This window comes from Ornithorhynchus anatinus, chromosome 3 (genome assembly GCF_004115215.2).
Source record: "Ornithorhynchus anatinus isolate Pmale09 chromosome 3, mOrnAna1.pri.v4, whole genome shotgun sequence".
In the NCBI taxonomy this organism is placed as follows: Eukaryota; Metazoa; Chordata; class Mammalia; order Monotremata; family Ornithorhynchidae; genus Ornithorhynchus; species Ornithorhynchus anatinus.
In genome coordinates, this window is record NC_041730.1 from 24,541,133 (window position 1) to 24,829,490 (window position 288,358).

Below are 288,358 nucleotides of genomic sequence, written 5' to 3' on the forward strand. Positions count from 1 at the left end.
AGGAGAGTGGCTGGGGAGGAGAGTGGTGTCATTGTGTTGGTCCTAACATGCGAGATTCACAGCCACAACGTAGCTCCCCAGGCAGCTGGGCCTGGAGCTCAAAATAGAACCTTGAAGCAGGGTTCTGCCATCTGCTTCTGATTTTGAACTGGGAGAGGGGGCAGGGAAGGCCTGAAAGGGAAGAGACAACAAACACTCTAACCAGCGACCCCAGCCACAGATCTCCTGGGCTAGCTTTGTCAGGCCGGGCCGGGCTGCAGATGAGGCTACGGATCTACCTCGATGGGGCCAGAGGGTGAAGGATTCCCAGGGTTTTCCTGTATGGAAGAGAAGACTCCCTCTCTATCCTAGCTGAGTGTGCATTTACCAATTCCTTCTGGCCCAGGCCTCTTGGAGGAGATGTGTTTTTAATAAGGCTTCCGAGATTCCCCAGAAGCGGAAAACCTGGAACCCATATCCCACAGGGGGTCGGGGGTGAGGCTGAAATGGACTGGCTTGATCTCTTACAGCAGATACCAACCCCAAGGAGGGTCACAAAATGTTGTGGGTCTCACTGTGAGGTCAGGGGCTCCACGGGTCAGAAAGATTCTTAAGACTTGGCTCCATTTCTCTTGACTCTACCCCCATCCTGGAAAGGGCAGGGAGTGATTCCTTCTCCAAGAAATCTAGGGTTCTTTCTCAGACAGATGCATCCCTGCCTGGAGAGGGTAATCTTCTGGGGAAGGAGAGATAAGCAAAAACCAAGGATGTGCCGAATGGGAGAATGGGATTCTTCCCTCCAGATGTGACATCTAAGTAGAGAAAGTCCCTCTTCTGGGGAATCTGGGAAGCCTTATTAAAAGCACATCTACTCCAAGAGGGCTTCTCCAGCTAAGCCCTTATTTCCTCTTCTCCCAATCCCTTCTTCATCACCCTTGCATTTGGTTTTACACCCTTTATTCACCCACCCTCATCCCCCAGGGCACTTGGTACATATCTGTAATTTATTTATTTATATTAATGTCTGTATCACCCTCTAGATCCTTGTGGGCTGGAAACATTTCTAACAACTCAGTTATACTGCACTCTCCCAAACTTTTTGTACAGTGCACTGCCCACAGTAAACACTCAATAAATGTGATTGGTTGATTGATTGACTGATTGATTGAATCAATGGGAAATCCCAGGATCTATCACCAGAGGTGTTCAGAGCATCTCCCTGGGATGGTCGCGGCCTTTCCCGGGGTGGGGGAGGCTGACGGGAAAGATCATTCTCTGCGCTCTGAATCCAACCAGCCCCACCAGTAACCTGGATCTGGGGTTTTTAGCCTCCTCTTACCCAGAAGGAAAGTGAAGTCAAGATCACCCAACAAATCATTAACAGAACTGACAAGAGAATCTAGGGAATCCAGGGTTCCCTGTTTTCCAAAGCATTCCAATCACCTGCCTCTCCGGACCAGATGGCCCCACACGGGACCTTTGCAGTACCCCAAGGAAGAGCAGGAAAGATCTGTGGGATAAGGGGAGTCCATAGTCTCTGAGCAGCCACATTTCTGGGAACTCCAGGGCTTCGGAACATGAACTTCAATCCAACGGGGGTGATTGAAGAGAAAGAGCAAACATCAAGTCAATCAATCAATCAATGGTAAACGTTAAGAGCTTACCACGTGCAGACCCCTGTACTAAGTGCTTGTGGAAGTACGATGCAACAGAGTTGGTAGAAAGGTTCCCCGCCCACAATGATCTTATAGTCTACAGGATGAGCTTTCAGTTAAGAGGCCTCTAGGGATGATCCAGGTAGCAGAGAACACACACTTTGGGCTGCTACACCCTGACTGGGGAAGAGAAACAGAGAAAAGGGAGCTGGGGCACTGTTTTTGTCTGTTCTGAATGATCTCTGTCCAGACGTTTCCCAGAGTCCCCAGTTAAAGAGCCCTCACATCTGCTTCCTCCTACTCCCTCTCCTCTAAGTCAGTGAAAGGCTCCGATACGGGCCAGGATATGTCCTCCCACGACTTTCTCACTTCAGGAAAAGCCTTGCTGCTGGCAAAGAGGCTCGGAGGGAGCTCCTATTCCAACCGATTCTCCGGCACCTGGAAGCGGGCAGGGGAAGAGCGAAGACATCACTGACTTCCTGTGGTCCGGACAGGTGGCTCAGGGCAAGGCCTGGACATGGTTCCATTGCCCAGGGCACAGCACCCAGGAGGCTGGAGTCTGTGCCAGGGATCACTGCGGGTCTGGGTGAAGCACGGAAATGGAAAGACCCTTAACCGAGATGGCAAGGACTTTTCCCCACCCTCCAGGGATGAAAATTTCAGAGTTCCAGGCTCTCATCCCTTTAAATTGTAAGTTCATCGAGGACAGGGACTATTTCTGTTTACTGTTACGTTGTATTCTCCCAAGTGCTTGGCACAGTGTTCTGCACACCGTAAGTGCTCGATAAATAGGATGAGTGACTGACACCAGGATTGAACCGGGGCCTAGTGCTCTATACCACACTTTGGAGGGGCAAAATACCTTCTGTTGGCTGTTTGACTGAATGAATAACCAATCCAGAGCCCCACACTGGTCCACGCTGTCCAACCCATCTACTCCCCATAAGGAATCTTCCTGCTATGGGGAAGCAAGTGTCATTCTGTTTTGAGCTCTTAGAAGGGAAAGGACCATCAATGCAATGGACTCTCATCATCATTCCTCCATTCCTTTTTAGCTCTTCCTACTGTAACCCCTGCCCTGCCCTTGAACTGCGGCTCTCTGCCGTTGGGCTGACTTCACTCACTTGGGGAGAGAATTGGCTCTATTTTTGGAAAAGGCAGGAGCTGCCTTTCTCGCTCCCCTCCTCCTCTCCCCTCCCCCGCCCCCCGTCCCTTATCCCACTCACAGCCTTACTCTCTCCCCCTTCCCCTCTCCATGCTGGGAGGAGTAACAGAGTTGAACTCTGGAGAGCTTCTCCTGGCTCTGGAGAGAGATCGTCCCTCCAGCGGGAGAGGTGTGAAAAGGAGCTGAAGGTCAATAGGGGGTTGAGGGTAGAGGGAAAAGGCGGGCAGAATTGGGGATAGAGTCTTTTGCCAGCTGCGTGACTCATCAGGTTTCTTCTTCCAGTCTATCCAGGCCCCTTATCACAGAAGTAAGTTGCAGGCTGGGAAATCTCCTTCCAGCTCCTGGATATTACCAGCTGCTGGGGCTGCAGGAGAAGGATCCCTTCCATACCTTTCAGTGCACCTTGTACATGGGGTTGTGATTCATTTGGGTCAATTTAGTTTGTTACTGTTATCTCTTGGACTTTTTCCTTCTGAATACAACAGTTTAAAGACATTTCCTTAGCCTTCTTCCACCCCTCTGAGGTAGGGTAGCCGGTAATGATTGTCACCATTTTTACAGATAGAGAAACTGAGGCCCAGGGTACTTGACTTGCCCAAGGTGGTGAGTGATGGAGATGACACTTGGTCAGGTTACCCGATGCCCAATTCCAAGCTCTGGCATCAGATTGCCTGTCTCCACCCGCTTGGAGGCTACCAGGTCTCCCCCGGCCCTGGCCCCACTCAAACACCGCCCGCCCCAACGCACACATGCAAAAAACAACACGCATCACTACTTCAATTGGCTTCCTGGTAGAGTCTGAACTCCAGGGACTGGGAAGACCCTCCAGGGAATTGGATCCCCAGCAGTGAGGCCCAGGGAGATATCCGCGCTCTTCTTGGGTCTCCTTCACTGTCTTATCCTCTGACCGGATACTCCGTTCCCGTCATGGACTGGCGCGCCTGACGCCTTCATGGGGTTTGGAAACAAGCGGTCATGGCCAGGAGGGTCTGCACACAGTCAGTTCCCAGCAGACCAGGCCGCCGCCTTGGCCTCTTCCCATCAGCCAGATGTCTCTTGTGAGCACTGAGGAAAGGGAGAGTCCCCAGACGGGGACTTTCCTTGAAGCATTTTCCCTCCACCTCTGTCCAAGCCCTGACAGGAAAGGGAAAGCCAGACCTCCTTCCCTCCTCCCCTCCCTCTCTCTGTTCTTCCCTCCCTCCCTCCAGTTCTCTCTCCTTCAGCTCTATTTAGCAACCCAGCAGGGAGGCAAAGAGCCCTTGGGGATAAAGAGAACATGCCTGAGATGTTCCCAATGTACCAAACCTTGAGCAAGACCTCAGCTGGGAAGAGCCGCTAATTTCCAAAGCACTCCCCTGTCCTTCAGCTCATATGTCCGACAGAGACAAAACCGACCTGCCCCAGCCAAGGAAAAAATTCCTCTCTTGGCCTACAGCCAGCAGCTCCGAGCTCTGAATCTGATGGCCCACACCAATCAGGGAATCACGTTCTCCCCGTTGGAACACTGTGGTGGGTGCAGAGGGTGGCGAGATCAGCCGAAGCTCTGCAGGAATCGGTGCCAGGAGCAGAAAGGGTACGTGGCAAATGGAAGATATGAAGGCCCTTCCACATCTGGGGCAGCATCTTGCCTAATAATGTCTAACCTCACTTCATGACTTCTAACTCCATTTTTTCCAGATGGGTTAGTTCAGCCAATCACATTACACGAGCTGACAGAAGTCAGGTTTTATCTAGTGAGAGAGCACAGGACTGGGAATCTAGAGACTTGGGTTCTAATCACAGCTCTGCTACTTCCCTGCTGTGTGAGCTTGGACAAGGCACTTGACTTCTCTTTGCTTCATCTGTAAAATGGAGATTAAATGCTTGTTCTTCCCCTTAGGCAGGGTCCCGTATGGGACAGGAACTGCATCCAAGCTGATTATCAATCAAGGCCATTTACTGAGCTGTTATTTAAAAATGACATTTATGAAGCACTTACTATGTGCCAGGCAATAAACTCAGCACTGGGGTAGACACAAGCTAATCAGGTTGGGCATAGTCCATGACCCAGATGGGGCTATAGCCTTTAAACCCATTTTACAGAAGAGATAACCGAGGTTCAGGGAAGTGAAGTGACTTGCCCAAGGTCACACAGCAGAGAAGTGTCACAGCCAGAATTAGAACCCAAATCGTTCTGATTCCAAGGCCCATTCTCTATCCACCATGCTTCTTTACTGGGTGCCGAGCATTGGACCAAGCACTTGGGAGAGTACAGTACCATAGAGTTATCTCGTATCGACCGGTGTACCTATCTGTGTGTCAAGTAAGTCCTTAACAAATGCCATTATTGTTATTAATAATAATAATCCAGGTACCGCTGGTGGTCCTCCCATGGTACCACTGGGGTCATTAAGCGCTCAATAAATACAATCGAATGAATCTGGAAGGAAATTCCTCAGTTTGGGATCTTTGCCACCATGGCCACGGGACCACCAGGGGAACATAGAAGTGCATAGTCCAGAGGGTGTGAGCTGTCCAGGAAGCAGCGGGGATGATTAGGAGAAGGAGCCTCGGGGTTGGAAAAGAGTAGAAAGGCTCATTAAGGGGGGCAACTTGGTTTTTGTCCAGACTCTGGATTGTCTTTGAAATGGGCACTTTGCAGTTATCTCTGATATTCTCGTTTCCCAAGCAGCATCAGGGTGAACGTGGAGTTGATTTCACTTGTCCTGGAAGCCCCATCTTCCCAGAACCTTCCCTGAGTGCAAGCAGTGATGGCTGCCCTCCTTCTCCTGCCATTTTTTCAAAGACCACTGACAGACAGTCATTCATTCACTCATTCGATCTTATTTATTGAATGCTTACTGTGTGCAAATCACTGTACTAAGCACTTGGGAGAGTACAAGAGCAGACACATTCCCTACCCACAACGAACTCACGGTCTAGAAGGCTCACAGTCTGTAAGGGGGACATCAAATGAACATGCCCTTTTCAATTTATGCACGTAGGAGGAAAGTCTGCCTGTTTTGCACACTGGACCCAGTTGGTGTTCTGACAGGAAGGGCAACTTCAATTTAAAATAACTCCTCCTCATTAGCTTAATTTTCAGCACAACCACAAAGAAGGGCAGGCTCCAAGAGATGCCTGGGGAACATAGCTGTGGGGTCTAGTGAGAAGCAGCATGGCTTAATGGGTCAGAAGAGCTGGGTCTGATCCCAGCTCTGCCAATTGCTTGCTGTGTGACATTGGGTAAGTCACTTAACTTCTCTGTGCCTCAGTTCTTTATTCTCCCTCCAGCTTAGACTGTGAGCCCCATGTGGGATGGGGACTGTGACCAACCTAATTAACTTATACCTACCCCAGCGCTTAGAACAGTGTTTGACACATAGTAAGCACTTTACAAATAAATACCATTAAAAAAAAAACTACTAGAGGAAGGGTTTGAAGGAAAGGCCTAAGTCACAGGGTCCAGGAAAAAGAGAAACCCACTAGAGCATAGGGATTATCATGCCCTGACCTAATAATAATAGTGGTGGAGCACTGTGGCTAGAGAAGCAGCATAGCTTAGTGGAAAGAGCATGGGTTTGAGAGTCGGAGGATGTGGGTTCTAATCCTGGCTCTGCCACTTATCAGCTGTGTGATTTGGGGCAAGTCACTTAACTTCTCTGTGCCTCAGCTACCTCATCCGTAAAATGGTGATTAAGACTGTGAGCCCCACGTGGGACGACCTGATTACCTTGTATCTCCCCCAGTGCTTAGAACGGTGCTTGGCACACAGTAAGCGCTTAACAAATACCGTTATTATTATTATTATTATTAAGTGCTTAGCATATGACAAGCACTGTACTGTCAGACCCCCAGCCCTGTCCTATATGGGGCTCACGCTCTGAGGGAGATTGGATATTTAATCCTCAGTTTGCAGATGAGGAAACTGAGGCACAGAGGAGTTAAGGTTCCAAAGAAGGCAGATGGCAGAGCTAGGATTAGAATCCAGGACTACCGAATCCCAGCCCTGTGCTCTTTCCACTAAGCCATGCTGCTTTTCCTTCATCTCTCCTCTCAGCCCCAACCCCTAACCCAGGCCCTTTCTCTACCTGCCACTAAAAGGGAACAGAGCGGCCGGGAGCCGGGAGATACTGCAAAACTCCCAGGAAGAACCGCCTTCAAAAACCGGCTCTCATTCAGCCAGCGTTTACTCGGTAGAGTTAACGGTTTCTTTCCTTCACTTTCCCCTGAGATGATTGAAACTTCACCAAATCAACTGTCACTCCCACTCTGCCCCCCAGCCCCGCCCCGCTCCAAAGCCAAGTATTATGGGGAATGAAGTGATAAAGGAAGGTATCACTGAGTCGCTGTGGCCTCAATGCCTCCTATAGAGGGAAATTATAGAGGAGCAGCGTGGCTCAGTGGAAAAAGCCCGAGCTTGGGAGTCAGAGGTCATGGGTTCGAATGCCGGCTCTGCCGCTTGTCAGCTGTGTGACTGTGGGCAAGTCACTTCACTTCTCTGTGCCTCAGTTCTCTCATCTGTAAAATGGGGATTAACTGTGAGCCTCTCGTGGGACGACCTGATTGTCCTGTATCTACCCCAGCGCTTAGAACAGTGCTCTGCGCATAGTAAGCACTTAACAAATACCAACATTATTATTATTAAATTAACGGAAGAGCTGTACAAGTCCAGGGCCATGGGAAGACCTGCTCTGTAGAGGGGAGCCGCCAGGGTTGCCCTTCTGACTCGCCGAAAATCCGATCCCGTTCCATCCCATCCGGGCCCCCAAGTCACAGATATGGCAGGACAGCATAATAATAATTAATAATTATGGTATTTGTTAAGAGCTTACTATGTGCAGAGCACTGTTCTAAGCGCTGGGGAAGATACAGGGTCATCAGATTGTCCCACGTGGGGCTCACATTTTTTAATCCCCATTTTTACAGACGAGGTAACTGAGGCCCAGAGAAGTTAAGCGACTTACCCAAGGTCACACAGCAGACAAGTGGCAGAGCCGGAATTAGAACCCACGACCTGTGACTCCCAAGCCCGGGCTCTTTCCACTAAGCCACGCTGCTTCTCTGCATAGAGAAGGAGAGTCCAGGTCAAGCAATGAGAAGCAGCACAGTAGAGTGGAATAAGCATGGGCCTGGGAGTCAGAGGACCTGGGTTCTAATTCCAGCTCCACCTCTTGTCTGCTATGTGACCTTAGGCAAATCACTTAACTTCTCAGTTACCTCATCTGTAAAATGGGGATTAAGACAATTAGTCCCATGTGGGACATGGACTGTGTCCAGCTGATTAGCCTATATCTACCCCAGCACTTAGTACAGTGCTTGGCACCTAGTAAGCGCTTTAAAAAATCATTTAAAAAGCCCAGAGCCACCTGGGAAATACCATTCTGATCTTGAACTGGATCAGAGAATAACAGACATCGCCAGGGCTGCAGCTGTTGGGAGAGGTTCTGCGTGAGCGGGCGGCGTGACCCAGGAAACGAGCCTCCAGGAGCGGGGAGGCCGATGAGGGAGAGAAGGCGGGGCTAGCGAGCACTGGACAGGGCGACCCATACTCACAGGCCACAAAGGAACCACGGAGTTCATTCATTCAATAGTATTTGTTGAGCGTTTACTATGTGCAGAGCACTGTACTAAGCCTGGCAGGAAGGGAAAAGGCGGAAGTGGCTGCGGCACCCGGTCGGAGGTGGGAAGATGATGGCAAGGCTCAGCCCCCAAAGTGGCCAGCTCAGGGCCGCATCGCTGAGGGCCGGAAGGGCTCCTGGGGGAGGCTGGCTGTCTGCACACCACCAGTCCAGAGGCACTGGCATACTCAGACTGAATAATAATAATAACAACAACGACGACGTGGCATAATGGGCCTGGGAGTCAGGAGGGCATGGGTTCGAATCCTGACTCCGCTGGGCAAGTCACTTCACTTCTCTGGGCTTCATTTCCCTCATCTGTAAAATGGGGATTGAGACTGTGGGCCCCACCCGAGTCAGAGACTGTGTCCAACCCATTTCGATTGTACCCACCGCAGTCCTTAGTTCAGTGCCCGGCACATAGTCGGTACTTAACAGATACCACAATTCTTATTATAATTATTAATAAATTCTATAACTGATACGAATGCAATTAATATTAATCATTATTATAGAGAGAGAAGCAGCGTGGCTCAGTGGAAAGAGCATAGGCTTGGGAGTCAGAGTTCGAGGCTTCTTATCCCGGTTCTGCCACTTGTCAGCTGTGTGACTTTGGGCAAGTCACTTCACTTCTCTGTGCCTCAGTTATGCCATCTGTAGAGTGGGGATGAAGACTGTGAGCCCCATGTGGGACAACCTGATTACCTTGTATCTTCCCCAGCGCTTAGAAAAGTGCTGGGCACATAGTAAGCCCCTAAGAAATGCCATTATTATTAATAATAATACATGTACCAAGTATATTTGTCCATATTTAATTCTTATATCCCCTCTCAGAGTTGCACCTGGAGAGTTTCCAGTACTCTACCAGTCTCGACTATGGGAGGGAGAGTCAAGCAGAGACGTATCCATTTCATTCGTAAGCTTGGGCAGTGGCAAGCGAGCGGAAGGCAATCTGCTACAAGTCAAAACTCACCTGTGCTGGGCAGCAGCGGCACGGGACAGAGCTGAGGCCGAAGACTCAGGTTTAAAGTACAGAAGGAGGAAATGGTAAACCAATTCTGTATTTTTAACCAAGAAAATTCTATGGACACACTACCAGAACGATTGCCGATGGAGGTGGGGCTTTCTGGGAGAGTTGTGTCCAGGCATCGGAGACGACTCAACAGCATAAGACAAGACAATAAATTATTATATAATAATAATGTGGTATCTGCTGAGCATTGACTAAGTGCCAAGCACTGTGCTAAATGCTGGGGTAGATACAAATCAATCAGGTCAGGCACAGGCTCCGCCCCACATGAGACTTCCAGTCCAAAGAGTAGGGAGAACAGGGATCTAATTCCCATTTTACAGATGAGAAAACTGAGGCACAGAGAAGTCAAGTGACTTGCCCCAGATCACTCAACAGATGCAGAAGGTGGCACATGGCAAAAACTCAATCAATACCTTTGATTCATTGAATGGCACAGCAGAGAAGTTGGAAGGGGACGGCCACGTAGCTAGGTTAGGGTCCGGAGATAACCTTAACCTGCTTCTCCGTCTTCCGAAGAAGGTTCAGCTGGAACCTTCCCTCCCACTAGAAGGCAGGAGACTGGATTTGATGACCTTCCAAGGTCCCTTGGCGTCCCAATACGCCCTAAGCCTGCTTCCAGGCACTCATGTCCTGGTCGGGACTCCAGAGCGGAGAGACCAATGGGATGGTCACCGTGGCCTCAAGGCTAACAGAGGACAAGCAGGATGAGACTAGGGCTTTATCAGCCTAATCTGAAGGTGGATGTGCAGCTGGCAAGTAGATGGAGATGAGCCCAGTTGGCTGCCTAGGGGGGAGTGCAGGACTATGGGAAAATAATAATAATAATGTTGGTATTTGTTAAGTGCTTACTATGTGCCGAGCACTGTTCTAAGCACTGGGGTAGACATAGGGGAATCAGGTTGTCCCACGTGGGGCTCACAGTCTTGATCCCCATTTTACAGATGAGGGAACTGAGGCACAGAGAAGTTGTGACTTGCCCACAGTCACACAGCCGACAAGTGGCAGAGCTGGGATTCGAACTCATGAGCCCTGACTCCAAAGCCCATGCTCTTTCCACTGAGCCACGCTGCTTCTCTAAAATCACATGTCTATGGCTGGGAGATAAAGTCACTTCCTGTTGGAGTGAGAGGGAAGGATGGGGGTGATGAGGACTCTCTTGGGACCTTTCAAAAGACAGCAAAGGCTTCAAGAGGAAACAGAGGCTGTTCTATGTAACTGGCGGTCAAGCTCAAGGCTCCCTTAATTAGAAAAGGGAAACGGGGAGGGGCAGGGGGCTACCGGCAGGGTCTTACAGTCAACGGGAATCTCTGGGGGAAGCTGGGAAGGGAGCGAAGGAGAAGGGAGCAGGGGAGGGAGAATGGGGAGGAGGAGAAAGGGCTGGGAATGCTTTCTGGAGAAGGAGAGAGGGACAATCTATCAATCAGTCAGTGGTATTTATGGGGTGCTTAGAACCCACTCACGTGAGCACTGTTGGTCACTGTGGGGATCTGTCGGTGGAAGGGCGGGGGGGGGGGGGGGGGGGGGGGAGAGAGGAGAGAGGGGCCTTCCAGCAGCTGGAGAGCTGCTCCGATAGCCAGGGGCCCTGCTGTCGGTCGGCAGTGGGTCCTCTAGCTGGATCATTCCCTGATCCTGCCCTGCTTCTCTGTGGGGAATGGGTGAGGTAGGAAGCTCACCTCTCTCCCAGAGGTGCTTCACCAGTGCTGAAAATGGCTAGCAGGGGGTGCAGTGCCTGCCCCGAGTCCCCCAGACCCACAGAGATGGCAGCAAGCACACTCTGGCTTCTGCCCCACCTGGAGTTTCAAGCCCGGAGACCAGGAGCTCACACTCAGCAACACGGCCCAGCTAAGCAGCTTCCTGTTTCCTCGACCCTCCCAACCACCCTGGCCCATCCCGAGGCTCCGCCAGAGTTGGGGCTTTTGCCACCTCCACCTCCGGACGGACCCCAGCCTGAGATGGCCACAGTACTGGGCACAGTCTGGGGGCACCACAGGGCGTGGAGGTGACACGGAGCCTAACTGCAGGATACAGAATGTCTCCTAGGTGCCGGGGAGCTGCTGGGGTCAGAATGAGTCCGGTCAAGCTGGTACACTGACCACGAGAGGCTGGAGGACGGAGAGCCCCTGGGCTGATAAAGACTCTGGGACTCAAGTCTTCCAGGAGGTGGGGTTGGTGGAGTCGGAGGGTCTCGGGGCCGGGGCTGGGGCAGGGGGAAGGCATGACCAAGAAGGGAAGATCCTTGAAAACAGGGATCATGTCTATCAGCTCTATTAATAATAGTAACTATAATTGTGTTATTTGTTAAGCACTTACTATGTGCTAGGTGCTGTACTGAGCACTGGGTTGGATACAAGCAAATCAGGTTGGATACAGTCCCTGTCCCACATGAGGTTCACAGTCTCAATCCCCATTTTTTAGATGAGGGAACTGAGGCACAGACAATTGAAGTGACTTGGCCAAGGTCACAAGGCAGACAAATGGTGGAGCTGGGATTAGATCTCATGACCTCTGGCTCCCAGGCCCCTGCTCTATCTATATGCCATGCCGGTTCGATTGTATTATACTGTCCCAAACTCTTACTACAGTGCTCTGCCCACAATACTCTCTCATGAAGGAAGTCAGCGTGGCCTAATGGATAAAGCACGAGTCTGGGAGCCAGAGGTCGTGGGTTCTAATCCCCGTTCCACCACTTTTCTTCTGTGTGACCTGGGCAAGTCACTTAACTTCGCTGTGTCCCAGTTCCCGCATCTGTAAAATGGGGATTAAGACTGAGCCCTATGTGAGACAGGGACTGTGTTCAACCCAATTATCTTGGATTTACCCCACCGCTTAGAACATTGCCTGGCACGTAGTAAGTGCCACACAAATAACTTTATTATTATTGCTATTATCATGAAATAACTTGATAGATTAAGAAGGGACACAAGAACAGTAGGACTTCCTGTCAGCAGTATTGGAGTTGGGGAGGGAGAGGAAGTATTTACCCTGGAAGTATGCGCCTGGCTGCGGGTGTGTGCGATGAACAGGGCATAGGAATACGGGGGACACTGACTTTGGTAGAGGGGTCTGGGATAGTTCCTGACAGTGATCACACCATGTCCCGGAGATAGAAGCCAGATCCATTTCTGCGCCCTTTCCTCTTCCCCTCAGGCCCTCCTTCTCCCCACATCCCACCCCAGGCGGAGCATGGCCAGACCAGGAGTAGCAGCAGAACAGGAACAACTGACCTACGACCCCTTAGGGAGGACACGCAGGGCCTCTCCCCCATCTCGAACTCTAGTGGGACCTAGTCTCCATCTAGAGCAGCCAGCAGTGATGCTACAGGCCACGGCTCCGGTGCCCTCCCCGCATCCCGGCCCCTTTCCGGCCCCGCACAGGGTCTGGCGATGAGCCATCTTCCTGCCGCAGCCGCGGCTCTCCAGCCTGGACACACCAGCTAGAGACTGAAAGGAGCCTTTGTGTTTAGCTGGCAGCTTTTCCCCCGACGGGAGCCAGCTGAAGCGGCTCCAGCCTCGGCCCCGTCCATCAGGGCCCGGCCAGCTCTACAGGCCGGAGAGAGGGGAGCAGGCGGAGGGCCCAGGCTCACCCATCTGCTGTAAGGGGACCACCCGCTGCTCTCCTCAGACTGACCCCACAGCCTAAATTGGGGTTAGGAGCATCATGTGTATATGCAGGGGCAAGGTGGGTGGGAAGGGAAATGTATGTTTTGAGCAAATTTGGACGTCACTGTCTAGTGGAGAGAGGGCAAGATTGGGAGTCAGAAAAACTTGCGCTTTTCACTGGCTTGCTGGGTGCCCTTGAACAAGTCACTTACCTTCTCTGAAAGTGGAAATAGCAATCCTGTCCTCCTTCCCCACCTAATTTACAATCTAGCAGCAGGTGGAGGGGAAAGGATGGATCCACAGGTTACAGTGGATTACAGGTAGGAGGAAGCATTAGAGACTGAAGATATGAACATTAGTGGTATGATGAGGGGGTCAGGGGAGTGAGTATCCAAGTGCTCGGGTGGCACGGAATGATGCTCTGGGGTCACGGTGGTGGAAGAAGAAGAAAGGGAGGGGAATCATAGGAATCATTATCTGTGGTGGGTTGAAGAAGCCTGTCAGTTAACAGCGGTTCATTCACTGTCGTATTTATTGAGCGTGTACTGTGTGCGGAGTCCTTTATTAAGCAACTGGGAGAGTACAATACAACAGTAAACAGACATATTCCCTGCCCACAGCAAGCTTAGGGTCAATTAAGCAATCAAAGGTACTTATTGAGAGCTTGGGAAAATGCACTGGAGTAAGCACACCTGATCACTGAACTCAAGGAATTTACCATCTGCCCAAGCAACCGAGGCAAGACAATGGGACGGGGTCTGAGTCCTGGCATCGCCCATCCCAAACCACCAACCATTCCAACTCCCACCCATTCCTACCCCGGCCTCTGTCCCGGACCGAGTGCCCGTCCTGGGACCTCCTCCAGGGCCTCTCTTAGTTAGGAATCAGAGATGAGTAGGACCTGGTACAAACAGGTTGGTCACTAAGCTGCCTGGAGCCCACCAGGAGGCCAAACCGGCCTCACAGGGCCTCCTCACTGAATAGCAGGAGCAGACGTCCCGCTGAGTGGCTGACTGATGGATCAGGTCCTCAGGCTTCAATCTAGGTGGAAGGGAGATGGAGGGTGGTCCCCCAGGGGAGGCTGCTTTCTCTCTGCCATGTGTCTGCGGTATGACCATTCATTCATTTAGTCATATTTATTGAGAGCTTACTATGTGCACAGCACTGTACTAAGCACTTGGAAAGTACAATTCAGCAACAGAGACAGTCCCTACTCAACAGTGGGCTTGAGCAAGTCACTTAACTTCTCTGTGCCTCGGTTACCTCATCGGTAAAATGGAGATTAAGAATGTGAGTCCCATGTGGGACATGGTCTGTGTCCAACCTGATTACCTGCAATCTGCCCCACCGCTTAGAACAGTGCTTGGCACATAGTAAGCACGTAACAAATACCATAAAAAAAAAAGATCCCGGCAGCCCCAGGCCCAGGCCAGCTTCCTCTGGGTTCAGCAAGATGATGAGACCAGTCCATAGCTGAGTCCCCTGGCATCTATTTCCCTGCAGTTGCCCCCAAATGCCCTGACGCTGCCTAGGGCCCAGAGCTCACTCAGTGCAGGAGCAGAGAGGGTGGGGGAGGAGGGAACGCTCTGGGGCCGACTAGAATCTACACAGAGAGTGGACTGCCAGCAAGGGCCTGGGAGAATAGGATCCAACGAGAGGGCTCCTGTGGAGATGCGGATGGAGGTGCGGATGAGCCTGGCTTCTGAGATTTTAGGATCAAGAACCTGCATGAAGAAACTGATTTTAGTACCCGTCATTTCCACAGGGATATTTACGTTCTCTTTCTCTCTCTTCCCTGCCAGCCATGTTTCCTCTGGGACACAGAGTGCAGCGAGCAAGGAGGTGGGAACACAGCGCAGAGGTTCTTTCCATGCAGGCTCCGTTAACGGCCAAAGTGACCCCAGCATAGTTCTACGCTGTGTCATGGCACCACGACCCGGAAGGTGGTTGCTCGGTAGCCACTGTGGGCTTCGCCACCCGTGTCGGCCAACCCTTTCTCCTGCAGTCCACCTCACAGAATGTTCCTGTCGTTTCTTGGTCAGAAAACTTCACCACTGATGGCTGACCTGAGGCTCAAACCCAGGTCTCCTGATTCCCAGAGTGATTTTTTTTCCACTGTTAAGCGACAACTGGTCCCCCCGGTGGGACGGAGCCCCGGGACTCAGCTGCCAGAGAGACGAGAGGCCAGAGGGAGGCCCTGCTGGCCCCTCCCCCTCCTCTGGTGACACTGAGGTGGCCCAGTGCCAGAGGAATAACTTACAGCAGAGGAATCCTGTCTGAGCCTTCCTCGGATCAGATTCCAAGTGTGCCTGACCCGGCCCTGACCATTGCTTTCAGGAGGCTGAGGTTCCTTTCCAGGGCCCTGGGCCTGCACACCCCACCAAGCTCCACTGCCACGCTGCTGGGACTCCCAAAATTTTCACATGGCACTTGCTCTTTGCCCATCCACAATCCCACGGCTATGGCCAAGCCGGCTTCCAGTCTGGGAAATCCATTATAACAATGCCCCAATCTTATATTTCTTCCAGAGAGCCTGAGGCATCATCATTCGATCGATGGTATTTACTGAGCGCTTACCGTTTGCAGAGCACAGTACTAAGCGCTTGGGAGAGTACAATATAACAGAGTTGGTAAACACGTTCCCTGCCCACGATGAGTTTACAATCTAGAGGGTCTAGTAGCCGTCCCACTGGCTACTCCCTCTTTGAGGCAGGGAGAGACAGCCTTGATTTTACAGTGGGGAAACTGGACCCAGACAGGCTAAGGGATTTACTCAAAGTAAAGCAGCGTGGCCTAGTGGATAGAACACGGGCCCGGGAGTCAGAAAGACCTGGGTTCTAATCTCAGTTTTGCCACTTGTCTGCTGTGTGAGCCTGGTCAAATAATAAAAATAATGATAATTATAGTATTTGTTAAGCGCTTACTATGTGCCAAGCACTGCTCTAAGCACTGAAATCTCTTAACTTCTCTGTGCTTCAGTTACCTCATCTGTAAAATGGGCATTAAGATTGTGAGCCCCATGTGGGACGCGGACTGCGTTCAACCTGATTACTTGGTATCTACCCCAGTGCTTAGAGCAGTGCCCGGCACATATTAAGAGCTTAACAAATACCACTAAAAAAAAGGCCCAGAGCAAGTACTAGGTAGAGCAGAACGGTCCTGTGAAACTCTGGGCTGGAATAGAGCTGGTGGTTAATGGATGGGTGGCCTGAATCCTGCCCAACAGGGAGAGAGAGAAAAAAATCCTGCAGCTGGAGGAATTAGAAAAGTACAGAGCGAGGATGCAAGGCGATCTCTGACCCGCAATTAGCTTGATGAGATGAGGGACTGGGGCCTGGAAGGCAGGAATGTCAAGATGGAGGACACCGCCGGAATACTTGTGTCCCATCTGTTATCTTGGACCTACCTCTGTGCTTAGGACAGCATTGGCTTACAGTAAGTGCTTACGCTTACTGAGGAGCAGTGTGGCCCGAATAGAAACAGCGTGGGCTTGGGAGTCAGAGGGATCGGGTTCTAATCCTGACTCTGCCTCGTACCTGATGGGTGACTTTGGACAAGTCGCTTAACTTCTCTGGGCCTCATTTCTCTCATCTCTAAAATGAGCAGCCAACACCTATTCTCTCTCCTATTTAGCCAGTTAGCCCCATGTGGGATCTGAATACCTCGTATCTATCCCAGTGCTCAGTACAGTGCTTGGTACATAGTAAAGACTTAAGAAATACTACAATTAATGAATAAATTAATTAACCAATACAACAGCAACAGCAACAATAATAATAATACCAATATTGTGCTCCAGAGAACTACGCTACCTGACCTTGGTCCAAAGGCCCCTGTCATTCCCAGGGCTCCCCTCAGGCTTTTCCCCTCTTCCCTCCCCCTTTCCCCTCTTCCCTCCCCTTACCTAACCAGTGGGCCCAGGAGCCCCAAGGGGGAAGAGCCAGTCCCAGGCTGAGTTGAAAGCAGCCCGAGAACAGCCTCGGTAAGCAAGTCCCCAAATCCCAAGTGCAAACATCGGGAGCACGAACCGAGCCAGGCTCAGAGCACTTGTTACTGTCCAGGCCATGGGTTTGTTTGACGATGGATCAGGGCTCTGAACCCCCAGCTTGAACAAAGACAGGGAACATAGACCCCTCCGCGAAGGGGAAGAAAGAGCAAGATTGGTGGAAGTTGTGCAGGCTTCCCAGGTCAGAATGCATCCCCACTCCCTCTGTTTCTTTCTCTCTTTCTCCTGACTCTTGCTTCTCCCACCTTGCTTCTTTCTCTCTTCCCTTTCCTTACTGTTTTCTCTCCCTCCCTCTGTCCATTCATTCATTCAACCATATTTATTGAGCGCTGACTGTGTGCAGAGCACTGTACTAAGCGCTTGGAAAGTACAATTCAGCAATAGAGACGATCCTTGCCCATAACGGCCTGCCTTTTGATCCCTCTCACTCTCTTGCCATCCCCTTTCTCTATCGGTTGCCTGGGCTCCACTGATTGGCTTCACTAATAATAAAAATAACAATGCCAATAATAATAATAACTATGCCAATGCCAATAATAATGGTATTTGTTAAGCACTTACTATGTTCCAAGCACTGTGCTAAGCAATGGGACACAGTATTCCCACAGCATCCTCCATCTTGACTTTCCTGCTCAACAAATATTGTTGATGATGATGATGACTGCATGTATTAAGTGCTTACTCTGTGTCAAGCGCTGTTCTAAGTCCTGGGGCAGATACAAGATAATCTGGTCAGACACAGTGTCTGTCCCACATGGGGCTCACGGTCTAAGTAGGGGCTAGACTGAGCCTTGAATCCCCATTTTACAGATGAGGAAACTGAGGCACAGAGAACTTGTGACTCGCTCAAGGTGACACAGCAGGCAACTGCCAGAGCTGGAATTAGGGAAAGGCTTTCCGAGAGAACTTTCGCTACAATTAATCAATGGTATATACTGAGTGCTTACTACGTGCAGAGCAGCTTCTAGCTACGGAGATCTACACGCCTGGAACGGAGGCAGGCCGGGACTCTAGGAAAGGAGTCCGGGCAGAGGTGAGCCAGCTCTCTACGCACATCTACCTGGGTGGCCCCAGGGGGAAGCAGTGTTCCGGATTTATTGGGGGCCGACACGAGGCCACAGTCAACCATCTCCTGAGAAGAAGAAGTGAGCCAAAGTCCCCGGAGGATGACTTTTCCTCTCCTGCAAGGAGAAAAGACAGTCTAAGTATCCCGACTTGAAACTCTGGAATCCTGCAGGCACCACGTGCAGTCTTCCTCCCCACCCCTCCTCCCTTCCACCAGACTTAAGGGATACCCCTTGTTCCTCCCAGCGGGCACAGAAATAACACCTCCTCAGTCACACCGCACCCAACTCTACGGGTGCCCCTGGCTGGCCGTGATCCTGTCCTCAGCAGGGAGCTCACTTTGTCCCCCTCCCAGTGTGACCCTCCTCCCCTCTGTTCTGCCCAACTCCTCTATCCCTACCCTCACGAACACCCCGCCCGGTAATATTGAATGATGACATTTTTTACACGCTTACTACGTGCCAAGCACTGGAGTAGGATGAGATAATTAGATTGGACCTCAGTCCCTTTCCGACACGGGGCTTACAGTTTAAGAGGGAGGGAGGACGTTTTACAGATGAGAAAACTGAGACCCAAGAGGTTAAGGTGACTTGCCCATGGTCACACAGCAGACAAAGGGCAGAGCTGGACTAGAGCCCGGGACTTTCTGACTCCAATCCCAGGCCTGCTTTTTCCACAAGACCGCCCTGCCTCTAATCCAAGGCCTGAATCCTCGACTTTATCAGGCTGCCCGTGCTACAATGCCCATCCCAGGCTGGGAGGCTCCAATCTAAAGACCCGTGGATTATTATTATCATTATTATTATTATTTCTCGCACTTATTGAGCGCTTACTGTGTGCAAAGCACTGAACTAAGCACTTAGGAAAGAACGATGTAACATCAGACACATTCTCTGCCCACAACGAGCTCACAGTCCAGAGGGAGGTCACGGTCTAGAGGATTGCAGCAGAATCTGTCTCCTATCTCCCCCAGACCTGTTAGGGGTGGCGGGTGAGAAGGAAGCCGCAGGCTGCTTCCCTCAGCAGGCTCGTGAAGGGGCTGAGGGCTGGGCTCGGGATCTGAGTTCCAAAGGCGGGAACTGTCCGCCGGGAGCGCCGAATTTACTGGGAAGTTCTGGAAGTCCAAGGAGTTCCTTGGAAGCATTATTAGATGAGGGAGACTCTGAGCCGGAGATACAATTTGCATTTCCCACGGAAAGGGGTGGAGGGAGGGGGGAGAGGGACAGACGATGGGGGAAAAGGGGACAAGGAAATGAGGAAGGGGAGAGAGAAGGAGGAGAAGGTAAGACATACATTATGAAAAGAAGGAAATCAGTAGCAGTTGTTTTTCTCTTCCTCTCTCCTCTGGGCAGCTGCGTTTGAAGTACTGGATCAGCAGAAAGGGAAGTGGAGAAGGAGTCAACATACACACACACACATACACACACCCCCACCTCCGCCCCTCACACCCCTCCTGCCAGCTGCACGATTCCACTCGGTTCCCACTGGGTTTCTCGGCTCAGTCCCATTCGCAGGGCCCCAGAAGCCACCACGTCCCGGTCCCTGCCCTGGCAGCAGACGCCTTTCATTCCGATTTACCTAAGAAAGCACGTTGGGTGGCAAGAGGTGAAGGGAAAATGCCCAATCCAAATGCCAAGCGCGTAGTACAGTGCTCCGCATACAGTAAGCGCTCAAGTAACTACGATCGAATGAATGAAATGTCCCAGTTGGAAGCCGGCCGCCCACCGCCTGCGAACTTAAATCGGTAAAGGACTCCCCCCTGCTTTTCACCCTCTCCTTCTGCCTCCCCTCACCAGCCAGCAAGGCTCTCTAGGAGAGTCGCCTGGCTTTCCCTCTCAGGTGACCCCTGGAAAGGACCTGAGCAGAGTCCCCGCCGGAGCATTCCCCCCAAGCAGCGTGGCTTACGGGAAAGAGCAGGGGCTCGGGAGTCAGAGACCGCGGGTTCTAAATCCGACTCCGCCACTAGTCTGCTCTGTGACCTTGGGCAGGCCACTTAACTTCTCTGTGCTTCACTGACCTCATCTGGAAAATGGGGATTAAGATCGCGAGCCCCACGTGCGACAACCTGCTTACCTTCTGTCTACTGCAGCACTTAGAACAGTGCTTGGCACATAGTAAGGGCTTAACAAATACCACGGTTACTATTATTATCATCCTCGGATCCTGGGCAGGCCCCCAGCCCCATCAGGCCTGGATCCCAAGCTAGGCCCAGATTTCTGAGCTTCCTTCAGCAGACCAGATCTGCCTTCCATAGGCACGGTACTTAGACATAGGGCCAGCCCCCGACCCAAAGGGCACAGGGGAAGGGGAGAGAGAAGAGACGGACGAGCTGGGGCGGGGAGGGAGCGTTGAATAAAAAGAAGGCATCGGGGGATCTGGCCTCATTATGCTAATTGAATCCTGCCAGGACTATCGACACCCGACAAGTGCGCCCCGTTTCTCCCGGCCCCCGGCCCCTCGCCAGCCCAGCCCAGCCCGGGGTGGGGGGTGGGGAGGGGCGAGCGGGGGCGGCTCCCGGCTGGTCAGAAGGAGCCAGAAAGAACCAGAAGACTCTCCGAGACAGGCTGTGCAAATATATTGTGTTTATTTCTCGGTTCTGGAAATATCACAGACACGTTCAGGTAGAAAGATCTTAAATAAATGCAGTCGAGCGTTGAAATGCAAAAATAAATAAGAGTCCAACCATTCCTGGCGTCTAAAAATCGCTCGTCCCTGGGCACCGCTAGAAAAGTCAGAAATGTTCTCTTGTTGGGGGGTGGCGGGGGGCGGGGACGTCGAAGTTGCAGGCCGTCCGGGGGAGGCGGGTACCCGGTGGCTTTCGTCGAAGACCACCCCCCCCAACGTCCCTGCCCTCCTCGACCTCGCCATCCAGGGGTCACCCATCCCGGGGGTCAGCCATCCCCAGGGTCAACCATCCGGGGGGGAGGGGGGGGGTCATCCATCCGGGGGTCAGCCACCGTGGGGCAAAACCATCCGGGAGGTCAACCATCCCGGGGGACAAGCATCCCTGAGGGGGTCAGCCATCCCGGGGGTCAACCGTCCAGGGTCCAGCCATTGGGGGATCATCTATCCCGGGAGGTCAGCCGTCCCGGGGGTCAACCATCCCGGGGGTCATCCATCCCTCGGCCGGGCAGGCGCCCTGCGGCCCCGGTGGCCTGTGGACAAGGGGGTGGGAGGGGGGGGGATCCCCGCTCGGTGAGCCGGGGGGCCGGGGCCGGTCCTTTCCCCGGGGGGCATCGGGGTGCGGGGGTCCGCGCCCTTCACAGGGCCGAGTCCGAGTCGCTGGAGTCGAGGCTGTTGCGCAGCTTGCAGGCGCCCAGCCGGGGGTCGCGGGGGTCGCGGGGGTCCCGCTGCAGGCTGAGGTTCTGGGTGCTGCGCCGCAGGCACTCCAGCGACTGCAGGAAGGACTTCTTGGCTTTCTCCTCCTCCAGGGGCGACACGCCCTCCTCCTCCACCACCTCCTGGATCTCGTCGAAAGTCACCGGCTGCGTCTTGAAGCGCGCCTGCCGGGCTCGGCGCAGCCTGGCCCGGGCCCGGGGGGGCTGGGCGGGCCGGCCGGGGGGCCCGGGGGGCCCGGGAGGCCCGGGGGGCCCGGGGGGGCCGGGGGGCGCGAAGGCCTCCGCCGCGCAGGCCGGGTGGGGCATCACCGCCTGGTAGCTGGAGCAGATGCCCATCGGCTCGGCCGGCTTGGCCGCCGCCATGGCCCCGCCGGCTCCCGGACGCCGGGGTTGTCGCCCGGCCCGGGGCCCGGGACCCTCCGGGCGCTCGCCCTTCGCCGTCCGGGGGGCGGGGGGGGATGGATGCCCGGGATCCCCCTCTCCGATCGGCTTCGGATCCGGGCTGCCGCCTCTCCGTCGGAGGCCGGCAGAGAAGGGAGGCGGAATGCGATGCCCCTCGGATGCCCGCTGCTGCTCCGAGGAGTCTCCTCGTGCTCCTGCTGCTCCTTCTCCGGCTGCTTCTCCTCCTCCTCCTCCTTCCCCTGCTGCTGCTGCTGCTGCTGCTTCTCCTCCTCCTTCCCCCGCTGCAGCTTCTCCTTCTACTTCTCCCGCTGCTGCTGCTTCTTCTCCTCCTCCTCCTTCTACTTCTCCCGCTTCTCCTCCTCGTCCTTCTCCTGCTGCTGCTTCCTCTGCTTGCCGTCTCCCAACTCGTTCCCGGTGTTATATAGCCCTCTCCTGCCCACACAGGAGCATGCTCAGATGACAACAAATTCCATTTAAAGAATCCGAACCGGGCTCCCTTCCGCCTGACGTCTCCCAGTCATTTTATTAAAATAACAACATCCCCCCCCCCCCCCCATTCCCCACTCTTTCCCTTCCGTCCCCTCCTTGCCCAGAGAGAGCGAATTCCGGAGAGAGGGAAAACACTCCCATGCCAGGCCGGGGAAGTTCCTGGAGGGCCTGGTGCCCCCCTGGGTCCTCGCTCCGGGGGCTGGGGGGAGAGGTTGGCATGGGCAGTGCCCTCCGGGGAGGGATGGGGGAGCGGCGAATGTGTCCAGTCGGGTCCCTGGCTGGGGAACCTCTGCCCGGCCCCGGCCTGCCGATCCACTGCCCTTGCCGCCCCCCAGACAGGGCCCAAAAGTTCCCCCGGCGGGCTCGGCTCCTGGACCACGGCCTCCCCGTCTCTCTTCCAAACTCTCCGAGTGTCTGACGCCCGCCTCTCCAGAGGCGGTGATGAAACGGGCCTCTTCCTTAGTCTCCTTCACATCCGTCTCCCACAACCACTCGATGGATCGTATTTATTGAGCGCTTAACTGTGAGCAGGGCAGTCGTATTTACTGAGCTCTTACCACGTGCGGAGCACTCTTCGGAGAATACAACAGAGTCGCTAGACCGTTCCCTGCCCACGGTGAGCTCAGAGTCTGGAGCACTTATGTATATGTAATAATAATGATGGTATTTGTTAAGCGCTTATCATGTGCCACGCACTGTTCTAAGCCCTGCGATAGATACAGGGTAATCAGGTTGTCCCACGTGGGACTCACGGTCTTAATCCCCATTGTACAGATGAGGTAACCGAGGCACAGAGAAGTGAAGTGACTTGCTCACAGTCACACAGTTGACAAGTGGCGGAGCCGGGATTAGAACCCACGACCTCTGACTTCCAAGCCTGTGCCGTTTCCACTGAGCCACCCTGCTTCTCGTATCTGCGGTGTATTTATTTATGTCTCTAACCCTCTCTAGACTATAATAATAATTGTGGTATTTGTTAAGCGCTTACTGAATGCCAGGCCCTGAACTGAGCGCAGGGGTGGATACAAGGAAATCAGGTTGGACAAAGTCCCTGACCTGCATGGGGCTCACTGAAAACCTGTTATAGGCAGGGGATGTGTTTTTACCAACTCTGTTATACTGTATTGTCCCGAGAGTTTAGGACAGTGCACCGTACACAATAGCTGCTCAATAAATACTATCGATTGAGAGACTTGTTCCTCTTTCAGGGCACTGCCTCGTCTTCTTTCCCCCTCTCCCCTTTCTCTCACTTCCTCCTCCCTCTACTTCCTTCCATCCCGTCTCCAGGCCCATCATCTGTCTCTTCCTCCATTCCTCAATCTCTCTGTCTCTGGGCGTCCAGACCCAAGGAGGTGTTCTAACATTGCTTCAGTCGTTGAGAAGGAAAGGACCGCTATAAAATAGCCCTTTTAAGAAACCCAGTCAGGCCCTTGCCCAAGTGACCAGAGCACTTTCACTTGTGCTCACTGTTGCATTTGAGGATTGTGTTTGCCTGTTTCCCCCATGGACTGTAAGATCTTAGAAGGCAGGGACTGAGTCTTGCTCTTTGTTCCTTTCTAATCCCCAAAGTCCCCCTCACCCTAGCTAGATAACATCAAGGGTCACGCCAGCAGCCCGGCCTCATCTGAAACCACTAACAATAATAATGATAATGATGGTATTCGTTAAGCACTTACTATGTGCCCAGCTCTGTTCTAAGCGCTGGGGTAGAGCCAAGGTAATCAGGTTGTCCCACATGGGGCTCACCCTCTTAATCCCCATTTTACATGTGAGGGAACTGAGGCTCAGAGAAGTTGAGTGTCTTGCCCAAAATCACACAGCAGACAAGTGGCAGAGCTGGGATTAGAACCCATGACCTCTGACTCCCAAGCCCGGGCTCTTTCCACTAAGCCACGCTGCTTCTAAGGGGAGTTGTGATGCCTGTGACCCAGTGCTGGGGGTGGGGATGGGGGGATCTTTTGAGAACCCTTCCCATTCTAGGTTTCTGTGACCTTCCCCCCCAACCCGATGGGCCTGTGCCACCTCCTTTGCTGTCTCAGGGTCAACAGGGCTGTAGATGCAGACCTCCCCCACTTTCCACCCCACTGGCTCCCATCACACTGGGAGACACTTGATGCCTTGGCCCTGAGCCTGCAGAGTGGGGATGAGGTGCGGGTCATGAAGAGGAGGGGTGGCTGGATGAGCAGAGTCCTAGTGCTGTCTGATTGCCACCACTTTCCCTGCCCCACAAAGGAGGAGTCTCCCCCTTCTGGCCTCCCTTCCCCCCTCCACACTTGCCCGCACGCACACTCACCCCAGGGGCGCAGACACGGGCAGGTATCAGTTTCATAGCCCTGGCCTCCATTTAGAAAATGAGGTCACCGCCCCCTACCCCATCACCCACGTCCTGAGCACTGACCTGGTACCCCGCTCAGCAGAAAAAAGTTGTAGAGTCAAGGGAAGAGGGACAGGCTGGAGAAACTCAGCTCAGATTAATAATAGCAACAGCCATGTTCAAGCACAGAGTCCCTCACCCTCTCCGAGATTCTCTAATCTTACTAGATGCAGGGTAAGTCAGGAGCGGTCTCCCTTTGAGCAGAGGCTCCTGTCTGGACACGCTGGTTGGCCGGTCCCTCATGTCACAAGGCAGAACTGAGATTAGGTCAAGGCATTCCTTAACCCTCCTCACTCCTGCTACAAGGTTATCTAGCAGAACTTCCCTGGGGCTCGGGCTCTAGCCAGGGCCGCAGTTGAAACGGCCGGATGCAGGAAATCAGTCAGGTTTGCAGGCTGGGACTACTTGTAGCATTTCTACAGAAAGGCTCTGGGCATGTCACTCCCTTCCTCAAAAACCTCCAGTGCTTGCCTAACAACCTTCGCATGAAACAAAAACTCCTCACTCTTGGCTTCAAAGCTCTCCATCACCTGGCCCCCTCCTACCTCACTTCCCTTCTCTCCTCCTACAGTCGAGCCTGCACACTCGGCTCCTCTGGTGCCGCTAACCTCCTCATGGTCCCTCGTTCGCGCCTGTCCCGCCGTCGACCCCTGGCCCACGTCCTACCTCTGACCAGGAATGCCCTCCCTCCTCACATCCACCAAACTAGCTCTCTTCCTTCTTCAAAGCCCTACTGAAAGCTCACCTCCTCCAAGAGGCCTTCCCAGACTGAGCCCTCCCTTTCCCTCTGCCCCTCCTCTCCTCCCCACTCCCCCTACTCCCTCCCTCTGATCTTCCCCTTCCCCTCCCCAAAGCTCTTGTGCATATTTGTATAGATTATTTATTACTCTATTTTATTAATGATGTGTAATAATGTTGGTATTTGTTAAGCGCTTACTATGTGCCGAGCACTGTTCTAAGCGCTGGGGTAGACACACGGGAATCAGGTTGTCCCACGTGGGGCTCACAGTCTTAATCCCCATTTTACAGACGAGGGAACTGAAGCACAGAGAAGTTAAGTGACTTGCCCACAGTCACACAGCTGACAAGTGGCAGAGCTGGGATTCGAACTCATGAGCCCTGACTCCAAAGCCCGTGCTCTTTCCACTGAGCCACGCTGCTTCTCCTGTATATATCTATGGTTCTATTTATCTTGATGGTATTGAGGCCTACTTGTTTTGTTTTGTTGACTGTCTCCCCGGTTTAGACTGTGAGCCCGTTGTTGGGCAGGGATTGTCTCTATCTGTTGCCAAATTGTACATTCCAAGTGCTTAGTACAGTGCTCTGCACACAGTAAACGCTCAATAAATATGATTGAATGAACTTGAGAAAGGGTGAGGTGAATAAGAGACATCAGCCAAGAAGCGAATTGGTTGCGGGCGGCAGTGAGGGAGGGGGGGTCTATCCATTTGGGGTCAAGAAGCTTGGCACCTTTTTATTATTATTATCATTACTGTCCAGGTATCAGGACACATTAGTACAATCACTCTTCCTATCCCGACTGGATGACTGCATCAGCATCCTTTCTGACCTCCCAACCTCCTATCTCTTCTCACTTCAGTCTATACTTCACTCCGCTGCCTGGATTATCTTTTTTACAGAAACGTTCTGGACATGTCCCCACCACCCCCTCCAAAAATCTCCAGTGGTTGTCTATCAATCTCCTTGTCAAGCAAAAACTTATCACTATTGACCTCTTCTAGACTGTGAGCCCGTTGTTGGGTAGGGATTGTCTCTGTTGCCAAATTGTACTTTCCAAGTGCTTGGTACGGTGCTCTGCACAAGGTAAGCGTTCAGTAAATACGATTGAATGAATGAATTCAAAGCTCTCCATCATCTTGCCTCCTCCTACCTCACCTCTCTTCTCTCCTTCTATATCCCAGCCCGCGCACTCCGCTCCTCTGGTGGTAACTTTCTCACTCTGCCTCATTCTCACCCGTCGCGACTTCGATCCCTGACCTACCGTCGACCCCTGACCCGCGTCTTACCTCTGGCCTGGAATGCCCCCCTCCTCAAATCCGGCAATCACACTTCCCTGCTTCAAAGCCTTAATGAAGGCTCACCTCCTCCAAGAGGCCTTCCCAGACTAAGCCTTCCTTTTCCTCAGCTCCTCCTCCCCTCCCCATCACCCCGACTCACTCCCTTTGCTCTACTCCCCTCCTTGCCCCACAGCACTTGCATATATATGTACACATCTATAATTCTATTTATAGTAATGCCTGTTTACTTGTTTCGATGTGTATAGATCTATAATTCTATTTATTTATATTGATGCTACTGATGCCTGTTTACTTGTTTTGATGTCTGTCTCCCCCCTTCTAGACTGTGAGCCCGTTGTGGGCAGGGTTTGTCTCTATTGCTGAACTGCACTTTCCAAGCACTTAATACAGTGCTCTGCACTCAGGAAGCATTCAATAAATACAATTGAACTGAATTGAATTAGAGTTGGACCTGCAGAAGAAAAGTATGATGAAGGGGAGGAAAGTTAATAGGATCCTGAATCCGGGAGGAGAGGAGGAAGCAAATTCCCAACTTTGAGCCAGAGAACCAAAAGGGACCTTGAGGACCCGTTCCAGGGGTTTTTATCATGGTTATAGGAAGTTCTTCCTTTTGCTGCAATTCAAGACCATTTCCCTTCATTGATTCTCTGTGGACTTGGAACCCACTATTTCCTCCTTAAAAGGCCTTATATAGAGGAAGAAAGTTGTCACCTCCTTAGACTTTTCTGTCCTAAGAGGAACAACCCCAATTCCTCATCACCCTCGTTTCTGGTCTTCTGGAGAAAGAAAAGGTCTGTGTCTGATTGGAGCGGCCGAATGGGAGCAGGTGAGCCAGGCAGCTGTAGAGCAGCACTGGATGGATGACCCAAGTGCTGCAGGCAGCTTGACCCAGGGGTGCTCGGGTTATAAAAAGCAACAACCCAACCACGCCCTTTAGCAGGCCTGTGAACGAAGATGACATCACCCTGCCAAGTTTTGCTTCCAAAGTAGCTCAGAGCCCTTCATACATAGCCAACTAGTTCACCCTCTCAACTCCTCCTGCGAGTGGAGAGCTGATACACGTGGGAAAACGAGGGCCAACTTCAAGTTTCTTCCCTGCTGGATACCTAGCGAGAAGACCCCTGGAAGCGGAGCGGCCACCAATCCATCGATCAACGGTATTTGTAGAGTAGCTGGGTTAGAGCGGGACAACAGAGTTGGATGGCATCCCTTGCCTTCAAGTCACCAGGGGCTGAGGCTCGGGGCTGCTAGAAACCAGGGTTTTTGCGGCCAGTGACAGGTTCCTGCCACATGTGCTCTCCCCAAGTGTTCCCATTCTATGGAGTCCTGGCCAAAGCTAACGTAACAGTACAGACAGGGGGCATTCAGTGCCAAGGCTAAGGCAGTGGATAGCCCGAATAGTAAGAGAAACCCACTCCTCTGCATGGGTGGGGTTGTTTTGATTTTGCTCAACTCAGTTGGTCGGCTCTTAAGTTTGAAGAGGGAGAGTGTGAGAATATATGTGAATGTGTATGAGTGTTTAGGCAAGGTGGGTGGGGAAACACTGAAGCCTCATTAGCCCCAGGCCAGAGACTTTCAGAAACCTGAGACTTTATTGAAACCTGTAGTGAAAACCATCAGCCCACATCCAACAGCCCACATCCAACCCAAGCCTGCCTCCCCTTCTTCCCCCGTGCCTCCCCCCCGACCCAGGCCCTCCAAATAAAGCCCGCAAGTTCAGCACAGACCAACTGCTTCTGCCTCGCTCATAATTAGCACTTAGTCTGTTACAATTATGAGCACAAAAGGGTGGCGATAATTTCCCTGGAGTGTTGCCATGGCAATCGTCAGCAAGCTCCACAAAGGTGAGTGAGTGTGAGTGTGTGTAAAACAAGTGGATGAAGAGCAGCAGTGACAGAGCCCAAGGTTAGGGTCTTCAAACCCCAACTACAAGTCTTTCTCGATGAATGGCTCCCACACACTCCTTCTTAGGGTCAGAGCCGCTGCGCTAATCCATGTTCCATCACCGCACATGCCACCACGGGCCACCCCCACCGCCGCGGAGATGACGGGGACCACCGGGCCGGATGGAGCTGATTGCGGATGCCCCCCCGAGGCCCAGCCCAGAGCGGCGGGAGCAGCCAGGTGCTTTCCCACCCCTGATTCACGGTGAGGGATCGAGGTGACTGAGACCGTCAGAGAACCCGGGCTGGGGGCCGGAAGCAGGCCGGCTCGGGATGGGCCTGTGAAATGAAACAATTCATTTCAGTAATGAGTTTACACATAACCAGGTTACCATGCCAGAAATCCAGTTATAGTGATGGATGACTAACGGTGCTCGAGAGCAGGCTTGCTCGCCCAGGAGTTTCCAAAGGGGCCTCCAGACTTCTCTCCCAGGGAATTGAGGGTGTTCAAATCTCAAAGCTCCAAGAACCTCCTTAACTGTGGTATTTGATAAGCGCTTACTCTGTGTCAAGCACTGTTCTGAGAGCTGGGGTAGACACGAGGTTATCGTTCGGACACAGTCCCCGTCCCACTTGGAGCTCACAGTTTAGGTAGAAAGATGTAGGATTTAATCCCTCATTCTTACAGATGAGGAGACTGAGGCCCAGAGAAGTTAAGTGACTTGCCTAAGATTACATAGCAGGCAAGTGGAGGAGCCAGAATTAGAACCCAGGTCCTCTGTCTCTCTGGCCCCAACTCCTTCCCTTAGGCCATGTTGCTTCCATAGCAACCCATCCCAAACAGCTCCTGAAGGTTCCTTTCGTTATTTGAGTACAGAAAGAATGAAACTTGGAAGACTAGGGACAGTGAACTCCTTGTGGGCAGGGAACCCGTCTACCAACTCTGTCGTATTGTACTCTCCCAACCCGTTAGTACAGTGCTCTGCACACAGGAAACACTTAATAGATACTGTTAATCGATTCACTGATTTTGTCAGCTTCCTTTTTAAATGCTAAGTCATACCAACTGTTGACAAATCAAAGCAAAGTACCAAAGATGTGACCAGAAAGAAAGTGGAGAAAATAGGCCAGGTTTACCAGTGAAGAATCACACCGCACCGAAGTATCCTAGCAAATAACTGCTAGCTTGCCTGCCTCAGGCTAATAATGATTATGCCAGGCTAGCAGTAAAAAAAAAAGATGTTTTTCATTCACTTTACTGCCTGTAAAATTCTCACTTTAAAAAACATCCACCGATGACCTCTCCGCCAGATTAACAATTTTTTGTCAGGCAAGCGGTACAGAAACCTTATTTTATTCTTTAACCTCTTTCAAGGAGAAGATAAAAAATACAAATCTGGGCTGGTTGCTTGTTTGTACTTCACTGCGAGGTTGCTGCAACCCGGCTCTGAGGCCCGGGATTGCCTGGAGTGGACACTTTCACTGGCTTTCTGTCTGGACCTGGGGGATCAGATAGCAAGACTCCATATACCCTTGGACCCAAGGCAGCCTCACACCAATTTGGGACATTCCCCAGCTGCCTGTCTCGTGGGCAAACGTCCCATCTCTTCACTCAGGCCAGAGGTCCCCCTGGAAACAGTGCTGCTTGCCGCTTCTATTTCCTCTCCTGCCCCTGGGAGCTGCAGGGACCCAGGTCTTTCCCCGAATTGGCGGTAATTACCCTCAATTCACCCCCCGGTAGCCGTCTTCGATTTCATCCGTCTCCCAGAGGAGTTATTTCCAAATCTCTTGGCACCTCCCTAACTCTCTTTCTAGTTTCTGGATGTGCTTTCCCCAGCTCTGCAGTCCCATCCCTTCTTGACCTGTCCTGGGAGACTACAAGAATATTTTTTAAGCACTTAATAAAGTAATCAGCAAACTGTAACTGATCTCCAAGCTGAAGTAGCTCTGAGAGCCCCAAGAAGAGCCCCAGCTCCATCTAGCACGAGTATCATCATCGGCCCCAAGCACTCAGCTGGCAGCACGCTCTCGGATGACGGTTTCTGTACCTTAGCCAAATGGGTTATAAGTAGGACCGCAGCCGCTATATCACAGACGTTACGGATGGTAAAGACCCATTAGGTTCTATTTAGTCCAGCTTCCCAGAGGCCAGGGAGGAATTATTCCCGACAGCACAGGCTCTAGGGAAATGTTTCCTAAAACGGAGCGGGGCGGGGGGAGAAATAGACGGACCAGGAGTTCATCATGAGGGCAGGCAAGGTTTCACAGGGCTGAGATTTACCCGGGCTGAGGACCTGGGGTTGGGGGGTGGGTAGAAAGGAGGAAGAGCTAAAACCAACTAGAAAGACTATATTCAGGGGTGGATGGTTTTTGTTGGAGGTTTTTTTGTGTGTGTGATGGGAGAGGTAAAGAGCAAGGTAAAGAATCCAATTCAGCAAACAGCACCAGGAGTTCACAGGGTGCCTGGTGCCATGATGGAAGTTTTCCTAGTGACTGGGAGGGATAATAGGCAGAGGAATTTGGGAATAAAAAATGGAAGTGAATCACAGAGGTAAAAGAAAGTGACTGTTCCTAGCTTGCCCCATCCCACTTTGAAGTTACTCAACCCAAAAAACCTCCACCCTGTCCCTAGGAATACCAGGGCCTCTGAGCTCAGTTTTCCTTTCATGGCTCACCCTGCTTCCTAATAGGAGCAGAGTGGTCTAGTGAAATGAGCATGGGCCTAAGGAGTCAGAGGACCTGGCTTCTAATCCAGACTCCATTACTTAGCTGCTGTGTGACCTTGGGCAAGTCACTTTACTTGTTTGCGACAGTTTCCTCACCTGTAAAATGAGGATTCAATACTTAGACTATGAAATGCATGTGGTACAGGGACTGTGTCCGACCGGCTTACCTTGCATCCACCCCAGTGCTTAAAACTGTGCTTGACACAAAAGTAAGTGCTGAATCGTTGTGGGCAGGGAATGGGACTTTTTTACTGCAGTATTATCCTCTGCCAAGCGCTTAGTACAGTGCTCTGCACACAGGAAGCCTTCAATAAATATGACTGACTGAATGAATAGTTTTGTGTGGGGGGAGCGGTTTTAAAAAAACACTATCTTGAGGCAAAATCAATAGGAACTGAGATTAAGCGAAAGAGGATACAAGGTGTTCTAAGAGAAGCAATGTTACGTAATAATAATAATTATGGTATTTGTTAAGCACTTACTATGTGCCAGGCACTGTACTAAGCACTGGGACAGATGCAAACAAAACAGATTAGACCCAGTCCCTGTCCCTCATGGGGCTCACAGTCATAATCCCCATTTTACAGATGAGGTAACTGAGGCACAGAGAAGTGAAGTGACTTGCCCAAGGTCACACAGCAGACACGTGGCAGAGCCGGAATTAGAACCCATGACCTTCTGACTCCCAGGCCCTTGCTCTATGGGTGCTGGGAGTCTCTAATTCAAAACTGGTCCCCTGAAACTGTGAGCCAGTCTCATTCCCAATCTTGTTTGTCTTTCTCCACCTAGTTCCAACCTAAAGGGGAACGGAGCTGGGTAAGCAAAGGCAAAGCGTAAAAGGTGCTAACCACATCACCCATGATCTAGAAGGGGAAGATGATATGTTGGTTTTTCTCTTTCAGGAGTATTCAAGCGATAGGATTATCAAATTTAATTACCATAAATTTTCATTTTCAATACCAACTTTTTCATTCGTTAAACATTTTAAAAAGGTGTTTCTGTATGTTCTTGGTCCTGAACTAGGTCAACCAAAGTCAAACAGCACTGACAAATGCAAATCTAAGGGCCCTTGAGGTTTGTTAAAATTAGAAACTATTTTTTTAAAGACTAAAGTGAAATATTCAATGATATATTGTAACCCACAGATATACCTCTGGACTGTAAACTCATTGTGGCCAGGGAGTTTGTCTACCAACTCTGTTATACTGTATTCTCTCAAGCGCTTAGTACTCTGCATAAAATAAGTGCACAATAAATACGATTGAAGAAAAACTTAATTTGAAACCAAACTAAGTTTGGGTTGTTTTTGAACCCTAAATTTGTTTTATGAGAACAGATGCACTTTAGATGCTCTGAGGGCAGAAACTCTGCCTTCTTATTTTCTACACTGTGTATCACTGGTGGGGATTTACGATGGGACCATCCACCAACTTAGCTAATGAGACTTGTATATATCCTTTTGGAGTAATTTGAGACGAGCTGCTGAAGTCTTAACAGCTCTTCTGAAGACAACTACACGATCCCAGGCAAAGTGTCATCACCTTAAAAAAATCTTAATGAAATATTTTCAGTAAGCTTGTCCAGGAAGAACCCGTGTCCTGTAGTCCAGCCAAAGAAAATCGGATAAAAGACTGGGGAGCATCACAGTGACTCAAATACTAAAGAAGTTTAGGAAGCTCCTTCAAACTAATTGATGTTGTTAGACTCCCTTAAAAAAGCTTTTTAAGCCAGAAATCAAGCCTCCAGGGGACCCCTTCCCCTCATAATGAAACAGACTGTGCAGTCGGAGCTAAAGAGAAGTTCTAAAATCAGCAGCCAGGAGATGGATGCTGGCAGTTTGAGATTCTGATCAAAAACAGCATGGCCCAGTGGAAAAAGCATGGGCCTGGGAGTCAGAGGATTTGGGTTCCAATCCTGACCCTGCCGCTTGCCTGCTGGGTGATCTTAGGCAAGTCACTTAACTTCTTGGGGGCCTCAGTTTCCTCATCAACAAAATGAGGATTCAATGCCTGTTCTCCCTCCTACTTAGACTGTGAGTCCCATGTGGGACAGGGGTTGTGTACGACCTTATTATCTTGTATCTACCTCAGTGCTTAGTATATAATAGGTGCTTAGTACATACCACAACTATTAAAAACTCCCGGTGTTCCTGCTAGAGGAACACCTTGGAATCATAGAGGTGTATTAGATCACTTTGTAAAACATCAGTGGTTCATTATTTGGATTAGGGCAGAATTTGGGTTAGGCCTCAAAGAACCTGGAACCTTTTTTTTTTTTTTTTACAAAAAAAACCAGGCAAAGGAAGAGTCTAGGAAACAAACCATGGTTACCATGGAAAAGGAGAAAATTTGTATGCTCTGGGCAACAGGACAAACAGAAAGAAATATGCCCAGATCTACACCATGGCTTAGCGGGTAAAGCAAGGGCTAGGGAGTCAGAAGGACCTGGGTTCTAATCCCAGCTCTGCCATTTGTCTGCTGTGTGACCATGGGTAAGTCACTTAACTTTTCTGGGCCTCAGTTACCTCATCAGTAAAATGGGGAATAAGAGCATGAGCCCCATGTGGGACAGGGACTACGTCCAACCTGATTAACTTGTATCTACCCATGCATTTAGAACAGTGCTTGGCACACAGTAAGTGCTTAACAAGTATCATAATTATTATTTTTATTATTAGCAAGTGTTCAATCGATACTCTGATTGACAAAGAGGTGAACTTCAGGAAGTATGGTGGCGCCAGTGCAAATTGACTTACTGATTTAAAGAAAAAAATATTTACAAAGCCACATCGAAGCCTTGGTCCTGAAGGGTAGTCGATATTTGTTTTGATTCCGTGGGCCTAAAAATGGCCTAGGCATGGTCTTCCAGGAACCAGCCTCCCGGGAAGAGAAAAAAAAAAAAGGGGAAATACGAAACGATACCCTGCTGCGGCCTTGTCTTGGCTTGTCCATCCCATCTGGGTTTATCAGATGAGTGAGTTAAAGGGAAGGGTCGGTGAAATAGGGATGGGAAATGGAGCATCGGGGCACAAATGATCTCGGGCGCGCATTTGGCTTAGTTTCGGAGAAGCGAATGTAGACGTCAGCACTCTGGGGGTGCTTTTCCATCTGGGCGGGCTCTTTAGCTCAGATTGCAAGCGCCCTCCCGAGGGAGCACTAAGTGCAGCTGGATCTTAATGAGATGGAACTGACAGTTGGGCGCTTTCCAGTCTTGCCGTCTCTCCCAAACCGCACTCAGGACCACTCTCTGCCCGCCCCTGCCTCTGCCTGTAGCTGAAGCCGCTGACAAGCCACCTGCGAACGGGACGGGGCTCGGTCTTGTGCTCTGACTAGTGCTCTCCACTAGGCTCTGCTGCCTTTTTTCAATCAATCAATGGTATTTATTTTTTAAAATGGTTTTTGCTAAGCACTTACTATGTGTCAAGCTCTAAGTGCTGAGGTAGATGTAAGTTCATTCATTCATTCGCATTTATTGAGCGCTTATGATGATGTCTCTTATCCACCTTACCTTTTCTCAAATTCATTCATTCATTCATTCAATCGAATTTATTGAGCACTTACTGAGTGCAGAGCACTTTACTAAGCGCTTGGAATGTACAATTCGGCAACAGAGACAATCCCTGCCCAACAACGAGCTCACGGTCTAAAAGGGGGAGACAGACAGCAAAACAAAATAAGTAGGCATCAATACCATCAAGATAAATAGAATCATAGTCATACACACATTAATAAAATAGAGTAATAAAATAATACATACAACTATACACAAGGGCTGTGGGGAGAAGGGGGTAGAGCAGAGGGAGGGAGTAGGGGGAGTGGGGAGGGGAGGAGGGGCAGAGGGAAAGGGAGGGCTCAGTCTAGGAAGGCCTCCTGGAGGAGGTGAGCTCTCAGTAGGGCTTTGAAGAGGGGAAGAGAGTTAGTTTGGCGGAGGTGAGGAGGGAGGGCATTCCAGGTCAGTGGTAGAACATGGACCAGGGGTCAACAGCGGGACAGGCGAGAACGAGGCACCATGAGGAGATTAGCGGCAGAGGAGCGGAGTTTGCAGACTGGGATGGAGAAGGAAAGAAGGGAGGTGAGTTAGGAAGGGGACGGTGATGCAGCTCTTTGAAGCCAAGAGTGAGGAGTTTTTGCTTCATGCGAAGGTTGATAGGAAGCTACTGGAGGGTTTTGAGGAGGGGTTGACATGCTCAGAATGTTTCTTCCTCAGGTGGGTCACAGTCCCTGTCTCACGTGGGGCTCACAGTCAAAGAAGAAGAACAGGGATTGAATCTCTATTTTACAGTTGAGGAAACTGAGGTACAGAGAAATTAAATGACTTGCCCATGGCCACACAGCAGGTAAGTGGCGGGGACCAGATTAGAACCCAAGTAGCTTGACTCCCAGACCCATGCTTTCATCCACTGGGCCACTTACTGCGTGCAGAGCACTGTACTAAGCCCTTGGGAGAGTTAAATATAATAGAGTGGGTAGACATGATCTCAGGAGCTTAGAGTCTCATGGAGGAGCTTACAGTTCACTGGCTGTAGGTATCCCATTGTGGCAACCCCGGCCTCCGACCCTACAAGACAGTTTATCGTTAAGCTTCCGGAGAAGAGAGGCATCCAAAGCGAACCTTGCAGCGATATTACAGGAGGGCCGTTGGAACGGGAAACTCCAATCGCAATCGTCCCAAAATAAATGATGACTGGTCATTCTCTTGTGATAATGCCTGATGACGATGTCGATGGAATCCACCGTCTGCCAGGCAGCTGCTTAGGCACGGGGATGACCATCCAAAGTCATCGAGATCAGTTTGACTCAAATGACTCAGAGGTTAAAAAGCCTGCTCGGCAGCTAAACAATTACCGCACCCGCGCACCTTGTACCACCTCATAGACAAGAGTGAAGTTGCAGAAAACGATGTTGAGCCACGTAAATTAAGGAACAGGTGTGACTGGGGGTGGGATTCCAAAACAAAAAAGATTCAAAGCTGCGCAGACTGCCACAAAATCAAGAACATTTACACGTCCATAAAACATTATAGGGCTCTGTTCTTGTAATCTCGGCACCTCTGAGGGATGAAGATGGCTTCAGCCCCATCATGAACAAGCAGGGAATCCTGGAGAAATGGCAGTGACATGTTAATATTCACCTCAACACACCTCCTACTACTGAGGATGAAGCCCTTCAAAGTACATTAAACCTCCCAACTTGCAAAGACATGGCAGCTTTCCCCATTATTGAGGTGGTCACTGCAGGGATCAGAACCATGAAAAGTAGCACAACACAAATTGCAATAGCTATTGAGGTCTGCAGGCACGGAGGCCTTACCCTGCTTTAAATACTTACATTCGATCTTCTTCAACATAGGGAACGCCGAGAAGATGACACACGACCTCAAAAGAGTCACCGTCCAGTGCCAGCATCAGACGGTAATGGAGGAGAGGGGCAGGTAGAGAGTAGCTGTTTGCTACAAGACTGACCAGCTGGGGCACCTACTTGGGCACTTCAAGATGACACCTAGACCACACCTCATCAAGATGGTCAACTGTACATCATGGGCCCGGGAGTCAGATCATGTGGATTCTAATCCCAGCTCTCCCGTGTGACCTTGGGCAAGTCACTTCACTTCTCTGTGCCTCAGTTACCTCATCTGTAAAATAGACTGTGAACCCCATGTGGGACAGGGACTGATTACCTTGTATCTACCCTAGTTCTTAGAACAGTGCTTGGCACAAAGTATGCGCTTAACAAATACAACTATTACATACAGAATCCCCACAGCCCCTCTCCTTCTGTGACACAAGTGGCAGCCATCTTTAGTTTTCTCTATTTCAGGATTCTCCGCTTCCTCTACTTCCCTTAACAACCGCCACCAGCTGCCTGAAATAACAGAATATTCTAAAAAGGGTGGGCATGTTTCTTATTTAAATGCTGGGGGAAGATGGCAAGCTGCTTGATGGGGGGAAGTGGGAAGGAGCTTTGAGCAGCTGAACGCTGGTTACTCCCGGCCTCAGGCTGGTAGGGAGCTACTTGATTTGGGGGGGTGAGGTAATGGGGGGAGCTTGGGTCTCCAGCCTTGTCCGCGGATGCTGCGAGGGCCCCTCAACTGCAGCTTTTTGCCCTCTGCTTCTCCCAAGGGCAAGCCCCCTCTAATTTATGAGGCTGCATTCCCCACCAGCCCTGACCCTCTGGGGGACGCCCCTGCCCTAGAATGCTTTTGGCCCTGGGGAATTTAGTTTTTGTCATTTTTTAAAATGAAAAGAAGACAAATATGAGGTTTCTCACAGCAGCTTTCCTTCTTCCCCGGCTCTGAGCTGAGAGACGGGCCTTGGGCAGCACGGACACTCCCAAGGAGCTGGGACAGAACCGCTTCAATTTGTGCCACTTTTTTGCTTTGAGGAGAGGACAGAGGGCTTCCCCGCTTCGGAATCCGGACTGACGAGTCCAGTGACAGACCAGCTTCTGGTTTAGCGGTGAAATAAATGCTAATAATAATAATGACGATGATGATGATTATTATATTTGTTAAGCACTTACTATGTGCCGGGTACCGTACTAAGCGCTGATGGTGGTGGGGATACGGCAAACTGAGTCCCTGTCCCACGTGAGATTCATGTCATAAGCCCCATTTTACAGATGAGGGAACTGAGGTACAGAGAAGTAAAGTGACTTGCCCAAGATCACAAAAAGGACCAGTGGCAGAGCCGGAATTAGAGGTCAGGTCCTTCTGACTCCCAGGCTCATGTTCTATCTCCTAGGCCAGGCTGCTTCTCCACGGGCTAGTGGAAAACACTGGCTTGTGTGTCTCCCTTCAAACAATTTGGTGGCGGCAGGTCTCCACAGGCAGCCAGGAGAACCTCGATTCCAGCTCAGCTGCCCAGATTGGGGTCCCTCCTGCCCCTTCTTCATGGGTCAATTCCAGGTTCACTCACACCTGCTCGGGCAGCAGGAACCCACCCGAGATTCTGAGAGTGACTTAGCTGCAGCTACCAGTGGACAGTCCTCTAGACTGTAAACTCGTTATGGGCAGGGAATGTGTCAGCTAATTAATGATAATGTTGGTATTTGTTAAGCGCTTACTATGTGCAGAGCACTGTTCTAAGCGGTAGGGTAGATACAGGGTAATCAGGTTATCCCACATGAGGCTCACAATCTTAATCCCCATTTTACAGATAAGGTAATTGAGGCACAGAGAAGTTAAGTGACTTGCCCACAGTCACACAGCTGACAAGTGGCAGATCCGGGATTTGAACCCATGACCTCTGACTCCCAATCCTGGGCTCTTTCCACTGAGCCATGCTGCTTTGACTGTACTCTCCCAAGTGCTTAGTACAGTGCTCCGCCCATAGTGAACCCTCAATAAATACCATTGACAGTCTGCGTGCCCACAGTCGGCCGGGCTTCCTTGCTCCCCGGTTTCACACCAACTGTGGGCAACACAAAGTTTCACAGCCTCCTCCTTCCCCAGCAAGGCCCCCTGCTCTGAAGATGGGGGAGACCAAGCAATTTCAACTGAGATCCAATCAATCAGTAGCCATTAAAAACACTAGTTCTGTCATATCATCTTGAAGGATTTCGCCTGAGAAAAATGCACCCACCCACTGTGGAATCATCATCAGCCCGGAACATCTGGTTGATTACTTTGTAATCATTTGCCTATCTTCACATTTGCCTTTGTTCATATTTGCATATGTTCAAGAGTGTGTGCCTCTGGGGCACAGTTGCCTAAATAGAGCAATTCTTAAATGGACCTCTCTGATGGGCTGTGAATGATGCTCTCTGTTAAACTGGCAGAGTTTCTCAGGAGAGCAAAACCTTGGCATCCAGGTGTCCCGCTGCATAATAATCATAATAATGACGGTGGTATTTGTTAGGCACTTACTATGTGCCAGGGATGGTGGTGGCTACAAGCAAAGTGGGTTGGATCCAGCTCCTCTCTCACCTGGGGCTCATAGTCTTGATTTTCTTTTTATAGAGGAGGTAACTGAGGCCCAGAGAAATAAAGTCTCACGGAAGGCAAGGGGCAGATCCAGCAATAGAACACAGGTCCTTCTGATTCCCAGGCTTGTGCTCTCTCCATTAAGCCACTCTCGTCCTCGCACTGCATCTTCCAGCATGGTTGCACACAGTATATGAAACGGGATCTGATCCCCTGGTGACCCAGACTCTGACCTGATCCGTTGTGCTTTCAGGAAGTCACCTGAACCCGTTCTTCAAGGAAGTCAGATTTACAAAACAGTTTATTGACTGCCGTTCTTCTTCTTCAGTAGTATTTATTGAGTGCTTACTATGTGCAGAGCACTGTACAGTTGTTACTATTATTACTCATGATAATTATGGTACTTAAGTGCTTACTATGTGTCAGGCACTCAACTAAGCGCTGAGTGGATACAAACAAATTGGGTTGGACTCAGTCCCTGTCCCACGTGGGGCTCACGGTCTCAATTTCCATTTTGCAGATGAGGTAACTGAGTCCCAGAGAAGTGAAACGACTTGCCCAAGGTCACAAAGCAGACAAGTGGCAGAGCGAGAATAGGACCCATGACTTTCTGACTCCCAGGCCCGTGCTCTATCCACCACTATATATCCCTGCTGCTTAGCAAGAGAGCAGCACGGCGCTGTGAAAAGAGCATGGACCTGGGAGTCAGAAGACTTGGGTTCTAACCCCGGCTCTGCCAATTGCTTGCTGTGTGACCTTGGACAAGTCATTTAACTTTTCTGTGCCTCAGTTACCCTCATCTGGAAAATGGGGATTAAATCCTCCTCCTTCCAACTTAAACTGTGAGCCCCATGTAGGAGAGGGATTGTGTCCTACCTGGTCAATGTGTATCTCCCCCAGGGCTTAGAACAGAGCTTGACACAGCTTATGTGCTTAACAAATACCTTAAAAAAGTAGCCCTTCTGTTTGAGTGGAAACTTTGTAAGGATTCATGAGGCAAGGACGCAAAAGCCAAACCAGCTCCAAGTTCTGCGAATAACAAAGATCTCTGAGTGTGTACTGTGCGATCAGGACTATCAGTCCAGCACTGGCCTTTGCAATTACATGCACACAAACATCCATAGGTAAACATCATCATCATCAAGCAAGGAGGACAATTTGAGCAAGGAGGACAATTATACATTCACTGGAGCATTGTTTACGGGCCGAGCAAGATGTCAGGTGAGAGGAGACCCGGCTTCTTGAGATCCAAACAGGTCAGGGAGGGACCTGTAGGCTGAAAGCTTCTTACAGCTGCCACTCTAAGCTCCTTATTTATTCATTCAATCGTACTTGGGCAGGGCTAGTGTCTTCCAACTCCACTGTACTGTACTCTCCCAAGCGTATAGTACAGTGCTCTGCACGCGGTAAGCACTCACTGAATACCACTGATTGAGTCATTGATTGATTGAATGAGTGAGGTGATGGATACGGGGGAAATCGATGTTCCCTCGCCGACTCCTCACCACATCCTACTGCTTCCGGGGCTGATGTTCCAGATGGGCAGCTGTTGGGATGGGAAAGGACGAGGTCACCAACGGGGTGACAAAACGCTACCAGAAAATGCGTTGAATGTGGTAGAGGGCACCTCCTTCAGCGTACCTTACTTTGAGAGAGAGAAAAAGTGGAGTCTCCCCAGGTGCAGCTCCTTTGAAAGGCTCACAGCAGGAAGCTCTGAAACGGTTTGGCCCAATGCAGCTCTGGAGGCTAGAGGGCTTTATCCCAGTTGGGGTGTCTCTGTGTAATCAGTCGCTGGCTGCTTGTCAAAAGGCTTCTCGCCCACGTCCTCACTTACTCCTTCCTGTTCTTGGTTATTGGACAGGTTAATTGCACCCTGATCCGTGGGAGAAGACAAGGGAGTCCCGCTCTCTCTCTCCACTACTTCCTTCCCGATCACAGCCTTCCGGCTCGGCTCGCTCGTGTCCCCTCGGCCCCCCGGGCTGCTTCTCAGGTAGCGGACAGATTCTGTTTGATTCTTGCTGCTTCCTTGCTGAAGGTGCACCGCAGCGATAAGCCCGTTGGCCTCAGCATAGGATTCGAGTCTACCGCAGCTCCTCTTTTGGCTCTCGGGGCTGCCGTTTCCAGTGAGGAGGGCCGTGTATCCTGGGCCAAGACATTAAAATGGACTGGGGAAATTGATCCACCGGGACTCCTTCTCGATGGACTCCTGGATCTGAGGAAGGGCATCTTTCAGGGTGTACTGGGGATTCTTCACTCCCTGTCTAGACACATAAAGGATCAGGAAGAGATCCCACTAAATCATCTTGCTAATATGGAGCAGGAAAGAGCTATGTTACAAGCTGGAACTAAGTTGAAACAGGCTTGGGACATTAGGGATGAGGGGGTGGTCCCCTTTTATTATTATTACTGATAATGATCATAGTATTTATCACTTACACTGTACCAGGCACTGTTCCAAACACTGGAGTAGATACAAGGCAATCATTCATTCAATCGTATGTACTGAGCACTTACTGTGTGCAGAGCACTGGACTGGGCTCTTGGAAAGTACAATTTGGCAACAGATAATCAGGTTGGACACAGTCTCTTTCCCACATGGGACTCACAGTCTTCATTCCCATTTTACAGATGAGGTAACTGAGGCCCAGAGAAGCAAAGTGATTTGCCCAAGGACCCACAGCATACAAGTGGCAGAGCGGGGATTAGAACCCAGGCCCTTCTGACTCCCAGGACTGTGCTCTACCCACTAGGCATGCTGTTTCTCCCTTGCCACCTCAAAATAATTCTATTTACAGAGAAGAATCCCTTTTGAGGTTAGTGGATAGGTACGTAGGATGGAGGTGAAAACGGCTAGACTGTAAATACGACACTCTGCAAACAGCAGGCACTCAATAAATACTGTCAATTGATTGGCACTGGCTTAAAGGATAAAGAAATAGGCTTCGTTCCTTCCCGGATTCTACCGAATGTTCTCGCAGCGCATTATTCTCAAGGGAGTTGCTCTTGGAAGGCCCAAAAGAGAAGCAAGAAAAATAAAAGCACAGGAAAAGACCAGCTCCAGAGAGGTCCTTGGAGAAGCAGTGTTGCCTAGTGGATAGAGCCTGGGCTTGGGAGTCAGAAGGACCTGGGTTTTAACCCTGGCTCCACCACTTTTCTGCTGTGGCCTTGGACAAGTCACTGAACTTCTCTGGTCTTCAGTTACTTCATCTGTAAAATGGGGATTAAGACTTTGAGTTCCACATGGGACCGGGACTCTACCCAGCCCAATTTCTTCTATCTACCCCAGCACTTAGTACTATGACTGCCAAACGGTAAATGCTTAACAAATATCACCATGATGATTTTTATCATTAATAATAATAATAATAATAAAAAGACCCATTTAAAGTCTGTCCTTTAGACATCTTTGTTCTGTGCCTTTACTCTGGTTGATATTCTTCAGCTTAATTCTAGAACCAAAGGAACAGATCACACCCAAAAGCTTTTTGTCCCCTAGAATGCTTTTATTCACAAACTAAGTTTCTATAGGCAAGAAATGATTAGTCTGTTCAAGAGAATACAAAAGATATCCAAGTGTCTTCCTTGTCAAACCCACGACAAGAGAATCCAATCAAGAAGTCAGTCCCACCAAGAGAGATCTGGGAAAAATCTCAATTACAGAAACAGCATGGCCTAGACCATAGCACTAGGAGTCAGGAGATCAGGATTTTAATCCTGGCTCTGCCACTAGACTGCTGTGTGACCTTGGGGAAGTCACAACTTCTCTGTGCTTCACTCACTTGTAAAATGGGGGTGAAATATCTGTTCTCCCTTCCCTTTAGACCAGGAGCCCCATGTGGGACAGGCATTGAGTCTGATCTCTGTTCTACAATTCTGTTGTAGTCTACTCTCCCAAGCACTTAGTACAGTGCTCTGCAGATAGTATGTGCTCAGTAAATACTATTGATGGATCGCTTGATCTGATAAGACTGTATCTACTCCAGCAATAACACAGTGCTTGGCACAAAATAATTATTATGGCATTTGTTAAGTGCTTTCTATTAATCTTATTAGGTAGGGAAATTCCTTGTAAATTTAAGCCTGCTCTTTTCCCCATTTAATTGTGAGCTCATCGAGGGTTGGAATCAATCAATGGTATTTATTGAGCGCCTACTGGGTGCAGGCCATTAAACTAAGCGTTTGGGAGAGTTACAATACAATAAAGTTGGTAAACACAATCACTGCCCACAAGGAGCTTTCAGTCTAGAAGCGGAAGGCTGGCTTTTGCTTCATTCATATGTTCCCCAAGTTTTCACAGTAGGATTCATTAAATGCTGTTGACACAGATGGCACAGAAAGCACCAGAAAATGGGACAAGATGGAGAGGGTGGGTCAGTTCTCTGGAGGAGGGTAAGCGGGTGTTGTATGAACCACGAATAAGTGAAGATTTAAACAAATAGAAGGCATCGCTATGGAAACATTAGGCTTTTAAAAGGAGCTGTTAAAAAAAATAAAGCAAAGCACGGCTTCTAATTCAACACGGCAAGTGTTTATGACCAGAAAAGGCAAAGCGAGTATTAAAGGGCAGCCAACTGAAAGCTGCCAGAACTCAAGGGAAAAAAAATATTCTGACCTGTTCATGGGCCCATCATTTGTCACTGTTTTCTCCCCAAACCCACAGCGAGAACATACTGCTCTTTGCCAGACTTTGTGCCTAATTCATTTAACTCTTTCTGAGTCACCACCTCCCCCCCATCAATGAATAGCCCATTCTTGCCTGGCCAAGCTATGGAGGGCAGGCTCTGCAAGGGCTCCTGGGATATGAGGCAATCCCATGCTAGTCATGGAAGTGATACAAGAGGGGGAAGCAATCTGGCCCTGGCGAGTTTATCCAGTGTAACCCAATCCCACTACGAATCTCATTTCCTCTTCTCCCACTCCCGCATCATCCTTGCACTTGGATCCATCAGCCCCACAGTACTTGAGCACATACATGTAATTTATTTATATTAATGTCTAGACTGTAAGCCCGTTGGGAGAAGGGAATGTATCTACCAACTCTATTATATTCTATACTCCCAATCGCTTAGTACAGAGAGAAACACAGCATGGCTTAGTGGATAAAGCACAGGACTGGGAGTCAGAAGGACCTGGGTTCTAATCCCTGCTCCGACATGTCAGCCATTTGACGTCGGGCAAGTCGCTTCACTTCTCTGGGCCTCATCTGTATGGGGATTAAGACTGTAAACCCCATGTGGGGCTGTGTCCAACCTGATTAACCTGTATCTACCCCAGCGTTTAAAACAGTGCTTGGCACTTAGTAAATGCTAAACAAGTATCATAATTATTATTACTATTTATTTTTACAGTGCTTTGCACACAGTAAGTGCTCAATAAATAGAATGGATTGATTGAGTGAAGTGACACAGCAAAGTGCCAAGTGGAGAGGATAGGCTCGGTACGCGTCTGGGAAACACCCACCAGGTATAAGACTGGTGAAGAATCGTTAGAGCTAGGAGTGGGCAGTCAGAGATGACCTTGAGTTTTAATACTGGCATTTGAGCCTGTGCCTGTCAAAGAGATTGGCAAACTATACTAATATCTCCACGTCACTCCATCAGAAAAGTTAGGCGAGAAAGGGTGCTCAGTCAGACTCCAGTACCGAGTTTACTTGTCAGATGAATTATTCTCTGGCCTTCTCAGTTTAAACACAAAAGAAAAGAGAGAGACTGGAAAAGACCTCAGTCTGCAGTCAAGATTCCTCTACCTGCCAAACAGGAAGAAGGTCTTTTGCCCGCCTGACATTAGAAAACAGCATGAGATGGCAGTATGATGCTTCTACGGAAGAAAACACAAACTGCTGCTTGAATAATGAAATGAAGTCAGGTTTTTCTACTTGGGAGGCGCTGCCCTAGCAAGTATGGTAATGAGCAGAAAGCAGCAGAATAGATCGATTCAATGGGCCTCGGAGAAATGAAAGAAAGTGTTTTGGTCATAGATCAACAGCATGATGTACGTTGGACTCGTGACACTGCATTAGGTAAAATCCCAGAAGGCATGTTCCCTGTTGGCTCTACTCTCTCAAGGAGATCGGGAAGTGACAATTCTCCTCACCACGATCCAGCTAATCAATCAATCAATGGTATTTACTGAGTATTTACTATGCACAGAGCACTGAACTAAGCGTTTGGGAGAGTACAACAGTTTTGACAGATATGATACTTACCCTCAAGGAATTTACAATCTAGTAGAGAAGATGGACATTGAAAGAAATTTCAGATAGGTGAAACTACAGGGTATGTACAAAAATGCTGTGGAGCTGGTGTAGGAATACAGACGCAAATGCATAGATGATGCAGAAAGGTGGCAAATAGGTGGAGAAACAATGGGAAGACTTCTTGGAGATATGATTTTACTAATGCCTTGAACACTGGGAGAGTGGTGTTCTGTTGGATGTGAAGGAGGAGGGAGTTCCAGGCCAGAGGGAGGGTGTATGTATGGGGTTGGTGGTGAGACCAATAGAGAATGAGTTCCAGGGAGTAAGTTGGCCTTAGAGGAGCAAAGAGTGCAGGGGATCTGCCCAGTCACGTAAGAAGGGAAAAGATTGACTGAGAGGCTTAAAGCGGAGGGTAAGGAGGTTCTGCTTGATGCAGAGATGGAGAGGCAGCTACTGGAGGACTGTAAGGAGTGGGGAGATGTGGAATGAATTTTTTTTAGAAAAATGATCCGGGCAGCAGTGTTAAGTCAGGACTGGAGTGGGGAGAGACAGAAGGCAGTGAGGTCAGCGAGGAGTTGGATGTGGTAGCCCTTTATTAAGTTCTGGTTGTTGTTTGTCATATGGGAGCGAGGACAGATGTTAATTGTTCTTGTTGTTAATAGCATTAAGCCTTCCTCATAAAGGTAACTGACCTCGTGGAGGAATCCTACTACTCTTATTACCAGAAATAATTGGGTCTGAGAGTCAGAAAACCTGCATTCTACTCCCGGCTCTGCCACTTTCTCGCTGTGTAATCTTGGGCTGGCTACTCAGTGATTCTGGCCTCAGGTTCCTCATTTGTAAAATAGGGATACGATGTCTCTTCTCCCTTCCTCTTAGAGGGTGGGCCCTACATGGGACAGGAACTGTGTCCAAATCTTCTATCTTGCACAGTACTTAGTACATAAGCAACACTTAATAAATACCATCTTCAACAATGGAAACCGCATTGCTTAGTGACCCAGTTGGTCAGAAGTCAAAGTGCAGACCAAAGCAATTCAGAGAGAGAAATCTCTAATTACAAGTCTACAGCTTTTTACCCTGAGCTCTAGGATCATGGATTCAAGAGTGGGTAATGAAATTAGAATAAAATCAGGGGTAATTAAACAAAGGCAACCCCAAAAAGAGCTCTTTAAGTTGTTGTCCTACTTAGTCTTTTTTCACATCTCACCTTTAAAATTCCCTTGGAGGATTCATCTAATCATGAGGTCAAAAGAGATAGTGTTTATGTCATAATGCCCTAAAAGGCGGCAACCTTGTCTAGTTTGGGAACTTTGACGAGCCAATCACCTGCGTCTCACTTTGCCATCCCCTACGTAACAGAGAAAACATTCGGGAACAGAAGCTTCAGACACTGGAGTGTGTCATAGAGATGCTGACTACAATATTAAGTAAATAACTACAGTATTAGGTAATCCTGTCCATCTCTCCTAGGACTGCAAGCTCGTGTGGGCAGGGAACATGTCTGCCAACTCTATTGTACTGTACTCTCCCAAGCACTTAGTATAGTGTTCTGCACATAGTAAGCACTCAAAAAATGTCACTGATTGACAGGAAAGAAAACTTCCCAGCAGGAGAGCCACGATGGTTGTCTCATTTTCCTTTAAGTGACTCAAACAATTCTCTAGTGGAGACCAATCTACGTAGAACAGATGTCACTACTGAGTCCCACTTCAGCTACGATGCCTCCTTACCACATGATTCGTCCCTTCTTTGAGGTTTTCAGCGACGCACAACGGTTCCCTTCGGCTGTTCGAGGACAGCTGGACTCCTTGGGTGGCCGTTCAAGGACGACTCAAATTTTTGTCCTGAATCACAGATCTGATAGCCCAACTGACTCAGCAGCTGTTCCAGCACAGCCGAGGCTCACTGACGACACAGCCGACTTAGTTACATAGACAGAGCACTCTGCATCGGCGGCAAACGTGTAGCTTTCCATTCACAGCACACAAGTTAGGAGTCAAGGTAACGTAGCTCGGCATTACAATACTGCTTGCGTGTCAGCTGACGGAAGAGTCGGAACTTCAGAGATGCAGATAGATGTTTACCCCTCACTTTCCCCAAAGTTGCAGGAAAAAAACCCAAAACACCTGCAGTTTCCCCCAGAGATTACAATCTATTGATAGCCCTGCAAGAAATGAAAGGAGAAAAAGCTTTCTATAAAAAATGAGCTGTCAGCAAAATCCCAAAGGCTTTTTAAATACAAAATGAAATAATCCATTTCAAAGATCTGATGAAGCATTTCCCCACACTGGTGAGCATCAAAGAGCTGAACTGCATGTTGTCGCTTAACCAGACTTTATTGGTGCCAAAGAGAGGGCAGCAAACACGGGGAAACTTCCAATCTCATTTCCCACCCAGCCACTTTTGAGAGCAGAACACCCCCGTCGGATCCCTTCTTCTATCTACCCATAGTCACACTTGGTGAAGAATTCGATCAATCCAGGTGCAGTATCAATAGCTGTTCTACCGGGGGCCTTGAGTCACCTTTGCATCCTGCTGGGCTCTGGGTAAATAGTTCGGAAGGTCAAGTTTATCCGGGGCTCTTTGGAATGGTACTCCTTGGGAACTCGATGCTAAACAGAAACAAATCACTTAATTGATGATCTCACTAAATACACAAGATGATTTTGAAAGAGTATTTGATGGCATTGTCAGCTCTGACTGCAGAGTTGTGGGCACATTTCTTCCCGCATTCATTCATTCAATCGTATTTATTGAGCGCTTACTGTTTGCAGAGCATTGTACTAAGCACTTGGGAGGGGACAATAAAACAACAGACATATTCCCTGCCCACAACGAGCTCACTCTAGAGAGGAGATCCCCCCACCCATGGGAGAGGGAATGTGTCTGTTTATTGTTATATTGTACTCTCCCAAGGGCTTAGGACAGTGCTCTGCAACACAGTAAATGCTCAATAAATACGACTGTCTGACTGGAGCAGGTACAAACTGAGGCTTTGCCCTGCCCTCTTATTGTTGAGGCAGGGGGCAGGAGGGACGAGGTATGCTTGATGCCCCGACATCAAAGAGTCACAAGCTTTTGAGAGTAGGGTAGTTCCCATGGTGAATGCAAAGACTTTGCTGGGAGAAGGGAGAGAGGAGTAAAGGCTGGTCAGACACCCTTCTAAAACTGCCCCTATGTAATCCTCCTTTGGACTTCAGATAGAGCAATCAACAGTATTCATTGAGAGCTTACTCTCTGCACAGCACTGTAGTAAGTGCTTGGGAAAGTATAATACAACAGAGTTGGTGGACCCTATCCCTGTCCACAAGAGGTTTACCGTCTAGAGCGGGAGACAGACATTAAAATAAATGACAGACAGGGGAAATGGCAGAGTGTAAGGATTTTCTACTAATTCCGTTGCACTCTCCCAACCACTTACTACAGTGCTCTGTATAAATACTCAATAAATACCACTGACTGATTACATAAGTGCTGTGGGGCTGAGGGTGGGGTGGATATCAAGTGCTTAAAGCAGCAGAACTCCTGTCAGGGCCTTGATTTTCACCAATAGGCAGTGCTGCTTCAACTAGAAGAGGCAGGTAGCAAGTGGAATCATCTGCCTGGATCAGAGCGGCTCGTTGAGGGGAGTGGCGGCCTCGAGGAGGTTCCACACCATAGCTGTCTCTATGCCTTGCCTCCTCACTTTAACAAGGGGGTAATCTCTCCAATCACCACCCTGCCTCACTCTCTCTAAGGTAGACCAGAGAGGTACCCTGCAACTACTAAGCTTGATGACTTTACCTCACACGCCTTGGCCTACCAATGCTACAGATCCTTTCAGAAATGTAATACTGATCTGGCCTTCAGATTACTACCTTCATTTCTAAACATTCATTGCACTCAGGACCCTCTTTATCCCAAAGACCTGCTATTTCTCCAAATCCAGGGGTGCAGGAGGAGGACTAGAAATAGATGGGGCTTCATCATCACACCAACAAAAAACAGTTTGGGGCTCCATTCCAAATGGCAGATGACAGCCCCTTCTTCCCACGGTCACCCCAAAACATGGTCTGACCTGAGCCTCCGCAAGATTCCTTCTGACTGAATCCACTGGGAACGGTGCTATCCGTGTCTCTTGCTCATGGTGGAAGAACTAGTTTCCTACCACACGTCGATTTTGGCATCAGGAAACAGACTCAGCAAATGTTTGTTCTCACCTGCCAATCAGCTTGGGTAGCTCCCTCCATCATCAGCAAGGTCCCATGAGCAAGAGGTATCTTTACTCTTTCCACATAGGTGAAGTCCCCATTCTCTTCCTGGGAAAGAGCAGTAAATACACCGATTTATTTGCATGTGCAACCAGAATAATTCATCAGAATCCAAAATAGGGAAGTAAAACAAGACAAAGCTCCATTCCACTTCCCCAAAAGCAATTAGCATCATGCTCTGTGATCACTTGCACTGATCGAGCAAAGTCCACTCTGCTATCATGAGAAACAAAAACTTCATTAAGGCAAAATTCTTCCATACCACTTTAGTGCCGCTAATACATTCTGAAAAATGGACCATTAAAAGTACATCATCGAGCACCCTTTAATTCTTTTACAATCCCCAACAGAAAAGACTAAGAAACAAAGGAGTTCAAGAAAGCAGGCACATACAGGACAAGAAGGTAATGAGGTGCTATGATGTCCAAACCCCAGAAATGTTTACAGACTAGAAAGACAAAGTTGAAAGCTACAGCATGTGAAAATTAAGCTTTATCAGTAAGGAGAAGTATAAAGAAACACCACAGTTTTGAAGGGGCAAGATTAGTACAGAAAGGAGATACTTGTAGTCCAAGAGATAAAGGGAGAACAAAACAGTTCTTCAACTACATTAGACAGAAGAGCACCAGAAGAAATATTTCTCTGTGACAGGAAGGAAAAGCTGATAATAGATGATTGTGAAAAGGTGACTTTTTGTTTTTTACTCATCTTTACAAAAAAGATCATTTGCAAACCATTGACAGGAGGAAGTCTCTCCTGAAACAGACGAATAGAAAGCCAAATGAAAGTAGGGAAACAAAGAAGAGAACTAAATACATTAAAAAAAAAACTGAATATGTTTAAGTTGGACCTGATGACATACACCTTGTTCATTCATTCATTCAATAGTATTTATTGAGCGCTTACTATGTGCAGAGCACTGTACTAAGCGCTTGGGATGAACAAGTCGGCAACAGATAGAGACAGTCCCTGCCGTTTGACGGGCTTACGGTCTAATCGGGGGAGACGGACAGACAAGAACAATGGCAATAAATAGAGTCAAGGGCAACTAAATAGAATCAAGGCGATGTACAATTCATTAACAAAATAAATAGGGTAATGGAAATATATACAGTTGAGCGGACGAGTACAGTGCTGTGGGGATGGGAAGGGAGAGGTGGAGGAGCAGAGGGAAAAGGGGAAAAAGAGGGTTTAGCTGCGGAGAGGTAAAGGGGGGGTGGCAGAGGGAGTAGAGGGAGAAGAGGAGCTCAGTCTGGGAAGGCCTCTTGGAGGAGGTGAGTTTTAAGTAGGGTTTTGAAGAGGGGAAGAGAATCGGTTTGGCGGAGGTGAGGAGGGAGGGCGTTCCAGGACCGCGGGAGGACGTGGCCCGGGGGTCGACGGCGGGATAGGCGAGACCGAGGGACGGTGAGGAGGTGGGCGGCAGAGGAGCGGAGCGTGCGGGGTGGGCGGTAGAAAGAGAGAAGGGAGGAGAGGTAGGAAGGGGCAAGGTGATGGAGAGCCTTGAAGCCTAGAGTGAGGAGTTTTTGTTTGGAGCGGAGGTTGATAGGCAACCACTGGAGTTGTTTAAGAAGGGGAGTGACACGCCCAGATCGCTTCTGCAGGAAGATGAGCTGGGCAGCGGAGTGAAGAATAGACCGGAGCGGGGCGAGAGAGGAGGAAGGGAGCTTCTTAGGGGCGGGATGAAGTTATCGCAACCACCAGCTATTATTTTTGAGAATTCACGAAGGACAAGGAGTTCCCAAGGATTTCAAAGGGACAAATTTTGTGCCCATCTTCAAAACAGGGAAAAGAAGATGACCCTGGTAATTACAGATTAGTAGGCTTGACTTGGCTGCCTAGAATCACCCAGAACAATTAGTCAATTTGCAACCATCTACAGAGCATCGCTGCTAAGAAGCAACCCACAAGGTTTTCTGAAAAGCACATACACAAGACTATTTGAATTTTCTTCTCTACTGAGAGAGCTGGGTCACACAGTGGGAGGAGGCCACAGACGGAAGCTATCTAGATTTGAAGATTTTCCTCCCACAAGATATCTACAAGTAGGAAAGCAGGGGCTTAACCATTCTTCCATCAGGTAGTTTGGTCAGCTGGTTCCAACACGACACCTACAGTTATCTATCCCTCAGGGTCAGCCTGTAGAGAAAAATCTATCAGATGGTGTCGTACGGGGATTGGTCCTGAGGCCGATTCTATGCATTATCTTTACTGATGACCTGGACAAAGAATCAAAGGATACCCATCATATTTACAGATTACATTTAAGTAAGAAGGCTGAAGAATACTTGAAAATAAAAGAGGCATCAGCCTTCTTGCTGACCTCCGTGCCTCCAGCCTCTCCCCTCTCCAGTCCATCTTCCACTCCAATGACCAGATCATTTTTCTAAAAAAAAAAAAGCTCCAATGGAAGGGGATGTTGGTTGCTCTTTAGTTCTACAAAGGACTCAATGAGAGATGAGCTTAAAGGAGGAAAGATTTCCCTGGAGATTTTGAAGACAAAGACATCCAATTTGTCCTGGATGATGAAGTCTTTCATTTACTTGGAGGCAGGAAACAGGAACAGGTGACCGGCAGAGGACCCCGTTCTAGCTCTAGGATTCTGCTATTCAATGTTGACATATAGCAATGGTGTTTTGGGGCTGTTGGCCCATATTTTTCTTGTTTGGCCAGTGTTTCAGTGGGTCAGGCTGCCTCTAGCTTCAGGGCCAGTTTCTTAGTGGATCCAAACTGCTGGGTATGGCCAGGGCAGCTAGAGAACATAGGCCTGCCAAATTGACACTGGTGGGGTTTAAGCTTTCAAGGTTCTATCAGTAAGTCCTAAATGTTTAGAATTATAAAACTTTCTATTTATTTTGCACTGAGCGCCGAGTAATTTATGTACGTCATTCCATGGTTCCTTCACCCCACCGGGTGTCTTGACCGCCCCACTGACTATATGGTAGGAGGCAGCTGGAATGATCCCCCATGGAGAACTTGAAGCATCAGAAATTGAAGCACTGACTCGCCTGAAGTCGCACAGCGAGCCAGCGATGTGGCAGGAACAAACTCCAGGTTTCCAAGTCCCATCCACTGGGAATTAAACAGTAGTCTTGCTTTCTCCTCCAGTGTGAAGACCTGCATTGTTTTGTTACTTTAGAACGGCTCTGTAGCCTGGTACTGTGTTTACACTTATTGCTGTACGATTATTCCTGAAAGTTTAACTGCTTACAATTCTTTTCCCCAGGAATGGCAAAATCCAAACAACAATGGATTATCCAAATAATCCGAGATCCAGAGCCCATAACCCCCGAGGGCAGCTCTGACAGGCACAGCCAGAAGCTGAGCAGACGCCTGAAGTCATTTTTCAATGCACTGACCCATTTTTTTAATTACACCCTTCTCTCACTTCTTTCAGCGATCTACCGGTAGCCCTCAAGGCTTGTATTGGACCAAAATGCCATTTGGGAAGGAATGCAGAAGTGCTCAGCCCTGGAGAGCTCCAGTCCCATCTCCCAGTAACAATCACTTCCTTGCCTTTGGTTGACCCTTGCAGAAAAGAATGTCCAAACATAAGGTCCAGGTTTTAAAAGTGAAAAGAAAGCCCAGAACGGCATCTCATCTGAGATTTGGGGAAGAGAAGGGTTGTTTGGACACGATTCGGGTCAGCTGGGGCCGTGCTGTTCCACTCTGGAAAACCAACCCACTGCTCAAAATGGGTCTAGGCAGGAGAAAACTGTAACTCAGCTATGCAAACTGGGAGGAGAGTGAAGATGCTTAATCACAGCCAGATCCAACTGCCGGGTGACAAACGAACTAATAAAATACGATTCTCCTTTACAAACATGACTGCTTCATTTTCTGCTTTTTAAGCCTGCAAGGATATTTAAACACGCCCCAGAGAACTCCAGACATTAAGACAAAAAAATGAGCCTCGACGAAAAGTAGCTGGAAACTTTGTGGCCCCAGCGTTTGTCCCTCCTTCTTCAGGATCTAGATTGAAGTGCAGGGTAGAGAGGGGTTAAGTGGATTCAGTCTGGGCCTCAGGTCAGTTCTCAGCACCTGAACTGCTCGCAAAATGCTCCCAGTGGAACAATCGTTCTCATGGTCATTGGTTGACCATGGGTGAGTCCCCTACTCTTCTGGCAAAACACGCCTTCTCTCTGGGAACTCATTCATTCAATGGCTTCAGCCACCAGCTCTGAGGACGACTCCCACACCTACCTCTCTAGCCTTCACTCGCCTCTAGCCTGCAATCCTGCATCTCTTCCTGCCTCCTGGAAGCTCCACTTGGATATCTTGCCAGCACCTCGAACTTGAGATGTCTAAAACTGAGCTACTCCCCTTCTAAACTGCCTCCTCCTCCTCCTAGCTCAGTTAATGACACCATCACCCATCCTCCCTGTTCCAGAACCCCGTAGTCATCCGTGACTCCTTGCTGTCCTTCGACTTTCACATCTGATCTGTTGCCAAACCTTGCCCGTTCTTCTTATCCAACATCTCTCGGATCCACCCCTTCCTCTCCAACGGCACGGCTATCACCCTGGAACAAGCTCTGGTCGTATCATGCCTAGACTATCGAAGCACTCTCCTTCCTGGTCTCTCTACCCCAGAGCCCTCCTCACTCCAATTTATACTACAAGCAGTTGCACAGATCATCTTGAAGAATCACTTGACGCACATCTCTTTTCCCTTGTCTTTCCGGGTCCTTCGGCATCAAGCTAAAATTGCTCAAAATAGGCTTCAAAGTTCTCCACCAACTCACCCCATCTTACATATTTGCTCTCATCACTTACTACTCCCCAAATCATTCTTTCCATTCTCCACAAGCCAATCTGCTAACTGTACCTCTCTCTCTATTCTCCCACCTACATCCCAGTGGTCCTCCAGTACCCCCAGTTTGGCACTCCCTCTCCCCCCCAATATGACTACCCATAGCTCTCCTGAGAGCCAATCTCCTCCAACAGGTCTTCCCTGATGAATTCCATCCATCCCAAGATGTATCAACCCACCTCTGGCAGTTCTGTAGATATTTATATCCATCCTCAACCCTGATGAGTATACATTTATTCAATCATACTTTCACTTATTTTGGTTCCTCTATTTGTAAATAGTTTTATGACTATCTCCCCCAACAGAGGGTAAGTTCCTTCTGGGCTGGGGATGGGTCATTCTTCTGTTTTGTATTTCCCGAGCACTTCACACTGTGCGTTGCTTTCAGTCCTGTCACTGCTCTTGTTGCCAGAGAAGCCCTTCCCCCTCCCCTTGTTCACGCTCCCTTCACATCTCATCTCTCCCCTCAGGGACCAACCAACTCTGCTGCTCTTCTCTTGCTCCAATGTCCTACTGGCTCCAGGCCTTGGTTTCAAGCCCAACCAGCTCCTTCCTCCTTTCTCTTCCTTCTGGCTCCTGCCACTGTAGGTAGGCCCAGGATCCACCCACCTGGAAATCATCCTAAAGCGAATCAAGGCTCTTGGTGGTGATCCAGATGGGGAGAACTTCTACTCTAGGCACACGCAGAGATTACTTACTGTCTTCAACGACTTTTGCATCTCCGTGTGATAGCCGTTATCACTTTGCCTTGTCATTAATGACTCCAAATCCCCATTTGGGGAGAAGAAAGTGAACATTTTGTAGTTGGGGAAAATGAGGTTAAAAGAGATCAAGTTTGCATAGCGGGTCACAGTCGCATGGCCAGAATGATGCTCACGAGCATACTCTCGTGCTTGTGTAGCAGTAGACTACACTGCTTTCTCTCGACAAAACCTCTGCCACTCGTCTGTCGTGTGACCTTGGGCAAGTCACTTCACTTCCTCTGTGCCTCAGTTACCTCATCTGTAAAATGGGGGTTAAGATTGGGAGCCCCATGTGGGACATGGACCGTGTCCAACCCGATTAGTTTCAATCTACCCTAGTGATTAGAATAGTGCTTGGCACACAATAAGAGCTTAACAAATACCATTGTAAAAAAAAATAAGCTGATACAGAGACTTCTTTCTCCCTAAACAGCAGCAGTTGGAAGCCCTGTGGAGCTCACGCTGATGTCCGCAAAGACTCACGTTGATAAACAGTCAAGCAGAATTGGAAACCCTGGCCTTACTATTTATATTCAAAGTGGTTAAGCACTGTTAAGGTTGCAAAAACACTTTCTTGTAATCACTTCTGTATTCGCTTGGGCCTTTCTTATATTAAAAAAAAAGTGGGTTTAGGATGAAGTTTTTCATCTCTCACTCCAGCCCCCCCCCAAAAGTTACACTTACAGGTTATTCTTTCCTGAACGCACTAAACTCAGTGCTTGTAAAATGTTCAAACAGGCAGGGCAAATAATGACTTTTAAAAACTGGTTTAAACTCACCCTCCTCACCAAATAAGTTTGTCAAATAAACATTTCAACTAGATGCTTAAATATAATTCTGACCAGTGGGAACTTGACAGAGTTCAGTAACTCTGACTTCCATTCTACTCACAAACACTCCCAAATCCTGTTCCTAAAATACTGATTTAGCAAATGACCAATCATACAGCAAACTTTTCTATCTTTTCTGAAAAATGAAATCACCCATGAAGTGCACAATGCATTGGTTTATGAAGGCATTTTGTTTTTTCAATACAACTGCAACAATTGAAGAGCACTGTTACATGCTTCTTCCTGTGAAAATTCTGGTATATGCACCAATGACTGTCACTGTGCCTCGTCAAGCCCTGGCTCATGCCCCTTCAGTCTTAAAAAAAAAAATTAGTAGAATCTTCTGAAAATCACAAATTTAGCAAGCTCTTTCTCCCCTTCTATCCCTTTTTGCCCAATCAATCAATCTATGGTATTCACTGAGCACTTACTGTATTCAGAACACTACCCTAAGCGATTGCGAGAGTATAATAAAGTTGGTAGACATGGTCCCCACCCACTGTCTAGTGGATTTCAAGGGAATCCTTCTCTTGGTCATCCTGTCATGGATAGGGATGACAGCTTCCATGAACAGCCTATCTGTGGGATAGGAGGTGACCAGGGAGGCTAGTGAGGGATTGATGGGCTCAGTCACTTCTTGGCATCCATTTAGAACCCAGCCGAATGGGTTACCCAGATGGTAGCTTTTAGGATGACTTGCTATTTCTACTTAGCTCACTCTCCTGTCTCTTGTTCCTGTTTCGCAATTCCAAAGTGCTCAGTTCTTTACAGCAAAATCTGTCTTCGGTTTTTTGAGGGGGAAAGGAGAGGTGATTCTGAGCATTTTCGTCATAAACAGATGCTTGGGTATTCTTAGCCTAGGGATCTGGGGAATCATAAATGAGGTGGAGGCAGCTGGGGGCACAGGCTGAAGTGGGTTAGTTCAAATGAGGACCAAAGAGCATTTTTGGAGACTTTTGAAAACTCTCTATGAAGGTAAGCCGGAAAACAAAGTTGAAACAAATGGCCATGTAAGCCATACCCCCTTTTTCTGACCTCTCTCCATCTAACATTCCTGGCCCAAACATGTGAGTGACTAGCCCTGCTGAGCCCAGCTGGGTTCTAGTTTGCTCCCCGCATCGACATAGCCTTCTGCTACATTTGGATTGCAGAATCTTTCTTACTAGTGTTTGATGTGAGCAGCAGAAAAAAAAAACACAGCTGGACTTTTTGTTTGCAATGCTGACAGCAAGAAAACAAAAAGCATCTTATGACATAAACTAAGGATATTTGTTATGGAAATTTCAGAGAGAAAGAATAAATCCACAGCATCACAATATCAATTGTACAGTCACTTTGTTAACTCTAAATGTGCTTGAAATGGAAATTTCAGTATCAATCAGAACCACTTTTTAAATCTGCAACAGCTGTTTCCAAAACAAATGACTTACTAAAGAAAGAGCCTCATCAAATACTGTAACCTTCAATACTTTGAGGTTATCAGCTCCAAAAGATTTTGGCCACAAAGCCAACATAATAATCTGGTTTTTTATTTTGGACCCACGTCTCACCACAAAATCATTTCAAATTCTTTCTCTAACCTTGTTAGGTTTGTGGTGGAAAACGGTAGATTTTAGTTTGACTGGAGACAGAATGATAATCCATGTTTCAACACTTGACCTTTGTAGTCAACCTAAATAGTGAGGATCTGGAATCTGGCAGTCTTGTTGACTCACTGACTGACCGTATGTGTAACAGGGAGTTTGGAAACTTCTTGTGCAACACTTCACACTATAGTCTCATCTTCTAGCAAGAAATCTGTTCTATAAGGGTTAGTTGCCCTTATGGCTCTATGAGGTCCACTCAAAAGTAGCAGGGGGCTCCGAGGGAGTGAAAGAAAGTAGAAAGCCCTGAAAAATGGCTTAAGGCCCCACTGAAATCCAATGCAACCCGATTGAGTTAAGACTCTTGAAGGCAGAGCAGTAGTGTGGTCTACTAGTCTGGGACTCAGAAGGACCTGGGGTTCTAATCCTGGCTCGTCCACTTGTCTGTTCTGTGACCTTGGGCAAGTCACTTAACTTCTCTGTGCCTCAGTTACCTCATCCGTAAAATGGGTCTTAAGACTGAATGAGCCCCTTATGGGACATGGACTGCATCGAATCTGATTAACTTCTATCGACCCTAGCACTTAGAACAGTGCCTGGCATAGGCACTTAACAAATACCATTTGAAAAAAAAAACACAAAACTCAGCAAAGGCTGCCTCCAGACCAGGGGCAGTTGAAGAGTTATTGGAGAATGAATGAAGACCATGGGGTAAGGTTCCCAAAGTGCTTGCCTGTTATCCAACATTGTATTTACTTGGGGTAGGCACTTGTATTACTTTGGAGGAGATTACTTCGGTCATGATTATTGCATTTGGTTCTAGTTCACTTGACATAGTACTCTATTCCTGCACCAGCCTTTAAGTATCATCACTTGCCTCCAGTGTCTTCCCTCTCCAGTCCATACTTCACTCTACTGCCTGGATTATTTTCCTAAATCATCTTGGGGTGCATGTCTCCCCACTCCTCAAAAACTCCAATGATTATTCATTCCTCTCTGCGTCAAGCAGAAACTCCTCACTATTGGGTTTAAGGCACTCAATTATCCATCTTCCCTCCAAGTATCCTCGCTCCTCTCCCATTACACCCCTGCTTACATACCTCCACTCACGCCAACCTACTCCACGTGTTTCCCGCTTATCTCCGACTGGAACCTCCTCCTCCTTCACACCTGAGAGGTCACTGTTCTCCCCATCTTCAAGGCCCTTCTGAAATAACTTCCTGGAGGCCATCCCTGGTTAATCTCTCAACCCTTCACCTGTTTCTTCAGTACTTCCGTGTCACCTCATCACTTGGGTATTCATCCTTCCAGCCAAATTGCAAATATGTACGCATATTGATAGTCCATTACTTTTCTCTACCTATAATTTATGTATCTAACTCCTCCACAAAACTGTAAGGTCCTTGGGGGCAGGGATCATTTTCACTAACTCTACTGTGCTCTCCCAAGTGCTTAATATAGTGCTCTGCACAGAATAAATATTCATTAAATAAGACTGACTGATTCACTCTTTAGTTGGTTCTCATTGCAGCACAGGGAAAGTATCAAAATCAACTCTAAATCCATGGCCTAGGAAGACTAAGTTTTAAATCCAGTCTGAAATGCAGAGAGACCTTTGAAATAATCCTCCTTTATCTATGTTCTAGGACTTTAGAATAAATATCCATAAACGATTCTGGAACTAGGAATTCATAAACACAGGCACCTGCTTCTTGAGAACTCCATCAAGAGAACACATTTATTCATATGGACCTGCCCCACTCCTTTCTGGAGTCTCCCCTTTTCAGGAATGCAGTTGACTTCCCAAGGGAATTTTGCAGCTTGTTGGGTTTACTTCGCCTTTACTTTATTTGTTGATTTCTGAGCTTCAGATGACATGAGGCTATTTATCACTGATGAACTACTTGTGACTCTATGGTTACGTAGTTGGATCTCAAAGCTTGGTTGACCTCAGAGCACTTTGAGGCCTCCCTTCCATTCATTACTCCTGTGAAGCGGAGAGTAGTATTCAAAAGGATAACCATTTAGATTGAAGGAGAAACACAGAAGAGTCCAAAATTGGCAGCTTCCTGGTTATGGACCTAACCCCTAAGACTAATGGTACTCCTGAGTCGCTGTCATGCAATTTTGAAAACAGATGGAATGACTGAAGCTGGAGAGTGGATTTGACTGGGATTCCAGGACTATAACAGCAGTAGGACTATCAGGGTAAGTTAAGGGTGCAGCAGGACCATCTGGGGAGAATTTATTCAGCGCTATCTAATTCAACCATTTTCAACTTGAACCATTCACTATTTCTGTTCCTTTTAGATAAATGAGAACAAATCAACTGTTAAAGGATCGCTTTGGCCTGCTGCATAGTCCGCGCATGCCAAAAGTGCTCACCTAACGAGGGCGAGTTAGTTAGCGAGCCGGAGGGTAGGCCTTGCGCAGGCCAACTCAATTACCATCAAATGCTCACTAACAGCTCTTATAATCTCAAATATTAAGACCCTTTCAACGGTGGCCCACTAGGGTGACCTGGATACTGGGTTTCTTTCTTTCTTCTGACCAAAAGTGCCAGTGGAAAGGGAGCTTGAAGGAACTTCCAACGGGAGGAAGATGGAAGTGGCTTCATTTTGATGACTCAGCTGAAGGACGGAGATTATCCAAAGGTTAGAAAAACAAGGCTTTTGGCATCAAAACCTTCAGTGCATCACGAATTTCCTGCTATTATCTAATAACACACCCCCTCCCCTCCCAGGCCTCACCGTTTCCTTGGCAACAGACAGAGAAATAGCAGCCTGCCAACTGGCTTTTGTAGTTTCCTTTACAGCTTGTTCTGCGGTATAGTATTAAAGCAGGCCGACAAAGGCACCAGACTAATCTTAACCACAGAGCCTTGAGACCTCGACAAGATGGCTTGGGGGTACTACTTGTTTGGGATGGACGCCTACCACGACTTTAACAATCCCCTAACTCTCATATTTAAAGGGGTTTCTTCCTGCTTTTCCGAGAGGCCTAAAGAGATTGCCTAGGTAAGTCTCCCCAGGCAAGGTTCAGGCTGGTTCTGTCTTTGGGCTTGGGCGGGTTACTCTCTCTGTCTTTGAAGCACCACGACAGAACCACCCGTATGACGTCAGAATGAAAAACTATCCTCAGAGCTATAAGTCCCTTTACTCCCATCGAAAGGAATGGATATCTGACTACGAAACAGAATAAGAGAGAAAACAAGAAGGTGGGAAATGGAGGAGGGAGGGACGGAGAAAGACTGGGAACCGTGAAGTGGTGAGATGTACAGAAGGGAGGACGGTAAACACACATATGAGTTGACTGAGCCTCCGGCATGAATCATGGAGCGGGAAAGCTGGGCCTGAGAAATCAAGTGCCTTCCTACCACCTCAGTGCAGCACAAAGTTGCTAAGAAATCAACTGTAAAAAACCATCTACAGACGGTTACTCATAATGCCAGAGTGCAAACTGAGTGGCTGCTCCACTGGGAGAAGAGCCTGAATGCCAGAGAAAACGAAGAACACATTTCTCTCAGAAAACAAGCAGATCTTTCTCCTTTTAAAATCTCAAAATCATTTTCTTGTTATGAGAAACCCAAAGGGATTTAAAGCAGGAGACTAATTTCTATTCCATCCTTGATGGAGAACTGCTTCTCAAAGAAGCCCAAAGACCTGGCTACATCCTCACTGGAATCTGAATGAGATTTTCTACCCCGCCTCTTATCTCCTTCCCAGCCCCAACACAGCCTGCATATTCTGCTGGTGGTATGAAACAGTGGCACGTTAACTAGAATCACAGCAAAAGCAAGAACAGAACAAACCAGCCTTCCAAAAATCCCACTCAGGAAGTTTACCTGAATTTACCCCAGACTGCCTGTCTGAATCACGCTCTTAGAGCTGTCAACCTTTTTTTTTTCTTCCCCTGAACACAAAAGGAAGCAAACTTCCAATTCTGAAAGCTACGTTTCCTCTGCTTGAAGGAAGGAAGGTCACTTCAGTGAGATATAAAAGAAACGTCCTTCAAGGCACATTTCTAAAGCTGTCAATTTCAAGATAGGGAAGCCTACATTTCCAGATCTGTGGGGCTTTGTAGCGTCACAGGAAACACTTAGGCAGAGTGCAGTTTTATCAAGATCCCAGGTTTTCAGCCTCTGCAAAGGAACTACATGCAGTCCCCTCTGAGCTTCCAGCTTCCGGAGTCCTCCATCCAAAGACACTGCTTACGGATAGAGTGCGAACGATGAGGGAATAGTCACCTGTGTCTATTACAGATGGGAAGTCAAGGAGGATTAGGACAGAGTAGAACCTGCGGGACCTGTCTCGGAAGTCGTCACCGGTGACCTTGGACAGTGCTGGGCCCAAAAACCTGATTGAAGCAGCCCTCCCTTCTCTAATGGAGCCAGAATCTGTAGGACTTAAGTCTAGCACAGTTCAACAAATAGTTGAATTAACAACAACAACTGGGCTCTTTGTTAAGCGCTTACTATGTGTCAGCTACGGTTTTTAACAGTCCCCATCCCAAATAGGGCTCACAGTCTTAATCCCCCTTTTACAAATGAGAGAACTGAGGCACAGAGAACTGAAGGGTCTTGCCCAAGGTCACTCACCCAACAAGGGGAGAATCTGTTATCAGAACCCAAGTCCTTCTGACTCCCAGGCCCGTGCTCTCCACTAGCCCACATTTTAAAGGCCTACCCCAAATTGTAAGATTGGTGCCAGTAAAAGGAGAAGCAGAGTTGGGTTATAGCTTTTTTCTGTGATTCTTAACTCCAAGTCACCAAATTGACTTGACAGTTTACAGTGTCACGTGCTATCCTCCCTAATTTCTCAGACGTAATCTGAAAGATCATCTTCCTCCTCGATGGGTGGAAGGACTTGAGAAAAACTTACAAACTACACCAAAGAACAGAAGTGTTTCAATGCTGTCCCACCCTCTGACAGTATGAAGGAAACTGTGAGATGAGATCAGAAAAGGAGCAAGGAAAAAGCAAAGCGGAAAAGAGTTAGAAAGTGATCAACTAACTGAAGAAATACGCAAGGCACAATGTCCAAAAGGACATCGTTCAACATTTCTTTGATGTATTTCTTGACACAGAAATGACACCAAAATCTTATTAATGTTAGAAGGCTCTTCAGGAATAATCTTCAAATTACTAAAGGACATTTCTCCATTTCTCAAAGCTAAATAGGAGGTAACTGCCTCAAAACACCAGCCGTTGTCTGGATGAGAACATGAGGTTGGGATGATACCCATGGCACTTTGGGAGGATAGGACTGTTTCTAATGATCAAAGGCAGACTTTGCTTTTTGATACTAACTTAGACTTCCAGAAACTGCCTTAGTGATCTTCCAGACAAAAAGATTCATATTTTTCTTTTGCTTGGGAAGTATGTATCACAGTACAACTTGCATTCTACTTTCACTTCCTTAGATGAGCTGTTTCTTTAGTGCTTTGCCCAGAAAGGTCCAGACTTTGGTACCTCAAAGCCACACTAGCAAAGTCCCATTAGCTTTGCCCCCAGAACAGGATTTCTGATGAAGAGCAGACACTGACATTTGCTGATCAACAGCTGAATGGCCTAGATTAGGTTATACTAAATAAACAGCCTGTAGACATACCACCCAGTGGGACTTTGTCAGATATTATAAGCTGAACCATGTTGAGCCCTTCCAGTATTTAGTTAGGGAGAGACCCAGGAAAACCTAGGTACCGAATTGTTTAGCAGAGGCTTATATTTTCCGGGAGTTCAGACAGAGCCCTTTTGAGAGGAGATGAAAGGATTGTACACATGCTTTGGTCAACTGTGTTCTCTCAGTGTGGCCGTGGAAGGAGATCATATAGTTTGGGGGAAAGAGGCCAAGTTAAGACCAGAGTGGAGCCATTTCAGGCAATGACTTACTGTGTGTCTACGAAATCTATTTCATTTCATATCCCATCCACAAAATGGAGCCAATAACTTCTGACTACTACTTACCTTTCGGGGATACGGAAAAGACACAGGTGAACACACACAAAATACTCTACACTTCCCAAAAGGATGGCGGTGACCTCTCCGAGCAGATCCTCCCCACTATACCTGATTTCGCTCAAACAGATTAGCAACACAGGCTGCAAGTGCATTCTCAGAACCATTAAGGGCTCCGGTCCTTAAGGGGGACAAGGTGGGTTGGTGGGAGAAGAGGGAGGAGAAGAAAGCGGATATTCACAGGTGGAGGCTTCTTCCTCATTTCAAAGGTGCGGGTGGCCCCAAAGCTGAGTGACGCGATGACGGGACATTCCCCCAGCGAGAGCTCGTCGTCGCTATGCCAGTCCACGCTGTCCTTGTCGTTACGGTAAAGGTTGCAGAGTAGAGAGTTGAAGGTGTGTCCAGTGTTCTCTTCGATGCGATTCTTCAACATGCTCAATAGCGGATGCCACTGTAAACAGAAGAGCGAGGAGGGGAGTCGTGGATGAAGAGATTGTTTCAGCGGGTTGGAAAGGATGCAAAACACCAGACAGTAGGTCAGGAACGGTAAATCGTGAGGGATGCAGAAAAAAAAAAAGACAGCAAGGTGTTTAAAAATCTTCACATGCCGTTCGTGATGATAAGGGTTTCTAAAATTCATTGTCCTCTGCATTAGGTGTGGGCAGGATATGGATCAGAATTAACCCAATAAGGTCAAGGGGGAGAAAGAGGAAAATTGCAACTCTCCTATCCATTCTCTTTCCTAATTCGTGTGGTACATGACCCACTTTGGGGGAAGAACTGCACTGAAACATATTCAGGGCAAAACTCTCAGTGATCACGAAGATAATAAATAGCATGCTGGGTCTGGTTCAGCGAGACATTAAATGGGTCTATTGGTACTTAACGGGTACAAACCTCCCTGCTGCATGACTCTCGGTTTATTCTGCTCCCTGCTTTATTACCACCTTATTAAGATGGTGAGGTGATTTTTTTCAAAGATATTTAATTCTTTTTGTGAGGGCCTACTTTTCCAAAACATAATTTTGTGGAATGAAAGCAAACAGTCTTTCACCAAATGGGGAATCACGATTAGCCCTGAGAACAGATGTTGGCAGGGGATTAGAGAAAATTTAAACAGATCCCACTGTATCATACTGTATCACAGAGGGCATTTGGCTGGCCTCGGGTTTTTGTATCTTCTAGGAAGTCAGTGCCTTGCCAGCCACTCTGCAGGATAAAGCCTCCTTCCTTCGAGGAGTCAAAACATCCAGAGGGGCCCAGTTCTCCTTTAACACAGGGGTTGCATTCTTGAAGAACCCTGCAGTTAAGGAAATCTGCACCGTCGAACTTGACGTGGCCACACCACGGGCATGCCTACAGCTGTTTCCTCCGATGTTGCATAATGCTATACCTGGGTAAGATCCCACTGTCGGAAGAACTTTCCCTAATTCTGATGCTGGGTTCCAGCTAAAATGTTTTTTGAAAACACGTACTCCAGTAAATCTGAGTTTGGGTGTGGGGGGCGGCGGTATATATAATGAGAGAGACTCTACATTATATTCACCTAACCACAGAATATTGCCAAGTACATACATGGAAGAAAGGGAAAAGAAAAGGATCAAATGAAAATACTTGAGGCATTATTAGCAACATCTGAGAACACAGAGAAGCAGCGTGGCTTAGTGGAAAGAGCAAGGGCTTGGGAGTCAGAGGTCATGGATCCTAATCCCGCCTCCGCCACTTGGCTGTGTGACCTTGGGCCAGTCACTTAACTACTCTGTGCCTCAGTTACCTCATCTGTAAAAATGGGGGTTAAGACTGTGAGCCCCACAAGGGACAACCTGATCACCTTGTATCTACTCCAGCTCTTAGTACAGTGCTTGGCACATAGTAAGCGCTTAACAAATACCATAATTATTATTATTATTATTATCTGAGGCAACTGGCAGATACAACCCCAAGGAAACTGCCCCTCAGATTTCTTGTCTTGTTATAGATAGGGAACGTGCCTGCTAACCCTGTTGTATTAAACTATCCCACCTGTGTGGTACAGTACTCCACACATAGTAAGTGCTCAATAAATACCACTGATTGATTAGCTTCACTCTGATGGAAGAATCAATCATATTTATTCAGTGCTTACTTTCGGCAGAGCTCAGTACTAAGCACTTGGGAAAGTATAACAAAGTTGGTAGAAGTGATCCCTGCCTTCAAGGAGCCCACAGTCTAGAGGAGGAGCTTACAGTCTAGAGGATTTATGAGAGGGTGAAAGGAGAAGTTCCTGAGGACTGAAAAGAGGCACCTTGAAAAAGAATCACTCGCGCAATAACCCACAGGTCACCAATTCCTGAGAAGGTCCTAGAACAAACAATCAAACTTTTGATTTACAACCACCTGCAGGAGTATAAGACACTAGGAAGCCACCCAGCTTGGCAGGGAAAAATCGTGGCAGGTTCAATTCCCTATATTTTCCATTACATTAGAAATTATTTAGAAAAATGCAACATAGAAGTTAAGAGATGGACCTGGGGTCAAGTGAGGAAATTCCAAGGAGAAGGTTCCTCCATCATTGTGAACAAGTTGTACATCCTGTTTATTTTACGATACTGCACTGAACAACATCATGGTGGATAAATATCAGCAGATCGTGAAAGAAACCCAGTTGTCAAGAAAAACAGAAATAGAAAGGGAAGATTCTTCTGCCGAACCTTCATTTGCAACAGTTTGAACTCGGCAGGATTCAACTTGTAGCATGGATTTTGCAGTAGAAAATGTGGCATTTAATTTTTGGGTGGGATTTGGGGTGGAGGGACAGTAGCTGGGGTGAAAAGGAAAGAAGAAATGAAAAAAGCTGGAAACTGTAATAATAATGGTGGTATTTGTTAAGCGCTTACTATGTGCAAAGCACTGTTCTAAGCACTGGGGGGGATACAGGGTGATCAGATTGTCCCATGTGGGGCTCACAGTTTTAATCCCCATTTACAGATGAGGTATCTGAGGCCCAGAGAAGTTAAGTGACTTGCCCACAGTCACACAGCTGACAAGTGGCAGAGCCAGGAATCAAACCCATGACCTCTGACTCCGAAGCCCAGGCTCTTTCCACTGAGCCACGCTGCTTCCCCCGCCAAGACCTAGACAGATGGCTGAATGTGCACTTACAGTGCAAAATCTAAGCCTGATACCTATCTCCCTCAAGACTCAGGGGGAATAGCCTATATTAAGAGGCTATTCACTTTCAAAAAGGGCTAAAAAAATGAACAAACCATAGAATTTGAAGCGGTCTTTAAAGCCACCTAATCCATTCTCCCCACTCTGGAAAAGTTTACCCCAAAAATATTATTTAAACTGGACAAACATGCCAATACACATGAGGGGGTGACCTTATCCTATTTATGTTTTGGGTTTTGTTTTAATCAACTAAAGATCGAAGGAACTGTCTCAGTAACATGTTTCGAGTTCTCTTTTTCCTTCTGCATTGACTTCAGACATCTTTGGGATTTTAAACAAAAATAACTTTCCCTTCAAACATTTTTCTTCTCTGGAATAATTAATGCAAATTAGCCTGTCACCTCAGGCCATTGAATGGAAAGTAACTAAGGCCAAAGAATGGAGAGACAGGCTGCGACCAATTAAATCAACTAGAGTTTACGGCATTTCTTCTGGCCACTGAAGTTTGCTGCCACCCCACCCACTCTGAAACCAGGAAATGTGGAACAACTGGAAAAAATTTTCAGGCTATGAGTTTGCAGATTTTCTAAATGCCAATACAGGGCTGGTCCAAAGACTCAATATGCTTCAAAGCCATCGGCTATCGATTTCAATGAAAACATGGCTCATTTTTAAGTTCTGATAACCCCATCCTGAGGGACCATAAGTCGAGCCAGTAAGACGAGACTGGTGGCAAAACAACATTCCACAGTGGATTTATGCCGAGTTCTCCTATAACATGGGGATTACATTTCTGCAAAACTTCATGTTACAGAAAACTCCCATTACAATACTGTGTCTAATGCCTGTGCATGACAGATTCTTGCAATAGCGTTGTGGCATGTAGAATCCAAAGTGGCTCACGATGTTGGAAGAGCATTCTTCAATTCTCTAACAGTATGTTAGCCAAAAGGCAGAAAGAAAACAAGAGTGATGGTAGAACGGTGTATGGCGTAGATTCACTGGCCTTAATCTTACCCGAAGGAGCACCTGGAACATTACCTAGAGCCTATTCAATCCTCAATTTCTCTTCTTTCTGCCCGATTGATGTCAGGAAGGCCAAATGGGGCTGCATTGATGATGATGCGGCCAGCAGTCTACTAGGAACTGAATGGCCACAGTAACCCTCTTTGTAGACGGGTTTCCAAACGGATCTCAGATTTAAAGCCCACCTTTAACTTCCCTGGGATGTAGCTGAAATGGTGACCCAAGGATGAAAGGCTCCACTATATCCTTATTTTGGAGATTACCTAGCTCTTTGCAAGATCTTAACCTCTCAAAGAGGTGACATATTATTTTAAAACAATGAAATATTTCAAGCCTCCATACTAAAACTGTGTGGGAAAAATGGTTACTGCTCAGCCATGAGGTATTGTTTTTAGGAACTATGTAGGACTGGAAAAGGATAAATGTAGGGGGAGTATCCTCCGGCTATACTCTACAGGTGTTGAGTTCTTATTTAAGGATTGTGTCCAGTTTTGGTCAACAAACTTTAAAGGGACAACAAGCAGCATGGCACAGTGGACAGAGCCCAGGCCTGGGAGTCAGACGGCCATGGGTTCCAATCGAATTCCAAAGAGCCTGTGTTTGGGAGTCAGAGGTCGTGGGTTCTAATCCCAGTTCCACCACCTATCAGCTGTGTGATTCTGGGTAAGTCACGTCACTTCTCTGTGCCTCAGTAACCTCACCTGTAAAATGGGGATTAAGACTCTGAGCCCCTCGTGGGACAACCTGATTACCTTGCACCTACCCCATCGCTTAGAACAGTGCTTGGCACATAGTAAGCACTTAACAAATACCATCATTATCACTTGTCTGCTGCGTGACCTTGGGCAAGTCAATTCACTTCTTTGGGCCTCAGTTATCTCATCTGTAAAATGGGGATTGAGACTGTGAGCCCCATGAAGGACAGGGACTGTGTCCAACCCGATCTGCTTGTACCCACCACAGCGCTTAGTATAGTGCCTGGCCTATAGTAAGCCCTTAACAGATATCACAGTAATAATAATGAAGATTATTATTATTGTTAAAGCAACTAACTGGAGCAGTCCCAGTGGCAAGGATTCTGGGAGCTAAAAAGAACCTTTGTCTTGGGTTCATCACCTTATCCCCTCGTTGACCATAATTTACGGCTTATTATAGCTGCGCTTACTGGCGAGCGGATCACAAATAGAGCAAACAGGAGCCAAAAAAACATGTTAGGGAGATGACAAGTTGGAAGGCAGAGAGCTACTGCCTTAGCACAAAACATAAAGTCAACAAGCAGTTCGGTTTCTTCAAAAAATAGCAAAATAGCTTGGGAAACTGAAAGGGACATTCTGATCTCAAGGACTATTCACATGGGCCTAGCCCTATAACATGTGGGCTCCACAGAAGATCCAAAAGAAACAGATGATGGGAGGAAATATTTTTTCTTTTTAAAGGCCAAAAAGCTTCCTTTATTATTGTCATCATCAATGTTCAATTACAGATTTCAAAAACAATACAATTACAGTCTCTAAACCCAAGGCTTGGGCTCAGATCCTCTTCTAGATAGCAGCCACCGCAACCTATCTAACACCATAAGGAAAGTTACTGCTATTACTAAGGAATGAACTCTAAATCCATAGCATGATGTGTACAAAACAGACTCAATCAGCAATTGCAAACATACCTGAGGATTTGGCTCCATCGTGACTCTGGAATATGTGTATGGAAGTTCCCCATACCAAGCTGTTAGTCTTGGCTGCTGGTAAATTACACCTACAGGGGAGGGGAAAAAAAGACTTCTGAAAAACTACATCAAATAGCTGAGATACAGGGAAAGAGCAAGATGTGAATCTTTAAGAGGAAAGGTCTTTATGGCGAGGAAATTAAATATGAATGCTTAATACAAAAAGAAAGAAGGAAAAATGCATGAGAAAGAACCTCCAAAAGAGAGTTTCAGGGTGGAATTTTAGGACTGTGGCTGAAACTGAATCACTGGTTGACGCCGCATTGGGATGGCCAGGCAACCAAATTGAGTAAAAACAGCAGCCAGCAAGTCTGAGATTTGGGTCCCGGTTCAATGTAACTTAAACCAGCACCATTAAAATCTCTTGAAATTTTGGGATTTGTGGGGGGTGATGGGAGTGAAGGGGTAGAGGATGTGCAGGCAGGAGAGAGAGAAAGGAAAGAGGGTCAGGGTGCATATCTGCACAGATCTGAGAAGGGCAACAGGATGGGCAGTGGGAAACTGTCTTGTGTCCAAAACTAAGAGAACTTTGGACCTGGCTCGATGCCAGAGGGAAGAGAAAGGGGTTGGCCAAGAAAGGGGTTTAGTCAGTTGATGTTGTTCACTCTCAACAACACATTACTTTTTTCCTCAAGTTCACAATGAAGGGGCTTGATAGGTGCCTCTGCTTTCTTTGGTCTCGAGGGGCTTAGGAAAGGGTAGCGCTTAACATATTGGACTCCCCGGAAGGCCGCTCAACAAAAATGAAACTGGGTTCAACGGAAACTCTTTACCAAGAAGGTAAGCTCATTTGTACTGCTGGAAAGCAAAGGCTTTGAAATAGCACAGGTGCCCCTCAGTGAACAAACCTGGTATGACAGGCACCTTCGTCTGCCTTCTGCTCACAGGGTGTCCAATTTTTTCAGTCAGACAATACACCATAAAAATGATGTAGCACTTCTAGAAACGGTCCATTCAAAATCCTTTGCCAAGTGAGCAGAGGAAAAGAATAAGGGAGAAACAAAGAAAGCCTACGCAGTGGCGATTCCTCTGGGCTTGCTAGTACTGCACCAAATACTAAAATTCTGCACTTACACTCTCTCCAAATACCAGTCACTTAAACGGCATCAATATCACCAAAGTATTTGCATTTCCCAACAAGCACCTCTCTGGAATTCCAAGGGTGGAGTGAGGAGGGGGGAAAAGTTAACCCAAATCTGAATTGTCACCCTTTGGTGGAGAATCCATTCACGAGCTTAAGGTAGGGGAACGGAGAGACTTTCGTCTGGAACTCAAAGTGGGAAGATTACAGAGTGTAAACTCTTCAAGGGCAGGGAGCATGTTTTCATTTCTACTGAATGCTCTCAGGCACTCTGCACAAAGAAAGGATTCAATACACATTGACAACAGGGATGATGGTGAATAATATCAGTGGATTTACTACCAGTTTTTACATTGTAATTTTCCCTTTTTTTTTTTTTAATTGAATTTTTCTCAGAGAGTGCGGTCTCCTATTCATCAACTCCTTGGAGTCACTAAGCCTGACTTTTATAAACTTGACTCTAACACCCCGAGATCTAACAAAGTGCAATGCTCACACTAATGCATTTACTAAAGGCTGATGAAGATGATGACAATATTAGTACTGAATGACAGAGGAAGGGCTTGACCCAGAAAACATTTGCTGTAAGGAAGAATTATCTTCCACTAGCCAGAGATGATTCTAAAAGGAAAAGCTGTGGCTGCATGGGTGGGGAAGCAATGAATTCCATAAATAAGATGAGGAGGTAGACTACGTGAATTTTGGAGTGAAGTAATCAGAAAAGCCGTCAAGCTTAGAAGCAGGATTCGACAATGCAGAAGCAGCACTTTTCCCAAACGAGGTTAGGGAGCGGCAAGCTCCTCGGATATCTCTTCACCCTCCCCTTAATGATGCCCTGAAAGATTCATTCATTCAATAGTATTTATTGAGCGTTTATCATGTGCAGAGCACTGTACTAAGCGCTTGGAATGTGCAATTCGGCAACAGATAGAGTCAATCCCTGCCCATTAACGGGCTCACAGTCTAAACGTGTCACCAGTTCTCAGAAAATCCCCTTGGGAACTCTATCTGGTGCTCTCCGGTACCATGGAAGTGGGGAAGACTTTTGGATATTGATGGGAGCTATCACGCTGTAACTCCAAGGTGGTCAGAGTGACCTCTGATTGGACCCAAGGAAGGAGGCGTTAGTGGTTGATGGCTGACACCGGGCGGCAGCGGCTCTCTGGCAGTGTTAGAGTCCAAGATGAGGACCAGGTGTTTGTGTGTTAACTTACAACTGCCACTGGTAGCAGAGTCCCGTAGGCTTCTATGCTAAAAGAAATCGGTCCGAGCATAAAAGAAATCATGCTCTAAAAAAATGTACAAAAATATTTAGAAAGTTTTAAAATACACAATCTAATTCGCTGGTGATGACATTCCCTGTGGACTTCTCTGACATTACCCGTACAGGTGTTTTGGCATAAGCAAGTGTGAAAAAGACTAGAAAATTCTGTAGGGTGAGATGCTTGAACACGTAGATATGATTACTTGAAAGTGAGAGGAAACCAAGATATTGGTCAGGGGTTTCAGAGAAGGGGACTGACACAGAATGAAATGCCTACCTTCTTTGATTCCAGTTCTCTGCTTCCAGGGAATATCTTGACATAGTTGTTGAAATATCCAATCTGCTTCTGTTGAGTCGATGAAGCCGGGATACAAACAGACCCTGATGAAAGAAGCAGGACTATTACAGCTTAAACAGCCAAACTTTTGAGTGTGGATGGGTCATTTTCCCATCAGTTAAATCGAAAAGCAAGCTACACAAGCCGAGTGCCTCTGCTGTTCCTTTGGCAAAAGGCATTTTGAAAGTGAAAAGTCAGCACTGCTGGAACCGGGTATTGCCGATGCACTGCGCATTGACCTGGTGGCTCTTGGCTGAGGAAACAATGTCCCATGAGGACAGGTTGAGCTTGCCAATCCGATTACAGTTCAATGCCCTTGGAGCTGTCCAAGCAGATCCTGACGATATAGGGGTTATGACACCTCCCTAAGATGGAAAAAAACCCCTCAATTCCCTAGATGTTCAAGCAAGACTACGGTCGATAGCCTTATGAGCCATGGACAGGTCTCTGCTGCCAAGTCCATGGACGGCAATCTTCCAGAGGAACCTAATGATGCTTAATTAATGCGAGAAAGAGCACTTTCATTTACTTGCAATTTCTCGAACCCTACACACAAAAAAAATATGTTCTCGGGATCGAGTCTAAAATTTCAGGAAGATCCACCGCCATCTTTAATGCATGTGCCTGACCTGAAATGCTGAGGGTGTTGAGAGAGATAGCTGCTTTGCTGGAGTAGAGACGCTTGGGGAGAGATCGTCGTTTTGAAAACGTCTACTTACCGAGAGATGCCTGTGGGCGATGGACTGATTTCATACACCCCAGCTTTGCTAGGAAAATAAAAATTTTCATTAAGGTGTGTGTCCCAGATATGGAGGATGATATTTAAGTCAGAAAAAGCCAGAGTACAAATACAGAGTCCCGCGCATAGTTAGTATAGCCTCCGAGCATTCTTCTCCTCCCTGGCTCATCCCTTCCTATTCACTGCCTCGGCAGTTCCCCACTACCCGGGCACTTAAGCTCACAAAGCCACCCACTGCGCTTGCGTACCGATCGATTTACACAATCTGTTGGAGCACTTACCCATCCACATATCCATCTTTCTATTCACTTCCTCCCCTGTCTGCAATTTATTTTGTGTGTCTCCCCTGCTATACTCAACTTCTTTCGGGGGCAGGGATTGTGTCTTACTCTATTGTATTCTCCCAAGTGCTTAGGATAGTGCTCTGAGTAGGCACTCGATAAATCCCACTGAGTGACTGATTGATCAAAGAGAAAATTAAAGCAGGCCACGACCTGGCTATCTAGCTACAGTGAGATGGGCACCTAGAGAAAAAGCATTTCACAACAGAGATTTAGAAATGGAAAGCTAAAACCTAAAGGCCAACAGCCTCAACACTGCCTTAAAGGGAAGAGAACAGAACTCGGCACTTAGTCATGCTTTTTTTTTTTGAGATTCCAAAGTTCTTAATCTGACCAAACAACCCAGGGAGGGAAACATGATTACTGACATTTTAGAACTGGGAGAGACAGTTGAAGTAGCTGCTTAAGGTCATGCAAGAGGGTGATGCTGGAGCTGGGAATGGAATCCAGGGGAATTAGTCAAAAAAACCAAACATTCTCAAGTGGGCACCTAACTCCCTCTCCCCCAGCCCCAGTTCACCTTCCTGACGGCACTGACCATAACCAAATATTATAAAGAAGACAGCTATTGCTTCCAGCTCACTTTGTGGCACTGTTGGGCTGGGGAGATGTGTGGGCTTCTCCCTGGACAAGCTCCAGAGTTTCCTGGTCCAAAAAACCTTGACCATGTTTACCCTCTAGATTTTGAGGTGGGCTGGGCTGGCTTGGGTCCTTTCCCACACTTTTACTCTGCTGTCTTGATCATTTTTCTAAAACCTCATTCTTCACACATCCCCCACGTCCACTTCCTCCTCAAAAACCTCCAGTGGTTGCTCATTCCTTTCTCCCATCAAACCGAAACTCCTAAGCATTTGTTCGAAGGTACTCAGGCAGCTCTCTCCCTTCTACTTATTCTCTCTCTTCTCCCACTCTACCCCAGCCCACTGTGTTCCTCTCAAGCTAATCTACTCACTATGCCTGGAGTTTGGTGTCTCTCACTCATAATAATTAATAATTATGGTATTTGTTAAGCCCTTAACTATGTGCCAGGCACTGTACTAAGCGCTGGGGTGGATACAAGCATATCCAGTTGGACACAATCTTTGTTATTCATTCATTCATTCAACAGTATTTATTGAGCACTTACTATGTGCAGAGCACTGTACTAAGCACTTGGAATGTACAATTCGGCAAGAGATAGAGACAGTCCCTGCCCAATAACGGGCTCTCAGTCTAAACAGGGGAGACAGAAGCAAAGCAAAATGGAACAAAACAAAACAAGCAGTCTGGCGCAGACATCATCAAAATAAATAGAATCATAGAGATATATACATCATTAATAGAGTAATAAATAATATATACAAATATGCACAACGCTGAGGGGAGGGGAAGGGGGAATGGGGAGAGGAGGAGGAGCAGAGGGAAAGGGGGGGCTCAGTCTGGGAAGGCTTCTTGGAGGAGGTGAGCTCTCAGTAGGGCTCTGAAGAGGGGAAGAGAGTTAGTTTGGCGGAGGTGAGGAGGAAGGGCATTCCAGGCCAGAGGTAGGACGTGGGCCAGGGGTCGATGGCGGGACAGGCGCGAACGGGGGACCGTGAGGAGGTGAGCGGCAGAGAAGCAGAGTGTATGGGCTGGGCAGTAGAAAGAGAGAAGAGATAGGGAGGTAGGAGGGGGCAAAGTGATGGAGAGCTTTGAAGCCAAGAGTGAGGAGTTTTTGTTTCACGTGAAGGTTGACAGGCCACCACCGGAGGTTTTCGAGGAGGGGAGTGACATGTCCAGAGCACTTCTGTAGGAAGATGATCCGGGCAGCAGAGTGAAGTATAGACTGGAGTAGAGAGAGGCAGTGGCGGCGTGGGAGAGAGTCGAGGGCAGAGACTCGAGTTTACTGCGTAGAAGGTGGCAATGCTAAACCACTTACGGATTTTTACCAAGAAAACTCTCTGAATATGCTACCAGAACAATTGCAGATGGAGAGCGGGCCATTCCTGGAGAGATGTGTCTGCGGTGTCGCTATGGGTCGGAAATGACTTGACAGAATAAGACAAGACTAGACTGTAAGCATGATGTGGACAGGGAATGTGGCTGTTTATTGTTGTATTGTACTCTCCCAAGTGCTTACTACAGTGCTCTGCAGACAGTGAGCTCTCAATAAATACAACTGAGTGAATAAATGAATCCCAAGAGGAAACCTCCTGCCTTCTCTCAAAATCTACCCCCTCCACCTGTGCAATCAGCCCCATCCCTTCGCAATATTTTCTAAACAATTTGCCCCCTCTCGTCTTCCCTCCCTAACCCCCATCTTCAACTGTTTGCTTTCCAATGGCTTCTTCCCCACTGCTTTCAAACATGACCGTGTCTCCCCTAGCATAAAAAAATTCTCCTTCGACCCCAAGGCTCCCTCCAGTTATTGCCCCATCTCCCTCCTACCATTCCTCTCCGAACTCCTTGAGCAAGTTGTCTAGACCTGCTGCCTCAAGATCCTCTCCTTCAATTCTCTCCTTGACCCCTTCCAAATGGGCTTCCATCTTCACTCCATGGGAACAGACCTCTCAAAGGTCACAAATGATCTCCTAGGATCACTGACAAATCCAGTGGCCTCTACTCCATTCTAATCCTTCTCGACTCCTCAGATGACTTCAACACTGTTGACCACCCCCTTCTCTTGGAAACATTATCCAACCTCAGCTTCACTGAAAATGTGCTCTCCTGGTTCTCCTCCTAGCTCTCATTCTCAGTCACTTACGAAGGCTCCTCTTCTGTCTCCCATCCTATAACTGTGGATATCCCTCAAGGTTCAGTTCTGGGTCCACTTCTGGGTCCACTTCTATTCTCCATCTACACCCTATCCCTCGGAGAACTTAACACGTCCAAAACCAAACTCCTTATCTTTCTTCCCAAACCATGTCCTCCCCTTGATTTTCCCATCCCTGTAGACAGCACCACCATCCTTCCTGTCTCGCAAGCCCATAAACTCGGCATTATCCTTGACTCATCTCTCTTTCATTCAACCCATGTATTCAATCTATCACTAAATCCTGTCACAACATTGCTTCACAACCTCCACAACATCACTAAAATCTGCCCTTTCCTCTCCATTCTGCTATCGTATTAATCCAATCACTTATCCTATCCCGTCTTGATTATTGTTTCAGTCTCCTTGCTGACCTCCTAGCCCTCTGTCTCTCCCCACTCCAGTTCTTACTTCACATTGTTGCCCAGATCATTTTTCTACAAAAACTTTCAGTCTACAATTGCTCACCTCTCAAGGACTTCCAGTGGTTGCCCATTCATCTCTGCATCAAACAGAAACTCTTTACCATTGGCTTTAAAGCACTCAATCACCTTGCCCCTTTCTAACTCACCTCATTGCTCTCCTTAATAATAATAATGATAATGGCATTTGTTAAGCACTTACTATGTGCCAAGCACTGTTTCAAGCACTGGGGTAGTTACAAGGTCATCGGGTTGTCTCACGTGGGGCTCACAGTCTTAATCCCCATTTTACAAATAAGGTAACTAAGGCCCAGAGAAGTTAAGTGACTTCCCCCAAAGTCACACAGCTGACAAGTGGTGGAGCCGGGATTAGAACCCACATCCTCTGACTCCCAAGACTGGGCTCTTGCCACTGAGCCACGCTGTTCTCCTTCTACAACCCAGCCTGCACGCTTCGCACCTCTAATGCCAACCTACTCACTATACTTCCATCTCCGCCAACCTCTCGCCCACATCCTGCCTCTGACCTAGAATGTCCTCCCTCTTCATATCTGACAATTACTCTCCCCACTTGCAAAGCCTTATTGAAGGAATATCTCCTCCAAGAGGCCTTCCCTGACTAAATTTCATTTCCTCTTTTCCCACTCCCTTCTGCATCATCCTAATTTGCTTCCTTTATTCACCCTTCCCTCAGTCCCACTGCACTTTTGTGAATATCTGTAATTTATTTATTTATATTAATATCTGTCTCCCTACTGGACTGTGAATTCGAGGTGGGCAGGGAATGTGTCTTTAAACTCTGCGTCCTCTCTCAAGCGCTTAGTACAGTGTTCTGCACACAGTAAGTGTTCAATAAATACTATTGATTTTCACTCATTCGTTTGTATTTATTGAGTGCTTATTGTGTGCAGAACACTGCCCTAAGCACTTGTAAAGTACAATTCAGCAACAAAGAGAGACAATCCCTGCCCTCAATAGGCTCACAGTCTAGAAGGGGGGAGACGGACATCAAAACAAGTAAGCAAGCATCAATAGCATCAAAAGAAACAGATTTGGAGATATATACATACACACCAGAACAAGTAAAACAGGCATTAATATAAATAAATAGAATTATAGATATGTACATAGACACAAGTGCTGTGGGGTGGAGGGGTACAGTAAAGAGAGTGAGTCAGAGAGAGGTCGGGGGGAAGGGGAGCGGAGAAAAAGGGGGGCTTAGTCTGGGAAGAACTCCTGAAGGAGGTGGGCCTTCAGTAGGTCTTTGAAGGGAGGAAGTGTGATTGTTTGGGGGATTTGAGAAGAGAGGGTATTCCAGGACAGAGGTAGGATGCGGGCCAGGGGTCGACAGCGAGACAGGTGAGAACGAGGCACAATGAAAAGTTTAGCACCAGAGCAGTGGAGTGTGAGGGCTGGACTATAGGAGGAGAGAAGGGAGGTGAGGTAGGAGGGGGCAAGGTGATGGACAGCTTTGAAGTCAATAGTGAAGAGTTTCTGCTTCATGTGAAGGTTGATAGGCAACCCCTGGAAATATTTGAGGAGGGGGGTGATATGTCCAGAACGTTTCTGTAGAAAGATAATTCGGGCAGCAGAGTGAAGTATAGACTGAAGCGGGGAGAGACAGGAGGGTGAGAGATCAGAAAGGATGCTGATGCAGTCATCCAGTTGGGATAGGATGAGTGATTGTACTAACATGGTAGCGGTTTGGATGGAGAGGAAAGGGTGGATTTTGGCGATGTTGTGAAGGTGAGACCGGAAGGTTTTGGTGATGGATTGGATGTGTGGGGTGACTGAGAGAGCAGAGACAAGGATGACACCAAGGTTGCGGGCTTGTGAGATGGTAAAGTCAGGGAGAGCACAGGGTTTGGGAGGGAAGATAAGCAGCTCAGTCTTGGACATGTTGAGCTTTAGGTGGCGGGAGGACATCCAGGTGAAGATGTCCTGAAAGCAGGAGGAGATGCGAGCCTGGAGGGAGGGAGAGAGAAGAGGGGAGGAGATAGAGATTTGGGTATCATCCGTGTAGAGGTGATAATTGAAGCCATGGAAGCGAATGAGTATAGATGGAGAATAGATATATATCTTTAAGGCCCTACAACACTATATCCTTAAGCACTAACTCACATAAATGAATCCATTTTTCCTTTTTCTCCTCTCTGTACATTATTCTAATATATGTCCTCTCCTAGGTGGTAGATTCTTTAGGAGCAGGAATTATGTCAACTTCCTCGAGTGCACCCTCCCAAAATCTTTGACCAGAGGTCTGAGCACAGAAGGTACTCAAATGCTACTCACTGATTAAAGGGAACAAAGTAATTTGGGGACACCCTCCCCTCTCCTCTGTACTCAAGTTTCATGCTCAAAATGGAAGGGAGAGGAGAAGAAGTACAGAAAGCAGGGAGGAGAGGAGGAAGGGGATTTCTTACTCCAAGAACCAGGAACTAACTCTTCCCTAAATTAAGCTATGAAGAGTCTTTAATGAGAGCAGAGATCATCTTGGTCTCTGGATTTTAAAAATGATGTAGAGAAACTGAAAGCAACCAAAAAGAATAAAGGAATACAAAAACAACCCTATGAGGATATTTTAAGAGTTCAAGTTTCTTGGGATATTTTAAGAGTTCAAGTTATTCAAGTTCCTTGGCCTAGAAAAGAGATAGCTAAATAGTGCCTATGAATTGTTCTCGAGTTTAGAAAGAATCACTGTGAGGATTTGTGACTAGAGAGAAAAGTTGGTTGAAGGAAAAGACAAATCTCCACCCCGAATGACAGATTTGTGTTAAGACATAAAGAAGAATGCCCAAAAATAAGGGAGATTACAGAAGCTCCATATCGGGAGACTTTTAAAAATACGAGAAATAACTGTCGCTCTTGGATGTTCTAGGTACATAGGTAAACCTGGAGGCAGGGGACTCAACTCAATGACGTCTCAGGTTCTAGGATAGGCCACGGGCCTGGGAGTCAGAGGGTCATGGGTTCTAATTCCAGCTCTGCCACGTGTCTGCTATGTGGCCTTGGGCAAATCACTTCACTTCTCTGTGCCTGTTACCTCATTGTAAAATGGGGATTAAAACAGTGAGCCCTTTGAGGGACAGGGACAGTGTCCAACCCGATTTCCAGGACTTGTGTCCCACAGCACTTGCGTATATGTGTACATATTTATAATTCTATTTCTTTTAATGATGCATATATAGCTATAATTCTATTTATTTATATTGATGCTATGGATGCCTGTCTACTTGCTTTATTTTGTTGTCTATCTGTCCCCTTCTAGACTGTGAGCCCGCTGTTGGGTAGGGATTGCCAAATTGTACTTTCCAAGTGCTTATTACAGGGCTCTGCACAGAGTAAGTGCTCAATAAATACAGTTGAATGAATGAATTGTATCCACCCCGGCACTTAGTTGAGAGACTGGCGCATAATAAGCGCTTAACAAATACCATAATTATTATTATTGTTGTTGCTATTCCCAACCTGAAGGGATTAAGGGACTAAGAACCACTCAGTTGAAACAATAACAATCCTGGCCCACCACAGACAAGTTATCTATTTCGCATCACGAGATCTATCCCTGAGCAGTTTTATATAAATGAACCATGAAGCCTACCAAAGTCACCACAAAAAGCCTAATTTGAGAAGCAGCGTGGCTCAGTGGAAAGAGCCTGGGCTTGGAAGTCAGAGGTCACGGGTTCAAATACCAGCTCAGCCACTTATCAGCTGTGTGACTCTGGGCAAGTCGTTAACTTCTCTGGGCCTCAATTATCCCATTTGTAAAATGGGGATTAAGACTGTGAACCCCACGTGGGACAACCTGATCACCTTGTATTCTCCCCAGCGCTTAGAACAGTGCTTTGCACATAGTTAGCGCTTAACAAATGCCATCATTATTAATTCATTGTGATTCATGCCTGTACAATGTCTTACTCTGGAATATATGTATATAACTGATTAGGCAAAGCAGAGTTTCCGAATATATTTTCTTTTTGACTCAAACAGAAATCCAGCCGAAGCAGGAATGAACTGAGACATCCTGCACCGGTACACGATTAGGACTTTGGATTACAATGTTCTAAAGGCAGATCAACATTTACTGTCATTTGAATTGCTTGGAATGATAACTACGAGATTCTGGTGAATAGACTGAAAAGCCCTCAGCTCTCCTGATGTTTTCAGAAGCATTTCAGGTGAAATGGAACCAGGACAGTTTTCTGAGCAGCAGTGTCTCAATCGACCAAGAGAGATCTCTGTCTGCCTTCTGCACCAAGATGGTACTGCCAAGGAGGATTTTATAACCAACTTTCCCTCGGGATGAAACGGAGGCAACATCACGTAATGGAACATCAGCACTGAGGCATCAGGTACCCTTACCAAATGCTCTTTTTTCCGCATGAGCAGAATCTCGGTTTCTGTGAAACGGGGATTACGAAAAGTAGCTCCGAGAAACCTCTGGGGCCTCAGCCTCTTCCAGATGGAAAAAACCTCATTTTTGCACTCTGAGAAAAAGTTAAGAGAAGGCAGACTGTTACTCACTCGATCACTCGGGGCTCTGGGGCTCTGCGAACTGCCTGCAAGAAGACAGGCACACCAGATGTAAATGCCAGAAAACTGGTGCCGAAAAACCCCCACTCCCCTCTAGCACCCACGTATTGCTGGAATCTGATGGAATGACATTCAGTCCTCAAGGTCCTAACTCCCCTGTAAACCATCTGTTTGACAGAATACCCTTGGGTTTAACACACCTTAACCCCTAACTGGATGTCTGAGCTTAAGTAAAGCTCCCATTCCCACTGAAGCAACAGCAAGCAGATTCCCATCCTCAAAGGCCGAGGGTCATAGCTGCCAAGGTCTAAAGGCTTCTGAGAAGCAGCAGTGAAAAACAATTTGAGATTTTTAGTTTCATTCCTGATTATTCAGAGGTGAATTTCCCTATCTGTAGATTACCCAGGCCACGGGCATTTCTTTTTCTTTCTGACGCCTGCTGGCTTGGGTCGCCGTTTGGAATTCTTCCTTCAGAGGGCAGGGGCAGGGAGAGACAAATCAGTTTGCTTTTTTGCAACCAAAAGAGGGTTATAGAGGATGAGATTGAAATCGAAGATGAAAATAAAATTTGAGACTTAGCAGTGTCATCCCCGGACTCTCCATTTTTAAAATAACCCTGCAAAAAACTCCAGCAGTATTTGTCTCACGTGGATGTAACCAGCTCAAAAACGTCAGTCTGACGAAAAGAGCTCAGCTCTGGGAATCAGGAGACCTGGGTTCTAGAACGAGTTCTTCCTACTGGGGCTCCCCCATCAATGGTGAAGGTTCCCGACCCAAGAGCTACGTGTGGCGACCTGCCAGGTGGGCAGGTCCAGGAGGAATCCTGAAGAAAGCTGGCTAGCGAGAGCGACAAGACCGCAGTGGCTTCCGAGGCGCGGTGGCACAGCATCAGCGCTATGCTGCGGTCGCTTTGGCAGCCAATGGGTCCTTCGTGTAATATGTCGCTGTGGACCCGTGGCAGCCCCGCCTTATGGACTTGCTCACTGCATGAACATGCCCAGCACAGACAGAGAGTCTGAATCGTGAAGGTTCTCGGTCCTCTAGGACTTCGGGCCTGAGGTTCATCTGTAGTTCCTGACATGAGACTATATCATCAAAAAATGACATATACTAATTATGTCTCATATTAACGTCTGTCTCCCCCCTCTAGACTATAAGCTCCTTGTGAGCAGGGAACCTGTCTGCTAATCCTGCTGTATTGTGCTCTCCCAAGTGCTTGGTATGGTGATCTATGCATAGAAAGGGCTCAGTAAACGCGATTGACTGTTTTTTCACCATCACTTTGAAGGATGATGTGCATCTGAATATCGCCTTGAAAAATACCTTTTGCTTTTACCAATGAAGCCATAAAATTCCTTCTGCATAGCAAACAGATGACCACTCTTCCCTCTTCAAAGTCTTATCGAAGGTACATCTCCTCAAAGAATCCTCCCCTAACTCCACATATGCTCTTTTCCCACTCCCTTCTGTGTTGCCCATTAACCTGTATTTGCATCCTTTACTCACCCCCTCTCAGTTTCACAGTACTTGTATACATATCCATAATTTATTTCTTTATATTAATATCTGTCTCCCCTTCTAGACTGTAAGCTCGTTGTGGGCGGGAATGTATCTATCAACTGTTATAACGTACTCTCCCAAACGCTTAGTACAATGCTCTGCACACAGTAAGCGCTCCATAAATACGCTTGATTGATAAAATGCACTTATCTGTGTGGGTTCTGTAAATAAATGTAAAAAAAATCCCTTTGAAAAATACCCTTCGTCTTTACCAACGAAGGCACAGAAGCCACTCACCTCTGTAGGTTCGGTAAAGAAAAACTGTCTTTCGGGTGGAAGCTGCTCCCTTTTCAGCTGGGCCTGTCCAGCACCTTGGTGGGAATGGCTCTTGGCAACAGCGGCTGAGGTGAAAGAGAAGCCTGATGAATCAGGGGCAAAACACTCGTCTGGACAAGGGGCTAAATCGGCTCCCACTGGACATCCCACCAAATGATGGCCTTTAATAATGGCATTTATTAAGTGCCCGCTATTTATATGTTCCCGCTAGACAGTAAGCTCGTTGTGGACAGGGAACGTGTCTGTTTATTGCTCTACTGTACTCTCTCAAGGGTTTAGTATAGTGCTCTGTACACAGTAAGTGCTTGATAGATAGGATTGAATGAAGGAATGAATATGCAGAGTGCTGGGGTGGATATGCAGGAATCAGTGCAGCCAGCGTCGTCTCCACAGGTGAACAAAGAGTGAGTTCAGAAATAATGATTTTGGTATAAGTGCTTACTATCAGCTAAGCACTGGAACTATAATAATAATAATAATGGCATTTGTTAAGCACTTACTAAAGTACAGAGTGCTAGGGTAGATATAGGATAATCAGGTCAGACACCGTCCCTGCTCCACCGTCCCTGCTCCACATGCGGTTCCCAATGTAAGTAGGAGGGAGTACGGATATTTAACCTCCATTTTACAGATGAGGAAACTGAGGCTAAGTGACTGGCCCAAGGTGGCAGAGCAGGTTCAGTGGCAGAGCAGAATCAGAACCCAGGTCCTCTGACTTCCAAGCCCGAGCTCTTTCCACTAGGCCATACTGCTCCCCACCGCAAACCCTGGGAGACAACGAGGAAGTATTAACAAGTGAGCAACACTGGGAACTTTTCCTGCATTGCCCTCTAACAAAGGCAGCCACGCTACCACCTGGCCTATTTACTGGACTAGGAGGCCACTGTAAAAGAAAGACGGGCTTGCGGTTGAGAAGGCAAACAACTCTCCACATACTTGCCTGGCTCTAAAGCCGCTGGCTTTTTGCTGAAACCAGCCCAGCCACCCTGCACTCGGTTTCTCCGTCTCTTGTCCTCCATGTTTCCCCGACAGCTACTGGCCCCTTTTCAGTAACCCTGAAGAGTTTTCCTGAAACAGAACACAGATTAGTAAATGGATCTTTGGGGCTAGAGTGGAAGTCTAGAATGGATTAAATATTTTCAATCTTCCTCTCATTGAGCACCCTCCCCTCTTACCCAAGACAAGGAGTATGCCCAATTTCAAAAAGTCATGATCCCCTCTCTTGAGGAGTGCAGAAAGAATCTTCACTAAATCAAATTCTCCCTCAACAAATTGAAAAATTCAAATTTGTTCCTCTTGCCGAATGTGTTCCTTTTACTCCCTCACCAACCCCTGGAGGAGGGGGTTCTCAAACTTTTTCCATTCCACAACTCCATGAAAGCTCCTAAGAGTCCTCCGGGCCTCTTCATCAACCTCAGCGACATAGAACCGGGCTAGCTCTCCAAGCTCTTCAGCAGGGGAGAGGAAGAGTACCTTTCTTCTGTTTACTCAGAAGAAACCAGAGGAAAGCAGTAACGTGAGGAATGAAGTGGAGAACGAGGGGGTGACGATAACAAACTTAAGACCTGGAACAGGCGGTTAGGTTAACTAATTTTATGCCTGCCCGTTCAGCTGTTTCAGAGGTCGGTAACTCAGATCTCCATGACTTTCTCAAAACTCCTTCTTTTCCCCACTAGTCTTTACCCCTAGGAAATCCTGATTCTCTAATTTGGAAAACTCTGATCTGCAAAACGTTTCCCCAGCAGTCATTTAAATATTCAACAGCCCCCAGGAGAAAAGTACAGAAAAATGGAAACATTAAGTGATCCAAGCCGCAGAGGAAATCTACGGTAGAATCACGGTTAGTGCTTGAGTTTTCCAATCTCCGAGGTCAATACCCAATGAAAGCCGATCCTATAGAGGCCCATATTTATTTAATCCACGTCAGCACAATACCAAGCTATCCAGGGGCAACAACAGGTGGAATGCATATGTCAAAGAAATGGGGGAAATAAACGATAAGAATGATCATATTTGTTAACGTGCTTATAATGAACCAAGCACTGTACTAAGCACTGGAATACATATGAGATCCCTCATGGTGTTCATGGTCTAAATAGGAACAAGAACAGGTACTGAATCCCCATGCTGCAGATGAGAGACTGAGGCACAGAGAAGTTAAGCTACTTGTCCAAAGTCACAAAGCAGACAAGAAGCAGAGCTGGGATGAGAACCCGGGTCTGTGCTCTTCCCACTAGGCTATGCTGCTTCCCTTAATATATTATTAAGACATACAAACTAAATGCAATTGTTGAGATCCTTTAAAAACTCATAGGTTAAAATAACCTGATTCTTATTTTTCTAACTAATCACTTTCTTTCATCTAGCCTTTTCTTTAAGGGCCGTTAAGGACATTGTATCTATCCTATTTGGGGGCAAGTACTGTACTATTCTCCTCATTTTAATAATAATAATGTTGGCATTTGTTAAGCGCTTACTATGTGCAGAGCTGGGGTAGATACAGGGTAATCAGGTTGTCCCACTTGAGGCTCACAGTCTTAATCCCCATTTTACAGATGAGGTAACTGAGGCACAGAGAAGTGAAGTGACTTGCCCACAGTCACACAGCTGACAAGCGGTAGAGTCTGGATTCGAACCCAGGACCTCTGACTCCCAAGCCCGGGCTCTTTCCACTGAGCCATGCTGCTTCTCTATTCTCCTTATTTTAGAGATGAGAAAACTAAATCGAGAAGAGAACATAGGGCTTGTTCGAAGTCACTTGGAAAATGAATGGCAGAGAAAAACTCGGATTCATTCTCCCTATTAAACATCCCTAGTTTACAGCAGAAAAGCAGTGTAACCTAGTGGATAGAAAACGGACCTACGAGTCACAGGACCTCGGTTCTAAAGCCGGTTTCAACTTGTCTGCTGCATGACCTTGGGCAAGTCACTTAACTTCGCTGTGCCACAGTTACCTCATCTGTAAAATGGGGATTAAGAGTGTGAGCCCCATGTGGGACTCGGACTACGTCCAACCTGATTAACCTATATCTACCCCAGCGTTCAGTACAGTTCTTGGCACATAATACGGACTTACAGAGATAAAAACAAAAAGCTCCTCAATCCCTGGAACACTTTTCTAAAAAAATGTTCAGTCCATATTTCCCCATTCCTCAAGAACCTCCAGGGGCCACCCATCCACTTTCATGTAACAGAAAGTACTTTAAAGCACTCGATCGCCTGCCTCATCCCCTCTTATCTTAGCTCCCTCATCAACTGTGTTCACTGAGCACTTACTATGTACAGAGCACCGTACTAAGTGCTTAGGAGAGCATAACACAATATAAGAGACACATCCCCTGCCCACAAAGAGCTTACAGTTTAGCTCACGGTCGGATCTACTACGATCCCGCCTGCACACTTAGCTCCTCTAATGCCGATCTAGTCACCGTATCCCGATCTCACCTACCGCGCCGCTAAACCCTTGCCCAAGTCGTGCCTCGCGGCCCGCAACTCCATCTCCCTTCATATACAACAGCCCATCGCTCTCCCCACCTTCAAAGCCGGTGGCCCCCGAGACACGATAAAATCCCACGTCCTCGAGGCCTTCCCCTACTAAGCCCTTATTTCCCCTTCTCCCTCTCCCTTGTTTCACCCTTGCACTAGGATGTGTACCCTTAACTCACCTCACCCTCAGGCCCATGGCACTGATGGACATATCCGTATATTGATATTAATGTCCATCTCCCCCTCTAAGACTGTCAGCGTGTTGAGAGCAGGGAACGTGAGCTGTGTCCTCACCCAAGTGCTTAGTACAGTGCTCTGCGTGCATTCAGGTTTTAATAAGTACCCGGCTCCGACTGGCATCAGCTCGCAGGAGGCTACCCCGTCCCGGGTGGCACCGGCTAGCAGGGAGGCCGCCCCGACCGCGGTGGCGCCGGCTAGCAGGGAGTCTGTCCCGGACCTGGTTGGCACCGGCTAGGAGGGAGGCTGCCCCGATCGGAGTGGCACCGGTTAGCGGGGAGGCTGCCTCGTCCCGGGTGGCACCGGCTAGGAGGGAGTCTGTCCCGATCCGGGTGGCACGGGCTTGCAGAGAGACTACCCCACCTTGAGTGGTACCGGCTAGGAGGGAGGCTGCCCCACCTTGGGTGGCACCGGCTAGCAGGGAGGCTGCCCGTCCTAAGTGGCACCGGCTAGGAGGAAGGCTGCCCCCACCTGAGTGGCAGCGGCTAGCATGGGAGGCTGCCCGTCCTGAGTGGCAGCGTCTAGCAGGGAGGCTTCCCCACCTTGGGTGGCACCGGCTAGGAGGGAGGCTGCCTCGCTCCGGGTGGCACCGGCTGGCAGAGAGGCTGCCCCGACCCGGGTGGCAGCGGCTGGCAGGGGGGCTGCCCGTCCTGGGTGGCACCGGCTCGGAGGGAGGCTGCCTCGCTCCGGGTGGCACCGGCTGGCAGAGAGGCTGCCCCGCCTTGGGTGGCAGCGGCTGGCAGGGAGGCTGCCCCGGCCCGGTTGTCGCCGAGGGGCAGAGGGAAGAGAAGCGGGAGACGGGGGCGGGGCGGCTTGGGGGACGAGGAGGAGGAGGAGGAGGAGGAGGAGGGAGAAGGAAGGGGGAAACGACGAGGTGTCGGGCGCCGCGGGGTCCGGGCCCGTTACCGCTCAGCGGCGGCTCCCACACGCCCGGGACCGGACCGGGCCGGGCCGGGAACACCGGGGAGCACCGGGCCGGGGAGCAGAAGGAGCAGAAGGAGCAGAAGGAGCAGAAGGAGCAGAAGGAGCAGAAGGAGCAGAAGGAGCAGAAGGAGCAGAAGGACAGGACGAGCCACCACCACCACCGCCGCCGCCACCACCACCGCCGGTCCCTCCGGGCTCCGGGAGGCCTCCGCGCTGCCCGCCCCGACGCTCCTTCCGCTTCCGGGGATAACGACAGCCGAACCACACCCGCACTCACTCACTCACTCACTCACTCACTCACTCACTCACTCACTCACTCACTCACTCACTCACTCACCCGTTCACTTAGTCACTCACTCATTCATTCGTTCACTTAGTCACTCACTCATTCATTCACTCGTTCACTTATTCACTCATTCATTCATTTACTCATTCATTCATTCACTCATTCATTCATTTACTCATTCATTCATTCTCTCACTCGTTCATTCATTCATTCACTCATTCACTCACTCATTCACACACATCATTCATTCGGTCACTTATTCACTCACTCATTCATTCACTCGTTCACTTATTCACTCATTCATTCGTTTACTCATTCATTCATTATCTCACTCACTCATTCATTCACTCACTCATCCATTCACTCATTCATTCTCTCTTTCATTCATTCATTCTCTCACTCACTCATTCACTCACTCATTCTCTCACTCACTCATTCTCTCACTCATTCATTCATTCACTCACTCATTCATTCTCTCACTCACTCATTCACTCATTCTCTCACTCATTCATTCATTCACTCACTCATTCATTCTCTCACTCACTCATTCACTCATTCTCTCACTCATTCATTCATTCACTCACTCATTCTCTCACTCATTCATTAACTCACTCATTCTCTCACTCATTCATTCTCTCACTCATTCATTCTCTCTCTCACTCATTCATTCACTCACTTATGCCAGACTACTTGTTTTGTTTTGTTTTGTTTTGTTTTGCTGTCTTTCTCCCCCGTTTAGACAGTGAGCCCGTTGTTGGAGAGGGATTGTTTCTATCTGCTGCCAGATTGTACATTCCAAGCGCTTAGTACAGTGCTCTGCACATAGTAAGCGCTCAATAAATACGATTGAATGAATGAATGAATGAAAGAATTCTCTCACTCATTCATTCATTCACTCACTCACTCATTCACTCATTCATTCTCTCACTCATTCATTCTCTCACATAATAATAATAATAATAAACAATGTTGACATTTGTTAATCGCTTACTATGTGCAGAGCACTGTTCTAAGCTCTGGGGTAGATACAGGGTAATCAGGTTGTCCCACGTGAGGCTCACAGTTAATCCCCATTTTACAGATGAGGTAACTGAGGCACAGAGAAGTGAAGTGACTTGCCCACAGTCACACAGCTGACAAGTGGCCGATCCGGGATTCCAACCCATGACCTCTGAATCCCAAGCCCGGGCTCTTTCCACTGAATCACGCTGCTTCTCATTCACTCACTTATTCATTCAGTCACTCAGTCACTCAGTCACTCATTCATTCATTCATTCATTCATTCATTCATTCATTCATTCATATTAATAATGATGGTAGTTGCTAAGCGCTTTCTCTGTGCCAAGTACGGTTCTAAGCGCTGGGGCGGATAGAAGGTCATCAGGTTTATTTCTCTATTCATTAGTTAGAGAAGCAGCATGGCTCAGTGGAAAGAGCCCGGGGTGGGGAGTCAGATGTCGTGGGTTCTAATCCCGCCTCCGCCACTTTGTCAGTTGTGTGACTTTGGGCAAGTCACTTCACTTCACTGGGCCTCAGTTATCCCATCTGTAAAATGAAGATTAAGACTGGGAGCCCCACGTGGGACAACCTGATCATCTTATATCCCCCCCAGCGCTAAGAACAGTGCTGGACACATATTAAGCGCTTAACAAATACCATCATCATTATTATTATTATTATATCTATGATTCTATTTATCTATTTTGATGGTAGTGATGCCTGTCTACTTGTTTTGTTTTGCTGTCCGTCTCCCCCTTCTAGACTGGGAGCCCATTGTTGGGCAGGGATTGTCTCCATCTGTTGACCAATTGTACTTCCAAGCATTTAGTACAGTGCGCTGCACACAGGAAGCACTCAATAAATACGACTGAATGAATGCATGAGAGGTTGTCCCACGTGGGGCTTACAGTCTTCCTCCTCATTTTACATATCAAGTAACTGAGGCACAGAAGAGTTAACTGACTTGCCCAAAGTCACACAGCAGACAAGTGGAGGAACCAGGATTAGAACCCGTGTCCTCTGACTCCCAAGACCGGGCTCTTTCCGCCAAGCCACGTTGCTTCTCTCTAATCATTAATGATAATAATACTAATAATGGTATTTGTTAAGCGCTTACTAACTGCCAAGCACTGTTCTAAGCGCTGAGGGAGATACAAGGCAATCAGGTTGTCCCGTGAGGGGCTCAGAGTCTTCATCCCCATTTTACAGATGAGGGAACTTAGGCCCAGAGAAGTGAAGTGACTTGCCCAAGGTCACTCAGCAGACAAGTGGCAGAGGCAGAATTAGAACTCACATCCCTCTGACTCCCAGACCTGTGCTCTTGCCATTAGGACGGGCTGCTTCTTGAGCACTCACTGTGTGCAGAGCACTGTGCTGAGTACTGGGAAAGTACAGTTCAGTAACAAATAAAGACAATCCCTGCCCACAGCGGGCTCAGAAGCGGGAAGACAGACATCAAAACAAGGAAACAGGAATCAATAGCATCAATATAAATAAATGGAATTATATATATATAGACACACATCATTAGTATAAATACAATTATAAATATGTACATATATACACAAGTGCTGCGGGGAGAAGGGTAGAGCAAGGGGAGAAAGTTGGGGTGATGGGAAGGGGAAAGCTGAGGAAAAGGGGGGCTCAGTCTGGGAAGCCCTCTTGGAGGAGGTGCGCTCTCAGTAGGGCTTTGAAGGGGGGAAGAGAGTTAGTTTGGCGGAGGTGAGGAGGGAGGGCGTTCCAGGACAGTGGGAGGACGTGGGCCGGGGGTCGACGCCGGGAAAGGCGGGAACGGGGGACCGTGAGGAGGTGGGCGGCAGAGGAGCGGAGTGTAGGGGTTGGGCAGTAGAAAGAGAGAAGGGAGGAGAGGTAGGAAGGGGCAAGGTGATGGAGAGCTTTGAAGCCAAGAGTGAGGAGTTTTTGCTCGATACGAAGGTCGATAGGCAACCACTGGAGGTTTCTGAGGAGGGGAGTGACGTGCCCAGAGCGTTTCTGTAGAAAGATAATCTAGGCAGCAGAGTGAAGTATGGACTGAACGGGGGTCTTGGCTCAGGGCGCCGAGATTCAGGCCCAGGCTGCTGGGTGGGCGCCGGCATAGAGCGGATGGGGAAGAGCGGCGCCACAGGCGGGCTATCTCAGTGGCTTCGTCGCTAGAGTCTGGCTCTGCCAGTCAGAAGGAACTGGGTTCTAGGCCCGGCGCCGACACTTGTCTGTCATTTGACCTTGGTCAAGTGACTTCTCTTTTGTTCATTCATTAAATCGTATTTATTGAGTGCTTCCTGGGTACAGAGCACTGTACTAAGCACTTGGAAAGTACAATTCAGGGTGGCTCAGTGGAAAGAGCCCGGGCTTGGGAGTCAGAGGTCATGGGTTCTAATCCCGGCTCCACCACTTGTCAGCTGTGTGACTTTCGGCAAGTCACTTCACTTCTCTGTACCTCAGTTACCTCATCTGGAAAATGGGGATCAAGACTGCGAGCCCCATGTGGGACAACCTAATCACCTTGTATCCCCCCAGCGCTTAGAACAGTGTTTTGCACATAGTAAGCACTTAAATACCATCATTATTATTATTATTACCATTCAGCTATAATGAGGGGCAACCCCTGCCCACACCGGGCTTACGGTCTAGAAGCGGGTAGACAGACATCAAAACAAGTAAACAGGCAAACACATCTCTGGGCCTCAGTTCCCTCATCTGGAAAATGGGGATTGAGACTATGAGCCTCATGTGGGTCAGGAACTGGGTCCAATCTGATTAGCTTGCATCTACCCCTGATTTAACAGCACTGTTTAGCAAGTAGTAAGCGCTTAACAAGTACCATAATAGAGGAACGGCATGGCATAGTGGATAGAGCACGGACCTGGGAGTCAGGTGGTCATGGGTTCTAATCCCGCCTCCGTTACTTGTCTAATAATAATAATAATAATGTTGGTATTTGTTAAGCGCTTACTATGTGCCGAGCACCGTTCTAAGCGCCGGGGTAGACACAGGGGAATCAGGTTGTCCCACGTGGGGCTCACAGTCTTAATCCCCATTTTACAGATGAGGTAACTGAGGCACTGAGAAGTTAAGTGACTTGCCCAAAGTCACACAGCTGACAAGTGGCCGGGCTGGGATTCGAACCCATGACCTCTGACTCCAAAGCCCGTGCTCTTTCCACTGAGCCACGCTGTCTGCTGAGTGACCTTGTGCAAGTCACTTCACTTCTCTGGGATTCAGTTACCTCATCTGGAAAATGGGGATTGAGACTGTGAGCCTCATGTGGGACAACCTGATTAGCTTGGATCTATCCCAGGGCTTAGAACTGTGCTTGGCAAGTAAGTGCTTAACAAAAACCATTATTATAATTAATAAACATGGATTCCAGTCCCAGCCCCACCAGTTGTCCAAGGTTCCACAGCAGGCTAAAATCACAATGATTTATTTTTTTACTATTTATATTAATGCCTGTCTCACCCTCTAGCCTGTAAACTCATTGTGACAGGGAACATGTCTACCAACTCTGACTTAGTTTACTCTCTCAAGTGTTCAGTACAGTGCTCTGCACACAGTAAGCACCTCAATAAATGTCACTGATTGATTGGCTGATCAGATCATGGCCCCTGCCTCCGTTTCCAGGATCCATAAAATGGGGATTAAATCTCCCCTTTCCCTCTCTTCCTTAGACAGTGAGCTCCGTGTGGTTCAGGGACTGTGTCTGATGTGATTGTATTGCATATTAATAATAGTGATATTTGTTAAGCACTTACTTTAATCAAGGGCCAAGCGCTGTGCCAAGCACTGTGCCAAGCACTGGTATTGGTCTAATGCAATCACATCGTAGTTGCGGTTTCACAAGAGGCTCACAGTCTAGCCCAGTGCTTAATACTACGATTATTGCAATTATTATGAAACAGAGGCAATAGAGGGAGAAAGAGGTTTGAGGGAGGATCTAGGGAGAATGAGGGAGTGTCCATTAAGCACTTATTTTGTTCCGGACACCGTACGAGATACGAGCTAATCAGGTTGGAAACAGCCCATGTTCCACATGGGACTCACAGCCTTAATCCCATTTTACAGGCGAGATAGCTGAGGCACAGAGAAGTTAAGTGGTCATGCAGCAGACAACTGGCAGAGCTGGGATTATTCTTCCTCCCAGCCCCAAAGCACTTATGTACGGTCATGGGTTCGATTCCCAGCTCTGCCACTTGTCAGCTGTGTGACTGTGGGCAAGTCACTTCACTTCTCTGTGCCTCAGTTACCTCATCTGTAAAATGGGGATGAAAACTGTGAGCCTCACATGGGGCAACCTGATTACCCTGTATCTCCGCCAGCGCTTAGAACAGTGCTCTGCACATAGTAAGCGCTTAACAAATACCAACATTATTATTATTTATATCTGTAATTTATTTATATTAGTGTCTCCTCCTCTAGACTGAAAGCTCACTGTGGGCGGCATGGAATCTGTTTATTTTTATATTGTATTCTCCCAAGTGCTTAGTCCAGTGCTCTATAGTAAGCACTCAATAAATACGATTGAATGAATGAATGAATTGATTAATTAACCCATCCAGGTCCTTATGACTTCCAGTCCCATGCTGTATCCACTAGGACACACCGATTCTCTTTTCCAGGGTGAGAACATCCAATGGTTCGGGAACCGGCCCTGAAGACTCTTCTTGGCACTTCTGAGGTGATCTGTCCTTTTGAGAAAATACCGCCTCCGTGAATGTGCTGTGGCTGCTTTGGCTCCTCTCTGATGTACAGTGTCTAGCCCTTCATGAGTTCCAGTATTCCTTTATCTTGAGGGACTGCATGGGGCAGAGTTACAATAAAGAAACCCAGTTACAACACATTCTTGCTGGACAACTTTGTCCTAACAGCCCCTTGCACCAGAAATCCTATGCCAATCATGTAATCGACCTCCTTACGAGTTAAATGATGGTCCCGGTGCAATTTCTCTTCCATGCATCAAAGGTACAAGAGTTGGATAGAACCTCAGGCAATCAGGGACTCATCTGTAAAGCGGGGATATACGCGTTGTGGAAAACTGAGTTATTACTAGTAACAGGAGATTAAAAGTGTTTTATAACAGTCCATCTTCCAAATCTGCCAAACATCGTTGCACTGATGTTTTTAAAGCGTTAGCATCTGCAATTTTTCAAGTTGCTGAGATTTTTTTTATGAATACAAGTAATAAAGTCTAATTTTTGCCACATTGCTTTTATTTTTTCACTGTACTCGTGCTGTAAAAAACAAGTCTAGATCAAAACCTCATTCACCCGGCTTTGGAGAAGACAGATAAGACTACCCTTTCTCTGTACTACTTAGACTGTGAGCTCCTTGAGGGCCAGGGACTGTCTTGAACTGATGAAGTGTATCTACTCCTGCGCTTAGATCAGTGCCTGACACATAGTAAGCACTTAATTACTACTTTTATTGACATTATTACTATCCTGGAGACAGGAGTCAATACACCATCCAAATTGCAATTTTATTTGATGGGCTAAGCAAAAGATTAGAATGGAATGCCGTAGAGGCCTCCACGTAAGTCTCCTCTGGTTACCGCCTCTCACCTACTGTGGTGTGGAAAAATACTTTGGAAAAAACAAACTTTTGAAAAAGATCTTAAACAATAAAATGCTATTAGCAAAAAACCTAAAAGTTATAGAATAATCATAATGGTATTTGTTAAGCACTTACTATGTTCCAAGCCCTTTCTAAGCGCTGGGGTAGATACAAGGTAATCAGGTTGGACACATTCCCTGTCCCCCATGGGGCTCACAGTCTTAATCCCCATTTTACAGATGAGGTAACTGAGGCACAGAGAAGCTAAGTGAGTTGCCCAAGGTCACACAGCAGACAAGTGGCAGAGCCGGGATTACAACCCACGTCCTCTGACTCCCAAACCCGTGCTCTTGACACTAGGCCACGCTGCTTCTCATAGATTATTAATCCTCATCAGTGGGATTTATTGAGCACTTCATTCATTCATTCATTCATTCAATAGTATTTATTGAGCACTTACTATGTGCAGAGCATTGTACTAAGCACTTGGAATGAACAAGTCGGCAACAGATAGAGACAGTCCCTGACGTTTGACGGGTTTACTTTGTGCAGAGCATTCTAGTAAGCACCTAGGAGTACAACTGAGTCAGTAGGCATGCTCCCTGCCCACAGTGAGCTTACAATGTAGAGGGATTAATATCCTATTTATGAATAGGATACAGATTTTGGGGGTTTTGCCTGAGTTAGTCTCCTCTGCTCAGAATTACTATTTTTAAAATTAGTGTCAAACTTGAAAAAATTTAATTTTGAAAAGTTATTCTTAATATTTTCATTGACAAGATGAATTTAGATCAATTTATGAGTACCTCCTAATCCTGTCATAGTTGACTCCAATGGATTTAGTGCATATGTGGTGAGTGAGCAGTGAGCAACAGGTTTTCTTCTGTCAGGGACACTGTGGATGGAGGCACTCCCACTGTTTGCAGGTTCTCTTTTAACAGAAGGATAACTCTACGATTGTCAATAACTCCAACTTTCATCAATAGTAAATATTTTGATGTCAGTCTGCCCCCTAAGAGTGTAAGCTCCTTAAAAGGGCACGGTAACGGGTCTTCTATTTCTGTTGTACTTTCTCAAGGACATTAAACTCGGTATAATACTGGTACTATCAGAGATGTGTTTTGGAATGTGATATCTGGAAAATTCCATTTTTTAAAAATGCCTCATAATTTTTTTGGAGGGGTGGTGCGGTGGAGGGGAAAGCTTCCTTTCTCCCCACTAATTTTTTATTAGTACTGACAGCGGTATATGTTAAACACTACGTGCCAGGCACTGTACTAAGATCTGGGGTAGGTACAAGCTAATTAAGTTGGACACAGTCTTTGTCTTGCAGTCTCACTCCCTATTTTACAGGTGAGATAACTGAGGCACAACCCCTCAGGGTCGCACCTGGAGAGTTTCCAGTTCTCTACCAGTCATGACTGCAGGAGGGAGAGTCAAGCAGAGGCCTGTCCATTCCATTCCTAGCTTGGGCAGTGACTAGTGAGTGGAAGGCAATCTGCTACAAGTCAAAACTCACCTGTGCTGGACGGCAGCGGCATCGGAGAGAGTCGAGAGCAGAGACTCATTTACTGCATGGAAGAAGGCAATGGTAAACCACTTTTGTATTTTTACCTAGAATACTCTACCAGAACGATTGCAGATGGAAGTGGGATGTTCCGGGAGAGATGTGCCTATGGGTCGGACATGACTCGACAGCATAAGACAACAACAACTGAGGCACAGAGGAAGTGAAGTGACCTACCTGAGGTCACACAACAGACAAGTGGCAGAGACCTTCTGACTCCCTGGCCCGTGGCTCTATCCACTGGGCCATGCTGCTTCTCAAGAGTCTGGCACTGCCTTGGGTACCCAGGGCCAACGGTCAGTTTTGCTCACCCCTTGGGTATCACAGTTCTTCTTATTCCGATGTAGAGCCTGAACCACCAAGATTTGGTTATTGTTCAGTTTGGATTGATACTGGAGTCCAATACTCTATAAATCAAACATTGTAGTGTAAACACTGCTATGAATACCAACAGATAACTATGACGTTCAGCATTCTCATAGCCATCTGCGTCAATTCCAAGCACGGGAAAAGAGTAATAATATTAAAGAAAATCTTGCCAAGCAGATGTTGTTGCAAGTGAATCCTAAAAAGAAAAGCTAAAATAAAATCGGAAGTTTTTGAAGCTTAAACCCAGTTGGGAAATATAGTGATACTCAATAACTACCCCCACCAAATTATATACTTTTTTTATATCAAGATCAATCGGTGGTATTTACAGAACACTTACTATGTGCAGAGGATTGTACTAAGTACTTGGGAGACTACAATATCAGAGTCGGTAGAGAGACACGTTCCCTGGCCACAGCGAGCTCACAGTTTGGAGTGGGAAACAGACGTTAATATAAAATAAATTACAGATATGCACGTAAGTGCTCTGGGGCTGAGGAAGGGGTGAATAGAGGGTGAAGATCCAAGTATAAGGGCGAAGAAAAGAAAAAGGCAAAGTCTAATAATGAGTCCCCTCTCAGGGCCGCACCTGGAGAGTTTCCAACACTCTACCAGGCTCGGCTACAGGAGGGAGAGTCAAGCAGAGAGAGGCCTGTCCACTCCATTCCTAGCTTGGCCAGTGGCTAGCGAGTGAAAGACAATCTGCAGCAGCAGCAGCACGGGAGAGAATCGAGGGCGGAGGCTCGAGTTTACCGCGCTGAAGACGGCAATGGTCAACCACTTCCGTATTTTCACCAAGAAAACTCTATGGATACACTATCGGAATGATTGCAGATGGAGAGTGGGGCGCTTTCGCTATGGGTTGGAAACGACTCGATGATATGACAAGACAATAATGAGTCAAGTCCTTCTGTAAGTCATTTAACTTAGAGAAGAAAGTGTTCCATGCTAATCAGTCATAGTTAGCTCTTACTGTGTGCAGAGCATTATACTAAGCTCTTGGGAGATACAGTATAACAGAGTTGGCAGACACGTTCCCTGCCCTCAAAGAACTTATAGTCTAGAGGCTGTGACATAGGTTCATAATATATTAACATGCCCTCATATCTACTTTGATGTCACAAAAGAGTTAAGGCAGTCAACAGAGGCTGGAGCCTTGGTTTCTATCAATCAATCAACGGTATTTACTGAGCACTTACTGTGGGCAGAGCACTGTGTTAAAAGCTTGGGAAAGTACAGTACAGAGTTGATCGACACATTCCCTGCCCACAACGAGCTTTAAAGTTCTCGAATCTCCTTGCCCCCTCTTACCTCACACCTCACCGCTCTCCTACAAAAACCCTGCCTGCACGCTTCGCTCCTCTAATGCCAAACTACTCACTGTTCTTTGATCCCATCTATCTCACTGCTGACCTCTTGCTCACATCTTGCCTCTGAGCTGGAGGGCTGTTCCTCTTCTTATCTAATAATTGTGGTATTTGTTAAGCCCTTACTAAATGCCAAGCACTGTACTAAGCTATGGGGTGGATACAACCAAATCCGGTTGGACACAGTCCTTGTCCCACATGGGGCTCACGGTCTCAATCCCCATTTTACAGATGAGGTAACTGAGGCGCAGAAAAGTGAAGTGACTTGCCCAAGATCACACAGCAGACACATGGTGGAGCCGGGATTAGAACCCATGGCCTTCTGACTCCCAGGCTTGTTCTCTATCCACTATGCCATGCTGCTTCTCTGGAAGAGAAGACTAGCATAAAATCTCGTGGCACCTCTGGGTCTGGAGATCATTAAGGAAAGAATGGACACTCACCCATCCTAGATGGTTTAGCCCTTCACCTGCTTGCGTCCCTCCTCTTCTTGGACCTGCCTCTCTCCTTTCTCCTTCTTTTTCTTGATCCTGAGAATGGCCTTGGCAGTAATAAGACTGCTAGACTGTAAGCTCGTTGTGGGCAGGCAATGTGCCTGCCGACTCTGTTGTAGTGTACTCTCCCAGCCACTTACTAGATACCACTGATTGATCGATAAGAAAAGATGGGCCTGGGAGGACAGGAGAAGGGTGGGATGTGTTGGTAATGCAGTTTTTAAATAAATACGCATCTCTCAGGGCAGTCCACAAATTATCCACTGAAAATACTGTAGTATGGTAAGCTCGAAAGTGCCCCCATTTCACCCAGAATTAGTTTCTCACATTTAGAGGATGTGACTCTCTATAGTTGGAGCATATTAGAAAAAAGGCATTGTACTGATCCAAGGTACTTAGTATCAACAATTTGCCTCCAAAATGTCATCTCTGGTTAAAGCAGTTCAATACACTGAACCTAAATGCATGAATTAGTCTATGAACTGCATAGGTTTGTCTTTTCCCCTGTTAAACTGTAAGCTCCTTGAGGCCGGGAATCGTGTCTACTAACTTTATTGTATACACTCTCCCAAATGCTAAGGGCTTTTGATTGAACTTGAGATTGAAAGTAATCACTGTAGATATAAGTAAAGATCATAAAGGAGGAGTTACAGAAAAGATCCTTAAAGTTGTAATTAAGAAGACCTACGTCACAGACAGGTTCCCATGAAACCTGAAGTCATTGCATACTTCCAAGTGCTTTCCAAAAGGACATTAAAATGGTGCGGGCTGCATATGTCAAAGTGAAACAAGGGTCTTGTCTCCTAACTCCCAAGGGTTCATTAGGTAAGCATGTCAAAGGGCAGGAAATCAGCTCAGCAGAGGAATCAAGCCAAATGCATCATGTTTCCAAGATAACGCTCGCTGTCTTTCCCAAGAGGGAGGTGGCGCAACTAGGACACTGAATCGATTGCGTGTTTTTCTCCTCATTTGCCTTTCGGCGTCTAAGGTCGTGACTTTTCCCTGAGTGGCTAATACTTATGTCCCCATAGAAATCTAAAATGTAACGAAAACAAGCTGTGAGGAAATCTCTCTCCCTGTCCTCACTCTCCCCTGGCCCCCCAAACCAACCGCCTGGCACTTTTCCAATTTCAAAACGTGAAACATTTCAGGATTTGAGTGTAAGGAGGACCTTGGCTTTAAATCTAAAAGATTTCAGTTATTTCCCCACTCATATAAATAACATGGTCTCCAGCGCTGTAGTCAGATAATCCAAATTTGATCCCCTTGTGGCCGGCAAAAGCCACCAACTTGTATTTCTGATGGAAGGTAAGTACTACGTGGGAGAAAGTGGAATTGACTAATTATTTTTGCTACTCTATTACTTTCAATAAAGGGAGATGTAAAAATCTGACTTTGATACTTCTGGAATATATAGTATTTATTTTTATATCTCCTTTCCATAAAGGGGGGTGTCAGTAAAATCTATCTGCTTGGGAGCCTTGGGGGAGGAAGTTGTGGCTCTGGGTTTTCTTCCCCAACCGGGAACAGAGCAGCAGCTGCTCTTCCCTAATCCTCCTCCTCTCACCATTCCCCTCGCCCCCCCAAAAAACCCCAAAACATGAAATCTGGAGCAAATCTGCTCTAGAAGTAACGACAGAATGGCACACAATTGCAGCAGCAGCATGGTCTGAACCCAAGGACAGCTCTCCCACTTGTTGTGAAATCTGGACTGACCACAGAAGACACACCGAGCCGCTTGACCAGGGTTGCCGGCCTTCCCTACGAGACATTCTAGGCATCTGCTAGCAAAAAGATTTCTAGAATGCAATCAGCTCATGCTCACTGCAACACAGCTCCTTCGGGTGGGATGCATGAGATGAACAGTCAAGAGGCCGAAGACATGTGAAGACATGTTTACAGGGAGGGTCGCCCATTTTAATGACATGCTGAAGTCCAGTCTCAAAGGAGAACATGTCTCCCAACTGTGTTTATACTGTGCTCTCTCAAGCACTCAGTACAGTGTTGTGCACACAGCAAACACTCAATAAACAGGATTGAGGAAACATAGCAGGAGGCTGTTGAAAACCAAAGTAGATAATCCACCTTTGTGAGCAAATATTTAAAGAAGGGTCGCTCTCCTTGACTGGAGGCTTTGGGAAAAAAACCAGTCACCAAGATGCAAGCACAGAGACAGTGACAAGGCCGAAGGACATTAGGCAGCGTGAAGCAGTGCGGCTCAGTGGAAAGAGCCCGGGCTTGGGAGTCAGAGGTCATGGGTTCGAATCCTGGCTCTGCCACTCGTCAGCTGTGTGACTGTGGGCAAGTCACTTCACTTCTCTGTGCCTCAGTGACCTCATCTGTAAAATGAGGATGACTGTGAACCCCACGTGGGACAACCTGATTACTCTGTATCTCCCCCGGCACTTAGAACAGTGCTCTGCACATAGTAAGCACTTAACAAATACCAACATTATAATTATTATTATTATTAGGCACAGCACAGAGCTGCTTATATCTGCTCATAACTTGGAATGGCTCATGGGTTGGGCAGAAATCAACCACACATCTGTGAAAAAGGACAGCACCATAAACCCAGACTGCTGGAATACTTTGTAAAGCAGTTTATTCCTTCTTTGCCTCTCCTACCCTCCATTCCAAGGTAGTGGTTGAAAATGCTGCTTGTTCTTAAGGATCGCGAAACAATCTCAATGATGAGGAGGGAATGGACTTTCTATTCATTCAAATCACGTTTGCAAATTGTTAGTAACGCAGAGGCTTTGCTAAGACAGACTGTGAGCTCAATGTGGGCAGGGAATGTGTCTGTTGTTGTACTGTATTCTCCCGAGCGCTTAGTACAGTGCTTTGCACACAGTAAGAGCTCGAATGAATGAATGAAGAGCAACACAAAGAGAGAGAAGTGAAAATCGCGCTTGACTGCTTGAGCAGCCAAAGCAACCATGGAGCTTCACGGGAAAACCTTTACCAATCCATGGTACGAGGGGGCTCGGTCACAATTTGCTCTTCAGCTGTACACACCAGTTATGAAATCTTAGAGGCAGCAGTAGCATCTTCAAAGGTGAATAAAAAAATAAATTGTTCAACAAGAGCTTTCCGTGTTACAACTGAATCCCCATTTTGTGGAGACTAAAGATATGTTCAGATTCATTTTCTTAAATTAAAAAATTAGTTCACGCATCACCTATACTCATCACACATTTACACTCACGTACACTCCCAATCACACGCAGAAAATCAAAGCCATATAAACAGGTTCAAACACACAGAAACAAAGCCTCACATTCATTTCCAGGTTTATTTTTAGCCCTGCTTGGACTGATCCAGGCCCAGGGTATGTGTTCTGCGCTAGCGGGGAGTGGTCCAACTAGCACAAAGCCCAAAACCGTTGGGCTTGAGCCAGTTGCAGGCTCTATTTTGGGCCGAGGGAACCCAGGCAGAGTGACTGCTGGGGTCTTGCTGGCCTGGGAGTGAGCCTGAGCTGAAGTCAAAGGTCACACACCTAGATGGGGGTGGCTACCACGGTTCTGATGGAAGATGGGATTTCAGGGAGAGACAACTAAAGGGGAAAGAGGTGGGATCTGTGACTTGGAAATCAATCAAGGAGCGCTTACTGTGTGCAAAGCACTATTCTATTTCCTCTAGACTGTAAGCTCGTTGTAGGCAGGGAATTTGACTGTCATATTGTTGCTTGTACTCTCCCAAGCACTTAGTAATACTAATAATAATAATTATGGTACTTGTTAAGCATTATGTGTCCAGCACTGTTCTAAGCAGTGGGCTGATTAATCAGGTTGAGCAGTCCCTGTTCCACATGGGGCTCACACTCATATCCCCATTTTACAGATAAGGTAACTGAGGCACAGAGAAGTGAAGTGATTTGCCCTGAGACACACAGCAGACAAATGGCAGAGCCAGGATTAGAAACCAGGTCCTTCTGACTCCAAGGCCCGTGCTCTATCCACTAAGCCACACTGCTTCTCAATGTGGTACAGTGCCCTTCACACAGCAAGCGCTTAATACAACTGATTGATTGGGAGACTACAATACAAAAGGTCTACGCAATTCATTCAATCGCATTTATCAAGCGCTTACTGTATGCAGACAATCCGTATTTATCGAGCGCTTACTGTATACAGACAGTCCCTGCCCTCAAGGAGCTTACGGTTTAAAGGGGGAGACAGACATTAAAATACAGATGGATATGTATATAAGTGCTGTGGGGCTAACCAGGTAGCTTCAGTCGCTAATGTATAATAACCCCAAAAGTTACAAAGGGATTGTTTAACACCCAACCCACAAAAGCCTTCACTGTCCACGGTTTGGGACATATCTCAGTGATGGGTGGTGAATTGAAAAAGCCTAATATGGCCTCGCTTCAGCTCATATTTAAACTTGGAATCCAGTTGGCTAACTTGCACAAATCAATCGGATTTATTGAGCACTTACTGCCTGCAGAGCTCTGTACTAGATGAGGTACAGCTCATTTTCCTATCCTTTACAGTTATATTCTCCCCAACACCCAACACCTTTTCGAGGGCCACATAGAAAATCATAGTCATTCTGACTATTTTAAATTTAGAAGAGGAATTTACAATGCTAAATAGCTCGTTTTACAGGTCAACATTGCAAAAAAGCTTGAAATATGCAGTAAAATTTGTGGCGACAATTCCTTCTACTTGGGTTTATTAGGACCCCTTTTGTGCATGAACCCATGATGATACTTACTAGGTATAATTTATTTCACCTAAAAACAAAACTGAGAACATGAAAAAATCATTGGGAGCACAAACGAGCTATCCTGTCTATTAATGGCATCACCAACCTGTTCATCAAGGATATATTTCTAATTGGTAAGGTAATTATGCAAGTCCAAAAAGTCTGGATCCTTTTTTAACAGCACAGAAATTAGTACTTTAACAACTCAAATTCCTCTGGGTTCTCATTTGCATTGCCCATTTTACTGCCTTTGAAATGTGACATGTAAAAGGAGTCTTTATGGGATGCTTTAACATAAGTTCTTTATGTCCCTTTGAACAGTGAAATCTGTAGTCTAGTAGGAATTGTCCTACCCCGCATTCGCCACTTGTATAGTAATTCACTCGTTTCACGTTCAAAACCTCAATAGCGGGTTTTTTAAAATCGTATTTGTTAAGTGCTTACTGTATACCAGGCAATGTACTAAACGCTGGAGTAGATACAAGCTAATCAGGTTGGACAGAATCCTCATCCCACAAGGGGCTCACAGGCTTAATCTCCAATTTTAAAGATTAGATAACTGAGGCCCAGAGAAGTGAAGCAACTTGCCCAAGATCACAGAATAGACCCATGCTCTTTCCACTAGGCCATACTACCATTTTGTGCAATCTGTGGTATTTCCCATGCAAGGCGACCTAAATTTCCAAAGGCAAGGGTTTCCGCTCCCTATTAAATTGTTTCCCTACTCAAATAGACTGAAGAATATGACCAGGATTCTAAGAATACACAAGGCATAGAAACGTTCTACAAATACTAAAAAAACACACAACACGATTTAAGATTTCTTTTAAAAATGTTTAATCGTTCAGTTTTACAATATATTAGAAAAAAGCTTAGAATGTGTTTAGTTCTTTATTTGTATGCTTGCCTAACTCTCATACCTCTTTGCGTGCATACAAGTCAAAAAATCAGAGTTCTATGCAGCCAAATTTCACCTGCATTAAGTATCCTCACTCCAAATCACATTAAATCTATGAGACATAATTCAACTCACGCTTAATGAGCACCATTACATCAGTCTTCATGCATTTTCACTGAACAGAAAAGCTAGCCCTTTCATACTTCAGTGCAACACAGTGAACCTCAAAATGCGCTGAACTTCAAACTGAGAACCAAAATTAATCTCTTTAGGCTAGATCACGGAATTTCAAACAAACAGAGTCCAGTGGCTCTATCTTTAGGATCAGTTCACTCTTAGTGGACTCGGGACTAACACAGAATGTCATGTGATAGAAAAAGGTGTTCTACTTGTCTCCCAAACAAGGAATTTTCTGTTCATATAATAAGACTCACCTTTACCTTGAAGTGAAAAGGCGTGTGGGTGCAGGGGATGAGATAGAGGGAGAGGGAGAGGAAAGAATTACTCAATCGAAATGAATGTCTTTGTGATGTGGAGACCGATCTGTCTCATACATGGTAGATAATTAAAACTATACTTTAATCACTTTTTTTTAATATCTTATCCCATCATTTGCCTATATTCACTGTAATGTAAAATCACCTCTTTAAAAATGAAATTTAAAAGTGACCCTCTGAGCTGCCTTTTCGAATGACACTTTTAAATTTCTGGAAAACATGAGTATCACTCAGTAATTTCTGAGTGTCACATATGAAGTGATATTTAAAAGGCTGTGCCAGAATTCTGTTTGAGAATTCTGAATTCTTCCTGGGATTCCCACTCGGAACTAAACCGTCTCCCAATTGGTGTAAAGGAAAACAAAATGCTGAGTACCCACACTGATCAGAAATAGGTAACAAGAAAAATCAACTATGGAATGCACTATGCAATATGGTGCAATTTTCAAAACTGTGCCGTTTTTAATTTTTGCCATGACAAAAGTTAAACCGCACAATGACGGCAAAACTTGCACTTATTTCTGACCTCTGTGGACATGACCTTTACTTTCAAGCATCAGAATGGGAAGCAGCATGACCTAATGGATAGAGCTTGGGAACCCAAGGGTCTGGGTTCTAATCCCAATTCCATTTCTCTGCTGTGTGACCGTGGGGAAGTCATTTCACTTCTCTGTGCCTCGGTTTACCGCATCTGTAAAATGGGGATTAAAACTGTGAGCCCGACAAGGGAGTTGGAAAGTGTCCGATCTGAATATCTTGTATCTACCCCAGTGCTTAGTACAGTGCCTGGCACATAATAAGTGCCCAGATACCATTCAAAACAAAGTTTCACTACTTAGCAACAATACGGGTGTTTATTCCTTGAACATTTATCATTATGAAACAAAGCCTACAGAATATGGCAAGAATTTTGACTGGAAACAATGTTAGCAACATTTATTAATGTGTGATTTTATATTAAATAGCATGAATCGAGAGTTTGTTTGCTGCTAAATCAAGGTTTGAAAAGACAGACATGTAGCTACTATCTTAAGCAGTTTATCCCATTCGACTTTAGCCAAGACCACAATGTTCAATGTTTAACTAGACATTTACACGTATATTGAAAAAAGAATAAGAATCTTTTGAAGAAAGCGTACGTAATGGGCTTCCTCATTTCAAAAACATCGTCTCAAAGTATTCCCCAGTCTATAGCAGGCTTGAATTCCATACCATCATGCAAATTTGGGGTTCTCATTTTGAAAAGCTCTAATAATATAGATCCATCCACCACTGAAAGTTGCCCCCCAAATTGCCCATTCCATCCCCTTAAAGTATATATAGAGAAAAGGCTCAAAGTAGCATCTAGCCATTACATGGTGAGCATGTTTCAGAGAAGTTTCCCAGTAACTCGTCATTATTAGTTATTTGTTTTTCTGACCGATACTGCTGTTTTGAGGACCCTCACAGTTCTATGACTTTAGCATGTCTGTATGCTACCTTCCCTTACTGTTGAGACTGTGCCTGTTAACAATGCTTCCCAAGACACTGCAGTCCGTGACTAAGTCCAAATACCATCTACTAACTAGACCAGGATCCTTCGAAAGAAGCCACTGTTCTCCTCTCAATTACTACTTGGTCCTCTAATCAAGGTAAAGAAGAAAAATCATTCGTAAAAGGGCTTAAAGCCTTGAAGTTAGCCTAGGTGGGTTGGTGCATCTGGTTAGGTTTCATTTCGCAATTTCAAGCCTTAGTTATTCTTGGCTTTCTTCAGGAAGCGAGCCCGCAACTTCTTGTTGAGATTCATGGTGAGCTTTAGAGTGACACTAGCAGGGAGAAGAGTTGTGACTATCCAAGCCTGAGGAGGAAAGGGGCAAAATGTTATGGTCCACAGAGTGAAAAATCAGAAGCTAGCCAGTTATTTCTTAGAAATTATTTCTTTATATTAATATCTGTATCTGCCTACCCCTATACTTTAAACTTGTTGTGGGGCAGGGAACGTGTCTACCAACTCGGTTACACTGTATTTGTCCCAAGCGCTTAGTACAGTTGCCTTGCACATAGTAAGGACTCAATAAAAACCATTAAGCTATGAATAAGACAATAAACTACTTGCTCAAGAAAATTTCAAGTGTTCTGATATGAAGACATTAGTGGGAAGGCCCAGGAATGTCCTGCTACCGTGGTCAGACAAAGACTTTGCATTTACAGTGATGTTTCTCAAACAGAAACCCGGGGGTTATAGAGTTATCAAGCAGAAGCTGTCAGAGGTTTGTCGTTAGCAGAGCTGCAGACCTCCAAACTGCTTTTTGTTATTCCTAGTGGGCTAGATAAATTCTTCCACCTCTTAAGCCCGCTCGCTATATTTTCGCTTTTCCACCTGTAAGGCTCTGCGTGATGTCTAGGAGGTAACTAGGGCTACAAAAATTCAAAAGGCTCTTTAGAGGTGGTGACACTTGCTCTGGGGGGAGTGTTTTGAGGAGGGGAGTGGGGAAGGAGGAGGATGTCACGTGATTGCGCATCACTGAATTTACAGTAGGTACCTTACATCATTAGAGCTTGCGGTTGCTGGGACAAGCATGTGATTTTCATTTAAACCCACAAAGAATAAATTCAAATTAAATAAACGTCTATCCTTAATTCAGCAAATGTACCATAATGGCATGGACCAAGTATCCAAAAGTCCGGGACTGCAGGCCAACCGTGTTAATAGCGGATTTTACGTATGTCTCTGGAGAAGGTTTGTCTAAAGTTGGCTTTCGAATTTTAGCCATTTTGGTTGCCACAAAGTATGGTAGGACACTCTGTAAAAGAAAGAAAACAAGATGAATTCATTTACAGCAAAGCTGGGAAGTCACACATTGCTCATTACAGCTTTCATGAAGACAATTCAGAATCATAATGGGGGAACTTGCATTTTCTGTCGCAGTCAAATTAAAAATACCTCCCACCTACCTAAAATGATAACAATAATCATTATGATATTTGTTAGGTTAAGTGTTAGGTGTCAAGCACTGTACAATAAAATCAGGGGACCCACAATCTAAGGGCAAGAAAGAAAACAGGTATTGAATTCCCACTTTACAGATGAGGAAACAGGTTCAGAGAATTTAAGTGACTCACCCAAGGGCACACAGCAGGCAAATGGCAGAGCTGGGATTAGAAGCCAAGTCTCCCGGCTCCTAATTCCGCATTATTTCCATCAGGCCACATTGCTAGTTACCTCATTTTCGAGCATAAACAGAAGTTTAAGCCAATAACTCAAGAGAACGTACAAAAATGCAGTTGGAAACAAACTCCCCAGTTTAAGGAAATGCAACTTAATCTAAAATTGGACTATACATTATTTTAATATAAATCTGAAGTGCAAAGTGATCCAGGATGTGCTCCCCTTCCTTCAAGAGTCAGTATTTTAACGCAACAGCACTGGTTACCAAGCAATGTATGTGTGAGATTCCATTTTCCTAAAGAGATATTACTGAGACTCTCTACTTTTTTGTGAATCAGATTAAGCTCGCTTTTTCAGAATAAAGTTTCTCCTCTTCTCCTTGGTGGACAAAGAGAAAAAGAACTGAACTTTTTAAAGATTTTGGGTAAGAGAGGACTTGACTGGTAATAACTTGGTTCACTATTAAACAGTTTTTTAGTAATGTTTTGGGGCGTGGTTATAACTGGTTCAATTCAACTGGCAGTGAATTTTAAACTGTATCTCGCCCTATAACCAATTCCTGTTGCTTCTCTCTTTTTGCTGAAACCGTGAAAGGAAGCAGAACTGTAAATTATTTTTACCAGGATGGAAATTCTGAGACTGGGCAGATCTGAGCCATTGTTGGGCAGGGATTGTCTCTATCTGTTGCTGAATTGTACATTCCAAGCGCTTAGTACAGTGCTCTGCACACAGTAACCATTCAAAAAATATGACTGAACGAATGAATCTGAGCAGGGCCCAAAGACTTCTGGGTTCACAGACCCCCTGCAAGATTTTTCAAGGGGAGAAGAATGCCAAATGCTCCCAGGAGGTTATCCTTGGGGAACCAGCGTGGCTCAGGGGAAAAAGCCCGGGCTTGGGAGTCAGGGGTCATGGATTCTAATCCCAGCTCCACCGCTTGCCAGCGGTGTGGGCAAGTCACTTCACTTCTCTGTGCCTCAGTTACCTCATCTGGAAAATGGGGATTAAAACCGGGAGCCCCACGTGGGACAACCTGATCACCTTGTATCCCCCCAGCGCTTAGAACAGTGCTTTGTACGTAATAAACGCTTAACAAATACCACCATTATTAGGGGAAGCAGCGTGGCTCAGTGGAAAGAGCCCGGACTTGGGAGTCAGAGGTCATGGGTTCTACTCCCGGCTCTGCCACTTGTCAGCTGTGTGACTGTGGGCAAGTCACTTCACTTCTCTGTGCCTCAGTGACCTCATCTGTAAAATGGGGATGAAGACTGTGAGCCTCACGTGGGACAACCTGATTACCCTGTACCTCCCCCAGCATTTAGAACAGTGCTCTACACATAGTAAGCACTTAACAAATACCAACATTACTATTATTATTATTTTCCCTGTTTGTGAAATTATAAAACTTGACCCAGCAGCCTGAACATCCCTCCTCTTCTGTTTTCCGACCTGTAAACCTGGGACAATAATACCTGGTTCCTACCTAAATTAAAACTAGCCCTCATGCCGACTGCGTGTAGTTTATGTGACGAATGTCAAGGCTTTTAGGAAAAAGCTGGCATCACATGCAAATGATAACTGCTCTCATCACTGCGTCTAAATCTCCAGGTTTTCTTTTATGATGCCCAAATTTCAAAATAAAATCATCCTGTTTGGCGGAGAGCGCAGGCGGCGATCAACAGAACTGCAATCTTCAATTGAACCGCTGGATGTCACCAGAGGATCATCTATCAGCTAGATGAAAAAGGAAAATTTAGAGACCTGGGAGAGAATTCTCAATGGAAAACCTATCTAAGAATTACAGTCTTACAATTTTTGACCTTTAAATACTCTTTTTTCTGCCTCCACTCGAGATATTCTGCTCTGCTTTGGGAAAGGCCAATTCTCCTTCTTATGGGTTCTAATCCCGGCTCCGCCACTTGTCTGTTGTGTGACCTGGGGCAAGTCGCTTCACTTCTCTGTGCCTCAGTTACCTCATCTGTAAAATGGGGATTAAGACTGTGAGCTCACCTGGGACAACCTGATTACCCTGTACCTCCCCCAGCGCTTAGAACAGTGCTTTGCACATAGTAAGCGCTTAACAAATACCAACATTATTATTATTATTAAGCCTTTCTGAGGAACAAAGCTTGTTCATTCAATATTCAATAGTATTTATTGAGTGCTCACCATGTGCACAGCAATGTACTAAGTACTTGGAATGTACAATTCGGTAACAGATAGAGACAATCCCCACCCATTGATGGGTTTACGGTCTAATCGGAAAAAATCATAATAATAATGTTGGTATTTGTTAAGCGCTTATTATGTGCCGAGCACTGTTCTAAGCGCTGGGGGAGATACAGGGTAATCAGGTTGTCCCACGAAGGCTCACAGTTGATCCGCATTTTACGGATGAGGTAACTGAGGCTCAGAGAAGTGCAGTGACTTGCCCACAGTCACCCAGCTGACAAGTGGCATAGCCGGGATTCGAACCCATGAGCTCTCACTCCCAAGCCAGGACGGGAAACAGGTCTACCAACTCGGTTATACTGTACTCTCCCAAGGGCTCAGTACAGTGTTCTACATGCAGTAAGTGTGATTGAACAGCTCTCTTAAAAAGGATTAGATCTTCAAAAGCTTTCAGGTCTTGGCAATAGGCAAAAGATAATAATAATAATAATAATGTTGGTATTTGTTAAACGCTTACTATGTGCAGAGCACTGTTCTAAGCGCTGGGGTAGATACAGGGTAATCAGATTGCCCCACGTGAGGCTGACAGTTAATCCCCATTTTACAGATGAGGTAACTGAGGCACAGAGAAGTTAAGTGACTTGCCCACAGTCACACAGCTGACAAGTGGCAGAGCCTGGATTCGAACCACTGACTCCCAAGCCCGGGCTCTTTCCATTGAGCCACACTGCTTCTCTGATTCCGGACAGATGGGAAACCCTGAAGACCCTACTGTGGGCAGGGAAGGGGCTACCAACTCTGTTATATGGTACTCTTCCAAGTGCTTAGTAAAGTGCTCTGCACACAGTAGGCACTCAATAAATACTACTGATTGACTCCACCTCCAGTGGCAAGATTCCACAACTCTTATTCATTACCCACGCAAATAGCTTAAATTTTTTACAATGCGTTCTCGATAACTTCTGCTCCTCTGCTCCTCCCCCTCTCCCTTCCCCTCCCCTCAGCACTGTGCTTATTTGTATATATTTTTATGACCCTATTTATTTTGTTAATGAGGTATACATCAGTTACCTCATCTGTAAAATGGGGATGAAGACTGTGAGCCTCACGTGGGACAGCCTGATTACCTTGTATCTGCCCCAGCGCCTAGAACAGTGCTCTGCACATAGTAAGCGCTTAACAAATGCCAACATTATTATTGATTCTATTTATCGTGATTATGTTGTCTTGTTTTTGTCTGTCTCCCCCGATTAGACTGTGAGGCCGTCATTGGTCAGGGATTGTCTCTATCTATTGCCGAATTGTACAATCCAAGCGCTTAGTTCAGTGCTCTGCACATAGTAAGCGCTCAATAAATACTATTGAATGAATGAATGAACTTCCAATATTCAGCAATTAGCAAATTACAGTTGCAAATTACAATCAATTTATTTATTGAGCACTTGCTACGTACAGCACACTGTAGTAAGAGCTTGGGAGAGTAAGACACAACAGAATTAGCAGACGTGTTCACTGCCCCTATTTGAAAGTCTAGAAGGGGAGACAATCGTGTGACTAAAATGAAAGCTACTCAAAATAAATATGAGGCAAAATGGTGGCCAAATATGAAATAGCTCTACCTAGGAAAATATATGCTAGATGATCAGTGTTGATTGAAGATTTTATTTTTTAGAAATATGTATTTTTTTCTATGTGGCTGGTTAGTTCAATTAAGGGAATTCTATTCTGGAAAAAAAGCATTCAGAAATTCTCAAAATGCAATGCACTGGCCTCCCTGGGTATTTTAAAAAAATACAAACAGGTACAAGAAGGGTTTAAGGTAAATTTGAGCCCAATAGATCCATAATGGGCTCTAAAGGTAAGAATCGAGGATGTGGAGACCGTTTAGACTGTGAGCCCGTCATTGGGCAGCGATTGTCTCTATCTGTCGCCGAAGTATACATTCCAAGCGCTTAGTAAAGTGTTCTGCACATAGTAAGTGCTCAATAAATATTATTGAATGAATGAATGAATGGAGAAAAGTTAGGGATACTATAAGGGGCAAATCCTAATCCCAAGGATGAGTGTTAAAGAGGCCAATTTTATTTTTTGGTTTTTTTAATGGTATTTTTTAAGCACTTACTACATGCCAGGTAATATACTAAGTGCTAGGGTAGATATAAACTAATCCGACTAGACACAGTCCGGCTGGGCTCACAGTCTTAATCCTCATTTTTACCGATAAGGTAACTGAAGCACAGAGAAGTGAAGTGACTTGCCTAAGGTCACACGGCAGACAAGCGGTGGAAGAAGGGTAGAACTCAGGTTCTCTGACTCCCAGGCCCAAGGTAATTCCACTAGGCCACTATGCTTCCCAAATCTCCTTTGGAGAGAATAATAAACTCAGTGGAGTCTTGTTTGGAACCAGAATGATATTAGGAGAAGCTGCATGGTATAGTGGATAGAGCAGAGATCTGGAAGCGAGGTCATGGGTTCTAATCCCCCTCTGCTACTTGTCTGCTGTGTGGCCTTGGGCAAGTCACTTCACTTCTCTGGGCCTCAGTTCCCTCAGCTGTAAAATGGGGATTAAGACCGTGAACCCCATGCAGGACAGGGACTATATCCAACCCGATTTGCTTGTATTCACCCCAGTGCTTTAGGACAGTGCCTGGCACATAGGAAACACTTACATACTACAATTATTACTATTTTTTCCATTTTCAGGGGAAAACTATGATCCATCACCTGCCTTGGGAACCAGAATCACATTTTGGTCTGATTTTTAAAATGCCAAAAGGCATTTTGTGCCTCAGTTACCTCATCTGTAAAAATGGGGATTAAGACTGTGAGCCTCATGTGGCACAACCTGATTACCCTGTATACCCCAGAGCTTAGAACAGTGCTCTGCACATAGCAAGCGCTTAATAAATACCAACATTATTAAAAGGTGCCTGTCTATCTTTGGGAATGAGAGTTTGAACTCAAGGGCACTATTCAAAGTTGCTCAACTTGCACATGGATCTACACCGAGAGACTCCTTTAGGGCAGAAGAGTTTAGGATGGGAAGCTGCCGATGCACACTGAGGAAGTCTAGGGAGTCCACGCTTCAATAACTCTGGTGCCAACTGGGGATAGAGCGGAGCCCAGGTCAGCTCTCCGTATATTCTTGACACAAACTCTAAGCTTAGCTACTGTGACAAGTGGAAAAAAACAAACTGAGCCATAATCCAATGTTCTCATTTGTTTGGACGTTTGGTCTTGATTTAACATATAGAAAGTTTTGGCCGAGATTGGAATTAAGGAGGCCCTGCCATTTTCAATACCAAAGTACAGGAGGGAAGAAGAGGGCAAAGGAGTCTAAACTTAGAATTCAAAACACATTAGTCTATTAGCTCGTTGTGGGCATGACTTCCTGGGCAAGAGTCCTGTTCCTGCCCAGCTTCCCCACCTCCCGCCTTCCCTTCCAGCTCGGAAAACGTGCCAAGCCCGTGACAGCTGTCCACGGTGGACCGAGTGGCCCATGTCCAGCCCCATCCAGGCTGCTCCTTCTCCAGGATCCGGAAGGCAAGGGAATCGTTCTGGGGGGGGTGGTGCCCACCTGGACCAGCCTGCTGAAGACCCTCTATGGATTGCTTTTTGCTGACAGGCTGTCAGGGGGCTGCCTGTTGCTGACTCCCGCCGCCTCTGGCAGCGATGGACGGGACGGAGCCCAGCGGACTCAGCTTGGGTAGGGTGCAGCTGAGGTGCTGGGCACAGAAGTGGTGGTATTTGTGGTATTTGCACTTACTATGTGCAAAGCACTGTTCTAAGTGCTGAGGGGATACAGGGTGATCAGATTGTCCCATGTGGGGCTCACAGTTTTAATCCCCATTTTACAGATGAGGTATCCGAGGCACAGAGAAGTCGCAAAGCTGGCAAGCGGCAGAGCTGGGATTAGAACCCATGACCTCTGACTCCCAAGCCCAGGCTCTTTCCACTGAGCCACGAAGTGCTGCCCTTATAGGTGGCCACTCCATGGGTTGAGGGGGAGGGAGGGGACTGTCTGAGCTCTTGTTCTTTCCAAGCCTGACAAGACCTCAGAGGTTCCAATCAGCTCTGAGAAGCTGGCATGTTCGCTCATTGAAGGTTTGTCTCCTCCTAGTCCTCACCCTCACTAATATCCCAGCCTGCTCTTCGGCCCTGCACTCATATGGAAAAGTTGGCACCCCTGGGCATGGTGTTTTCGGTGGGGGTGCCTGCCAGTGAAAAAGAACACGGGCCTGGGAGCCAGAGGGAGTGGGTTCTAATCCCTGCTCCACCATGTCATTCATTCATTCATTCGATAGTATTTATTGAGCGCTTACTATGCGCAGACCACTGTACTAAGCGCTTGGAATGGGCAATTCGGCAACAGAGACAATCCCTGCCCAATGACGGGCTCACATGGGAGACAGCAGCAAAGCAAAACAGAACAAAACAAAAACAAGACAACATCATTAAGATAAACACTTCTTTAATTTGTCTTCTGTGTGACCTTGGACAAGTCACTTCTGTCTCAGTTTTCTCATCTGTGATATGGGGATTCACAGATCCTCCTCCTACTCCCTCCTACTTTGTCTGTATGTCCAGCCTGTGTCCAGCTGAATCCAGCCTGATTACCTTCGATCTATCCCAGCGCTTAGTACAGCACTTGGCAAATAGTAAGTGCTTAGTAGATACTATAAGCATAATCACTTAGCCAGAGGCCCATAAGCATGGCAGACACATCTGGTTCCAAGAATAGCCAGATAACTTGGGAGATTCCAGGAAAGCACTCTAACCCAAGTAGATCTGAAATGAATCTCCAGTGGAACCTACCAGAACCTACCTAAGTGCCTATAAACACTGAAATGTGATGATGTGACATGAGCACTCTTAGATAAATCCTCAAATAACACCACTCAAGACCCAAAAAATGCAGTAGAGGAAAACACTAGAGGCTACTTTCAGTGCAATCTTTCCGAAAATCTGTATGGACAATCACATTTGAAATGCATTTTAAATTTGAATTCTTAAGAACAAGTATTTTTGTACTGAATGGTTACTTCTATCCACCACAGAGTTGTAAGCAAAGGGAGATGGAAAAGAGATTTACGTGAGCGGGTGGGATTTGGGAAGAACGGAGAATGGGATGGTATGGGCCATTACACCATGATGTAAAATTCTTAATAGTTTTCCTAGCCTATGCATATTACAAGTCTTAAAGCTTTTCCCCATTAAAATATTTGTAAGCTTCTTGTACAAAATTCATAGACCCATCCACAACAGACTTTTAGGCTTCCCGTTGCTTTAATTTATGGTGATGTACTTTTCTAGGATCACAAAATCCCATTAGAGGTTGATTGATTACCTATACCACATTAAAATAGAAAAAAATCTGAAATAGAAAAAAATTTGATGATTTCAACACATTATGTGGAGAAAATCTGAATTTTCTTTGCCTGAAAAATTTCTTTATTGTTTCTCTTATTGTTAAGCATAATACCAAAGAGTTCCAGTCACTCCGACAATAGAGTAACATGGCAATTTACACTTTAAACAAAAATGCCCTGGTTGGTGGGAGCGGGGAGTGAAGATGACAAAAAAGGGCTTGATAAAATTATACACATCCAGATATTTCCATACAGGTGGGGAAGATTCAAGATGCATGTTCATTAGTCTGAACTGTGAAATGGTGCTTCTTTTTTTTTTAATGGCATTTGTTAAGCAGTTGCTATGTGTCAAATACTGTTCTAAACACTGGGCTAGGTACAAGTTAATTAGATCGGACACTATCCCTGTCCCACACAGGGTTCAGTCTCAGTAGGAGGGAGAACAGGTATTGAATGCCCATTTGAAAAAACTGAGGCCCAGAGAAGTTGAGTAACTTGCCCAAGGTCATCAAGGAAGCAATTGGCAGAGCTGGGATTAGAATCCAGGTACTCTGACTCCCAGAGCTGTACTCTTTCCATGAGGCCATACTGCTTCGATTAACTGGCAACACCAGGCCACAGGGCCACCCTCTGAGGTAAGCCATGGTTCTTGTTCACACCAGATGGGTCCAATTGGAGCCGGAGACTTCTGCAGGCTGGCAGATCATTTCAGGGCCCTTCAGTTTACTGTTACGCTAAGGTCCTTGACCAAAGAGAGGTGGTCAAAATCCCAGGAAACTGTGGAACTGAGCCAGTCAGGCCCACATCTTTCCTCCTAAGGGGGTGGTTCCTTAGTCTCATCCCAGAATCCAAACCCGTATAAATTCCAGAGGCTCCAGGGGAACCCTAGAAAGCAAGACAGGATGTGTCTGCAACTTGGCAGGACCCACTGGGGTTTGTATTCAACTGTGGAATGCAAAAAGTGACCTTCTACATCTTTCTGTGGTGAATACCGTAGCCAAAATGGGATTTTGCCAAACGTTTTGTACATGTCTTTTGAAGGCGTTGGCAAAATAGAACCAATATTACGGCATTTACTTAAAGGGTCAGGGAGGAATGGGGTGAAAGGGTCATTCAACACCAGAATGACAATCAATCAAGGTATTACTATGAGATGCTACTGTATTTTTTTTGGCCAAATAAACCGTCACAGCATTATTACTGCAACTGAAAGTTGCACTGCATATTTCTGATATGCCTTTGAGAAGCAGCTTGGCCTAGTCGAAAGAGCATGGGCCCGGGAGTCAGGGGACCTGGATTCTAAACCTGGCTTTGCAACTTGTCTATGTGACTTTGGCCAAGTCACTTAACTTCTCTATGCTTCAGTTGCCTCATCTGTGAAATGGGGACAAATTACCTGCTTAGAAGGGGAACCCCATTAGGGACTCGCATCATGTTTCTGAAAAAAACATTCAGTCATCTCCCCATTCCTCAAAAACCTCCGATGGTTGCCCATCCACCTCCTCGTCAAAACAGAAATTCCTTACCTTTAAAACAGACCATCAGCTCTCTCCCTTACCTTACGTCGCTGATCTCCTATTACAACCCAAACTTCACACATCGCTGAACAGCAACCTATTCTCCGTACCTCCATCTCATCTATCCCACCACTGACCCCTGGTCCGGAGTCTGGAACTCTCTCCCCCTTTCATATCTGACAGTCCACCCCTATCCTCACCTTCAAAATCTTCCTCATATCACAACTCCTCCAACAGGCCCTTCCTGACTGTGCCGTCCTTTCCCCTATCCGTCCTCCCCTCTGCATCAGCTTTGTATTTGGCTGTGCATCCCTTGGGCACTTTGATGCTCACAGTAGCCCCGCAGCACTTCTATTTTAATATGTCTGCCTCCCGCTATGGACTGTTAGCTTCTTGTGGGCAGGGATCATGTCTACCAACTCCACTTTATTGTATTCTCACTCAAGTCCCTAGTACGGTGCTCTGCACACGGTATGCAATCAATAAATACGAAAGATTGGGACTGGGACCGTGTCCAATCTACCCATATTGTATCAACGCTAACACTTAGTACAGTGCGCCTGTACCAAATACCACAATTAGTGCATTATTATTTTATCCAGCGCTCAGGCAGTGCTCTGTTCACAGTAAACACCCAATAGATACCACTGATGATGATTACGATATTCAGCATTATTCTTGGGTTTAAGCAAAGGGTTTGTTTGCTTCTGCCTTACATTTCAGAAAGCCAATGGGTATTAACCACATTCAAGTCTTGGCACAAATATATCGGCAGACTAAAAAATTGCCTTTTACTCCCACTTGGAGCCATTGGCTATCTTGTATCTCTTTAACGGTATTCTCACAACTACACTCAAACAGCCTACAGAGTGCACTTTGGTCATTTTCCACATTATTTTTAGGTCTTCCCACTTAAAAGTTTTGGAGAAGTTGTCCAAAAACTAGAATTAACTGGCATAAGCTAAAGGGAAACTGTATCTTTAATGATTTGTTAACGTCACATTCACTTACTTAGGAATGTGATTTCCTTTCGTTGCCAGGAGAGCAACAGTTGCTGTGGTTACCACACAATAACAGGAATACTTAACTGAAACAAACTCCACTCACCTGTACAATGATGCCCTTGCTCTTGTACTCTTCATGGAGGCATTGAGAGAAGAAATCTACAAAAGCCTGGGAGGGGGTGAGGGGTGGGAAGAAAATACACACGTAACATCCATCTGTCTGATTTGTTGTCAAGGAAACAAGAAATAACACAGTAACTCCATGTAACACTAGAGTTTCTAATCATTCCCTTTATTTTAAATGAAGATTAAAGCTTATGAAAAGGCATATTAGTTTGTACTGGCAAAACCATTAAATGATGAGATCCTTGCCAAATGCATCATTCAAATCAAATTTGGATTCAGCTTCTACTTAGTGCATCGAAAAATACTTTTCAAGAAGATGCACTGGTAGTTTAAGAATGCAACTCCCGCCTCATGATCAACCTACAATTACAGATAAAATACGGTTTCTGATTCTTCCCCAAGGATTACTTTCGTTCCATTACTATAGAAATATATTCTTTCTTGAGTCTTGGGTGACTCTGGTAAGTCTATAGAAAGGAGACAAAAGCTAACATCCTTGGAATCCTTTGGGAACACAAGATCAATCAATAGATGATATTTATTGAGCACTTACTGTGCACAGAGCACTGTACTAAGCACTTAGGAGAGAAAACTACAACACAGCTAATAGATACGTTCCCAGTGCACGCAGAGCTTGCAGTCAAGAGGACACGGGCTAGGGAAAGATGGAGTTACTACTATTCATCTTTCCATAAAAAAAGAAAAATGAAGGAATCCCATTTTGAGCTGCAGCAGGCTGTCATTTCGAACCCAAACCCTGGGAGTCAATTAGGAGTTCCCAAAGTTTTCTACCGGCAAATGCCACCGCGGTGGGGTAGGAGGCGAAAGAGGTTAGAAACCCCTTCAAGCATCATTATGTTATAGAGCCTCCATTTTCACACACATATTTCTCATACACAGGAGGTGAGCCTCTCGAAACGGAGGGGAAAAACAATTTCTGAAGGTAGTAGCATCTGCTTCAGAGCGGCATCAACAGAACTGCACGTCTTCGGCTCATTTTCGTTGCTTGGAAACATTAATTACATTAATAGTAAGGAGTCTTATTACTTTTCTGTTTTGCTAAATTTATGCCAGAAGTACGTGTATGCCGATTGGCCGCAAAAAACTTTAATGAACCGCTACTGTGAATGGAAGATGAACATTAAAAATAAACAGAGTTGTGCTTCTGTGCTTCCACAGACTGCATATAGCTGTCTTTGGAGTTAATTAGGAACCTGAGAGAGCAAAGAAAAACCCCGACTTGATATCTTGTGTCTTGTTTCTCAGAAACATCTCTATGATGCAAATAAAAACCAAGATATGGAGATATCTACTACAGTGGAAAAAATCACCTATCTTGGAAATTTCGGAGAAAGAGAAAAGTTGAGGTATTTCCTTTCCTCCTTCCATTTTGTGTTTTCTTCAGTTGGGGATGTATTTGAAGATTTGATATTTTACTAGATGAATAAACCTCAAATGGCCTACTGCAAATGCATTTCCTGATCTATAGGAATGATAAATTAAAACAAGTCTTCCACAGTTCCCAGTCCCAAAACAAACTGAGCTAAACATTTCAACCTAACTCCACAGCTTAAATCAGCAACAAGCACTGTTGTGAAATTGTGCTGGGTAAGAGCCATTGGCAATTAAAATCTCACTCTTAAGGGCTTGAATGATGGTTCTCAGCCTTCCTTGTCATGATCATCCATCCATCCTCTGGGAAGAACTGCATTTCCTCCATCATTCTGTTTTTCCTATTTTAAATTGGTAAGCATTTTGAATGGTACTTGTTAAGTGTGGGGTGGATATGAGTAATCAGGTTGGACACAGTTCTTTATCCCCCATGGGGCTCAGAGTCCAAGTTGAAGGGAGGAGGGTTTAAGCCCCATTTTAAAGATGCAGTAACAGAGGCCCAGAGAAGTTAAGTGCCTTGCCCAAGGTCACACAGTGGACAAACAGCTAAGTCTTCCTACTTCCAGGCCTGGGCTCTTTCCCTTAGGCCATGCTGCTTCCCATTTAAACTGAGGTGGACCATTGTTTGACCTTATTTAAATGTATTCGAACTTTTCTTGCTCACATAGTAAATATTTTTACTTATTTGATTCATGTTAGTATGCATTTTTTTCCTGAAATCTGTCTCGATCACTGTTTTCTGAATGTCCTATGCTTAACCCAATGCTAAGTGCATTTGGCTTCTGTCGTCAATTCGACAGTTTTCAGTGTTTGCGTTTTTATATGCTAAAATTTGCATTTTGAAACCTTGAATATCTAAAGTGTAGAAACCATACCCAAAGGTCTCACAGAACCTTACAAGTAATCATTCCGCATTCTAGGTCTCGTTGGTTACAGCTGCCCAACACGCCTAGGTTTTTCACCGTGGAGGTGGCATGTGAAAGTCAGCAATATTACCTTTTGTATTTCAAAGGACCTACAGGGGTTAATTTTGAAGCTTCTACTGCCTAAGTGACCTACAGTTCATCTGCTCCAATATTCAGCTGTCCATAGTTACTACAGAAAGGGAGCTGTAATGCTTGATTTTGAAATATCTATATTTCTCTTTCAAATACAAAGCTTTCATTTTCAAGATAACTTTGTTTTTTGAATTATTAAGCAGCATGTCGTAGTGGGGAGATCATGGGCCTAGGAGTCAGAGGGACCTGAGTTCTAATCTCGGTTCCTTTGCTTGTCTGCTGCGTGACTTTCGGCAAATCACTTCACCTTTCTGTGCCTCAGTTACCTCATCTGTAAAATGGGAATTGAGACTGGGAGCCTCACGTGGGACAGGGGCTGTGTCCAACCTGCTAAACTTGTATCTACCCCAGTGTTTAGTTTAGTGCCCGGCACACAATAAGCACTTAACAAAAACCACTAAAAAACAATCCCTTAAATTGAGAGGCCCAAATGATAATGCGCTTGAGGGACCGGCAAAAACAATAAAAGCGACCCTGACAAGGGGGCCACAAAGCTGCAATGCCAAAACTTCAAGTCCCAAGAAACCAAAGATCCTTACCTTCAAATATTCTTGATAGTCCCATGAATCTGTCCTTGCTTACTAGACCTGAGTCGTCAAAGTGTCTGGAGATCATGCCTGACACTCAAATTGTTAATTACAAACAACACTGTCAACGATGAAGTTTATGACTAGAGCTACACCTCTTCAGCTCTCACTCCAGTTTTGCTTTCTTTTAATTTTGCAGCAAAGGCACAATGAATAATATGATGAGCTCAGCTACGGAGGAAGGGGGGTGAGGGAAGTAATCCCAATACTGTTTTTGTATCAGAGTAATCCTATTGCTTCATTTCTATTGGTCAATCAATGGTGTATTTATTGAACGCTTACTTTAAGCAGAGGACTTGGGAGGCTATCACTGTCCTTTCCTTTCTCCACGAGGAGTGTTGGAGCTGCTCCCCTCCCTTTACAAAAAGCTAGTCTCCCAGGAATATTAAAAGGTGAAACTAGAACGCAAGTTTTTGCCTATTCCTTCTCCCTGTAGTCCAGCTAATAATTGTCAACAAGAAAATCCCAGCACAAATTTACTTTACTTTTCCCCCTCTTCAGATCATGTGATCTACCAAACAATATTCACCTTTGTTGCTGAATATATAGCCAGTAATGGCACCGGGCTCATGCCACTAGCAGAAGAGATGTTCAGAATTACACCTTTAGATCTAAAAGGAAAAACAAAAAAAGTGGTAAGGAGGGTATTTATATGTTTCAGTAGTGATAGTCAAGAAATACTTTGGCGCTATCAAAGTATGGTGGTTAAAGCACATCAAAGTACAGTGGCAGAAATTTAACTCGGAATTTTTCCACCAAGGACAAATTCGCCAGCTGCATCCCCCAAAAGAAAATGTATAAAAACTGTTTATCTCTCAACAGTAAATGAGACTTCTCCTTGAAGTGTCTCCCTGAATAATAATGATAATTATGGTATCCGTGAAGCACTTTTTATGTGGCAAGCACTGTTCTAAGCACTGGGGTCTATACAAATTAATCAGGTTGGACACAGTCCTTAGTCCCACGTGGGGCTCATAGTCTAAGTAAGCAGCAGTAGGACTGAATCCCCATTTTATAGATCAGGTAAGTGAGGCACAGGCAAGCTAATTGACTCGCCCAAGGTCACACAGATCAATGGCGGAGCCAGGATTAGAACTCAGGTCCTCCGACTCCCAGGTCTGTGCTCTTTCCATTAGGCCATGCTGCTTTGAATATGCACAGAGCTCTGTTGTCGCTGCTTCAGTCACGCTTTCAATCCCATACACTTCCCTCCCTTCCAACTGGGACTATTAAAACTCTTTCCTTCCTCCTCTTGTGCTCCTTAAGAGCTAGCTTAACTTCAGCTGCTCCATTAACTGGTCTATTTAAGACTCAGCCCCGACACCCAAGGACCAATGCCACACAAATTTTTTTTTTTTTTAAATGTGCTATTTGTTAAGCACTCACTATGTGCCAGGCACTGTCCTAAGCACTGGGGTGGATACCAGCAAATTGGGTTGGATACAGTCCCTACCCGACATGGGGCTCACAGATTCAATCCCCATCTTTCAGGTGAGGTTACTGAGGCACCGAGAAGTGAAATGACTTGCCCAAGATGGCACAGCAGACACGTGGCGGAGCTGGGATTAGAACACATGACTTCTGGCACCCGGGCCCGTGCTCTATCCACAGTATGCCATACTGAGTCTCGTCATACTGCACCATATGTCATATGCCATGTCATACCTGAGGAAAAGAATCCCTGCCTGAAGCTGGGAAGCTCACCCAGCATTCCCTGCCGGAGAAGGCCAAAGCGGAGTTCAGTTGGCCTACCTTGGGACCTAGAGCTGGCTAGGTATGCATAGGACTGAGGGGAAACATTAGGGCAGTGCTCAAGCACTTACTACAATGCTCTGCACACCGTAAACACTCAATAAATACAACTGATTGCCTGCTTTTTGGGCAGGGACCGTGTCTACCAATTCTGTGGTACCGTACTCTCCCAAGTGCTTAATACAGTGCTCTGCACACCGTAAGTGCTCAATAAATACGATTGATTTCTCAGAGGTAGCCTTTTTCCATTTCCCTACCCTTGCCCCATTCATCCACTTCTATCCTCTCCAGGGAAGGCTTTTTAGTGTAGCAAACCTCAACTCACCCAGTACATGGGAAGGAGCGTGGCCTAGTGGAAAGCACCAGGGCCTGGGACTCAGAGGATGTGGATTCTAATCCCTGTTCCACCACATGTCTGCTGTGTGACCTTGGGTAAGTCACTTCACTGGGCCTCAGTTCCCTCATCTGTAAAATGGGGATTAAGACCGTGAGCCCCAAATGGGACAGGGACTGTGTTCAACCTCATTACCTCACATCATTCCAGAACATACAACGGTGCCTGGCACATAGTAAGCGCTTAACAAATACCACAATTATTATTATCATTATGGAAGACAAGAGCAAATGGGTGGCTAGATCCAACTGGTAGATACAGATGCGTTTCCACTCCAGCCTTTGTTGTTGAAGCACTGGAGAACGTGAGCGCTAATCTGGACCCTGGTGATTGATATGTAGATGGGATGTTGGCTTGTTCTCTGCTGCTTCTGGTGCCATTCAGGAAACTCTAAAGGTTGTTGCTGCTGTTGACATCTAACTAGTAGATACAGCACAGGCCTGGGAATCAGGAGGTCATGGGTTCTAATCCTGGTTCCGCCACTTGTCTGCTGTGTGACCTTGGCCAAGTCATTTCACTTCTCTGAGCCTCAGTTCCCTCATCTGTAAAACGGGGATTGAGACTGTGAGACCAACATGGGACAGGGACTGTGTCCAACTCAATTTGCTTGTATCCATCCCAGTGCTTAATACAGTGTCTGGCACACAGTAATACCATAATTATTATTATTATCATTATTAACTACCAGTTCCCCTCATGCTCGAGAAGTCTTTCGATAGGAATTTATGATAAAACAGTCTGGTGGGTTTGAAGTATAGTTGGCGATTCTCTAGCCTCTCCAGAATCCCAACCCTTCAATCAATCAATCGTATTTATTGAGCACTGTGTGCTGAGCACTGTTCTAAGTTCTTGGGAGAGTACGAGCACTTGGAGTTGTATCCATTAGTCACCCCTCCCTCAGCCCCACAGCACTTATTTCAATATCCAAAAAGTATTTATTGTGTGCCTCCCCCTTTAGACTGTAAGCTTGTCATGGGCAGGGAACACATCTATCAACTCTGCTTATGGTACTCTCCCAAGTGCTTAGCACACAGTTAGTGCTCAATAAATATGACTGACTGACCACACTATAACAGAGTTGGTAGACAAGTTCCCTTCCCACAAGGAGCTTACAATTAGAAGGGGAGACAGACAAATAAATTACAGATCTATAAATACAAGTGCTGTGGGGCTGAGGGTGAGGTGAATAAAAGGGAACAAATCCAAGTGCGAGGGTGATGCAGAAGGTCTGTAATTTATTTATTTGTATTCATGTCTGCCTCCCCTTGCTAGACTGTGAGCTCGTCATGGGCAGGGAATGTGCCCTTTTGCTGTTGTCCTGTACTTTCCCAAGGGCTTAGTACAGTGCTCTGTGTACAGTAAGCGCTCCATAAATCTAACTGAATTAATTAAAAGGGAAAATACAGGCTCAGTGCAGAAGGCCTCTTGGAGGAGATGTGACCTTAATAAGGCTTCGAAGGTGGGGAGAGGGATGGTCTGTCGGATATGAAGGGGGAGGGAATTCCGGGCGAGAGGCAGGATGTGGACAAGGGATCGAAAGTGAGGTGAATGAGACTGAGGTAAGGAATAATTTAAATAACAACCAATGTCATAAATCTCCTAGCTCCCCCCAAATTGACAAAATTGGAGAAGGTAGTTTCCTTTAAGCTTCCCTATAAGATTACACAGATGGAGAAATTGAGAAGTGCTTATGAAAGAGGAAAAAAAGTAAATCTTTCTCACTCTTTTATGGTACTGGGAAGAGTTACAGAGTAAATCAAGATTTAGAGTATGCTGAAATGAAGGCAACACTTCACATTTTTGCTAAAACATAACCAGAGCACATTCACATACTTTTTTCTAAAATATTGTATTGAGTAATATTTTATGATACAACACTCATCACTTTTGCTTACTTAGTAATAGACACAATTTTGTGAAGCAAAAATGACCCAAGTAATGTCAAATCTCTTTGGGAATAAAAGTGGTATATAAAATCAAGATATCATTAGTGAAGTTCTTCCGACAGCGAGTGCTACCATAACAAGGTGGAATCTGTGTTTATTATAAAATAGGGGATAGAGCACAGACCTGGGAGTCACAAGAACCTGAGTTAGTATTCCAGTTCTGCCACTTGTTCGCTGTGACCTTGAACCAGTCACTTAACTTCTCTGTGCCTCAGTTATCTCATTTGTAAAATAGGGATTAAAACTGTGCTCCCCTGTGGGACATGGATTGTGTCCCACCCGATTATCCTGTATCGACTCTAGTGCTTAGTATAGTCCCTGGCACATAGTAAGTGCTTGACAAATACCATAACATATGTATTAAAGATTTCCATTTATTAGAGTGCCATATTTTAAGATTCCTAATACTACCTGAACCTTAAACTCACTTTGCCCTAAAAAGGCCTTTTTTTAAAGTAATATGTTGTTTAGATTTGCGGTGTCTGGTAATTTCTTTTCAGGGATCTCTACTGCTGAGGAAATATCCAATAGCAAGAATCCACTTAATAATTCCCGGGATTAGAACTAGCCAAGTTTTTAATTTTTAATATATTTTCTTCCATTGTATTTTTAAGAGCAACTATTTTTGTGTATCTTATTGATGGGAGCTCATTGTGGGCAGGGAATATGCCTGTTATATTGTACTCTCCCAGGTGCTTAGTATGGTGCTCTGCTCACAGGAAGCGCTCAATAAAGACAATTGACTGATTGATAGGCATTCTGAGTTACTCTTTAGGAAGGTAATCTTTCTGAAATGGTCTCACTGCTGGTCCACATTTCAGGGCAAGGGAGAAAAGGCATTTAAACTCATTCATTCAATAGTATTTATTGAGCACTTACTATGTGCAGAGCACTGTACTAAGCACTTGAAATGAACAAGTCGGCAACAGATAGAGACAGTCCCTGCCCTTTGATGGGCTTACAGTCTAATTGGGGGAGACAGACAAGAACAAAGGCAATAAATAGAGTCAAGGGGAAGAACATCTCGTAAAAACAATGGCAACTAAATAGAATCAAGTATTTATTGAGCGATTACTACGTGCAGAGCATTGTACTAAGTGGCTGGAATTTAAATGGTGACCACCTATTTGTGATCTTCAAGAGCTAGAACTGCAGGGTTACCGTTCATTTTTCTAAGTCAGGTATAAGAAGGCAGACAATGGGAATTAGGAGGGAAGGCGGAAGGAGTGCAAGGTCTCTAAAGAAGTTCCATCTGCTTGCCAGTTTTCTAAAGGGAAATCCTCAAGTCTGCTTTAGAAGATACGATGATTTAGTTTAACTAATATGGAGGTCGGTTCAGACGCTTATCCTAAAAGGCTTTCGATAGAAATGACATTCTACATATGGGCGTGACTAGAAAGCGTGGATCCCCAGAGTACTGAGGTAGGCACTGAATTGAACCTGTAATTAAAATGATTTTTCTCCTCAGATGCTGCTTTGTTTAAGAGTTTGTAAATGTCTAACACATGAAAAAGAATTACCTGCCCAACACGCTGTAACATGTCATCATTCCACCTTAAGCAGTACAGTATGAAAAAAGGCTATTTTTAGCTGTCCCACAGTTGCTATAGCAACCACCTCCTGCTCCAGCTGTACCCAATGTTTATCATTCCGGAGAAGTGGAAAGAGCAAGTTTCCTCTGTAATGTAGTTATGCACTTGCTACTTTTATGGCAATAAATACCATAGTTTGATTGTAGCTATTTGAATAGAAACAGTCCATTGCCTCGAGATGTTAGATTCTTATGGGTTGGGAATTTCTTCCATCTCAGAGGCAGAACTAAGGAAAAAGAACCAAGGCTTCTAAAGGGCTCCTGATTCACACTGGAGTTGCTTATTCTATGAAAACTAACAACAGGAAACCTAATAGTAGATAATAATAACTGTGGTATTTGTTAAGTGTTTACTATGTGCCAAGCCCTGTACTAAGCGCTGGGGTGGATACAAGAAAATAGGACCTCATGGTGGGCTCACAGTAGGAGGGAGACCAGGTACTGAACTCCATTTGACCGATGAGGAAACTGAGGAATTAACAGACAAGTTAAATGACTTGTCCAAATTCATGTAGCAGGCAAGTGGTGGAGCTGGGGTTATTAATAATAATAATAATTAGTAATAAGAAATAGTACTTGTTAAGTGCTTACTATATGCCAGGCACTGTACCAAGAACTGGGGTAGTTACAGCTGATCAGGTTGGACACAGTCCACGTCCCACATGGCGCTCATAGCTTTAATCCCCATTTTTTTGCAGATGAGGTAACTGAGGCACAGAGAAGTGACTTGCCCAAGGTCATACAGAAGACATGTGGCAGAGCTAGGATTAGAACCCAGGTCCTTCTGACTCCCAGGCCCCAGCTTAACCTAGTTCCATGTTCTTTCCACTAGGCCACACTGATTCATGCCACATAAGGTGAATGCAGGGAACACACTACAAGGAGATGGCTTACAAAGGTAAGAAAGAGATCCCAGAGATGCTCCATAATACCGTTTTACCTCTAACAAGCACTCTAATTAAAATGGAAGGGGTAGATGAGTCAGACTTTTTTCTTCCTAACCACAGATACCGAGTTTATTAATAAGTCTGTGCCTTATTCCTCATTGGTGCTTTAAACATTATGGAAAACAATACAAAGGACAAGCTTTTTGCATACCAAATGTGGCCAGGACTGAGAGCCCCCCCATTATCCTTCTCAGTAGCCCGCACACTGGCCGGGGGGGGGGGAGTTCAGCAGTGTCTTTTTTAAATTTGAAAGACAACTATAGACATGGGTCCTGGAGAGGGTTGGGGCTGGTGCTAATCTAATTCGGATTGTAATCCCAGTTGGTTAAATCACACTGGACCCTCGATTTGGCTTTTACCCTCAAATTCCAGATGAGTCTGTAGGTGGTCCACCCCAAGTGATCTAAAATCATGGCCTGATCTTTCCTCAAGGAGAGAGGAGAGGAGGGAAGTTGGACATAGTCTCTAGCCTGCACATAGAAGCAGCATGGTGTAGTGGATTCAGCGTGGGCCTGGGAGCCGGGTCATGGGTTCTAATCCCGCCGCTGTCACATGTCTGCTGTGCGACCTCGGGCATGTCACTTCACTTCTTTGGGTCTCAGTTACCTCATCTGCAAAACTGGAATTGAGACTGTGAGCCTAGTTGGGACAGGGACTGTTTCCAACCTGATTTGCTTGGATCTATCCCAGTGGTTAGTACAGTGCCTGACACAGAGTAAGCGCTTAACAAATACCATAATTATTATTAGTCCAAATTGGGTCTCACGATCTAAAGAGAGGAAGTATTTAATCCCTCTTTTGCAAAGGAGGAAACTGAGGTACAGAGAAGTTAATTCACTTTCCAAGGTCTCATAGCAGGTACATGGCAGAACCAGGATTAGAACCCAGGTTTCCTGACTCCCAGGCCATTGCTCTTTCCATAGGCCACGCTGCTTCCCAGCGCTGTTATATCAACTCCAAACCCAGCTGGTGACATTGTACTTTCAGGGGAAGGAATTCTCACCATCCTGCAGTGGGGCTTCGATAGGGATGTTTCACTTCACAGATAATGAAAGAGCAGAGTGGACAGAATTAAATACCAGCTAGGAAGCCAGAAGCAGGGGAAACTTTATTCCCCAGATGCCACCCTTTTGGGGGTAAGAATACTGGGATGAAAAAAAACCCAATGAAAAATAGTGGTTTCTTGCCCTCCTGTTGCCTGGGTCCAATCTGTACACTTCTGCTGGATAAAACTCTCACTTCTAATACCTTTGCTGGATAAAACTCTCACTTCCAATACCTTTGCTGGATAAAACTCTCACTTCCAATCTACAAGACGTTATCAATTAAATGTTTGGATGAGTATAATACAACAGAGTTGATAGACATGTTACTTGAGCTCCTTGTGGGCAAGTAACATGTCTATCAACTCTGTTGTATTGTACTACAGTCCAGAGGGGGAGTTTACTACAGTCTAGACCTCTACCTACAGTTTGGGTCAGATTTTCAAGGGGCCACAGGACCCCAGACCAGATAACCAAAAAAAGTTAAACAGGGGCAGCACCTTACTTTAGAAAGGCTGATGCAGATGTCCCTGAGTTTAACTGCACCTCATTTGGAGGAACTGCCCAAAGAGCACCTCATCAAAATTCATCAAATGCACCACTACAATATGCCCCAAACAGACAAAATGGTTAAGTTTTCTCCACCACCTGCTAAAACTTGGGGATTGAAAAGTTTTTCATCACATTTCAGGAAAGCAGATGAAACTGTAAATATGCTTGACAAGACTAAGGCGGAAAGGAGTTCAAAGGTATGGAGGGGTGCTCAGAACAAGTTATTATTTTTACTTATGTAACTGTCCCTCCTTTTTGCAACACAAAAAGGAGGATGGAGCTATTATACTGGATTCATATAAGAATTAAGTCTGACAAGAAAGGGTGCAGGAGAAAAATATAGAAGAAAAAAAGGATAAAAAGAAAGGAAAAAGAAGAGAAAGGTACTGAGGACACTTGAGACTGCTGCCCACAACAGGCAGTCAATGAATTAACTGCCCCTCCCTTCTCCTCCTCCTTGGGAGTTTTCCTGCCTTAGTAAAGAAACCTCGGTGCACAGCCCACTTTAGCAGTCTTTGCATTTTAATCTATCTTCTCTTTCTACCCCAGCCCTGGGTGGCTAATCCTGTTTACAATTAAACATTTAAAAAAAACCAAAAATAAACCCCACCCAAAACTTTATTTCCACCTAAAAAAATCAGGCTGGGGAAGTTATGTGACCAAGGCAATTAAGCAAGTGAATTCTACTGTCTGCTACAAGGTACTTTAAGAGGAAAGGAAGGCTGTTTTTCAGCTCTTGCAAACCGACTCACCCGGCGCCGCCCCTCCTCCCCCGAACCCCTCCGGGTCCTTCAGCCAGCAGCTCTCAGCCATATTATGTTTTTGTTTGCAGCTCTTCTGCTAATGAGGCCTGGCCACTCCAGCTCTATAGGCCCCTTGTGCCCCTCCACATATTATTCCTTTCTTTAATGCCCTGTTGGTTCAGATTTTACACAGACAAGGGTAAGGCTTCTTGGTGCAATCCAAATTCTGCCAGGACACTTTAAAGAGCTACAGAACGTTCTAGAGCCACCTCAAAATTCACAGTACTAATGAACCGAGGACTATGGGAGACATTCGTTTGTTTGGAAAGGCAGTCAAAATTGGCCGAGATCGGGCTTTTGAGACATTACGAGGATGGTTTTGGACCCCACTATCACACTACGCCGTAAGGCAATGTCCCCATCTTCAGTGTGCACCCAATCCCCTTAAGGAAACTCAGAAAATGGACACTCAAGCCTCTGTTGAGAAACCTCGAGCTAGTTCAGCCACAGCTGAGGGGAGAGTGCAGCTTGAAGAAGGTTATCCCCAGGAACATCCCAGGCACTCTAAAACCACCCCCTCAGAATAGCAGGTTATTGAGTTAGTGACGATGACTCAGACCGGCTTTTTAATTCTGATCTAAAGAAGTCACCGCAACACAGGAGGGGAAAATAAAAGGGGAATCGAGTGGAAAAGGCTTCCACCACCTGGTGACTCATGCCCCATCATGGTGACTCACCCCGCATTGCTTCGTCGTTCAAACATGGAAGCTGGGTTGGTTAGTCACTATAATGAATTTTTCAAAGAAAGGATTCTCCCCTATAAATAATAATGAGCTCTGCCTGTACAGTGTTTCTGTGTGAGCTCATGACTCACCTTGCCAGCATGCCGGGCAGCACCAGTCGTGTCATCTGCAAAAGAGGAAAATATAGCATAAAAGGATGTCTCAAGATGTAGACAACTGACCAAAGCGTTTTCTGAATTTGGAGGATTTATTAAAAAAAAAAAACCAATCACCCACCACCATAACTTTTATTTCTAGATGCCAAATCATTTGGCGACATCAACAGTGTGTACAGAGGAGTCAAATTGCTGTTGACAAACTGCGAATACCATTAGCGAGATTGGGTTCAAAATAGAATCTCTGCCCTAAATTACTACAGGCACAGTGATTCTTAGATAGTGGAAGCTCCCTAGCAAAAATCAGTACTTCCTATTCCTCGTTTTCATGAAAGGATTTAAGCTGGCAAGGGCAGGTCTATTACATATAGATACGACCCAAGCACTCTCAGGAAGCACTCAACTCCGGAAATTAAACATACTCTACTTGCTCTTTGACTGGATCATATGGCAGAATTTAAATGGGAAATCCAAACACGTTTCTCCCCTTGTCCCAGCAAGACGTATGCAAGCTCCAGGCACTACACATGAACGTGCATTGCGTTTATAGAGCCGTAATTCAGAGTTTATGAATTCTGAAAAAAGGGGCATTTTAAAGCATTCTGTAATCACTGATGACCATACACAACATCCTCAGCTAGTTTAGTACGAAAAGCACATTTTCTGATCGAGAAAGGGAAACCCAAAGATAAGGTGTGGGGCTCATTCACTCATTCATTCAGTCGTATTTATTGGGTGCTTACTCTGTGCAGATCGCTTTACTAAGTACTCGATAGAGTACAATATAACAGAGTTGGTAGACATGTTCCTTGCCCAAGATGAGCTTACAGTTTAGATAAGCACTTGACATTCACTCCACCTTCAGCCCCACAGCACTTATGTACATATCCATAAGTACTTATATTAATGTCTGAATTTATATTAACGAGACTTTAAGCTCGTTGTGGGCAGGGAATGTATCCACCAACTCTGTATTCTAATAATAATTATAATTATGGGATATGTCAAGTGCTTGCTGTGTGTCAAGCAGTGTTCTACATGCTGTGGTAGACAGAAGTTAATTAGGTCTGCATAACATAAGAGCTCAATAAATTCATTCAGTCATATTTATTGAGGGTTTACTGTGTGGAAAGGACTGTACTAAGCGCTTGGGAGAATACAATACAATAAACATAAATACCACTGGTTGATTGCTTTGGAGGGGAAGACACTCATTAATACATTAAATTATAGTCATGTCCATAAGAGTACAGATCTAAGTGCTGAGATGATGCAGAAGGGACAGGAAGTAAGGGAAATGAGGGTTTAGTCAGGGAAGGCCTTTTGGAGATGGGATTTTTCAATAAGGCTTTGAATGTGGGGAGTGTGTGATCTGTCATATACAGAAGAGGAAGGTGTTCCAGGACAGGGGGAGGGCGCGGACACGGACATCTACCAACCCTACTATATTGTTCCCTCCGAAGCGCCTAGAACAGTAACAGTGCTTGTCACATAGTAAGCACTCAATAAATACCATTAATTGATGGCATTTATCACCACATGAGAAGCAGCATGGCCTAGTAGAAAGAGCACAAGCCTGGGAGTCAGTTGACCTGAGTTCTACTCCAAGCTCGGCCACTTGCCTGCTGTGTGACCTTGGGCAAATCACTTTACCTGTACCTCAGTTTCCTCAACCGTAAAATGGCAATAAAGTGCCTCATTAATATTATCGTTATTATCATTGTATTAAGCGCTCACTGAGGGTCAAGTACTGTTCTAAGTGCCAGGGTAGATACAAGTTCATCAGATTAGACCCAGTCCCTGTCCCACATAGCGCTCACAGTCTCGTTTTACAGATGAGGAAACTGAGGCACAGAGAGGCACCTGTTCTTCTTTCCCCCTAGACTGTGAGTCTCTGTGGGACAGAGACTGTGTCTGACCTGATTACCTTGCATCCCCCCAGTGCTTAGTACAGTGCTTAATACAATTATTATTATTGCTTTTTACTGATTTCCACACATACATGCCAGGTTCTTCCTTTCCAATATATCTGATGGCTATTTTATAATTTTAAAACTTTTAGCAGGAAGAAGTATATCTAAAACCAAGCACATATTCCAGGTTTCATTTTAGGAAAGGATTATGCCCAAAAAGACTGATTATGATAATTGGAACTCAGGAATTCTCTAGCTCCAGTCTCAGCTCATTTTTCTAGAAAAACATAAAGGCCATGTTTCCCAACTCCTCAAGTAACTCCAGTGGTTGCCCATCCACCTCCGCATCAAACAAAAATGTTTCACCACTGGTTTTAAAGCACACAATCAACTTGTTCCCTCCTATCTCACCTCGCTCCTCTCTTACTACAACCCAGCCTACACGCTTCGCTTCTCTAATGCTGACCTTCTCACTGTAGCTCGATCTCGTCTATTTCGCCGCCGACCGCTCGCCCACATCCTGCCTCTGACCTGGAACGTCCTGCCTCTTGATATCTGATAGACAATTACTGTCCCCTCGCCCCCGCCCAAGCCTTATTGAAGGCAAGCACTCAATAAATACGACTGATTGACTGATTGCTTAAAGGGTACAGTTCCAAAGACGACACAGAAGGGAGAGGGAGTCAGGGGAAAGAAGGCTAAATGAGGGAAGGCTTCTTGGAAGAGGGAGACTTTACTAAGTCTTCGAAGGAGGGGAGAATGGTGGTCTGGTGTATGTGGAGGAGGAGGGCGTTTCAGGCCAGACGGAGGACGTGGGAAAGGGGTTGACGGCGAGACAGTAGGGATCATGGCACAGTGAGCAAGCTGGTACTACAGGAGTGAAGTGTAGAGGTTGGGCTGTAATAGGAGATCAGGGAGGTAAGGTAAGAGGATGTGTAGGGAGATTGAATGCTTTGAAGCCAATGGTAAGGAGTTTCTGTTTGACACAGAGGTGGAGGAGCAAATCATGTGTTTTCAGTCACATTTACAAGCATGAATATGATTTCACCATCAGCAACTTCTTCAAAAAGTTCTCTCTCTCCCTCTCTTTCTCTCTCTCTCCCTCCCTGCAAACAGATTTATGCTCTGAAGATGAGAGAGGAAATCAAGACATGATGAGGGCTATTTTTTTCATCTGAAAATATTAAAGAATGGTAATGCATTTTCAAGCATATCTTAGAATCTTCACAATGACCTTTTTCCAAGATGTCTGATGGAACTCCTCACATATAGTTAACAGACAATTTCCCAGCCAAGGAAATTGGAAATGTAAACTCAATATTTTGAGCACAGAATTCAAGAAACCAGATACTTTATAATTCCTCATGCAGTTACAGATGTCATCGGTAAAATAATTCTATATCCAATTCGATCAATCCATCGTAATGGATGATAAACTGTCTTCACTATTAAGGGTTACAGAAATTACTTCTATTACCTTTGGCTTGCTCAGAAGGTCAATCACACAATTGTATTTACTGAATGCTTACTGTGCATAGGGCACTACGCTGAGCATTTAGGAGAGTACAGTTTAATAGAGTTGGTCAACGTATTCCCTGCCCACAGGGAGTTTACAATCTACAGAGGGAGACAGATTAATAAAAATAAATGAATTACAGATATGTACATAAGTACTGTGGAGTTAGGGATGGGGTAAATAAAGGGAACAAATTCAAGTGCAAGGGTGGACACAGAAGGTAGTGTGAGAAGAGGAAATGAAGGCTTAGTTGGGGAAGTCCTCTTGGAGAAGATGTGCTTTTAATAAAACTTTGAAGGTGGTAAAATATTAAAAATATCTAGTTTCAAAGAATGTTCACTTACAAAGAACTAAGAACTAGTAGTGTGTGATTGGAGAGGAAATACTTCCCGGGCAGTGCCTATGACTGTCCTCATGTTCAAATTATATTTGCCTATCACTCAAGATTGTCTTGTTTTATGCCAACGAGTCACCTCCAACCCATAGCGATGCCATGGATGCATCTCTCCCAGAACGCCCCACCTTCATCTGCAATCGTTCTGGTTCTGTATCCATAGTTTTCTTTGTAAAAATACAGAAGTGGTTTACCATTTCCTCCTTCCGCGCCATGGTTTAAAGCAAAAAGCCCAGTCTTGGGAGTCACAGAACGTAGGTTCTAATCCTGCCTTTGGGACTTGTCTGCTGAGTGGCCTTGGGCAAGCCACTCAACCTCTCTGTGCCCCAGAGAACCTCATCTGTACAATGGGGGATTAAGACTGTGGGCCCCATGTGGGACAACCTGATTACCTTGTATCTACCCCAGTGCTTGGCACATAGAAAGCGCTTAACAGATACCATAATTATTATAAACAAGATAATCCACCTGAATTTTAATTTTCGGGGCTCAAAAAATGCCTCAGCTTATCTGAATATTGGTTTGTTTGATGACCTTTCTCAATGCCTCTTTGCTCACTGGAGAGTTTGCTAATTACAAATATGATTATACGGGGCAGCCTGCTCATCAACCCTTGATTTTTTACTCATCACTGGCAAATCCATACATTGAGCTAATTGGAGTAAAAACCTATAATATCACACTCCCGGTCTACAAATCTTAAACTGTGAAAGATTTAGTGCAAGGGTCAAGATCTTTCAGAGTGTTTTTCCCAGTTAATTGAATAAGCTCCAGGTGCTGGGGAGAAAAAGCAAAGTATAACTTTTTCCTAGAGGTTCAAATTTTCACAAAAGTTTTGACATTCATGTGACATTCTCCTGGTATGCAACTTATACAGTAAGGTATAAAAATATATAATGCCCCCCACACAAAGGACAGGCATTATGTACACTACTGAATGATTCTCTCAGCAGCATGAAGCAGCAGAAGCGGCGTGGCCTAGTGAAAAGAGCATGGACGTGAGAGTCGGAGGACCTGGGTTCTCATCCCAGCTCTGCCAATTACTTGCTGTGTGACCTTGGCCAAATTACTTCTGTGCCTCAGTTTCCTCAACCGTAAAATGGGGACTAAATCCTACTCCCTCCTTCATAGACTGTGAGCCCCACGTGGGAAAGGAGTGTGTTCAACTGGTAAACTTGCATCTATCCCAGCCTTTAGAAGAGTGCTTGACACTTAGTAAAAACTTAAGTACCATAGAAAAAACACTTTCAGAGAGAACACAAGATTCCCAAAATGCAAAAGTTTCTACTTCTTCCTCTCAGGCCTCTCTCCGCCACTTCAAATCTCGATCCTCAACCTATTTTTCTTTGCTACCTCATAGATATCCCCATCTACACCTGTCTATTAAATCAAAATTAATAAAGGCTAAGGGAAGAACTCTAGGAAAAAGTTAAACACAAAGCTTCATATTCTCTTGAGATTTAACAGTGCCTCTTCATCTTCATCAACTATTTATATTAGTGTTGTCAGAAACTTCCCTGAAAGAACAACATTAATTCAATTTGATTCCAAGAAGCAACCTTAACATTAGCGCAGCCTCAAATTTTTTCCATGCTGTAGGAAAAAATTTGATTTTATTTTCCCAGGTCATCCTATAATTTTACTAGGATTACCAGGTCCACCGTCTCCCGTCTCTCTAGAAAGGAAAGATTCGACTTTCTAATTGCAAAGGCCTGGATTTCCCCAAAAGGTAATCAGCGGTAGGACAAAGAGGTGTTTCCCTTTGAGCTCATCTGTTGCTTAACAAAGGCCTCCCCCTACTGGCATTGGGGAGCTGACATCCCAGCTTTCAAGAGGAAAAGGTTTCACTCCATATTTTTTAATCAATCAATCAGTGGTTTTTATTGAGCACTTATTATGTGCAGAGCACTGTACTAAGCATTTAGGAGAGTACAATACAAGAGAATTAGCAGCCATGCCCCTTGCCATTACAAGCTTACAGTCTAGAGGGGGAGACAGACATTAAGTATTTTATAATATATATATGAGAAAACCTACAGGAGACACCTTTGGGGAAAAAAACCAAATCTAGCCACTAAATGTGTAAAGCCATCAGTAAAATATCAGAAGCACAAAAATGCCTTTTCTCTTTTTATGGTATTTGTTAGGCACTTCCTATGTGCCAGGCAGTGTGCTAAGTGGTGGAGGGTAGATACAAACTAATCAGGTTGGATACAGTCAACGTCCCACATGAGGCTCACGGTCTTTAACCCCATTTACAGATGAGGTAACTGAGGCACAGAGAAGTGCCCTAGGTCACACAGCAAACAGGTGGTGGAGTCATAATTAGAACCCAGGTCCTTCTGACTCCGAGATCCATGCTCTATCCACTAGACCACACTGCTTCTCTAACACAGCCTTGCAGTTACCTATTAACTTTTATTTCAAGCCAGGGAAAAACTAAAGAACAGTGTTCTTATTCCTTTGACACTTTCTACGTTCAAATTAGGAAAAGCCAGTTGATGATAAAAATTATACAGAGGATGGTTCAGTTTTTGTACTTTTGGAGGCTCTAAGACTAAAGACAAAGTCAGTGCTTAACCAGTACCATAATTTTTAGCCTAGTTTATCTCGTTGTGAAACTCTAGTACTCTCAGACTAAAAGTTCAAGTTTCTAGACCTCTAGACTCTTAAGTTCCTTGTGCGCAGAGAACATGTCTATCAAATCTGTTATACTGTACTCTCCCAAGTGCTTAGTACAGTGTTTCACACACAGTGAGCACTCAATAAATGTCACAGAATGAAACTAATAAATATGACTGGTGAAGGTGGAAAAAAAAAAATCACACCAGGCTTGGACAAAGCAAAATCTCCATACTGCCCTCTGGCGGGATCTCGCAACATGGAAACCTTTGCGCTATATATGGCTCAGATTTTCCCTAAAAGTCCAAATAAATAATAATAATAAGCACTGTACCTCTTTCTTTCACCCTGAAAAGTAGAATCAAGTTCAACCCATCAACATCTACTCCATCACCACCATATCCTGGCCTATTTTATATATTGGTGGTTCTTGTTAAGCGCTATGTGCAAAGCACTGTTCTAAGCGCTGGGGGGATACAAGGTGATCAGGTTGTCCCACGTGGGGCACACAGTCTTCACCCCCATTTTCCAGATGAGGTAATTGAGGCCCAGAGAAGTGAAGTGACTTGCCCAAAGTCACACAGCTGACAAGCAGTGGAACCGGGATTAGAACCCATGACCTCTGACTCCCAAGCCCGGGCTCTTTCCACTGAGCTACACTGCTTCTCCTATTTTATCACCATTAATATTTACTGAACAGCTCCTGTGCACCAAGCACTGTCATAGACACTTGGGAGCACTGTCAAGAGCCCAGGCCTGGGAGTCACAGGACCCGGGTTATAATACTGATGACTCCACCATCTGACTGCTGTGTGACCTTGGGCAAGTCAGTTGATTTCTTTACACCTCAGTCCATCATCTGCAAAATAGGGATTCAATACCTCGTCTCACTTCTCCTTAGACTTTGAGTCCAACGTGGGACCTGATTATCTTGTATCTACTCCAGGAACTGGCACAGTGTAAGCATTTAAAAAACACTATCATTATTTTTACAATGAAAGAAACAGTTCCTATCTTCAAAGAGCTTACAATCCAAAAGGAGAGGCAAGCAAGTAAAACTTCCACACATAGTAAGCACAGGAGTGCAAACATACACCACTGGGGAAAAAAATAAATACTGAATGAATAACTCATCCAAAACACTGAGTGCTGAGGGTGGCTTCCTGGGATGACATGAACTGGGAGGTGGGGAGCAATTTGGAATTTTGCCTCCTGAAAGAGGGGGTGTTCTTAAGAGGGTTTTGAAAGTGGAGAGAGACACGGTCTGCCAGAGTCAACTGTTAAATTGCACAGAAGTAAAGAATGCCAGCCCAGGTGCAGCAGAAACGTAAGGAATAGTCAACCTCACCAACTAGCAGAGTGGGCAGCAAAGAGCTGACTCAGTGAAGGAAAGCCACAGGAAGGGGAGAAGCAGTGTGGTCTGGTGGATACAGCGCAACTCTGGAAGTTAGAAGGACTTGGGTGCTAATCGTGGCTCTCCCACTTGTCTGCTCTGTGACTTTGGGCAAGTCGCTTCACTTCTCTTGGCCTCAATTACCCCATCTGAAAAATGGGGATTAGGAGTGTGAGTCCCAAATGTGATATGGACTATGTCTAACCTGAATAACTTGTATTTACCCTGGTGCTTAGTACAGTGCCTGGCACATAGTGTTTAACAAATAACTATGGTTTTTCTACCTGATTTAGTGAGGATCATCTGGACAGCTCTGAATTCTCTTGAATACCAACTAAAATTAATGTTTTAAGAATGAGTACTGTACCCAAACGTTAACTAATTTAGCATTTAACCTTGATGTTCAGTAACAATGGAGATAAAACTCCAGTCAGGTCCATTTTCAGAAATTAAGACTGTTTCAATCCTATTTAACTAGGATCAATGGTACAGGGGAGAAAGTGTTATAATTTTTAATTATAGAATGCCTTTCAACCTAATTTATCCAAATGTTGTTCAAAAACACGCATAGTTTTAATACTCAATTTCATTAGTAGCATAGGATACCAGACTGGAATCAGGTTCATATCGATAGTTATTTCATATTCAAAAAAAAAGTCAGGCTGAAATATTTCTTCTATGGAAACTGAAAGTGTGGAGTTCAATCTGATTTTTGTATGCTAAGAAGTCATTTCTGGGAATGCTCATAATTAATAATATTTAATGATGGATTTTTCACATTCACCTTAATCAAGGGGTAAGTTAATTTAAATACTATGTACTTAAAACTTAAGGTGGTAAATTCGCTTTTAAATCTACAGTAAACAGAATCAGACATGTTCTTTTGCAAACTAGCTTTCACTCTCTCTGTATTTAGTGTCTTCCCCACAACACCACCCCCAACTTAGACTGTAAGCCCATCAATGAGCAGGGGCTGTCTCTATCTGTTGCCAATTTGTACATTCCAAGCGCTTAGTACAGTGCTCTGCACATAGTAAGCGCTCACTAAATACTATTAAATGAATGAACTTTGGCCACCTTCAGGTTACTGCTTTTACTTGAAAAAAAATCCGACAGCAGGTGCCAGGGAAGAATGAACCTATTTGTGCTTAAAATTTTTTTTTTATCAACAATACCAGTGTTTCTTTCAGTAAATGAAGATGGTCATTATGAATATTCAGAGAGATAGCAGACACACTTCACTTTACTGGTCCAATCACAGCACTTAGGTATTTCACCAAGTGACTAAGTAGAGAGTGATTTTCTGGAGCTAGGCTTTGAAGAAAAAGGAGTACGATGATGTCCTCTACCAATGTTTTAAAAAAAGAAAAAAAGAAAAGGCAACAGTAAAGATTTGCTTACCTTGCAAACAGAAAGGACGTTGACACTTACTAATTGATTGATCATCTGCAAGAAAAAAGGAAATAAAACTCTTTGGTGGTTTATAGATTTAGGCATGCAGTAATGCCACCTAGCCTGGCTCTTTAAGTACAATGAAAATGCACAGTACTAAAAGTTCACCCAAAAAATGGGAAGCAGGAAAAAAATGGACAGAATGTAACATGAAAGCAAAGTGGAGATTCATCATATCAAAGGGAATGGGGAAGATCAAAGACTCAATTTGTGTCCTCAATTGTTTTCTCCTAGCCACTACTATCCCTTCAAACGTACATCTTTGATGCAATATAAAAATTAGTCATAAAAAAATTACACTTCATATTTTATTTTTGGGTAATTTTTTAAAAATCATCTGCATTCCTTCATTGATACATTCCATGAAGGGAGAAAAATTACAGTAAATTAATTAGTGCATTTGTCATGCTGATTACTTAAAATTAAAATAATTGTTATTAATATTTTATGTCTACCTATTTTGATATTACTGTAGCACAAATACTTACATTATCCAAGTCTGGAATATCAAGGAAGTATTCAGGATATTCATATGAAACTCCAACATTGTTCACTGAAACAAGAGAAGAAGTTCAGATGGGTCTGCTATCCACTATATAGTGGGAAGGATAAGCATGGCAACATTTACTTCAGAAATGATTGCATAAATGCCCCCCCAAATGAAGGGGCTGCTACTAATCTGCCCTTGTTTAATGACAAAGGAACAAGTCACGCCGCTCCAATGGTTCTGGGCCAGTCAGAAGCATTGATGCTCTGGAGTCAGAGAGGCCAGCCTACACTGGGCTGGACGGGGATTTAGAACAACATGGAGAGGACACAGCCCTGGAAAAGCCAGAGGTGCCATGGTCTAGGTGCAGTCAACATTGGTTCTCCACACTCTGTCGGGGCCCGGAACAGTCCAGAAGCAGCAGCCATGCACGAAACCGTAAAGGCCAAGCACCCTGGGCAGAATCAGGATTCTGCTGCTACCTTGAGCAAGTCACCACTTCTCTGGACCTTAGTCTCCTCCTCTGTAAAATTCATTCATTCAATCGTATTTATTGAGCGCTTACTGTGTACAGAGCACAGTACATTGCATCGACCCCAGCAGTAATAATATTCATTCATTTATTCATTCAATCATACTGTGTGCACACTGTGTGCAAAGTCCTGTACTAAGTGCTTGGAAGAGTATGACGTAACAATAAACAGACACACTCCCTGCCCACAACAAACTTAGAGTCTAGAGGGGAAAACAGACATCGATGACGGTATTTGTTAAACGTTTTTATTATGTGTCAAGCACTGTTCTAAATTCTGAGGTAAATATGAGCTAATCAGGTTGGACACAGTCCCTGCCGTCCCACATGGGGCTCACAGTCTTAATTCCCATTTTACAGATGAGGGAACTAAGGCACAGAGAAGTTACAGTAGAAAAGTGCAGAGCAGGTGTTAGAACTCAGGTCTAATTCCCAGGGCTGTGCTCCATCCAGTAAGCCTTGCTGCTTCTCTGTACTTAGTACAGTACTTGGCCTAAAGTAAGCACTTAAATACTACTGTTATTATTATTATAATACCTCTCCTCTGAGGCCCAGGGTAGCTGGAGGAGACTCTTCAGCTGTTAAGGGCTGTTCCCATGGTCCCAAATCTCCAGAACTCATAATCATTGAAAATCTGTTATTTATTTTAATGTCTGTTTTCCCCTGTTCCCCTGTAGACTATAAATTCTTTCTAGTCAAAAATCCTTCTTACCAACTCTGTTGTACTGTACCTTTCCAAATGCTTAGTTCAATTGATCTAGTGTATTTATTGAGCACTTACTGCGTGCAGAGCACAGTACTAAGCACTTGGGAGAATACAGTATAAAAGAAGTCAGTATTCTGCACAAGAGTAACCACTCAATAAATATCACTGATTGACTGACAGTGACTCTTAGAATTTTGAAAAAATAGGCAGGAAAGAGTGGCTGTTCTTAAAATCTATATTTATTCATTTTTGTTGAGGGATAAGGGCACAGTGATATAACACAATACAAAAAATCACCAAATAAAAAACCCTGAGGCGGCAAAGACAACTTGACATTTGAAAAATTAAAAAGAAATGTAACATCAACTACTTGATCAGTCCCCACTTCCTATATAGAAAATGTACAGTCTATCCAATATGTATGATCTCCTCCCCAATTAAAAGGGTAACTCCTTTGACGGGTTTAATTGGCAAATATCACAAAGTACCACTATGGGTGCCTAAGAGCTGTCATTTTCTGGGGGCCAAATTTCAAACTTTATGTGGGATTCAGAAGAGAGAAGAAATTTCACAGGAAACAAAAGAGAAACGGTGCTCCCCAGTGGAAAGAGCAAGGGGCTGGTAGTCAGGGAACCTGGATTCTAAACCCGACTCTGCCACTTGCCTACTGTGTGACCTCGGGCAAGTTATTTATCTTTGCTGCGCCCATCTGTAAAATAGGGATTAAACACCATTCTCCCTCCTCAAACTGTACAGGGTCTATGTCTGAGGTGGTTGTACTGCATCCACTCAAGCACCAAGTATACTGCTGAGCACATAGTAAGCGCCTAACGAATACCACACATTTTTATCTTCATTACAATCAACACTTTAGGTGGCAGTAATAACCAGAATGTAATCTCCTGGCTCAATACGGACGAGAGAATAACTTTAGTAATTTGGGAATACAAGTAGGGAATGAAGAGAGGTGTGTAGTATAAAAAATTATTAAAAATGTGGGGCTGAAAGTTCAAAGGCATTATTTGACCTTAGTTAAGAGATATGTTGGCATAATGCCTTCTCTTTACAGTGCATCTGAAGACTCATTCATTACATGGAGATTCACCATATCAAGAAATTCCACAATTTTTCTTCACACCATTCAAATCTGTGAAATCTCTTCCTACTGCCGGCATGTAAAATTAATAGAGCAAGAACCTGTTAATCGTTTGCTCTTATAACCAATTTTTCAATGTGGTCCTTGAGATGGATATGGATAAATATCCCAACTAGAAGTAGTTGGAAATCCAAGGTCTATTTCTAGAAAAGGTTTCATACACAAATATCCTTATTAGAGCACCCTTTTCAAATTGCTCATTTTATCTGTATATGTATGTGTGTGTATGCGCATGTGCGTACATATAAATATATGAATATTCTTTTACAGAAGGTCTTGTCTTTTATAGATAGGACAAGAGCTTAGTTCTTGGTAATGTTCACTTTCTAATGGTATTTGTTAAGCACTTACTCTCAGGCACTGTACAAAGTATTGGGGTAGACACAAGCTAACCCAGTTGGATGCAGTTCACGGCCCACTTGTGGCTCACTGTTTTATTCCCCATTTTATAGATGACATAACTGAGGCACACAAAACTTAAGTAACTTGGCCAAGGTCACCCAGCAGACAAGTGGCAGGGTCAGAATTAGAACCCAGACTCATTTTCTGGTGTTGACTCCCAATCTTCTATCAAAACCAACTGCTGTGGGGATAATGATGTCACTCATAAGACTGAACTTTCTGGGGATGGAATGGTCAGAGAGTATGCTCAGGGAAGAGATGATCCCATTTTGTGCAAATAAAAATAGTAGTCACAATAAAAGCTGAGGATAGACATATACTGTTAAACTTCAATCAACAGCTTGTATAGAATTAATCAGCCATAAAAATCCACAATTCAAATGGTCTGTAATACTGTGCTGGGCTTTTGGGTCAACTGTGTACCAAATAAAACAAATTGTCCTAGAACCATAAGATAAAATCAGAGAATGGGACATTAATATCTGCACCTGGTTGTTTTTATCTTATACATAAGCAGAGTCAAGACTGGAAGAACACAAGACCTACTAGAATTTCCTAATGAAATCAACTAGGTAGCAAACTGGCAGGGTTTTCACTGAAATTGGCAGTCTTTTGATGTCAGCCATCCTCATCCTCCTCAAGATGCATTTATTAAGCCTCTAATATAAGCAGAGGACCATTACCAGGCTCTCGGTTTTACCCAATAATTGTTGTCTTTAGGGCCAACTTTCAGAAAACTTTTAGATTGTGCCTAAAGAGGCAAGTAGGAGGAGAGTCAATCATTCACTGATTAGCATTTATTGAAAAATTCAGACCAAAAAAATAACAAAAAAACCCCAAAATGCGACTAGAATTAAAAGCTCGGTTCTCAGAGCCAAATTACCAACGTCCTCCTGGTCTTAATTCACTTTCTATTCCACTCTCTTCACTCTGCGTGTGTAGAAACTGTTCTCAAGTCGGTAAATCACATAAGAACGATGCAGAGACAACTCATTCCTTAATCCCCCTTTAACATATTGCTGCACTTAGCACATGTTCAGAGTCTGACAGCTGATGTTTGGAACACTCTGCAAACGTTTTGCAAACTTTACAGTTTTCATACATTTGTGGAAATCATTTTCCAAACAAAAAGGAATTTACAAGGCTTTAAATTTGCAAAGCCCTTAATCAGAAAATGCAAATTGCAATTACAACAGAAACTACACAATCAGACAGTGCCAGTATTTACTATTAGAGCGCTACACAGTCCCCACAACAAAATTGAGGAGGTTTGCCAACATGAAATTTGAGGTTTATCTTGGTCAACTTATGCCTACACAGTTTAACTGTTTGGTGGCACCAAAACATTCCAGAAGTATTTAACTTTAGGACACAAAAAAATTGGGGAATTTAATAAACTCCACTGACGCTTCTGTAATCTGTGAATAGGAGCGTAACCAAATGCTTGAAAAATACAGATGGGTTGAGAACAGTATTTGAGTACCTTTGTTCTCAAACAAGGATATACAGTGGCAACTCACCAAGAATTCCCTCAATCCTTCAGAGTGAGCAGGTATATTTACTTGGTAAGAAGAGTAAAGCAAAGAGGAAGATGAGATCTTCATTAACCTGAGTTTTGGGGCTATGAACTGAAAAGTCAATGCTCCTTTATGTCTACCATTTATGTGACCAGCAGGTGATAAAGAGGTCAGCTGTCCAAGTTTATGGGAATTTTTAGCCCACGATTGATTTGAAGACTTTTTACAAAAGGTAAGATGTGTGTCCTTTTGTTTATGATCTGATGAATAAGACTCAGTCAAATCTCCCAAGTTAAGAAGCAGTGTGGCCTAGTAGAAAGAGCATGGGCCTGCAAGTCAGAGGACCTGGATTCTAATCCCGGATCCACCAAATGCTTGCTGGGTGACCTTGGGCAAGACATTTAACTGCTTTGTGCCTCAGTTTCCTCAACTGTAAAATAGGAATTAAATCTCTGTTATCCCTCCTTCTCTAGACTTTTAGCCCTATGCGGGGCAGGGATTCCTTCTAACCTTAACTTTTTTTTATCTTCCCTGGCACTTGGAACAGTGTTTGACACATAGTAAGCTCTTAATACTATAAAAATTTATAAATAAAAATTAAAAGGTGGTGTCTTCAACAGCAGCAACAGCCTTACCTAGGTTAGATAGGAGGTTAAACAGTTTCTGCATACCAGTTCCGATAATAATTATGTAAGAGAGCCCAATTTAAAATTCTCCACAGAACAAGCTAAATCCTGTGTTGCCTCATACTTAACCCTTTTTACCATGATACTTTAGTAGTCTGTAACCCACCCAGGATAAACAAGCAAAAATAGCATTTTCCCCATGGATAGCTCTAAATCAACAGGTAGGTACTGTATTCTATATACGCTATTCCTAGCTGCTCTACATTAAACGCAATTAAGTGCACAACTGTGATACAAGATTTGGACACATTGACCAGATCTTCCCAGCCAAGCCAAAATGAACTGAAGCCTGGCTATCCCCAGCAACCACAAGAAATTCTGGAGAAAACAGTACCCTTTCCAAAATGCAACTCCTTGATGAGCAACGGGGGCACTTTTCACCACCTTTGGATTTTGATTATTTCAGCCATCAAATTCTCACTTTCTTTTTAGTGTCACTTCAAATCTTTCCTTTCCAATAGAAATATTTAGATTAAAACTGACACTCTCTGGGGCAAAGCTGAAATCCTCCTTAAGAACCTTTGGAAAATTATGGCCTGAGGAAAAAAACTAAATTATGGAAAACCTTGTTGCCTAATTCTGTGAGAATGGAATTTTGACATTTGTCCTCTCCTGGTTCTCCTCTTATCTCTCTGGCCGGTCATTCTCGGTCTCCTTTGCAGGCGCGTCCTCACCCTCCCATCCTTTAACTGCTGGAGTTCCTCAAGGGTCAGTTCTTGGCCTTCTTCCGTACTCCATTTACACTCACTCCCTTGGTGAACTCATTCACTCTCACGGCTTTGACTACCATCTCTATGCAGATGACATGCAGATCTACATCTCTGCCCCTGTCCTCTCCCCATCCCTTCAGGCATCACATCTCCTCCTGCCTCCAGGATGTCTCCACCTGGATGTCTGCCCTAAAACTCAACATGAGCAAGACTGAGCTCCTCATCTTCCTTCCCAAGCCTGGTCCTCTCCCAGATTTCCCTATCACCGTGGATGGTACGACCAGCCTTCCCGTCTCTCCGGCCCGCAACCTCGGTGTCACCTTTGACTCGTCTCTCTCGTTCACCCCACACATCCAATTCGTTACCGAGACCTGCCGGTCCCACCTTTACAATATCGCCAAGATCCGCCCTTTCCTCTCCACCCAAACGGCTACCTTACTGCTACGGGCTCTTGTTATATCCCGGCTAGACTACTGTGTCAGCCTTCTCTCTGATCTCCCTTCCTCCTCTCTCGCCCCACTCCAGTCTATTCTTCACTCCGCTGCCCGGCTCATCTTCCTGCAGAAACGTTCTGGGCATGTCACTCCCCTTCTTAAACACCTCCAGGCTTGCCTATCAACCTCCACTCAAAACAAAAACTCCTCACTCTAGGCTTCGATACTCTCCATCACCTTGCCCCTTCCTACCTCTCCTCCCTTCTCTCTTTCTACTGCCCATCCCGCACGCTCCGCTCCTCTGCCACCTACCTCCTCACCATCCCTCGGTCTTGCCTATCCCACCATCGACCCCTGGGCCTCGTCCTCCCACGGTCCTGGAATGCCCTCCCTCCTCACCTCTGACAATCTAATTCTCTTCCCCTCTTCAAATCCCTACTTAAAGCTCACCTCTTCCAAGAGGCCTTCCCAGACTGAGCTCCCCCCTTTTTCCCTCTGCTCCCTCTACCCCCCCTTCACCTCTCCTCCTCCCCCTCTCCCGTCCCATCCCCTCAGCACTGTACTTGTCCGCTCAACTGTATATATCTTCATCACCCTATTTATTTTATTTTGTTTAATGAGATGTACATCACCCTGATTCTATTTATTTGCCATTGTTTTTATGAGATGTTCTTCCCCTTGACTCTATTTATTGCCATTGTTCTCGTCTGCCTGTTTCCCCCGATTAGACTGCAAGGCCGTCAAAGGGCAGGGACTGTCTCTATCTGTTGCCGACTTGTACATTCCAAGCGCTTAGTACAGTGCTCTGCACATAGTAAGCGCTCAATAAATATTATTGAATGAATGAATGAATGACTATTGATTTTGGGTACAATGTTTTAGAATTGGCTGACCATGTGAACCTGTTTGGATACAGGACCCCACAATGTTGAAAGAAACTCCTTTTGAGCATGCCTGGAGCATTGCACACTATAGCGCAAATTTCTTTTAATATGGATTTTACGAGAATGCATTTCCCATATTTTGGGAAAATTGGGTTTACTGGAAAAACGGCTGAAGATCAACAGTGATGTAGACTGTAGGCTCCTGATGGGCAGAGAATGTATCTACCAATTCTGTTACACTGTACTCTCCCTAGCACTTAGTTCAGGGCTCTGCACACAGCAAGCACTCAATAAATACTATTGAATGAATGAATAAATACCAACTGATACCAATACCAATTAATCAATTGATTGACTAATACCCAGAGCCATACACAGTGAGAAGAGACAGAAAAAGTCAAGAAAACATAAAAGTTGATCATTCAAAACACAATTCAGCGATTTCTTCATTAAAATTGGTATAAAGTAGCAAAAACCCAGAAATACTTTATAGACTTAAACACAACTGACTTAATTGCTTACTAGGGGCAAGTTCCTTATGGGCAGGGAACATATCAGCTAATTCTATTATATTTTTCTCTCCCATTAGTAACAGTAATGATATTTGTTAAGCGTTATGTGCTGAGCACTGTTCTAAGTGCTGGGTTAGATACAAGGTTATCAGATTGTCCCACATGGGGCTCACAATTTTAATCCCCATTTTACAGACAAAGTAACTGAGGCACAGAGAAGTTAAGTGACTTGCCCAAAGTCACACAGTTGACAAGTGGCAGAGCCGGGATTAGAACCCAGGACCTCTGACTCACAAGCCCATGCTCTTTCCATTACACCACGCTGCTTCCCAAGCGCTTAGTACACTCTGCACACAGTAAGTGCTCAATAAATACCACTGACTGGCATAGAAATAAAATAATCAGATTGGAGCACAGTCCCTTTCCCACATGGGAAATATAATCAAAGAGACAAGTCTTCGCATCCATTAGTTTTGTTTGGTGTCCTTGTTTCTGAGCATTCTTCCATATTGAGTGCTTAACTCTGTGCAGAGCATTGTAATAATAATAATGATGATAACTGTGGCATTTGTTAAGTGCTCACCATGTGCCAGGCACTGTACGAAGAGCTGGGGTAGATATAAGCAAATTGGGTTGTATCCGCTCCAGCTCACATTCATTCATTCAATCGTATTTATTGAGCACTTACTGTGTGCAGAGCACTGTGCTACCGTACTAAGCAGTTGGGAGAGAACAATCCTTGCTATCTAGTTGGGGAGATAGGTACTTAGTTAAATTTCACGTAGGAGGAAGAAGCAGGATGTCAAGATGTGGACAAAGTGCACTGGGGAGGAAACAGAGGAAAGTGTAAGAACCCAAGTTTCTAGATGATGCAAGTGCTGAAGTGGCAGGTAGGGTGAGGGAGATGGCTTTTGATTTTGAAACTATGTTACTGCCTTATTTCAGCATATATTTTATAAGTGCACAATATTTTAGATGGGCAGTAGATTTGTCTTATGGGGGAACCATAAATATAGGTAGCCTCAGATATTTCTTCCTACCAAAAAAGAAAGTCTCAATACAGAGCCTCTAAGAGCATGTCACTAAAGATGGAGGAGGCTGCACAGATATTTCTCTATATCTTGTTTATTGACAAAGATCTCAGTCACTGGAAAAGATTGTTCTCTCCACAATTCATGAAATAAGAAACTCCAGGAAGAAAATGCATTTCACACGGTCGTGATGAATGCCAAGTACTCTGTGGGCGATTAATGAGGCAAATGGGCATTTTCAGAATCGCTGAATTAAATCATTATAGTGGACCAAATGCAGATAGAAAGCAACTATGAATTGGGTCAGTTTATACTGGTAGAGCACCATAACCTCTAGAAACTTTGGAGGAACTTTAGGTTAAAAAGTTGGTTGATGATGTAAGACCTTTGTGAAACAAAGCAGTGAATTGAATAATCATGATGTAGCTCGCTCAGCTTCAGAAAGAGCACAGTGCAGCCTTCAAATTATTTAAAAAAAATCTGTGAGGCTAGGGTCTCCTGTCAAGATCAGCCTTAATCTAATTTTGGGGAGCTCTCCCCTTAACATGTCATGAATCATGTTTGCACACCATGCTCCTCCTTCCTTTCCAACCCAAAGGCTCAACCAGAGTCTCTCCACTGCTTCCCTCCCCACCACTCACTCCTTCTGGTCTCTGGCAGGCTCCCACCCCTACTTCAGCACCATGGAGTGGGCTATGCATTGGAAGGCTTCTTGACTGACACCTTAATCTAATCTGCTGCCTTCATAATTTTCCCACCACCCTTCACAGAGCAGAGAATTACAGGAAAAGTCAGCTGCCATGCACGTGCAGCATCAGAGGAAGTGGCGATTAAAGGGCGGGGACTGCAGGTCAGCTCCAAACAGCCCCCCGTCCCATGCTGCAAAATGGGTTCGAATCCTGGCTTTACCACTTGTCAGCTGTGTGACTGTGGGAAAGTCACTTAACTTCTCTGTGCCTCAGTTACCTCATCTGTAAAATGGGGATTAAGACTGTGAGCCTCACGTGGGACAACCTGATTACCCTGTTTCTACCCCAGCGCTTAGATCAGTGCTCTGCACATAGTAAGCGCTTAACAAATACCAACATTATTCATTCATTCATTCAATAGTATTTATTGAGCGCTTACTATGTGCAGAGCACTGTACTAAGCACTTGGAATGTACAGATCGGTAACAGATACAGTCCCTGCCCTTTGACAGGCTTACATTATTATTATTATCTTCAAGTGTCATATTAGTAATGTCCCAGGCAGCAGCCAGTCTCAAAATAGGCGTTGTTCATTGGAGTAAAGAATATTGCACCGAACTTCCTTCTGGCTTCCCCAAAGTGAACAGAGACACGGCTCCCTGAACTAACTGCTTCCCCCATGTCTGAGTTCATGGCAGGTCTATTTCTTAATACACCCCTTCTCTTCCCTCTTATTCCTCTGTTTGATGGGGCAAGAGAGGATGAGTATAGGGTTATGATTGATCTCTTCCCTTTTAATTCCATGCCCGATCTAAGAGATACTGATAATCAGATCTCCTCAAACCAATGCCAAGGAACTGGAACTTTTTCTTAAGAGGTCAAGATATTTTAAACAGTTTCCCTCAGGATTCACCTGTCTTTTAAAGAACTGTAAGTACGAGAATGCCTCTGTAACCACATCCATGACATTTTAGGATCCTCAGGAGTGAGGTTCAACTGTCAATTAAGAACAAATTAACTATGAATGGAATGACTGGAAATAATGTGTTAAGGGAAACAAATCAGAATTCCCCAGCAGTGAAATTCTCCCATGTCAGGTTTGTATTAATATGACAAACTGCATTTTTGCCTTAAAAATCTCTCTGGGTATACCCCCAGTGGTTTTGTAACCTAGTAATGAAAACCAGCATCTAGGACTATCTAGATTAGAGCTGTCAGAAAAAGGCTAGGATTGTGAAAAAGAGACAAACCTAAAATGCCAATCTCAAGGCCTTCCAGTCCTGCTTTAATCCTGTTATAGATATCTTCTGAGCCAAAGTCAACGGCAATAGTCTTTGTTTCCACTTTGAAGTTTTCTTCTGAAAAAGACCACAGGTAGAGAGAAGAAAAAAAATGAAATGCAATACGATCAAAATTAAAACACTCAGCAACATTGTTCTTTTAATGCTTTTCTAGTTTGGAATTTCGCTTACATCATCTTGGCTATTAGCCACAGCTGCTCAGGATGGTGGAGAAAGGAGATTCTGGATGCTGGGCCGGATTCCCAGCCATGACAAAATTTGATGAAGGACACAGACTCTCTATACTGCTTGTTTTAAAATACTAATATAATAATAGGCCCAGTTCTGCTAGCACGTATCTCTTTATCATTTATTAAGGTAGACTATAAAGGCAGTATTAGGGAACGTTCTTTTGAAAACATGAGACTGTCTGGATATAGTACAATGGTAGTGTCTGAAGACACAGCTGCGTGCAGTGTCAAAGTGTCACTACGCAAATTAGTCATATTTATTGAGCGCTTCCTGTGCGCAGAGCATTGTACTGAGTGCTTGGGAGAGTACAATATAACAGTCACAGACATATTCCTGCCAAGCCATCCTTAAAGCGGGATTTGGGAAGAATGAAACTCCCATGTTATGGCAGGACTAGGCCTATCACACTTCACTGTAGTAAGAGGACTAAAAAATAATAAAACAAAAATCATTCTTAAAACCTGGTTCCAGGAATATTCCGATACTTAGATGAAATGAATGAAGCAGTTACTGGTTCACAAGAGGCTCGACTGTCATTGCTAGGGTCAATGACAAGTAATGACACTGGATGGAAACTTTCCCAAGGAGGACAAACTGGAGGGGAGAATAACTGACCTAGACAATTCCTTGGCTAACATTGATGGCAAAGCATAGCTGGAATACAAAGGGAAAAATTCATGCTCAGAAAATGGGCGGAGAGGAGAACCAGACCCAGTTTTGTCAAATGAACGTTGGCAATGTTAGGATTTGAATGCAGGAAAAATCTCGAGTCTGGGCAGATGAGTTTAATTTCAATGCTCATGGAATTTACTAGAATAAATGACTGTGATGCTAGGCTGTTTTCTTCAACCTTCAAACTTGGGTTGGGGTGGGGTTGGGGGTGGGGGAGTGTTCCCGGCCCCCATCAAGCCGGCCACATGTCCGGTTCTCACCCACACCAGCCACCCCAATCACAAATGGACACAAAGACTTGGAGATCTAGCAGGATGTGGCTTATTGCAGCCACCTTGCTCTTGCATCAACTCACCTATTGGTAATCTCCTGCCAGCAGAGAAGAGGTCAGCAGGAGACAAGCCCATTTTCCACCTCTCCCACTCCCACGCTTCTCCTCCGTTCCTCCCCAGGGGCAAGTTTCCTCATTCCTGATGCACCTCTTGAACATATTGGGCTGTGCCACCTGTACTGGGGCATTCCTGCATGGTTTTGGCTTTTGCTCATGTGTGGGAGAGGTGGGCACGATCCCATCCTCCCCCTTTGCCTTCCTCGTGGGTTCTGCGCAGTCCTCTCAAAGGATATCTTAGGACATGCCTAACGTGAAGTTGGCACAGGCACTATTTTGTAGCAGCATACCCGCGTTGGGCTAATCTGAGTGGATTTCTCCAGCAGCATGGCCTAGTGGATAGACCACCGGCCTGGGTTCTAATCCCGGCTGCGTCACCTAATCTGCTGTTAACCCTGGGCAACTCACTTGACTTCTCTGGGTCTCAGTTATCTCATCTGCAAAATGGGGATTAAAGCTGAGAACTCCCATGAAGGAAATGGACTGTGTCCAATTAGCTTGTATATACCTCAGCACTAAGTGAGATTTCCTAGCACAGAGGAAGCACTTAACACCACTGAAAAAAAAAAGGAGGATCCCTGACCTCACCACTTGCTATACAGCCATGGTGATCTCTTTCGCCCCTTACACTCCCGAAGTTCTAAATGAACTCTAGCACCATGTCGGAGCTGTGGAACAGAAGCTGCGGTGGAAGATGTGGCAGTGAAAATTAAAAACTGGATCTGGATGAGTATAAGACACACAACAACCTGTTTCCCTCTCTTGATTATTTGAAACAGAATGACCATTCAACTTAGATAAGATTTCTTTCCAACTTTCCATGGGGGCTAATGGTCAAATTAAAAAGAAAGCAATGGGAGAAATTTTTAGACTTTTATTACTTTATTTTCAGCTTCCAGTAAGAAGAGGAGCTACAATTAGTTTGACTGCAAATACATCTGAAGTACCTGCCTTCAAAACACAAATGCTAGCTCTGCTTTTTGCTTTAACCTCTAAATTTATTTTTTCTTCAACCTGTCAATTTGTTCCTGCAAGCTTCCACTCTAACTTCTGCACATCCAGTTGTAAATATGTAATTTGCCTTAATCTGAGATTTTGAATTTGCTAACACAAACCAAATGGCCACACCACAAACTAATATAGGGAAAACACAGCATAGTTTATTTGAAAAGACACTTTAAATAATCCCTCTGGAATGTAAATAGGCTCTCTTAAAACCAGTGTTTACTTGAAAACAATCAACTCTTTAAGTGCCAAATGATTCAATAAAAATTTACCACTCATTAACAATGAATCACCTCTAAAATTTTTAGAAATGTTGAAAATGCTGTAGATGAATGAAACAGAGAAACACTATCAGAGATTAAATTCTCTTTTCCTGGCCAAGCCATACACAGCAATACAAAACTTTTTACACAGATCGCTTGGTTTATGTCTAGCAAAAACCATGTATTCTCCCAAGTAATTAATACAGTCCTCTGCACACAACAAGAGCTCAATACTTTGATTAACTGATATTCCCATTTCATCCATCTCCCCATTATATGTAAGCTTCTTAAGGACAAGGATTTGTTCTTTATTTTAAAATTCTCTACAGAATTTTACCTAATTCAAAGCTCTGCACAATGTAGACACTCAAATACTTTGTTGATGGGTAATAACGTTCTTTGTCCATGCAACATTTAACTTCTTTAATACTCTTTACGACATCGCTAACATCAGCCCTTTCCTCTCCATCCAAGATGCTTCCACATTCATCCAAGCACTTATGCTCTCCCACCTTGATTACTCTATCAACCTCATTGCTGACCTCCCTACCTTCTGTCTCCCTACTCCAGTCCATTACCTCACTCTGCTGCCCAGATCATTTTTCTACAATAAGTCAGTCCAGGTTTCCCCACTCCATCAAGAACCTTCAGCGGTTGCCCATCCACCTCTGCATCAAAAAGAAACTCCTTACCACCAGTTTTAAAAGCACTTTATCAACCCTGCTCCTCCTACCTCAACTCCCTACTCTCCTTTTACAACCCAGCCGGCACACTTCGCTTGTCTAACGCCAAGCTTCTCACTGCACTTCGATCTCGTCTATCTCATCACCAACCTCTATCCCATGTCCTGCCTCTGGTCTGGAATGCCCTTCTTCTTCATATCCGACAATTACCCTCCCCACCTTCAAGGTCTTATTGAAAGCACATCTCCTCCAAGAGACCTCCCTGACTAAGCCCTCATTTTCTTTTCTTCCACTCCCCTCCGTGTCACCCTTACTTGCTCCCTTTACTTATCCTCCCACCCAGCTCACAGCACTTACATATCCATAAATTTATTTATATAATGTCTCTCTCTCCCCTGTAGACTGTAAGTTCATTGTGGGCTGGGAATATGTCTGTTATACCATTACATTGTACTCTCCCAAGCACTTAAGTAGAGGGCTCTGCAGACGGTAAGCGCTCAATATATGTGATTTCTACAATGCATACCAAGAGGGATATTGCAAACCCTATGAAATAAACTTAATTTCCTCGACCAGGACGGACCCTTCCAATGGAAAGCCTTGCATCACAATATCGAGCCCTTCAGGGACCAAAGAAGAAGAGAGAAGCAGAGTCCAGTCACCTGAACATCACTAGAAATGCTTGTAGGTTGGAGGAGTCTGTTTGGAAATGCCCAAGGAAGAGGTGAACCACAAGGGCTTTTCCTTCCACCAGCTCCAAGAGCTGTTGGAAGATTATCATGGTCATAGTTTTATAGGTCCAGGATTCTCTGATGAACACGTAAATCTTTAAGGTGAATGCTAGATGCTAGATTATGTAATTGTCTCTGACCACATAAATGAAAACAAAATAAATTTAGGAACCCCTTCTTGTCTTATGCGTCAAGTTGTTTCCGATCCAAAGCACGCCATGGGGACGTGTCTCTCCCGGAACGCCCCACCTCCACCTGTAATCGTTTAACCTATACCAAACTACCAAGTGATCTAAAAAAAGACCATAAAGGTCAGTTTCAGAAACACTTGCCTTTATTCAAACACTTCTATGCTAACTTCTGTGTAAAGCAGCTTTTGTACTGTCAGGACTTTGACTTCCTACCTAAAAAAATAAAAAAGTACTGGCTCTTGGTGCAGCCAAAACTTTCATCAAGCTTCAACTGTTAATTTTCACATCTCTATGTCTTGCACATGCTGGATTTGTAAATCAACAAATATATTATTGAGCCCTCATGGGTAAATGCTTGGGAAGTTCAAACACAGACACCATGAATTCTTGCCACCAAGAAGCTTGCACTCTCATAAACAGCAAGATAATCTTCAGTTTATATTTCACTCTTTCAGAATTTAACAGACCAAAGAGTCTACTGAGGGCCAGGGTTCCTCAGCCCATTTTCTCCATTTATTGTTCTTTCCTCATTTTCTTCCTTTTATTTTATTAAGTAAAAGGAGCTCATTATTCTAAGAAACCCATACATCAGAGCAATAGAAGAAATAGTGTAAGAAAAATTAAATTTTAAGCAAATATTTTAAAAGAGGCAAACACCAAAGTCGGCTATTTTGGCTCTTCTAAGTTGTAACCAGATTTTTTAGTCACTTTAGAATTTTAAGAATTATTTTATGTATTAAGGCAAATTATTTACATTTGATTAAAAATTGGCACTGATTCACCATGGAATTGAAGCACACAGAAGACATTAAAAAGAAATGGAATGTTTTAAAACTAGTAAAATACTTCTCTCAATATTCTTTGAGAAACTTGTGAAAATTTTAAGAAATGGGATTTTTTAAAAGTCATTCATAAAAAACTGTCAATTCAAGGGGGAAAAAAAACCATTCACAAAAAAAATCTGAAAAAGTCCACCTTCCCATGATGCTCTTTTCCATTCAAGAAAAAGGTAGCTACTACCATGATCTGTCGTTCCATTCATATAGACTCCTCATGATTCTGCTCTGTATGTTTCACCTGTGCTTTAAATATACAAATCAGCAAAACGGCAGATGCAACAACATCTTTCCCCGTCATCCACTCTGAACTGCTGCCTTAGATAAAAATCCCCAGGGAGATGCTGCATTATAAAATGATGTTCCAAGTGCTATTAAATCCCTATTGCAGTAGTCCTGTGATCGCGGTCAAAAGAAATTAAGTTAGTTGCACACCACACTAAAAGACATGCACATACAAACTATTAAGTCTGCTACACAAAAACCTGAGGTCCCTGAAAATAAGTGAAACTTATATAAACTGATAGAGCAGCTTTACAGGAAGATTAATTATAACCAAGTTCTATCTTCCCTTCCCTCAAAAACCTACTTACTCACCAAAAATGGCTCCCCTTAGGTCTGAGAACAATTTGTTCAAATATTCAATAATCACATGCTGTGTGCAGTTACAAACTACCTTTAATTTCATTCTTCAACAAACTTTTAAGGGGAATTAGAAAAAATTCACACACTGACTTATTTTTCTATGTAATACTTCATTTTAATATCTGAGGTCTAACAATGTGGGAAGAAAAATTTCAATAATATGCTAGGCATCTAAATTTTTAAAATACAAGATTGAGAAACTTTGAAATAAATCAATAATAGCAATGTCACATTTCAAAAACAAATTCTAAGCCTGATTAATACAAAGTTTCCAGAGCAGATCAAGCCTAGAACTCCTTTTATAATATTTATGCTATTTGTTAAGTGCTTACTATATGCCAAGAACTGTATTAAGAGTTGGGGTAGATATAAGATAATCAGGTCCCCCATGGGGTTCACAGTCGAAGTAAGAGGGAGAAATAGGTAATAAATTCCCATTTTGCAGATGAAAGAACTGTGGCCCAGAGAATTTAAGTGACTAGCCCTAAGTCACAAAGCTGACAAGTGGTGGAGCCACAATTAGAACCCAGATCCTCTGCTTCCCAAGCCCGTACCTCTTTCCACTAAACGATGCTACTTCTCACGGGAAGCAGTGTGGCTTAGTGGAAAGAGCCCAGGCTTGGGAGGCAGAGGTAATGAGTTCTAATCCCGCCTCTGCCAGCTGTCTGCTGTGTGACCTTGGGCAAGTCACTTAACTTCTCTGGCCCTCAGTTACCATATCTGTAATATGGGGATTGAGACTGTGAGCCCCACGTGGGACAAGGACCGTGTCCAACCTAACAAGCTGTATCTATCCCTGCACTTAGTATAGTGCTTGGCATGTAGTAAGGACTTAACAAATACCACAATTATTATTATTACATCCCTTATAGTTAGTGTATTTATTGAGCATTTACTCTGTTTAGAGCACTGTACTAAGCATTTGGGAGAGTACAACGTAACAGACATATTCCCTGCGGCATAATGGGCTTACAGTCTAGAGGGACAGATATTATATAATAAAATTATAGATATGAACATTGCTGTGGGGAGGGGAGAAGAAAAAAGGGAGCAACTCAAGGCGATGCAGAAGAGAGTGGGAGGAAAGGAGGGAATAGTCAGGAAAGGCCTTTTGGAGATGTGTCTTCAATAAGGTTTAAAAGTGTGTGGGAGAGGGGTACGAGGGTGTGGGGGAGAGTAATTTCTTTCAGATATTAAAGAGGAAGGGGCGTTTCAGCCAGAGGCAGGACGTGGGCAAGAGGTTGGTGGTGAGATAGAGGAGATCCAAGTATAGTGAGAAGGTTGGCATTAGAGGTTCAAAGTATGCGGGCTGAGTTACAGTAGCAGAATAATGAGGTGAGATAGGAAGGGGGCAATGTGATAGAGTCATTTAAAAGCTGATGGTAAGGAATTTCTGTTTGATGCGGAGGTAGATGGGCAACAACTGGAGGTTCTTGAGGAAGTGGGGGAAACATGGACTGAACGTTTTTGTAGAAAAATAATCCGTGCAGTAGAGTGAAGTATAGACTGGAGTTGGAGGGACAGAGGAGCAGGAAGATCAGCAAGAAGGCCCATAAAGTATCAAGGCAGGATAGGATAAAGTATCAGGTAGCAGGCTGGATGGAGAGAAAAGGGCAGATTTTAGTGACTGTGGGCAGGGAGTAGCAGAGCAAGATGGGATAAAGAAAGCTGGCAGTTTGAGCCCAGCAGTAGAAACACAGAGGGAGGCGTGGAAGTGGTTAGAGATTCCGAAGGTGTTATACAGATGGAGGGAGGAATGTCAAGTCATGGCAAAAGGTTTTCACTCGAGACAGGAAGTCTTTCATTACTTTATCATCAATGATATTTATTGAGCACTACTATAGGCAGATTACTGGACTAAGTGCTTGGGAGGATGTATTACAATAGAGTAGGAAGACATATTCTCTGCCCACAGCAAGTTTACAGTCTAGAGGGTGAGACAGACATTGATAGAAATAATTTATAATATATCATATAGAAATACATACTTGCTGGGGTGCTGAGGGAGGGTGACTATCAAATGCCCAAAGGCCCCAGATCCGAGTGCAGAGAGGACTCAGAAGGGAGAGGGAGCTGGGGAGAAGGCAGTTTAACTGGGGAAGGCCTCTTCGAGGAGATGTGACCTTAATACGGCTTTGAAGGTTGGGAAGAGTGGTCATCTGGCATATGGAAATTACACTCTGTAAATACCCCATAAAAATGGTTTGTGTCCCTGTGAAAGTCTGTCATACCCTGCCTTTGGAGCAGTTATTTGGAAAAGGTAAAGATATATCAACCTTACTGCCTCATTGTCTCTACTCCTCCTCAAAAGCATTGACTTTTTCCCCTAGCAAATAGTTTCTGAGACGGGAAAAGACGCATCAAAAACCTCCCAGCTCGCGTTTCCCTCCAACAGCTGGCTTCACTCACCATGCCTTTTAAATCCTTTAGCTATATCTCAAAGTAGCTAGCCCCTGAATAGTCTATAGTCACTTAAAACATTTAATTTTTCTATTCACATGTCATCACATCAACAATAAGCTCAGTAAGTACTGAAATATACGGTCATTCTACCTAGACAGCTGAAGCTGAGTACGAAGTTATTTCGCAAAAGTGCAATATCTTTTTCTATACATTCAGTAAAAGGAAGAAAGAAAATGCACTTACTGTGTACAGCTACTCCAGAGCTTAGTACAGTGCCTGGCATATAGGAAGTGCTTAACAAATACATTAAAAAAAAAATTCCAGCTCCAGGAATTTTTAGAGCTAGAAAGACCAGTGTGGAAGTCACAGTCCCAACCATACTGTGCATACAGAAACCGTGCTCTAGATTATAGTAATCGGCACCTCAATAAGGGAGCGTTTAGTAGATCACTGCAAAGAGAATCAATTATGTAGCTATATTTCTGCAGACGCAGAACACATAAAATGAGGCCCACTCTTGGATAGGATGATAGTTTCAAAACTCAGAACACTTCCTCACTAGAATCTGAGCCAAAGTTGTAAACTGTGATGCGTGAGTACTGAAACTTGTCTTCCGAAGAATTTTTTCCATATATCTTATTCCGTAACTGAATGCTGTGTCCAAATGACTAGTTGTTATCCACTTAGAAAGACAAGTGATAACTTTAGAGGGGGAAGGGAGAGGAAGGGAATGGGACACCGATCATCTACTTAAATGGGTATCGTTTCATGCTCCATAACCCACTCCGCTTTTTTTTTTTTTTTAACACCACAGAACCATCAATAATCCATTTGCATAGGCCACTTACTGCTTTAAAGAAACTATACAAACACAGCTAGTATTTTAATTAAGAGGTACAATCTAGTTTCTGGTTATGGTGCAGTCTACGCCCACCCAGCTTCTGCCAGCTGTGGAATAGCTACACTAACGCAGCTGCCTCTATTGAAGAAGGAGACTAAAATACATTCATTTGTCTGGTCCCTGTAACTGGTAGGTATGGAACTACACATCACTCCTCTAATGCCCACTATCCCCTGAACCTCGACCTCGTCTATCTCGCCCCCACCTCTTACCTACATCCTCTCTGGCCTGGAATGCCCTCCTCTTCATATCTGACAGAGAATTACTCTTCCCACCTTCAAAATCTTCTGAAGGCATATCTACTCGAAAAGGCTTCCCTGACTAAGCCCTCATTTCCTCATCTCTGACTCCCTTCTGTGTGGCCCTTTGTTCCCTTTCTTCTCCCCCATTCTCGCCACTCAACCCACAGCACTTATGTATGTGTTCATAATTTATTTTTACTCCAAGGCAGGCAATGTGACTACCAACTCTTGTTATATTGTTGTATTCTCCCAAGCACTTGGTACAGTGCTCTGCATACAGTAAGGGCTCAATACAATTGATTTCTACAAAAATGTCAAGTGATATGCTGTTGTTCATCAACCACAGTTGAATAACGGTTTGGTAAAATAAAACAAAATCTGTTACAAACTAAAGTTAACCACTCAATTCAGATTATGCTTACTTTACATGAGAATATTCTTTGTGTATTCTAAATATGTATAGGCCTCATTTGGGTATATTTTAAAAATATCTTCATTCCCACATTAAGATACTGAAGCAGAGATTGAGGTCATTTAAAAAAAAAAAGAAAACCCTTGTTACTATTAAGTTCCCATATACACAGCACAGAACAAGAATTAAAACTGATTTGAATGAGGCAGGTAATTTGGGGGAACCCTATCTAGCCTCTCTCCCATATGAATTAAACATGATATTCCTGATAAGACTGCCAAGGCATCTTAAATGCTGCCTCTTCAGCAGCCAAGTGACCAGATTTGCCAGGTCTCCTTCTGCAAGTCTTTCAGTTTAAGAAAAGGAGGGTCACCCCCTCCTTGTGATTTGAAGAAATTCAGCTATTAGAAGAGAGGTTTGGACCCTTTCTTCAGCAGGTGTTTTTCCTTTTTCTGTCAGAACTCTCACGGGTTTCCAGTCTTCCCATAGATCCAGATACATAAACAAATGTTGAATACTACACTGACCTCTAAGCCGGCAATGCTGTGCTCCATCTACCCCCCACCCAAATGAACAGTGTGCCCTGTAGCGTGGGTGGAAAGATTATTTTGACACTGCAGGGACACAGAATGATCCTGAAGCAGAGAGGTTCCTCGACACACTTCTAGAGCCAAGGTGTTTGGAAGTTAGAGCCGCTCCAGAGACTCCCTATGGATACTTCTAAAGCTGGGACAGTCCGAAAGCATTCGCTGTGGGCAGGGAATGTTTTTGTTTATTGTTATATTGTACTTTCTCAAATGCTGTAGTGTTTTGCACACAGTAAGTGCTCAATAAATATGACAGAATGAATGAATGGGAGATTTTTGAGTGTTACACCATCAAATACTTGAAAATATACTTGAGGATGAGAAATGGAACACATTACTGTCCACTTCTTGCCACTGCTTCTCAATCAGGGTATTGTTGCCATCCTGACAGGGGCACAGGTTGATCTATTGGCAGTTCTCCCAGGAATTAAAATTCCTCATCACTATTGTTTAACAGATGCTCCGCCCACATGCACAAAGCAGATTTTTCTTTATAATTGCACAGCACATTTGGCAGTTAGGCATGTAGTAAAAATAAAGCCACATTTTCAGAACCTCATTACTTGATTCATTATGTAGTTCTACCACACAAAGTGCAGCAATTGTGCACGGGTGACGCATTCTTCAAACAAATAACACAATACATGTACGGTGAATTTATGCATTTCAAGTGGTCCAGATCATTAGATGAAGTACATTCAAAGAAATATATATATACATTATATTATACATATATATATACATACATGTACAAATGTATATTTCTTTGAATGTACTTCATACACATGTACATATATATGTGTGTGCATATACATATATATACACACACACAAACATAAGTATATAAATACATATGTACTTCATTTAAGACAATGTGTAACGAAAGTGAACAGCTAAATTATTGTCTTCTTGATGATTTTGGGTATTAAAGAAATGCTAATTTGACAAGGCTTATTTAATGAGTTATTCTCCTATGCTTTAAAGAAGGTGTCCTTCAGGAAGGACATCTAAATAATTTCTACACAGGTATAACCCATGATAAATCTGGATTATGTTCCTTGAAAATGGGCCGTATTAGGAATGGCTGAATCAGGGGTTCATTTTACTTGACACTCCCTCTTCCCAATCTCCTCCAGAGGTCTTCCCTAACTAAATCCTCATTTCCTCTTCTCCTATTTCCTTCTGCGTCACCCTTGCACTTGGATTTGCACCCTTTATTCACCCCTCCCTCAGTCCCACAGCACCTCTGTACATATCTGTAGTTGATTTATTTATATCAATGTCTCCCTCTCTAGAGTGCAGCGTAGCTGTAGAGAACCAGCGTGGCTCAGGGGAGAGAGCACGGGCCTAGGAGTCAGAGGTCTTGGGTTCGAATCCTGACTCCGCCCCTTGTCAGCTGTGTGACTGTGGGCCAGTCACTTCACTTCTCTGTGCCTCAGTTCCCTCATCTGTAAAATGGGGATGAAGACTGTGAGCCTCACGTGGGACAACCTCATTCCCCTGGTATCTACCCCAGCACTTAGAACTGTGCTCGGCACATAGTAAGCACTTAACAAATACCAACATTATTATTATTATTAGAGTGTGAGCTCACTGGGGCAGGGAAGACATTTACCAGTTGTTATATGGTATTCTTCCAATCACTTAGTACAGTGCTCTGCACACAGTAAGTACTCAAAAAATACCACTGATTGATTTTCTCATATACTTATATGCAATTCTTTTCAGCTTACTCTATCTCCTCATTGGTGTTATTTCTAGACAGTCCAACTATTTCTGATACCCTCAGACTAAAAACAGCTTGCTGTTTTATCTCCATTCTAAACATGTCTGCTATGAAAGGACTGACCATCATTACCTTAAGGCTATTGTGACAAACATCAGCAAACATTTATTTTTGTACACAATATGCTTCACAAGGCCATGGAAAAAACATGATTATAAAGTTAAATACACAAGGAACCTAGGAGTAATAAGAAGCATAAGTTTGCTTTAGCCAGATAGTCTCCTTTAATAAAACTGATGAAAACACTCTTATTTCAATATTTCCCAATTTGAATTTAGTGTTGGTGATAAAATGGCCAAGGCATTTAGGAATCAAAGCTTTAAAATAGACTCCTTTTGGCAGTACTATCATACTTGAGAAGACTTTTAACAAATTCACACATAAGGCATTTGATTATTAGTCATTTGCTTGGTCAATCAGATAGTGACAATTAACAACAATTTATGTACCAGTTATTCCTTCCACAATGTTGAAGACAAAGTTTACACTTTAGAAGTAACTTAATCTCACTTCCTTATACAATATTTCTAAGGAAATATTGTAATGAAGGTTCACTGAGGTACCTCCATTGCATCAGTGGTTACTTTCATGACAGACTTGGCTTTTAAAAGTGACAGCCGACAATACAGCCAAGAAAATTACATTTACCAGTTATATAAGCAACAAAAATATTTTTGCAGCATTTGTTCTTCACTGGGAGCAAGTCACTGAACTTTAATAGTCTCTATAAAAACTATCTATATCCCCATGATGAAATATATGGACACGTCTACCTTTCTCCAGAACTGAAAATCGGCATGAGTGTTAAGGACGTTAATACGAATTGAACTTTATGAATTGCAACACAATGTCTTAAGACAAAACTGTAAGAGAAACACAATAGTTTAACTAAAAGAATACTCTTTCAAAGTAATACACAATAGTCTAAGTGATGTCCAAAAATATCTATCTTACCTACCTCTAAATTTAAGTAGAGATGAACAGAATCCAACTTCCATTGGATTTTAAGAGATAATTAGAACAATAAGACTGCCCACAAACTATTCACTTCAAAACCTGGTTAAAGAAACAAATTTCCTTCTTTAGGAAGTCAAGGGCCCCTGGTTCCAGGTTAGACCCGACCCCAGTGGGTATAACATGAGTCTTATTTTACCTTTGGAAGTTGCTTCAATTTATAAAAACTTGGGAAGAAAAACTATTAGAAAACGGTTGAGAAACAGTGTGGCCTAGTGGAAAGGGCATGGGTCTGGGAGTTAGAGGACCTTGAATCTAGTCCCAGATCTGCCAACTGCCTACTGCGTGACCTTGGGCAAATCTCTTAACTTCTCAGTGCCTTAGTTGCCTCATCTGTTAAATGGGGATTTAATACCTGTTCTCCCTCTCACTTGGACTGTGAGCTCCATGTGAGAGCGGGACTGTGTCCCACCTGGTTGCTTTGTATCTGCCCCAGAGCTTAGAACAGTGCTTGACACTGAGTAAGTGCTTAATTACCATAAAATCAAACTGTGTTATGACACACTAAATTGGGTCATTTGGATAAAAATAAATGACATTTTAAAGTGAGGTTAACATTCCAGTAGTCAATTTTTTAACTACAGTAACACTCTACAAATGAAAAATGCTCTGGTTGTGAGCATTCTTGAATTATTTACTTTTCTAGATTTCTGAGTGGGTTCCGACCTCACTCCTGAATAGTCCCAGCATAAACTCCTATGAGCTGGGGTTAGGAAATTGGGGTACTTATTGACTGTGGCATTTGTTAGGGCTTATTATGTGCCAAGTGCTGAAGATAATCAGGTCCCACAAGAGATTCACAGTCTGAGGGAGAACAGATATTTAATCCCCATTTTAGAGATGGGGCAACTGAGGCATAGAGAAGTAAAATGACTTTTCCAAAGTCACACAGCAGCCAAGTGGCAGAGCTGATATTAGAACCCAGGTCCTCTGACTTCCAAGCTCATTCTCTTTCCACTAGGCCACCCTGCTTGAGGTTTGATATGCCAAAGCTCCTTCACTTCCACTTGAAGCTTTCCTAAAAATAGCCTTGGGTGGCTACTTGCTCAAAAAGACACCACACCAGCCTGCCACAGAATCCAGAGGGGCCAGTCTGGCTTTGCTAGCAGCAGAAAAGTATGTTTATATATGCCCATATTCCCTTTTGTTTGATTGCATCCCTTTAATGGTACTAATATGAAATCACATTAATCTGCAAACATCAATGTGCCCAAAATCTGCATCTTTTCCTTTTACCCATCAGTATTTAAATATAATAGGTCAGTCAGTATGGCAAATGGAAAACTTACTTATTTCTTGGGCAACCTGGTTCAATTTTTCCTGAGATCTGCTAATTAGGACAATCTTCAGTCCACGTTTTGCTAACTGAAAACAACAAGAGAGGTAGGAAAAACAGTTCAGAAAGATGCATGGAATATCTGATATTGCTTTTATATTCCTCTGTTTCAAGTTAACTTATAAAAAAATATCGCATGACCAAGGGAGCCTGCCTCCTAATTCTGTTTCATTATACTCTTCTAAGCACCTAGTACAGTGCTCTGCACATAGTAAGCACTCATTTATACCACTGATTGATCATTCTGGTCCCTGGCACAAAATGGATGCACAATTTAAAAAAAAAAACATAAAAAACCCCAAACATTGGACTCTTATTTTTGCTATAGCCATGAGGTACTCAAAAACTTTAAGGTATGATGAGCTACGACAAACTTTAGAACCTTTTAAATACAGAAATAGGCTTCCCAGTAATGGGCAGATAGAGATTCAGAAGAGCTAGTGAGAGGCTCTAGCTGACATGGTCAGTGAGCCTTCACTACTTGCCCCACTGTGCTAAGCAAAGAGAATGCACTTATAAACCCATCTTCAACAGTTAAACATACTCCACAGATGGCATGCTGACTGCAAGCTTCAGGCCTAGCCCGGTGTTTTAAAAAGTGAGCCTAAGAGGCAGGTTTCATATAATGAAAATAAATTAATTCTAGTGACAGTGAGGTAATCGATGATTCAAACTAACTGAAAATTCTCACTCTAATGATACCACAAGGCTCTTCCTAGTTTTAAGACCAAGATTGATGCTATGGATGACTGTAATTCAAACAATAATTCTAATTAGACTGCCACTCAATGGCAGGTTTTGGGGTTTTTTTAATTGTAATTTGCACCCGACAAACTATAGGGTCATATTCTAACACAGTTAACAATGCAGCAGAATTTATTTATGACTGGCACCCCGAAAGCAAATGGGCCTTGCTTATGTGTAACAGAACATTATGCTTTCCTTTTTATTTTTTTAAATAGTGAATTGATTGGATAAAATGGGTGAGAGTGCAGTATAAAAACTGAATTAAAGAAATAAGGGATAGGGAAAGGTGTGCTGTGACAGAGTTGATCTAAGGCTTTATCAGTTCATCCATTAAAAATGGAAAGAAAAACACTGGGCTGTGAAAATTTCTAAGTACAGTTTATCTGGTTCAATATCAACAGTTTGATTATTTTAAAGCTTAAAATTAATTAAAGGGCAGCAATAAGGTAAGTTTCTACTGGGTGCCAAACTGATAAAGCCAACTCTGCTTGCAGATCTAGAACTCAAGCCTAAGTAGGTTAGTTCTGGAAGTCTGAATCTAAAAAGATAATCTTGAAAATAAATCTTTACCTCTTCTGCATATGCCTTTCCAATTCCATCAGTACCACCGGTGACCACTGAAGAGAGAAAAGAACACAAATTATAAGTTTACCTTCATAGTGGGTGCATATTTGGGCTAAACAACTTATAATTAAAAGACAAATAAAGAAGAGTCAAGGGTACAGTTTGTAAGGAAAAATTCAGCAAGATGTTACAAGATATTTTTCCGTTACACCACAGTGCTCCAATTTAAGCCCAATATTAAATAGAACTAAGCCCACAGTTTATGAAGTGATACCTAGTACTGTATAGTACACCTGCTCCAGAGATGCTTCAGTAAAAAATTAAAAAAGTTTAGAACCAGCTCTTTCAAGGAAAGTTTACCTCGTCTCGTTCCTAGGATTTGAAATTCCTTGGTAGCATTTGGAATTCTCTTATTCCTAAACACATTCTATCTCAGGTTTGAATTGTGAAGCCAAGCATTACTGCACGCATGCTGTTTTCACAACTATACTGGGGTTAAGCATCTTCAGCCAATTAAACCCAAGATACGGCTTCGATGTAACAAGGAAAAGTCAATGAAGGGCCGTGAAATTCAAGTCTGAGAGCAGGGTTATCCACAGAGGAGGGGGGGACTTAAAGAACAAAAGCTGCCCCCTTAAATCTCTTCTTGTCCCACTGCTCCACAACTCCCAGTGAGTGGGACTCTGGAAAGCCATTGCCACGGCAAGGGGCAAGAACAGGTTGCTACTTGAACATCAGTCACTAAGTGACCCACTGCTCTCCAGAGTAATACTCGTTGGGAGGTGCGGGGCTTTGCAGGATCTAGGGCCCAGAGCTGTCCCGTGTTGCACTGGGAGGGCAAGGAGGTGGTTCAGGCCAGGGAGTGTGTAGAGCAGAGAAGGAGAATGAAAGGCAGAATTTCCACTCTTGAAACTCTTCCCCTGAAACATACCAGATCTGGCACTCCTCTACCACCTCCCTGTTCCTCCTTATGGACCTCCATAAAGGCCCTTGGACCCCACATCCCCAAAGACTGCTCAACTTCTGCCAATCAGGAGTCAAAAAGCTCCCTCCATATCCAGTAGGAGGAAGGGGGCACCGACTCAAATGTGCACTCTCACGCTCATGTTTTCTTTCTTTCTTCCCTTTCTTTCTTTTCTTCCTTCCTTCCTTTCTCTCTCTCTCTCCTCTCTTCTCTCCCCACAATCACAGTTAGTATCCACAATCGTGCTGTCCCAACAACTTCCTTAGTTGGCACCACCTCAGAGAGAGCCCTGGATGTAACGGTTAGAAAGACAAAAGCTATTTTGTAACCGTCAGTTCTTCTTTCGAACTTTGACCAGAATCCTGTAGATACATACACCCAATCAAGCCACCAAGTCAAATCAGATTCCTGCCGGGAGCTGTAAATGCTGTTGAGACTACACCACTGGGCCAACCAGTCCAGCCCAGGTTCTACACAGTCATCGAGGAAGAAGTCATAGTATTTATTAGGCACTTACTGTGTGCAAGGCACTGTTCTAACCATTCATTCATTCAACCATATTTATTGAGCCATTACTGTGTGCAGAGCACTGTGCTAAGCGCCTGGAAAGTACAGTTCAGCAATGAGGAGAGACAATCCCTGCCCACACTGGGCATGAGAAGCAGCATGGCTCAGTGGAAAGAGCCCAAGATTGGGAGTCAGAGGTCATGGGTTCTAATCCCAGCTCCGCCACTTGGAGGCTGTGTGACTTTGGGCAAATCGCTTCACTTCTCTGTGTCTCAGTTACCTCATCTATAAATGGGGTTTAAGATTGTGAGCTCCATGTGAGGCAACCTGATTACCTTGTACTCTCCCTAGCGCTGAACAGTGCTTGGCACATAGTAAGCGCTTAACAAATGTTATTATTATTATTAGAAGGGGGGAGACAGACATCAAAACAAGTAAACAAGCATCACTACACAGGTGGGAATTAGACATCAATCGATCCTATGGTCCCTGTCCCTCAATGGGAGACATGGTTGGGGGCGGGGAAGGGGAGACATACCTCGAGATCTAGGTCCCCAAATGGTAATCCTGCAATGGGCAAACCAAGTTAGCTACGGGTTTTGATGGGAACATGAGACTTTGGAGCAGCAGTAGCACATGGGCCTGAAGTCGTTTGGTAGACCCAATTTGGATGGCAGCACCCAAGCCGTTCGGTCAGTTGAACTGTATTTAAGCCTTTATTGTTTGCTGAGCACTGTGCAAATTGCTTGGGAGCATACAACATAACAGACACATTCCCTACCTACAGTGAGCTGTTGCCAAGATCATATTTAGACCCCTTGCAGTTTAAGACTTTCAGAGCCAAATTGAGGATCTGATTACCAGGACAGTTGTCAACTGTATTTACTGAGCGCTTACTGTGTGCAGAGCCCTGTACTAAGCACTTGGGAGAGTGCAATAGAACATCATAGACATATTCCCTACCCACAATGAGCTTATAGTCCAGAGACAATGCCATTCCCCAGCACCGATCTCCACAGCCTTTGAAATCAGGGTTGGGAGCTCCATCGACTCAGTTGGATCAACTTTGGTCAAGAATGTCACACATCTTGAAATAAAAAGGTCTCTGGCTTTCTTTATTACTACTTGCTTATACTAAGTATTATCCGAAGATTCATTATTGCTCTATGTAAATGAAGAAGGAAGACGGCTGATCTAAGATTGATTTTCCTCACCTACAGATATGTCACTATGGACTTACTGCTGGGCCAGGAACTGATCTTGACACCTTTAACTCTCACATATTAAAATGCACACAGTCTAATATTTTTCCTTCGGCAAGGCCTCAAAAGAGAAGTCTTCATAAATCAAGAACATTTCCAATCAGCGATGGAATAGGTGATGTCCAGGTCATCGGTTTCTCTACAATCAATTTATCTCTGTCTCCATGTTTCAGTACTAATAAACCTTGGTACTTTATGTTTATTCTCATATGGTTCATCTCCCTCCTCTGTTAAATATACCTTTTATCCCCATGAGGACATCTTGGCAACAATAATTAATATCGGCTTCTAGGACATCTTGAAGTCATGGACCGGGGCTTTGAACTTGATCTTGGTGATAGAAGATGAGAACATACTTCACTTTATCACTCTCTAATTATGTTTAGAAAAAAAGACTTCTAGTTCTAAAGGCAGTTAACCCCTTTTAATGCCACTACTCATTAACTCAGTTATGACCAATTTGCAACAGCCTACTGATATTTTCCCTCATTTTCTTTAGTCCCTTTGTTGAAAGCTGCAAAGGGCCTACAGGGTGGTTTTCAGTTTGAAATTCTGAAATAACTTGCTACTTTGCCTCAAAAAAAATTAACCAATTTAATTCAAGCCATTTCAGTTTAAGAGGCAAGGCTCTCTTACCTTCCTTTAAGGGATCCAATAGCTCTTAATTGCTAACCACATTTGTTTTTCACCCAGTTTACATTAAACACTCTCTGAAGATCCGTTATTACTCTTCACCTTCCCTCACAAAACCTCTCCTCCCCTCAACTTTCCCATCACTGTTGACAACACCTACAACCATGGCATTATTGCATACCGTCACCAAATCCTCTTGGTTCTAGCTTCACAACTTCTCCAAAATCCAACTCCTTCCTTGCCACCCAAACTGCTGTCAAGCCGGCATTGGTCATAGCCAGTCTTGTCTACTGCATCAGCCTCCTCACTGACTTCCCTGCCTCAGATTTTCCCCTCTCCAGTCCAAACTTTCTTTTGCTGCCCGGATCATTTTTCTGAATAATTCTTCTTCTCATATCCCATCCTCAAAAACTTTCAATGACTGCCCATCCATTGCCGCATCAAGCAGGAACTCCAAGGCCAGTTTATAAGGTGCTCCTCTTTGTTGCTCCTCTCTCATTACAACCCAATTAGCCACTTCATCCTTCTAATACCAATCTACTCACTGTGCCTCACTCATGTCTCTCTCTCTCTCTCCCTCCCTTCTTTCCCCCTCCCCCCAACCCTGGCTCACACTCTCCCTCCCACCTGGAACTCCTTCCCCCTTCACTTCCAGCAGATGACTACTCTCCTCATCTTCAAAGTCCTACTAAAATGACATTTTGTTCAGGAAGCCTTCCCTAAATAATCTCTCATCTCCCCACCCTATTCTCCACCCGACTGCGTCACTCAGACACCTGTCTGTATCCGCTAAACCACTTACATTCTTAGTGCCCAGCCCCAGCTCAGCATACGTATGAACCTTTATACTCAATTGCTTTCCCTCCCTGAAACTTATTATGACTGTATCCCTCGCCACTGCGCTATAAGCTCCTTGAGGACAGAGAGTGTCTAGTTACTCAATTGTCCTCTCCCAAATGTACATTTCTCCACACAGAATGAGGGCTGAATAAACACCACTGATTAACTGATTGGGTGATAAGCTCCTTGTGGGCAGGGATATATCTACCAACTCGGTTGTGTTGTACTTTCCAAGCACACAGTAAGGGCTCAAAAAATACCATTGACTGAAGCCACAGGAGTGGATGAGCTCCCCAACAGAGTAAGTGTAAAGCAAGGAAGAGAAGGGCACTCAGAACAGAGTCCGGGCATCAACACAGTGGGACGTACACAAGCAACTGTGTTCCAGACACACCAAATAGTCTGAGCTGCTTCCCCTGTAAGCCGCGCCGGCCTCTTTTCATGCCATCCTGAGACTTTGATCTCAAACTGCCCTCGCACCTACCCAGTAGGAAGGACAAGAAGCAGCAGCAGCAGTGTGTGGTCTCTACGCAATTTACAAGGTCAGGAAGCCATGATAGCTGCTGGGGCTGTGGTGGCTATTGTGGCTGTTACTATTGGACTGACTGAGTTGCAAGGAGTCTGAAACCCTTTTCCTTGAACCACAGTGCCCTCACTGAGGCTTTTTGGTATTTTCCTTTGTCTTATGCTGTTTCAGTATTTCTACTGTTTCAGCTTTCTTAATGTGTCAGTCTCCAGTCCCCGTTCCCCCTTCATTCTTAGACTGTGAGCCCCTAGTGGGCCAGGGAACGGGTCTAATTCTCGTTAGTATAATCTGTGCCGGTGCCTAAGGCAATGCTTTGCACCATTACTATTATTCTGCCCTCCCTCCCCCTTTTCCCCCAATTTGGGGGTGGAAGGCAAAGGAAGAGCTGGTGAAGGAGATTAAGAAAGACTGGCCACAGAGATATGAAGAGAATGAGGAGAGAGGTGTGGGTAACAGCTGAATTGTAATAATAACAAAAATAATAATAATGTTGGTATTTGTTAAGCGCTTACTATGTGCCGAGCACTGTTCTAAGCGCTGGGGTAGACATAGGGGAATCAGGTTGTCCCACGTGGGGCTCACAGTCTTAATCCCCATTTTACAGTTGAGGGAACTGAGGCACAGAGAAGTTAAGTGACTTGCCCACAGTCACACAGCCGACAAGTGGCAGAGCTGGGATCCAAACTCATGAGCGCTGACTCCAAAGCCCGTGCTCTTTCCACTGAGCCATGCTGCTTCTGCTTGTACTCCCCAAGCGCTTTATACAGTGTGCTGCACATAGTAAGCGCTCAGTAAATACGACTGATTGAATCAATGAACCGACGTTAGACGGTGTTTCCAGAAGGAAGTGGCCAGTGTCAGAAGGTGGGGAATTACGATATAGACAAGTTTGTTAGTTGTGGAGAAAGTCCTTGATGACCTTGAAGAGTGGTGCCTTAGTGGAATGAAGAGGGTGGTAGTCAGATTAGAGAGTCAAGAAGTGAGTTGGAGGTAGAAGCATACAACCTGTCCAAGGAGTCTGCACGACAACGGGAACAGGGAGATGGGGAGAGGGTAACAGTATAAGTGAAAGGGGAATTTAATAAAGCAACCCCTGAGAAGTTTACTGAATTTAACAAGGTACTTAGAAAATGCAATTTGGGGCAGAAACTTAGTCAATCAACACTAGGTAAAACTTGGGTTCTACTTTTTACTGCATTAACACCTGAGTTGAAAGCTTTCATCAACAAATGGGATAACAAAAAAATGCTCCTAAAATCATTGTTAATTACCCTGAAAAAAAATGGACCCCAATGTGGGATCCTTCACTTTCTATTTTATTTTATTTTGGGGGGGCTAGAGGGGTGAGGCAGGGGGATAATACATTGCATCTGTGAGCAAATGGGAAAAAGGAGAAAATTATTAAGCCTACATAAAGATATGACCAAAACCAAAAACTATGGAAACCTTTCAGGACATAGAAATTGGCAGTGTAAAAAATATCCCTGCTTGGCATCCAGAATGCCTCATTTATTACAGGTTATATAAAAATGCTGGCAACTGACCAATGCCCAGCTCACAGATTTTTTTTTGCAGTCCACGAAAATAGTTTAGGTGGGTTAAAAATATTCTCCTCTTTTTGTCCTCAACTTGCTAGGAACAGATATTTTTAGAAAAACCCAATCAACCTTATCAAAATCAAACATCAAAAATAGACTGGAGGAACACTGGAAGCAAACAGGCTATTTTTAGCTTCTCTGCCTATTCCCTGCCGAATTCCCCACCAATTCTGCCTGCCCACTCAGCCCAGCCACGAGTGCTTGGTTATTCCAAGCAGGTCCTCCTCGTGACCCTTCCTTTTCCCCCCTTGAACACCTGAATGCAGAAAACACTCGATTGATTAAAGATTAATACTGCCGCAAACCATGACAGCTGCCTTTCGTCTGAGGGCTTTTGGGGAGGGGGAGAATAGGCAGTGACAGAGAGCTTGCATCAGTATTCCTCTTGGGGATCTATTACAGGGAAAGAAAATTGCTATTTCAATTCCCTTTTGTTGCTAAAAATAGCAGCCCCAATTGATTCAAGCAAACAGGGCACCGGCTTAGCAATGCCGAATTTAGAAACCACTAAAATCCCAAAGAGTGAATGCTAACGCAGTCTAACACATGCCAGCTCATATTTAACAAAGAACAAAGAAGATAAGCATGCGGCCTGCAAGTTAATAAGACGGCAGCCACTTCCTGCATTTTTATTAAAGAAAAACAGGGTGTCTGGTGCAAGATACAAAGAGATTTGCTACTCCCAACTACATCTCTCAAATAAATAATTGTGCAGAAATCTAAGGAGTCCTAGGAATTCTGCCCATTTATTTTCAGGCACAAAGCAGTCTTTAGAAAAAAACGAAACTCCAAAACTCAGTGGCTAGAAACAAAAGCGGCCAGGCAGCCCAGTGACCCTGCATTTTCATTGAGAGAGACTGACCAATCTGGAAGTAATGCTGAGGGGATTCAGTCAGCCCTGCAGCAGTCAGAGCAAGGTGGGAGTCAACGTCAAGAACAAGCAAAATGAGCCACCCAGTCCCTTTTAATTCAAAATCACTGAAAATATATAGCCATGGCAAGACATCATGACAAGGACAGAAGAGACTGAGAGGGAGTGGCCCTGGCTGTATGTAAAGTGTCTTAGACTGCTTCAGAAAACTTGTGAATCACATGATAGGAGACATTTTAAGAGGTAAATAGGAAATGGGACATGGAAAAAGATCCAACAGTCCTTACCTAGAGAAGCAGCATGGCCTAGTGGCAAGAGCACTGGTCTGGGAGTCAGAGAACCTGGCCTCCAATCCTGGCTTTGCCAAGTACCTCTTGTGTACCTTTGGACCAGATTCTTAACTTCTCTGGGCCTCAGTTTACTCCTCTTAAGAATGGGGATTTGATACCTGCACTCCCTTCCCCTTAGACTTTGAGCCCTCTGTGGGAGAGGGACTGTGTTTAGCCTGATTAACTAGTATCTACCTTGGTGCTTGGCACGCATTAAGCTCTTAAATACTACAATTATTATTATTATTGCTATAGAGTCTTGCATTATCAATTTCTGGGGATATGTAGCTCTTCTTAAACAGTATTTAAGTTGTCAACCTCGTTGAGTTGAACTATCTTTTGTTTATTAAAAACATTTAATCGAGGGATTCAAAGCACGAGACTAAATCAGTCAACTTAAGATACAATAATTGAGGCATACAGAAGTTAAGCAACTTGTTCAAGGTCAGCAACAGATCAGAAACAATGAATGGTATTTACTGAGCACTTACTATGTGCAGAACACTGTACTAAGCCCTTGGGAAAGTACGATACAACAGAATCAGCAGACATGTTCCATAACCATAATGTGCTTTCAGTCTAGAGGGGGAGACAGGCATTAATATAAATAATTTATACTATATAATTTAAAGATATGTATCTAAGTCCTGTGGGGCTGGGGCAAATATCAAATGCCCAGAAGTCACAGATCCAAGCGCCTAGATGACGCAGAAGGGAGAATGAGCCAGGAGAAAGAAGGCTTAATTGGGGAAAGCCTCTTGGAGATATGACCTAAATAATGCTTTGAAGGTGGAAAGAATGGTGGTTTCGCATATATGAAGGGGGAGGGAGTTCCAGGCTAGGGGTAAGACATGGGAAAGGGGCTGGTGGAGAGACAGATGAGATTGGGGGTACAGTGAGTAAGCCGGTGCAGAGCAGAGTGTGCGGGATAGGCTGTAGTACATCAGTTAGGTGAGGTAGAATGGTATATGCTTTAAAGCCAATGGTAAGGAGTTTCTGTTTGAGGTGGAGATGGATGGGCAGCCATTAGAGGTTGAGAACAGGAGAGACATGGACTGAATGCTTTTGTTGAAAAATTTTGTTAAAAAAAGGATGAAATATGGACTGGAAGTAGGGAAAGGCAGGGAGGTCAGCGAAGAGACAGATGCAGTAGTCAAGGTGGGCAGGATAAGTACTTGGACCAGCGTAGTTAGGATGGAGAGGAAAGGGAGGATTTTAGCAATGTCGTGAAAGCAGAACAGGCAGGATCTGGTGACAGACTGAATATGTGGTGGAATGAGTCACTTGTCCTATCCCGCTTTGATTACTGTATCAGCCTCCATGCTGACCTTCCTGCCTCCTGTTTCTCCTTACTCCAGTTCATACTTCACTCTGCTGCCCAGACCATTTTTCTACAAAAAACATTCAAGGCCATGTTTCCCCACTCCTCAAGAAATTCCAATGGTTGCCCATCCACCTCTGCATCAAATAAAAACTCACCATTGGCTTCAAAGTACTCAATCACTTTACCCCCTCCTACCTCACCTTACTACTCTATTACAACCCAGCTGGCACATTTCACTCCCCTACTGCTAACCTTCTCACTGTATCTCAATCTTGTCTATCTAGCCACTGATCTCTCACCCACATCCTATCTCTGGCCTGGAAAGCTCTTTCTCCTCATATCCAACAGACGATTACTCTCTCCCCACTTCAAAGCCTTATAGAAGGCACATCTCCTCCAAGAGGCCTTCCCTGACTAAGCCCGCCTTTCCTCTTCTCCCTCTCCATTGTGTCATCCTGATTTGCTCCCTTCATTCATCCCCCCAGCTCCACACCACTTACGTACATATATGTTATTTATTCATTCATATTAATGTCTGTCTCCTCCTCTAGACTGTAACCTTGTTGGGGGCAGGGAATGTCTGTTTACTGTCAGTCTTCTCCCAAGCGCTTAGTACAGTGCTCTGCACAGAGTAAACATTCAATAAATATGAATGAAGAATGAGAAAGATGAGTCGAGGACAAAGTCAAGATTACAGGCTTGTGAGAGAGGAAGGATAGTGGTGGTGGTGGCGGAGGAAGGGGGAAATGAATGAAGGGACCAAGTCAGGGCGACACAAAAGAGGAAAGGTGGGCTTAGTGCAGGAAAGCCAACTTTTTCTCTTCTCCAGATAAATCCCATCCCACTTCAGCACCTTGGCACTGAAGTTACGTCTGTCTCCATATTTGTCATGTGTATTTTTCCTCCAGTGTAGAGAACCATTTTAAAGAGCTCTTCCTTTGCAGCTCCCATCATGCCAAGTACTCAGCTTGTAGCTGTCCTTCCATTTTCCAAAAGAGACACTAGGAAACAGTAAGCACTAACCACTGGGAAAAGTTCCACAGAAGCCCAACCACAAGAAGTTTGCACTCTAAAGGGGAGGATAGATGTAGAGATAAATACACTAGTGAAATCAGAATAAATAATGGAATGTGCCGACTGAGTAGATATACGGACTGAGGACAGTTATAATTACGTAAACGCTAGAGATGGAGGTTTTGAATTAATGAATCGATGAAAGCTTGTTGGAAAAAGTAGGGTTTAAGGAGAAGCTGATAGATCTGGGGATGGGGTGAGTCCATCTGAGCCAGGGCTCATTGATGGGGGTGTAAGCTGAAAGCTTGCTACAGTTACATGAGTTTGGGAGAATAGAAGAGCATGAGGTAGGGGGTTGTGGGTGAAGTGAACCAATGTGTTAAATGGAGAGCACTCATGAGACAGCCTAGGAGCCAATGGTAAGGAGTTCTTGTTCGAGGCAGTGGAAAATGGGCAGCCATTGGAGGCTTCTGAGTAGTGAAGAGATGTGTTTGGAGCTGCATTTCAAGAAGATGATCTGGACAGTGGCATGAGATCTGGACAGTGGCATGAGACTAGAAAGAAGGGGGATGACTTTAAGCTTGTTGTGGGCAGGGAACCTGTCTACCAACTCTGTTACATTCTGTTCGCTTAAGTATTTAGTACAGTGTCTTGCATCCGATAAGGGCTCAATAAAAACCACTGATCGTGAAGAGGCTGGAGGCGGAGAGACCTGACCCAGAGCTTCTAGATGCCTCTGCTTCAATTCCAGAAGGTGTAATCTCCCAATCCCAACCTCCAGTAATTTAGGAAGGTCTAATTTGGGTCAAAGGTAGGCATACACCTTACTAGCATGTCATGGTTAGGTAGGCCCTTTATCAATATTATGTTCTTAAGATTAATCTTCCAAAGGATTGGTATCTTTTTAGCCCTCATATATTATCAGCTTGCTTTTTAGCTCATTGTGAGAAGTGAAATTGTCTGTTTTTTTGTTGTATTGTACTCTCCCAAGCACGTAGTACAATGCTCTGCACACAGTAAGCACTCAATAAACGTGACTGAATGAATGAATTTTGTGATGAGTAGCAAGGAGGAAGTCATTTAACAAAGTTAACTGGTGTTTATCAACAAACTCAAACAAAATTGCATTCCTTTGAGCCTCAGAAAATGTAAGACCATTTTAATGACTTCTATAACTTGGAAAAATAAAGCTTTCTGATTTAAAGCAATAAACACTTGGCGGATAGCTAAAGATCTAGGCCCTATTCTCTTCAGAGATGTTTACTGAAACCCTTATGAGAACATTGGCCCCAATATCTTCAAAGCCTTAATGAAGCCATATCTACTCCATGGGGCCTTCCCCAACTAAAGACCTTATTTCCTATTCTCCCACTCCCTTCCACATCTCCTTTGCACCTGGTTTCGCTCTCTTTATTCACTCAGCCCCATGGCACTTATGTATATATCCATAATTTATATATTAATATTTGTCTCCCTCTCTAGAAAGGAAGCTCACTGTGGGCAGGGAACATGACTACCAAGTCTATTATACTGTACTCACCCAAGCGAGTGCTCAATAAATATGATTGATCAATTGAGGGAAACCTTTAGAGGTCAGGTCCTCGGCTTCTAGATACCTTACCCTCAATCCAGGCAGGTCCAGTCCCCTTTCCCAGTTGCCCAACTCTACTAATTTGGGCCAAAGGTAGACCCTGGGGTCTGTCTTTATAACTCCCACCCTGAAGCCTTGCTTTACCCAGTCAGGGGCAACTAAAATGGTGTCTCTGGAAGAAGGTACAGCAATTTCTTCCTTCACAGACTTGGGGCGTTCTGGCAAAGACATTAAGTTGGAAATGCAAAAATCTTAACTCCAGACAGGCATCTGATCTATCTGTGCCGAGGAAGAATACCATTGCTTTGGTGATAAGGAAGGGTATATTCCAGCAGGGGTTTCTCTGAACTTGCTATTGATGTACTGCCCAACAACCTCTAATAATTCTAGAGTTCCCTTAGCTATGTTTTTTTCCCCCCTCAAAATAAGAAATTTAAATAGACTAAACCCCAGATTTGTGTGCATTTGCCAACCCATCAGCCTGGTGGAAATGGCTGCCCCGTAACCTCTGTCCAGACTTTCTGGTTGAACTCAACAAGTCACCAAAGGATCCCAGACCATGTGGGCTCGCGCTGGAAGATGACTCATTTGAGCTGCATTTGGTTCCATCTTTGGGTCTGACGGTTGGTTGCCCCATGGACACTGTGCTTTCGCATTTAGAAAATAGGAAGCATTGGAGTAGCTGGAGGAGAAGTGGGGGGACAAGGTGGAGGGGTGAGGAGAAGGGAAGGAGCAGCCTTCAGGCTATTTCCTGTTCTGTTACCCCTGCTGTGGTACAGAAATTGTGTTTGGCGGGGGTGGGGAAATGAAGGAGATGGAGCCTAGGGGCAGGATTTAGGACTGGTATATACCTGGCTTCTTTCTGTGTGCTTATTTCTGTTCATACTATCTAGGGCACTCTGTGATATTCTGTCTCTAGCATCTGGTATCAGAAGAGTGGCCTAATGAAGTTAGAAAACAATGTTCTCTCATATCAAAAGATAATGCGGATTTTATTTCAAGACAAGACGGTAGGTGGTTTTCTACCACATAAAACAAGCCTCAAGTATCTCTGTGTAAAATCACACCATTCCCTGACTGCTAAAGACCATTTTGAGATGAACAGTTTTGAGGGGGAGTTAGGAAAGTGATACGTGAGGACAGCAAGGCAACCCCTCAAATCAAGCAGTTTTCCCTATCGTTCCTTTGGTTCTATGAACTACAACAGTTCACCCATAACAAACAATAAGCGGAGATGCGTAAGCAGCTGCGTACAAGAGAAGACGAATGAATCGTGTGACGTTGGAGATCAGTGAACTCGAGTATCAAATGCATCAAAAAACCCCTTCCCAATACTTGTGTAGGGCAGAACCTAATAAGTGAGGAGAAAAAACGGTGGGGGCTGAGGGGAGAGAGAGCGAGAGCCCAAGAACAAAATCTGGTCTCTCTGACACATTGCTAAAAATTGATGGCCTGTCACCCAGACCCTGATGAATATTTTCACAGGATAAAAATGGCAACCTAGAGTCTAAAAATAAAACACTGTGCTTCAGACCTGTCTGGGTCAGCTGCACCACCGGAATACAAACTCTCCTGCTTGACTGAAGATTTCACAATGAAAGAGGGAAACCTGAACATTTTGTTAGCCAGAGTTGTGTGTGGTTTTTTTTCCATTATTGCCTCCGATCAGCTATGTGCTAGGTCTAGACTGCAAGCTCGTTGTGGGAAGGGAACGTCACCACCAACTCTGTTATTTTGAACTCTCCCAAGCAGTATGGTACTCTGCACAAAGTAAGCACTCAATAAATACCATCAGGTGATTGATTACATGCTACATCTAAATTTGTGTCATTCCAAACTGAAGGATTCCAGCAGCATCGAGACTACTGATTCACAGGATACAGTGCAGCCTTGAGAGGGAGAAGGACCTGGGTTCTAATCCCGCTTCCACCGCTTGTCTGCTGTGTGACCCTGGGCAAGTCACTTCACTTCTCTGTGCCTCAGTTACCTCATCTGTAAAATGGGCATTAAGACTGTGCGCTCCATGTGGAACAGGGACTGGGTCCTATGTGATTATCTTGTATTTAACTCAGCACTCACTACACTGCCTGGCACATAGTAAGCGCTTAACAAGTACTGTTTAAAAAAAACTCAAAATACATATATCCAGGATTATTTCTTCCTCCCCTTCCACCCCCTATTACCTAATTATAATAAACAGCATCATCACCATCTAATAGCATTCAATTTCTAATATCCTAGAAAAACCATTTTAAAATAAAATTATAATTATTTCTACTCTCCACTAGTTTGAATAGGTCTAGCGAGAATGCTAACTCCAAATGCCTCTGGAGATGGGAGGAAAAACTATTACCTCGCTTTGCATCAGAACTTACAATAAAAAGCTGTTCGCTTAAATGCAAAAATGAATTTGACTGTCGTTCTTAGCAACCCTTTAATTCATCAAGTCTATTCACATTGCAGTCAACCTTCCTTATGCAGTTTATGCTTCTCTTCTTAGCTAAATGGAGCTTCAGCTACAGGTGTTACAATCTCTCTGAAGACTCCCAGGCCCTTAGATTGTTATCCTCATAATTACTAATAGTAGTAATAGCCAGAGAGTCAGGCTGACCAAATGGCAAATATAGACATACTTCATAAGCGGAAGGAACGAGCTCTGCCTTCTTGACCTGCGTTGGGCGGCGAAAGGGGAGTGTGGGCTGACCTACTCTGACCTTCATCATCAGCTCACCCTTGCCCAGTTCCCACCGATGACAACTGCACTTCTGCAGTGTGACTTAGTGGAAAGAGCACAGGCTTGGGATCGGAGGTCATGGGTTCTAATCCCAACTCCACCACTTGTCAGCTGTGTGACTTTGGGCAAGTCACTTCACTTCTCTGCCCCTCACCTACCTCCTCTGTCAAATGGGGATTAAGACTGTGAGCCTCACGTGGGACTACCTGATCACCTTGTATTCTCCCAGTGCTTAGAACAGTGCTGGGCATGTAGTACGTGCTTAAGAAATTCCATCATAATTATTATTTCAACATGTTTCTACTACTTAAGTAACTTGAAAGAAAGCGAGAAAAAAAGATAGTTTTGGGGCAGGATGGGCAGACTGCAGCAACGTAACTTGGGGCTTCTCAGACACTGAGGGGAAGAGAAGAGGGGAGGAGGAAGATGAGGAATGCCAGGTGAATGCTTCTTCCCTGCCCTTACCCAAGGGGACATCCAACTCCGCCTCCCCACCTCACCCCTGCCCTGGCACAGGGCAAGGAGAAGCACATCTTCCTAATCTTACCACCCCGGGAAAGCTGTTGCAGTTTGGACTTAGAACAACCTTGCCTGGAGTGGGAAGGCCCCAAGGGCTGTTCCCTTTGAGCAGTTTTGCTGCTCTTGCTGAGTAATTAATTACTTTTTTACTGAATTTACCCTATTTCTTTCCTCATACATCTTATCCCCCACTTAGGTGGGACTTGAAACCAACCTTGCATCCAACCTTGCACTTTTCTCCAGCATTTTTAACAGTATTTATTAAACGCTTACTACGTCAAACGCTGTTCTAAGTGCTGGGGAAGACATGTGAATTAGGTTGGACAGTCTAAGTAGGAGGGAGAATGGGAGAACTGAGGCATGGAGAAGTGAAGTGACTTGCCCAGGGTCACACAGCCAGCATTTGGCAGAGCCGGGATTAGAACCCAGATCCTGACTCCCAGGCCTGTGCTCTTTCTGCTAGGCCTCTCCATTGTCACACTGGGTTTGACAAACATCCTCAGTGACTAAAGAAAGTGTTGGCTTGGATTCACACTAGCTGCAAGCCATGAGCATTCGCCAGTGATACCCAGAGTTCTCAGGACATTCCCGTGGGTTCATTCATTCATACAATTATATTTATTAAGCGCTTTCTGTAAGCAGAGCAGTGTACTAAGTGCTTGGAAAGTAAAATTCAGCAATAAAGGGAGATAATCCCTGCCCAAAATGGGCTTATAGTTTAGAAGGGGGAAGACAGACATCAAAACAAATAAACAGGCATCAATAGCAACAGTATAAATAAATAGAATTATAGATATATACACAAAGTAAACATGCATTCATATAAATAAATAATAGATTTGTAGATATGTACATATATACACAACTGCTGTGGGGCAGGGAGGGGGTAGAGCAAAGGGAGCGAGTCGGGGTGATGGGGAGGGAAGGGGGAGCTGAGGAAAAGGGGGGTTTAGCCTGGGAAGGCCTCTTGGAGGAGGCGAGCCTTCAGTAGGACTTTGAAGGGGAGAAAGTGTGATTGTTTAATGGATTTGAGGAGGGAGGGCGTACCAGGTCAGTGGTAGGACATGGGCCAGGGGAGAACAAGGCATGGCGAGGAGGTTAGCGGCAGAGGAGCGGAGTGTGTGGGCTGGACTGTAGAAGGAGAGAAGGGAGGTGAGGTAGGAGGGGGCAAGGTGATGGAAAGCTTTGAAGCCATCAGTGAGAAGTTTTGGCTTGATATGGAGGTTGATAGGCAACCACTGGAGACTTGAGCGGGGCGGTGACAAGCCCAGAATGTTTCTGTAGAACGATAATCCAGGCAGCAGAGTGAAGTATGGACTGAAGTGGATAGAGATAGGAGGTTGGGAGATCAGAAAGGATGCTGATGCAGTAATCCAGTTGGGATAGAACGAGTGACTGTACTAACGTGGTAGCGGTTTGGATGGAGAGCATAGGGTGGATCTTGGCGATGTTGTGAAGGTGAGACCTGCAGGCTATGGTGACGAATTGGATATGTGGGGTGAATGAGAGAGAGGACTCAAGGATGACACCAAGGATTTGGGCTTGTGAGACAGGAAGGATATTAATGCCATCCAAAGTGACAGGAAAGTCAGGGAGAGGACAGGGTTTGAGAGGGAAGATAAGGAGCTCTGTCTTGGACATGTTGAGTTTTAATTGGCGGGAGGATATCTAAGTTAAGATGTGCTGAAGGCAGAAGGAGATGCGAGCCTGGAGGGAGGGAGAGAGAATAGGGGAGAAGACATAGGTTTGGGTGTCATCTGCATAGAGATGATAGTTGAAGCTGTGGGAGCGAATGAGTTCGCCAAGAGCTTCATCATGTTATGCAGAGGACTAAAGAAGCACTGGAGCAACTAGATTTTTCCCTCTCTGTGCCATCTCCAAAAGAATCAGAGACATTATAGGAGGCCAGAAGGAGGCTTACTGCCTCTCCTAATGGCTCTCCCTCCAAGTGGTAACAGTAAATGTAATTGTTAAGCACTTCCTACGTGCAGAGCACTGTACTGAATGCTGGGCTAGAGTACACAGGTGGAAATTAGCTACAGATCCGATCCCTCGAGGGACTCCCAATCTATGAGGTCTCTGGATCAGTGGGGAACCATCTGGATCCCGGGTTCTCCATCCTGGAAGTTAAGGCCTGAGTCATCCACAGGAACCGGATCCTGCTGTCTCAAAGGCAGATTCAATTCAGGTCTCTGCTTGAAAGCGTTTACTACAGTGCTCTGCACACAGTACGCTCTCAATAAATACCAACGATTGATTAAAAAAGAAACGGTGTTAGGGTGTGGTGTCTACGATTAGACCTACCACTCACATTTGTCAGGATAAAAATGGCTTTTTTCCCCTCTTCCAAAGGAGTGGGTACCAGAGAACAACACACTTTTAAAAATGGTATTCATTGCGTGTTTACCCTGTGCCAAGAACTGTACTCAGCACTGGGGTAGACAGGAGATAAGCAGGTTGGACAAGGTTCCTGTCCCACAAGGAGCTCACATAACTACAGGACGTCAAAATTGGATTTTAGGAATGAAGACAACAAAGGGAGAGTATACCGTGCATGTATGCAATCAATCATGGGTTTTGTTCTTCATGTGCCACCTAGCAGGGGGTTGAAGATTTTAAATGAATATCACCGAGTAGTTTTCCATTTCCAATTTCTAACAAAGAACACCTAACACGGCATCCTACCTGCAGTAGCGAAGAGCCTATTTCAGAAAACACATTTCTAAAGAATACAGGGTACACCACTCTGGTTTCTGAAATGCCCTACGCAAGGGTAGAAATGAAAGAAAACAATCTTTGTTCATAACCGATAGACCGCCAAAGGTAGAAATAACAGTCCCGGTGGAAAATAAAAAAAGAAAATATCCAGGTCTGATGTACAGACAACTCGCTGATATTAAATTCTATAGAGTCCAATCAAAATATTCTCATATTTCAGTTTCTCGGCCACCAGTTTGCCTTCTTACTCCCACGGTATCGGTGTTCATTTTCAATCTGAATGTTTCTACCACTTTGGTAGTCCATTTTGAGTTGCCTGGCAACACACATTGATAAATCTGAATTACCTTTCAGATGGAGTGATGAGAATTTTCTTCAGATAGGGGATGAAGACTAAAGTTTATTTAGAGCACACCCTGCTAACCAAAACGTATGGGCTCCTGAACAAATTTTTCCTCTCACAACTCTGACCTCACATGCACCAAAATGCTTTCGGTAAACTTCACTGTGAACAGCCTCTACATTAGCTCAAAACATTCCTGGGATCAAAAGGTTAACGGGTTAGAAACCAATAGCTACACATTTTTGTCTGTTACTTGGAAATAATGTGTGCTTCCTAAAATCACTACCCGTCTTTGGAATAAATATGAAAAAAACCCCAACACGGTGTGATCGTGTCCACTGCACGACGCTTACCTTTACAAATACCAAATTGTTTCCCTAAAATGAGAAGTTTGCTGCCAGTAGCTGAGCACTTCTTAAAAGTCCCAGAATACATCCTCAAAGTCCTTATATATCCTAAACCCTTCGATAGCCACCGGGGTTGCAGTGGGTGGGAAGAACTGCACAACAGTTAAGGATGGACCCTGTTCATTTGCAGTGCTAAAATATTAATTTGCACTCTTTCCCAAAAGACTGCAGTGCTCACTAGCACCCTCTGGATACCACCATTACTTCAGAATGAACACAGATCAGACTGTGCCCTTCTTTTGGTTAATATCATAAAAAAAAAATAGTCATATTTTGGACTAAGAACAGCTTCCAAGGGCCGAGGCTCTACCTGTGGAAGTCACACAGTAACATATTCTGCTCTGCCTTATAGGAACTCCAGAAGACTTCTGAAGATTACTCATAGCTTATTTCAAATGACTAAAATTAAAAAAGAGAGGTAATCGCCAAAGGACGGAAGCAAATCATTAACCACGTTATTTATTCAACGCTGTCATTCTGCTGTTAAAAAGCTCTCCGTTTTGTGTGGTTTCACATCTCCGTACTGGGCCTCTTACATACCAAGTTAAAGCTATGACTGGGCAGTACCTGAAAATCAGTAATTGGGATTTCCATATGGCAGGAGTAGGAATTTTTAGAAATCACATTTTAAGAGCTAAAAGCCTATTTAAAGATTCTCCAACCAGTGAAAAAGCAGGACGGAGAATCCTAAATTTTCCATGAGAATTCAGATGTCTCCTGTGGTGCTATTTTTTTTCTTAAAATGAGTGGACTGAATATTTAAAGAAGGACAGAAATAGCTCGCCGCATATACTACTCCCCCAAAAGAACACTCACATGTTCTTTTGGTGTTAACAGACCTCCCGATTTCCACCAGCCTGAAACTACTATCAAACCTCCTTAAATATTTCAGCTCCGATGAAGCTGATGCCCGTCTCTCTCCCTGCAAGAGCGGGGGCACAGAGGAGGGAGCGCGGCCTGTGGGCGGTGAGTGGGCTGGAGCACGTGAGCTCTCGCGGCCTCCTCCCCGTCGGTAGCCCCCTTCCTCCCCACAGCCCCCCGCCCCAGCAACAGCAGCACGTGTCTTCGCCCATGTCCCTGTCACATGACAACTCGCCTCTCTCGGGCCCAGTCAGATCCAGTCACCATTCACACGGAAGAATCCCATCGCTCACGGAGATCGCATTCATGCTAACAGCCGCCCGGCACACGATCGGCGGCTCCCCTTTCGATTCATAAAAGCGGCAGTGGTCAATTCATAATTTTCCCCCAGCGGTCTCAAGCAGGAAGGAAACCGTTTCTTCCCTTTGACTCGCCGGAGGTCTTTGGCTTTTGTCTCTAAGGTTGAAGGAAAATACAATCTGAGTTCATTGTGGAGAAAGAGGCCCCGGTAGACTATTATTTTCAAGTGAAGGTGAGCCAGTGCAAAATGGGCCGGTGAGGCCACCGTTCCTTAATGTTTCATTGAAAGAAGACCACATCAGCAAGGAGATGAAATGCAGCAGCATTATCACTTGATGTAAACACAGAGAACTTAGGGTAAGAGGACTCCCTGATATCTTCCCCTCCGTGAGCCTTAAAGTATGTGGCGGGGGGGGGGGGTGTGCTTCAAATATATCTATTTCAGCTTTCTGGGGATGAGGTGGAGGAAGGATGAGGAGGACAGAGCCTCATCTTGCTTATTCAAACCAAATTTATTTCCCCTATTCTCCAGGTATCTAGACCCTTATTTCTCCTTTAAAAACCACATCTCCTCCAAGACGCCTCTCGCAACTAAGCCCTCAATTTCCTCTACTCCCTGTCCCTTCTGCAGTGCCTACACACTTGATCCTCATTCCCTCCTCAGCCCCACAGTACTTACGTACATATTCTTCATTTATTTGAATGTCCGCCTTCCTCTTTAGATTATAAGCTCTTTGTGGGCAAGAAACATGTTCACCAACTCTGCTCTACTGTATTCCCCCAAGCACTTAGTATAGTGTTCTGCCCAGAGTAAGCATTTGATAAATACCACTGATTCATTCCTTTATGCAGTTCACCTTCTTGACTTCTTTACCGTTCAATAATTTTTCCTTCAAAGGAGAGGCAAGAGCAGAGATCTAATCAACCAATCAATGGTATATATTTACTGTGGGCAGAGCACTGTACTCAGCACTTTGGAGAGTTCAATACAACAGAGTTGGTAGACGTTCCCTGCCTACAAGGTTCTTAAAGTCTAGGGGGGCGACAGATGTTAATGTAAACTCATTATAGGTAGGGAATGTATCTGTTTGTTATACTTTACACTCCCAAGCGCTTGGTACAGTGCTTTGCACAAAGTACTCATCCACGATCAAATGAATAATATAAATTACGGCGGGGGTCTTCCCTGGCCCAGGCCCACCATTAAAACACACACACACAAACTCCAAAAAGTAGTCAATATTGCCACTTTGAAATGCTCTAATTGATTGTGCCTGTCTCGCTGACCCTTACCTAAACCTTTCTGCTAACTTTCTCCAAACAAAATAAATTCCTGCATAAATTTTGCAACCCCACTTTGGTCTCAACTGCAGCAGAGGCAGTACACCCTTCCAACAGCGCCTTTTGTGTTTGAGCAACTCTATTTAGGAATGTACTGTTCAGTATGATTGAGCAAAAGGCTCTAAAAGGTGCTCGGCTATCTTTAGGATGCACAGGATGGGAACAGGCTGTCTTTTCAACCGTAATCATGAACAAGAATAAAATCTCATCATCAGGAGTGTCATCTTCCAAAATGAAGGAAAGCTACCAAAAAAGGTCGACGGAGGCCACGGTTTCCCGAAACCCTCGGCTAAAATGAGGTTTCAGTCAATCGTATCGACTGAGTGCTGTGTGCAGAGCAGAGCTCTGAACTGAGCACTTGGGAGAGTACAGTATAAGACACATTCCCTGCCCACCAAGAGTTTACAGTCTAGAGGTTTGTGACCAATCTGTGCGCACCCTGTCCTTGCAAAATTCCATGTGGAGGAAAATGCACAAGACAACAGCCAAAGCGTCTGACACCGTGGCATCCATTTGCAAAAGGCCCTCACTATTGGGTATGGTTGCCCTAGTTCCCTACCAATTTCCTAGCCAGACCGCATAAGGTAAGCAAGGATTCTGGCAAAATGGAGGGTTTTCCATTTCCAAGGAATCAAGAATAACCTCATGACTGATTACTTAGAGCTACGAGGAAAGTCAAAAGGAGGAGGGAAGGAAGAAGGAACGGCAGAAAATATACCACAGACAGGAAAAGATAGTCCATGTTCACTCCAGACCCCATAAAGCAACAATTCTGCTAATGGAGGAGAGAAAAAAAACAAACACCCAACAGGCAGTTCTCTCTTAACAAGAGTTTCCATTACACCATGTGGACAGAATGCAGTAAGGGAATTAGAGACTGTCCTTCCAAGAACTTCCATTTATCTGGGTAAAGCATGATAAGATGTCAGCAGAAAACAGTGGGGCACATCTGCGTGGCATCGGCCAGCGAAGACACAATTTAATTTGGCTTCTCCTAACCCAAGACCTGTCATGAACATAACCCTCACAATATAGGAGAACTGAGTGTGCTCGGGAAAAAGGTTGCCAAATTTCAAAGATGAAATTGCCTATAAACTGAAACAGTGTAAATATCAGGCCCTTTCCAAGACATGCACGTCCCTGGATGCTTTTCTAATTAGTGCCACTCATGGAAATTCACCCTCTGTTACTGTGGTGAACTTCTCACTCCATCAAGCGCTTAGGACAGTGCTCTGCACATAGTAAGCGCTCGATAAATACTATTGAATGAATCTCTGCTGCTGCTTGGCCATCCCTTTTTTTGTCCTCCACTTTTGAAAACACTTGTCATTTTACAGATCAGCCACCAGGGGGTGCTCTCTAGCAACTCATTTACACCAGCTTCTTTTTAAGCTTTCACACAGACCTAAAGTATCTTAGGAAACAGACTACATGAAATTTGCCAAATAATAATAATGTTGCTATCTGTTAAGCGCTTACTACGTGCCGAGCACTGTTCTAAGCGCTGGGGTAGATACAGGGTCATCAGGTTGTCCCACGTGAGGCTCACAATCTTCATCCCCATTTTACAGATGAGGTAACTGAGGCACAGAGAAGTGAAGTGACTTGCCCACAGTCACACAGCTGACAAGTGGCAGAGCCGGGATTCAAACCCATGACCTCTGACTCCCAAGCCCTGGCTCTTTCCACTGAACCACACTGCTTCTCTACTTGGTGAAATACCAGTGTACAAGCTTCAAAGAAACTTAGAGGTTGAGAAGTTGAACAGCGCTGCCTTAAAATGCAATGTCTTTAACAACATCGTATTTTTTTTTCCCTTAATTCTTGGCTTTTAGACGAAGGTGTTTTCACTCATGAAAAAGCCATATGATGCAGGAGACTTCTTTGACAGTATTTTTAAAATACCAGATTTATCAGCCTAAACAGCACAGCTTTTCTAGGAAGGAAAAGTTTTTGGAACTAAAAAAAAAATACTGTGGATAAGTTAAGACACGTTGAACGTAAGCCAATTAGATGGTCAACAAAAAATTTGTAGGAAACTAAATATAAATCGTATTTATTGAGTACTTTGTGCAGAGCACTGTACTAAATGCTTGGGGGAGTATAATATAACAACAGACACATTTCCTGCCCAAGCTCACAGCTGACACGTGAAAACAGACATCAATATAAATAAATTGCTGATATGTACATAAGTGCTGTGGGGCTAGGAGAGAAGATGAATAAAGGGCGATGCAGAAAGGAGTGGAAGAAAAAGAAAGTGGGGTTTAGTAAGGGAAAGCCTCTTGGAGGAGATGTGCCTTCAATAACACTTTGAAGAACTGTCTGTTGGCTAGGAAGAGGAAGTGCATTCCAGGCCAGAGGTGGGCATCGAGATAGACAAAACAGAGGTACAGCAAATAGGTTGGTATTAGGGGAGCAAAGGGTGAGGTCTGAGTTGTAGTAGGAGAGTAGTGAGGTGAGGTAGGAAGGGGCAAGGTGATTGAGTGCTTTAAAAAGATCCCAGCCTTCTCTGTCCCTCCCCACAGGAACAGTTGTTTCAAATTCCCCAGCAGTTCCCCTTTCCAACATTTTCCCACACAAGTTGCTTGTCTTTGTGGTCTACTATCTTTGTATTCCTGGCTCCCTGGGGCTTCCCTTTCTTTGCTAAAGGCGCTGCCTCAGATATTAATAAAGTGAGACAAAAGATTCTGTATTAGAAGAATTAGGTATTTGTGCCCCTGCATTAAGGGATTAGACATTTGGAGATACATAAGATAATGGGGAAGATAAGTGGACAAACTGCCAAACTACAATAAGTAAAACAGTAAAAGTAACTGATACAAATGCTAAAAACTAGTAGGCAATTTAAATAAAATACCAGATACATAGAAGAGCGCTTACAAGGCTGACGAGACAACATGGCTAGGAAGGTAATGACTGAAAGAGGTGTGAGCTCCTTGTGGCCAGGGAATGTGTCCGTTTGTTGTTGTGTTGAACTCTCCCAAGTGCTTAGTACAGTGCTTTGCACACAGTAAGCACTCAATAAATACAACTGAGTGAATGAAAAATGGTGCCTTTTTTAGGACGATTTTGCAAATGGGAAGGGTCATGATGTGGCTGATTTGGGAATGGAGGTACTTGTATGAAGAAGGGGAAGAGATATGAGGGAAGAAGGGTCAACAGGAGTGATGACTGAGTGGGGAAGGCAAAAACAACGGTTAAATCCCCACAGTGGGACAGTCCAAAGGTCTCCATCATCAAGCCGAATGACTGCACCCAGCGCAGTGAGATCAGCTCCATACCCAGCCAGTCCGTAAGATACGTGCCACCCGGCTTTGTGAACGACGACTTATCAAGCAGCAGAACACCATTCAGAAAGGACAGTTGTAGATAATCCAAGAATAGGGACGAAAACAAGCAGTATGGTTCAATGGAAAGAGCCCAGGCCTGGGGAACCAGAAAACCTGGATTCTAATCCCGGTTCTCCCACTAGTCTGCTGAATGACCTTAGAGAGTCACTAACTTTTCTATACCTCAGTTTTCTCAACTGTAAAATAAGGATTAACCTGTCCTCCTTCCTACTTAGGTTGTGAGCCTCATTTAAGACAAGGACTGTGTCCAACATGATTATCATATATCTACCCCAGAGCTTAATACAGTGCAGCACGCTTAATAAGCACCTGGCAATACCATAATTATTATTCAGAGTAGGGTCCTAAGAACTAACAAAAAAAAAAAAACAAGTATATCAGAGACAAAAAGGGCTGCCTTGCACCTTCAAATTCCTCACCCTTTCTCCTCCAAGGAGATAGTGAGGAAAATGTTTATGATTCCACAGTTGAATTTGTAAAGTAAAAATAAGGAGTCCCTCACTTTATACTGCAAACTAATCTTGAAAAATGAGAAAAAAAAAGATCAAAAGCAATCCCAGTTTTACACGGTAAGAGAGATTAAGAGAGTTAAGAAACAAGTGAAGAGGTGAATGGAAGGAGGGAGAACTGTACTCAACTATGCAGCCAAGTGTGGAGAAAGAACTGGCTTTGGGTTGAATTGCCAGGGAAGACTTCCACAAAGGGGGACAGCCTTTAAATCGAGATGTGAAGGGAAAACCCAAATCCAAGGAGCTTGCATGCAGTCTTCCTTCATGAAAAATATGGTGACTCCTTATCCAGTTTCCACATCCTCTAATAATAATGGTTTTATTTCTTAATGGTAGTTATTAAGTACTTGCTATGTGTCATAATAGCTGGGTAGATACAAGCTAATCAGGTTGGGCACAGTCCATAGCTCACATGGGGCTCACGGCATTAATCCCCACTTTTCAGATGAAGTAATGAGGCCCAGAGAAGTGAAGCAACTTGCCTAAGATCACGCAATAGACAAGTGGAAGAACTGGGATTGGAACCCGGGTTCTTCTGACTCCCAGGCCCGAGCTCTACCCACTAGGCCGTGCTGCTTTCTCTAGACTGTAAGCTCGTTACGGTCAGGGAGCGCGTCTGCTAATTCTGTTGTATCGTACTCTTCCAAGCACTTAGTAAGAGTGGTCTGCACATAGTAAGCACTCAAATATCATTGATTGACTGATGATTAAGCATTTACTCTGGGCCAAGCACTGTAGCAAGTGCTGGGGTAGATAGAAAATAACCAGGCAGGGCAAAGTCCCATTTCACATGGGGCTCTCAGTCTAAGGGGGTAAGCAGGTATCTAATCTCTATTTTACAGATGGGGACTGAGGCACCAAGAAGTTATAACTTGCCTAAGACCACAACTCCCCTCTCAAGGGTTGCACCTGGAGAGTTTCCAGTCCTCTATCAGTCTCAGCTACGGGAGGGAGAGTCAAGCAGAGGCCTACCCATTCCATTCCTAGCTTGGGAAGTGGCTAGCGAGTGGAAGGCAATATGCTACAAGTCAAAACTCAACCATGCTGGGCAGCAGTGGCATGGAAGAGAGCTGAAGGCAGAGACTCGAGTTTACTGCATGGAAGGAGGCAACGGTAAACCACTTCCGTATTTTTACCAAGAAAACTATGGATACCCTACCAGAACAATTGTAGATGGAGAGTGGGGCGTTCTGAGAGACAAGTGGCCGTGATGTTGCTATGGGTCGGTAACGACTCGACGGCATAAAACAAGACCAGATCACAACTGGGATTAGAACACAGATCCTCAGACTCCCAGCCCCATGCTCTTTCCTGTAGGCCACACTGCTTCTTAACTATATACTCTCCAAAGTGCTTAGGATAGTGATAACGAGGGATGTTCGTGGTCAAGATTCTGGACCATAAGCAAAGAGAGTCAGGACACTGCAGAAGAATCTTAATGGAGTGATGGGTTTGAAATTGCAAAGAGATTACTTTTGCAATGGAAAAAAGGGTGCGGGTGGGGGGGGACAAGGGAAAAAAATGGAGAATTTACAATAGCTCCTGAGGAAGATCATCATTATCAGCACTTAATGAGTTCCCATATGCAGGACACTCTACTAGGCTCTTGGGGACATGGAACAGAAGAAAAAACAACATGGACTCTGACCTCTAGCAGTTTACAATCTAATGGGAGTGATAAATATATACAAATTGCCCAAAACACTCAATTACTAAAAAGACCACAGACACAGAAGCACCCAGTTACTTAAAGTAAGTAACAATCAGATGAGAGGACCTAGCAAGAGAGTTTACACATCATGAGAAAGGAAACAGAAGACCCAGGCCATATCCCAGCCTGAAGTGACAGACATCAAAGACTGCTGTACAGATCAGAGGACAGAATCAAAAAAGTTTGAGGTTAAAGTTTGAAGAAGTCTTAAATAACTGCTGCAATATATGAGACTGCAATAGTACATCTTCTCGGCAAAGACTTTCCTTTGAGAGAAGCAGAGTCACCTGTGAGAGGATATATTCTATGCTATGACCACAGATACTAAGCTCCTTGTGGGCAGGAAACATATCTACCAACTCTAGTGTACTGGCCCATGTTCATTCATTCATTCAATAGTATTTATTGAGCGCTTACTATGTGCAGAGCACTGTACTAAGCGCTTGGGATGAACAAGTCGGCAACAGATAGAGACAGTCCCTGCCGTTTGACGGGCTTACAGTCTAATCGGGGGAGACGGACAGACAAGAACAATGGCGCTAAGCGTCAAGGGGAAGAACATCTCGTAAAAACAATGGCAACTAAATAGAATCAAGGCGATTTACAATTCATTAACAAAATAAATAGGGTAACGAAAATATATACAGTTGAGCGGACGAGTACAGTGCTGTGGGGATGGGAAGGGAGAGGTGGAGGAGCAGAGGGAAAAGGGGAAAATGAGGCTTTAGCTGCGGAGAGGTAAAGGGGGGATGGCAGAGGGAGTAGAGGGGGAAGAGGAGCTCAGTCTGGGAACGCCTCTTGGAGGAGGTGATTTTTAAGTAAGGTTTTGAAGAGGGAAAGAGAATCAGTGCTTAATACAGTAGGGATAGAGTCCTGTCCCACATGGGGCTCGGTCAAAGAATGAGGGAGAATGGGAATTGAGTCCTCATTTTGCTGTTGAGGAAACTGAGGCACAAAAGAGTTAAGTGATTTGCCCAAGATGACACAGCAGGCATGTGGAACCAGGAATAAAACCCAGGTAAGTCCTCTGGCTCCCAGGCCCATGCTTTATCCACTGGCTACGCTGTTTCCTTTGTTGAACACTAACTGCAATTGTACTCCCCCAAAATTAAGATTACCTAAATCGACCATTGGTTTCAGGGTCAATGAAGCAACCATGTCCCAGGCAAGGCCATAAAAATGAACTCTTGTTAACTGGGACCTGGGTTCCAATCCTGACTCTGCCACTTTGCTGTGTCACCTTGAGCATGTCACTTCACTTCTCTATGCCTCAGTTACCTCATCTGGAAAATGGGGATTAAGACTGAGCCCCAAGTGGGACAGGGCTGTGTCCAACCTGATTAGCTTCTACCTACTCCAGTGCTTAGAACAGTATTTGACAAATAGTAAGCACTTAAATATCACATTATTAGACTGTAAGTTCCTCACAGGCAGGGATTGTGCCCACCAACTTTATTGTACTGGACTCTCCGATGCATTTAGTATAGCGCTCTGCATACAGTGAGTGCCCAACAAATACCACGGATTAACTGAAATGGGCTTGGACCTAATTCAATTGTCGAGGTTTTATCTAAAACCAACACAGGAAGTCCTTGACTTCTGACCACCTGAGTGATGACACAAAACCCTTATGACCTCTCCGAATTTACAACCTCTTTCGCATTTATGATATCGGAAATGACTCTGACACCAGTTTCATGTAGTAAAGAACAGATTGTATTAATAATAATAATAATAATGTTGGTATTTGTTAAGCACTTACTATGTGCCAAGCACTGTTCTAAGCGCTGGGGTAGACACAAGGTAATTAGGTTGTCCCACGGGGGGCTCACAGTCTTCATCCCCATTTTACAGATGAGGGAACTGAGGCTCAGAGAATGATTTGCCCAAAGTCACACAGCTGACAAGTGGCGGAGCCAGGATTAGAACCCGCAACCTCTGAGTCCCAAGCCCGGGCTTTTTCCACTAAGCCACGCTGCTTCTTGTACACCCACTGCCCCCTCCACAAGGACATTAATAACAGTAATAATTGCTATTAAGTGCTTACTCTGTGCCAGGCACTCTACTAAGCGCTGGAGTGGATACAAGGATACAAGAAGCAGCGTGGCTCAGTGGAAAGAGCCCGGGCTTGGGAGTCAGAGGTCATAGGTTCGAATCCCAGCTCTGCCACTTGTCAGCTGTGTGACTATGGGCAAGTCACTTAACTTCTCTGTGCCTCTGTTACCTCATCTGTAAAATGGGGATTAACTGTGAGCCTCATGTGTGACGATCTGATTACCCTGTATCTACCCCAGCGCTTAGTGCTCTGCAAATAGTAAGGGCTTAACAAATACCAACATTATTATTATTATTGTTATTACAAGCAAATAGGATTGGACACAGTCCCTGTCCCTCGTAGGGCTCACAGTCTTATTCCCCATTTTAGAGATGAGGCAACTGAGACAGAGAGAAGGGAAGTGACTTGCCTAAGGTCACATAGCAGATAAGTGGCATAACGGGATTAGAGTCCATGACCTTCTGACACCCAGGCCCATGCTCTATCCACTACGCCATGCTGCTTCTCTGCTTCCAAAGCATTCTGTCCTCCTGTCTCCCCACCCTTACTCCACCTCTTCTGCTTAACTGCCTAGACCCCTATCAGGCCACTAAACCAGGGGCTATTCCGGGGCAGGGTAGAGGTGGCCGCCGCAGCCCTGGGCTCCCTCTTGCCCGCCTCCAGGGCCAAAGGCTGGATCAGCAGCGGGAGGACGAGTCAGCCAACATTGAGGGGGCCAGTGGCGGTGGCAAGACCTGTCAGAACACCTTAAGACCTCCAGCAACCTTCTCGGGGGTGGGACAGGCCAGGATACAGGGACTCCAGGCTGGTTCCTGTCCTCCCCTACCTACCTGAAAGGGGGCAGGGAACACATCTGCTAATTCTGATGGGTTAATAATAATAATAATAATAATAATGTTGGTATTTGTTAAGCGCTTACTATGTGCAGAGCACTGTTCTAAGCGCTGGGGTAAACACAGGGGAATCAGGTTGTCCCACGTGGGGCTCACAGTCTTAATCCCCATTTTACAGATGAGGGAACTGAGGCACAGAGAAGTGAAGTGACTTGCCCACAGTCACACAGCTGACAAGTGGCAGAGCTGGGTTGTACCCTCCCAAGCGTTTAGTACATAGCAAGCACTTAAATACCACCAACTGATTTATCCTTTGGCTCTCCTCCTCTCTCCAGCTAGAAGCCCACCCCCTGCACCTGTGTCCCACCCATCTCCACTGGGTTTGGGGGGGTCCCGTTCCTAACTCCCTTCTTCTCCAGCGGCAGTGGCACCATTATTAGACAATGCTTTTAATGATCACTTTTTAATGGGCAAAGTACAGAAAGCAGTATGGCCTAGTGGCTAGGGCATGGATTTGGGAATAAGAAGGACCCAGGTTCTAATCCCAGCACCGCCACTTTTTTGCTCTGTGACCTTAGACAAGTCAGTTCACTTCTTTGTGCCTCATTTACCTCATCTGTAAAATGGGGATTAAGACTGTGCGCCCCGGGTGGGACAGAGACTGTGCCCAACCTGATTAGCTTCTATCTACCCCAGCACATAGTACAGTCCTGGCACATAGTAAATGCTTAACAAATACCATAAAAAAAAAAGAAGCCACTAAAATTGAATCACCTGTGGTTTCCTAGGACTCTCACTCCCTTCTTCCTAAATAAAAATAAACCAGACATAGTTTATTCTTTACTCATCATACTCACACAATGCAAAATGAAGTAGAAAGGAGTGGGAAAAAACAAAAACACAGACCAGAATACACCATCTCCTCCCCTGTTGATTTGATTTTTGTCCAATCTTCTTACCTCTTTGCCCTGCCCACCCTCCCGCTCCTCTTCTCTAGTTCCACTCAACTAACGCCTCACCGGGAACTCAGTCTTTATGAAAATGGTAACACTGCAAGAGATTACACAGGAGTCTGGCAGTAATCACACTGGTTATTCTGGAAAAAGATTGCTCCACTTTCAAGGAACCCTGCCAAACATGACTCCAGAAAAAACACGGCTACGACTTCTGAGAAGACCCAGTCAAGAACCCTTCAAATCACATTGAAATCTCCTCCAATCAAATCCACTCACATGGCCCCATTTTCCAAAAATAGTCGGAGCATTTATTGAGCGCTCCATCCGGTACACAATACTAGGTGCTCGGGAAGGATGACGTATCCATCGATTGGCACGTTCTCTACCTACAAACAGCTTATTCTCTCAGTGGGAGAAGCAGAGAAAAATAAGGAAAGAGCTTTTAATTCATCAATGTGCTTTAGATCACTTGTAAGTAGAGGTAATGAAGACTGCCATTCATAGGATTGCCAGTCATAATATAAAATACATTTATGCAGCTATATTGTGCATCTTTAATTGATAGATTACACAATTCTGGTTAATTTAGTTCCTGGGATCAGGAACCAATCTTCCACTTATAAATCATTACTTCTTATGGGAAATATAGATTCCAGTTTATGACACAGTTTTCAAGAACCAACTGCATTGTAAAGTCAAGGACTTCTTATAGAAAAATTCTCTCCCCCAAAAAAAAAAAATTCAACCTGTATAAACTCGTTAATTCTCACCTATAAGCTACATTAGATAAACATCACTCAATGCAAATAGTCACACTAAAGAAATGCATAAGTAGCTTCACTATTCATTACTGCCTGAAGAATTATCCTGTATCTTTCCCCAGTGTATGGTACAAAATATGCACTTAATAAATGCAATAAGAATAATTGCCTTTATCTCAAAAAAAAAAATCAATGCTAAAATGACAATCAATCCCACCTGCCAACAAGTAAATGCAAGAACCATGAATTGAATCATTCATGAGACCAATAATAGAACATTCTGACAGTTCTGTAAAAACAGGTTTAGAACAGTTATCAATCCAGAGCTGGTAATACTACAGTACTTTTGTCAAGACAATGTCATAACAAAGGCTACTGTGAAAAGTTGCTCTTCAAATTTCATTATACTCCTACTTTAACTCTTTCTTTAATGTGGGGATGCTGCTTTTCCATCTAGGCTTAATTAATGAAATGGAATAAGACTTTCTGCCGCTAATTTTCAGTTACGAACTTTGGAATCTTGAAGCATAAAGCTGTAGAAGAGGTTGGGGTTCAGTCTATAAATCTGTGCTAAACTCTGCAAATCTTTGGGAAAGCGCAATTAAAATTTGTTTCACCTGCCAAGCATTAGAGTACACCAAGACAGATTAAATAATTCCTTGTAAAACAACTAAATATGGGGTTCTCCAGTCTATAAGATAGTTGCAATAAGCAGCAAGGCCTAATGCAAAGAGCCTGGAGGGTCCAAGGCCTGGGTTCAAAGCCCAGCTCTGCATCCTTGGGCAAGTCACTGAACTTCTCTGTGCCTAGTTTCATCTGTAAAATGGGGATTAAATATCTACTTATCCTTAGACTGGATGCTCAATGTGGGTCAGGGGCAGTGTCTGGCCTGTTTACCTTTCACTGATTAGTACAGTATTACAATTATTGAACAACCACAGTTATTGAATCTGGCTTAAAAATACTACAATTCCAGAAGAAAAATGGTTTTAAAATAATTTAGGGTAAGAGAAACTACGTTTTTGACGTAGTTTAGAAAGGTAATGCCACACTGCACACAGAAAGTGCTCAGTAAATACTATCGACTGACCCATCATACATTAAGACCTCCTCTTATAAGTCTCCCACTGAAATATTTCCTACATTAGCACTTAAAAGCGGTTCCCTGCAAGTGTCATCTGTTTTGACAATGTTTAAAAATACATGTCACAGTATATTTGATTTGAGAAAAATACGGTTTCTAGAGAAATATCTTTTGTGAACTATCTTGTTATGGATTTTAAACCATATGCATTGGAATGTTCAGTCCATCTGAGGAAATAATTTATTAGTGTGCTTTTGGGGGAAAAAAACAGGCTTCAGTCTCCCTGATTTTGAAAACGGGTATCATATTACTGGAATCATCTAGGTCTCTAAGCAGAAGTGTTGATATCATTAACAAAATATCACTATTACTGTTTGAAATTCTTCTACCAAAACAACAGCAATTGAGGAACAACACTCTAGTGTTTGTCTACATTTTAGGTTTGGTGAGTTGAAAAATATTAAGGGAAATGTTGAGACTGGATGGAATCAGATAGAAACAAACCACCTAGATACACCACCAAAGGAGTTGGTTTTGCAATTTCAATTTTTCTTGCATTCATTAGTTATGTTTTCCAGCAGTAACAATTCCGGCTAAAAAAGCAAGACGGAAACAGTCACTGGCATTGTCCCACTATGTAAATGACCCGGATCCCTCAGGCACTCCCGGGCCCCACTTTAAACAGAATTACCCGGACCATCTAGGGGGACAGAGAGCATTTTGTTCACATGATTTGTGAATGATGGAACGGATGAAAACCAGAGAGGGGGGTAAATTCCTGTTAGGGGTAAGAAAGTTTATTGGAATCCAAGTTACTGGGTAGGAGGAGTTCATTCAATCATACAATAATAATAATTATTATGGTATTTGTTAAGAGCTTACTACGTGCCAAGCACTGTACTAAGATCTGGAGTGGATACAATCAAATCAGGTCAGACACAGCCCCTGCCCCACATGGGGCTCACAGTCTCAATCCCCATGTTCCAGAGGAGGTTACTGGGGCCCAGAGAAGTGAAATGACTTGCCCAAGGACACACAGCAGACAGCTGGCAGAGCTGGGATTAGAACCCATGACCTTTTGACTTCCAGGCCCGGGCTCTATCCACCAAGCCATACTACTTCTCGTTTATTTATTGAGAGCTTACTGTGTGCAAAGCACTGTACTGAGCGCTTGGGAGAGTACAATATAACAACAGACACATTCCTGCCCACAACGAGCTCAGGGTTTAGAGGAGTGCCACATCATGAATGTAATCAGTGGTATCTGTTCAGCATTTAGTAGGCGCTAAGCGTTGAACTAAGCGCTGGGATGGGTATAAAGAAGCAGTTGCAGAGAAGCTGCATGGTGTAGTGGAAAGAGTAAGGGGCTAGGAGTCAGAAGGTCACGGGTTCTAATTCCGACATCGCCACTTTCCTGTTGGGTGACCTTGGGCAAGTCACTTCATTTCTATGGGCCTCAGTTACCTCATCCGTAAAAACGCGGTTTGAGACTGTGAGCCCCACTTGGGACAGAGACCGGATCCAACCCTATTTGCAAGTGTTCACCCCAGCGCTTAGATCATGGGTTCAAATCCCGGCTCTGCTGCTTGTCAGCTGTGTGACTTTGGGCAAGACACTTCACTTCTCTGGGCCAACCCGATCACCTTGTATCCTCCCCAGTGCTTTGCACAGAGTAAGCGCTTAACAAATGCCATCATTATTATTATTACAGGACCTGGCACACAGTAAGCACTTGGCGAATACCACTTAGTATGATTAGGATTATTATTATGATTAGGATTATTATCATTAAGAAACAGGTTGCATCATTCCCGTGCCCCGAAACGGGGCTCACATTCTGAAGGGGAAGGAGAAAAGCCATTTAATCCCCCTTTTAGAGGGAGGAAACTGAGGTCCGGGCAAGCCATGTGGCTTGCCCAAGGTCACACAAGGAACAGAAGACAACTTTTCCATGTGTTCATCTTGGCAGGCGACCCATCTTCCCTTTGGTGTGACGACCCCCTTCGCCACCAGGTGTTAAGAGGTTCCTTCCAAAAGGAAAACCAAGGGTTTTCCGGTTGGATTTCGGGGAAAAGGTCCTGGCTCCGGCCTGGGGAGGATGAAGACACCAGCGCGCAAGGAGGCCCCCGGCTCTGGGGAAAAAAAAAATCAATCCGTACTATTTATTGGGTGCCTACTGGGTGCAGAGCACTGTACCAGGCGCTTGGGAGAGAACGCTGGAAGAGAGTTGGCAAGCACGTTCCCTGCCCAAGGCTTGGAAGGGGGAGGGAGACGTTAACCAAAAGGAAGATAATTATAATAATTATGTTGGTACTTGTTAGGCACCGACTATGTGCCAAGCACTGTTCTAAACGCTGGGGTAGATACAAAGTAATCAGGTTGTCCCACGTGGGGTTCCCAGTCTTCATCCCCATTTTACAGAGGAGCTGAGGCCCAGAGAAGGGAAGCCCATTTACCCAAGGTTGCAGAGCTGACAAGCGGCGGGGCCGGGATTAGAACCACGACCTCTGACTTCCCCAATCTGGGTTATTTCCGCAAAACCACGCTGCTGGATCCTACCTTCCCAAGCACTTAGTAGTAATAATAATAATAATAATGGTATTTGTTAAGCGTTTCCTATGTGCTAAGCACCGTCCCAAGCGCTGGGATAGATTCAGGGTAATCACACTGTCCCACGTGGGGCTCACATTTTTCAATCCCGGTTTTTAGAGAGGAGGTCACTGAGGCCTAGAGAAATTAAACGACTCATCCAAGGTCACACACAGCAGACCTGTGGTGGGAGCGGGATTAGAACCCACGACCTCTGACTTCCCCAGCCCGGGTTCTTCCTGCTGGATCCTACCCTCCCAAGGCAGTGTGGGTCAGTGGAAAGAGCCCGGCCTTGGGGGTCAGAGGTCATGGGTTCTAATCCAGGCTCCGCCGCTTGTCAGCTTTGTGACTTTGGGCACATCACTTCACTTGTCTGCGCCTCAGTGACCTCATCTGTAAAATGGGGATGAAGACTGGGAGCCCCACGTGGGACAACCTGATCACCTTGTATCCCCCCAGCGCTTAAAACAGTGCTCGACACATAGGAAGTGCTTACCAAATGCCATCATTATTTTTAATAATAATGGTGGTGGTACTTGTTAAGCACTTCCTATGTGCAAAGCACTGTCCCAAGCGCTGCGGCAGACACAGGGTAATCACATCGTCCCACTTGAGGCTCGTTTTTCAATCCCCACTTTTTAGAGAGGAGGGCACCGAGGCCCAGAGAAGTGAAGCGACTCGCCCAAGGTCACACCCGGCAGACCCGTGGTGGAAGCGGAATTAGAACCCACGACCTCTGACTTCCCCAGCCCGGGTTCTTCCCGCTAAACCACGCTGTCGGGTCCTAACCTCCCAAGCACTTAGTGATAATGGTATTTATTAAGCTCTTCCTCTGTGCCGAGCACTGTCCCAAACGCTGGGTTGGTAATCAGATTGTCCCACGTGGGGCTCACGTTTTTCCATCTCCATTTTTAGAAAGGAGGGCACTGAGGCCCAGAGAAGTTAAGCGACTCGCCCAAGGTCACACTCGGCTGACCCGCGGTGGAGGGGGGGGGGGATTAATAATTCTAATTATAGTATTTGTTAAGCGCTTACTACGTGCGGAGCACTGTTCTAAGCGCTGGGGTAGACCCTGGGTAATCAGATCGCCCCACGTGGGGCTCACATTTTTAAATCCCCCTTTTTACAGACGAGGTCACCGCGGCCCAGAGAAGTGAAGCGACTCGCCCGAGGTCACCCAGCAGACCAGTGGCGGAGCCGGGATTCGAACGCGCGACCCGTGCCTCCCAAGCCCGGCCTCTTTCCACCGAGCCCCGCTGCTGCTCTGGAACCCACGGCCTCCGGCGCTCTGCCCAGAGTGGGCGCTCAGTACAGAGGCCCGAATGAGGGCGGGGGAAGGGACGGGGAGGCAGGACCAGGTCCGGGCTGGGTGTCTGGGAGTGAGGGGGGGAGGAGAAGGGCAAGGAAAGGGGAGGGGGAAGGAGCGGCCCCCCACTCACCTGCCCACTGGCCGAGGTGCCGCCCGACCCCCGCCGGGTTGCCCAGCGCCCAAACGCGGATGGCGGAGAGGAGGGCCAAGCCGGCGCGCACCGCCAGCCACGCCACGGTGCCCGCGCCCACCCACGACAGGAAGGCCGCGGCCGGCATGGCTGGAGCTGGAGCCGGAGCTGGAGCTGGAGCCGGGGCAAGGGCTGGAATCGGTGGTGGAGCTGGAGCAGGAGCTGGGACTGGAGCTGGAGCCGGTGCAGGAGCTGGAGCTGGGACCGGTGGCGGAGCTGGTGCGGGGGCTGGGACCGGCGGTGGAGCTGGAGCTGGTGCGGGGGCTGGGACCGGCGGTGGAGCTGGAGCAGGAGCTGGGACCGGCGGTGGAGCTGGAGCTGGTGCGGGGGCTGGGACCGGTGGTGGAGCCGGAGCTGGAGCAGGGACTGGCCCCGGTGGTGGAGCCGGAGCTGGAGCAGGGACTGGCCCCGGTGGTGGAGCTGGAGCAGGGACTGGCCCCGGTGGTGGAGCCGGAGCCGGAGCCGGGGCCCGAGCCGGTGCAGGGCCGGAGGTGGGGCCCCAAGCGCAGCGCGGAGAAGGAGCGGCAGCGGCGCCGCCCCGCAGAAAGCCCAAAGGCGAAAGGCGAAAGGCGAGAGCAGGGCGGGCGGCTCCTCGCTCCCGCCGCCTCATTGGCTCCCGCCGCCCGGGCCGCGCGCCGATTGGCTGGGCCCGCCCCCCTCTCGCCCTTCCGGGCTCGCCATTGGCCAGAGCCTGCCCCCCTCGGCCCCCCTCGACCCCCTCGGCCCCCCTCGACCCCCAACCGCCCGGCCCACTGGGCCTGGGCTCGGGAATCCCTCCCTCCCGCCTTCGCTCCTTCCCTCCCTCCTTCCTACTGCTGCCCGGAAGACGAGACGCCACTGGGCTCCAGATTCAAAAAGCGCCCGGGATATCCGCTCCTCCAAACCTTCCCGGGACCTACTAATAATGAATAATAACGATGGCATCTCTTATAATAATAATAACGTTGGTATTTGTTAAACGCTTACTATGTGCGGAGCACTCTTCTAAGCTCTGGGGTAAGATACAGGTTCATCAGGTTGCGCCACGTGGGGCTCACAGTCTTCATCCCCATTTTTACAGATGAGGGAACTGAGGCGCAGAGAAGTGAAGTGACTTGCCCACAGTCACACAGCTGACAAGTGGCAGATCCGGGAGTCGAACCCATGACCTCTGACTCCCAAGCCCGGCCTCTTTCCACTGAGCCACTCTGCTTCAGGGTAATCAGGTTGTCCCATGTGAGGCTCACAGTCTTCATCCCCATTTTAATGATAATAATGATGATGACATTTGTTAAGCGCTTACTGTGTGCTAAGCACTAGGAGGGATACAAGGTGATCAGGTTGTCCCGTGTGGGGCTCTCAGTCTTCATCCCCATTTTGCAGATGAGGGAACTGAGGCCCAGAGAAGTGAAGTGACTGGCCCAAAGTCACACAGCTGACAAGCGGCGGAGCTGGGATTAGAACCTATGACCTCTGACTCCCAAGCCCAGACTCTTTCCACTGAGCCACGCTGCTTCAGGGTAATCAGGTTGTCCCATGTGAGGCTCACAGTCTTCATCCCCATTTTAATAATAATAATGATGATGACATTTGTTAAGCGCTTACTGTGTGCTAAGCACTAGGAGGGATACAAGGTGATCAGGTTGTCCCGTGTGGGGCTCTGTCTTCATCTCTATTTTACAGATGAGGGAACTGAGGCCCAGAGAAGTGAGGTGACTGGCCCAGAGTCATGCAGCTGACAAGCTGTGTAGCTGGGATTAGAACCTATGACCTCTGACTCCCAAGCCCGGGATCTTTCCACTGAGCCACATTGCTGAGGCACCAAGAAGTGAAGTGACTTGCTCAAAGTCACACAGCTGACAGGTGGCGGAGCCGGGATTAGACCCCATGACCTCGGACTCCTAAACCCGTGCGCTTTCCACTGAGCCACGCTGCTTCTCTAATGCGCCCCCGGGGACGGCAACTGCTGAGTTATTATACCACCACTACTAATAGTAATAATAGAATTACTACTACTACTACTAAGCGCCAGGTACTGTGACAGATACAAACTAATCAGGTTGGACACAGTCCCTTAATCCCCACTTTACGGAGGAGGTGACTGAGACACAGAGATGTGACTTGACCACAGTCACACAGCAGACAAGTGGTGATAACCTCTCTTATCCTCCCCAGTGCTTAGAACAATTCTTGACATATAGGAAGTTCTTAGCGCATAGTAACCCGGGTCCTGATTCCCCTGCCCGTGGTCTTATCCACTAGGCCACGCTGCTTATCAACAAAGCAGTGACCAAAGTCATCCATAATTTTAGAATAATGACAACAATATTTATTTAGGGCTTGCTAGGTGTCAGGCACGGGGCCACATAAGCGCCGGGAAAGATAAACTGACTGTGGTACTTGTTAAGCACTTACTATGTGCTAGGCATTGTACTGAGTACTGGGGTGGATACAAGATCATCCGGACCCTCGTGGGACTCACAGTCTAGGTAGGAGGGAGAACAGGTACTCAATACCTATTTTGTAGATGAGGGAACTGAGGCACAGAAAACTGAAGTGACATGCCCAAGATCTCACAGCGGGTGAGTAGCAGAGCGAGGATTAGAACACAGGTCCTCTGACTCTCAGGCCCATGCTCTTTCCACTAGGCCATGCTGCTTTCAAAATTTATCTTGACCCCAATGTGACCTAAGCAATATTATATATATATATATCTCGGATCTTTGCTTCTCTCTACCGCTCAGTCTGCGCCCCTGTGCAGCCACCTTCTTTCTCTCATTGTCTGGCATGGAGTCAAAGTGCTATGGTTAGGCCATGAAGCCCGACACAGTCCCTGTCCCACATGGGGCTCATTGATGAAATGGAAGGGAGAGCAGCTCTTTAACTCCCATTTGCCAGTGAGAAAACAGAGAAGTTAAGTGACTTGTCCAAGATCACCCAGCAGGCAAGAGGCAGGATTAGAACCCAGGTCCTGCGCTCTTTATATTAGGCAAACCTCTGCCTCTGTCTAGGGGTCAGAAAGCAAGACTCCAAGGGGGTGAGCCCAGATCAGTGACCTAAGCATTTGGAGGATGAGGGAGAGAAGGTGGCTGCAAAGGGATGCAGCCTGAGAGAGAGAGAAAAGCAGAGATCTAGGTAGGGACAATATGGTATTTATAGTTTTAAAAAGTTAAATGTGATTAGAGGGACAGCATGATTTAGTGGAAAGAGCACAGGCCTGGAAGTCAGAGGACCTGGGTTCTAGTCCAGCTCTGCCAGTTGCCTGCTGAGTGACCTTGGACAAGTCATTTAGCTTCTCTGGGCCTTAGTTTCCTCATCTGTAAAATGGGTATTCCATACCTGTTCTTCCTCCTCCTTAGATGGTGAGCCCCATATAGGATAGGGACTGTGCCCAACCTGATAAACTCGTGTCCACCCCAGTTCTCAAAACAATTCTTGACAGACAGGAAGTGCTTGGCACATAGTAAGCGCTTAACAAATACTATCATTACTATTAACAAATACTGTTTTTGAAAAAATAACAAAGATGGAGCCACAATTTGGTTTCCATTTGGATACGGAGGCGGGGGGGCCGAGTGCCAACCTGTCTCGGGGCTGCTTTCTTCTCTCCCCCCACCCCGAGCTCACTTCTCTCCCCTCCATGGGAAGCTCTCCTCCCTAAACCCCCTCCCCACAGCTCCCACCCCGAGCACCCCACCAGGAGCTGAGGGAGGAAGGAGTAAGCGGGAAGGTGACCATTGACTCCTTCGCCCTGGAAACAGTTTGATTGCCAGGCTGTGGAGCGGGGTAGTTGGGCCGATGGCAAGGCGGCAGTTGAGGGGCCGAGGAAGCTGAATGCCCCAGCGATGCCCGCTCCCCACAAGTCGCCCCAGCTGGGAAGACCCCCTTTGAAGAGCTCCCCAGGGCACCCGCATCCTGCTGGAGTGATGCCAGCTCGCCGTGGGAGCAGACAGTGCGGCTGGTGGCCAACCGGCTGCCCGGCTCTGGGCAGCCTGGGTCCCCGCTGCGGCCTCAACTAGGCCACCTCTGCTTCTGAAGAGCTTTTAAAACCATCTACTACTTTGCTTCATCCCACGGCGCCCACACGTGTTCAGCATCTCACTGGTGCAGTGTTCTGGTCCTGTCCCTCCTTCCTTTTACCCCGACTACATCCCCTACTTTCTACTTTACTTTTCCTCCGATGTCCCACTGTGGGGAAGGTAAAAACTAAATATGTTCTTCTGAGAATTTCAAAGTGCCCAGTGATGATTATTCGGTATTTTCTGAATGCCAATTCTGTAATCTACAGATCAGAGAGTGGGTAGAATTATCTGGGTTAAAAAAAAATCACTTTGAGGACTAGAGAACAGGCAGTCCTTGGGCTGAATTTCTGTGTTTTAAGTCTAAACTAATTTTCTCACAGAAACAATGTTATAAATGGCGAATTGGTTCCTGAACCAAGGTCGGATACACCGTTTTTACTAAAATTACCCCACATTTTGTTCTCAGCAATTATAAATGATTAATATAACTACACCAATCAATCAAAGCTATTTATTGAAGGCTTCCTGTGTGCGGAGCCTTCAACTAAGCTCTTGGAGCCAATTCCACAGAGTAGCTAGTCTTATAAAGTCAAAACACGAAGCCATAGAGCTGAAACAAAGTGTAAACTTAGACATATGTGTCAGTTTTTGTAACTTGAAACATCTTAGGTAGAGAACTGCCCGTAATTAGGTGAAGGCTCAATGTGGCAGCAAGAGGAATAATGAGGACACACGTAAATGGCAAGTAAAAAGTGACCGTGGATTCTAGCTATCCAAGGAAATGCTCCAGATTCTTTAGAAAGAGAAAGGTGGGAAATCCCCCAGAAAAATATTATATTTATGACATGTAAAAATATTACCAAACTTTCCAGAATATCACATCCCAGGGTATGTTTTGCTCTATGGGAGACAGTGGAGGTATTGAGAATTCATCACTCAATGTACTAAACGAACACAAATGGATTATGGCTTCATAGTACAGCACTCGGTAAGCTCTCAATAAACACCATTGACTCATAAATTGACTTGCCCATTTTGGAATGCCTTGTGAAAGTGTAAAGCAAAACACGTTTAAAAAAATAAAATAGGGGTTTAGGAAGTATTATTCCAGGTGTTTAAAAAATGAGGTCACATCAAGGGTAAATTGGTGTTCTAATTATGGAACCTTTAAAAGGATTTGCTCTCACCCTATTAAAATCATCATCATTTTATAGAAAGAGTAAATCTATCATGATCAGAGATACTCCTAAGAACATCATCTGGGGATTCTTCCTCTGATCAATCAATCAATGGTATTTCCTGTGGGTAGAGCGCTGTACTGAGCATCTGGGAGAACCAATAGAGTTGGAAGGTACGATCTCTGCCCTCAAAGAGCTTCTGTTAAAATCATCAATGCACCTTCCCCTCATTTCCAGTTTACGACAGTGGGTAGACTCACTTGGGCTACATCAAGTGCCCAAGCAGGGGGCCTCGGGAAGGCAACCCACAAGTCAAGGGTTCCCACATTTCCCAACGACAAAGGAGTGTGGGAATCTCTCATCTCACTCTGCCTCCCCTTTATCCTCTGTCTTTCCTTCTCCGAGAAAGAAGCCCCGATTCCACCCTCTGCAGAGTTTGGTGGAGCTGCTCCGGAGAATAGGGGTCAGAGAACGGGGCTCATTTCACTTCCCGTTCCCATCCTTTCAGCCCGGGACTTTGGTGTCTCTCGGGACCCCTCAGTCACGCCGACATTGAAACTACGTGGTGATGGGATCCAAAGAATCGCGTCCATTTAAACTATCCAGGTCCCGCTACTACCGTCACGCTTCTTAATGGGAAAAGAAAGTGTGGAAAGTAAGGCTTTCAACAAAAATGGAAAACATGTCCTAACTGTATTTAAATGATAGTGGGGGCTTGTGAAAAGGTGTGCACTGATAAAAAAGATGTTGGCATGCCAATAGATTTCCCCCAAAAATCTGAAAATCTGATCTTTTAGGGTATCTCTTAAATGCTTTCTACATGCCAGGCACGGCCATACTGGATTTAAAATCTCACTGTAGGATAAAAGATAAAGAGTGTATGCAGGGATACAGCAGTGAGAGGGTTTCTCAATGGAGCTACAAACTCCCAACCAGTGGTGGTTGTAGTATTGGTATTTACTAAGTGCGCACTGAGTGCAAGGCGCTGTGCTAAGCGCTTGGGAAAGTGCAACAGAAGCCAAACGCCTGGGTAGAAAAGCCGCTCCAAATACCTCGTGCAAGACTTCGACATTTACAAGGTTTCTCCTTCGCTTCTGCTCGGCTGCCCCTCTGTTAGGGATGTTCATCGGAGCTGCCCTTGAGTCGCACGCGTCTTCTAAATTCATAGTCCATCCTTTAAAAGCCTTTGCCGTCGAAGAGCGACCAAAAGACGATTCGAAGGGCTGAGTTCCACCGACAGTCGAAAGCCAATGAAAGAACTGCTCATCAAAATTAAGGACAAGCACCCTCCGAAGAGCGCATCTTTAGTATCGGTCATAAATGTAGCATTTTCCAATTTTTGCACTTCCCAATAAAGCAATTCTGCATTATTCATGTGGATCGGTGATTTACAGTGACTCAACCCAGTTTGTGACTAATGCATTTTTTTCTGTAATTTTATTGAAAGTGTGTCTAACTGAAGATTTGAAATTCATTTACATATTGCATTATATTTAGGCAATGTTCTCTGCCAATTTATTTGCTAATGTAAGTGACAATATAAAATTGATGTTAAGAGTAGTTTTGCAACTCAATGAGAAAATAGCTATTTTTATTGTCGTGTAAATCACATCTGCCCTCTAACTGGAGTGGAGAAACATTTTCTCATTCATGAGGAAAGTGTTAACTGCTGTGGTACACGTGATCTTTTCCCTCCATTTTCTTTGGAATGCAAATGTCATTTTTCATTCTTGGTTCCCACTGTCTCAAGTGACCATACGACTACTGGTTGATACATTGCTCTGACCTTTATCTCTGTCAAAAATTTCACAGTCCTTAATAAGCAGCACTGCCAACTCCTAAGGCTCTAATAATAATAATAATGTTGGTATTTGTTAAGCGCTTACTATGTGCAGAGCTCTGTTCTAAGCGCTGGGGTAGACACAGGGCAATCAGGTTGTCCCACGTGAGGCTCACAGTCTTCATTCCCATTTTACAGATGAGGTCACTGAGGCCCAGAGAAGTGAAGTGACTTGCCCACAGTCACACAGCTGACAAGGGGCAGAGCCGGAATTCGAACCCGTGACCTCTGACTCCCAAGCCCGGGCTCTTTCCACTGAGCCACACTTCTTTTCTAGCCAGTTAATCTTGGCTTGCTTATTTTTCGGCCTTCTGATTTAAAATTTCACCAGTCCTTGGGTTTTGTGGAACCAATGTGGAACCAACACGGACCTGGGAGTCAGAAGGACCTAGGTTCTAATTCCAGCTCTGCCACTGGTCTTCTGTGTGACCTTGGGCAAATCACTTCACTTCTCTGTACCTCAGTTACCTCATCTGTAAAATGGGGATTAAGACTGTGAGCCCTGTGTGGGACAGGGACTGTGTCCAACCCGCTTAGCTTCTATCTACTGCCTGGCACGTAGTAAGGAGTTAAAAAATACCACAAAAAAAGAGAGGCAAAGGGCTTTTTGTGTGATAAAATACACTGGCTTTTCAACACAGGAGAAAGTAAAAAATTAATTTTTAAAACCATAAAATAATTAACCGACATTAATTGAGGTTAATCTATTATGTAATTTGTATTCATTCCCAATGCTTTCTCTAATTTGGATTGTTTAAACAAGTCTTTACTCTTATGTAGTAACTTAATTATTTTCATGGATTAACTATTGCTTTTTTAAGGAATCCATGCCTAAAACAAAGCAAATCTCCCACTTGCTTTAAATACATTTTCTAGAGTTTGTTTAGTTTTTTTTCAGATATGGAATACATTGTAGTATGTGAGTGAGTAGCATTATAAACAGGATAAAGTCAAGGACAAAGAATTTGCTGAGTAGTGTGTGAACCTGGATTCCAAACGCAGAGCCACCATCATAAAAAATTAGAATACATTTATTATATCAAGAATATTCTTTTCCTTCATGTGTCACTTTTCTTTCTTCATAGTAAATTTAATGTCAGATCCCACCTTTTGCAAGCATGTATTTGGAGTCAGGTATTTAGAGGGAAGGCTGTTTTTACTCAAACAGGTAACTTTGCTTCGTTCTTAACTGTAATTTATTTATGTTAATGTTTGTCTCCCCTGTCTAGACTGTGAGCTCACTGTGGACAGGGACTTTACTTTACTTGGTACAGTGGTCTGCACACAGTAAGCACTCAATAAATACAACTGAAATTCTTTACCGGTAGTCTATATATCGTCAATCTTATGTTCATCCTTTCATAGGACTGAAGAGGTTGCTAGTTACTTGAAATTACTGCCCCAAGGAAGCATTAAAACCATTCATAAATACGCAGAACACAGTCAACTTTGAAATTGTTTCTTAGATTTATTAAAATAATAAAAAGTTTTGAAGTTCAATTTTCTGAACATGTGATTTCAACATTTGCACTCATCTTAAAATCACTTACTTCTCTTGCAGATTTCCTGGATAGCCAAAGTTTGCTTAGGTTTCAAGCTGAAAACAAGAACAAAACTTTCAAATTAAGGAATTCATGGCCTTGCAGTTCAGTTCGGAACAGTTCAGGACAGTGTCTTCCTTGATGTTTTTGTAGCCTGGACAAAGTATTTTGCTGTTGGGTGAACGTCTTGGGTCATTTAAACAACTCCGCCTTCTCGCATCTAGTTTTCCTTTGGAAACTGCTGAAATATAACTTCGGCTTTGCTACTGGATGGGAGGTGATTCTCCACCTGGTCTTTTGATCCTGAGTTGCAGGGAATCCACCAAAGTTACAAGCTGAAATTTTTCCCCCAAACCAAAAACTTTTCTTCTTTTCAGATGATACTGCCCCAGCTCCACACAGGACACACAGTCTAGGTAGAAGGGAGATCAGGCAATTAATCCCATTTTACAGATGAGGAAATGTAGTTACAGAGAAGTTAAGTGATTTGTCCAAAGTCCCACAGCAGGCAAGTGGCAGGACTGGGATTAGAACCCAGAGACTTTGATTCCCGGGCCTGTGCTCTTTCCGCTAGCTCACAGTGTGTCTCGTTGGTGTTCTACAGTGAATAGTTGAGTAATAACTTCTCAAGGCTTCTGAGATATATCCATTTCCTGGTCAGAGGAGGGTTCAGTCATGTTGAGATTACCTAGAGAATTTAAAATCGTGAGTTCCATGCTACAGTGAAAAATGAAGAGAGGATATCAGGAAGAGAAAATGAATATACACCCAGTTTTTACGTAGCGGATGTTTTTATTACACAATTTAGATATAATACAATAGAAGAATTAGGGAATGTTCTTCCCCTGAGAAGTCTCTTCTGATATAAAGCACAATCCACAAGGTGACTCAATAAGACTCAATGTAGGAAGAATGGCTGTGAACACGTGTGTGGTGACAGTCAAGGAGGGATGACAAACTTCTCTTTCTGCTTCAGCTTTGGTGCATTCTACGGTGCTTTTCTCTCTCTGGGGTTTTTCAATTTTGCAGCGTAGAACAGAGTAAAATAACGGTGAGTGAACAGGGTGTAAAAAAGCATTCTTGCTACAGTGGACATAATAACATGGGAACTTGTATTAAATTTTAGTCACGGTGGTATTTTTGAGTCAACTACTCCCCCTAACCCATTTATTCAATGGGACAATGGGAATGTGATTTTTTTTCCCCCATAACAAGATGTTGTTCATGTTACAGGAGAACACCCTGAATGTACTGAGGTGAGAAGAAGGTAAAAATGAAAATCTTCTCTTTCAGAACAGCCAGGTACTGAAAACCGCACCGAAGGCAGTGGGGGCATCAAGCGGGCATTTGCGCCACGCAACAGGCAAACAAGAACTTTACGTGCCCGTTCATGGCTCAAGTGACCACAGGATAATGCAGTTCCCCCCACACACACCTCCCACCACTCTAGCAGTCACTGTGGACTTCACCGTCCATATTAATCAGCTATTTTCAGGACTCCTGCTGAGCCCATCCATCGTGCAAAACGCCATAGGCAATTCGGCATTCAGAAACCTTTCCAACGCCCCGATGGCACAGCCCCAGCAGGCATTCCCCTGCTTCTGCCTGCTATATTCCCTCCACCCACCCCTCCCGCACCACCTCCATGGTGAGGTGTTCAACAATATTGCCACCAGCAGGTAGCCTTCCGTTGCCATGACAGAAAATGGCGCTTTTCTTCCATAAGGGAGTGGGCCAGGTCCAGCTCGGCTCTACCTCTCATCCACTCCTGCCAAAGCGTTGGGTGAAGTAGGAGGAAGGGGAAGTGGCATTCATGAAAAACAGGTCCCGTACAATTGACACAATTAAAAACCAAAACTCTGGAAAGAGAACATGAAATTTTTTTAAGAGGGCTTAGATCTACATACCCGTTTTAATTTTCAAAAGTATCCAGCAGTACCGAATTGCAAAAATTAACTATTTGGAAACAAGCTCCGAAATGAAATGCCTATTTCAAAGTACACTCAGTTCTGTCACACTCCACGTGCTCACCACTCGCCTCGGCCAGATGCTGTCGGGGAATGCCCAGCTGACACCGTGAGCCTGCCTGATGCTCATGGTGTCCGTAGGGCAGTTGACTGCATGCAGGAAAATGATCAGTTTGAAATTTCCTGCTAGTTCCTTCGCTGGATGTAGCTCTAAATACATAACTTTTAAGTAGTTGTCTACTAAAGTCTTCCAAAAGTCACCTTCTCCAGGAAGCATTCCCTGATAAGCGTTCAGTAAGCGCTCGAAATATACCACCGATTGATGGATAGCCGATCCATCAATGATGCATATATCAAGTGCTTACTATGAACGGAGCACTCTACTGAATGCTTAGAAAAGAACGATACAATAGAATTAGCAGATACGTTCCCTGTCCATACGAGCTTATGGTCTAGAGGGGGAGACGATCATTAATGTACAAAAATGTATTCTATCTACTTAAAAAATACATACATAAATGTTGTGGGGTAAGGGGTAGGGCGAATATCAAATGCCCAAAGGTTACAGAGCCAAGGGCATAGATGACGCAGAAGTGAGCGCGTACCAGGGAAATGAGGGCTTAATGGGGGAAGGCCTCTTGGAGGAAATGCGACCTTAATGGACAGAAAATCCTCTACCCTTCCCATGCCAGCCTCCTCGGCACTCATGCATTCAAGTATTCACTTGGATCTCTACCTATACTCCAACTCATCTCCTTTTATATTCAGTCGTATTTATTGAGCACTCACTGTGTGCAGAGTACTGTACTAAATGCTTAATATATCTATTTACATCCCTTTATAGCTACAGCCCATTAAATTGTAAACTCCTCAAGGGCAGGGATTGGGGCATGGGCTTCTCTTAAGTGCTAAGGGTTTAGTACTCTCTCAAGGAGCTCATCCACTTTAATGGCTTCTGCTCTTCCTCTAAATGGATGGACTCCCCGATCTACATCACCAGCTGTAACCTTTCTCCTGTTTTACAATCTCCCACTTGCTCTTTCCTCCAGGCTATCTCACAAAACTAAATTTCTGATCTGCCCCCCGCCCCTTAAATCCAGTCAGGCCTCCTTCCTTCCCCATCTGTGGACACCACCACCATCCTCCCCAGCCCAGAAGCCTGGCAACTCAGCGGCATCCGTAACTCCTCACTATCTTTCCTTCCTCCCATTCGCTGTGTTGGCAAATCCCGCTGGTTCTTCCTCCACATAATGGAGGAGCCACCCTCTCTTTTTCCCCCAGATAGCCACCAGTCTGGTTTGTAGCCTCTCCATCTCTCCATTACATTACCATATCAGCTTCTTCACCAGTCTTCTTGCCTCCAACCTCTCCTCTCCTTAATCTTTGCAGCCCAAACCATCTTCCAAAATGGTCATTCTGCTCACATCTCTTCCCTCCTCCAAGCCCCCAATGGCTACCCATTTCCCTCCACCTCGTGCAAAAATCCTGGACCTTCAAACCACAAGCCTCTCCACATTGCTCCCTTGACTCATCTGCCCTTTTCATCTGCTTCTCCCCTGCCTGAAATCTATGCTCCTACTTCAGGAACCTTCTCTCTTTTCTTCGCTGTCACCTCTCCTACCTCCAGGCCCTTGATTGAAACTCCCTCCCCTTCTAAATCCAGCTGATCGTGGCTCCCCCATCTTCAAAGCCCTCCTGAAATTTCACCTCCTCCAAGAGACTTTCCCCAATTAATTTTCTTCTCTCAAGGTCATATCCTCCCAACCACCCACTAGATTGAAAGCTCCTTGAGGGTAGGGATCCTGTCTACTTACTCTCTTGTACTCTTCCACGTGTTTAGCACAGTGGTGTGCATAGAGTGTTACCAAGTACTACTGATTGATTGATCTTGGAACTTAATGCACTTGCAGTCACCCGTAGCACTTTAATATATTTTGATTTACGTACTCTACTATTTAAGTACTTATTTATTCATCACTCCATTTTTTTCCTTCTATCTGAAAATAATGTTATGTCTGCCTCTGCCATTAGACTGTGAGCTGCTTGAGGGCAAGAATCGTCTCTTCTATCTCTATTTTTCTCTTCCCAAGCACTTACTACACTGCTTGAGGGATTTGATCCATGACTTAGACTGTGAGCCCCATATGGAACAGGAACTGTGTCAGACCTGAGTATCTTTTATCTACCCCAGTACTTAGAACGGTGCTTGACACATAGTAAACCCTTAACGAATATCATTATTATTATTCTTATGACCCAGCAGATATTCATTAAATACCATAAATTGAATGATTCTGGGCAAAATTCAAGCCTATACAAACACAGTTCATGTAGGTAATAAAAAATGAGGTTTAAATGACATGAAATGTGTCCTCAATCTCACTGGATCAAGCAAATCCTAGAACGATTAAGAGCAGAGAAACACTTATCGGTCAGTTCTAGCAAGGACAGGACGTGTCTTGATTGAAGCCACCTCTACTTTCTCCTCTGGGTTTCAGAAGCTTCAACGGGTGATAACAATTCCTCCTCTCCCTTATGCATAAAACCAGAAGCTGATAAAAAGTGACAAACCTCAATATTTACCTTCAATATCACTAATGGTATTTCACCACCTATTAAGTGAGAAGTGTTGTGCTCGGTGCTCGGGAGAGTACAGACAAATTTTTTTTTTACAAATAGTAGGAACAGGAGGATATAATAGGAAATGGTTGAAATACATCAAGAGAAAATAGCTGAATAAATATATTTACAAATGACTTACAAATTAAACCTGCAGATACAGATGCACATATATATCTGGCCTTTATTTTCAAGGTTGATATTATAGACAATAAGAGCTTATCTAGTTTTAAAACACACTTTTTGTAAAATGCGCTGTGGTAATTTTCAAGTATAAAATCAAGTAAAAGACTTTATTTCAACATTCTAATATTCTACACATTTCTGGTACGCCTACACTGGCAAAATGAATCAATCATATTTATAGTGTTTACTGTGTGCAGAACATTGTACTGAGCACTGTACAGAGTTGGTAAACATTTCCCACCTGCAAGGAGCTTTTTTTTTAAAAAAAAAGGTATTTGTTAAGTGTTTACTATGTGCCAGGCACTGCACTAAGCTCTAGAGCAGATACAAACTGATCTGGTTGGACACTATCCATGACCCACATGGTGATCACAGTCTTAATCCTCATTTTACAGAGGTGGTATCTGAGGCACAGAGAAGTTAAATGAGTTGTCCAAGGTCACACAACAGACTAGTAGCCAAGGCAGGATTAGAACTCAGGTCTTTCGGACTCCCAGGCCCGTGCTCTACCCACTAGGCCACGAGTTTACAATCTGGAGGAGAAGCTTAGAGTCTAGAGCAAGTAAAGGACACTATTCAAAAACGGTGGTGTCTGATGCTTCTACTGGGCATTTTACAATAATAGTCAGGGGCAGCGAACCATGGCGAAATTATCTTCTAATACGCTCTGGCTTTCGGCATTTTTGAATTTTCTTTTGGATTGAAGTAGATGAAACACAAGGGGGTGCTATTTACTGAATAATTCGCTTTGACCTCTTGTCTACATAGCTCTAGTCTCTGGTACCTCCCTACGGCAGCGAGTACCGTTAGGTCATTTTTACATCGGTGAAATCGGCAACAAACTCATTTCTGCCGTCGGTAATTGCAATTGATGGGTGCAAATAACTTGATGCAATCGAGGCGGAAATGGATGACAATTTAAAAAAGTTCTGACTACACAAAGAGGCTGCTTTTAGCCGAACTTCCTAAAATACATTTCACGTTGCCATTGTGGAAACCGCCACAGTGAAAACTTTTACACTTCTTCAATTGACTTGGTCTCTTCTATATCTTGGAAATGTTTCTGATCATCCTTCATTATGACGATTACAATAACTTAGCTTTCTTCAAGAATGTCTGGACATAAAAACTACATTGACAGTCTTTCCTGAACTTCTATTGAATACTGATTTATTAGCAAAATCCTCTGAAAAAAGTCTCAGGATTTTTATGTTTTCACCCTCTCATTGCCTCTTCAGGGCTCTTCCTGTTTTATCCCATTCTTTTCTCTGGCGTTACCGAGCATTTCCCTCTGCTCTGATTTTCTCCCTTCTCCGTCCTTCTTTTTATCTGTTCTTCCACTCCCTCCTCTACTGTCCTTCATCCATATGCCTTCTTTGCTCTCATTCACAGGGGCTTTCTCTGTTTCCCTGTCACCTGCACTGATCACTGGAGGGCTGGTATTTCAGGCTAAGCACTCTGACTCCCTAAAAGTTCAGAGTTTAGAAGGCGGTGCTGGATTCTTGTGACCCTGTTTCCTGAACTTCTACGGCTGATTACCTGGCTACCAGAATTGAAGTCTAAAAATGTTCACCCTGTGAGGGTTCAGGGCTTAGTGGAAGCCACCCAAATAATCTTTTCCCATTGTGCACTCTAGGAACAAATGTCGACACCATCATCTTTACGGGCATATCCTGGCACCCCTATTGGAATTGGATCCTTGTGGGTGGGGAAGGGAAAGCTTTTACTTTCTATGTTCTGACATACCCAGTACAATAGTCTGTATCAAGAAAGGACTTCATACATGATCATGTTGTTGTTGATGATGATTACGGAGGTCTATGGAGGGCAGGGCACACTGGACCAAGTGCTTGAGGAACACACTACAGAAGTAAAAGATTAGGCTGTAATTTACTTGTACATATCTGTGATTTATTTATATTAATGCCTGTCTCCCCCCCTTTAGACTGTAAACTCATCATGGCCAGGGAATGTGTCCCTTTATTGTTGTAGTGTACTTTCCCAAGCGCTCAGTACAGTGCTTTGCACATAGTAAGCACTCGATAAATACAACTGAATGACTGAATAATGGCGGAATCTTACAATCTTTAAAACACCTCAGTTTAGCTCGCTTTTTAAAGGAAATTACCCTTTTTGCTAGGATTGCTAAAAGCCCTGGCTTTAGAAGTCTTTAACAAAGTTAATGTTTTTCTTCTTCTCTTTCCCCTACCTCACTGAAAGGAGAAGGGTTCCTGTCAGTATTACTCTTTGGTAGCCAAACCCACAAAGGATGTACAGAATCTAAGCTTTCTTCTCTTCCCTATCATCTCACCTTCTGCATCCCTTTGTTTTCTGTCTCTGCTCATTTTTTTCCCTACCAGTTCACTTCCCTAGGCCTCTGGGTCTCCTTTTTTTTTTGGGCTGTTCAGAACCCACTCTTCCTGCATTGAATTCTGACGTTAGCTCACACATGCTCAGTTAATGGTTTTTAATCTCTCCTCTCATTCTTCTTCCTATACCAACAGCATCATCATCTATATTTATTGAGTACCTGAGTGCAAAGTACTGTATTACGCACTTGGGAGAGTACAGCAGAAGCAAGAGCCATAATTCCTGCCCTCCTAGGCCCTGGGAGACAGAGGAGCTGGGTTCTAATTCTGGCTCTACCCCTTGCCTGCAGTGTGAACTTGGACAAGTCACTTAACTTCTCTAGGCCTTAGTTTCCTCATCTGTAAAATGGGAATTAAATACCTGTTCTCCCTTCCTCTTAAATGGTGAACCCCATGAGATAAAACAACTGTGCCCAACATAATCATCTTGTGTCTACCCCAAAGCTTAGCACAATGCTTGGCATACGCTAACTGCTTAAAAAATACAACATTCTGTTTAATGTGCATATATTGATAAATTTACAAATCAGTGGAAACTCTGTATTAGCTTTGGATCCTTCAACAGTGTCCCCATAATTAAATTTTATTTTTGTAAACCTGGGCACAACATAAGGGAGAGCAGTTTAGGTTTTGATGTGGCCTTCAATCTCTATACCAACTACTCACATGCCATTAAGTTGTTCTAGGGCATCCACGCCCTCACTTCAAGTTGAGGAAAAGGGCAGGGGAGGTCAGAATTAGCCCAGGGGTTTGAACCAAAGCAGTCCATCATAGAGATGCAGAACTTTGGAAGAAGTAGGGCCAGCTTCCATTCCCTGCCCAGTATGTACTGGGTGACAGGGAGACTACGGGGAGGAAGAAGATAACTAATGGGTTTTAAGTGAGTTCTAACTCAAAATCAACCTACTCTCCATTCCCCTAATTGATTTCAATTTTTTTAAGTGGTACTTGCTAAGCACTTACTATGGGCCAAGCACTGTATTAAGCATTGAGGTAGGTGCAAGCAGGCCACGCTGCTTAGTTTGTGTCTGCCTCTCCCTCTGGATTGTAAGTTCTCTGAGGCCAGGGATCATGTCTTTTAACTCTAATGTTCTCCCCCAAGTGCTTAGAGCAGTGTTTATCACAATACCATAATATGTACTGGAAGTGCTTCACACATACCACGATGATAGTTATTAGGTATTATTGTTATTATTTGTGTATATTAGTGTCTGTCTCCCCCGCTAGACTGTAAGCTGGGAGCAGGTCTACCAATTCTGTTACACTGTCCTCTCCCAAGCACTTAGTACAGTGTCCTGTATAGTAAATGCTCAATAAATATGGTTGATCGACCGCTCGATTGATGCAAGCGAATCAGGTTAGATACAGTCCCTGTCCCATAATATTGGAGCTATTACTCTAAGTAAGGATTCTTCAAAGAGTGTCCTATTGCCCAGGATTCCCAAGCATTCTCAACTCCAAGAACAGCTCTGGGAGCCTAAACCATGGGAACCCCCCCCCCCCAGGTATCTTAAAACCATTCCAAGGTTCCAGAGACTCCTTCCATATAATGGGAACTGGATGTGAAAATTGGGGTCGGTGAGAGCCCCAAAATAAGGGTAGGCGATAGCCAGCCCTCAGCCCCCCTCCACATTTCACTGCCTCTGAAAATGCAGTTCACTCTAGCTGACAAGGCAAAGGCTAGTCAGTCCCCGGGGGCGGGGAAGGTGTCATTATTTTGACACCCCCCCTTCTTCCATCACATTGGAGTGCAGCCCCTGGAAGAGTCACCATCACAGAGTAAATCTGTGACAGGTAGAAAGCTAGAAGCCAGAAAACCCAGAAGGGTATGGATGCTAATGCAGAGATGTTAATGCTAACCCAAAAGGAAGTAGAAAACAAAGGGGGCTGACTTTGAACGTGAGCTGCAGAACTGATCCACTGGGACGGTCAAAGAAAATCGGGGAGCTCTCCCAGTGAGAGTGTTGCTGAAGGGGATTCCCTGAAAATAAACAGATTCCAATCGTTAAAGCGACTAACTGGATAGAAAAGTACAGGGGTGATGTAGAAGGACAAGGATATACAAGCCAATTCAGGATGTAGCATTCCATTTTATGAACACAGAAAGAGGTGGCTCTGAACATCCTAAATACAAGATGGTTTGGGGTTTGTTCAGAAACTACAGTCAGGAGTAGGAACTGCAAGCTGCCATCTTGGATGAAGCTCAAAAGGAAAGCAAAACCAGGAGAGAAATCAGCTGGTAAGCATCTTTTTTTTTACATGTCACCGGTCAGCTGGAAAACAAATATATTTCTCAATATCCCAGATGTTCATAACCTCCTGGCCAGATCTCAACAGATCTCTAGCACTCTGTAGATGTCATTATGATGGCCAAAAGTGCAAAAATACAAACTACACTCTATCTTCTGGTGTATTTATGCACTCATCAAAGGTACCTATCAATGTATCTGTAATTTATTCTCAAGTCTGCCTCCCCCTCTGGACTTTACGCTCCTTGTGGGCAGGGGACATGTCTACCAAATCTGTTACGCTGTATTCTCCCAAGCGCTTAGTACAATGCTCTGAATAGTAAGCAATGAATACGACAAATTGAGTGCTCACTGTGTGCAGTAGAGTGTACTATTTTCTTGGGAAAGAACAATAGAGTGGGTAAACAAACATTGATGATAATAATGACAATACTACTATTACTGATAGTAATAGTATCTATTAAGTACTTCACTCTCTGCCAATCACTGTACTAAAGCACAGGGGTAGATACATGATAAACAGGTTAGACGCAGTCCCTCTCCTACATGAGGTTCAAAGTCTAAGAAGGAGGGAGAACGGGTTTAGAATTCCCATTTTACAGGTGAGGAAACTGAGCACAGATAAGTGAAGTTACTTGCCCATGGTCACACAGCAGGCAAGTGACAGAGCCTGCGCTCTTCCACTAGTCCATGCTGCTTCTCTAAAATTAAAATTAATTTCAGGTAGGGGAAACAACTGAGTGTAAAGGAACATGAGTGCTGGTGAGGATGGGGGGAGTTCCAAAGCTCTTAGGGGATATGGATTTAAGGGCATAGATGATACAGAAGGGAGGGAAAATAGGCTGGGGAGATGAGAGGTTAGGGAAGGCTTCCTGGAGGAGGTGTGACTAGAGTAGGGCTTTGAAGATGGGAAGAGTGGTGCTCAGTTGGATATGAAGGCAATGAGAGTTTCAGAAAGGAGAGAGGGCATGAGCAAGGGGTGTCGACAGGAGGGTGAAGGACGAGAACAAGGCCCAGTGGGTGAGTTTGATGTTAGAGGAGCAAAGGCTGGGTGTCATGGGAGAGGAACAAAGATAGGTAATGGGGAGAAGGTGCTGACTGAGCACCTTAACGCCGATGGAGAGGAGTTTCTGCTTGATGAGCACAGAGAGCACAGAAGCCAAAGGAGATAACTTGAGATTTCTGCAACTATCCATAGGGCCAATTTAAGTGGGTGGACCAAGGGCTGAGAAATCTCTTCTCTTAAAGAGGGATAAGCAGAGTTTTTGATCACTTCTTTTGGGTAGGTGACCCCCCCCCCCCCCCCCCCCCCCCCCCCGCACAAAGAAAAATGTCCAGGGGATTAAAAAAAAAGAAAGTCTCAAATGAGTCCTGATGGGTAACTGTCCTTGGTTGATTTACTGCTTGATTTTACTGGGCCTTGGAGTCTGTCCTGTTTGCTCATGTCAAAGCATGTTATTGACTCAGCACAGTTGATTGCCTCGTGAAGACAAACAGCCCAGTCCAGTTGCTGGATTTCCTGCTGTGCTTTCTTGATTGACGGAAATCTCCGCTGATTGTTAGGAGGGTCTACTGTCACCCATCCTATTCCTTTCTGCTCCTTCTATCATCCCCTGCCTTTCATTTGAGAACAGGCGTAACTTGAGTCTGTGGCCCAAACAGGCAGTAGGGAATGGGGAGAGGGGAAGACAGAAGAAAAAAGGAGGCAGTTGGAATCCCTTGTCCACTTTTACAACCGAACTTTCTCGGGCCCATCCTCCAACTGCAAGTAGTCATCTCCATTCCCAGCCCCCCTAAGGGTCAGAATCTGAATAATAATAATCGTGGCATTCGTTAAGCGCTTACTCTATGCGAAACCCAGTACTAAGTGCTAGGGTAGATATAAGCAAATCAGGTCCCACACTGGGGGGAGGAGGGAGAATGGGTATTGAATTCCCTTTTTGCACACGAGGGAAGTGAGGCACAGAGAAGTTAAGTGATTCAGCCAAGGTCACCAAGCAGACAACTGTGGACCCGGGATTACAGTCCTCTGACTCCTAGGCCCGGGCTCTTTCTACTAGGCCACACTGCTTCTCAATAGCAGCACAGCTCCTCAGGGTGAGGAGGAGAGGGCAGGAAGGCATGAAGTCCTTACTTTAACTCTAGTATTCACTGAGCTTCATTTGGACACTTCCTTTATCTTTTCCTGCATCTTTTCCCATTTCTCACTCTGCAAAATGTTCCTGCCGGAGGAAACGCTGGTACTCAGGCACTAAGGTACAGACCAACAGGACTTGTCTCCCATAAGCAACTCCCCCCCCCCCCCCCAACTTTAACACCCTCCAGCTTTGTTGCTAGAGAAGAGGAAAGTAAAGAGGAGCTGAAGTTCCCCACAGTCAAGGAGAGAGTTTTCCGCCACTGCAACCTTTTGCGTCCGATGCTGCCGTCAGCCAGAAAGATTTGGGGGCAGAGAAAGAGATGCCGCTCTTCCAGGGCAACTTCTATTGACTAGAAAGCTGCCCCGGCTGCCTCGATGGTTGTTTCACCCAACCTGGACTCTGAAAAGCCAATCCATCTCACCTTAGACCTTTTGTCTGGCTAGATGCCTTGGGGGCCACGACTCCCCCAAGTCCCCCACAACCTCACCTTGCACGGCCCACCATCAGGAGCCTGGGTTCTCCCACTGGAACTCATCAGGGCCTCAATCAGTGATGATTTTGACGGTAGTGCAGGGTTGAAAGTGGCTACTGGATCCCAGAGGTGAGCTAACAGGTGACGAAGGGCTGGGTGACTCCGGACATAACGGCAATGGGGAGAACCCGCTACATACAGCAGCATTGTTTAGTAGAAAGAGCGTAGACCTGGGAGCCGGAGGAACTGGATTCTAATCCCAGCTCCGTACCTTTGCCTTTGGGCAAGTTGCTTAACTTTTCTGTGCCTCAGTTTCCTCATCTGTAAAATGGGGATTCAATACCTATTCGCCCTCCTATTTAGACTATAGGCCCCAAGGGTTTGGGGACTGTGTCCAACCTGATGATCTTTTATCTATCCAAACACTTAGAACAGTGCTGGACACATACCTCCGGACCATAAGCCTGCTGTGGGCAAGGATCGTCTCTCTTTATTTCCATATTGTACCTTCCAAGCGCTTAGTCCAGTGCTCTGCACAAGTAAGCGCTCCATAAATATGACTTAATGAATTAACATACTAGATGCTTAGCAGAGGAGCAGTGTTGCCTAGTGGAAAGAGCACGGGCTTGGGAGTCAGAGGACCTGGGGCTAATCCCGTTCCACCACTTGCTTGTTGGGCGACCTTGAGCAAGTCACTTAACCTCTCTGGGCTTCGGTTTCCTCATCTGTAAAATGGGAATTCAACACTCGTTAGACTGAGAGTCCTCTGTAAGCTCTGATTAGCTTCTATCTACGCCAGCTCTTAGAAGAGTGCTTGACACAGACTAAGCACCCAACGAATATCACACTGTGAGATAGGGTAGGGCCGTTTGCTAAATTGTCCTTCTCAATGCTGGTAAGTAAAGCCACTCATTAAGGGTCACTCCCTGCAAACCTAGAAGTTTGGGCCTGCCCGGCCCCTTTAATTATGTCACAAATTATCTTTTTTTTATTAAGCCCCACTGGGAACTGAAAACAGCAAAGGGAGAAAGGGCAAAGGGAGGAAAAAAGGAAAAGAAGGCTGAAAGAATTCCATTTCAGCTCATGGGGGCATGGCGAAGAAGTCTAGTGCTGAATACCTGGTTTACCGAAAAGAAGGCCTCAACACACACGTACACACACACACAAAGTGCTTAATACCATTATTATTACTATCATTATTACTGTTGCTATTATTGGTTTGGGGAAGTGCCAAACACATCCTTAATCCACTACCTTCTGTTCACTATGGAATAACAGCACCGTGTCTATTTCAATCAATTCCCTCCTTTGGAGTGGGTCACTTGAATGTGGGCGCTCCTCCTGCCGCTGGCATATACTGATGTTGAAAGTTCACTGCGATAGAGTGGAGGGTGGGCTGGCTCTGGAAGAGCTGGCCAAAAAGATGGCAATAATAATGATAATAATGATGATGATGGTATTTGTTAAGCGCTTACTATGTGCCGAGCCAAGACGGCAGCCTCCTGGATACCACTCTTCCTTTACCAGTTTTCTGTGATAGCAGTAAGGAATGCTAATGCCAGTATTCCTCACAGCGCTCCTGCACTCCACAATACTGCTCCGGCTTTCATTCATTCGATTGTATTCATTGAGCGCTTAGTGTACTGAGCGCTTGGGAGAGCACAATATAATAAGAGACACATTCCTGCCCATAACGAGCTCACAGTCTAGATGGAGCTCAGTTTTAGTGGTTTTTGCCACACACAAACACACAGCCTGTGTGTTCTCCGTGTATTGGGCGTTAAGGAGTAGCTGTGTAACACACACACACACACACACACACAGTGTGCCTGTGTTCCGCAAGGATCGAACAGATTCGGAATTAGCTCATAGCAAACCTCACATAACCTAACCCAGGAACACTCTGCTAAAGAGCCACTTGATTGCTGCAGGTCAAGGCTACCCAGAGCCCTATTACTCTTCAGCACAGTCGGGTACTGCATCTGGCGGTTAAATTAGATGCACTGAAGTATCTAAACTCAGATGAGTTTCAAATCAACACGTGCCAAGCTTCTGGCGAGGGCAATTTTTTTTAAAAAATGTGTAGGCATATAAATCTCACTGAATAGTTTTAATGAACATTTAAACAGTGGAATAATCCAAAATTATGTTTGTTGGGAGTTTCATTTCACTTAATGGAGCATACACAGTTTGTGAAAACAGCACTACCATGTGGACTCCACAATTAGATTGTGGATAATAGTAATAATAATAATAATGATAATAATAACAATGATGGCATTGGTGCTGTGTGTCAGGCACTGTACTAAGCACTGGGGTAGAAACAAGATAATCAGGTCTAGATTGTGGATAATAGTAAGAATAATAATGGCATTTGTGCTACATGCCAAGCACTGTACTAAGCAATGGGGTAGAAACAAGTTAATCAGGTCCCACATGGGGCTCCCAGTCTAAGTAGGGGAGAGAACAGGCACTGAATTCCTATTCTGCAGATGAGGGAACTGAGGCACAGAAAAGTTAAGTGATTTGCCCAGAGTCACATAGCAAGTACTTGGCGAAATCAGGATTAGAACCCAGGTCCCCTGAGTCCCAGGACACTGCTCTTTCCACTAGGCCATGCTGCTTCCCATAAGCTCCTTGAAGGCAGAGCACACTTCCTGCTTCCATCGTACATTCCCAAGCGCTCAGCATAGTGCCCTTCATATAACAGACAATAAATACCATGGATCGTATGTATGTTAATATTTACTTAGCTAAGTATTTTATTATCGGTAAGCATTTACATAGCTATTTAATCATGATGCAAAAACTATATTGGTTGTGTTTGTTACCAATTGTAATAGTATTTACTGAGCCCATTTCAGGCGGCTGGGCTCAGGAGGGACCCAAATATGAAGGTAATGCTTGGCACATAGTAAGCACTTAACAAATGCCAGCATTATTATTATTAAGGGGGCAAACATTGGCAGGCTTGACCTAGACTTCTCTTTCAGGGTAGGATCTCACACAGTGTTCTTCCGAGAGGCCTTCCAGTATGGCCTGGTGGATAAGAGCACGGGCCTGGGAGCCAGAGGGACCTGGGTTCTAATCCCAGCTCTATCACTTGTCTGCTGTGTGACCTGGGGCAAGTCACGTCACTTTTCTGTGCCTGTTACCCCATCCGTAAAATGGGGATTAAGACTGTGAACCTCACGAGGGACAACCTGATTACCCTGTATCTACCCCATCGCTTAGAACAGAGCTCTGCACATAGTAAGTGCTTAAATACCAACATTATTATTATTATTATTCTGTGTCTCAGGTACCTCATCTGTAAAATGGGGATTAAGACTGTGAACCCAACATGGGACAGGGACTGCGTCCGACCAGATAACCTTGTATCTACCTCGATGCTTAGCACATAGTAAGCACTTAACAATTAGCATCATTTCTCGTCCCTTCTGAGTCGCCCATGCACTTGGGTCTTAACTTGAGTCCCTTTTTAACTTCTCTGGACCTCTGCTTCTTCATCTGTGTGCCCTCCTCCTTGGATGGGAGCCCCTAGTGGGGCAGGAACTGCGTTTGACCTGACGGGTTATCTTATATCTATCCCAACATTTAGTACAATTCTTGACACATGGTAAGCACTTAAATACTATTATTAGTAGTAGAATAGTGAACCCCTTTGACCTCAGAGAACTGACCTATAGATTTGCAAAGAGAAATCTGGAGAGGCAGGCTCCCTAAACCTTCATCCACTACCTGTGACCATCCTCTCAATACCCTGCCTCATCCGGAGATCCAGGGGTCTAGGTGGTGGAGTGAGGGAGGGGTTGAGAGACCATGAACGGCAATCTCCTTACTACATAGGCGAGAGAGAGAAAGGCTGGTGAAGATGATGATAAGATCAAAAAAGCAGGCACGGAGTTCCTGGCCACTCTCCTTCCACCCACCCACCACCACACAACCCAGTGACCACCTCAGCCAGACAAGAGCCCCCTCATTCTACCCGGCTAATCATCACCCAGTCACAATAGCTTCACTCCCAAGAAAGCCGAGCAAGTCCGAGGGATGGGGCTGGAAGCAGTAAGAAGGCTGGGGGAGGGAAAAGGAGAGAAGAAGAGTATCGACAGTAGCATTTATTGCGTCCCCTTTGGGTGCCACGCACTGCACTAAAACTTGGGCAATACTAAATAAGCAAGTGACACATTCCTTGTCCACAAGGAGCTTACACTCAAATGGGAGAGACAGACATAAAAGCATTTAGAAGCAGAGTAATCAAAATGAGTCATTGAGTGAACAATTGAATACATGTATTTACATAAATGCTGAGGATGAGTATAAGTAGGTACATAAAAGCAAGGGAATATAATCTCCTCTAGAGATGAGTTTGCTCATATAACTAAAATGAGCTTTGCTTATTAGACTGATCAAAATTCTTGAATTCTGCTGAACAGAATTCCATTCCTTGAAAAGGGGATGATCTTAATGTTGGAGATATTTGGCTTTTCAGGAACAGTCAGAAACCCACTTCCTCAATTGGTGGAGCTCAAGATCGGGAAAGAATCAGATTTTATAGGGCAATCCTCTCTACTATCTAGTACAATGGAGGAAAATGTTCACAAACAATTAATTGAAAAGGGTGGAGTGCATAACCAATTCATCAAGCATTTGCTATGTGCAGAGCACCGTACTAAGCACTTGATACCCACTTGATAACCCCTCCACCTGGGCTTCGGACCCCATTCCCGCTCATCTTATGAAAACTATTGCCCCTTCCCTCCTCAACTTCCATCTTTAACCTCACACTCTCCAACGGCTTCTTACCCTCTGCCTTCAAACATGCCCACGTCTGCCCCATCCTAAAAAAGCCTTCTTGAACCCACTGTCCTTTCCAGTTATCGCCCTATCTCCCTCCTACCTTTCCTTACCAAACTCCTAGAATGAGTCACCTACACTCGCTACCTTGAATTCTTCAACTCCAACTCTCTCCTGGACCCCCTCCAAACTGGTTTCCATCCCCTCCACTCCATCAAAATTGCCCTCTCAAAGGTCACCCATGACCTCCTTCTTGCCAAATCCAATGGCTCTTACTCTATCCAAATCATCCTTGACCTCTCAGCTGCCTTTGACACTGTCGACCATCCCCTTCTCCTCAACACATTATCCAACCTTGGCTTCACTGACTCCATCCTCTCCTGGTTCTCCTCTTATCTCTCTGACCATTCAATCTCAGTCTCCTTCGCGGGCTCCTCCTTCACCTCCCATCCCCTAACTGTAGGGGTTCCTCAAGGGTCATTTCTTGACCCCCTTCTGTTCTCGATCTATACTCACTCCTTTGGTGAACTCATTCACTCCCACGGCTTCAACTATCATCTCTATACAGATGACACCCAGATCTACATCTCCTCCCCTGTTCTCCCTCTCTCCAGGCTCATATCTCCTCTTGCCTTCAGGACATCTCCACTTGGATGTCTGCCTGCCACCTAAAACTCAACCTGTCCAAGACTGAGCTCCTTATCTTTCCTCCCAAACCCAGTCCTCTCCCTGACCCTCCCATCACTGTGGAAGGCACGACTATCCTTCCCGCCTCACAAGCCCGCAACATTGGTGTCATCCTTGACTCTGCTCTCTCAGTCACCCCACAAATCCAATCCGTCACCAAAACCTGCCGGTCTCACCTTCACAACATCACCAAGATCCGCCCTTTCCTCTCCATCCCAACTGCTACCTTGCTGGTACAATCTCTCATATTAACCCCACTGGATTATTGCATCAGTCTCCTCTCTGATCTCCCATCCTCCTGTCTCTCCCTACTTCAGTCTATACTTCACTGCCCGGATTATCCTTCTTCAGAAAACATCTGGGCATGTCACTCCCCTCTTTAAAAACCTCCAGTAGTTGCCTACCAATCTTCGCATGAAGCAAAAACTCCTATTGGCTTCAATACTCTCCATCTCCTGGCCCCTCCTACCTCACCTCCCTTCTCTTCTTCTACAGCCCACTCCGTACTCTCCACTCCTTTGCCACTCACCTCCTCACGTAGCCTCATTCTCGCCTGTCTCGCCATCGATCCCTGGCCCATGTCCTATCACTGATCTGGAATGCCCTCCCTGCTCACATCCGCCAAACTCTCTTCCCCTCTTCAAAGCCCTACTGAGCTCACCTCCTCCAGGAGGCCTTCCCAGACTGAGCCCTGCCTTTCCCTCTGCCCCTCCTTACTCCCCCTCAACACTCTGCCCCCTTCCCCTCCCCACAATACTTGTGAATATTTGTATATATTACTCTATTTTACTAATAATGTGTATATATCTATGATTCTATTTATTTTGATGGTATTCATTCATTCATTCAATAGTATTTATTGAGCGCTTACTATGTGCAGAGCACTGTACTAAGCGCTTGGGATGAACAAGTCGGCAACAGATAGAGACAGTCCCTGCCGTTTGACGGGCTTACAGTCTAATCGGGGGAGACGGACAGACGAGAACAATGGCACTAAACAGCGTCAAGGGGAAGAACATCTCGTAAAAACAATGGCAACTAAATAGAATCAAGGCGATGTACAATTCATTAACAAAATAAATAGGGTAACGAAAATATATACAGTTGAGCGGACGAGTACAGTGCTGTGGGGATGGGAAGGGAGAGGGGGAGGAGCAGAGGGAAAAGGGGAAAATGAGGCTTTAGCTGCGGAGAGGTAAAGGGGGGATGGCAGAGGGAGTAGAGGGGGAAGAGGAGCTCAGTCTGGGAACGCCTCTTGGAGGAGGTGATTTTTAAGTAGGGTTTGAAGAGGGAAAGAGAATCAGTTTGGCGGAGGTGAGGAGGGAGGGCGTTCCAGGACCGCGGGAGGACGTGACCCAGGGGTCGACGGCGGGATAGGCGAGACCGAGGGACGGCGAGGAGGTGGGCGGCAGAGGAGCGGAGCGTGCGGGGTGGGCGGTAGAAAGAGAGAAGGGAGGAGAGGTAGGAAGGGGCAAGGTGATGGAGAGCCTTGAAGCCTAGAGTGAGGAGTTTTTGTTTGGAGCGGAGGTCGATAGGCAACCACTGGAGTTGTTTAAGAAGGGGAGTGACATGCCCAGATCGTTTCTGCAGGAAGATGAGCCGGGCAGCGGAGTGAAGAATAGACCGGAGCGGGGCGAGCGAGGAGGAAGGGAGGTCAGAGAGAAGGTTGACACAGTAGTCTAGCCGGGATATAACGAGAGCCCATAATAGTAAGGTAGCCGTTTGGGTGGAGAGGAAAGGGCGGATCTTGGCGATATTGTAGAGGTGAAACCGGCAGGTCTTGGTAACGGATAGGATGTGTGGGGTGAACGAGAGGGACGAGTCAAGGATGACACCGAGATTGCGGGCCTGCGGGACGGGAAGGATGGTCGTGCCATCCACGGTGATAGAGAAGTCTGGGAGCGGACCGGGTTTGGGAGGGAAGATGTGGAGCTCAGTCTTGCTCATGTTGAGTTTTAGGTGGCGGGCCGACATCCAGGTGGAGACGTCCCAGAGGCGGGAGGAGATGCGAGCCTGAAGGGAGGGGGAGAGGACAGGGGCGGAGATGTAGATCTGCGTGTCATCTGCGTAGAGATGGTAGTCAAAGCCATGAGAGCGGATGAGTTCACCGAGGGAGTGAGTGTAAATGGAGAACAGAAGAGGGCCAAGAACTGACCCTTGAGGAACTCCAACAGTTAAAGGATGGGAGGGGGAGGAGGCACCAGCGTAGGAGATCGAGAATGATCGGCCAGAGAGGTAAGAGGAGAACCAGGAGAGGACAGAGTCCGTGAAGCCAAGGTGAGATAAGGTATGGAGGAGGAGGGGATGGTCGACAGTGTCAAAGGCAGCAGAGAGGTCAAGGAGGATCAGAATGGAGTAGGAGCCATTGGATTTGGCAAGAAGGAGGTCATGGGTGACCTTAGAGAGAGCAGTCTCGGTAGAGTGGAGGGGACAGAAGCCAGATTGGAGGGGGTCTAGGAGAGAATGGGAGTTAAGGAATTCTAGGCATCGATTGTAGACGACTCGTTCTAAGATTTTGGAAAGGAAGGGTAGTAGGGAGATAGGACGATAACTGGAGAGGGAAGTGGGGTCAAGAGCGGGGTTTTTTAGGATGGGGGAGACGTGGGCATGTTTGAAGGCAGAGGGGAAGGAGCCCTTGGAGATTGAGTGGTTAAAAATAGAAGTTAAGGAAGGGAGGAGGGCAGGGGCGATGGTTTTAAGAAGGTGAGAGGGAATGGGGTCCGAGGCGCAGGTGGAGGGGGTGGCACTTGCGAGGAGGGAGGAGATCTCCTCTGAGGATACTGCAGGGAAGGATGGGAAAGTAGGGGAGGGGGTTGGTGGGGGGGAGGGGAAAGGCGGAGGGGTGACTTTGGGGAGCTCAGACCTGATCGTGTTGATTTTCGTGAGGAAATAGGTGGCCAGATCATTGGGGGTGAGAGATGGGGGAGGGGGAGGAACAGGGGGCCTAAGGAGAGAGTTAAAGGTCCGGAACAATCGGCGGGGGTGACGGGCATGGGTGTCGATGAGGGAGGAGAAGAAGCTTTGCTTGGCGGAGGAGAGGGCAGAGTTAAGGCAGGAAAGGATAAATTTGAAGTGTGTGAGGTCGCCTTGGTGCTGGGACTTTCGCCAGCAGCGCTCAGCAGCTCAAGCATAGGAGCGTAGGAGGCGGACGGAGGAGGTGATCCAGGGCTGTGGGTTAGTGGAGCGACAGCGGCGGAGGGAAAGGGGGGCGAGAGAGTCGAGATGAGTAGAGAGGGTGGAGTTGAGAGCGGAGACCCGCTCGTCGAGAGTGGGAAGAGAGGACAGGGCGGCAAGGTGAGGCGAGATGCTATTGGAAAGACGGATGGGATCGAGAGAGCGGAGGTCTCTGTGGGGCAGTAGCGAAGATTTGCAGGGGGAGGGAGTGTGAGAGATGAGGCAGGTGAGAAGGTTATGGTCAGAGAGAGGGATTTCAGAGTCGGTGAGGGAGGAGATAGTGCAGCGGTAGGAGATGACGAGATCGAGGGTGTGACCGAGTCGGTGAGTGGGCGCGGTATGGTGGAGGAGGAGGTCGGCAGAGTCGAGGAGGGATAGCAGGCGGGCGGCAGAGGAGTCGTCGGGTACATCCGTATGGATGTTGAAGTCTCCAAGGATCAGAGTGGGCAGAGAGAAGGAGAGAAGGAAGGTGAGAAAGGGGTCAAGGTGGTTGAAGAAGTCGGAGGTGGGACCGGGAGGGCGGTAGATGACGGCGACAAGTAACTGGAGTGGGTGGTAGAGGCGAATGATATGGGCTTCGAAGGAGGGGAAGGAGAGGGAGGGGGGAGGAGGGATAGTGCGGAAGCGGCAACGGGGCGAGAGGAGGAAGCTGACGCCTCCTCCCTTACCGGTGAGTCTGGGGGAGTGGGAGGAGGAGAGGCCTCCGCCGGAGAGAGCGGCGGCGGAGACCGTGTCTTCGGGAGAGAGCCACGTCTCCGAAAGGGCGAGGAGGAGGAGAGAGCGGGAGAGGAAAAGGTCATGGATGAAAGGTAGCTTGCCTGTAATAGAGCGGGGGTTCCAGAGGCCACACTTTAAAGTAGCTGTGGGTGCAAGGGGAGGAGGGGGGGAAGGGCGGGGGGAGGGGAGGGTTTGGATGGGAAGGAGGTGGCGGGGCCCTGGACGGGGAGAGGGGGATGAGGGGTGGCGGTGGGACAAGAGGACTGGGATGGGGCATGGGTGGGGAAGAGAGAAGGGGGGAGGGGGTGAAGAGGGGGTTTGGTGGGGGGAAGAGTAGGGGGAGGGGGAAGAGGGGTAGCGCTGGTAAAGTGGGGTTCTAGGGCGGGGGGGGGGAGGAGACAGAGGAGAGAGCGGGAAAGAGCTGAGCGAGAGAGGGGAAGGGGAAGGGGAGGATAGGATGGTATTGATGCCCGACTACTTGTTTTGTTTTGCTATCTCCCCCTTTTAGACTGTGAGCCCCTTGTTGGGCAGGGATTGTTTCTGTTGCCAAATTTTACATTCCAAGTGCTTAGTACAGTGCTCTGCACACAGTAACCACTCAATAAAAATGATTGAATGAATCAACCTCACCCTCAGCCCCACAGAACTTAGGTACACATCCATAATTCATTTTAATGTCCATCTCTCCCTCTAGACTGTAAGCTCCTAGTGGGAAGGAATCATGTCTACAGCTCTGCTATACTGAAGTCTCTCTCTCTGTTTTTTCTCTCTCTCTCTATATACACACACACATATATATATCCTAGCACTTAGTAGTATGGTGCTCTGCACACACTAAGTGCTCAATGAATACTGCCAACTGATTGATTGGGAAAGGACAATAAAAGGCGATTTTGTACTTGTGAGCGACATAATTGACTGATTCCTGCCCACAAGGAGCTTAGTCTGTTAGGACACAGACAGTGAAATAAACTAGGGATAAGGGAAATATACCTTGTTAATACAGCAGATGAACTCTCCCCTCCCTCCCAGCTGACGGTAGGGGTGAAAGAGAACAGAAGACCCCAAATGCATAGGCAAATGAGCGAGATTCCTGGTATCCTGTAGGAACCAGGGAGGGGGTCTCAGCTGACCAGCTTGTTCTAGACTGGGAGGACTAGAAGAGTGACTATGTTCCTGGGCTAGCTGGTAGAGATTTGAAAAGAAAAACTCCAAGATGATGTCAATCACACTGACACACACATATCATCACTCAAGGAGTGAGGGGCATGCAGGCAACAGGTGTCGGCCTGTTAAGGGAAAGAATGTCACGGATTTCCCTATGAGACTTCCTGATTATGACATTTACCCTGAGTAGGTATGCTTGAAAACCATTGTTTCTGTTGAAAAATAAAATGCAGTTGAACACATCTGTGTTTGGTAAAACATAATCTTGGCCAAGTTAATAGATCTTTGCCTTCCATGAGAATCGGGGCTCCCGGTGAGAGAAAACTCACTTTCCCAAAGCAAACTCTATGAACTGTTGAAGTCACTCGTAACTGAACAAGACTCTCAAGTAAGAGAAGAGATCTCGCCATATCTGTCATAATAATTGGGCTTCTTTTTCAGAAAGTTGAGATCAAAATGTCTATTGTATTCTCTCCATTAGTGCAGGAATATTCCCTGTAGGTATTCATGGTTAATCTAATTTTATATAAAGTGCTGAGGAATTTTCCCTAGAAATCTCAAAGCCATCTTTGAGAGTGCCCCCCAAAACCGAAAAAAATCATTCACTTCAAAATTCAAAGCGGACAAAACCTTCTGATAAAGTATTTACTGAATGTGATATTTGAAAAAGCTAAGAAACAAAGTTACACTCTCCATCCTTTGCTCAAGAGAGATCTTCTAAGTCCCTGACTGATTCAGAAAACATCACCCGATTTAGAAGGCCAGCAATGATTCGACTTGGGTTGAATCCTGTCCAGTATTTAGAGACAGATGATAATCAACTGAAACTAGTAAATGTCAAACTAGAAAATACAACCCCATGACCTCGTTCTTTAAGTTGCAGTTCTACTCTAATATATTCCTAAAAATCAATGTTGGGTGGAGGAGGGAGAGTAGTTCCTTAAAGTTGGCTTAGATGGAGTTCAGGAAAATGAAGATTCAAAAATTGTTTAGGAAGCTAATCAGGGGGACTTTTCACACTACAAACTCTTGTGGCTAATCTTCCAATGGAGAAGAAAGAGGCGAAAAAATTAATGATCCAGAACAGTTGGGTCAATAGATCCTTTAAAAATATTTGGAGAGTTTGAGATCCAATTTCAAAAATGAAGAACTAATCAGTTTATCTGAGTAACTACTGTGACAGGCCCTATAGGCAGTGTTTTTCCTTTATGGAGCTGAGATAGAAAGTCAGAATGCTCAGAAGAAACTATGTCAAGCATTTCTTCTCGAACTACCTTAATGGGTTTTCACAAACAGCATGAACAAGCTTTGGGGTGTGCAATTTAGTGGTGAGACTCTGCTTCTGAGTAACAAGTGGTTCTGCACTGTTTTCAAATAATTGTACGGCACCTGTTTCCCCACTTCTGCCCAGCGACTGAAAAATGGGGTAGCACCCATCCTCCCACAAGGAATATGGTTTTTTATTTTACCTTGAGCAGAAAACCAAGGATTTTGACCACTTGGTTCTATCCGAGACGGCCAGTGACTTTGAGGGTACCGCAGGAGTAAATTTCTGAATCCATTTTCCCCTGAAAAGTGATCTGTAATTCTTGCATGAAAAATCTGATCAAGAAAACTAACTTTTAAAACATATCTTTACATATTTCTAAAGTGAAAATGAATTCAACTCAGTTTAACTCAGACTGTACTTCAGTACAATCACGAATCAGTAAACTAAACTACCAGTAAAACTGAAAGGGTCACTGTAGCCTGAAACTACAGAGGGGCTACAAGGAGTTAAGTGAGCAAGGACTATGAAACACAAAAAAAAGGAAATAAAAGAGATGAGTATTGAGAAGGGTTGAAAATAAGTATTCTAGTAAACTTGTTCACCTTTCTGACCCAGCAAGACAGGTAGGCTGTATCTTGTCCAGGTTCATTCCTAAGAGAGAGCGAGGCAAGGGGTAAATTTTCCCAGTTCCCACATCCTAAAGGCCTCCAGCCCGCCCATTAAGGCAATTCCACTCTCCACCCCCACCTCAACCTTGCTGTCCCACCCAGCGGCAGCTCTACAGAATCGTACTCCATCAATCGATGATATTTATTGAGCACTTACTACAGGCAGGGCACAGGGATAAGCATTTGGGAGGGGACAGTACAATAGAGTAGACGCACTGGATCTCTGCCTTAAACACTTACAGTCTACAGAGGAGTTTCATGACAGTACGGGGTCCCACCGGACCGGAATGATCAGGGAGGCTGCCAACCTCCAGCTCCTCATTCCTCCTAGCGATGCCCTGAATAGTCACTGCTCCTGAGTCCGAAGAGCACCTGCCCAAAGAGCTGCAATATTGAACAAAGCAAGGAAGTTTGTGAGCAGGGTGTGCTGGAGACTTGGGGTGAGGGCTATCCAGAGTATAAATGGGAATAGCTGGGGCGGGCCTTCTCCGAATCACAGTGTTGACTAGCAATTAGACGGGAGACCGTGAGGATAGACAGATCTGAAGGTGCAACGTCCACTCTTTAACTCTATCCCACCCACTTGGGGCCATGGGAGGTCTTGTGAACTGCAGCCACCTAGAAATGGTGCTGATTTGATTTAGAAACGCATGTAGAATTTTTTTTTTCAATCATCAATTCTAAAAGCAAAAATAATTACAACTTTCTCCCCTTTACTAAGAAACTCAAACTTCTCCATGGGAATTATTTTCTGGAGGACAGCGAGTCAGAGTTTGCACTGCAACTCGTATAAATGAGATGCATCTTTTAAAAAGACTTTTCTAATTTAAGAAAATGTGACTGCCCACAAAAAATTAAATTGGAACCGGATCTACTGCAAACAGCAATTCCTCCCTTTGGTGTAAAATAAGAGAACGGAAAGGGCCAAATTTTAAATGGGTGACTTACTATCTTTTATGAGTGGTTTTTCCGCCCACAAGCAGGACCGCTCTAATGAATAACGGTGATGGCTAGGTTGACTGGTCCCGCAGTTTTTTCCAGGTTCCCCCCACCCCCAAAAAGGGCTGCAAGCCCTTCTTGCAAGCAACTGACCAAATGTGATCTGATACATCTGTGATTCTCTCCTCCCCATAGACTTATTTCTCTGAACAAGGGACTTTTATCTAAAATGAAGTTTTGATGGTTTAATGCTCATTCACATGGACAATAGATTTTCTTTTTCTAGAACCAATGCATAGAAATCTAAATCTTCATTTCAACCTTGGGGAGGAAATTTCCTTTCAATTCCTGATGTGATCCCCCTGCTCAAACTGAAATTATCGGGTACGACCTGACCGGTTGGCATGCCCAACTGGGCCCAACTCATCCTGAAAGCCTGTGGCACGACATGTCATTCATTCAACTGTATATATTGAGTGCTTACCGTGCAAAGCACCGTATTAAGTGCTTGGGAGAGTACAACAAGTAGACACGTTCCCTGCCCACAACGGGCTCGCAATCTAGAGCCTGTCTGTGCATGTCTGTTGCTGTTTCTGCCCTAATGGACACCCACTGATGTCACGGCACCCAACAAGCATTATGCAGAAGGCCACAGCTGTCCCGCTTGTCATTATTCCATTAGGGACCTGGCTCAGCTTTCCCACACTTCTCAAATCAACCTACTTGGAAAGAGCATGGCCTAGTAAACACAGCAAGGGTCTGGGAGCCAGAGGACCCGGATTCTAATACTAATTCCACCACTCGTATGCTGGGTGACCTGGGCCAAGTCATTTCACTTCTCCGTACCTCGGTTTCTTCAACAGCAAAATGCAGCTCGCTGTGGGCAGGGAATGTGTCTTTATTGTTGTATTGTACTCTCCTAAGTGCTTAATACAGTGCTCTGCACACAGTAAGTGCTCAATAAATACAACTGAATGAAAGAATATCTGTTCTCCCTCCTACCTAGACCGTGAGCCCCACGTGGGATACGGACTGAGTCCAACCTGATTAACTCTTATTTACCCCAGAGCTTAGAACGGTGCTTGACATATTGTGAGCATTTAACAAATGCCATAAAAAACAAATGAGTGCTGTGTGCAGGGCAGTGTACTAAGCATTTTACGAGTTCATGAGTTATGAAAACTGCTGCCTTCGTTTCCACCTTGGAAGATTTTAAAGCCCTTTGACAGAGTCACCATCAAGAGGTGGAGAAAACTGTCTTACCCTTTTCATATAGTCTGTAGTTGTAGCCACCACCAGCCCCATGGCTTAGAGCTCCACAACAGTCTCCCAAGATATTCTGGGGATGCTATTTAAATGATTTTTCACTTAAAAAAAAAAACACCACCCTCTATCTTACCCAGGAATATTCCACGCCAGCAGCAAAGTTGGGATGATGTGAGGGCTTAAAGGGGAGGAGGGAAAGGTTGTAGCAAAGAATATACTTCAAGCCCTTTCTCCACACACGAATTCACAGGCAGTAGGATTTACCAAGAGCCACAGAAAAGGGTACAGGATCTTAACCCAGACATATCGGTAAAGCAATCGTTCTTCACCACTGCTTATGTCAACTCTATGGTACAATAGTGAAAATTTGGGAGCACTCTGCAAAGCCACCACTGTTAACGTCTTTTACTTTGCAAAATTTTTGCATATTCCCTGCTTCACTATGTCTATGCGGAAACAGCCTACGCTTTCTGATACCAATCCCCCAGAGATCAATGCTTTTGTGGTTACTGATTTCTGAGTAGCCTTGACATCATTTTACAGCAGATTCTAGCAATGGACTGAGCACTTTGATGGAGTAGACAAATGGGCAGGAATTCAAAGGTTGACAGAATGGCAGAAAGATGCAAACCACGGCACACAGAGAGGCACAAGTCCTGTAATATGTCTTGTCTGTCTGTCTCCCCCGATTAGACTGTAAAATTTAGCCAGTCAAAGGGCAGGGACTGTATCTGTTACCGATTTGTTCATTCCAAGCGCTTAGTACATTGCTCTGCACATAGTAAGCGCTCAATAAATACTATTGAATGAATGAAAGAACTCACCAAAGGCTGGTTCACAAAACTCACTAACGCTATCTGTCGTGGGTAGAGTGCAAAAAAAATCAAAATATGCCAATTGATGATAAGCCTTTAGATAATGCTGCCTTTGGCTTATTGTTTTACTTGGTTAAAAGTTGATTACAATTCTCTCTCTGCTCTGCCTCTCTCTCAGTGACACAAAAGGAGATACGATGACACAATGTAAGCTCGTTTTGGTCAGGGAACACGCCTACCGACTCTGTTATACTATAGTCAGTCAATCATATTTATTGAGTGCTTACTGCGTACAGAGCATCGTACCACGCGCTTGGGAAAGTAGCACAGTGGATAGAGCAAGTGCCTGGGAGTCAGAAGGTCATGTGTTCTAATCCCAGCTCTGCCGCTCATCTGCTGTGTGGCCTTGGGCAAGTCACTTCTCTGGGCCTCGGTGACCTCATCTGTAAAATGGGGATTGAGTCAGAGCCCCATGTGGGACAGGAACTCTATCCCACCCAATTTGGTTGTATCCACCCCGGCACTTAGTAGAGGGCCTGCCACGTAGTAACTACTAAATAAACACCACAATTATTATTACGATATATAATAGACACATTCCCAGGCGATCAGTAGGATGCTCTGCACACAGCAGGCACTCAATGCAAATGACTGACAAATGATCGGAGCACTGTACTACATGCTTGGGAGAGTACAATATAACAGACACTTTTCCAGGCACCTAGTATGGTGCTCTGCACACAGTAAGCGCTTACTATATACAACTGACAGATATGCAGAGTACGTACTACGCATTTGGGAGAATAAAACAAACACAATCCCAGGGGCGTAGTATGGTGTTCTGCAAACAGTAAGTGCTCAATACATATGACTGACAGGTGTGCAGAGCACTGTATTAACCGCTTAGGAGAATACGATATAATAATAATGATGGTGCTTACTGTGTGCAAAGCAACTGACAGATGTGCAGAGCAACATACTAAGCGTGTGGAAGAGTACAATATAACAGACATATTCCCAGGCGCCTCGTATGATGCTCTGCATGCAGTAACCACTCAATACATAAAATTGACAGATGTGCAGAGCACCGTATTAACTGCTTGTTAGAGTACAGTAAAACAGACACTCTCAGGCACCTGGTCCAGTGCTCTGCACATAGTAAGTGCTCCCTATATATGACTGACAGATGTGCAGAGCATGGTATTAACAACTTGGGAGAGTATAACATACTCTCAGGCACCTGGTACGGTGCTCTGCACACAGTAAGCGCTCACTCTATACGATTGACAGATGCACAGAGCACCGTATTAACCGCTTGTGAAAGTACAACACAGATATACTCTCAGGCGTCTGGTACGGTGCTCTGCACATAGTAAGCGTTCACTATAAGCAATTGACGGATGTGCAGAGCATCGTATTAACTGCTTTTGAGAGTACAGTACAACAAAGACATTCCCAGGTGCCCAGTACGGCGTTCTGCATGCAGTAAGCGCTCAGTACTTACGATTGACAGATGTGCAAAGCATCGTATTAACATCTTGGGAGAGTACAATACAATAGAGACATTCCCAGGCGCCTAGTACGGTGCTCTGCACATAGTAAGCACTCACTGTATATAACTGACAGATGTGCAGAGCATCGTATTAACTTCTTGGGAGAATACAACAGAGACATTCCCAGGAGCCTAGTATGGTTCTTTGCACACAGTAAGCGCTCAATATATATGACAGATGCGCAGAGCACCGTATTAACAATTTGGAAGAGTACAATATAACAGACATACTCCCAGGCGCCTGGTACAGTGCTCTGCCCCAGTAAGTGCTCACTCTAAAGAATTGACAGATGTGTAGAGCACCGTATTAACCGCTTGTGAGAGTACAATAAAACAGACACTCTCAGGCGCCTGGTATGATGCTCTGCACACAGTAAGCGCTCAATACATAACGATTGACAGATGTGCAGAGGACCGTACTAAGCGTTTGGGAGAGTACAATACAAAAGAGGCATTCCCAGGCGCCCAATACGGTGCTCTGCATGCAGTAAGCACTCAGTACACATGATTGACAGATGTGCAGAGCATCATATTAACATCTTGGGAGAGTACAATACAACAGAGACATTCCCAGGTGCCCAGTTTGGCACTCTGCACATAGTAAGCACTCACTATAAATGACTGACAGATGTGCAGAGGACCCTACTAAGCATTTGGGAGAGTACAGTAAAACAGACATACTCTCAGGCGCCTGGTACGGTGCTCTGCCCAGAGTAAGCGCTCCCTATAAATGACTGACAGAGGTGCAGGGCACCCTACTAAGCACCTGGGAGAGTAAAATGCAACACAGCATTCCCAGGCACCCAGTATGGTGCTCTGCACACAGTTAGCACTCACTATATACGATTGACAGATGTGCAGAGCACTCTGTTAAGCGTTTGGGAGAGTACAACAGAGACATTCCTAGGCGCCTAGTATGGCACTCTGCACACAATAAGCGCTCACTACATATGAATGACAAATGTGCAGAGCACCGTATTAACAACTTGGATGATTACAATACAACAGACATACTCCCAGGCACCTAGTATGGTGCTCTGCACACAGTAAGCGTTCAACAAATACAATTGACAGATGTGCAGAGCACCCTGCTAAGCGTTTGGGAGAGTAGAATACCACAGACATTCCCAGGTGCCCAGTTTGGCACTCTGCACATAGTAAGCGCTCACTATAAATGACTGACAGATGTGCAGAGGACCGTGCTAAGCATTTGGGAGTACAGTAAAACAGACACTCTCAGGCGCCTGGTACGGTGCTCTGCACAGAGTAAGCGCTCCCTATAAACAACTGACAGAGGTGCAGGGTACCCTACTAAGCACTTGGGAGATAAAATGCAACACAGCATTCCCAGGCACCCAGTATGGTGCTCTGCACACAGTAAGCGCTCACTATATACGATTGGCAGATGTGCAGAGCACTCTGTTAAGCGTTTGGGAGAGTACAACAGAGACATTCCTAGGCGCCTAGTATGGCACTCTGCACACAGTAAGCGCTCACTACATATGAATGACAGATGTGCAGAGCACCGTATTAACAACTTGGATGATTACAACAGACATACTCCCAGGCACCTAGTATGGTGCTCTGCACACAGTAAGCGTTCAACATATACAATTGACAGATGTGCAGAGCACCCTGCTAAGCGTTCGGGAGAGTACAATACCACAGACATTCCCAGGTGCCCAGTACTGCGCTCTGCACGCAGTAAGCGCTCAGTGCATACCGACTGACAGATGTGCGGAGACCGTGTACCTGGGAGAGGGCAATAGAGGAGAATTGGGGGATACATAAGGACCGAGGAGAATCCCAGAGGGAGCTCCCCGGGTGGCCCAGCGAGGGAGGCCAGGCTTCGGTGGAATGGCGGGCCCTCTGCCCTCATTCATTCAATAGTATTTATTGAGCGCTTACTATGTGCAGAGCACTGGACCAAGCGCTTGGAATGGACAACTGGGCCACAGAGAGAGACCATCCCTGCCCACGACGGGCTCACAGTCTAATCGGGGGAGACAGACAGCAGAGCAAAACAAAACAAAAACAAGAGAACATCATCAAAATAAATACAATCAAGGAGATGTACACCTCATTAAGAAAATAAATAGGATACTCTTCATTCATTCATTCATTCAATAGTATTTATTGAGTGCTTACTATGTGCAGAGCACTGGACTAAGTGGTTGGAATGGACAATTTGGCAACAGTTAGAGACCATCCCTGCCCAATGACGGGCTCACAATCTAAACGGGGGAGCCAGACAGCAGAGCGAAAGAGAAGAGAGCAAAAACAAGAGATCATCATCACATTAAATAGAATCAAGATGTACACCTCATTAAGAAAATTGGGTAACTTTCATTCATTCATTCAATAGTATTTACTGAGCGCTTACTAAGTGCCCAGCACTGCACTAAGCACTTGGAATGGACAATTTGGCCACAGAGAGAGACCGACCCTGCCCTACTACGGGCTCACGGTCAATCGGGGGAGACAGACGGCAAAGCGAAAGAGGACAAAATGAAAAGAAGAGAACATCATCATGTTAAATAGAATCAAGGGGAGGTACGACTCATTAACAAAATAGAGTAATTTTCATTCATTCAATAGTACTTTTTGAGCGCTTACTACGTGCAGAGCACTGGACTAAGTGCTTGGAACGGACAATTTGGCAACAGAGAGAGACCATTCCTGCCCAACGATGGGCTCACAGTCTAAATGGGGGAGAATGACAACAGAGCAAAAGAAAGAGAACATCAGCAGGATAAAAAGAATCAAGCTGTATACACCTCATTAAGAAAATAAATAGGCTACTTTTCATTCATTCAATAGCATTTATTGAGCGCTTAGTATGTGCAGAGCACTGTACTAAGCGCTTGGAATGGGCAATTGGGCCACACAGAGAGACCAACCCTGCCCAACGACGGGCTCACAGTCTAGTCGGGGGAGGCAGACAGCAGAGCGAAAGAGAACAAAACAAAAACAAGAGATCATCATCAAGGTAAACTGAATCAAGGGGATGTACACCTCCTTAACAAAATAAATAGGGTAATAAATAATATGGACAAATGAGCACAGTGCTGAGGGGAAGGAGCGGAGGAAAAAAAGGGGGCTTAGATGAGGGGAGGTGAAGGGAGGGGGAGCAGAGGGAGCAGAGGGAAAAGGGGAAGCTCAGTCTGGGAAGGCCTCTTGGAGAAGGTGACCTTTAAGTAGGGTTTTGAAGAGGGGAAGAGAATCAGTTTGGCGGAGGTGAGGAGGGAGGGCGTTCCAGGACCGCGGGCGGACGTGACCCGGGGGTCGACGGCGGGAGAGGCGAGAGCGGGGGACGGTGAGGAGGTGGGCGGCGGAGGAGCGGAGCGTGCGGGGTGGGCAGGAGAGAGAGACGAGGGAGGAGAGGGAGGAGGGGGCGAGGTGATGGCCAGCCTCGAGGCCCCGAGTGAGCAGTTTCTGTCTGGTGCGGAGGCGCCCAGGCCGCCCCCGGAGGTTTGTGAGGAGGGGACTGACCCGCCCGGAGCGCCGAAGGCCCGGACACTGGGGAAGCGGCCGCTACCTGCCTTTGCGGGCGGAAGGGCGAAGGGGGACGGGCAGCCGCGGCGGCGGCCCCACCTCGGGCGCCTCCCCGTCCCCGTCCCCGTCCCCGTCCCCGCCGGGGCTGCCCGGTCCTGCCGGTCCTGGGGGGGGGGGGTGGGGGGGAGGCGGTGGACTCTGCCCGGCCCGGCCTCGGAGACAGCGGGTCCCGCCGGAAGTCACCACCCGCGGCCGCCAGGCGGGACGCTTTTACGACAATTCCCGCCATCCTCTCGGCCTACAACTCCCACAGTGCTCCGGGGCGGCCGGGCTCTTAACCCTCTCTTCCCTCCCCCCCCCCCCAGCCTCCTCCCTCCCAGCTGCTTCTCCCCCCTCTTCCTCCTCGTCCCCTCACAATTTAACCATAACTCACAAAGTACGATTAAAAAGAGTGACCGTTCTCCCCCCCCCCACACAGACTCGCCCAACTCTCCGAAAGGCAACGCAGGGAAAAAAAAAAAACTCATCTCTGCTCTCGGTTGAAAAGTACTGCAATCACCAAATGTGCCTGATCTATTATGCATTCGCCTCCAATCAACTTTTTTTTTTCTTTTTACAGTGATTTACCTATAGTGTTTTGTTTTTTTTTTATGACTGCAGCCTCTAGGCTCTAGGCATCAACACTGGGGTTTTAAAATCTGCCCCTTCTGAGAGTCAACAACAGCTCTTCCTCCTGGCTAAACTCATTTATCTCCATTTTCATCAACAAATTCACCGAAGCTGACTCCCTCAAAAATCCCTTTATAACTAAAAACATCCCAATAAAGAAACCTGCCTGTGGATACTCTACTTTTTCCTAAAACTGAGCTTTTAAAACTATGCTTTGGCATCATGGTTTTCTCTCCCTTTCACACTCTCCGGATGCTGACAGAGCTACACAGAACAAGACCTACACCTGTTTAATCTCTCTCTGATTTAAAAACAAACTGCCAATGGCACGTATCAAAACATCTTCCTCCAGATTTAAATCTAAACCCCAACAGAACAGATAGCTCTTCTTCACAAAACAGCCCAAGAACATATTTCATTCACAAAAACTGTTCTCACAGCAGACTCCTTCATTTTAATTAAAAGCAGGGTTTTTAAAAATATATTTCCTTCATATATTTGTCGCTTTAAAATTTCACTTTTCCTAAAATCGTATTGGAAGAGAAATCTATACCAAAGGCAACTTAAATGGTCCTAATTTGCAGTGCCACAACCTAGAACATGCTCAGACGTGTATAACTGTCTGACAGACAAAACAGTAATCTGGTTTTTGATCCACGGTCCAAAACAACCACCCAAATTCCCCAAACTATCGATTCTTTCTCTCACATTAAAATACGCATTAAGATGTATTATCCACCCGATTTTTTCCACAGAAACATTTTTACTTTATGAAGGAACATTTAGAATTGATCCTGGATTTCAAATCATAAATTACAGATGTAAGAAAAACACAGAAAAAAAAAACCCCTGGTGCTTAGGATACCACTCTTATCAAATGCCAAAAGGAGAGTAATTGCAAATATCTCCTTTAATACTAGATTTATCTTACTAAATAAGATTTTTTTTTCCACGTGAATCACAATACGGAAGCACTCCTGTAACGTTCCCTCTTTTCGGTTACGTCAAGGATATAGATTCCAATGAAATCCACAGTAATGCTATCCCCAAATACAAAATAAACTTAGTTGGAATTTTTGGATCATTGTGCTAATTTTACTTTTGCCCCTTTCCAAATTTCTCTTGAAAACAGCATCAATAAACAGTTAGCCCAGTGAATCTGTACTGCCTTTTGGGTTCTTCACATGTTCCTCTCCCTCTACAAACCCTAAACATTTTAAGTATATTTTACATATTGCTCTCCTGACAGCAGTACATATTTCACCTTGTAAGAAAAGATTAAAAACAATTTTCAGGTATAACTGACTCCCTCTCATTTCTCGACATCCCTACACAGAGTCTGCTCAGTGCTTTGGGAGTATATACTCCATTAAGAGATAGCATTTTTTAAATTTTGAACTATTTCAACTATCAAAATTTTTAGAGTTTTGATACTGGCATGTATAAGGGGCTTTATTTAAGATTTCATTAAAAATAATTTTATATTTTGTCAGATTACCCTAATCCTCCTTTTAAAATTCACTTAGAACTTGAGTATATCCTAATTAAGAAATTCTAAGTACGTCTTAACCCAAATACTTAAAGCTAATAAAAATGTGATCTCCCCATAAAAAACTGAACTTCAGAAATAAATTATTTGAATCCATGCAAAGAAATGAAGTACTTGGCTTTCCAGAAGCTTTAGAAACAATACATACTTTAGAGCATTTAAAAAAATTCTAGTGATGGTAAAAATGTTTTCATCTGGCAGGCATAACGTTTTATTGCAATTGTATTTATTATTTTAGATAGCATTAGCCAAATCCTTCATTAATCTTTTTAACATGAATTCCAGAAGGAAAATAAGGGCACTCTACCTATTTTTCTCAATATAGTGATAATTATGCTATTTCTTAAGCACTTACTATGTGCCAGGCCCTCGACTAAGCGCTGGAGGCTGTTCCTACAAAACACTGGGATGTATGGCTTCCGTCGCTGTTACATTCTAAAGATAATTAATGCAATGACAGCGGTCCTTTTTGACTTTTGATTTAATCGATGGTCTCTGAGCAACTTTATGCATTTTATGGGTGCCTTGTGATCTTTAATATTTTTTCTTGGCTTGCTTAAAAATATCTGATTTTTCCCTGATGCAATTTAAGCCGCAAATACCAGTAAACTATACACATAGTACAACTCCCTATATAGAAGGTGCTGTAATACATGCCCTAACATGACAAACACTTTGGGTATATGTTTGTTGTTTGACATTATGGATATGGTACCATTTCAAAAACTGCAAAGGCTCAGATGCAACTAAATAATACGCTGATTAAAGAGATTCCTTAAAAGTGACACTATGGGCCCGAAAAGTCCATTTCTCGCTATGTGACAGTCTCTCATCTTTAGGCCTTGCTGACACTTTGAAAATCCCGATTAACTTTAATTCACACTTTTAAGGGAATGATCAGTCCTTCAAATCTAATCAAATAGTCTCCTTTTCTATATTAGCAAATCGATTTGCATTATGATTTAGGGCTATACTTGATACTGAAAAATGTTTCTGTCTAAAATATCAAAAACTACGCATCTTCAAGTGGCATGTAATTTTGCATTTTAATTTTACATTTAAATACGGGACAGTTAAAACGGTACAAAAATGGAAAGTAGGTATTAAACTAGTACTACAGAAATCACTATTATTTGTACGGGAAAATTTCATAACACCTGCCCTTAAACTTGCTGAACTTTACAAGTGAGATTTCCAAGTAATTAGGCTTTTCCAAAAACTTTTGAAGGGCACTTCTTTGTATCATTTCCATTTAGTTTTACATTTATTAGGTAAAAGAAACTTTTCCATCAGTTCTTTTTTCTTTTTTTATGCTCCTCCTCTATGTTGACACACACACCAGCAACAACAATATTAAACATCTCCTTACTATAAATCGTGATGCTTCCCCTTCAAACGAATCACCCAGCTCAAGACAAGGAACTTTTTCACTTTTCCTGTAAAAAGCATAATGGTGAAATTATCAGATGATCATTTCTGCTCCATGGAAATCACAATGTGACTGTGATTACGTGAACTTCAGATATAATTTACTAAATTTTTATCAAATTTTTGAATTAAGCTCCCAGATCATTTTATTTAAACTGATTGAGGTTTTAAAAGGTAACTCAGAACCTACATAAAACAAACCGCTTCTTACACTTACAAGGTTTTGCTTTATATTTTTATATTGACATTCGTAAATGTTAACTTTATCTTTAAGAATCTTGTTTATACTTCTAATTACATCTGAATTATTAGCTATATAAAGTTTCTTACATTCTCTTTTAAAAACGTTTTACTTCTACATTCTTTTCATAGATTCAATTTCAAATGTACAGGAAAAAACAACTATTCATGCCACTGAATTCAACTTCCAGTGAATTCAGGTCCTCAAAAGGATTTTACGATAGCATGTTACAAGTCGATATCTCAAATAAGATATAGTTAAAACAAAGCATAACCACAAGATGGAAATTTCATTTCTAGCACATGATAATTTTTTTTTTATTTTTAACCATCTTTTCTCTCCAAACATCTTTTTTTTTTTTTTCCATTTCCTTTCCGTACTGGGACAGCTTTACTTTAATTCACTCAGATTCCTTCTCTTCAAGCAGAGTATGCATTCTGAAAAGAACAATTTCTGTTTTATGGGCGTTTTCCATCATTCCATAGAGGAATCCACTAGTTCAAACACTGAAGGAAAGAAATAAAATCTCCCCTGAACTCCTTTTCCTACAAGTATTTTGCTCAGAGATTTCCTCCCATTCCTTTCCTCTTGTGCCCCGCTGAGACTCTTTGACTAGGCACAAAGGTCTGGCTGGGTTTCCCTTCCTCACATCATTCTACTTTTTGTTTCTAACACATAATTTACACATCCATCCCAGCCTGGCTACCTCCACCTCTTCACTTTACAGACTTTACGAAAACTTTTTTTTTTGCCCCAGGGACTTGTTGATTGCCAGAACTCATTCACCTGACACTGGAAAATTCTGTTTTCACATCATACTCCCCCCTCAGTGTTCTCACATGGATGAACGAAGATCGAGAATCCAGGAGAGCCGGCAAAGGGAGAAAACACTACAATCAAGACTGACTTTATTTACATTGATGACAGCCCTACCCTCATAGCTACCCTTGATGTTTTGGAGCAAATTGTGCCAGAAAAACCCATATTAAAAAACAGAAAATAAATGCCTTTCTTTCTGTGCCTCATGTTTCCTTCGATTTTTAAAGCCACATGTTCAAAAGAGGTGACTTTTTCTGGGGTTTTTTTTTCGGGGGTCGATGTGATTTTATAAGTGCCAAAAGGATGGCTTCTCTGGAGAAAATAAATGCCAAAAACAGGTGTGACCAATTTTCAGGGCAAAAGCCACAGGCCTTCGTGAGCTGAACCCAGGACTAGAAACGCAGGCACTTCCTTGCTTCCCATCTCTATCGGCTGCTCATTGATTGTTGTTGGACGGGTCGCTTAATTTCTCTGAACCTGATCTTCTCCTCTGTTAAGTGGGACTCACGTTCAGAAGCAGAATACCAATTCGGGGGATTTCTTAAAGGGGGCAGAAAAGGAGTCGGGGGGAACATAAGCAGCAGCTACCCTTTACCATGGGGAGGCAGCGTGGCTCAGTGGAAAGGGCCTGGGTGTCAGAGGTCATGCGTTCGACTCCCGGCTCTGCCACTTGTCAGCTGTGTGACTGTGGGCAAGTCACTTAACTTCTCTGTGCCTCAGTTACCTCATCTGTAAAATGGGGATTAACTGTGAGCCTCACGTGGGACAACCTGATGACCCTGTATCTACCCCAGTGCTTAGAACAGTGCTCTGCACATAGTAAGCGCTTAACAAATACCAGCATTATTATTATTATTATTACCAAGACAAGCAGTGCTGGAGTTGTGCTTCCAGACCACCTTTATCTCTCCTAGAGTCACTCTTCCACTAAACCCCAATTCTTTTTGAATGCAAAAAGTGTCAAAGAAGTGTGAGGGTAGGGCCCAGTAGCACTTAGTACACCCCCAACTCTATATTAACACAAATATTGACAAGATGAGGAACAAAAGATGACAAACCCTCTACACTGGTTAGAGTGCTGTACTTATTCTTCCTCCTAAACATAAAATTAATCCCTCAAATGTCTAATCTTTATTTATCTTGGACCCTTGAACTTTCCCTTAAATATTCCCAAACACCACAGTAAGGTTACACCCAGCAGGTGTTTTTTTGGTTTTGTTTTTTATTGGTGGTATTTGTTAAAAGCTTACTACATGCCAGGCACTGTAATAATAATGTTGGTATTTGTTAAGCGCTTACTATGTGCCGAGCACTGTTCTAAGCGCTGGGTAGACATAGGGGAAGCAGGTTGTCCCACGTGGGGCTCACAGTCTTAATCCCCATTTTACAGATGAGGGAACTGAGGCACAGAGAAGTTAAGTGACTTGCCCACAGTCACACAGTCGACAAGTGGCAGAGCTGGGATTCGAACTCATGAGTCCTGCTTCCAGGGCCCGTGCTCTTTCCACTGAGCCACGCTGCCTCTCTGTACTAAGCACTGTGGTAAATACAAGAGAATCAGGTTAGACTTAGTCCATGTCCCACATGGGGCTCCCAGTCTTAATGCCCATTATACAGATGAAGTTACTGTGGCACAGAGAAGTTAAGTGACTTGCTCAAGGTTACACAGCAGGCAAGTGACAGCAGACCAGTGGCGGAGTAGGATTAGAACCCAGGCCCTCTGACTCCCAGAGCCGTGTTCTATCCACTAGGCAACACTCTTTCTCAATAACTAGATGTTCAATATCTACTGGTGGTGACGGATAAAGCAGTTGGCTTGTCCTTGAATTGTCTTCGCTGTGAGCCAAAAAACAAAGATAATCACGTTCCCTTCTGAATCACACACAGTGACCGCTTGCTCAGGAGTCTAATCCTGATTCCACCATATATCTGCTGTGTGAACTTGGGCAATTCACTTAACTTTCCTGTACCTCGGTTACCTCATCTGTAAAATGGGAATTAAGATTATGAGCCTTATGAGGAACAGCAACAGTGTCCGAGCTGATTTGCTTGTATCCACTCCAGTGCTCAGTATGGTGCCTGGCACGTAGTAAGTGCTTAACAAATACCGCTATTATTATTATTATTATCTTTATTGGGCCCGAGTCATCACCCCTTCCCCCCAAATCTCTCAAATCCAACCTGGTTCTCAGAGGCACTGTAAATGAAATTCATTAGATCGCTTCCAGTTGTTTGAGGTGGTCAGGTAAAATGTACAGAGGCATAGGTGAGACTCAAGAGCCATGAGTTCTAGTCCCAGATGGACCACACACTTGACAGACTTGCTATTTGACAATGGTCACTACCTCATACCCAGTAGTTCAATTTGCTCAGTTGCAAAATGGAGATCCTAATACCTGCTTCTCCCTTTCACACTGGATGTTGTGAGGATAAAATGAGATCATTGATATGAAAATCCTTTGAATAAATTGAAGTGGTTTACTAATTTAATGATTTATTAGTAGTAGTAGGATTATTTTTAAAAGGCAGCCTGATGAGCTTCCTCTTGGCCACCGATATATCAGACTTCCTCCATATCAGCCTGATATTTAATATCATTCTAAGAATTTGACATATCCCCCAGACACCAAATTCAAAAGCCAAATTCACCCAAATGTCCTTTCCTGAGCAGGCTTCCACGCTTTCAGAAAAGCAGCAGCACATTTTTTTCCTTACTGTAAAATAAATGTTTCTTTGGTAACAAATGAGACCTAATCAAGCACTTGAATCTGTACCCTTTTAGGCCTTGACACCTGAATCTGTACCTTTTTAGTGCTTGACATTCACCCCACCCTAAGCACCACAGCACTTATGTACACATAAGATCTTTGTGGGCAGGAAACACATCTACCAATTCTGTTGTATTGTGCTCTCCCAAGTGCTTATTACACTGTTCTGCACACATTAAATTCCATAAATGTCATTGATCGAGATCCGTAATTTATTTTAATGTGTCTCACCATCTGGACTGTAAGATCCTGGTGGTCAGGGAACTGGTCTACTAACTCTATATATTGTAGTCTCCAAAGCCCTTAGTACAGTGTTCTGCATAAAGTAAGTGCTCAGTGAATAGCATTGATTAATTGATTGATATTTCTTCCTCTTGTGCTTTTGGTGGGGAAGATGATGATTTTGCTTATTAACCTGGAGATAACTGTAAAGAGTTTCTGCTTCCACTGCTCCCCAAATATATCTCATTTTATACATGACACCCTTCACAAACATGAAAGCCCCATTTATTGTGCAGCATTACTAGTCAAAATTCACAAAACCATATCCTCATGTAATCCTGATTTTACTAAAGAATGAAAAGTATCTAACATAGGTACCCAGGATTGAGCTGATTTATGTTTCCTGGTCTCCTTTCGCTTTCTTGCTCCCCTTCTTCTCCTGTCTTTTTTCTAATCTCAGGACCTCTGAGATTCCCACCCAAGTGCCCCCTCGCACACACACACACACACACACACACACACACACACACACACACACACAAGTCAAAGATCTCGCCTGCCTTACGTCAACAGTGCAGATCTTACCAGTACAGATTTATCGATAACTGTGCCACAGCAAGACCTAATGGAAAATATGCAGGGACTGCATGGTACTATAGAACACAGACCTATTCATGATTCCTTTCTACAAAACCAGGACCCACAAGTGCACGCACATGCTGCCATTAGCCAGTTAGACTAATTATTATCCTATTTGCTCACCCATGGCAGATTATAAAAGCTTAAATATGCCCCCCTACGAGAACATCTGAATCTTGGTTTTTATCTACCATATCATTTCTATTTCCCAACATTAAAGAAGTCTGCAAATGTAGAATTACAATGTGAGCATCCACCCACCCAAGTTGTGGACATTCTGTTTGCCCGCAATTGTGCCGCGGTTCATTGCGTTGCTCTGATTTTTGCCTTTCCTGCGTAAGTACTAACAGTGACCCGTCTCCAAATGTAACAGCTGCCTTTTCCCTCTGGTTTGAGATTCCAGTATGGGTTTCCAGTGTCCATAACTCCACTCTTCCATTAACACCCCAACCAACTATCTTCTGAATGTAATCTACATCCACTCTAAATAACATCCCAGCACACTCATTCAAAATAAATTGCTGCAGTAAAAATGATAGCATACATTAATATGACCCTTATTTGAGAAGCTTACATGATTTTACTGATTTTTAAAAACCAAATTAATTCTTACAACATTGCTGTTAGGTAAGGATAAATCATTATAATAATAATCAATAATAATTGACTCAGAAACTAAGGTTACAACACAAATGCAAGAACATCCGGAGCCTTAGTTGCTGACATTTGAAGATAAAATTGATGGAAGAATCCAAGACTCTTGGCTTTCAGTCACTTGACTCCTAGAACTCATTCCTCTTACTTTCACTTCACATTGGCCCTTGACTAACTTTTGGATTGCCAGTCTTTATTGTAGATCTTCATGGATCTACAGCAGGCAGTTAGTTGAACTGCCATGAGGAAGCCGATCTAAGTAGAGTTTGCTAATCTGTTAAATTACATTTATATTTGATCCACGTTTTATAGTCTTAATAATGGATAATTCCATATAACTACTAATTATGGTATTTGTTAAGTGTTAAGTAGAAGAGATCTTAGGTCCTGAATCCCCATTTGAAAGATGAAGAAACAGAGGCATAGAAAAGTTACGTGACTTTGCCCAAGCTCACACTGCAGGTACGAGGCAGAGCCCAAATTAGAACCCAAGTCCTTTGACTCCCAGGCCCGTGTTCTTCCACAAGGCCACACTGCTTCCCTGCATGACGAGTGAAGCGATTTATTAGCATGGATGACCTGGAGAGATTTTTAAAAACATTGGTGGCTAGATAGCCTTCGTGGGTTAAACATTCTCAAGGCTTCTTGAGATTCCTGTCTAACTAAAGATCTGAGGGCACAGATCAACAAAATGACCTGTTAATACTACGGTCTTCTCACACTTCCTTAAGAAAAGTGTTGTGCAATAGTAGTTACATTCTCCCTCTAATATATGATTGTGAATAGATCAATCTCATTTTAGTCAGAAAAAATTATTTCTTTTTCATAGCTAAAGTCTGTGTAATTCTTGTAAATTATAGTTCCTACAATTACACTTGCAATGATACTTTGAAAATTCGAATTTCAAAACGTTTTCCAAGTAAAACCAAAATCATCTAAACTATAAGAATATTGTAATTCTACGTTGTTTTTAACAAGCAAGTTGTCCTTTCCCACATTTCATTTTCTTTTCACATTGGACTAGTCAAATTCCCTTTCTGGTTCTTATTGGTCTAATCCCATTCAGAAATACTTTGTGTTGATGCTATTAGTTAAGGTAAATTTTAATTCCTTATTCATTCTAATAACAATAATAATAATAATGGTATTTGTTAAGCACTTACTATGTGCCAAGCACTGTTCTTAGCACTGGGGTAGATACAAGGTCATCAGGTTGTTTCACGTGGGGCTCACAGTCTTAATCCCTATTTTACAGATGAGGTAACTGAGGCACAGAGAAGTGAAGTGGCAGAGCCGGGATTAGAACCCATGACCTCTCATTCCCAAGCCATACTTTTTCTATTAAGCCACAATAAAGGCACAGAAAAATACTTCCACATGATTTTTCTCTACCTTGCTAGAACGTTTTGCTTTTTATTTTGGAATAAAGTTGCCATCAGTGATTACTGACTTTTAGTTACATGAAGAATTAACTGAAGATCCAGTTTGCCCTACTGGAGTTTCAAAACTGAGGACCAGAGCTGAGAAATCAGCTTACTCAACTCTTTTCATTCAATTCCATTCCAAGGCATGAGTCTCTTACAGGGGAGGCTTATAGCACTACATCTTGGCCTTCATTCTGTGATTTCTTCATTGATTTCTTAATATCTTAATGAGAAAACTTTCTGAATCAAGAGTTTGGTGAATCCCACTATTCAGCTCAGTCTTGGGGGAATTTTGTCATTTTGGGACAAACTATCTTTAGAAAAACCCAAACAAATTTCTTTCCCAAACCCCCATCCCACCCTCAATTCTCTCTTTCTAATCCAATAGGAAACCTTAAAATAAAAATCTCAAAACACTTTTGAAACTGTGATCCTACTAAATCACATAGGCCTGAGATGGAGTTAACTAGAGAAGCAGGTATATTGCTATTGTTTTTGTCTGTCTGTCTCCCCCGATTAGACTGTAAACCCATCAAAGGGCAAGGACTGTCTCTATCTGTAACCGATTTGTACATTCCAAGCGCTTAGTACAATGCTCTGCACTTAGTAAGCGCTCAATAAATACTATTGAATGAATGAATGAATGAATGAATATGGTAATCTGATTTTGCGGTAGACTAGCTGGTCATTAGGAATGGTCTGGAAAATAAAATGGGTCGATACAGAAATACAGAGTGATGTCTTTGACGAGAAAAACTAGAACCTAAAGTACATAAGGGACAGGAAGCAATGTCAATGCTTAAGCTCCATTTGTATCTGAAGTAGGTCAAAGGTTTATGACCTTGTTTTCAGGCCCCTCCCTCTCATCCGAGAATGGGCAATCACATCTCCAAAATGAACACTTATTCATATATCATTATATTACATATATAAATATATCTGGTATATAAAGTCCACTTTCAATTGTCCATGCTAATGGGAGACAAGGGACGCAAGAGAGCCGAAATCCACAGATAATCCCCAGATTTAATTTTGCTAATAGCTTCAACTCTTCTCCATGAAGTATTTTTAACCAGAGCTGCTATCAAGTAAAAAAAAAAATGCATTGCTTTAATTTTCAGCCTCTTATAAGTTGTGAGACTCCAAAAGTCCACCCATCAGTTGAGGGAGAAAAAAACCCCACAAACTGCCCCTTGGATAACTGAGAATTTGATATGGGTGCTATGTGCCCAATCGCAATAACAAGATGAAGGAGAAATAAATATGGACACCTCTATGTACAATGCATTTACTTACGGTTTGGCTCCTCCACCTTCAGATATTAAGCAAATTATTTTATAAATCACAACAAAATGGAATGTTAAAGAACCAACTCTAAAAAAACCGAAGTGGCTAAACATAAAGTCAATTTAGGGCAAAGCGTGTTCCCCCAAATAACTTCATTTTTAAAGATCAGTTTCACTGTGCAGGATTTGTAATGTAGACCTGAAGCTTCCTGGTCCTGGCTTCTCACTGGGCTATAACTACTCTCTCAAGTACTTAGTACAGTGCTTTGCACACAGTAAGTGCTCAATAAATAGGAGTGAATGACTGAAGGAATGAATGAATAGTGATCTCTGACTTCCTGCTGGAATGCATCCTGTTTGAGGAGTTGGAGCCTCCCCTCCCACTGTGTGGGGCATAAAACCTCAAAATGGAGTGTGCCTGGGGAAGGGCAGCTGGGAACAAGAAAGTGAAAATCTGGCTCATCCACTCGTACTCCCCCAGAATGAAGAATAATGCTCACGGCCAAAACGAATTCATCTTATTCCCTCCCCTTTGAAACCTCTGGCTATGTGCTGGTTGCCAGAATTTCTCCCTTACAGACTGACTGAAGGGGGAATTGGGCAAAGGGCAAAAGGAAAAAGAGGAACAGGAGATTGAGGGAGAGAGGAGGACATAAGGTGGTCTGATTTTTAATATGTATTAAATACACATATGAATTGGACTATGAGCCTCATGTGGGACATTCATTCATTCAATCATATTTTTGAATGCTCACTGTGTGCTGAGCACTGTACTAAGCGCTTGGGAGAGTACAATGGAACAATAAGCAGACACATTCATACAATATAAGAATAAACAGACATATTCCCTGCCCCCAGTGAGCTTACAAGCACTGACAACTGAGCTGGTTATCTTGTATCTAACCCAGCTGTTAGCACAGAGCTTTGGCACCTAGCAAGCAATTAATAAATACCAAAATTATTATTATATGAAAATATAATGTCCGTTAAAAAATTTACCAATGGTAACATGTAGAACGCACCATCTTTCTTTTTGAACACCCACGTACACCTTGGTTGCTATGTTAACCAACCCCTCCAAGAGGTCTTCCCTGACTAAAGCCTCATTTCCTCCTCTCCCAATCCTTCGGTGTAGTCTTCACACTTGGATTTGCTCCCATTTTTCACCCCTCCCTTATCCCCAGAGCACTTATGTACATATCCATAATTTATTTATAGTAATGTCTGTCTCCTCCACTAGAGATGGTAAGCCCATTGTGAGCAGTCTACCAACTCTGTTATATTGTACTGTCCCAACTGCTTAGTACGCTGCTCTGTACATAGTAAGAGCTCAAAAAATACAATTCATTGGTGTGAATTCATGTAATAACAATAATAACAATAATGGTATTTGTTAAGCGCTTAGTATGTACCAGGCACTGTACTAAGTGCTGGGATGGATACAAGCAAGTCGGGGTCGACACGGTCCCTGTCCCACAATGGTCTCACAGTCTCAATTCTCCTTCTACAGATGAGGTCACTGAAGCCCAGAGAAGTGAAGTGACTTGCCCAAGGTCACACAGCAGACAAGGGGTGGAGCTGGAATTAGACCTCACGACCTTCTGACTCCCAGGGCCCTGCTCTATTCACTAGGCCATGCTGCTTCTCTGACTTGACTTATCGAGGGTTGGACCTCTTGCCTTGGACTGTAGCCTTGACATCAGCCAGGAGGCGAGAAATAGGTGGTGGAGTAACATTTGGCTGCCATTTCCTTCCTGGTGGTGGAAATATTCCAGCTCCAACTGATCCCTTTAGGTTTAGGTGGACACAAGACAAGTTGAGGCTCCTCCTGACCCCATAGGCTTCTGGGGACTGGCTCTGTGGACTAAAGATGACTTGGAGGATCCTAGAGGGAAGAGATTCAAGAAGCCATGGAACCACAATCCAGACTCCTTTGGGGAGGGTGAACTAGCCAGTTCCAGGGTTAGTTCTCAGGTTCCAGTGTCCTCCAGGTCTGGCCAATTCCTTGGGATCTTTCACAGCATTCAGAACACGAGACACTTCATTCAATAAAACAAAGTCACCGAAGTTCAATCTTCTTTCTTCTGACCTAAAATATAGGTGAATTAAAGGAAATGAAGTCCCAATTGTCCTGAACACGTCAGCCATTTTCATCCTTTCATTACAGAATCATTAGTTAGGACCACTGAGAGATGATGTGCTATCGTCTCAGATGGGGAAGAGGATGGTTCAGTGCTCCATCTGGGCAGGGTATGTGTCTACCAACTTTGCTATACTCTCCTCTCCCAGTGTTCTGCACATAGGAACTGCTCAATAAATACCACTGATTGATTGGTTCACATTCTGTGCGCTATGTGGCTTTCCCAGATTCTAGGGGCTCTAAATAAACTGACAAACTGTCGCCTGAAATCTGGGCAAGAAATTGTTAGTACGATGCAAACACTGCAAAAACAATGGTCTTTGGTAGACCAAGGAGTTCCAGAGCAAAGAACCAATGGAAGAAGAGGGCTCCTCTGGGATTTTTCTTCATGTGCCTCTGATTCTGCAAGTTTCTTCCCCTCCTTGGCACTTCCAGGTCTAGTTTTAGAACAGCCCTCTCCCACTGAACAATGCTTTGCTCAATGCTGATCCAGTCATCACTCCCCCCCTTCCTCACGAATATTCAAGGTCTAAATCTGGTATTGTTTGGAGATCTGTGTGACTTTGGGCAAGCCACTTAGCTTCTCCATGCCTCAGTTATCTCAACTGTAAAATGGGGATTAAGTCTGTGAGCCCCATGTCGGGACAACCTGATTACCCTGAATCTTCCCCAGCGCTTAGAACAGTGCTTGGCACATAGTAAGCACTTAAAAAATACCATCATTATTATTACCTATTAAATTTATCCCTGGGCCCAGGGGTAAATCAAGCATCTTCAACAATCTTTCCCCGGGCCAAGCCTGACCCCATGTTTGCGCTGTGGATTAATAAAGGAGCTTTCAATTCCTAGAGGCCCGTGCCCTTTATTAATATTCACTTCTAAAAAATCATCACCAGAGGCATATGACTGTCCAACCTGATTAGCCTGTATCCACACCAGCGCTTAGGACAGTGTTTGACGCATAGTAACGGCTTAACAAATACTATCATCATTATTATTATTTGAACAGACAGAGAAGCAGGCGATTATCCTGAGTTGGTAAAACAGAAGTCCCCACACCTCCACTTCCAGGGCAGTATGACATTTCTCTCCCCTCACGGGGCTGTGCATCTTTTCCCATAAAACTCACTGGGAGAAAGGTCTAAAACAGATCCAGATTTTTCCGTGGGGCAGAATCGGAACTCAAGAAAGAATTCTGGGTATCCTTTGGACCCAACAAATGTAAATGTATGCGTAAAGCTAGCTAATTAAATTTACCACGGCCTTCTCTTTTTCCACTTACTGGGGATTTAATGGAGGTTGCACATATTTTTAAGTTATTAAAGACAGTATTTTGACCACTTTTAAACTCCATTGCTGTGAATCCTTCTGTTGTGGGTTGCTAGGTTGCTGCTTCCTCTATAGTGAGTCCTTTCTCCAAAAAAGATATTTCTTATTAATAGAGGGATTCGTTGGAGAGAAAATTTCACAATATCCAATCGGAATTTAAACCAGTTTTAGGGGATGAAAAGGTATTTACAGTGCAAGTCTGCATCAAAAATGGTCTCCATATTGACAAAGACACCGATTTCATTTGGTAGAAGCACTGTTCTCAGTTGGTGAAAACCCTGGTAGATTTTGTCAGAATTAGCTAAGAGCCCATAAGGTAGGGGCAGTTTTCTGAACCTCTCACTGATTTCTCCAATGGAAAATAAGCCTTATCTTTTAGAGACTGAAGGCAAAAAAGCAATCTCCATAAATAAAGAGGAACTGAGTAAGCATCAGGTAAATTTAAAATAAGCCTGCCAGGAACGTTCTTATGGTTCAGTGTTCGAAGATAATGCAGGCTTAGAATGTTGAATACCATGTTTCCGAATAAAAAGTACTAGATGGTGCCACGCCCCTCAAAATGAACCACGTTGGTTACATCCACCCTTCCAGATTGATATGGATTTTGTCCGTCATTTGGGTCGTACCTCTTTTGGGCCTCCCCTGAGAGGCAAACAAGTGATTTCATGTCTCATGAAACAGCCAATCATTTACTATTTATAGAATTAGACTGTTTACAAATGAATCTTTCTCCTGGTCTTTTTTGCTGTGTCCCTGTGTCCCTCTGGAACGTTCCCTCTCTGAAACGCTTAATAAACCAGCATTTGTCGACTCTACAAAATTCCAAGTTTCAAGTGGTTTCAGAATCTGCAACAGGTACAAAAGGATTCAGATGTTTCAAGTGAAGTGGATCAGAATCTGAAAAAATGGAAATAATTTGGGATTTACAGCCAAATCACCTCGACTATTTCCATGTAGCTTTATGGATCCAAATTCAATTCTTTTTTTAAAATGGGGGTTATACATTAGGGAGGCAACGTGGGCTACAAGAAAAAACATGGGAGTAGAAATTGAGAGACCCGGGCTCTAGTCCTAGCTTTGCCATTGTTCTGCTGTGTGACCTTGGACAAGTCATTTCATCTCTCTGGGTCTCAATTTCCTCATCTGTAAAATGGGGAAAAATAGACTGAGTCCCACGTGGGACAAGGACCCTGTTGGATCAGGTAATCCCATATCTACCTTAATGTTTAGAATAGTGCTTTGGCAAAGAGAAGCTCTTAGTAAACACTGTGATTAGAATAATAATACTGATATAGTAGACAATATTAAACAAGTTGAGCTAATAGATAATAGAATGTTTCCTTTTGAATAAAAACTTGAAAGTTTCAAAAGGAGAGTTCTTCAGTAAAATGGTGTCATCCCTCTAGACTGTAGGCTTGTTGTGGCCAGGGAACATGTCTGCTAACTCTTTTGTATTGTACTCTTCCGGTAATAATAATAATAATAATGTTGCAAGCTCTTAGTAAAGTGCCATGCATACAGTGAGCACTCAACAAATACCAGTGACTGACTGGGTGATTGCTTACTCTCTATTGACACTAAATTATAAGCAAGAAAATAAATGTGACATTTGTCTGAAGAGAAAGAAAAAAAAATTACTAGAAAATATCAAGCCCATATAACCTATAGAGCTATGGTGGAATGTCCTTGAAATTCTAAAAGGTATTCTATAACTTTAGGAAGCTTCTCATAATTGTTTATAATGGATGGGCTATTTTAAAAATCAGCATTCAAGCTACCTTGGTAGTTCACCTAATCTAAAATAGAAATAACATTTAGAACAACCTGAAAGTATTTCCATCTCAATTTAACCTCAAATCCTGAATTAGTAGTTGAAGTCTCCTAAGAGGTTGGGACTTTTGTGGAAAAATTTTTGAAAAAAATTACCAAGTTTATAAAAGCGTATCTGTAAAAACATTTACTGTAGCAATTGATGCATGTTACATGGTTACCTGAAAAAAGTTTTCTATGAAGGCATATCCAACGAATTAAGTATATTAGCAAAATGCAAATTTCAATTTTCATTTGAGGTTTAGATTTTTCTTAGATCTACTATAAATTTATTTTAAAATAATAATATACCCAATATTTTAATTTAAAATTTCAAATTTCAATGCAGTATGTAGCTATCGATTAATTAAAAAATAAACTAGCAAGTGAGTTTTGTAGGTGTCCTTACATTTAAAATTGCTTCCAAGAAAAAAATAAGGATTTATGTCTGACATCTCTCTCTGTATACTGCCACTACGTCACAGAACTATGAGTCACATCTGCTTTTAGTATCTTCTAAACCTAAATAATTCCTCTATTTTTTTGTAAATACTTTCAAGATTATATTTTTTTAACTTTCATTAAAATCAGTACAAATATTTGACCATGGATTTGAAGGGCTTTTTAATTGCACTGAAGTTTTTCCTTGATAAAATGCTCTTTGTGATGATTCCTATTTTCAAATGTTTGTTTTTATCTTCGATTTCCATAGGGGAATTTTATTTTAATGTAACTATTTAGTTTATTTGCATAACTCAAATTGTATCACCTAACAATGCTTCTAGCCACTATTTTTTTTTTGTAATTTGCACAGAAGAAATTTAATGCATCTTGGTTCCTTATTGCAAGAGGAATGTTTCTTATTTATCCTTAATTTAATCCTCAAATTTGGCAAATTGACAACTTTGGAAACTATATTATTTTTCCTGAAATTTTTTTTCTTTAGCAATATCTGAATTCAAATTTAACTAAGGGATTCCTTTTGCTTAGAATAATCTTTAAGGCATGAGATTAAAAACTATACCAACATAAAAAAAAGTATCTTTACAATAAAGCTTCTTCTCCCTTGTGACAGTTTATTTCTTTGAATAAAAAGCCACAAATCAATACAATGTTTGTAAGTCAAAGAATTATTAATTATACTGTATATGTTGATATTCTGTAATCTTTTTTAAAAAATATGTAAGTTAACTAAAATAATTGAGAAATTTATTTCCCAACAAAAACAAAAAGAACTGCACCCATTAAATATATGAAATTCCTTAAATGTTGATTATTCTGATAGTAAAGTTGTTTGTTTAATCTGCAAGTCTTTCAAAAATACAAAGTAAATTAAAACCATAATATGCAAGGTTTTCTTAATTAACCTTAAAATGTAAACAATTAGGGATATAATTGTTCAGTAAAAGTGAGTTATCATATAGTATTTCTACCAAGAACAATTAATAGACCTGTTTCTTGGCCAAAGTAATTTTTTTCAATTTTTTTTTTCAAGTAAATTGCAAGGGTTTTTTTAAATTCTATTTTTTTAAAATAGATCTGGGAAATCTCAAATTATCCTTCCTGCCTATATACGTATGATTTTTAGAATCTTAAGAAATGCCCTGATTTTCTGAGAAAAAATTACTCTTTGGGTCAAAAGAAAAACTTTGGTATTTCACACATGCAGATTCTAAATGCTTTACAAGCTTTCCCATACTGAATGTGCTTTAAAGAATAAAAATATAATAAAGTCTTCATAGAAAACCTTTTAATTCCAAAGTTAAAATACTTGGGAATTAGTTGTATTTGAATAGTTTGATTATTTGAGTTTATATTAAAACATAACAATCCTATTAGTAACTTCTGGGGAAATGTAAAGAATCATATAAGGTAAAAAATATGCACCCAATTATTCATTTAAGTCTAATAGATCATATTATTAATCATGACAGGACTAATGAAAACTTATTTCTATTAATTACCATTTGAAAAGATTTAATCATTTTAGTTACCTTTTTGGGGGTTTGGAACCTACAGAATGTTCCTTTAAAAATATATTCAATAGACGTAGAATCCAAATTTACACATATCTATAGGGAAATGTATCTCAGATTTAAAATGTATTGTTTCAATAATATTTTTTAAACTTTCTTTAAAATTTCTTAAAATGTACCTTTGTGTACTTATAAGCAAGTATATTTTAAGAAATATTTTTGAAATAATACACAAATGTAATAACCAAAATTTAAGCAATACAAGTTTAATTTCATAATATGACTATTAAATTCTTTAAAATGCAGCAGGAAAATTAATATTTTAGGGAAATCTGTATATAATAACATATAACAGGAATATTTATCAGCACATTAGATTATAAAATTAGTAATAGCCAGAAATCATTTAAAAGTTTTGAAAATTCCCTGTTGCTTCCATAGGACTTAAAAATGCATTTTTATTATATCACTATAGAAAGAGTATTCAATTTAGAGTTTTGGTAAAAGTTAAATAAGAATACGATTTTAAATGGGAATGCTATGGCAATTCTGAAATCTTTACTGATTTGGGCTTCCTCATCTTTTCAAAAAGAGGTACTGCAATCACTTTTCAATTGTCATCAATTCTAACAAACTCTCCAGTATTTGAGAAACACTATTTGAAAAATAATATTTTAGTAGGAGATACTGTAGTTTACTTCGGAGGGAGGGAATGGTTAAAGAATAAGTGAATCAAATAAGTCGTGTACAACTATATTCCATAAATCTGTATTGGGAAGGAATTAAGATATATATCACAATCTCTCCCTAATTTAACTTCATCCATGCCCTAGCATGCTTCTAACTTTTGGGAATATGAAAGATGAGAAATTCTAGGACTAACAGAAACTTCAATTTTGGTCATGGATTGATTTCTACCTTCATTTAAATGAATCTCTTTTTCTTAATTTCACAGGTTTAGCTTTAATCTTTTAAATTATATTTATATACCAATTCAAATGTTCAACTTGAAAGCTACTGTTGATTCTGGTTTCACACATGCTAGTTTTTATATTCTGTTACCATCTAGTTCATGCGTGTTTATATGTCACAACACTTTCTGTGTATGTATGTTATAGTTTTCTTTCATATTCAAAGAAGACTCCATTGATGGTGAAATTTACCTATGAATGAGTGTGGATGAAAAGGCTAATGAGGGAACCACGGTTCCAGCCACATTGTGCATACAAAAAGGCTGTCTCTTGTGATGTTGTTAGGCTTAAAGTTTGTCCTGACTGGTACTTATTTTTTTTTCCAATTTCCTCCTTGCCTGTCTATATATGTGTTTAAAGTATCAAACGGGTCAGTTTCATCACTGGATAATCCTGAAAACCTATATGTTTTGTCATTATTAGTCCTGTGCCCAAGTAATCCTTCCAGTATTTGAAAATAAAGGTTTTATAAGGACGTAAAAGTACCATTGAGGCTAGGTTGCAAACCCACAAGGCACAGCAGAATGGATCCTGGAACTTGGCAAGCTCTGGTCCTCCCCAATCTGTAAGAAAAAGTTGCTTCCAAAGTTAATTCTCCATTTATTCTTTCAGGTTTGTTAGTTTACCTAGTCACTTATTTGTCCGCTTTTAAAAGTGACTTTTGATCATCCCTCAGTAGAGTTTCAAACAAGTTTTGCTTCCTCTCCTTTACCTGTGTCGGCCATCGGAACTTAACCCTCCCCTTCCCTGCAGACCCCCTTCCCCCCGGGGCCAATCACCACCAAAAAAAACCTGAAATATATTTGACGCTCTTATGTAAAAACCATTAGCCCATGTCTGGACGTACACGATGAAATGGAGAACTGAACGACGATCTTATATATTTGTTCAGGGTAGATAGTCAATCTAGTCAATTTAGATACCAAGTTAAACTCTTAGTGCAGTGCTCTGCGCATAGTAAGCCCTCACTAAATATGACTGAATGAATGAATTCAGAACTCCAAATTTCCTTCCTTTAAATGGAAGGAAAAATCCCATTATGAAAGAATAAGTCAAGTATGTACACATTCCAGAATAACAAGTTCTCGGGAGAAATAGAAATTGTTTTTTAAGGACTCTGCCCCCACCCATTCTGGCATAATGGAGTTACAATAATTGAAGAGCTAAAAAGGAACACAAATCATCTGCAGAGCTGCCCAGACCTGTTCACCCCTTGATTGATTGTCTGTCAATCAATCAATCAGTGGTATTTATTGAGCACTTAACTGTGTGCAGAGCCCTGATTTAAGTACTTGGGAGAGTATAATGCAATAGAGTAGGTGGATAGGATCCCTGCTGTCAAGGAGCCTACAATCTAGGGTTCTGGGAGGCTAGGTGGCAATGTTTGAGAATCTTGATAAACTGCTTACAAAAAAGAGACTCAAAAAGAGATGGAAAAGATACTCTAGAAAAAAATGTATAGTGACAATTGATCACTGACTTTTACATTAACCAGCAAGTCTCACATTTTCACTCTTTCTTAACACACTGTAAAAGCAGAGGGCAATGATATTACATGTTTTTGGTAAACAGTTTTGATGAAGAAATGAAGGATCTTTATTGGCAGAATAAATTGGGGAAAAAATTGTATCGTAAAAATTTAAACAGTAACATGTTGAGTCCAAAAATAATCTTTTTGGATTGATCACAGAACTAATACATCTATAGCTTATTGGAGCTCACTTCCAATTTTGACTCAACAATCCGGTATAGCAGAAAATGAGGAATTTACGCTTCCATAGGTACTCAAGCTGTCTACCTTTCTAGGGCCTGAACTGTGATTTCCGTTCACCGTTGACTGACCTGGATTCAACAGTCCTTCCTTAGGTTGGAAAAAGTTAATAGAGAAGGACCATGGCGTAGTGGATAGAGCACGGGCCTGGGAGTCAGAATGTCATGGGTTCTATTCCCGGCTCTGCCACTTATCTGCTGTATAACCTTGGGTGAGTCACTTCACTTCACTTCTCTGGGCCTCAGTTACCTCATCTGTAAGATGGGGATTGAGACTGAGCCCCATATGGGACAGGGACTGTGTCCAATCTGATTTGCTTGTATCCACCCCAGCGCTTAGCACAGTGCCTGGCACATAGTAAGCACTTAACAAATACCATCACTATTAAAGTTATTAAAATTGATGTTCTCTTAAAGGACAGGTTTTTACACCGACACCTGCTATTAATATGACAAATAAAGGATCTTACTGACATTTCCAAAATGATATTTCTTATTTTCATTTGATTATAGGAAATAAACCCCAAGATTAAAACTTGGAAAACAAGACTCTGACCCAGTTGTCTGGCATTTTTCATCCCTACTAACTCGCCCACTCCTCCCCACCCCTCCACCTCACAAAAAATTTACTCAAATTTACTCAAGTAAAATTGTTTTTTTATATGAGCTCACAACCGAGGTTTAGGTGCTTTTAAATGGCAATTGAAAAATGCACCTGCTGTGTTGTATCACAAATGTGACAACAGTTAACTGAGAATTGAGACAAAAGAAGTAGTTGAAAGGAAAAATAATATGAAGAAATAACTTATTAAAGTTAGAAATAAAAATGTTTATCTAAAACCCTGGGAAAAGCAGTGTCCCATGCATCTAGCTAGGATGACCGACGAGGATGCACTTGACTCTCTCCTCATTCTTTTTGCTATATAAAAAAAAATGTACCCAAAGGGTTCATTTTAAACTCTCTTATGGAACAGCACCTTTCTCCCTCAAAGCATGTAAAACAATATAACACCTAAAGCAGATGGGGAGTATGCAACATGGGGAGGGGAACTCAGTTCTTAAGACTCTGTTTTGGGTCCCCTTCTATTCTCCATATACACCCACTCCCTGGGAGGTGTCATTAGCTCCAAGGCTTAAACTACCATCTCTGTGCCGATGATTCCTAAATCTACATCTCCAGCCCTATCTCTCTCCTTCTCTGCAGTCTCGTATTTCCTGCTCCCTTTAGGATATTTCTACTTGGATTTCCAGCCATCCCCTCCAACCTAACATGCCCAAAACAGAACTTCTCATCTTTCCAACCAAACCTTGTCCTTCCCCTGACTTTTCCATCACTGTAGACAGCAGCACCATCCTCCCTGTTCTACAAGTCCATGACTTTGGCATTATCCTTACTGATCTCTCACATTCAATCCACATTATTCCACCTGTCACCAAATCCTGTCGGTATTACCTTCACAAAATTGCTAAAGTCTGTCTTTTCCTCTTCATCAAATTGCTACCATATTGATCCTCTCCCACCTCGACTACTGCATCTGCCTCCTCACGTTCCAGACTCCGGCCTCTTCCCACTCCGGTCTATACTGGACTCTGCTGCCAGGTTCATTTTTCTAAAAAGCTTTCAGTCCACTTTTCCCCACTCTTCAGGAACCTCCAGGGTTTGCCCATCCAACCTTCTTAAGAAACTCAATCACCTTGCCCCGTCCTATCCTAACTCTCTGATTTCCTACTACAACCCTGCACATTCACTTTGCTCCTCTATCTGGATCTCATCTAATTCACTGCCGACTCCTTGCCCATGCCCTGCCTCTGGCCTGGAACTCCCTCCCCCTTCATATCCGACCGACGATCACTCTCCCCATCTTAAAAACCTTATTAAAATCAACTGTCCTCCAAGAGGCTTTCCCCAATTCACTTCCCTATTCCCTATTTCCCTATTCCCTCTCCCTCTGCATCACCCTTGCACTTCGACCTGTACCCTTTATGCCCCCTGCCCTCAGCCCAAAGAACGTTATGTACGTATCTGTAATTTATTTTAATGTTGGTCTATAAACTCCTCGTGGGCAGGAAACGTTTCTACCAACTCTGTTACACTATACTCTCCCAAGTGCTTAGTTCAATGCTCTGCACAGAGTAAGCTCTCAATAAATATGATTGATTGGGAGGCAGAAATGAGACCACTGGTGATGCACCTTTTGAAAGAAGTAGCTTTCAAATCAATCATTCAATCAATGGTTTTTATTGAGCACTTACTGAGTTCAGAGCACTGTATTAAGTACTTGAGAGAGTATAATACAACAGTGTTGTTATGTAATTCCCTCCGCGCAACAAGCTTACGGCATAGATGGGGAGACAGACGTTAATATAAGAATTGGGCTTTGGTCTTCTTCCCTGCCTTGACCTACTTTGCCTTCACCCATCCTCCTACCCTCTCCTGACTCTGTTCTGCATTGTTTTTATGGTATTTGTTAAGAGCCTACTCTGTGCCAGGCACTGTTCTAAGTGCTGGGTAGACACAAGGTAATCAGGTTGGACACAGTCCATATCCGAAATGGGGCTCACAGTCTTAATCCCCATTTTACAGATGAGATAACCAAGGCACCGAGAAGTTAAATGACTTCGCTAAGGTCACAAGGCAGGCAAGCAGTGGGCTGGGATTAGAACATTAAAAAGTGAGAAAGTTAAGCTAGGGGAAATCACACACCCTAAGAAATCACCAAGCCCAGACTTCAGGATCTGCCAAGCTTCTTGATGGGCACGTTGGGCAGCTGCAGTGCACCTCCCAGAAAGATGGCAGGGGGTAAGGATGGGCTGGAACCATTTCAGGACCGGATCCTAAATCTCCCTCTAAGATTTGGGCATAAGAGAGAGAGAAAGAGAGAGAGCATTCAGGACAATGGCTTTCCCTTCATTGCAAAAATTATGTCCTCCCCCTTTGGAAACTCTCTCCTGTAATCATATATGTAGTCATTCTTCGTATTCGAAGAAGACACCATTGATGGTAACGTTCACCTAAGTGTGCATGTGGGGGACACATAATGGAGTGGTATGGGGGATATCAGAATGAATATTTGTATTTTCATACTGCCTTAGACCTACAACCCATAGAGAGACTGGGTTACCGAGGTCCTTTTTATTGGAACTAGCTTCCCAGAAGAAAAGCAGCATGGTCTAGCGGATAGAGCATGGGCCTGGGAGTCAGAGGACCTGGGTTCTAATCCTTCTCTGCCACTTGACTGCTGTGTGACCTTGGTCAAGTCACTTCATTTCTCTTTGCCTCAGTTACCTCATCTGTAAAATGGGGATTAAGGCTGTAAGCCTTATGTGGGACAGGGACCGTACCCAACCCGATGAGCTTGTTCGTATCTATCCCAGCACTTAATACAGTGTCTGGTACATAGTAAGCACTTAACTAATACCGTAGGAAAAAAAAAATTCCATTGGGTAGTCTTACCTGACCTCTTTTGGTCCCTACAGAAGCCAAAAGAAAGATGAGAGAAACAATGCTATTTTAGTCAGTTTCAGGCCAGCTGAGTTCTGACTGCAGAATCTGGAATCGGTGATGGTCTAAGAGGCAGAATGATCACTGCTTTGCTTGTGGATCCTAGAAGAAGCTGGCAGGCTGACATATAAACAACACATTTCGACTTGTGACCCAGACACATTGGTTTGAGGCATCAATGACAAAAGGCAAAGAGAATCCCTATCCTGTCTCTTGAAACTTTTTATTTTTACCGTCAATGCACAAGATATTTTGATCACTGAATTGCTAATTCATTTGGCAACAGGCTCAATTTGAACTTCGATTTGAAAATAAAAATGTAACAATGTACATTTTTTGTGACTGTATTTATGAGAGCATTCTGCCTTTACAGAATCTGTATCTCAGATCTTCAACTAGAAACCAAGAAACACTTTCTAATTTAGAAAACGCAACTGATAGTGTTGAGGTGTTTAACACTGAAATTTGAGAATGTATGTCTTTGAGAGCTAAACAAATAATACATGTAGCTCGGTTCTTTACCTTTTAGGCTCCTCAGCTCTTTAAAATATTGACCCCATAGTTCACTCTGCCTTTTCCAAAGGTAGCATTTTTGAAGGGATGTTTTTGAAAAAAATATAAGCACACACCAAGAATCTCCTAAATTCTGCTGCTAGTAACACCTTCAATTAACGTTCCATTTATAGTACCATTTTTCATTTCTTTTTTTCCCCTCAGAACCGGCCTTAAAACCAGCAATGCTGGTTCTAGTTACTCTTAGCTTGGTTCTTCTGTTCCCATATAAAGTGAATGGAAATTGACCTCTCTCATCAAATATGTTTTTATCACATAATAGATGGAGTGACCAAGTGTGCTTATCTTCAAACAAATGAACCTTAGTTCCCTCCATTCATCCCCACAAGCATTATATATATGAAGCTTCAACAGGAATCAGTGGAGACTCAGGCCTTTCCTGGTTTATGGGTCGAGTCCATGCTATTAATGCATCCACAAAGAGCAAAACCAAGCACTAAAAAACTTACTTGGAAAGAAATGTCTATGGACCTCATAAACAGTAACAACTTTTTACAAAATAGTCGAGGGACTCCTCCAGTGGGAAAACATCATAACTGGAGTTGAAGATGGACTAAAAACATTTGCTTCAGCAGAATAAAATTGTGGAGTTTTAAAAGAATAATTAAAAGTGAGTTCAGGTGTTCTAATGAGAAATAGAAAAACTGCAATATTTGAGTTCATAGAAGATTCCACGCTTGATCATTTGCGGACTCATATGTGCCCTCTGAGTGCCCTGACAATAGCATCTATAAGCAACAGATTTTTCCTGGAGTCTTGAAAATATAGGTAGACCTGGTAATAGTCCTTTGTGCCTCTCTCACAAAGTGAATGGCCAATAGAATGTCCACAAGAAACTTTACTCATGCTGTAAAGCTCGGAATGTCCAAATATACTTTTCCAGGAGTTCATTCTCTAGAATTTTAAATGTTATTTTTTTCTTTTTTTGATCATATTTGTTAAGCACTTACTATGTACCAGGTACCTCACTAAGCACCGGGGTAGATAAAAGATCATCATGTTGGACACAGTTCATGTCTCACATGAGGCTCACAATCTTAATCCCCATTTTATAGGTGAGGTAGTTTAGGCACAGAAAAGTGAAGTGACTTGCCCAAGATCACACAGCAGACAAGTGGCAGAATGGGATTGGAACCCAGGTCCTTCTGACATCCAGGCCTCTGCTATATTCACTAGGCCATGCTGTTTCCCTGTGGATATGGTCAAAAATGAGGCCCCTAGTTACCGCTGCACATATTTGCTCCCTATATTCCTTATGAGTCATCTCAGTTTAACATATTTACCTGATTGACTGCCTTCAATCCACGTTCAAGTCCCACTGACGTCAATGTGAAGTCTGCCACTAATGAAAGGGAGAATCTGACCTCTGTTTTAAACCGCTGTGGAGTCAGTATCGCTGCAGATGAGGGTCGTATTCTACCTTGTTGGGCACCCACCACGAAATTGCCAGATGATTCTGGCATTTGGATCATGGGGTCTGATGAAGATTCAGGAGATACAATGATGCAAGCTTTTATATGGTTTTTTTTTTTTTGCACGGTGCTTTGCAATACAAACAAGCTGGTTTAAAAACACAGTTGTCGTTTGATATCTGAGAAGAATTTGAGATGGAAGCCACTACTAGAGATTAAATGAGGAACTGGATCATATTTTTCAGTACTCTTTTGGGGGACAGCTGGTAGTTTGGTGTCTGTCAGTGTGGGTGACCACCATTAATATGGTCCCAAATATATCACCTTAGCAGCAAATCAATGATGCTTTGGTTTCACTGGGTGAAATGGCAACGTGGGAATCTGGGGTAATCCTTGATATGTCCAGCACAAGACTACATTTCCACTTATATTTTAGAAGAGCTTAGTACAGTGCCTGACACTTAATAAGCACTTTACAAATACCGTGAAAAACAAAGAAAATACAAAAAACATGGAGGTGCTGACACATATCCCCTAAAAGGAATCTAGAGACTTGGGTTTTAGATATTTCGTCAAACAGCTAAATGTGCACTTCCCAATAGATAAATAAAAAATTTCCAAGTGGAAAAAATGAAACTAGAGATTTGAAATATTATACAAGTGATTCAGTAACTGTAGATCTACTAGTCCTGGAGGTGACCTAGAATGCTTGCAAAAGTACCACAATAAAGTTTCCAAGGGCATCTTCGGTAGAAAAGTCCTTTAAAAAAAAAGACAGAACAATGATTAGACAGAATAACTGAAGAATCTCAGGAGCCTCATTCTGAGATTGGACCTGCTACAGTAATTGTTTTCTTTCTTTGTCAAAATCAGACATTACTATGCAACGGGTTAAATTTTTTTAATATGGGCTGCAAGGGATTAGTTTCATGAAGTGGAGTGTCTTACAGAGTTTAAGTGTGAATAAAATCAGTTTACTTTTTTTCCCCAAATACTGAATCAGAGTCTCCCGAGTGCCTTCATCCCTCTCAGGCAGTAGGAGGTGCTGGGGGAATTGCATTTACTCAAATGAGCTGAAGTAGGGCGGTCTAATGGAAAGGGCACAGGCCTGGGAGTCCTGGGACCTGGGTTCTAATCCCAGGTCTGCCACTCACCTGCTGTGTGACTTTGGACAAGCCACTTCACTTCTCTATGCCTCAGTATCCTCATCCATAAAAAAGGATTCAATATGTGGTCTTTCTCCTATTTAGGCTGTGAGCCCTATGTGGAACAGGACTGTGTCTGATCTGCATATATTACATCTACCCCAATGCTCAGTATAGTGCTTGGCACATAGTAAATGCTTAAGAATCACAACTCTTATTATTACGTACCTTCTGAAACTTACGGATTCCAAGGGGACACTTGGGTGCTAGGGAGATAGGACTCCCAGGAGTCTCTAATTAGTCCAAAGTATCATGAGGTAGGGAGAGTTATGTCATGGAAAGAGTTGGTAAAACAGCCACTGATAGTCCATGCTAAAAGCAAGGATGGAATACGTGTTCCTGATCTCCCTAATGCCTTTGTCTTCACAGGAGTTGGTGGGGTGAATGACTTGGGAATCTTCTCGTGGCACATACAACCTCCCACCTCTGGACTTCAGATGTACTTCAGGTTGGTCAGGAGTGACTGTTTAGTGACTCATCAAAGAACTGAATGATGGTTTAAGCTAACTGATAACAATGAGAGTTTGCCCTAAGCTAACACAGTCTTTTCAGAGACCTCCAAGCACTTGTCAGAGAATTCTCCTCATTTTCCTGAAAAGAAGTAAGCAAGAATAAGGAGCTCAAAACCGAAAAAGGATATTGTTGGGCAGGGATTGTCTCTGTTGCCTAATTGTACATTCCAAGTGCTTAGTATAGTGCTCTGCACATAGTAGGCGCTCACTAATATGATTGAATGAATGAACGAAGGCCTACCCCCATGAGTCAAGGGGAGGAGCAGAATGAAAATTCCCACTCATAGTCGGGACTATGCTATTGCTATTGCTTCTGAGGTGAGATGGTGGTTCAGTATCCAGTTTTTTAAAGCTCCACACAAAGACATCAATAAGTGACCTTGGGCAAATCACTTAACTTCTCTAGGCCTTAGTTCCTCATCTGTAAAATGGGGATTAACAATGAGCCCCATGTGGGAAATGGACCCTGTCCAACCTGATTAACTTGTATCTACCCCAGTGCTTAGAACAGTACCTGGCACATACTAAGTGCTTAACAAATACCATAAAAAAGTACCAGGCCCCTTCCCTTGGTACTCTGGAAAGAGAAAGCAAAAATTAAACCCTTTTCTTCTGTCACAGCAATCCATACACTAAAGACCAGAAGCCAACCATCCAATTGAGTTGGGGAGGAGGAGGAGGTAGGGAACGGACGCTGGAAGGAGAAAACAGTAGTTACCTTTCATCAGCACTAAATTCATCGAAGGATTATTTTGGGTAGGCTCCTGGTAAGACTTTTATGACCTCCCCAAACTAATCATCAAGTCTTTTTTGTTTTGAAGTAATATAGAGGGGCCTTTGTCAAGTGGAACTTTCCATGATTTTAATGTTTATGATTAAATATTTCTAGCAAATATACTTGAAACACACACCGTTTACTCTGCTGACATACATACCTGCACAGACATATTCGTGACTTTGCATATGTGGTCACAGACCCAAACATTGAGTGAAAATACGCCGTACTGTACGCACACCCCACTTAGACGAATTCCAGGAGTGCAGAGGAATATCCGCTACTTTCCCTTTTTCCAAAAATGACTCTCTTGTCTCATGTTCTGGCCTTCTCCTCCACAAGGGCTGAAACTTGGGAAGGAAAAGTATCTGATCAACCCAACTCAGAAAGCAGCTGTATAGATTCTCAAACTCCAAACTCCCACAGTGTTCCTGAAAAGAAGTTGCCTGCATTTCTCTGCATTTGGAGCAGCCTGACCTGGAGGTCTGAGCCCTGAATAGTATCAGTGGTAGTAATAATAATATTTAATAAGAGCGTACTGCATACAGACCCCTGTATCAAATGCCGGGAAAGAATACAGGGGTGGGAATTAGACATGGCTCCTCTTCTTTGAGCACAAAGAAAAACCACCTCAGGCTGTTAAGAAGCCAGGCAATCAAAAGTCCTAGAACCCCAAAATATATTCTGGCTGACTTAATTCTCACTTCAGTCAATATTTCCACTGAAACCACAATGGGGAATATTGACAGCATGGAAGATTCAGGAGGCAAAAACTGCAGGCCAGGTAGGACAGATCAGCGGTTTCTCCACAAGAAGGGCCAAAATGAAGTCACTTGTTTGAGAGTTTAGCAAAGAGTGGACAGATGTTTGTTAATGAGCCCAGAATTGACCCTTATCAGGATATTGAGTCCTTCCATCAGTCCCATTCTATTAATAGACTGTATTAGACACTAGTCCATTAGCTTGTCATGGGCAGGTAATGTGTCAACCAACTTGTACTGTACACTCCCAAGTGCTTAGCACAGTGCTCTGTACTCAGAAAGTGCTCAATAAATACCATTGATTGTTTAATTTTTTAAAAAACTGAAATGACTAAAGGCAAGACATGATTCTCAGGTATTTAAAGGAACCCATTAGCAGGAAATACAATACTGCTTTAGCCCAATATGAGTTCCCAAATGTAGGGAATGGCAACTAGATTTCTTAAGAGCTTCATCCTTGTGGTCAAGGGTCAACTGGATACCATCAGCATCTGGGGTTAACAGGATGTCCGCCTTGGGCAGAGGCCTGTGTAAGAGCCTGAAACAGAACAACTCGTAAAGCTACTTAAAATTAAAATGTTATTTAGTCACAGCTCTCGTAGATTTAGCGGTCAGGCATTTATCTTCAGGAAGCACTTCTTGAAAAAAAAAACTTTATAAATCTTGAAATATTGGCATTTCTGTAGCAAATCCTTAGGGAGATGTGTGATTTATGAATTTTCTTGAAAGGGTTAAAAAAAGTGCACATAATGATGAGAAAATGCCAGTCTCTGGAAGATGTTTAAAGGAGCTCAAAGTCACAGGGAGGGGGTGTGTGTGTTGTGTATGTGTGGGGGCACACATTTGTCATTGGATTGAATCACACCTTTATTGGATGGGGCATGTGAGGAGACTATATGACAACAGAACACCTAAACAGCTGCTGAGGAAGCTGAAGTGGGAGGGATTGTAAACCAGAAAACAGGAGAATCAATCAATCAATCGTATTTATTGAGGCTTACTATGTGCAAAGCACTATACTAAGCACTTGGGAGAGGACAACGTAACAGTTGGTAGACACATTCCCTGACCACAAGGGGCTTATGGTCCTTTACATAAATTATGGTATGTACGTAAGTGCTCTGGGGAAACATTGTGAAGACACAGTGAAATAAAATCTCAGACAACGGACATAGCTTTGGACAGCTGGAAGACAGCGGCAGAAACTGATAACCTGTCATTCAGCCTACAGAGATGGGGTGATTCTTTTAGAGCAAAAGTTTCAAGAAGATCAACACAAAAAAAGATGGGAGCCAAAATGCCACCAGAGCCTGTGGGTAAAATAGCACTGTGTTAGTACTTTGGGACAGCACAATGTAGAAGGGATTGTGAGGTCCCACATCATTCATGTCAGTCCAATCACAGAGTCACTAGACTATTAGCCCTACAAAGACCAGGGACCACTTCTAATTCCCACCTATGTATTCTTTCTTAGTGCTTCGTATAGTGCTCTGCAAGGAGTAAGTGCTTAATAAATTTTATTATTCTTACCAGCGGTAGGAGTACTTGTTAAGGGCTTACTATGTGCCAAGCACTGTTCTAAGCGCTGGGGTTGGCACACGTTAAGCAGGTTGGACACAGTCCCTGTCCTCCATGGGGCTCCCACTCTTCATGCCCATTTTACAGATGACGTAACTGAAGCACAAGAAACCAAGTGATATGCCCAAGGTCACACAGAAGACATGTGGCAGAGCCAGGATTAGAACCCAGGTCCTTCTGATTCTCAGGCCTATGCTCCATCCACTAAGCCATCCAGCTTCCCTTGCAGTAGCATTAACTTTGAACCCCAAAGTACATCTATGTATACATTATATACATATATATGTATATATATGAAAAATATAAATATGTGCATAGAATAGACTACAGCATAGATGAAACCAAAGGTTTGTGTGCCCTTGGCTTATTCAAATGTTTAATGCCAAAATCCAAAAGATGAATTAAAATAGTAACCAGGCATTTATTTTACTTTACTTATTGCTAGTTCTTTCCTATTAAGGAATTCAAAACATTTTACAAATTCATTTATCCTCACCATTCAAAGTTTTCCTGTATTTACATTACCACACAGGTTTATTGTTGAAAAGCTAATTATTCTTAACATGCTTTGTCCTTTTGTCTTCTGGCTGTGAATTACTGAGGGTAGGGACAGTGACTTGTATCGTTGTGAAATGATTCTTTTCATTTTTGACGCAACTGATTTACAAGAACTACAACTTATTTTCTACTTTTATGCCCCAAAAAATAACCTAGTGTGATGCTTCTTGATGTCCATCAGAGTTGGGGATCTATCCGTAGCTGTGATTGCATTTTTAGTTCATTTGATTGAGCCAGAGCCAGAGGGATTCTCTAGATCTAAGAAAGACGAACGTTGTTTTTTCAACTCATATGATCTAGAAAAAAATTCCATAGATGGAGGGAAGTCACAGAAAGTCCCAAGACAAGAAATACCACTCTAAACTCTCATTCTTATCAATATTGAGCTATTATTTATTGGATTTTTTCAATGGTGTCCTTTTGCTTCAATAGCTTTAGGGTACAATGTGCAGTAAGATATACAATGCACAACAGAGAAGCAGTGTAGCCTAATGGAAAGAGTATGAGACCGGGAGTCAGAGGACCCGGTTTCTAAACCCAGCTCTTCATCCTGCCTGCTGTGTGACCTTGGGCAAATCACTTAACTTCTCTATAAAATGAGGATGCAATGCCTGTTCTCCCTCCTACTTAGACTGTGAGCCCCATGTGGGACAGACACTGTGTCCAACCTGATTGTCTTGTATCTACGCCATTGCTTAGTACAGTGCTTGGCACATAGTAAGTTCCCCACAAATATCATAATAGTCAACATCATTACCACGATGATGATTATTATGATTATTATTAGAATATAATATTTGTTTCAATGCATTAAACGATTAATAACAGAAGATTAAAACAGTGTATGAGCTTCAAAAAGGCAGCCTAATCCTGTCCTTCCAAAGAGACTGGCCAATTTAAAAGTAAAGATTCCATATGCCCAGAGGATTAGCCACTTCAGATTCCATATCAAGACACCAAAAAAAAAAATATTCCCTCCCTACTCCTTACCCAGGAAAATATCCTGGCTCCAGCTTCCCACAACATTTAACATAGCATCTATTAGCAAAATGTGTCCGCTGACCTTAGTTATCACAGGGGCATTTGGGAAAGAGAACAATTTTCTTGAGAGTCAAGGCCTAGGACTTATAAGAATTTTCCAACCCGTACCCACCCACTTGGGAGACAATATTACACTCTGCCATTAGTAAGGATTGTTTTCCTGCCAATATGCACCAGAACTGAGTTCCAAACCTTTGCTAACGAGGGAGATGAAAACCTGCAGAAGGAGCTCAATAGTCAATAGCTGGAGTGCAAACACTTAGTCTGGAAAAAGATTTCAAGGGAGGATTTTTTTAGGGTGCTACCCTACTGTCAAAAAGCTGTCTTAAATCCCCCAGCTTCACTCTCCAGAACCAACTTTATTAAGGAATCTCTCTTCTTTTTTCCCTTGTTACCTCACCTTCTGAACACGCCTTTCCTAACAATCAATAAATAAGTCATATTTATTGGGCAATTCATTCAATTGCATTCATTGAGTGCTGATTGTGTGCAGAGCACTGTACTACGTGCTTAGCACTTACTGCGTGCAGAGTACTATACTAAACACTTGGGAGGGGTCAATTTAACAGAGTTGCTAGATACATTCCCTGCCCATGATGAGAAGAGAAGTAGCATTGCCTAGTCGACAGAGCACAGGTCTGTGCATCAGAAGAACCTGGGTTCTATTCCCGCTCTGCCACCTGTCTGATGGGTAACCTTGATCAAGTTACTTCACTTCTCTGTGCCTCAGTTACCACAACTTTAAAATAGGGAATATGATTGTGAGCCCCTTGTCAGACAGGAACTGTGTCCACCCTGACAAGCTTGTATCGATCCCTGGGCCTGGCACCTAGTAAGTGCTTAACAAATACCGTAAATGAATAAAAAAGTGAGCTTATAGTCTAGAGAGGGAGACAGACACTAATATAAATCAATTACGGATGTGAACATAAGCGCTGTGGGGCTGAGGGAAGGGTGAATAAAGGGTGCAAATCCAAATCTGAGGGCCATGCAGAAGGGAGTGGGAGAAGAAGAAATGAGGGTTTAGTCAGAGAGGGCCTCTTGGAGGAGATGTGCTTTTAATAAGGTTTTGAGAGTGATTGTCTGTTGAATATGAAGAGGGAGGGAGTTCCAGGCCAGAGGTAGACGAGATAGAGGAGACTGAGGTAAATTGAGTAAGTTGACACTAGAGAAGCAGAGTGTACGGGCTGGGTTGTAGTAGGAAAGCAGTGAGGTAAGGTAAGAGGGGGCAAGGTGATTGAGTGCTAGCAGATTCTCAAACAAGTTTGATCGTGGAAGTGGACAATTTTCGCTCTTTTGCTGAAAGAGAAATATCTAAACGTCATCAGGACTGCCCCACAGGGTCCACACTCTTGGCCCTCACTAGCCAAGTCTTAATGAGCCCACTTAAATGAACAGAAGTACAACTCTGAATCTTAATTTATAGTCAGACAGTGTTCTCGCTGCTCAATTCAATCACATGTCCACATCACATGACCCAGAGTGGACCACAAATCATTTTCCATTGTCTGGAGAGGTGCCACAGTCCATTTAGCGACACTAGTGAAGACCCAGATAATGATGGTGGGAAATCAGATTCAAGGAGAGAAAACCTAGAACCTTCTAAAGGCATCAGTCTGATATTTGTCTACCAAAAAAGGCTTAAATTCCTCGGATTAGATGAAAGACTATTTCAAATTGCGTTGGGGAAACAAGGGAACTATCAGCCCCAAGGATAACCACACCCATATATACTAAATATATCTGGATTTCAGAAAGATTTTTTTATTCCGAAATGCCTGACTTGCCAATCACTAAAAGAAGGAGCTATAATCTAATCTAGATGGATGTTTATCAAGGGCAACCAGCCGATAATTTAGGTGTGAACAACAGCAAAACTATCAGATAATCAAGATAATAAATGCTCTCAATGAAAATTTCATTTGTAAAGTATTTTAGCCAAGTTTTTACTTGCTTAGATCCCTAAAACCATTAGTCATTATTAGCCTAATATTAAAAGATAGAGTCATAATGCCGTCGTGATTTCTGCCCTACCTGGCATAGCAAAATATTCTTTATGAACTAATGGCCTAAACCACTAGTGCTTGACTGGCTTGTATTATAAGGGTGGTTACCAAAGGCTTAGCATTAACTGTGGATTACATAAATGGAATTCCATAGGATCAGAGGATTCAGTCCTCTAGACGTAAGTTTGTTGTGGGCAGGGAATGTGTCAGTTATTCTGTTATATTGTACGCTCCCAAGTGCTTAATAGAGTGCCCTGCATACGTAAGGGTTGAATAAATACGACTGATTGACAGGAGACAGCACTAACTTGGTGAGGGTTGCCAATGTTGCTGCATATAAAAACAGAAGGCCAAGGGGACTCCAATAAATTAAGAAAAAAATGATCCACCAAACACTCGAGAAAGTTTATTAGGGACAACCGAAAGAACGGCAACAAAAAAAAACTGCACAGATTCAAGATGGGCAAAGTCTGACTAAGCACAAGCATGGCAGAAAAGTCCCAGGAGTCCCAGTTAGACTGTGAGTAGAAGACCAGTAAGCAATGTAGTGCTATTATTTAGGCAATGTGATATGGTGTACATTATCAAGAGAATGACATTCAAGAGCAGGGAAGTGATCTGTTTGCTGAACCTGGCATTGGTCAGGCTTTGATTGGAGTAATGTGTCCTGATTTAATCTCCTCATTTTAAGAGGGATGTGGAGAAGCTGGAGAGAGTACCGAGAAATGCAACGGAAATTATGGAAGGGATGGAAATAGATCCTGTGAGGAAAGATTAAAGAGTTGGGATTATTTAGCCTGGACACGAGAAGGCTAAGAGAGTCCAGGCATAAAAATTGCACAGGTAATTCAGGTCCCCAGAATGTTCTTTGGTCTCAATCTCCTAATATTTCAAGCAGAGAGGGATCTGAAATGTTGGGCTAACTGAGGCCCCAGTTAATCAGATAATCCATATCTTTAGGTCTTTGCTACGCAAGATCAGTAAAAGCAACATGGCCTAGTGCATACAGCACGGAACTGGGAGTCAGAAGGACCTGGGTTCTAATCCCAGCTCTACCACTTGTCTGCTGGGTGATCGTGGGCAAGTCACTTCACTTCTCTGTGCCTCAGTTACCACAACTATAAAATGCGGATTAAGTCTTTGTGGGACATGGAGTGTGTCCAACCTGATTAGCTCGTACCTACCCCAGCGCTTACTACAGTGTCTGGTACGTAGCAAGTGCCTAACAGATACCATTAAAAAAAAGACAGCTCCTCGTATCTTCTGGGTTATGAGGCCCTGTAGACTGTAAACTCGTTGTGAGTAGGAATGTGTCTGTTATATTGCTGTGTTGCACTCTCACAAGTGCTTAGCACACAGTAACCACTTAATAAATATGATTGATTGAGTAACTGATTGCTTGAGGAGGTGGGTGATCAGCACTCCATTGCCACAGGAGTTTAAATATGAGGAAATGGGCTTTAAAGTGCACCTAGAAAAACTTCAATTAGACACCAAGAAGAACATCTCAATCATTAAGGTGCTTGATAAGGAAACAAATTGCCATGGGAAGCTGTTGAATCATTGTTACTGGTGTGGTCTCGGAATGGGATAAGCCACTACAACTCTGATGGTTTAATGTTTATCTGTCTGGCAGCCGAAGGCTAGACTCAGTGATGACTTGAGGGTCTAAGATTTGAGAATTCCTCCTCTGTTACTCAGTCAATATCAGCAGAACTCTTCCCTAGTGGCCATCGATCTTTTCCACGCCCTTTTGACGGTCCTGGGTTTCAGGAAATGTGTCTGTTTATTGTTACATTGTACCCTCCCAAGCACTTAGTACGGTGCTCTGTAGAGAGTAGGTGCTCAATAAATACGACTGAATTAATTTCCTTTCTGTCTGCTGCATTCATAGAAAAGGCCAACTCAACTCAACATGTCCAGGAAAGAGCTCCTTTTCTTCCCTCCCAAACCCTGTCCTCTCCCAAACTTTCCCATCACTGTGGAAGGCACAACCATCCTTCCCGTCACATGGGCCCGCAACCTTGATGTCATCCTTGACTCTGCTCTCTCATTCGCCCCACACATCCAATCCGTGACCAAATCCTGCCGGTCTCACCTTCACAACACCGCCAAGGTCCGCCCTTTCCTTCCCAACCAAACCGCTACCACGTTAGTACAATCACTCATCCTTTCCCGACTGGATTACTGCATCAGCATCCTTTCTGACCTCCCAACCTCCTATCTCTTCCCATTTCAGTCCATACTTCACTCTGCTGCCTGGATTATCTTTCTACAGAAACGTTCTGGGCATGTCACCCCCCTCCTTAAAAATCTCCAGTGGTTGCCTATCAGCCTCTGTATCGAACAAAAACTCCACACTATAGACTTCAAAGCTCTCCATTACCTTGCCCCTTCTTGCCTCACCTCCCTTCTCTCCTACATCCCAGCCCACACTCTCCGCTCCTCTGGTGCTAACCTCGCTGTGCCTCGTTTTCACCTAGCCTGCTGTCGACCCCTGGCCCACGTCCTATGTCTAGTTTACCTCTGGCCTACCTCAAATCTGCCAAACAATCACTCCTTCCCCCTTCAAAGCCCTACTGAAGGCTCACTTCCTCCAAGATGCCTTCCCAGACTAAGCCCCCCTTTTCCTCATCTCTCCCTCCTGCATCACCGTAATTAGCTCACTTTGCCCTTCCCTCCCCTCCCCACCCCACAGCACTTATGTATATATGTACAAATGTATATATCAATGATTCTATTTATTTATATTGATGCCTGTTTACTTGTTTTGATGTGTACATATGTATAATTCTGTAAATAACATCGATGCCTGTTTATTTGTTTTGATATCTGTCTCCCCCCCTTCTAGACTGTAAGCCCGCTGTAGCAGGGATTATCTCTCTTCATTGCTTAGTACAGTGCTCTGCACATAGTAAGTGCTCAATAAATATGATTGAATGAATTGAATGAATAATGAATGAATTGGTTTCTTTCTCTGAGAAGCGCTATTTCTGTGCTGCATTTTCAGGGGCACACAAATACACTAACCCACACAGAAGAGAGATGCATGGTAGCACTCCAGGACAGACATCAGGACCCAGAAATGGTTGGGGGTTGGCATCCCCCAACTGGACTTGCAGTGGGGAAGTCTTCAGGTATCGGAAGTCCATCCAAAAACCTCAACTTTGGGCTAATCTCACGAGAAAATTCTCATTAATCGGCCTATTTGGCCTGGTTTGCCCAGAGAGGGAAATACAACATTTACAGCCACTTACCACCACTTTCCTGTCCACTAGAAATAACCAGCTGTGTCAGTTCACAGCTGTTTATGGCAAGACCTCTACCACAGCAATGGCACTCAACTTGTCCAACAGGAGAATTTTCAGATCTCGGTTGATGTGGTACATACTATGCCAATATAATGAAATGCTTTCTACGAAACTACTCATACGGTCATCATTTAATCCCAGATTTATCCAAAACATCCTTATGAAAGACTGCACAGTTAACTAAACAATCATAATGCTACTCACAGGCTACCAACCTGCTTTTAATAATGTAACCCAAAACCAGCACAAAATAAAACAACTGTAGAGAACACTACTGTAAATCTTTAAAGCCTATAGGGATGTTAAGTGGAAATGATTTTAAAACTCTGAGTTTAAGTGACATGAAAGGGAGAAAAATCAGCAATAGGGAAAGTTTCTCTTTGGGATACTGGCTAATACTGTTGCATTGTACTCTTCCAAGAGCTTAGTACAGTGCTCTGCACATAGTAAGTGCTCAATAAATATGATTGATTGATAAACATTTCTTGAATTAGGGAATTTATTTACTGGTACTGAGATTTGTGTATTTGGTGGGAAGCAAGAAATTGTTTAGGAGTCTACTTCATATTATCTTGATTTTGTATGTAAAGTTGTAACTGCTTTGACTCATTAAAAAAGAGCTGCCATGCTTTTTACTAATATAATGGTTTTTCTTCCTTTTTTGAAAATAAAGAAAAACAGATGGTTGAAATTTTCTTCCCTGAAAGCAGTAGAAAATCATTGTGCAAATACCCTCACTTGTTGGTTCTTCCTTGATAAGACAGAAACGTTTCAAGGAAAGACTTTTCCTATTAATTTAATGGTGATTTCATGTTGTAAACACAACAGTGCCATTTTTACATTTCCCCTTTAAATTATAAAGGAGAGCATGTCTCACTGAAGAGTACTTTAAAGTTTTGGCATTTAAAAACTCAACTATTTTAGAACTTGCAGAACACCAAAGAGAGTTTGAAACAACATTCCAATGAGCTATTGATGTATCTAAATGTATATATGTATTGCTTTTCATGTAAATATGCATATATTTTTTCATAATTTAAAAAACAAACCCATTTGAATTAAATTTTTTTCTGAAACATCAGCCTGGGGGTAAAAATAAACATGAGCAGTAATAATTTTTGACTACAAAAAATAGTTCTTTTTCAAGGATTCACGTGTATGTGAAAATGGGAGTTAAATGACAGAATGTTAAACTTAATTTTTTAACATAATTTAAAACCAATTTTATGTGACCTAAACCCACAAAATTTCAGTCAACAAACAGAACACTATATTTTCTTTTGCTTTCTGAACATCTAGCTGTCAAAATGCTTCAACTGTTAATATCTCTTATCCTAATTACTAAAAATGTTTGCTGATGTTTTCACAATCCATTGTTTTAACAACACAGCAGAAAACAATGAATTTTACTGGAAATTTTAACCAGATGTTCTTCCCCACCAACCCTGATTTTCTTCTACCCTATGCTTCTGGTAGAGTTGAAATGATTTTTCAAATTCTAGAATCACTATATTATAAAAAATACTCCAGCCTACCAAGAGGCTTGGTGGCCAAATGAAGAAAACGTAACAGAGTCTCAATAAAAGATATAATAATATGGCTAGAACAAATGAAGTCACAATTAGAGAAGTTCTTTCATTCTGACATATTTTAAAATATGTAATGCTTTATAATGTATGGAATTGCCTCACCCATCCCGGAAATGCATCCATCTCTGGGGAGGTGAGACAGCTGATTAACACTGGCGTTACACTGTCAAGGAATGAATTCTGATTGGAACAGGAAACCAACAATTCACACGACAAAACAGTAAAGGTCTGGCTTCCATCACTTTCAAGATGGCTAAATAAAAGGTTTGGCAGCTGAGTTAGCTAACATTCAGCCTCGGTCAGTATAGGGAAATCCCTGGAATCAGACCTAACCAAGAGCCAGAGATAGCTCCCAGTCCAGTTCAATTTTACACATCTGCTTTTAAGCTTTATAAATATCTGATGCCACTTCTAAAAGCCAACATCCTGTCTGTGTCAACACACACACACACACACATACACATACACACACATATACATACAAAATGTCTAGATATCTGAGGTACAAATTCACTTTGGACTTATTCAATAAGACTCAGGAATCAGGCTAGGATCCAAATGGAAACTCTTCCTAGGCCTTTAGAAAACTTTAATAACAAAAACTGTTGTACTTGTTAAGCACTTATTCTATGCCAAGCAAAATATCGGGGGTAGTCCCTGTCCCAAACCAGGCTTACGGTCTAAGGAATCATCTATTTCAGGCAGATCATATTTTGGGGCCTACAATTTCTATACTATTTAGGTGCAAGTGTGTTTTGAGGCTTTGATTATCTAGATTATCTACACTCTGATTGTGTAGCATGTAATAGTAGTAGTAATTGTGATAATTTGGGTATTTGTTAAGGGCTTACTATGTGCCAGGCACTGTACTAAATGCTGGGGTAGATAAAAGGTAATTGGGTTGGATGCAGTCTTTGTCCTACACTGGGCTCACAGTCCTAATCACCTCCATGTCCTCATCAAGCAGAAACTCCTCACAAACAGCTTTAAAGCCCTCAATCAGCTATCTCCCTCCTCCCTCAACTACAACCCAGCCCACATTTCCGTGCCTCAGTCTCGACTCTTGCTGTCAGCCCCTTGTTTAAGCCTTCCCTCCTACCTAAAACTCCCTCCTTCAAAAATAGAAGATCACCCCTCTCCTCATCTTCAGCTACTAAAATCCTATCTCCTCCAGGAAGCCTTCCCAGGCTAACCTGAACACCCTCCTCATAACCGACAGACAATGACTCTCCCCCCCTTCAAAGCCTTATTGAAGGCACGTCTCCTCCAAGAGGCCTTCCCTGACTAAGCCCTCCTTTCCTCTCCCATTCCTTTCTGCGTCACCCTGACTTGCTCCCTTTATGCACTCCCCTCAGCCCCACAACACTCATGGATATATCTGTAATTTATTTTTATTTATGTCTGTCTTCCCCTCTCGACTGTGAGCTCACTGTGGGCAGGGAGTCTATCTGTTATATGCTGCATTGCATGCTCCCAAGAGCTTAGCGACGGTGCTCTGCACACAGTAAGGGCCCATTAAATACAATTTACTGACTGACTGAATCACCTCTCCTCTCCTCACCCTATCCTACCTCCCCTCTGCATCATCTATGTGCTTGCTCCTGTATCCGCTATGCACTTTGGTACTCACCTCTCTCCAACACCCTCAGCACTTAGAGTCATAGTCTTATACTCTGTTGTTTGTCCTATCTGTAATTTCTTTTGATGCTTATCTCCCCACTCTGGTTTGTAGCTCTTCATGGGCAAGGAACTTGTCTACCAACTTTACTGTCCTCTCCCATGCATTTGGTTCAGCTCTCTGCACCCAGTAAGCACTCAACAGAAGCAGTACAGCGGCTTAGTGGATAGAGCACAGTCTTGGTAGTCAGAAGGCCCTGGGTTCTAATCCCTGCTCTGCCATTTGTCTGCTGTGTGACTTTGGGCAGGACACTTCACTTCTTTGTGCCTCAGTTACCTCATCTGCAAAGAGGGATTATGGCTTTGAGCCCCATGAGGGATATGGACTGTGTCCAACCTGATTATCTTGTATCTACCCCAGCGCTTAGAACTGTGCCTGGCGCATAGTAAGTGCTTAAAAAATTCCATTAAAAAACTCAATTAATACCACTGGTTGACTGATGGATTGATTGATCGCTCCATGGGAGTGTGGGCATGGTGTATGTGTACAAACGTACAATGCCTCAGCGCTTAGTACAGTGCTTGGCACATAGTAAGTGCTTACCAAATGCCATAAGTATTATGATACAATTACAAACAAAAGAAATGCATACTATTTCATCAGAATAATGACCTATCTAGCCCAAGACTATGTCTTAGTCTGTGGCAACAAATTATTGTACTGTACTCTCCCAAGCGCTTAATACAGTGCTCTGCACACAGTAACTGCTCAATAAATACGATTGACTGTCTGACACTTCCAATGCCTCAGGGAATTTCTGAGGGTGAGGAGGAAAGGCACGTTCTTTGACCTCCAGAGTATTTTGCCTAATGCCTGTGCGAAGAGACCACTCCACAGCTGGTGATAGCCAGCAACAAGACTTTCCCTGAGCAACTGGTGAGAGCATCCTGGAGACTCTGAGGTTACTGGGTTCCACTTCCTTCACCTCTCTTCAACTACATGTGTGAGGCAGCATATGGGAGGAGAAAATCAGGTACCATAAGGGTAATAATAATGCCATGGATTTCTATAACACCTCTCTTCTAAAGAGCTGCCCGGAGGACACTTTTCCACTATACTCATACGGTTAATCTCATCCTCATCTGGTGATTCAGAGACATTGCAAGGGCTATTATTCCTATCTCACAGATGACAACATGAAGCTCAGGAGAGAGGAAAGAACTTTGCCAAAGTTATTCAAGGAGTCACTGGTAGAGCTGGAGAATATCTCAGGTCTCCTGACCTCCTGCCAGAACTCTATCCCCTGAACCACTCCCTCCTCTAGACTTACAAGGCACAGTACAGGCAGAAAATACACAGACACGCACACATGCACACCCCTCCATCACATACTGATGACCACGTGGAAAAGAAGCATCTACACGCATTCTGATTGACTGACTTAGAGAGGCGGCATTTCCCACAGTGTCCCAATAATAATAATAATAATAATGTTGGTATTTGTTAAGCGCTTACTATGTGCCGAGCACCGTTCTAAGCGCTGGGGTAGACACAGGGGAATCAGGATGTCCCACGGGGGGCTCACAGTCTTAATCCCCATTTTACAGATGAGGTAACTGAGGCACAGAGAAGTTAAGTGACTCGCCCACAGTCACACAGCTGACAAGTGGCAGAGCTGGGATTCAAACTCATGACCTCTGACTCCAAAGCCCGTGCTCTTTCCACTGAGCCATGCTGCTTCTCAAAATAAAGCTTTCATGACGAGGATGGGATATAGTGCGCCTTCACAACCCCGGAAAAATAGTATAAGCAAGGAATTGGCGAAAGAACTTTTCACTTCTTCTCCCTTCACCTGGTTTTGGGGGACAAGGTGGTTGTTCTAAAATCCAGGCAGAGAGGGTGAAAGAAACCAGATGGAAGAGGTAGGCTAAGACAGAGTCCACCTCTGCCAAAGATAGAAGGAGAGAGTAAGTGTAAGAATGACAGCAGCGTATCCGAGTGGCTGGAGCATGGGCCTCGAAGTCAGAAGGACCTGGGTTCTAATCCCGACTCTGCCACTTGTCTGCTATGTGACCTTCACTTCACTTCTCTGTGCTGTGTTACCTCATCTATAAAATGAGGATTAAGCCTGGAAGCTCCATGAGGGCCATGGACTGTGTCCAATCTCATAGCTCTGCACACAGTAAGCACTCAATATATACGATTGAATAATAATAATAATGTTGGTATTTGTTAAGCACTTACTATGTGCAGAGCACTGTTCTAAGCGCTGGGGTAGATACAAGATAATCAGGTTGTCCTATGTGAGGCTCACAGTCTTCATCCCCATTTTGCAAATGAGGTAACTGAGACACAGAGAAGTTAAGTGACTTGCCCACAGTCAGACAGCTGACAGGTGGCAGAGCCAGGATTCGAACCCATGACCTCTGACTCCCAAGTCCGGGCTCTTTCCACTGAGCCACGCTGCTTCTATCTACCCCCATGATTAGTACAGAGCTTGGCATATAGTAAGTGCTTAATAAATACCATCTAAAAAAATGATCTAAGGGTAGGAAGCTGGTCCACTTCCCCTGGCTTTTTAAAAGGGATATTTCCTAGTGGAACAGAGTTGTGGG

General features: G+C 44.6%; 3 protein-coding genes, 2 long non-coding RNA genes and 3 other non-coding genes across 17 annotated transcripts; 5 read left to right on the top strand and 3 right to left on the bottom strand.

Annotated features, from left to right (window-relative positions):
• Positions 1-20,662: 20,662 nt before the first annotated feature.
• Positions 20,663-22,353, bottom strand: C3H11orf96 (chromosome 3 C11orf96 homolog). The gene has a single exon (XM_029059213.2). The coding sequence runs from the start codon at positions 21,801-21,803 to the stop codon at positions 21,363-21,365; it is 441 nt and encodes a 146-aa protein (XP_028915046.1). The 5' UTR covers positions 21,804-22,353; the 3' UTR covers positions 20,663-21,362.
• Positions 22,354-28,588: 6,235 nt separating this feature from the next.
• On the top strand, positions 28,589-37,837 carry LOC103166442. The gene is made up of 3 exons (XR_484857.3): positions 28,589-28,892; positions 36,702-36,763; positions 37,625-37,837. It is a non-coding gene; the product is annotated as an uncharacterized LOC103166442 (long non-coding RNA).
• A 2,839-nt stretch (positions 37,838-40,676) lies between these two features.
• On the bottom strand, positions 40,677-87,548 carry ALKBH3 (alkB homolog 3, alpha-ketoglutarate dependent dioxygenase). Of its 8 annotated transcripts, XR_003757842.2 has the most exons (12): positions 87,131-87,546; positions 83,806-83,933; positions 82,827-82,930; positions 81,021-81,055; positions 72,947-72,994; positions 72,168-72,271; positions 69,486-69,574; positions 63,885-64,094; positions 49,672-49,770; positions 47,996-48,084; positions 47,203-47,636; positions 40,677-41,534 (listed from the first exon to the last, which is right to left on the bottom strand). XR_003757842.2 is itself a non-coding variant. In XM_029060000.2 (11 exons), exons 2-11 carry the CDS (start codon positions 83,882-83,884, stop codon positions 47,618-47,620), a joined length of 876 nt encoding a protein of 291 aa, XP_028915833.1. In that variant the 5' UTR covers positions 83,885-83,933; positions 87,131-87,546; the 3' UTR covers positions 46,042-47,617. The 8 variants fall into 8 exon arrangements, 7 of the variants coding, with proteins under 7 accessions (XP_028915833.1, XP_028915836.1, XP_028915834.1 ...); XM_029060000.2 differs by lacking the exon at positions 40,677-41,534 and having other exon boundaries at positions 46,042-47,636; XM_029060003.2 differs by lacking the exon at positions 40,677-41,534 and having other exon boundaries at positions 46,042-47,636; positions 87,060-87,131.
• Positions 87,549-95,718: 8,170 nt separating this feature from the next.
• On the top strand, positions 95,719-95,856 carry LOC114810798. Its single transcript, XR_003758490.1, has one exon. It is a non-coding gene; the product is annotated as a small nucleolar RNA SNORA7 (small nucleolar RNA).
• A 998-nt stretch (positions 95,857-96,854) lies between these two features.
• On the top strand, positions 96,855-96,996 carry LOC114810353. Its single transcript, XR_003758055.1, has one exon. It is a non-coding gene; the product is annotated as a small nucleolar RNA SNORA7 (small nucleolar RNA).
• Positions 96,997-105,090: 8,094 nt separating this feature from the next.
• HSD17B12 (hydroxysteroid 17-beta dehydrogenase 12) lies at positions 105,091-202,646 on the bottom strand. Its single transcript, XM_029060846.2, has 11 exons — positions 202,442-202,646; positions 166,475-166,521; positions 165,111-165,186; positions 150,781-150,888; positions 140,273-140,337; positions 139,734-139,778; positions 130,471-130,505; positions 121,158-121,239; positions 117,569-117,634; positions 106,889-107,038; positions 105,091-106,092 (listed from the first exon to the last, which is right to left on the bottom strand). The coding sequence occupies exons 1-11, from the start codon at positions 202,587-202,589 to the stop codon at positions 105,985-105,987; spliced, it is 930 nt and encodes a 309-aa protein (XP_028916679.1). The 5' UTR covers positions 202,590-202,646; the 3' UTR covers positions 105,091-105,984.
• Positions 125,970-133,608, top strand: LOC103166438. 3 transcript variants are annotated; one of them, XR_003757906.2, is made up of 4 exons: positions 125,970-126,142; positions 127,144-127,209; positions 128,993-129,050; positions 133,524-133,608. It is a non-coding gene; the product is annotated as an uncharacterized LOC103166438 (long non-coding RNA). The 3 variants fall into 3 exon arrangements; XR_003757907.2 differs by lacking the exon at positions 125,970-126,142 and adding an exon at positions 126,339-126,405; XR_003757908.2 differs by lacking the exon at positions 125,970-126,142 and adding an exon at positions 126,339-126,400.
• Positions 191,903-192,041, top strand: LOC114810954. The gene has a single exon (XR_003758643.1). It is a non-coding gene; the product is annotated as a small nucleolar RNA SNORA7 (small nucleolar RNA).
• Positions 202,647-288,358: the final 85,712 nt, after the last annotated feature.

Bases quoted from the DNA above. Each gene is read 5' to 3' on its own strand.
- C3H11orf96 (XM_029059213.2), bottom strand. From the start codon at position 21,803: ATGGCGGCGGCCAAGCCGGCCGAGCCGATGGGCATCTGCTCCAGCTAC.
- ALKBH3 (XM_029060000.2), bottom strand. From the start codon at position 83,884: ATGGAGGACAAGAGACGGAGAAACCGAGTGCAGGGTGGCTGGGCTGGT. The intron at 82,931-83,805 runs GCAAGTATGTGG...CTTTCACCTCAG, and splicing joins GCCAGCGGCTTTAGAGCCAG to CCGCTGTTGCCAAGAGCCAT. The intron at 64,095-69,485 runs GTATGTTTGCAA...TTCTGTTTACAG, and splicing joins CGATGGAGCCAAATCCTCAG to TGGCATCCGCTATTGAGCAT.
- HSD17B12 (XM_029060846.2), bottom strand. From the start codon at position 202,589: ATGCCGGCCGCGGCCTTCCTGTCGTGGGTGGGCGCGGGCACCGTGGCG. The intron at 165,187-166,474 runs GTAAAGATTTAT...TGTTGTTTTCAG, and splicing joins GAAAGGCATATGCAGAAGAG to TTAGCAAAACGTGGACTGAA. The intron at 117,635-121,157 runs GTGAATATTGTT...ACCCCCTCCCAG, and splicing joins CTATATATTCAGCAACAAAG to GCTTTTGTAGATTTCTTCTC.